This window comes from Crinia signifera, chromosome 6 (genome assembly GCF_055691185.1).
Source record: "Crinia signifera chromosome 6, ASM5569118v1, whole genome shotgun sequence".
Taxonomy (NCBI): domain Eukaryota; kingdom Metazoa; phylum Chordata; class Amphibia; order Anura; family Myobatrachidae; genus Crinia; species Crinia signifera.
The window spans coordinates 16,271,698-16,560,055 of NC_139222.1; the positions used below are offsets into that span (position 1 = coordinate 16,271,698).

The 288,358-nt window shown below is 47.4% G+C and overlaps 4 protein-coding genes, 1 long non-coding RNA gene and 1 pseudogene across 6 annotated transcripts in view; 4 read left to right on the forward strand and 2 right to left on the reverse strand.

Annotated features, from left to right (window-relative positions):
• Positions 1–11,666: 11,666 nt before the first annotated feature.
• On the reverse strand, positions 11,667–146,305 carry LOC146009533 (uncharacterized). The gene is made up of 7 exons (XM_083149976.1): positions 146,074–146,305; positions 145,400–145,548; positions 145,093–145,278; positions 133,256–133,787; positions 114,365–116,083; positions 13,650–14,728; positions 11,667–11,771 (listed from the first exon to the last, which is right to left on the reverse strand). Exons 2-7 carry the CDS (start codon positions 145,508–145,510, stop codon positions 11,667–11,669), a joined length of 3,732 nt encoding a protein of 1,243 aa, XP_083006102.1. The 5' UTR covers positions 145,511–145,548; positions 146,074–146,305.
• Positions 58,300–71,953, forward strand: LOC146010117 (uncharacterized). Its single transcript, XR_014444723.1, has 3 exons — positions 58,300–58,335; positions 58,966–59,137; positions 71,803–71,953. It is a non-coding gene; the product is annotated as an uncharacterized LOC146010117 (long non-coding RNA).
• On the forward strand, positions 77,416–85,539 carry LOC146010066 (uncharacterized; annotated as a pseudogene). Its single transcript, XR_014444719.1, has 2 exons — positions 77,416–77,642; positions 83,570–85,539. The product of XR_014444719.1 is annotated as an uncharacterized LOC146010066 (transcript).
• Positions 146,306–149,502: 3,197 nt separating the features above from the next.
• On the forward strand, positions 149,503–208,050 carry LOC146010044 (uncharacterized). Its single transcript, XM_083150882.1, is given in 6 exon segments — positions 149,503–149,609; positions 159,969–160,136; positions 189,803–189,994; positions 192,390–192,819; positions 206,165–207,359; positions 207,361–208,050. Coding segments are annotated over 5 exon segments (2,184 nt in total). The 5' UTR covers positions 149,503–149,609; positions 159,969–160,058; the 3' UTR covers positions 207,650–208,050.
• Positions 208,051–228,716: 20,666 nt separating this feature from the next.
• Positions 228,717–269,232, reverse strand: LOC146009534 (uncharacterized). Its single transcript, XM_083149977.1, has 8 exons — positions 269,083–269,232; positions 259,324–259,472; positions 259,019–259,204; positions 253,341–254,160; positions 244,673–244,975; positions 244,421–244,459; positions 244,169–244,198; positions 228,717–228,916 (listed from the first exon to the last, which is right to left on the reverse strand). Exons 2-8 carry the CDS (start codon positions 259,432–259,434, stop codon positions 228,717–228,719), a joined length of 1,689 nt encoding a protein of 562 aa, XP_083006103.1. The 5' UTR covers positions 259,435–259,472; positions 269,083–269,232.
• Positions 269,233–279,067: 9,835 nt separating this feature from the next.
• The window catches only part of LOC146009535 (uncharacterized), a 35,887-nt gene continuing 26,596 nt past the window's right edge, over positions 279,068–288,358 (forward strand). The window contains exons 1-3 of the mRNA XM_083149978.1: positions 279,068–279,307; positions 281,484–281,595; positions 286,600–287,826. Coding sequence (XP_083006104.1) covers positions 281,544–281,595; positions 286,600–287,826 — 1,279 coding nt within the window. The 5' untranslated portion in view covers positions 279,068–279,307; positions 281,484–281,543. The remainder of the gene's footprint in view (positions 279,308–281,483; positions 281,596–286,599; positions 287,827–288,358) is intronic.

Below are 288,358 nucleotides of genomic sequence, written 5' to 3' on the forward strand. Positions count from 1 at the left end.
CTTAATGAACAGAGTCACGTGACCGTTCTGATTTGCATACCATACCACTTCCCTACCTTTTTTAGGTATTTTTGTTATTATTGCAGACTCTGTGTTTAATATTATGCGTCTGTCTCCTGCTATAATGTAATTTAGTTGATTTTATGGATATTGTGCATATTTATGTTACTGTTTGTACACACACATGCTGATCATTGGCCCATTAGGGAGGGTATATATACCCATACTGGAGTCACTGCTAGACACCTTTGATAAAGCTGTAGGTGGCAGTGAAACGCGTCAGGTGGACTACCTGTTCTTCACCTCCAGGACCTTACGTGTGGACCCCCTTACCCCTATTGGACCTACCCACTCGAGGTGCACCATCACCTACAGATTCACTGTGTCCCCCCATCCAGGGAATTCATCCCACCTGGTGCATGGTGGATACTCCTCCTCCCAACATCCAGCAGCATAATTCCAGCTTGCCACCCATGAAGGACATTGTCTAAGTGAGTAAATTACCACCAATCAAGTCATTCTCTTCCAGTTCGGCGGACACCGCTTTTTGGATTCCATTGGGGTGCCAAAATCCCCCCCTCCTCCCATCTACAATCCCCCTCCCCTCAAAGCTCAAACAGACGAGGGGTACCACCATAAAGCGGAAGCCGACTCTCCTCCAATGGCTGAACAAGTGCCGTATATCATTGTGAGGATTACAATACCACCTGAGTGGAAACCATTGGACATCAAGAGCTCCGACCAACTGGTAAAGTGCACTTACCTGTGACTACCTTTCTTCTCTCCCCCCCCCCTGGAATTTTCCATTATACACATCCCAACTGTGCCCAATCCACATTGAAATTCATTCCTGTGATGTGAAGAACCCTTTTTACATGTCAGCCGGCAATTGTCTCTGCATTGTGATGATTTTATGCTTATGTTTTGATTTTATTCAGTAAAATTATTTTCTACATTGTACTAAACAGTTGTGTGTAAATTGTTTCTTAGTGCTGCTCTCTCACCTTGAGCGTGATTGGTGGTGTTGGTTTCTTTTGGTGGGGACTGACTATCCCCCCTCTTTGAGCAGCAGCTAACATTTAGAGGGACAGATCTTGTCAAGCGCCTGTATATTCCCTGGAACTACTCCTTGGAATTCCTTTTCCGCATTTATATCCTAGAATGTCCATGACATCATACTGTGTGCTTTTACTTCCTCCGCGTTAATTCTTTTTATCCCTTTACCTTTGCTGAGTCGCACCAGCCTTGAACTTATTATTAGACCGTTACATGTAATGTACAGAGTTTACATACAGATATCCTAGTTCCAGACACTTTATTATAGTGACGGAACAGGTGTCCTATCACAGCCTGTGTTAGTCTTGGTGACCTAACGACCACTAGAGTATGACCTTTGTGTCAATCCGATTGAACAGGAACTATGCAGATATTATCCAGTTAGGCTATTTGACGCTGATTTATATAGGTCCTGTGGCAGTCCAGCACGTTTTCCTTTTATCACCTTTTATTGACTATTCAGTCCACCTATATATATATATGTATCACGATTTTAATGTACTGATTTTATACCATTGCGCCTGTATTGGTGCATCTTTCTTAAATCACTAGTTGTTACACTCGGTCCAGTATGGTGGACTTTACATTATGGTCTATATTATTGTCTGTATAATAGCATGTTTTATTTTGGTTTTGTTACAGACCGCCCCACACAGCGAGAAAGCCCTGGTTGCCGATTACTGTAATTCCGCCCATGCTAGTAACTATGACACCGGTGAAGCTTGCACATCACGATGCGGTGCACATTACAGGAACTCTGCTGAGAGACACACTCCCCTTAACTTCCGGTTTTCCGGCACCAGCGCACACGCTGGCTGAGTGGCGCGATCTGACATGATTCACTTCGTTATATAAGGTAAGCACATTTAGAGGTTCTCGTTTGCACATACACCTTGACAAAGGGGTGACTTAGACCCCGAAACGTTGGTTTGCCGTTTTCTGTGAAATACACCGTTGAAAAATCCCTTTTGAGTGCCGCTGTCTGCTTCTACCTATTTCTACAAAATTGATCCTGAGGGCACCAGGGTGAGCTGTACCCAACCACAGGAGTGCCAGGTCGACACCGATGTCTATATATATGTATTGTACTTTATGTACCGAGCTTCTTTTTGAAAGACCGAGAGAGTGCCACGATATCACTGTCTACATACTCACCCTGCGTGCAGCACCCCGGCAATTACTGTGGATCTGTATTTGGAGTGCCTTCCTCAAGTTGTCTATATATATGTATATATATAAAATGTTGGTTGCACATTATCTTTTTTTTTTTTTTATATATTTTATTGATTTTATAATACATAAACATACATTTCAACCATTACAGCAATCGTCTTATAGTGTTACATTATATCATTTTATTATTTTATCAGGCGTACACCCACATATTGCCATTGGATGCCTTTAAACCGGGTGTTTTATCCTATATATATCTACGCCATGACTCGCTTGCTTAATGATTATCACCTTAAAATACAACAGACTTCACATGACATAACACACAAACATCCCACATTTCCCAGCTACTCTTCTCTTGCCCTCTATCCTATCTCATTCTGCCTGCAATTGCCTCGTGTCCTTTTAGTACCACCTTTGGACGGCTCTACTACTCATTACCTATGCCCATCCTGCTTCTATCTACCCCTGAGATAGGTCTATATCTTCCAACCTGCTGCCCTGACTAATACCCCCTAGGGTCATGAGTAAATAATATGACCCTATGTGGCTCATATTTGCATGTTTCGTCACTGATGGACTATACCTTCACATTATGTGTTTCAAACTGTCAAGTGTTATTTGTATTTATGAATTATTTATTCATCTAGATTCTCTTACCACGTGAAAATGTATATTATCCCTAATCCAATCCCCTTCTCTATTCCTATTCCTTTCTTCTTCTGCCTCTTCTAATTTGATGTATTGTGCACTCTGCAGTGTATACAGTTTACTGTGTGTAAATTAACCCTTCCCCCCCCTTTATTAATATTATATTTTAGTGATATATTGTGAGTTTACTTTAAGTGATTTAATTAAATCTAGTATGCTAATTTAATGTCGGGCTCCCTTGCCCCATATCTTCTCAAACTTACTAATAGTGTTCCTGTGCATATATATGTATTTTTCATGTGAAGCTGTATAGTCCACCAGCGATTCCCACTTCTCATAATCCGGACCTATGTCAGCCAGCCAGGTCCTAGCGATCATTACTTTCGCCAGGGCACACATATTTATAATCAGAGCTTTGGTATTCCTACTTATACCACTACTCGCGAACATACCCAAGAGACAGCATTTGACTGATAACCACTCTTCATTAATGCCCATGTCTCTCATTGTTTGCTTGACCTTAACCCAAAACTCCTGCACGTGCGGGCATTCCCAGATCAGATGGTAAAAGGTTCCCGGGGAAAATTTACATTTTGGGCATTTATCCGAGGTTCTTCCACCAAACTTTATTAACCTTAGCGGCGTTAAATATGACCGATGCAGCACATACATTTGCACCTGCTGCACTCTGATTGAGTTTGTTGCCTTCGCTACTGCTACCCTCGCCTCTGTCCATTCCTCTGTCCCTATAGGGCCTAAGTCTCCCTCCCATTTTTCTCTCACCTCATCCATATCCCCCACTTTTGACTGTAACAGCATGTTATATAGCTTAGATGTTAACTTACATTTATTATTCTCTCTTAACACTTTCTTAATTGGGGAGTCCCCGAATACCGGAGGATGTTCCTTGAATTGTGCCTCCATCACACTCCTTAACTGGAGGTATCTAATGGCGTAGCCCGAGGGAACAGAGAACTCTTCTTGTAGTCGGCTATATGACTTGATCTTATTATTATCATAAATTTGGCACAACCTGGTTATCCCCAATTTTCCCCAGGCCATGGATATTTGATGTTCTCTAGTTTCCCTAGTTCCCCGGGGTGTGTCCAATGGATACTCCATATCCAGGGCCGTAAATTTCATAATATTATTCGCTTCCCTCCATATTTTTACCGCTTGAGTGAGTATCGGAGCTTCTTTCCTATTTACCTGCCCTTTTACCAATTTCTGTATCAGAGTTATCCCTCTTTCTTCCTGGCTCAACAGGTCACGAATCCCCTCGTCCTGAGGTGTAGTTCCCATCCAATCAACTAAGGACATTAATTGGCTTGCCATATAATATAATCTAAGGTCCGGGAGACCCATTCCTCCCCCATCCCTTTTCCTCATCAATGCCGCCAGTTGTATTTTGGGGCGCGAATTACCCCATATAAAGGAGGAAAGCAGGCTGTTGGTTTTTCTAAAGAAGGATTCCGGTACATACTGTGGTGCGTGTTGCAGAGCATATAGATATTTAGGAAGCACTACCATTGAAATTAAATTTACTCTGCCCATATTTGTCAAGGGTAGCCTCCGCCATACCTTGATTTTGTTAGTTAAATATATTATTAATGGATCTAGATTTAGTCTCTGATACTCCATAGGGTCTCTAGAAATCCAGATTCCTAAGTACTTAAAGGTTTGGGCCCATTTTAATGGTGTATCCAGATGGGACACACCCTGGTTCCCTTGCTTTATTGCGAAGATGTTGGACTTGTTCCAATTTACTCTAAATCCTGAATGGTCTCCATACCTTTTTATCTCCTCCATCACTATTGGGACTGCTTGTATGCCGTCAGAGGCAAATATTAATAAATCATCAGCATATAATGCTGTTACATCTGTGGTGGACCCTGCTTTTAATCCCCTAATTCCAGGATGTCCCCGCAGGATACAAGCCAGGGGCTCTATGGCCAGAGCAAATAAGGCAGGTGATAACGGGCACCCCTGCCTTGTACCCCTATGGAGACAAAATGGAAGTGACGTTCGTCCATTTACCGCCATTCTCGCCGAGGGAGATGCGTATAACATTTTTACCCATTTGATAAACTTTGGACCCACCCTCATCGCTCTCATCACTTCCCATAGGTAATGCCACTCGACCGCGTCAAATGCCTTGACTGCGTCGAGTGACATCACCACTGGGAACGGATCATCCACGTTGGGACTCTGTAAATGTCTGTGGAGTTTCCTCAAATTAATTGAGGTTGATCTTCCTGGCATAAAGCCGGTTTGATCCTTGTTGACTATTTTATCAATGTGTTTATTTAATCTTGAAGCGAGAATTTTTGCGATGATTTTAGCTTCCGTATTTATCAAAGAAATTGGGCGATAAGAGTCTAATAAGAGCGGGTCCTTGTCCGCCTTGAGCAGTACTACTATTTTCGCCTCTAGCATGGATTGGGGGAATTTGTTCTCATTATAACTGGCATTAAATGTTTCTAATATCAAGGGAGCTAGTGTATCGACATATCTTTTATATATCTCCCCTGGGATTCCGTCAAGCCCCGGAGATTTCCCACTTGGTAGAGATTTAATTGCCTCCTTTATTTCTTGGATGTTCAGTGGCCTATCCAACTCCCTCGTGACCTCTACCGGAAGTGATGGTATATCTATTTTACCCAGGTATTCTCCAATATCCGCTTGACTATAGTTTACCCTTGATTCATATATTCCCTCAAAATAGTCCCTGAACACTTCTCCAATTCCTTCCTTATCGGAGACCTCATTCCCCATTTTATCTTTTATCTTCAAAATAACATTGGATGGCCTATCTACCTGGGCTATATTAGCTAGAAATTTCCCCATTCTATCAGCGGATGCATATCTGATATGGGATCCGTGTAGCATCATCCTGCAGTTTTCATCCTCAATACACTCAAGCCAATTCTTCTGAGCTTTTAACCAGGTATTTTTTCTCCCTTCGTCCTTGTTTATAATATAAGACCTTTCACATTCTTCACATTCCTTCTCTAACTGCAGTATTTTGTTCCTACTAGTTCTTTTAATTTCGGAGATGCCACTTTTCAATGTGCCTCTCATATAGGCCTTGAAACTATCCCACACCACACCTCCAGATGCAGTATCCCTGTTTATCTCCCAATATTCCGTCCAGTATTCCCTCAATTTCTCTTCGTCCTTTAACTTCCCCAACCACCTAGCATCAAATTTCCAGAAACCTTGCTCTCTCCCCTTATATTCTGATAATTCAATTGCCACTGGGGAGTGATCCGATATGCCTCTATTTTTATAATCTACTTTCATCACATCAGGCATCAATTTCCTAGAAACTAACATCAAGTCTATTCTAGAAAAAGAGTGGTGGGAAGATGAAAAGCAGGAAAACTGGACAGAATTTGGGTTTTTTTCCCTCCAGGCATCTACCCAATTTCAATTTTTAATAAATTAATCGAATCCTCTATTACTCCTTCCACTCCCCGCTAGTGACTTACTCCATCTGTCCATATTGGGGTTTAATACGTTATTAAAATCTCCTGTACAGATTATTGGTAAATCGGGGGCTGTGGAGATAAATTCCACTGCCATCTTTAAGACCTCATATGTGAATGGAGGTGGGATGTAAGTCACCAGTAGGAGCACCCGTCTTGAGCCCAGAGTGCAATCCATGAATATATACCTTCCCAGTGGGTCGATTTTTTTCCCATGAAGAACGAAGGGGAGGGACTTTTTAACTAGAATCGAGATACCCCGGGAGGTGTTGGTGAATGGGGCATGGTATGTCCATCCCACCCAGGGTTTTTTAAGGGATAAAAGCTTACTCCCGGTAAGGTGGGTTTCCACCAAACATGTAACATCCGCGTTATAGTGCCTTATTTGTTTTAACACTAATGATCTTTTTATTTTATCGTTTATACCCCTGATGTTCCAGGACAGTATTACCACCATGTTAATTCACTAACAATATGGGAATCATAACGTGAATAGCCAATATATCTGCTCCTCCGTCCCCCAAATCCAGGATAATGTAATTATTAAGCCCATCTGGGTAGTCACATAAGAGCTCGTCAATCACCTCTAGATACATTTGGGCACCAGGCCTGCATGCAGAAAGGATTATCACAAATACGTTTACACATATAGCTGGGTACATAAAAACATTGAACATACTCCCCTCCCCCCTCCCCGTATACCAACCTCCCTCTGGCATACCTTACACCCTACCATTTCCCACAATCTTTTCCCTGAGGCTATTCTCCAATGGCACACCCTAGCACGGTGAGCCCCCCAGACATTCAATTATATCAGTATGCTTTATCAAGTCGAGCATCCAGCTGCTAATTGGCAGCTACCCGGTGTCTATTTATCGACCCAGGCAGCAGCTTCATTTGCCGTCTGGAAAAAAAGGGTTTCCCCATTGGCCACCACCCTCAATTTAGATGGGAACATCATCGAATACTTAATTCCCTTTTCCCGAAGTCTTTGCTTGACTTCATTAAATTTTGCTCTGTCCTTTTGGACCTGGATTGCGAAATCGGGAAAAAAGGATAGCTTCGAACCATTATGCTCCAGGGGACCCTTCTCCCTGGCCAGGCGAAGTAGAGTGTCCCTGTCTTGGAAATTCAGAAATTTGATGAGTAGAGTACGAGGTGCTGAGCCAGGTGGTAATGGTCTAGTTGGCACTCTATGCGCTCTTTCAATAATAAACGCTTTGGAGAATGGTTCACTGCCAAACTTATCCATTATCCATTTCTCTACATAGGCTGTTGTGTTTGCCCCTTCCTCTCGCTCCGGCAAACCAACCAGCCTTACATTGTTCCTGCGGATCCGTCCCTCCATATCGGACATTTTATGCTTAATCTCGCGGACTTGCTCTGACAGCAGATTGACTTTAGTAATCAGGATATTATTACTATCTTCCAGATTAGAAACCCGTGTCTCTGCTTCTTTTATTTGGCTTTTAACCTCTTTAATGTCCTGCTTCACAGAGCTGACATCCATTTGGACGTCATTAATTTTTTCCATAAGGCGTTGCTCGCTGCCTTTAATGGCTTCTAACACCTGCTGCAAAGATATCTCGGGAGGGGGTGGGAGATCCTGACCCTTTACAGGTGTACTGTGTGGGGTTGTGACCGGGGTTTGTGAATTACTGCTGGGCTGGGACCTGGCATATCTTTCCAGTCGCGCTGCTGCGGCTGTATTCCCTGTTTTCCCCATTTTTTCAGTATTTATATTGGCAGCAGAGGGGGGGTTAATTTTACCGTTTTACAGCTTTATAACCGCAAATGCTGCCGGTCTTTTCAGCACACGCTTTTTAGCAGTCTCGGCCCCTGTGAGCACACACAATAGGCAGATTATGTACAGCTGTTCGTGTTCAAAAGCGATAGTCTGTAACGAGTTTAAACACAACAGTCACTTTGTTTCAAGTAGACCTTTAGAGTCAAATAATAATGAATTTCCAACAGTGTTCACTAAAGAATTATAACGGATTCCAGTACCACAGTCTTCCTGTCAGAACAGACCCCTGGAGCCGGATCCCAGCAAGTTTGCGACAGCCTTTGTTGCTAATTTGCACACAACAGTTACTTTGTTTCAGGCAGACCCCTCGAGTCAAATACTGGTGATTTGTAACAGATTCCAGTACAACAGTCTCCTTGTTCCGACAGACCCCTAAAGTCCAATAGCCATGGCTTCCCAACCGTATTTACTTGATAGTCTATTAATGAGTACAGCAGTCACTTTATTCAGACAACCCCTGGAGTCGGCATACATTAGGTTATCACAACATTTACTGGTGCTTTTTCCTTCAAGCCCCGCTGCAGCCCCAATCTTCAGCTCCCTTTATGTCTAGGCAATACACGGCAGCATACACCAGGGGAGCAGTGTACTCCTTCTACTCTTTATTCTCAGGTGCCACTTACTTGACTTCTCCACGTGCTGCCAGCCCTGCCACCTCGCGGTTTGCTGCCGTGTTCCGTTGTGTTCCCCGGGTGGAGGGGAGGATGCTGTCCCCACTACCCAGCTCTCACTCCAGGTCCTCCGCTGCCCACCTTAGGGATGCCGCCAGACAAACCGTGGCCATCCACGATTTGTTGCTGCAGCCTTCTTTCCTCGTGCTGCTGCTTGCTGCTGTATATTGCTCTCGAGGGGAGGGGGGGGGAGATGCTGTCCCCGCGGCCCGACTCTCACTCTGCGGCCGCCGCTGCCCGCCTCGAGGAGTGAACGCCAGCCGGCCGTCAGCTGACCAGCGCGTCACAGCCCCGCGCCGCGCACCTTCCCCTCACCACTCGTCGGTCTCTGCCGCTGATGCCGCGTCCTGACGGGGAGGGACACCGCCTTACACCCGCTCTCCGGCCACCAACGGTTTCGCCAGCCAGTCACTCCAAGCACGGAGTCCGCCGCCAGGTATATTTTCTATTTTCTGCCGGTCATTTACTCATTTGGCGGAGGTTTTGTCCAGGGAGCTCGCTCACCTAACTCCCTCACTCCCGCCCTGCCGTGGCCACGCCTCTAGGAAGCACTATAGTTTAGTAAAGTCAAAGATGGCCTTTAGTAAAGTCAAAGATGCACATTATCAATTTACAGCATAAGTGTACCCTGTATGTGAATCATGTGTTGTGTTCAACTTTTAGAAATCGACGACCCCTGATGAATTCCGTAAGGATGAAACGCGTTGGGTGTGTTGAGAAACCACTGAAGATCCACGGTGCAGTGCGCATTAAGGACTATTAATAAATATTACCAAAAGGACTCTTGTGCTTATACCTTCTTTTGGATTGGGTGAAATTAGCCCCGGATTGTGCTTTATATTTCTCCCTTACACCGGAGGAGCGCCTGTTCCCTAACTGTTGTACATATATAATTATACTTTGGATAGCGACTACTGTGCACGTATTTCACATGGGACAGTGTATGAAGAAAAGTAATTTATTTAAACACAGAAGAGAAAAGTATAAAAATACATATAGATATTCACACAATGTTATAAAACCACAATATAAAATGTATCCGATTTACATAGGATAAAGGATAAAAAAAACTACTATGAACATCCGGGCATCCAGTAAGGACTGGTGACATATGCGATCACCATGGAAACCCCCGCAGTACTAACATATGGGAATATCTCACAGTGAAGTTTTCAGAGTGACACAGAATGCCAGAGACGCAGTGTATGCGCACAGACAAGGACAACTAAAGACGGAGCGCGCATGCGCACGGAGTTCCCTAACTACCAGACTGAGAGACTTCACTAACCAGGCGCACATGCGCGGTGAAGCCATACGGACGCCGGATGTGTGGCGGATGTGGGGCGGATGTGATGTCACGCTCCCTGCAAACGGAGCTGACACACTCCAAACCCCCTTCAGCTAGTTTTATACTTTCCAACACTCGTTTTTGAACTCGCTACTATGAGGATTGGTGGTATTAACCCCAGCACCTCTTACATGGTCTTATATCATGGTTTTTTTCAAACGTATTTTTGGTCTAATTAAGCAGTGTTAACGAGGGGGGCGGCACCTTAGACCCTATCCCTGTTATAAATACAGCCTCAGTCATTCTGTCCCTTACCCCTGACGAAGTCCTGTTGGACGAAACATGTTGGGATACTTCTGACTCCTGCTCCTCACCACACTGCCAATAAGTTAAGCTAACCTATATTTCTAACTACAACTATTTCTTGGTAGCAGCTTGAAACAGCAGTTCCTTATATATATATATATATTTTTTATATTTCTTTGTTCTATTTTTATATTTTGGTTTACTTGGCTTTGCATACTTACCAGGTGGCACATTGACACTTTTTTTAATACAGTTTTTTAGTACACTTGCTGTGTTATCTTATTGCAGTCAGTTTATCAAACTGACACCATCGCCATCCCATTCTTTTATTAATACATATTATCATTTTAGTATCTATTTTTTATCCTCCCCCCCCCCCCCTTTTTTTATTCTTTCTCTTTGGTTTAAATCGGATACATTTTATATTGTGGTTTTATAACATTGTGTGAATATCTATATTTATTTTTATACTTTTCTCTTCTGTGTTTAAATAAATTACTTTTCTTCATAAATTGTCCCATGTGAAATACGTGCACAGTAGTCGCTATCCAAAGTCCAAAACAAAAACTTTCTCTACAAATCACCCCCTGAGTGGCACACCACCGCTCCTGGACTTAGCTGACGCCCCAAACATAATATTAGGGGAGTGCACTATATGGGATCACGCTCCTGGACAACCACCTGTTTATACCCTCCTGGCGCACATCTCACCAAATTCTAACCCTTCCCCATATATAATTATACGTTCCGGTTTAATAAGCGTGCCCCCAAACAGAGAGCGCTCCTTTAGTTACTCTCGGGAGAACCTCCACATCATTTATCAGGGCCCAGGAACACAAATGCCAATACTGTGGATTCTTTACAATTACTGTTGACAATTGATAATTATAATGGGATTGGTACTAGTGCACAGGTATCCTTCCTCATGCTAACACCCAAAACTAAGGTCTCTAGATCCCCCATTTCACCAGTTACACTCCTAGCATTCAGATAAAGGCATTTCAGATCTCGTTTTTCCTTTGCCCTTGTCATGTTACCTGTTACAGAAGGTTCCTAAAACGATAAATCAGTAGCATGGACAATATTTGTATTTGGCTGTGTCTCTCCTTCCGTATACCTTGTTCCCTTCTTCCTAACTTCCTCCACAATGTAGCTGTCTTTGCCCTCTACACTCATTTATTGGTATAAGGTTTCTTACTATACCCTCCCCCTGATGTGTAATAATATTATTTCTGTGTAAAACATTTCTCACACTCCGAACATGTAAAGTACTTCTTACCTGTAAATTCCTTGATGTGTAATAATGATTTTTGTATAAAACATTTCTCACGCTCAAAGCATAAAAACAGATCCACACCTGTATGACTTCTGTACAGTGCACAAAGATCTCTGTGAACATTTCTTGCACACAGAAAACTGAAATGGTTTACCATCCCCTAATGCAGTGGCTCCGCCAGGTCTCTTAGCTTATTCTCTACGCCCAGGGACAAATGTAATCAGGGGTGCGAGAATCAGAAAGTCAGAGATTATTTCCCATTTTTCTTTTAAGGAGGCAATCAATGACATGGCAAAATAACCCTGGTTTTGCAGTGTAAATGATTGCTGCTTTAAAAAATGGGAAAACTCTCCCATAATATTTTTCTGAGTCTCCCACCCTAATAAGTGTGACCCTGATCACTTTTGCTGTGCTGTTTTATTCCCCATCTCTCTAAAGGCTCCCAAAAGTGTCTTAAGGACCAAGATTTCCCTGGAGTTCCCCCCGCAGATACCCGAGAGGGCTCACATAATGATTTGGCACTTGATGTGCCATTGTTCACCTGCGATAAATCACGTGATTTATCACATGTAAAAAGTGCCCCCAGGATAGCTGCTGGGGATGTTGAATGTTCAAGTGAATGGACGGCTGCTGATTGGTTGGGAGAGCCCTCAGCCAATCAGCGGCCTCCCATTAATTTGAATGGGAGCTTTGAAATCTCCTGGCTGCCCGCAGCTACCGGTGCAGCCTGTTCCCTGGAGTATGCAGAGTGAGGAGATTGCCTCTCCTGCCCGGCGCTTCCCCGCTCTGCAGACTACAGGTGTGTGCCAGTGGTGGCACTGCTGGCACACACACACCTTTGGACCTGATCGGATGCAACACACTTTGTGGGTTCTTAAAAAGCACCCGTGATGCCCCACTGATGGGTCCAATTCTGACCCATCTTATGGTCAGCCGTCCGATCTCCAACTCCGATGTGCACAGGACTGCATGCCGGAGCGTATGTCAGACATATCCGATTTGGGGCAATATTCCCCCGATTTTTTGGGCTGATCCGTTGGGTTTGACTTTTAGTTTATCCATTGATCCCCGATCTGTTTAGGTTCCATAGTTATTTTATTGTTTCCAGATGCGACGTGATGATCTCACAAGAGAAAGATTATTTTATTGTACAATGTTTGTGTGCATACAAATGACATGTTATACAGTGCCGGCGTCACGTTCCCCATAGTATCACTTACTTTCTTTGTATTCCGAGCACAATTCTCTAATCTAACAGCAATTCCCCTTTTTATTCTGTCCAGATGTATTATTGGTAATATCATTGCTTCTATATTATGTGCGGACCTTGACGTGACCAGTGTGTATGGTTTCTGATTGCTGTGTAATAATAATTTACTAAAAGTTATTTTAAATTCTGGTCAACACCCCCCCCCCCCCCCCCAAAATAAATGCTACTGTGCTTGTTCCTGTGACATAAATGGACTCAGTCTAGGTAATGGCTGCAGATCACTAACTCCCTAACAAGAGATGCACAAGGCATTGCAGGTGGTCATTCCCAGGCCCATCACTGCTGGAGGAGAGTCCCAGGTGTCCTTATAGATAAATGTTCATTTGGTGGTTCCTCACTAGTCACAGTGGACAGATAAGTGCCAATAATCTGAATCAGGAGTAGTTTGTGCAGTCTCTATGGGTCCAACAGCACCAGAATCCAGATACTGGTCCAAGCACAGACACAGATGTAGCAAGTTGGTCAATGCACCCTGACACATTTCATTGCAGCTTCTTGCAGCTTTTTCAAGAGTTTAGAAAAACCAGTCTAAGAAATGCCTGTGCCTCTTCTACTGTTTTGGCATTGTGCCTCATGGCTAAGAAGACTTGACTTATGCGTAAAACATTTTCCACATTCAGAACATGGAAATAGTTTCTCACCTGTGTGACTTCTCTGATGTACAACAAGAATTGATTTCTGCGCAAAACATTTTCCACATGCAGAACATGGAAATGGTTTCTCACCTGTGTGACTTCTCTGATGTATAACAAGATGTGATTTCTGTGTAAAACATTTTCCACACTCAGAACATGGAAATGGTTTCTCACCTGCGTGACTTCTCTGATGTACAACAAGAATTGATTTTCGCGCAAAATATTTTCCACATGCAGAACATGGAAATGGTTTCTCACCTGTGTGACTCCTCTGATGAATAACAAGACCTGATTTAAGTGTAAAACATTTTCCACATTTAGAACATGAAAAAGGTTTCTCACCTGTGTGACTTCTCTGATGTTTATCAAGACCTGATTTATCTGCAAAATATTTTCCACACTCAGAACATGGAAATTGTTTCTCACCTGTGTGACTTCTCTGATGTAGAACAAGATGTGATTTATGTGCAAAACGTTTTCCACACTCAGAACATGGGAATGGTTTCTCGCCTGTGTGACTTCTCTGATGTATAACAAGATCTGATTTCCGTGTAAAACATTTTCCACATTCTGAACATGGAAATGGTTTCTCACCTGTGTGAACTCTCTGATGTAGAACAAGATGTGATTTATGTGCAAAACGTTTTCCACACTCAGAACATGGAAATGGTTTCTCGCCTGTGTGACTTCTCTGATGTATAAGAAGATATGATTTCCGTGGAAAACATTTTCCACACTCAGAACATGGAAATGGTTTCTCACCTGTGTGAGTTCTCTGATGTGTAACAAGAGTTGATTTATGTGTAAAACATTTCCCACACTCAGAACATGGAAATGGTTTCTCGCCTGTGTGAACTCTCTGATGTATAAAAAGATTTGATTTATGTGTAAAATATTTTTCACACGCAGAACATGGAAATGGTTTCTCACCTGTGTGAGTTCTCTGATGTAGAACAAGATGTGATTTATCTGCAAAACATTTTCCACACTCAGAACATGGAAATGGTTTCTCACCTGTGTGAGTTCTCTGATGTAGAACAAGATGTGATTTATCTGCAAAACATTTTCCACACTCAGAACATGGAAATGGTTTCTCGCCTGTGTGAACTCTCTGATGTTTAAAAAAATTTGATTTCCATGCAAAACTTTTTCCACACTCAGAACATGGAAATGGTTTCTCACCTGTGTGACTTCTCTGATGTATAAGAAGATATGATTTCCGTGTAAAACATTTTCCACACTCAGAACATGGAAATGGTTTCTCACCTGTGTGAGTTCTCTGATGTGTAACAAGAGCTGATTTATGTGTAAAACATTTCCCACACTCAGAACATGGAAAGCCTGTATCAGCTGTATGACCTGTACTATGTGTAACAATGGCAGAGTTATTAGGAGTAGAATCCCCTTGAGATGAAGGATCAGATGCTGAATTTGCACTATAAATCACTGGATGTGTATCTGAGATAATGGTGTTTTCTCCTGGAGAATCTCGTAAGATGGTATCTTCTATTTTAATGTCTGGAAACAAAATGAGATCTCCCATCACGATATTCTTCCTTCTGTCTTCATCTGCAGAGAATGAAATAAATTGTATGGAAATAAAACATTTATCTTACACTGAGGAGCAGATTGTCATTGTATCAGTCATTTCTAATCACTTTATTACAATTCTAAATGTACTTACAGCAAATCTGACTGTTGGTGAAAAGTGAAAATAAATCACCTAGAACAGACCCGCCTCAATAATGCACAATGCAACCACCCAGTCACTGTGACATCGCCAACAGAACAGCAGCCATTGGCCAGTAACATTTCCCTGCCATCGTCACAGGACTGGAAGCCTCGTTATCAGTGATGTCCAACCCCAATGTCCACCCAAACACTGACCTGCACCCATGGTAAATCCTAATTAAATGCAGGGAAGACTCTTCATATAACTTTTTGCTTTCAGAGCTATTCATTATATTCTGGATCTAACTGGTCTCTAGACCGACTCAGTGTCCCCAATCTATGTTATAGACAAGACCAGGATTCATTCCCTTCTCTTCATGGTCTGTGTACATAGGTATGATCAGAGGAATGTGTGGACGCCCAGTCAGGAGCCAGTCACCCTGCACTAGAATAGTCTCTGGAGACGACAGAGCAGATCCAAGTAACCACAGAACTCAAACTACGTCTAGTAGATCCAGATCATCTCAGGAAGAGGCTGAAGGAGGATAAACCAGAAAATTTAAATTTTTACCTGTAAAATCTTATTTCTGAAGCCATGGTGGATGTTGAGATTATGGGTATGGTGGGGATTGGAGGACCCAGGCATCATGGAGTTAACTTCTGGAGTTAGGCTCCTCCTACCCTATTCCCCCCTGTCCTCAGGAACTAATAAAGCTGAGTAACTGGTATAGGAGAGAAGACCACACAGAGGAACACGCACCGAGCACAAGCATAACACTCCCCTGACTGTGTCCAAAGCTAGCAGAACTCTGCCCAGACAGAGGTGTAAGGGCAGGTGCCCAGCATCCAACATGGCTTCAGAGAAAAGGATTTTACAGGTAAGACAAAAATCTTCTTTGGTACTTATGTAGTATCTGGGCGTCCGATTTTGTGATTGTATGCATTACCTTAAGGCATACAATCAGATGCGATTCGATGCAATTTTGCATAGGATTCAATGTTAAGAAGGTCCTGTTCATTTCCCCACTATCCAAGTGGGCATAGAGTTGATTTTATATAGCGTGGCGAGTGCAGCGAGCCACCGAGCCCGAAGCGTGGCGAGCGAAGCGAGCCCCGCGAGGGGACGCATATTTCTTAAAAAGTATTCTGTGTCCGCTCGCCACAGGTTTATATCCAACTCCATGCCCACTTGGATAGTGGGGAAAGGAAAAGGACCCCTTTTTGCCATTGAATTCTATGTTAAAATGGACTCAGACCATTTTAACATTGAATCCTATGGAAAAATCTTGACCATCGCATCGCATACGATTTTGTCGCATGCGATGCGATTTCTAAATCGGACGCCCAGATACTACATAAGTACCTCTTCTTTTTGACTTTCAGCCCATGGTGGATTCTGGGACTATGGGATGTCACAAAGCTGTCCCTTTATGGCTGGGAACGCTCCAGAGCTGTATTGAAGAGCCCTCACCTGAAAGCAGCATCTGCTGAGGCAAAGGTGTCAAAAAAGGGATTTTTGTAAGAACTTACCGTTCGAATCCCTTTCTCTGATATGGTCCTGGTGACACAGCTCAACATTGGGATGTAGGAGGGTCCATAGGAGCCAGGCAACTATCCTAAAGCTTTTGGAGGGTAGGCTCCTCCCTTCTGCATCCCAGACTCCTCAGTTCAATCTTTCAAAGCCACTGGAATACATTAACTCAGTACAAACGCCTGCACATATTATATGCAAATTTTTCAACAATAACTTGTAACCAAATAACATGAAACATCATGAACACTGGCATACTTACTGAGCGTAAGGGAGGGATCACTGTGTCACCAGGACCATATGAGAGAAAGGTATTTAAACGGTAAGTTCTTACAAAAATCCCTTTTTCTCTTTCAATGGTCCTGGTGACACAGCTCAACATTGGGACGTTCCAGAGCCGGTCCTTTGGGTGGGTACGCTCAGGTCTGCAGCTCCCATCACTGCTCGCCCGAATGATGCGTCCTCCGACGCGAACTCATGGAACCTATAGAATTTGGCAATCGTATGAACAGATGACCAAGTGGCAGCCCTGCAAACCTGCTCAGCTGTGGCCCATGGCGAACCGCCCACGAGGTGGCGACCAACCTGGTGGTATGCGCATTAATCCTGGCTGGCACAGGCCTACCAACCTTAGTATATGCAAAGGCAATTACAGAATGCAACCACCTAGCAATGGTCTGCTTAGAGGCAGGCCAACCAATCTTGTGCACATCATACAAGACTAGCAAAGTGTAAGTCTTCCTGACACCCTTCACCCTGTCCACATAAATGCGCAAGGCGCGCACAACATCCAAATTCCTCAATTTGTCCCTTTTTCTTGAACCCTCTGGGGGTTGAAACACAGGTAGAACTATCTCCTGATTTAAATGAAAAGCAGAGACTGCTTTTGGAAAAAATTGGGGTACTGTCCGAAGGACAGCCCTATCATCATGAAATATAAGGAAGGGAGACTTGCAGGACAATGCTCCCAACTCCGATACTCTCTTTGCTGACGCAACCGCCAACAAAAACGGCTCAAAAGGCGCCTTTTGAAGACACTCCATAACCAGAGATAAATCACATGGAGCCACTGGTTGTTTGTAGGGAGGTTTCAATCGAGAAACCCCCTGCAGGAAGGTCTGCACCTCCGGTAACAATGCTATCCTCTTCTGGAAATAAATAGACAAGGCCGAGATCTGTACCTTGAGTGACTGAAGGCTTAACTCAGTTGAGAAGCCATCCTGCAAAAACTCCAGCAATTTAGACAATCGAAATCACGATGTGTGCGACTTCTGCCTTTCACACCACCGAATATAGGTCTTCCAGACCATATAATAGTTTGCAGAAGAGACTGACTTCCTAGCTTTTATCATGGTGTTAACCACAGCCTCCGAGAACCCCTTGTTCTTCAAGATGGCGGTCTCAACAGCCAAGCCGTCAAATTTAGCCGAGCTGAATCCAGGTGATTGAACGGCCCTTGGTTTAACAGGTCTGACCTCAGAGGTAGACACCACGAGTCCACAGACAATCTCTGAAGCCTCGAGAGTTCCAGGACCTCCTTGGTCAATCTGGGGCCACCAGAATCACCAGAATTGCCTGGGCCTGGACTCTTTTCAATACTCTCGCCTGCATTGGAAACGGTGGGAAGACATAAAGCAGATTCCCCTCCCAGGGGATGGTCATAGCATCCACTGCTTCGGCTCGTGGATCTCTTGTCCTGGCATAAAACCTGGGAACCTGATGGTTGAACCGTGATGCCATAAGGTCCACTTCCGGAGTTCCCCACTTCAATGTGATTTGATGAAAAACCTGTGGGTTCAGGCTCCATTCCCCTTCCAGCAGCTCCTCCCTGCTCAGGAAAACGGCCTCTATGTTCTCCACCCCTGGGATGAATATTGCTGACAACGATGGAACATTCTGTTCCGCCCACAAGAAGATCCGGGAAACCTCCCACATGGCCAGCTTGCTGCGTGTGCCTCCCTGATGATTCAGGTATGCCACAGCCGTGGCGTTGTCGGTCTGAATCCGTAAAGGAAGACCCTGCAATCTTTCTCCTGCCAGAGATATCACCTTCCACACAGCCCGCAGTTCCAGGATATTGATCGGCAAGGCAGACTCCTCCGAGGTCCATAAGCCCTGCAGGCGCAGGTCCAAAACCACTGCCCCCCAGCCCCTGAGACTGGCGTCGGTAGTGACTACCAGCCAGTCCCAGGACTGCAGAGACCGACCCCACTGAAGGGAATCCACCTCCATCCACCATTGTAGGGAAGACCGAGTTTCTGGAGACAACACTATGTGCTCTAACTTCATGGTCTGAGTATTCCCCGACCAAGACGTCAGGATGTTCCACTGGAACACTCGAGAGTGGAACCTGGCGAACTGTAACGTCTCGAAAGACGCCACCATCTTCCCCAACAGTTTGAGACACCTCCAACCGAAGGGTTCTGAGACCCGAGGATCTCCCGGACCAAGGAGGCCAGGTCCCTGGCCTTTGTCTCTGGTAAGAATACCCGATGTAGATGGGTATCCAGGACAACTCCCAGAAACTGGAGTCTCTGTGACGGCACTAACTGAGACTTTTGTAAATTTAAAAGCCAACCGTGAGCCTGTAAAAACTTGATGGCTTCTGCCAAGTGACTCTGTAACCTTTCCTCCGACTCTCCATATTTGGACGACCTGCTGTTCAAAGCAATCACAGTGATTCCCCTCAGTCGGAGCACCGCCGCCATTACTGACATTATTTTGGTGAATACCCTTGGCGCTGTAGCCAGACCGAAGGGCAACGCCTGGAATTGCAAATGCAGATCTCCTATCGCAAACCTCAAGAGAGCCTGATGTTCTGGATGGATAGGCACATGCAGATATGCGTCCTGGACATCCATGGATGCCAAAAAGTCTCCCTGGTCCAGACTTAGCAGCATTGACCATAGAGATTCCATTTTGAAATGGTCTACCCACAGATGGAGATTCAAGGACTTTAGATTTAGGATTGGTCGGAAAGACCCGTCTGGCTTGGGCACCAAAAACAGAGTGGAATAAAAACCTTTCTTCCACTCCGCTCGTGGGACCGGGATAACCACACCCTTCTCTAAGAGGGATTGAGCCGCCCCCAAAAGAGCAGTACGGAGCCGAGACTCCTTTGGCAGTGGAGTAGAAATGAATCTTCTCGGAGGAAGACCTTTGAAGGGAATTTTGTAACCCTGGGATATAATGTCTAGCACCCAGGAATCTCGGTCCAACAATGCCCACACGTCCCTGAACCATCTCAGACGCCCACCCCACCTTGACCACCGCCGGGAGATTCCCCAGGTAGTCATGCGGAGGGCTTGTCCTCTCCATTGGTGCTCGGTTTCTTATGAAAGGAACCGAATTTAGACTTTGGGGCCTTGCCCCTGGAGGACTGAAACTTTCCCCTAAAAGACTGTCCTCGAAAGGACGCACCCCCTCTAGGGGAGGGCCGAAAGGACGGCCTAAAGGCAGAAAACCTTGAATTCTGCTTAGCAGCGGGAGCCGGCAGGAAGGTACTTTTACCACCCGTGGCCTGCTTAATAATCTCTTCCAGTTCTGAACCAAACAACAGCTTTCCTTTAAAAGCTAATGCCTCTAAGGCCTTCTTAGACTCGTTATCCGCCTCCCAGGCTTTAAGCCAAAGCACTCTCCTGGCATTGACGGACACAGTGGACACTCTGGAAGCCATTTTGAGAGCTTCCTCCTCAGCCTCAAGCACATACTCCGCAGCTGCTTTAAGCTTCTCAGCAAGCAACAACACACAAGGGTCAGCATGTAAAATAGTACACAGGTCATTGGCCCACACAATCATGGCCTTAGAGACCCAGGCTGATGCTATAAGAGGGCGTAAAGTGTAGCCCACCCCTTCAAATAAGGCCTTGAGGTTACCCTCCAGGCTTCTTGTCTACGGGGTCCTTAAAGGCTGCTCCCCCCTGCACTGGTAGCACCGTGGCTTTTGATAACCGTGCCACAGAAGCATCTACCACTGGAACTTTCTCCCAGAGGTCTGCATGAACCTCAGGCATGGGGTACAGACTTAAGAATCTCTTAGGCATCAGCAGCCTTTTATCGGGCGTTTTCCAAGCCCCTTCCAATAAATCCTGTAAACCTTCATCTGCAGGGAAGGTAACAGCTTCCTTACGCTGCCGTTTAAAAACACCTTTTGCAGGAGTTTTATCTTCCACAGACAAATTCAAAGCCTGTTTTACAGCAGTAATCAAATCCTCCACCCCTGCGGCAGAGGAATCCTCAGAGTCATCACTCTGATCCCAGGGTATGTCTGTGTACTCTCCTTCCTCTTCAGCAACAAGCAATGGCACTGAATAAGACCTTTTAGGGGTCCCCATAGTGTTACCATCAAATTTGTCTAACAAATCATTAAACCTGCTGATCCCCTTTGCAGTATCCTGCATAATCTGTAAGAAGCCAGAGGCAAGGAGCCAGAGGACTGCTGAGATGATGAACTAGGTCTCGGGGAAGCTACCAACACATCACTCTGCCTGTCCAGCAATTGCACTAAGGCATTCACTGACCTGCCCAGGGCACTGGCCCACGCAGGCTTCAATTGCTCTACCCTCTGGGGTTCACTTCCCATGGGTCTCACAGCAGCGCAAGTAATACACAAGCCCCCCTTGGCCATCTGCTCAGGGACAAATTTCAGTGTACAAACACTGCAAGAGCTCAATGTACTAAGGGCTCCCTCCCCCAAAGCCACAGACTGTTGCTCAGACATGATGAAAAGTAACACAGTCCCAGCACATTCAATGTACAAGCGTTTATACAGAGCCAATGCAACCAGTCACTTATCTGTCTGAAGGCTTCAGATGTGGGGAAACGATGCCCAGGAAATCCAAACACTCTGCCAGGATCTGTCAGCCAGCTCAGCTCCGCTGCAAGCGTTCCGAATAGCGCCAAAACAGCGTGAGGGAAGAGACCAAGTCCCTGCTGCTGCGGGGTCTGTGACTTTTGGTACCAACCACCACCAGACAGCCGCTCCCATTACCGGATCTCCAAGTTCCAGTGTCTCCCCCTCAGCTGGGGACCACTTGGAACATGCCTGTAACACACTGCTGTCCTCTCATATAGGAGCTCAGTGTGTAAGCTCCGCAGAAAATGGCCGCCGCCATCACGGAGCGCCTGTCCCCCATGATCCCCACCTAGCGTGAAGCCGGTTTCATAGCGCTCCGGAGCCCAGGCAGCTTCTTAAAAGAAGCTGTAAGCGCTGCACAGGGAGGCCAGATAGCGTCTCCCCTGTGCACAGCGAGCTGACAGGACGCGCTTCTGTCAGCTCCTGCTGCGCTGTCAGTGTGAGGATTCAGTGAGAATCCTCACACTGTGCCTACCTAGCTAGTGTAAAAGTTAATAAAATAAAAAAAACTCCTAACTAACTCTAATCCTTCGGCTGCTCCGGCAGCCATTTAGAATAGCACCCACTCCAGTGGGCACCTAACACGAACTGAGGAGTCTGGGATGCAGAAGGGAGGAGCCTACCCTCCAAAAGCTTTAGGATAGGTGCCTGGCTCCTGCGGACCCTCCTACATCCCAATGTTGAGCTGTGTCACCAGGACCATTGAAAGAGAAATGATAGAATTTGATGAACATATGCACAGAAGCCCACGTGGATGCTCTGCAGGAAAGACTGGTGGGCGGTGCCCACGAAGCACCAACAGACCAAGTGGAGAAGGCCTTCACTGAAACTGGCACGAGTTTCCCCACCAACAGATTGGCCTGGTAAATGGTGATACACAACTAGCGAGCCAAGGCCTGTTTTGCGAGAGACTGAAGAACAAAGTTATGGAGAAAAAACTGGTACAAAAATGTACCTGGTTCCAGTCACATCCATAGGCAGAAATCTTTTCTAGTTTGTAATACCGCTCTGTCCTCATGGAACACTAAAAAGGGTGAGTGATGAGCGAGGGCCCCTAAGTTTGAAACTCTACAAGCAGAGGAAATGGCCAAAAAAATCTTCCATGTGATACATGGAATCCAATGTCTCAAAATGGAGCTCCCTGCAGTTTATGAAGGACTAGTGACAAATCCCACGGATGCATCAATGGCTGCACCAGAAGTTGAAGGTGTAGCACCCCCTGCAAAAAAGTATGAATTGTGAAAGAAGCTTCCACTTGTCATTGAAACAAAATAGAGACGGTTGAGACCTGGACCTTCAAGGAGGAACAATGAAGGCCCAAGTCCAAACCTCTTTGCAGGAACTCCAGAACACTGGAGAGTCGATAGACCTTTGGGTCATAGCATTTGAAGCGCCCCATTGGAAGTACCGTTGCCAAACCCTATGATAAATCCTGGCAGAGGATAGTTTGCGAGCATGTTTGAATGATCTGAAATGACAAACCTCTTAAGATTGACCACTCAACAGCCACCCCAAATTCAATTTGAGGAGATCCAGGTGATGAAAAAGTCCATGAGACTATAGGTCCGGCGAAAGTGGTAGATGGTTTGGAGGGGCAACCAGCAGTCTGAGAAGTTCCACGTACTCAGACAATCTGGAGCCACCCGAATGGTGGTCACAGTCTCATTTTTCAGCCGACCCAATACTCGTATAAGAATAGCAATGAGAGGAAAGCTGTATACCATTTGGAATGGCCAAGGTGCTGAGAGGACATCCAAAAAGCATAATTCTGGATCCCTGGGTCCAAGAGCTGTATATGTGTAGCTGCCTGGAGGCCATTATGTCCACCAGAGGTTGACCCCAGCATTTTGTCAAGAGGTAAAATACCTCTGGGTGAAGCAGCCATTCTCCTGAATGGACATCTTGTAGACTCAGGAATTAGTTATAGACTACTGGGATGTACACTGCCGATAGAGAGGGAAGAAACTGTTCCACCCACCTGGGAATCATAGTGACTTCTCCCATGGTGGTGCAACTCCTGGTCCTGCCCTGGTAATTTATATAAGCACAGCTGGCATATTGTCTGTTTATATCTTCACTGGCCTGTTGTGGAGCACAGTAGATTGCCTGTAATTCCAAGATGTTGATGGGCAGGCACATGTCGTGGCTTGCTCATAAACCCTGAAAGGAAAGATCTTCCACCTCTCCCCAACCTCGGAGACTGGTGACTGTGGTCAGCAGAATCTAGTAGTAATTTGCAAAGGTGCGACCCATGCTGGGATGAGAAGGTTTGAGCCAACATAGGGGAGAGGAGCAAATAAAGGTAGCATTTGGGGCCTGAGGTGGAAGTGAGAGCGACTCCACTGATGGAGCAGCTCCAGCTGTAGTGGTTTGGAGTGAAACCATCAAAATTTGACCATTTCGAAGCAGGACACTTGGTTTCCTAACACCTACATGCACAGATGAACCTAAACCCTGCTGTGTTTCAGAAATTACAAATCATTTACCAGAGCTCTGTCCTCTTGTCTGCTGGTAGGTAGACCCTCTGCGCAGGGGTATCAAGCAATGCACAAAAATGAAGCACTGTTGTGGATGGGGTTATACTGTATTTCTGACAGTTTATTATTCATCTGTGGGATTGTAGCAGATCCTGTAAGAGGTAGAGATGAATTTGCAGATCCTTTGGAGACTGCACTAGCAGAAGGGGGTCATCCAGAGAAGGTAGAACACAAGTTCCTTGTAGGTGAAGTTGGGCAGCCATCACCTTTGTGAAGACTCACTGCGCTGTGCACAGCCTTGAACTGGTAATGCCTGTCTCTCACCATAAAGCAAAGAAAATGCTGGTGATATTGACAAATGGGAATGTGGAGATAGGCGTCCTGAATGCTAAGAATGCCATGAAGTCTCCTAGTTATAGAGTCAGAAGAATGGATCAAAGAGGCTCCATTCTGAATTTGGGTAATCTCAGCAACAGGTTGCTCTGTCTCAGGTTGCGAATGCTGTGGAAAGACCCACTGGGCTTCCACACCAAGAAAAAATGTGAAGAGAAACCTTGTCCGTGATGAGAAGGGGGGGACAGGGGTGATCATTGCAGTCAGCAGAAGGGAAGAATTGGCGGACTGAAGGGAAGAAGCCTTGGAGGCATCTGGCAGGCAGACCGGTGGTAACAAATTGGTTAGAATAAAAAATTAAAGGTTGTAGTCGAAAAATACCATGTCTTACACCCAGGAATTGTTTGTGGAGGTCTGTTATACATTGTCAGTCCAGGAACCGACCACCCACTCTGGAAACCGCTGGGGTTGGACTTCCAGCATGAGAAAAACAGCTTGTCATCTTGCTAAAGGGCCTGATGGTTACCGGACCTGGCTTGATGAGGCTTTGATTTTTGGGTTTTCGGGAAGGATGACTGGAGCCTTTGGTCAATAAGCACTAGGTCGACACAAGCAAAACGTTGACATTGAAATGAGAGACACAGGAAACCGTCAGCATGCTTTTTTCACCGTTTTTGGTATCTATGTCAACATGGACACCGTAAAAGTTTTAAATACACATGCGGGTCCTTCCCGGTAATAAGGGAGATTCCAGTGGAGATGGCTTCATCCAATCAGGGCTGGGACTCCCCTCAACCAATCAGCTCATCCCTGATTAGATGTAGACTTCTCCACTAGAATTCCCACCAGTATTGGGGAGGCCCGCATGTGTTTGCAGCTCCTCAAGTCCGGATGTCGGGCAATTTTTTTTTTTAATCCCCTGAACACACAACTGGAGAAAAGGTTCCACCAGTGGGGGAGACTGGCAAGGTGAGTATATGTATATTTGTATGTATGAATGTGTGTATGGATGTATTAGTGTTCATTCAAGAACCCGCCAACTTTGAAAACGCATGCAGTTCCTCTTCCCTGCCTGGGGTGTCGCTGTCTGCTGCAGTGCTTCTACCACAGTGTGGTCTGTATATCAGCACTGATATGCAAACCAGATATAACTAGAAATAGCACAGCAGACAGCGACAACCCAGGCAGGGAAGAGGAACTGCATGGGTTTTCAAAGTTGGCGGGTGCTAGAATGAACACTAATGTATGATATTAAAGTTGTGGTTCTCCAAGAACCTACATGGGGGGGGAGCTTGCCCCGGGACCTGGAGAATTGCAGAAGTAGTACCGATATTTAAAAAAGGAAAAAGCAATGACCCAGCAAGTGTGATCTTAAAGCCAATCGTAGGGAAATGGTTTGAGGGAATTTTAAAAGATGGTATCCAAGAATACCTATAAATGAATCATGTAATCACTAGTCATCAACATGGGTTTGTAAAGAATCATTCATGCCAAACTAACCCAATACATTTTATGAGAAAATTAGCAGAAACCTAGACATTGGCAATGCTGTAGATGAGGTATTCCTGGATTTTGCAAAGGCATTCGACACGGAGGCACATACAAAGCTGGAGAGCAGAGGGTGGTGGTAAATGGTGCATTTTCCAGTTGGAGACCAGTACTAAGTGAAGTATCACAGGATTTGGTGTTAGGGCCTCTTCTATTTAACATTCATTAATGATATAGAGGATGGGATAGTAAGTAGAATCTAAATTTTTGCAAATGACACAAAAATGTGCAGGGTGGTTAGAATGGTTGAGGATGTCAACATTCTACAGTGGGACTTAGGTAAACTTGACGAATGGAATGATACATGAGGTACAATGTAGATAAATGTAAGGTTATGCATCTCAGAGGACAGAACCAGTGTGCAACTTATACAAACGGAGGAGAATTGGGCAAATCAGAATTGGAAATGGACCTAGGAGTCCAAATTGACATTGAACTAGGGTACAGTGCTCAGTGTCATGGTACAGCCACTAAGGCCAACACCAGCCTGTATAAGAAACAGAAGACAATGTAATTATACTTCTGTACAGGGCACTGGTTAGACCTCCCCTGGATATTGGAGTGCAATTCTGGGCCCCACATTCTTTACATATATACATATATCAGGGGGGCAATATTGTAAACTATCAGGCAACCTCTTTACTCTGAGGTGGGAAACTAGGACACGTGGGCATGCACTCAGACTAGAGGAGAGGAGATTCCATACCCTTAGAAGGAAAGGGTTATTTACGGTCAGGGCAGGTAAAGGTATGGACACTCTCCCAGGAAAGGTGGTGATGGCAGACACATTGAACACATATAAAATAAGGTTGGACAAACATCTACTGGAACAGAACATCCAGGGGTACAAATAATCACTATTCAGCCATAGTTGGAACAGGCGGTAATACTAAAATGGGGATAACATCTAGTCCATACCACCTAACAGGTCCTGTATAAGGATGAACTTGATGGATGCAATTCTCCACTCAAAATAACAGACGGGAAAACATCGGATTATGCTTACCGATAATTCCTTTTCTTCTTAGAGATCCCATGGCAGCCAATACCTAGGGATTTCATCCCACATCCTTGAGTTTAGACAGGTTACTTTTTTCCTCGGGAACCTCCCCCTCTGGTATATATCCCAGCTCCTCCCTTTCCTGAATGTCTTTTCGAGTGTCTCCTTCATATTAGGTTCCTAGGAAAAAAGAGACAACAAGGGAGGGTAAATTGATGGCTGCCATGGGATCTCTAAGAAGAAAAGGAATTATCGGTAAGCATAATCCGATGTTTTCTTCTACGATCCCCATGGCAGCCAATACCTAGGGAATTACCAAAGCATATACACAATAAGGGAGGGACCCAAGTTATAATGCAATATAATCTTTTAATCACACAGGACTCCTTGCAGAACCTGCGCCCCAAACTGAGGTCGAGACACATTGAGCTCATAGTGTCTGGTGAACGTGTGTACCGAAGACCATGTTGCTGCATCACATATGTCTTTGATAGAAGCCTTCGCCTTCCAGGCCCAAGACGTTGCCACTGCCCTGGTGGAGTGTGCCCTAATAATGGACGGTACTTCTTTCTCTTCTTTTCTATACACAAAGGTTATAAGTTCTCTTATCCATCTAGAGATGGTTTGCTTTGTTGGGGGTAGACCCTGTCTTGCAATCACAAATAAATTTTGGGACTTTCTTATTTCCTTTGATCTGTCCAAATATGTGGTAATCCCTCTTACCACATCTAAATTGTGCCATAATTCCTCTTCCTTACTTTCAGGATTTGGGAAAAAAGAGGGCAACGTAATCTCCTGGTTCAGGTGGACTGAAGAGACAACTTTAGGTAAAAAGTGAGGATTTGTTCTTAATACAATCCTGTCAGGCATTATTTTCAAATAAGGGTCTTCCGGCCACAGTGCTTGGATCTCACTCACCCTTCTGGCGGAAGTAATAGCCACCAAGAACACTATCTTCCAGGTTAATAGCTTCAGAGGAATCTCAGACAAGGGTTCAAATGGCTCCTTTACTAGAGCCTTCAGAATCATGTTTAGATCCCAAGGTGCGACTAACGCCTTTACGGATGGTCTCAGTCTCTTGATTGCATTACCAAATCTAACAATAAGATCGTCTTCAACTAGACTTCTGTTCAGCAGAACACTCAGTGCCGATATTTGGACTTTTAACGTAGCGGTCGCTAGGCCATCAAAGTACCCTTTACACAGAAATTGTAAGACTTCCACTGTAGAAGCCTCCTGCAATCCTTCTTTAGAGCCTCTCCAATTTATGAAGGCTCTCCATATTCTGTAATAGACCAAGGACGAAACTTTCTTCCTTGCATGTAGAAGTACCGAGATAACTTGATCTCCCAGACCCCTTCGTCTTAACAACTCCATCTCAATCTCCATGCCGTCAACGCCAATGCTGATGGGTCTGGGTGCTTCTGCTGGCCTTGAAGTAATAGGTCTGGAATTACTGGTAGAGTCCAGGGTCCCCGCACTACTAGACTGAGTACGGTTGCAAACCATGCCCTTCTGGGCCAATAAGGGAGTATAATTATTACCTCCACCTTGTCTTCGATTATCTTCTTGAGGACTCTGTAGATCAGTGGAAAGGGGGGGGGGGGAATACATATCCCAGTCTGCAGTTCCATCTGATCGAGAATGTGTCCACCGCTGAAGTCTGTGGTAAACAGTATCTTGAAAAGAATTTCTTCACCTTTCTGTTGGTGTGAGTCGCCATGAGGTCCACATCTGGCCTTCCAAACCTCTTCACTATCTCTTCAAAGATGTCGGCATTCAGCTCCCATTCCCCCGGAAGTATCCTGTTTCGACTGAGCATATCGGCCAGAACATTTTCTTTCCCTGGGACAAATACTGCTGTTAGCGAGCTCAGATTCTTTTCCGCCCAAAAGAGTATCTTGGACATCACCGTCATCAAGTCCTTGCTCTTGGTGCCCCCTTGATGATTTATGTAAGCAATGACTGTCGTATTGTCTGAAAATATTCTTACGTGCGAATGCATGATCTTGCCACCGAATCTCGTTATCGCTCTCCAGACAGCCTCTGCCTCTCTCCAGTTTGATGTCTTTACACTTTCGGATTCTGTCCACAGGCCTTGAATGGTGTACTCCCTGAAATGAGCCCCCCAGCCAATCTGACTTGCATCCGTAGTTATGACTTGAAACTGAGGTAGATATAGGGACATCGCTCTGTGTTTCAATGCCGCATCCATCCACCAAGTCAGGGAACTCTTTACTGAAGGATCCAATCTCACACAACCTCTCTTGGAGTCCTTTCCCCTATATAGGGTAGGACGCTCCACTGTAGTTCTCGCATCTTCCATTGCGCCCAGGGGACCACACCTATCGTGGAGGACATCCTCCCAAGGAGTTGTTGACATTCCTTTAGTGGAGCAACTGTTTTTTGAGTCAAGACCCTTGCTAGAGACGCAATCTTCGTGCATCTCTCTTTTGACAGTAGAAGTTTGAAGTTTTTTGAATCGATTATTACTCCCAAGAATTTTATCTCTTGAGTCGGTATTAACTGACTCTTGGGAAGGTTTATTAACCACCCGTGGTCTTGAAGCGATCCCATCACGATATTCAAGTCTCTCAGAACTTCTTTTACCGACGGAGCTGCTATTAAAATATCGTCGAGGTATGGCCAAATCTGGATCCCTCTTCTTCTGAGATTCGCTACTAGTGTTACCAGCACTTTTGTAAACACCCTTGGAGACGTTGTGAGCCTGAAGGGCAGACAGGTAAACTGGAGATGTTCCCCTTGAATGCAGAACCTGAGAAACTGCCGATGGTCGTTGTGAATCGGAATATGGTAGTACGCATCCTTTAGGTCCAGGGAGACCATGTAACTTCCCTCTTTGATACCTGCTGTGATTGTCTTCAGTGTTTCCATACGGAATCTTTTTATTTCTATATATTGGTTCAATCTTCTCAAGTCTATTATAGTTCTGTACCCGCCTGTAGCCTTCTCCACCAAGAACAGACTGGAATAAAAGCCCCTTTTCTGCTGATGAAATGGTACTCTTTCTACGGCTCTGATATCTAAGAGTTGTCTCACAATCTTTAACAGTTCCTTCTTCTCCAGACATGACATGGGCATTCTGGACCGAATAAAGTGATCCCTTCTTGGGACCTGTGCAAATTCTATACTGTATCCTTCTCGAATTATGCTTCTCACCCATCTGTCCTGTACTGAGCGATCCCAAATGTTGGAAAATTGAAGAAGCGTGCTCCTACTGATGGGTGACTCTGGTTGTCATTGTCTTGCTCCTCTTCTGACATTGGAGCGAAAAAATCTTCTGGACGTGCCAAACGCTCCCCTCTGCGAAAACGGTCTTCCTGGCCTGTATGCCTTCGATTCCCTATATGCTTGTTTCGCTGAAAAAGAAGATGCTGGATACTTAAACTTCTTCTCCTGAGGTAATTTTAACGATTTCCCTCCTGTTATGCGATGTATAAGTGCATCTAATTTAGAACCAAATAGATAGGATCCCTCAAAGGGATTTGTCTATTTTTAGAGTGAGCATCCGCCGACCACGATCTCAACCAAAGAGCTCTTCTGGTAGCTACCCCTGCAGCCATTGATCTGGCGGAAAACGACGTGACATCAAGCGAGGCTTCACATAGAAATTCCACAGCCTTCTGGATGTCTTCCAATTTCTTTAGCATATACTGTCTGGAGATACGCTCTTCCATATCCGAATGCAATGTGGAACACCATAGCCTTAGGGCTCTGGCCACTGATGCAATAGAAATACTTGATTTTAGGGACACTGCTGTGGACAAGTGTAGCTTCCTCAAAGAACCCTCCATTCTTCTATCCATAGGGTCTCTGAAGGAGGCCCCATCCTCCAATGGAATGGTCGTACGAGAGGTAATCTCGGCTACAGCGGCATCCACTTTCGGTAGGCTACACCATTGTAGAAACAACTCATCTTTTATGGGGTACATCTTCTCAATACGAAACAGTTTACCCTGTTTCTTTTCTACATTCACCCATTCTTTAGATATAAGAGTCTTCATGACCTGATGCACTGGAAAGTATTTAGTCTTTTTAGATCTGTCTTCAAACAACAGGTCTTCACCTTCAGTCTGAACCACAGTCTCTTTATAGTTCATAGTTTTATAAATGTTCTTCAAGACATTTTCCACCGTCTCGAAGTTAAACACTCTACTCTCTTCCTTAACTTCCCCTGGCTCTTCCTCCGAACCCTCTTCAGCCTCAAATTCTTCTTCAGAAGACACTGTTTCAAACCCTGCTTGTGCCCTAGACCTCTTCTGGCCCTGACTGTATTCCTCTTTCGATACAAATGACTGCTTCATCCAGTCCATAAGATCCTTTAACATTTTATTTTGACTATCCACAGGTGTTGGCTGAATATCACAATTCTCGCATAAGGTTTTCTCCTGCGATCCACTAAACACTTTACCACAAGCCATACAGTTAATATTGATATGTTTCTTCTTTGCAGTTTTCTTCTTAGGGACTAACACAGGCACACTAAGAAGAAAGGAGAAGATCCTATCACTCTACTATAAAACAAAACACTACTCTCATATGCATAAAACATGAATATGGCTCACCTCACAGGGGCACTATCAACTTGGGGGGGGGGGGGGGCAGATCCATAATACACCAGTCCTAATAAGCATATAACAAAGTAACTATGCGTGCATATCATACATTCTGGCAGTATTGAGGTTTAAAACGCCAATTCATTTTGCCATAAAAATCTGCCTCCAACAGGAGGTCTTACCATCTCTTCAGATGCACACACTAGTCTCCGGGTTGCTGCAGCCAGTGGACAATGCCTTCACTGACATCCATTTAAACCCGGCTTAAATAGCCGCACTTTCCTAGCAGAGCGCGCTTCCGGAAGCGTGTCACACACAGCCGTCCGCCGCACAGGCCGCCGGGACCTGTAGTCTAATTGCTATCGCCCAGGCGGAAGTGACGGCGTAGTTCTAAACTAGCCGCGCGCCGCACTGTCCGCTGGACCCTGTAGTCCTATCCAGCCACAGACGGAAGTGCTCGTCACGGCGTTAGGCTACCGCAATTTGTCCTTTGCCGCCCTGCCTGCTGGGAAATGTAGTCCCGTTCACACGCCGGCAGCAAACGGAGCAGTTCCAAACCAAATACTTCTTTGTCCGGGTATGAGTCTCTTCATGTGCACACTGCTGAGCCCCAGCCATAACTTTAGAAGACTTGCAGATACAGCCATGCTTCTCCTGAGCCCAGATCGGATATACATGAACAGCTACCCCAAAGGGGTCACACTTCCATGCTGCTTCCCCCCAGAGTGGACCCCGTCTATTGAGGTAAGCCAGAAAATAAAGTAACACTACCTATCTCTAACTAACAAGGAGACAGGAAAAAAAAGACATTCAGGAAAGGGAGGAGCTGGGATATATACCAGAGGGGGAGGTTCCTGAGGAAAAAAGTAATCTGTCTAAACTCAAGGATGTGGGATGAAATCCCTAGGTATTGGCTGCCATGGGGATCGTAGAAGAAAAACTATTCCGCAGCCGACTAGTATGGCAACCTAAACACCTAGAACATTTCCCAGAGGGCAACAGGGAGAATAGAGAATAACAAGCGTGGCTTGGATCTAAAATAATTTTAGTAGCCTTAACTTTACCCCTTTTTGCACTCACCTGTGCTGGTATCTGTAGGGATTTCCTCATCCTTACGCTGCTGGTCACCCCTCACATCTGTCTCTTCTCCTCCCTCTGTATCTTCTAAATTATTATCACTCACATCCGTCTCTTCTTCTCCCTCTGTATCTTCTTCCTTATTATCAGTCACATCCGTCTCTTCTTCTCCCTCTGTATCTTCTGCCTTATTATCACTCACATCCGTCTCTTCTTCTTCTGTATCTTCTACCTTAATATCACTCACATCCATCTCTTCTCCTCCCTCTGTATCTTCTGCCTTATTATCAGTCACATCCGTCTCTTCTTCTCCCTTATTATCAGTCACATCAGTCTCTTCTTCTCCCTCTGTAGCTTCTTCCTTATTATCAGTCACATCCGTCTCTTCTCCTCCTTCTGTATCTTCTTCCCTAATATCAGTCACATCCGTCTCTTCTTCTTCCTCTGTATCTTCTGCCTTATTATCAGTCACATCCGTCTCTTCTTCTCCCTTATTATCAGTCACATCAGTCTCTTCTTCTCCCTCTGTAGCTTCTTCCTTATTATCAGTCACATCTGTCTCTCCTCCTTCTGTATCTTCTACCTTAATATCAGTCACATCCGTCTCTTCTCCTTCTGTATCTTCTACCTTATTATTAGTCCCATCAGTCTCGTCTTCTCCCTCTGTAGCTTCTTTCTTATTATCAGTCACATACGTCTCTTCTTCTCCCTCTGTAGCTTCTTCCTTATTATCAGTCACATCCGTCTCTTCTTCTTCCTCTGTATCTTCTGCCTTATTATTAGTCCCATCAGTCTCGTCTTCTCCCTCTGTAGCTTCTACCTTACTATCCGTCACATATGTCTCGTCTCCTAGATTTTCTGCCTTTAGATCAGCCAGATCTCCCTAAATAACCCAGAAAACAATAAAATATCAAAGTCTGATGAAATTAATTAAAATGGAACATTGGTATATAATGTCCCATTCCCAGCAGCCACCTCTCCGGTCACAACCCCTGGTGTTACTGTATAATGTCCCATTCCCAGCAGTCACCTCTCTGGTCACATCCCCCGGTGTTACTGTATAATGTCCCATTCCCAGCAGTCACCTCTCCTGTCACATCCCCAGGTGTCACTGTATAATGTCCCATTCCCAGCAGTCACCTCTCCTGTCACATCCCCAGGTGTCACTGTATAATGTCCCATTCCCAGCAGTCACCTCTCCGGTCACATCCCCCCGGTGTTACTGTATAATGTCCCATTCCCTGCAGTCACCTCTCCGGTCACATCCCCCGGTGTTACTGTATAATGTCCCATTCCCAGCAGTCACCTCTCTGGTCACATCCCCCCCGGTGTTACTGTATAATGCCCCATTCCCAGCAGTCACCTCTTCTGTCACATCCCCAGGTGTCACTGTATAATTTCCCATTCCCAGCAGTCACCTCTCCGGTCACATACCCCGGTGTTACTGTATAATGTCCCATTCCCAGCAGCCACCTCTCCGGTCACATCCCCCGGTGTTACTGTATAATGTTCCATTCCCAGCAGTCTTCTCTCCGGTCACATCCTCCGGTGTTACTGTATAATGTCACATTCCCAGCAGCCACCTCTCCGGTCACATCCCCCGGTGTTACTGTATAATGCCCCATTCCCAGCAGTCACCTCTCCGATCACATTCCCCAGTGTTGCTGTATAATGTCCTATTCCCAGCAGTCACCTCTCCGGTCACATCCCGGTGTTACTGTATAATGCCACATTCCCAGCAGTCACCTCTCCGGTCACATCCCCCGGTGTTACTGTATAATGTCACATTCCCAGCAGTCACCGCTCCGGTCACATCCCCCGGTGTTACTGTATAATGTCACATTCCCAGCAGTCACCTCACCGGTGACATCCCCGGTGTTACTGTATAACGTCCCATTCCCAGCAGTCACCTCTTTGGTCACATCCCCCGGTGTTACTGTATAACGTCCCATTCCCAGCAGTCACATCCCCCCGGTGTTACTGTATAATGCCCCATTCCCAGCAGTCACCTCTCCGGTCACATCCCCCGGTGTTACTGTATAGTGTCCCATTCCCAGCAGTCACCTCTCCTGTCACATCCCCAGGTGTCACTACATAATTTCCCATTTCCAGCAGTCACCTCTCCGGTCACATCCCCCGGTATTACTGTATAACGTCCCATTCCCAGCAGTCACCTCTCTGGTCACATCCCCCGGTATTACTGTATAACGTCCCATTCCCAGCAGTCACCTCTCTGGTCACATCCCCCCGGTGTTACTGTATAATGTCCCATTCCCAGCAGTCACCTCTCCTGTCACATCCCCAGGTGTCACTGCATAATTTCCCATTCCCAGCAGTCACCTCTCCGGTCACAACCCCTGGTGTTACTGTATAATGTCCCATTCCCAGCAGTCACCTCTCTGGTCACATCCCCCCGGTGTTACTGTATAATGTCCCATTCCCAGCAGTCACCTCTCCTGTCACATCCCCAGGTGTCACTGTATAATTTCACATTCCCAGCAGTCACCTCTCCGGTCACAACCCCTGGTGTTACTGTATAATGTCCCATTCCCAGCAGTCACCTCTCCGGTCACATCCCCCGGTGTTACTGTATAATGTCCCATTCCCAGCAGTCACCTCTCTGGTCACATCCCCCCGGTGTTACTGTATAATGCCCCATTCCAAGCAGTCACCTCTTCTGTCACTTCCCCAGGTGTCACTGTATAATTTCCCATTCCCAGCAGTCACCTCTCCGGTCACATACCCCGGTGTCACTGTATAATTTCCCATTCCCAGCAGTCACCTCTCCGGTCACATACCCCGGTGTTACTGTATAATGTCCCATTCCCAGCAGCCACCTCTCCGGTCACATACCCCGGTGTTACTGTATAATGTCCCATTCCCAGCAGCCACCTCTCCGGTCACATCCCCCGGTGTTACTGTATAATGTTCCATTCCCAGCAGTCACCTCTCCGGTCACATTCCCCGGTGTTACTGTATAATGCCCCATTCCCAGCAGCCACCTCTCCGGTCACATTCCCCAGTGTTGCTGTATAATGTCCTATTCCCAGCAGTCACCTCTCCGGTCACATCCCGGTGTTACTGTATAATGCCACATTCCCAGCAGTCACCTCTCCGGTCACATCCCCCGGTGTTACTGTATAATGTCACATTCCCAGCAGTCACCGCTCCGGTCACATCCCCCGGTGTTACTGTATAATGTCACATTCCCAGCAGTCACATCCCCCCGGTGTTACTGTATAATGCCCCATTCCCAGCAGTCACCTCTCCGGTCACATCCCCCGGTATTACTGTATAGTGTCCCATTCCCAGCAGTCACCTCTCCTGTCACATCCCCAGGTGTCACTACATAATTTCCCATTTCCAGCAGTCACCTCTCCGGTCACATCCCCCGGTATTACTGTATAACGTCCCATTCCCAGCAGTCACCTCTCTGGTCACATCCCCCCGGTGTTACTGTATAATGTCCCATTCCCAGCAGTCACCTCTCCTGTCACATCCCCAGGTGTCACTGCATAATTTCCCATTCCCAGCAGTCACCTCTCCGGTCACAACCCCTGGTGTTACTGTATAATGTCCCATTCCCAGCAGTCACCTCTCTGGTCACATCCCCCCGGTGTTACTGTATAATGTCCCATTCCCAGCAGTCACCTCTCCTGTCACATCCCCAGGTGTCACTGTATAATTTCCCATTCCCAGCAGTCACCTCTCCGTTCACAACCCCTGGTGTTACTGTATAATGTCCCATTCCCAGCAGTCACCTCTCCGGTCACATCCCCCGGTGTTACTGTATAATGCCCCATTCCCAGCAGTCACCTCTCTGGTCACATCCCCCCGGTGTTACTGTATAATGCCCCATTCCCAGCAGTCACCTCTTCTTCACTGTATAATTTCCCATTCCCAGCAGTCACCTCTCCGGTCACAACCCCTGGTGTTACTGTATAATGTCCCATTCCCAGCAGTCACCTCTCCGGTCACATCCCCTGGTGTTACTGTATAATGTCCCATTCCCAGCAGTCACCTCTCCGGTCACATTCCCCGGTGTTACTGTATAACATCCCATTCCCAGCAGTCACCTCTCCTGTTATCTCCCCCAGTGTTACTGTATAACGTCCCATTCCCAGCAGTCACCTCTCCGGCCACATCTCCTGGTGTTACTGTATAATGTCCCATTCCCAGCAGTCACCTCTCCGGTCACATCCTCCGCTGTTACTGTATAACATCCCATTCCCAGCAGTCACCTCTCCGGTCACATCCCCCGGTGTTACTGTATAATGCCCCATTCCCAGCAGTCACCTCTCCGGCCACATCTCCTGGTGTTACTCTATAATGTCCCATTCCCAGCAGCCACCTCTCCGGTCACATCCTCCGGTGTTACTGTATAACGTCCCATTCCCAGCAGTCACCTCTCCGGTCACATCCCCCGGTGTTACTGTATAACGTCCCATTCCCAGCAGTCACCTCTCCGGTCACATCCTCCTTGTGTTACTGTATAATGTCCCATTCCCAGCAGTCACCTCTCCGGTCACATCCTCCGGTGTTACTGTATAACGTCCCATTCCCAGCAGTCACCTCTCCGGTCACATCCCCGGTGTTACTGTATAATGTCCCATTCCCAGCAGTCACCTCTCCGGTCACATCCTCCGCTGTTACTGTATAACATCCCATTCCCAGCAGTCACCTCTCCGGTCACATCCCCCCGTGTTACTGTATAATGCCCCATTCCCAGCAGTCACCTCTCCGGCCACATCTCCTGGTGTTACTCTATAATGTCCCATTCCCAGCAGCCACCTCTCCGGTCACATCCTCCGGTGTTACTGTATAACGTCCCATTCCCAGCAGTCACCTCTCCGGTCACATCCCCCGGTGTTACTGTATAACGTCCCATTCCCAGCAGTCACCTCTCCGGTCACATCCTCCCTGTGTTACTGTATAATGTCCCATTCCCAGCAGTCACCTCTCCGGTCACATCCCCCGGTGTTACTGTATAACGTCCCATTCCCAGCAGTTACCTCTCCGGTCACATCTCCCCCGTGTTACTGTATAACGTCCCATTCCCAGCAGTCACCTCTCCGGTCACATCCTCCGGTGTTACTGTATAACGTCCCATTCCCAGCAGTCACCTCTCCGGTCACATCCCCCGGTGTTACTGTATAATGCTCCATTCCCAGCAGTTACCTCTCCGGTCACATCCCCCCCGTGTTACTGTATAACGTCCCATTCCCAGCAGTCACCTCTCCGGTCACATCCCCCGGTGTTACTGTATAATGCCCCATTCCCAGCAGTCACCTCTCCGGCCACATCTCCTGGTGTTACTCTATAATGTCCCATTCCCAGCAGCCACCTCTCCGGTCACATCCTCCGGTGTTACTGTATAACGTCCCATTCCCAGCAGTCACCTCTCCGGTCACATCCCCCGGTGTTACTGTATAACGTCCCATTCCCAGCAGTCACCTCTCCGGTCACATCCTCCCTGTGTTACTGTATAATGTCCCATTCCCAGCAGTCACCTCTCCGGTCACATCCCCCGGTGTTACTGTATAACGTCCCATTCCCAGCAGTTACCTCTCCGGTCACATCTCCCCCGTGTTACTGTATAACGTCCCATTCCCAGCAGTCACCTCTCCGGTCACATCCTCCGGTATTACTGTATAACGTCCCATTCCCGGCAGTCACCTCTCCGGTCACATCCCCCGGTGTTACTGTATAATGCTCCATTCCCAGCAGTTACCTCTCCGGTCACATCCCCCCCGTGTTACTGTATAACGTCCCATTCCCAGCAGTCACCTCTCCGGTCACATCCCCCGGTGTTACTGTATAATGCTCCATTCCCAGCTGTCACCTCTCCGGTCACATCCCCCCGTGTTACTGTATAACGTCCCATTCCCAGCAGTCACCTCTCCTGTTATCTCCCCCAGTGTTACTGTATAATGTCCCATTCCCAGCAGCCACCTCTCCGGTCACATCCCCCGGTGTTACTGTATTATGTCCCATTCCCAGCAGTCACCTCTCTGGTCACATCCCCCCCATGTTACTGTATAATGTCCCATTCCCAGCAGTCACCTCTCCTGTCACATCCCCAGGTGTCACTACATAATTTCCCATTTCCAGCAGTCACCTCTCCGGTCACATCCCCCGGTATTACTGTATAACGTCCCATTCCCAGCAGTCACCTCTCTGGTCACATCCCCCGGTATTACTGTATAACGTCCCATTCCCAGCAGTCACCTCTCTGGTCACATCCCCCCGGTGTTACTGTATAATGTCCCATTCCCAGCAGTCACCTCTCCTGTCACATCCCCAGGTGTCACTGCATAATTTCCCATTCCCAGCAGTCACCTCTCCGGTCACAACCCCTGGTGTTACTGTATAATGTCCCATTCCCAGCAGTCACCTCTCTGGTCACATCCCCCCGGTGTTACTGTATAATGTCCCATTCCCAGCAGTCACCTCTCCTGTCACATCCCCAGGTGTCACTGTATAATTTCACATTCCCAGCAGTCACCTCTCCGGTCACAACCCCTGGTGTTACTGTATAATGTCCCATTCCCAGCAGTCACCTCTCCGGTCACATCCCCCGGTGTTACTGTATAATGTCCCATTCCCAGCAGTCACCTCTCTGGTCACATCCCCCCGGTGTTACTGTATAATGCCCCATTCCAAGCAGTCACCTCTTCTGTCACTTCCCCAGGTGTCACTGTATAATTTCCCATTCCCAGCAGTCACCTCTCCGGTCACATACCCCGGTGTCACTGTATAATTTCCCATTCCCAGCAGTCACCTCTCCGGTCACATACCCCGGTGTTACTGTATAATGTCCCATTCCCAGCAGCCACCTCTCCGGTCACATACCCCGGTGTTACTGTATAATGTCCCATTCCCAGCAGCCACCTCTCCGGTCACATCCCCCGGGGTTACTGTATAATGTTCCATTCCCAGCAGTCACCTCTCCGGTCACATCCCCCGGTGTTACTGTATAATGCCCCATTCCCAGCAGCCACCTCTCCGGTCACATTCCCCAGTGTTGCTGTATAATGTCCTATTCCCAGCAGTCACCTCTCCGGTCACATCCCGGTGTTACTGTATAATGCCACATTCCCAGCAGTCACCTCTCCGGTCACATCCCCCGGTGTTACTGTATAATGTCACATTCCCAGCAGTCACCGCTCCGGTCACATCCCCCGGTGTTACTGTATAATGTCACATTCCCAGCAGTCACATCCCCCCGGTGTTACTGTATAATGCCCCATTCCCAGCAGTCACCTCTCCGGTCACATCCCCCGGTATTACTGTATAGTGTCCCATTCCCAGCAGTCACCTCTCCTGTCACATCCCCAGGTGTCACTACATAATTTCCCATTTCCAGCAGTCACCTCTCCGGTCACATCCCCCGGTATTACTGTATAACGTCCCATTCCCAGCAGTCACCTCTCTGGTCACATCCCCCCGGTGTTACTGTATAATGTCCCATTCCCAGCAGTCACCTCTCCTGTCACATCCCCAGGTGTCACTGCATAATTTCCCATTCCCAGCAGTCACCTCTCCGGTCACAACCCCTGGTGTTACTGTATAATGTCCCATTCCCAGCAGTCACCTCTCTGGTCACATCCCCCCGGTGTTACTGTATAATGTCCCATTCCCAGCAGTCACCTCTCCTGTCACATCCCCAGGTGTCACTGTATAATTTCCAATTCCCAGCAGTCACCTCTCCGTTCACAACCCCTGGTGTTACTGTATAATGTCCCATTCCCAGCAGTCACCTCTCCGGTCACGGGATGCGGTCATTTGGTCTACTGCATTATGGTAGAAAGTCATTAGGTCGAATCCATTAGGTCGACATGCTAAAAGGTCGACATGACTCTAGGTCGACATGGGAAAAGGTCGACATGATTCTAGTTCGAAAGGTCATTAGTTCGACAGGTCATTAGTTCGACAAGGTCATTAGTTCGACATTGTCTATGTCGACATTCACAAGGTCGACATGGAGTTTTTCACTGTTTTTTGAGCCAACATGTGCCGACAGGCGGTATTTCATGCCCTACCATCCACTAGGGCGTGGTGGGAGAATAAAATAGTGTGCCGAGCGTAGCGAGGCACCGTGCCCGACGCATAGCGAGCGCAGCGAGCGATGCGAGGGGATGCAGTGCACTTTAAACTGTGTCCATGTCGACTGTGTTGACATTCAGGTAAAAAACAGTGAAAAACCCCATGTCGACCTTGTGAATGTCGACATAGACAATGTCGAACTAATGACCTTGTCGAACTAATGACCTGTCGAACTAATGACCTTTCGACCTAGAATCATGTCGACCTTTTCCCATGTCGACCTAGAATCATGTCGACCTTTTAGCATGTCGACCTAATGGATTCGACCTAATGACTTTCTACCATAATGCAATAGACCAAATGATCCCAACCCCCGGTCACATCCCCCGGTGTTACTGTATAATGCCCCATTCCCAGCAGTCACCTCTCTGGTCACATCCCCCGGTGTTACTGTATAATGCCCCATTCCCAGCAGTCACCTCTCTGGTCACATCCCCCCGGTGTTACTGTATAATGCCCCATTCCCAGCAGTCACCTCTTCTGTCACATCCCCAGGTGTCACTGTATAATTTCCCATTCCCAGCAGTCACCTCTCCGGTCACAACCCCCGGTGTTACTGTATAATGTCCCATTCCCAGCAGCCACCTCTCAGGTCACATACCCCGGTGTTACTGTATAATGTCCCATTCCCAGCAGCCACCTCTCCGGTCACATCCCCCGGTGTTACTGTATAATGTCACATTCCCAGCAGCCACCTCTCCGGTCACATCCTCCGGTGTTACTGTATAATGTCACATTCCCAGCAGCCACCTCTCCGGTCACATCCCCCGGTGTTACTGTATAATGCCCCATTCCCAGCAGCCACCTCTCCGGTCACATTCCCCAGTGTTGCTGTATAATGTCCTATTCCCAGCAGTCACCTCTCCGGTCACATCCCGGTGTTACTGTATAATGCCACATTCCCAGCAGTCACCTCTCCGGTCACATCCCCCGGTGTTACTGTATAATGTCACATTCCCAGCAGTCACCGCTCCGGTCACATCCCCCGGTGTTACTGTATAATGTCACATTCCCAGCAGTCACCACTCCGGTCACATCCCCCGGTGTTACTGTATAATGTCACATTCCCAGCAGTCACCTCACCGGTGACATCCCCGGTGTTACTGTATAACGTCCCATTCCCAGCAGTCACCTCTTTGGTCACATCCCCCGGTGTTACTGTATAACGTCCCATTCCCAGCAGTCACATCCCCCCGGTGTTACTGTATAATGCCCCATTCCCAGCAGTCACCTCTCCGGTCACATCCCCCGGTATTACTGTATAGTGTCCCATTCCCAGCAGTCACCTCTCCTGTCACATCCCCAGGTGTCACTACATAATTTCCCATTTCCAGCAGTCACCTCTCCGGTCACATCCCCCGGTATTACTGTATAACGTCCCATTCCCAGCAGTCACCTCTCTGGTCACATCCCCCCGGTGTTACTGTATAATGTCCCATTCCCAGCAGTCACCTCTCCTGTCACATCCCCAGGTGTCACTGCATAATTTCCCATTCCCAGCAGTCACCTCTCCGGTCACAACCCCTGGTGTTACTGTATAATGTCCCATTCCCAGCAGTCACCTCTCTGGTCACATCCCCCCGGTGTTACTGTATAATGTCCCATTCCCAGCAGTCACCTCTCCTGTCACATCCCCAGGTGTCACTGTATAATTTCCCATTCCCAGCAGTCACCTCTCCGTTCACAACCCCTGGTGTTACTGTATAATGTCCCATTCCCAGCAGTCACCTCTCCGGTCACATCCCCCGGTGTTACTGTATAATGCCCCATTCCCAGCAGTCACCTCTCTGGTCACATCCCCCCGGTGTTACTGTATAATGCCCCATTCCCAGCAGTCACCTCTTCTTCACTGTATAATTTCCCATTCCCAGCAGTCACCTCTCCGGTCACAACCCCTGGTGTTACTGTATAATGTCCCATTCCCAGCAGTCACCTCTCCGGTCACATCCCCTGGTGTTACTGTATAATGTCCCATTCCCAGCAGTCACCTCTCCGGTCACATTCCCCGGTGTTACTGTATAACATCCCATTCCCAGCAGTCACCTCTCCTGTTATCTCCCCCAGTGTTACTGTATAACGTCCCATTCCCAGCAGTCACCTCTCCGGCCACATCTCCTGGTGTTACTGTATAATGTCCCATTCCCAGCAGTCACCTCTCCGGTCACATCCTCCGCTGTTACTGTATAACATCCCATTCCCAGCAGTCACCTCTCCGGTCACATCCCCCGGTGTTACTGTATAATGCCCCATTCCCAGCAGTCACCTCTCCGGCCACATCTCCTGGTGTTACTCTATAATGTCCCATTCCCAGCAGCCACCTCTCCGGTCACATCCTCCGGTGTTACTGTATAACGTCCCATTCCCAGCAGTCACCTCTCCGGTCACATCCCCCGGTGTTACTGTATAACGTCCCATTCCCAGCAGTCACCTCTCCGGTCACATCCTCCCTGTGTTACTGTATAATGTCCCATTCCCAGCAGTCACCTCTCCGGTCACATCCCCCGGTGTTACTGTATAACGTCCCATTCCCAGCAGTTACCTCTCCGGTCACATCTCCCCCGTGTTACTGTATAACGTCCCATTCCCAGCAGTCACCTCTCCGGTCACATCCTCCGGTGTTACTGTATAACGTCCCATTCCCAGCAGTCACCTCTCCGGTCACATCCCCCGGTGTTACTGTATAACGTCCCATTCCCAGCAGTTACCTCTCCGGTCACATCTCCCCCGTGTTACTGTATAACGTCCCATTCCCAGCAGTCACCTCTCCGGTCACATCCTCCGGTGTTACTGTATAACGTCCCATTCCCAGCAGTCACCTCTCCGGTCACATCCCCCGGTGTTACTGTATAATGCTCCATTCCCAGCAGTTACCTCTCCGGTCACATCCCCCCCGTGTTACTGTATAACGTCCCATTCCCAGCAGTCACCTCTCCGGTCACATCCCCCGGTGTTACTGTATAATGCCCCATTCCCAGCAGTCACCTCTCCGGCCACATCTCCTGGTGTTACTCTATAATGTCCCATTCCCAGCAGCCACCTCTCCGGTCACATCCCCCGGTGTTACTGTATAACGTCCCATTCCCAGCAGTCACCTCTCCGGTCACATCCCCCGGTGTTACTGTATAACGTCCCATTCCCAGCAGTCACCTCTCCGGTCACATCCTCCCTGTGTTACTGTATAATGTCCCATTCCCAGCAGTCACCTCTCCGGTCACATCCCCCGGTGTTACTGTATAACGTCCCATTCCCAGCAGTTACCTCTCCGGTCACATCTCCCCCGTGTTACTGTATAACGTCCCATTCCCAGCAGTCACCTCTCCGGTCACATCCTCCGGTGTTACTGTATAACGTCCCATTCCCGGCAGTCACCTCTCCGGTCACATCCCCCGGTGTTACTGTATAATGCTCCATTCCCAGCAGTTACCTCTCCGGTCACATCCCCCCCGTGTTACTGTATAACGTCCCATTCCCAGCAGTCACCTCTCCGGTCACATCCCCCGGTGTTACTGTATAATGCTCCATTCCCAGCTGTCACCTCTCCGGTCACATCCCCCCCGTGTTACTGTATAACGTCCCATTCCCAGCAGTCACCTCTCCTGTTATCTCCCCCAGTGTTACTGTATAATGTCCCATTCCCAGCAGCCACCTCTCCGGTCACATCCCCCGGTGTTACTGTATTATGTCCCATTCCCAGCAGTCACCTCTCTGGTCACATCCCCCCCATGTTACTGTATAATGTCCCATTCCCAGCAGTCACCTCTCCGGTCACATCCCTCAGTGTTACTGTATAATGTCCCATTCCCAGCAGTCACCTCTGCAGTCACATCCCCCGGTGTTACTGTATAACGTTCCATTCCCAGCAGTCACCTCTCCAGTCAGCAGCTGGATGATCTTGTTGGTGAGTTCCAGGATCCTCTGGTCAGTGTCTCTCTCATGTATCGGTGAGTGAGATGGAGACAGTGGGGTGTGGTTCTGGGTCCTGCTTTGTCCTCCTGACACACTGGGACATACATTGGGTGTCACAGGATCTTTCTTCTTCACTACTGTGTAATCCTGTGTTGCAGGAAACACAAAAAAAACCCCAAAGTTTTATTACCATTCAAATTTGTTCTAGAATGTTCTGCATCAATCTCCGAACTCATCCGTGTTTCATTACATTCCGGAAATCCCTCACCTCCCCAGTCAGCAGGTAGATGATCTCCAGGGTGAGATTTAATATCCTCTCAGTCATGTGACTTCTGTCCTGGTCCATCCCCAGAGAAGCAAGGACGTGTCTCATCCTCATGTGACTTCTAATAAAGACTCTGGTGCTTTAACACTTCACTGTCCAGGAATAAATACAATAGTTATAAACAACAGGACATGCTCATCTCTCTGTTTCATACCCAAGTAAGTTACATGTACTGTGATGGCCGCTATTAGCCTGGCGCTCACAGGAGCAGTATGAAGCAGGGACATGTTATACTGAATATATGACATGGGGATGAGGGGGAATTATAAAGCGGGCAGTAAGTTATTATGCGGATAGCCGGTGGGCATTATGAGGGGGGTTTGGGCACTGTGATGTGGTACTGACGCCATGGTAGCGCATATGAGGGTATACAGTGCTTATTATTAGGCTGAGGTGTGCCTGAAGGGGCAGCATGGGAGTCAGGGAGGTATGAGGGGGGAATGATGATGTGGGAGATGTGCAGCCATTGTATAGGAGTCCCTAGGCCATGAGGTGGGGGGATGGGGGGGTCACAGCCACATGGTGCTGGCGTTACACCTTCATAATTCATGTGTTGCCATGTAATATCTATACACACACATATCCTGGGAATGGGACGTTTCTAGCAGTCACCTCTGAGAGAGAGAGAGAGAGAGAGAGAGAGAGAGAGAGAGAGAGAGAGAGAGAGAGAGAGAGAGAGAGAGAGAGAGAGAGAGAGAGAGACCATAATAAACGGCCAGCTCCTGCCATGGCTCTATCATACCATGGCTACACAGTGGACTATGGGACTAATTCAGACCTGACCACACAACTGCAGATTAGCTAGATAAGCCACTATGGATATACTGCGCGTGTATACGGCTCATAGTACACATGCGCGAAGCCATCCTGCGATACAATCCTGCTACTTCCTTCATCGCTGGCCGCACTCAGGGTGACTGACAGGAAGCCGGCGTTTGGGGGCGGAAACCGGGCGTTCTCTGGGAGTGTCCAGGAATACACAGGCGTGTCCAGCCGTGTCAGGGGGAAGTCATGTGACGTTAGCTCCGCCCCTGATCAGCCTGTTCCTATCTCAGCCAGTAAGTCCTGGGCTCCGCACAGACTGCACACACGGGAAAAACTATTTGATGATTCGCAGGCTTGCCGGGGCGGAATCTCACTCTGGCGGGGCGGCGTATATCTTATATAAGGGCTCTGAAAATTAGCAGCCAGCTCTGAATTAGGCCCCTAGGTGAGCATATGGAAAGATCCCTGTTGTTTTACACTGATTCCTTGTGCCAAGGTAGCGCTTGGCAAAGTGTTTGTATCCGGGCGGTTCCGGTGCTTAGATGTGAGCTATTTGGCTTACGGGCGGATATATGCATTGGATTGAATACACATAGATATCAGCAGCTGGCATTTATTTTTTCCTTAAATATGTGCACTGAAAAAGCCGCCGATACTCAGTAAATGCATGATTACATGATAACGCAGTCGCCTTCACTGTGATAACGATATCAACCACTGGCAGAGGGTGTAACGCCACAGCCGGGGGACATTCCTGACACCCTGTCTAGTGTATCCCCTGGCTATGGCATTACACCCTCTGCTAGCGGTATCACTTAATCGATCGCAGCCAGATCCGGGGCCGCGCTTTTGCATCACACACATCGATATTCTACCATTTTCTGAGCGATTTTTTGAAGTTATGTAAAATCGCTCAGAAAATAGCTGAATATCGCCTTGTGTGTAGGGCCCATTACTGTATCATTTCCCATCATGTTGGGGCTCCAGAGAGCGCTGGTCTTCCTGCACACGCTGGATCCAACCATTTCCAGAGGGGGTAGCAAACCAAACACCCCCCCCCCCCAAAAAAAAAAAACTTCCAATTCCCATTAGTGCACAGCTCCAGAGCAGGGTGCTGGGGTTACCCATTTACAATCAATGTCAGGCCATCATCGGTGGATTTGCTATCAGTGGTGGAGATCTGATCTGGCAGAGGAGGCCGCAATGTTTTTATTTGTCACCCGGCACAGGGGGAATGGTACTGACTGAGCCCCACACACTGCATCCCAGCAGCTGACTGTACTGTGTGTGACGGGCATCGATCAATCACCATCAATGGTTCTCTGCTATCGATGCAAAACACAGATGACACCATCGGCAGTTGATGGGGAGAGGATTGGGCAGCAGGAAGGGTAGGGAACAGGGGGCACAGGGGTGAGAGCCTAAAGTGTATCACAATAACAGTAGTAATAGTAGTACAGGTATAATACCGATCACCGGCTGCTGCCTCCGAGACCGAGTCCTCTTCCTGCTGCTCAGCAAGGGTTGAGTCTATTTTATAGTGGGCTAAAGGACCTTGTCCCTCCAGGCACTACGATTTAGCCCACTCAATACAAATAGGCTATATCCTAGTGGGCTAAAGGACAGGTCCTTCTGTTCACACTGATTTAGCCTACTCAATAAAACTAGGCTATTTCTTAGTGGGATAAAGGACCGGTCCCTCTATCCACTTTGATTTAGCCAATTCAATAAAATTAGGCTATTTCCTAGTGGTCTAAAAGACTCACTTAAAGAACCAGGTCCTTCAGCCCACTTGATTATAGCCCATCTCCTATATATTTGGCTACATCTGTCACTCAAAGTGGGTGTCTGTGTCTATAACGCTCTGTTCCTGGACTTTCCTCTTAATGTGTGATTGCCTTCATCTGTGCTGAACACCTTTCTGAGAAATGAACCTGTTTAAAACAGGTGATGGCAATCATACATTAAGGGGAAGTCTAGAAACAGAGCATTGTGTCCCTCCTGGAGAGGGTCATGTTGGGAGGTATGTGACAGAGAACCAGCCCAGTGAGCCCACAGACAGTGCCAGACACCCACTGCCTTCTCATGTTGCCCAGCACTGCTACTCCACAGCCACCAGGTGAGCGCCCCCCTCCCGCGATTTGCGGCAAAACCTCCCCTCCCGCGCGCGCCCCCCCTCCCGCGATTCGCGTCAAAAACACCCGCGACCCCCCCTACCGCGATTCGCAGCAAAAACACCCCCGCGACCCCCCCTCCCGCGATTCGCTGCAAAAAGAACCCCCCCACGACCCCTCCTGCAATTCGCGGCATAACCACCACCCCGCGACCCCCCCTCCCGTGAATCGCGGCAAACCCTCCCCCGTGACCCCCCCCGATTCGCGGAAAAAACACCCCCCCGCGACCTCCCTCCCGCGATTCGCGGCAAAAAGAACCCCCCCCCGCGACCCCCCTTGCACGATTGGCGGCACCCCCCTGCGACCCCCCTCCCGCGATTCGCGGCACCCCAACCCCCCCCCCCCGCAATTCGCAGCAGCCCCAGGATTAAATGGCACATGCAAAACACTGACATGGCTATGGTCGACAATGAAAAAGGTTGACATGAGTTTTTGAAGATTTATTTTTAATTTTTTTAATTTTTTCATATTCATTGTCATGTGTCGACATGGACACCAATGAAGTGGCACACTCAGGGGCGGAACTACCGCCGGTGCAGGCGGTGCAGTGTACCGGGGCCCAAGATGTTAAAGGGGCCCGATGCCGCCCGTCTGCCCGGCATGACATTTAATTTTATTTTTAAACATGTGTGCGGCGCAGCGCGGGGATCGCTGGTGTCACTCACGGCTTAGTGGCAGGCAGCAGCAGCTTGTCGGTCGCCGCCCGGGGTATACAGGAATGGATGCAGCAGCAGCACCCTGCCTGCACGTCATTCCGGCCAGGGACTGGTGTACAGCGGTAGCCTAGCAACAGGCAGCCAATCGCAAGGCTGCCTGTTGCTGCTCTGACTCCGAGCAGAAACAGGAAGTTATTCTGCTCTGAGGCTGAGCATGCAGGCGGAGCGGAGGAGCGACAGCACCAGGACCAGGCACCCGGATTCTAGGTAAGTACAATTTCGGGGGGCTGGGGGCCGCAGTGCAGCACACACAAAAAGGGGGGCTGGGGGGGCCGCACAGATTATAAAAACGGGGGCTGGGGGGGCCGCACAGATTATAAAAACGGGGGCTGGGGAGGGCCGCACAGATTATAAAAACGGGGGCTGGGGGCCGCACAGATTATTAAAAAGGGGGCTGGGTGCCGCACAGATGATAAAAACGGGGGCTGGGGGCCGCACAGCTGACGGCCACTGAGCACAGATAAAAACAGGGGCTGGGGGCTGAAGTGCAGCACACATTATAAAAACGGGGCTGGGGGCCGCACACATTATAAAAACGGGGGCTGTGGGCCGCACAGCTGATGCTGAGCACAGATAAAAACGGGCTGGGGGCCGCACTGCACAAGGCTGCTGCTGAAAATATCAGGGGGCACAGAAAAAGTCATATTTATATTAATAAATCAAACCATTCCCTGTACAATTCTGTGAAAAAAAAATATATAGGCATCAGGGCCTATAGACACTGGCTGAGGGAGTGCCAGGCCGCATCCACTATATATATATATAGGGCGCGATGAATCACCTAGTTTTATATAAGTAGGCTAAATCCAAGTGGGCAAAGGGACCTGATATTTTATGAGCATCTGGTGTAAAGGACCAGGTCCTGTAGGCCACTTGATTATAGCCCATTTTATATAAGTAGGCTAAATCCAAGTGGGCAAAGGGACCCAATATTTTATGAGCATCTGGTGTAAAGGACCAGGTTCTGTAGGCCACTTGATTATAGCCCATTTTATATAAGTAGGCTAAATCCAAGTGGGCAAAGGGACCCGATATTTTATGAGCATCTGGTGTAAAGGACCAGGTCCTGTAGGCCACTTGATTATAGCCCATTTTATATAAGTAGGCTAAATCCAAGTGGGCAAAGGGACCTGATATTTTATGAGCATCTTGAGTAAAGGACCAGGTCCTGTAGGCCACTTGATTATAGCCCATTTTATATAAGTAGGCTAAATCCAAGTGGGCAAAGGGACCTGATATTTTATGAGCATCTGGTGTAAAGGACCAGGTCCTTTAGGCCACTTGATTCCAGCCCATTTTATATAAGTAGGCTAAATCCAAGTGGGCAGAGGGACCTGATATTTTATGAGCATCTGGTGTAAAGGACCAGGTCCTTTAGGCCACTTGATTCCAGACCATTTTATAAAAGTAGGCTAAATCCAAGTGGGCAGAGGGACCTAATATTTTATGAGCATCTGGTCTAAAGGACCAGGTCCTTTAGGCCACTTGATTATATCCCATTGTATATAAGTAGGCTAAATCCAAGTGGGCAAAGGGACCTGATATTTTATGATCATCTGGTGTAAAGGACCAGGTCCTTTAGGCCACTTGATTATAGCCCATTTTATATAAGTAGGCTAAATCCAAGTGGGCAAAGGGACCTGATATTTTATGAGCATCTGGTGTAAAGGACCAGGTCCTTTAGGCCACTTGATTCCAGCCCATTTTATATAAGTAGGCTAAATCCAAGTGGGCAGAGGGACCTGATATTTTATGAGCATCTGGTGTAAAGGACCAGGTCCTTTAGGCCACTCGATTCCAGCCCATTGTATATAAGTAGGCTAAATCCAAGTGGGCAGAGGGACCTAATATTTTATGAGCATCTGGTCTAAAGGACCAGGTCCTTTAGGCCACTTGATTATATCCCATTGTATATAAGTAGGCTAAATCCAAGTGGGCAAAGGGACCTGATATTTTATGATCATCTGGTGTAAAGGACCAGGTCCTTTAGGCCACTTGATTATAGCCCAATTTATATAAGTAGGCTAAATCCAAGTGGGCAAAGGGACCTGATATTTTATGAGCATCTGGTGTAAAGGACCAGGTCCTTTAGGCCACTTGATTATAGCCCATTTTATATAAGTAGGCTAAATCCAAGTGGGCAAAGGGACCTGATATTTTATGAGCATCTGGTGTAAAGGACCAGGTCCTTTAGGCCACTTGATTATAGCCCATTTTATATAAGTAGGCTAAATCCAAGTGGGCAGAGGGACCTGATATTTTATGAGCATCTGGTGTAAAGGACCAGGTCCTTCAGCCCACTTGATTATAGCCCATTTTATAAAAGTAGGCTAAATCCAAGTGGGCAGAGGGACCTGATATTTTATGAGCATCTGGTCTAAAGGACCAGGTCCTTTAGGCCACTTGATTATAGCCCATTTTATATAAGTAGGCTAAATCCAAGTGGGCAGAGGGACCTGATATTTTATGAGCATCTGGTGTAAAGGACCAGGTCCTGTAGGCCACTTGATTCCAGCCCATTTTATGTAAGTAGGCTAAATCCAAAAGTACATCACATTTTACAAGACACTTGCGTAAAGAACCAGGTCCTTTAGACCACAAGTTTGTAGCCCATTTAGACATAGCTAGGCTAAATCCTAGTGGGCAAAGGGAGGGTGTGTTGTGTGCCCAGGCACGCCATAAATGTCCGACACCCCCCCCCCCCCCACACACAAATCGTGTTTTCTTTTCTAATGTGAATACATCAGACTTGCAGAAGAGAAGTGCGGGGTGAAGCTATCCGCCACACTCCTCTAGGTGGAGAGCTTGTGGGCGTAGTTGGATTTCTCGGGCCAGTGGTGTCAGGGGGTGGGAGGAAGGATAGTTACCACCGGGTGCCACTGCCAGCAAGTGTAGATCCATGGCAGGAACCGGTTATGGGACTAGCTTGGTGCTCACAGATGAGGAGAAGCGAATCAGCTGTACTCATGGGTAACCAGTGGGACACTGAATAGTGGGCAATTGGTATGCACTGACTGAAGCACCACAGATCAGAGAATGGAACAAGCTGTGGGTGCTACTGAAACAGATGAGGTTGCATACAACAAGTGGTGGGGGCAAGGGATGGAACATAGAGGCGAGAAGAGAGGGAGCGAAATAAAGACAGGATAGTACAAAAAACAGGAGGAGAGGATACGGAAAGGAAAACTGGCAGAAAGGACACATATATTGGCACATTTAGGTAGAAGGGGCACAGACAAAGGCTCTGAGAGCCAGAAGAGGAACAGATAGTCATAACAGGGCACAGTCAAGGCCCCCATACCCTATGTGATTTTGGCCCGATTTCACTCGAATCTTGCCCAAATTGCATGTGAATGACATCTGATCCGATGCGCGGTCCCGTGCGTTCAGATCAGAGCTGGAGAGCATACATACATACAGCAGATAACCCTTATGTGCAGCCGTCAGCGGCACATCGAGGGTGCTGCTCAGCATCCACAATGTATCACATCCGATGTAGGGGGAGGGGGGGCACTAAGAGCCAGGCGGGTGAATGAAATTAAGAAACCTCCGCCTGCAGCTTCCAGGGATTTATTACATCCAGTGCCATATAGTATGTGAGCTCTCCCGAGGAGCTGCCAGGGTAATCAGGTCAGACTTGGATTTTAGAGGCACAAGGAGGCAGAATGGAGGATGGATACAAAAGGAACTATGGGACACAAATTGTGTAACTGATTGGTTTAGGTGGCACAATAAATTACTTCAAAGTTGTAAATGGGTCACTTCACAGATATATATATTTCTAAATAAAAATGGTATAAATCCAAGTGTGCCTATACACAGAGGTTTGAATCAGACATCTGTCAGTTGTGGGATGGCACCTTCAGGGACGGTGCAAGGCACTGGAGCGGCCCAGGCGTGGGTGATGCATCCGCCGCCCCCACGTCGCACCACAGGGGGGTGTTATAGGACCGCGTGGGGGGGGGAGGGTTGTGATGCAGTTGCCGCATTGCTCCATGGGAGGGAAGGGGCTGGCAGTTGATGCGGCGAGGGCAGCTGTGTTAATCCATGGGGGTAGCAGGGGGTGGGGGAGAGTTGCACTGCTTACCTTGAGCCAGGGGGGGTCCAGCGACCAAGTGCCGCCCTCCAGTGGGCGGTACCCCAAGCAAATGCCTAAAGTTGCCTAGTGGTGGCGCCTGGCCTGGCCAACTTGTGGGGTTACGTGATCTCCTAATTGGTCTCTTCAAGCCTCCTTTAACTGTTATTTCAAATGATGTATACAAACGAAGTCCATACAATCATTTTTATTAGTCTTTTTTTTTGTTTTCAAAAAGTAGAATTCAATGAAGATTTTCAGTGCACAATTGATGGTTAAAGATGGAGTAAGTGTTTTTTAGGGAGAGAGGCTGCACCAGGTGGAGAGGGGGAAGAGAGAGCCTGTCAGAGGGAGAGAGAGGCGAGCAGGGGGAGAGAAAAAGAGGATGGACAGAAGGGGCGAGAGGGTGACGGAGGTTTGGAGAGAGAGAGCATAGGCTAGAGAAAAGAGAACTGGTAGAGAGCGAGAAAGAGCAAAAACATGGGGCAGTGATGGGGGTGAGTTAAAGAGGGCGATGGGAAGTGGTAATGTAACAAGGGGCAAGGTGAAATGGATTGAGGTGACAGTGGGCTAGAGGGCTGGGCAGTGAGATGATGTGAAAGGGCGATGTGGGAATAGAAGGCAGATCTCCTTTTACCAGCATCAATAGGTCTCCCATACATTAGCGCTGTGCTCTCATGCAAGTAACCATCTGCCTGGCTCCGCTGCTCCCCATCTCCCTAACCGCTCCTGCATGTCTCCCTCCCCTTGCCCGCCATTGCCAGCTCATGTCAGGGTCAGAAGAGCTCGTCCCCGGGGACCCTCATTTTCTTTTTAAAATGAGTTCCAGGTCACAATTTAGGGTCAAATACTACATGCTATAGCAGGTAGGATGTGCAGGCTTTGAGGGACATGCCTATGATTGTGAGAGCGGGAAGGGGTGGTGGGAAGGATGCAGAGACGGATTTAGGCTCAATGGGGCCCTAGGCAAGAAACCGGTTTGGGGGGTTATCCAAACAATCCATAGCTCTATATTTCCATTCATGCTCCCCTCGTTATTTTATTATTATTAATGACCCTTAAACAATATGCCACACACAAAGTAATGCCCCTTACACATTATGCCAAACACCGTAATGCCTCTTACACAACCAGTGATCGTGCTAGGTGCAAAAATGTGTGGGGCCCAGGTACCCCTCACTTTATACAGTTGGGACCCCACTTCACTGTTTATGGGTTCCATTACATAGTCTGCCTTTGATCTACCCAATCTACCGTCACTACAATGCCTCTTAGGTGGGGCAGAAGAAAGAGTAAGTGGTTTGATAGACAAAAAGGGTGTCTGGGAAAGAGCAAAAAATTGAGAGGAGCTAGAAAGAGGGAGAGGGGGATTCAAGAAAAAGAAATGCGAAAGGGGAATATCAAGATAAAGGGAGGAGTGCGAGCAGAGAGAATGTCAATGAGGGAGAGACAGAAAGGAAATACAGAGGGCCAAATGTAATAGGTTGAGAGCAGAGTTCGCAAAATTTTAGCCCTAACTGCGGACCCCTAAACTGAGTGGGTCCCCAGGGATGCCTCGCGCACTGCTGCAGCTGGTGTATAAGGAAAACTGATAAATCCCCCCCCAGTGTCCCATGTGGGAAGAGTGCTGCAGCCGCCATCCTGTGCTCTTGTGTCCTGATCTGCAGCATGGCAGAGCCGGACACCCACGCTGCTCCCCAGGGCCTGCTGGAGCTCTCCTCCCTGGGCCAACCACTGCTACCAGAGCTCTGCTCCCTAGGTCTCTCTGCCGGAGCACTCCTGCTCCCTGGACCACCCGCCACTGCTGTCTGAACTCTCCTCCCTGGGTCATCTGCTGCTGCACCCGGGGCCTGCTGTCGGAGTACTGCTGCTCCCGGTGCTACCTGCCACCAGTGCTCTACTGCTCCCCAGTGCTGGCAGCTGGTGCTATTACAGGTGAGCACGGGCTGCCAGCGCTGGGAAGCTTGAGAGCATGCCTTTGCAGAACTGTAAAAGCCAGTGCATGGAAGGCTGATGCTGGAGCAAGACCTGCCTTCGCCTCACCCCCCTCCCCTCACCCCATCTCTTTACTCTTTTTCTATCTCTTATGTCCGGCAGTGACCACATTTGAAATGTCTGCTAAGAGGGGAGCAGGAGCGTTGCTATAGGGCAGAAGTATCAACCAATGTTAAGTGCATATCTGCACCTAACGCTGGTTAACTGGGGGGATTACAGTTTTTTATATGTATTAACAGCACGCCTAATGGGCTCTAGGGACAGCCTGAAGAGTAACGCTCGGTGCGGCTGTCCTCTGTAATCCCCCCCAGCAATTAGCGGCCGGGGCGATGTATTAACAGCCGCTTCTTCAGCTTAGGGCTAGTGTTGTCCTTTCCCCACTGTGAGGACAGCACTAGCCCTGCTGCTGGCTGTGGGCTGCGCTGGAGATCTTGCGATAATAACAAGATCTTGTGCATGCCCACAGAGCCGGCCAGGGGAGAGGTTTTTTTTTTTTTTACAATGCGCTCGCGCAGTGCTGCCTGGCCGCCAATAAGGAGAGCTGAGGAGACAGGAAGTAACATCTCTCCTTATCGACAGCCGCCTGCATCATACATCAAGGTTATAAGCGTGCCCACTTCTCTTCGTTATGCAGGAGAAGCAGGACCTGTTATTTTAAACGTATATAGCCCCATTAATAAATCTGCCCCTATGTGGTGGAACATTTGTGGACATTATCTGTAATGGCGTTACTTTAGGAATTGTGTGTGTGTGTGTGTGTGGGGGGACGGGACACACTACTGGAGGCATCATACAGTATGTATAAGCAGGAGTACTGGGGCACTACGGTGTGTGGCATAAATTGTGGGCATTACGGTGTGTGGCATGTTGTGTTATGGGCATAATGGTGTGGTATGTTGTATAATGGGCATGACTGTGCGTGGCATAATGCCTAACAGGCATTATGGTGTGCGTAACCCTGGCTCAGTGTGTCCAAGTGGTTCTAGCTGGTGTAGTGTGTTTAAGTGGCACTACTGCGGTGTAATGTGAATTTGTACTATTACGCGGCCATACCCTGAATCTAAAAAAACATGTCGTGGGGTTCTTCTCCTCCTGCCCCTGCCCCCCCCCCCATAAACAAGCCCAGAGCTCAGATATGGAGGACACACACCAGGCTCTTGAGCCGGCCCTGGTTTCCAAAATACAGGGGACAAAATGAATAGGGGTCCCCCGTATTTTGGGGACCAGCACCAGGCTCCACTAGAAGGGGGTGTAATGCCGTAGCCAGGGGACACTCTCGATGGGGTCCCATGGCCAAAACATTACCCACCCTAACTAATCAACCCAGGCCTGGGCTGAAGCCCGAGGCTATCCCCTGCACCCCTGAGCAGTGGGTGCAGGGTTGATAGCTTGTTTAAACCGTAAAAATAGGAATTTAATACCTACCGGTAATTCCTTTTCACAAAGTCCTTATGGGATACTAGGCATCGTCTTAAGACCTTGGGTATTAGAGGGTACCCGCAAGGTCTTAAGACTTTTCCCAGTATCCCACAAGCCTGCCCCACTTGGGAGAACCACAGGTACCAGCATGTGGGGCATTAATGGCTCGCCGGTACCCAGTGGCGTAACTAGATACATGTGGGCCCCATAGCAAAAGTTTTTAAGGATCCCTATTTATCATCTAATGCTGAAAAATGTATACAGCACATGATACTTTGACAGGGGGGGTGCCGCCGGGCAGGAGGTGCCATCAGGCGGGGAGGGGGCACGCCAGGTAAAGTGGGGGGTGGTCCGTCGAGCGGGAAGAAGGGGTCGCCACAGGGTAAGAAGGGGTGTGTGCTGCCGCGTGAGATGCTGGTGGGGATGCCGTCAGGAAGCAGAGGATTTTGGGTGCCTGGGTAAGTAAAGGGGGGAAGGGGTGCCGCAAGATGGGCGAGAAGCTGGTGGTGTGCCAGCCAGACAGGACAGAGGTAAGGGGGGGGGGGGCATGCCCAGGTCGAGTAAGAAGCAGGGAGGATGACCAGGTAAGTGGGGGGGGGGGGGCGGGGCTCAAGGGGTGAGAAGCCCGTGGGACTAGTCCCGCCGGGGGTGTTTTGAGAAGTGTGGGGGCATTTTGAGCAGTAGGTGTAGTATGCGCAAGGGGGGCAGTATGGGGGTATTTTGTGCAGTAGAGGGCAGTATGTGCAAGGGGGACAGTGCATGCAAGGGGGACAGTATGCGCAGGGGGGAGACCGTGTGGGGGCAGTATGCGCGGGGGCCGACAGCGCGGGGGCAGTATGCGCGGGGGCCGACAGCGCGGGGGCAGTATGCGCGGGGGCAGTATGCGCGGGGGCCGACAGCGCGGGGGCCGACAGCGCGGGGGCCGACAGCGCGGGGGCCGACAGCGCGGGGGCCGACAGCGCGGGGGCCGACAGCGCGGGGGCAGTATGCGCGGGGGCAGTATGCGCGGGGGCCGACAGCGCGGGGGCAGTATGCGCGGGGGCCGACAGCGCGGGGGTCAGTATGCGCGGGGGCCGACAGCGCGAGGGCAGTATGCGCGGGGGCCCGACAGCGCGGGGGCAGTATGCGCGGGGGCCCGACAGCGCGGGGGCAGTATGCGCGGGGGCAGTATGCGCGGGGGCCGACAGCGCGGGGGGCCGACAGCGCGGGGGGCCGACAGCGCGGGGGGCCGACAGCGCGGGGGGCCGACAGCGCGGGGGGCCGACAGCGCGGGGGCAGTATGCGCAGGGGCGGACAGCGCGGGGGCAGTATGCGCAGGGGCGGACAGCGGGGGGGCAGTATGCGCAGGGGCGGAATGCGCAGGGGCAGTATGCGCAGGGGCGGACAGCGCGGGGGCAGTATGCGCAGGGGCGGTATGCGCAGGGGCGGACAGCGCGGGGGCTGTATGCGCAGGGGCGGACAGCGCGGGGGCGGTATGCGCAGGGGCGGACAGCATGGGGGCGGTATGCGCAGGGGCGGACAGCGCGGGGGCAGTATGTGCAGGGGGGGACAGTGTGGGGGCAGTATGTGCAGGGGGGACAGTGTGGGGGCAGAATGTGCGGGTGGTGGTGCAGGGTAAGAACGGGAGCGGAGGGTGCTGCCGGGCGAGAAGGTGCCCGTCGAAGGAGGGGTGGGGGGTGTTTTGTTCCGCCGGGTAAGGTGGGTGGTAAGAGCAGGTGACGTAGAGGGTGCCCACCGGGCAGGTGAGAGGGGAGGGGGTGCCGCTGGGTGTACCTGATACCTGGGATGTCTCACACCCAGTCCGCAGCACATGCTGATCCTGCCTGCAGTAGGAAAGGAAGGAGGAAATGGAACTCAGTGTATTGACTCCTCCCACTGATCACTGCGGGTCACGTGGGTGTGATGTCATCACAGGTCCTTTAGCCCACTATAATTTAGCATCTACCGTACAGTCCGCCGCCTATACAGCCATAACCCGGAAGATCTTACCGCATACATACATAGAGGCCGGAAGTCAGGTGGCAGTTGGAACGCACAACCCGGAAGTCAGATGGAACGCACAGCACGGAAGCAGGGTGTGTATGTGTATGTATAACATAAAACGACGGAGCGGGTGAGTTAGCGGCAGCGGGAGATGTACAGAGACACCATGAGGCGCTTACAGGTTATACAGAGCAGATGCTGCGCTGTAATGTCACCATTATCCGGCTGTGCTGCAGTGATTACCAGGCCTCATACCTCCCCCCATGTACCCAGCGCTGTACCCCCCCTTATGCTGTATTATAGCCTCAGTGCGGCCACATACATATGTATTATTACTATAAATCTTCTTTATCCACCTGATAGATATAGATACAAGAGCTCGTGCTGGTTTCTTAATTACGGAGGGAACCCCATGATTTTTGGTGGAACCAGGATTGGCTCAACAAGTCCAGGGCTGGTTATGCTGGGGTGAGGGGAAACACCCCCCCCCCCCCCCCCCCCCCCGTTTAAAACATTTTTTGTACACAAATCTGCATACGCTCGTTACTAAAAAAATAAATAAATCGCACTAAACGCATATTTACATTACTAAAAATCGCCAGAAATCACATGCAAATTCTGCACCCTATTACATCTTGCCCAGCATTGGGTGGAGATTATTAATGTGCTGTAGCTGGATCGGTGGAGCTGCTGGCAAACACCGACCAGGGCTGTGGGAAATATGAGGACGTACTGGTCACTCAATGTTTCATATCTGTATATGTTACGTGTACTCTGTGATGATTCTTATACTAATTATATGTCTTCCTAGACAGCTGATCAGTGAGGAGCCAGAACCTTTACACTGGATGCACAAAGTCGCGTGACGGTGAGACGTGTCCTGTATAGATCACTGATAACTGAGGATGGATAAGGACAGGAGTCACACGACTGAGAGGATACTAAATCTCACCCTGGAAATCATCTACCTGCTGACTGGAGAGGTGAGGGGATCTGGGAGTGTCACTGTGACATCACTTATATCTATAGTAATAATACAGGGATGTGACTGGGGAGGTGAGGGGATCTGGGAGTGTCACTGTGACATCACTTATATCTATAGTAATAATACAGGGATGTGACTGGGGAGGTGAGGGGATCTGGGAGCGTCACAGTGACATCACTAATATCTATAGTAATAATACAGGGACGTGACTGGGGAGGTGAGGGGATCTGGGAGTGTCACTGTGACATCACTTATATCTATAGTAATAATACAGAGAGGTGACTGGAGAGGTGAGGGGATCTGGGAGTGTCACTGTGACATCACTTATATCTATAGTATTAATACAGGGATGTGACTGGGGAGGTGAGGGGATCTGGGAGTGTCACTGTGACATCACTTATATCTATAGTAATAATACAGGGACGTGACTGGAGAGGTGAGGGGATCTGGGAGTGTCACTGAGACGTCACTTATATCTATAGTAATAATACAGGGACGTGACTGGGGAGGTGAGGGGATCTGGGAGTGTCACTGTGACGTCACTTATATCTATAGTAATAATACAGGGACGTGACTGGGGAGGTGAGTGGATCTGGGAGCGTCACTGTGACATCACTTATACCTATAGTAATAATACACGGACATGACTGGGGAGGTGAGGGGATCTGGGAGTGTCACTGTGACATCACTTATATCTATAGTAGTAATACAGAGACGTGACTGGGGAGGTGAGGGGATCTGGGAGTGTCACTGTGACATCACTTATATCTATAGTAATAATACAGGGACGTGACTGGGGAGGTGAGGGGATCTGGGAGTGTCACTGTGACATCACTTATATCTATAGTAATAATACAGGGACGTGACTGGGGAGGTGAGGGGATCTGGGAGCGTCACTGTGACATCACTTATATCTATAGTAATAATACAGGGACGTGACTGGGGAGGTGAGGGGATCTGGTAGTGTCACTGTGACGTCACTTATATCTATAGTAATAATACAGGGACGTGACTGGGGAGGTGAGGGGATCTGGGAGTGTCACTGTGACATTACTTATATCTATAGTAATATTACAGGGACGTGACTGGGGAGGTGAGGGGATCTGGGAGCGTCACTGTGACGTCACTTATATCTATAGTAATAATACAGGGACGTGACTGGGGAGGTGAGGGGATCTGGGAGTGTCACTGTGACATCACTTATATCTATAGTAATAATACAGGGACGTGACTGGGGAGGTGAGGGGATCTGGGAGCGTCACTGTGACATCACTTATATCTATAGTAATAATACAGGGACGTGACTGGGGAGGTGAGGGGATCTGGGAGTGTCACTGTGACATCACTTATATCTATAGTAATAATACAGGGACGTGACTTGGGAGGTGAGGGGATCTGGGAGCGTCACTATGACATCACTTATATCTATAGTAATAATACAGGGACGTGACTGAGGAGGTGAGGGGATCTGGGAGTGTCACTGTGACGTCACTTATATCTATAGTAATAATACAGGGACGTGACTGGGGAGGTGAGGGGATCTGGGAGCGTCACTGTGACATCACTTATATCTATAGTAATAATACAGGGACGTGACTGGGGAGGTGAGGGGATCTGGTAGTGTCACTGTGACGTCACTTATATCTATAGTAATAATACAGGGACGTGACTGGGGAGGTGAGGGAATCTGGGAGTGTCACTGTGACATCACTTATATCTATAGTAATAATACAGGGACGTGACTGGGGAGGTGAGAGGATCTGGGAGCGTCACTGTGACATCACTTATATCTATAGTAATAATACAGGGACGTGACCGGTGAGTGGATCTGGGAGCGTCACTGTGACATCACTTATACCTATAGTAATAATACACGGACATGACTGGGGAGGTGAGGGGATCTGGGAGCGTCGTTGTGACATCACTTATATCTATAGTAATAATACTGGGACTTGACTGGGGAGGTGAGGGGATCTGGGAGCGTCACAGTGACATCACTTATATCTATAGTAATAATACAGGGACGTGACTGGGGAGGTGAGGGGATCTGGGAGCGTCACAGTGACATCACTTATATCTATAGTAATAATACAGGGACATGACTGGGGAGGTGAGGGGATCTGGGAGTGTCACTGTGACATCACTTATATCTATAGTAATAATACAGGGACGTGACCGGAGAGGTGAGTGGATCTGGGAGCGTCACTGTGACATCACTTATATCTATAGTAATAATACAGGGACGTGACTGGGGAGGTGAGGGGATCTGAGAGCGTCACTGTGACATCACTTATATCTATAGTAATAATACAGGGAGGTGACGGGATCTGGGAGCGTCACTGTGATGTCACTTATATCTATAGTAATAATACAGGGACGTGACTGGGGAGGTGACGGGATCTGGGAGTGTCACTGTGACATCACTTATAGCCATAGTAATAATACAGGGACCTGACTGGGTAGGTGAGGGGATCTGGGAGTGTTACTGTGACATCACTTATAACTATAGTAATAATACAGGGCAGTGACTGGGGAGGTGAGGGGATCTGGGAGTGTCACTGTGACATCACTTATATCTATAGTAATAATACAGGGACGTGACTGGGGAGGTGAGGGGATCTGTGAGTGTCACTGTGACATCACTTATATCTATAGTAATAATACAGGGACGTGACTGGGGAGGTGAGGAGATCTGGGAGTGTCACTGTGACGTCACTTAAATCTATAGTAATAATACAGGGACGTGACTGGGGTGGTGAGGGGATCTGGGAGCATCACTGTGACATCACTTATATCTATAGTAATAATACAGGGAGGTGAGGGGATCTGGGAGTGTCACTGTGACGTCACTTATATCTATAGTAATAATACAGGGACGTGACTTGGGAGGTGAGGGGATCTGGGAGTGTCACTGTGACATCACTTATATCTATAGTAATAATACACGGACGTGACTGGGGAGGTGAGGGGATCTGGGAGTGTCACTGTGACATTACTTATATCTATAGTAATAATACAGAGACGTGACTGGGAGGTATGGGGATCTGGTAGTGTCACTGTGACATCACTTATATCTATAGTAATAATACAGGGACGTGACTGGGGAGGTGAGGGGATCTGGGAGTGTCACTGTGACATCACATATATCTATAGTAATATTACAGGGACGTGACTGGGGAGGTGAGGGGATCTGGGAGTGTCACTGTGACATCACTTATATCTATAGTAATAATACAGGGACGTGACTGGGGAGGTGAGGGGATCTGGGAGTGTCACTGTGACGTCACTTATATCTATAGTAATAATACAGGGACGTGACTGGGGAGGTGAGGGGATCTGGGAGCGTCACTGTGACATCACTTATATCTATAGTAATAATACAGGGACGTGACTGGGGAGGTGAGGGGATCTGGTAGTGTCACTGTGACGTCACTTATATCTATAGTAATAATACAGGGACGTGACTGGGGAGGTGAGGGAATCTGGGAGTGTCACTGTGACATCACTTATATCTATAGTAATAATACAGGGACGTGACTGGGGAGGCGAGGGGATCTGGGAGCGTCACTGTGACATCACTTATATCTATAGTAATAATACAGGGACGTGACCGGTGAGTGGATCTGGGAGCGTCACTGTGACATCACTTATACCTATAGTAATAATACACGGACATGACTGGGGAGGTGAGGGGATCTGGGAGCGTCGTTGTGACATCACTTATATCTATAGTAATAATACTGGGACTTGACTGGGGAGGTGAGGGGATCTGGGAGCGTCACAGTGACATCACTTATATCTATAGTAATAATACAGGGACGTGACTGGGGAGGTGAGGGGATCTGGGAGCGTCACAGTGACATCACTTATATCTATAGTAATAATACAGGGACATGACTGGGGAGGTGAGGGGATCTGGGAGTGTCACTGTGACATCACTTATATCTATAGTAATAATACAGGGACGTGACCGGAGAGGTGAGTGGATCTGGGAGCGTCACTGTGACATCACTTATATCTATAGTAATAATACAGGGACGTGACTGGGGAGGTGAGGGGATCTGAGAGCGTCACTGTGACATCACTTATATCTATAGTAATAATACAGGGACGTGACTGGGGAGGTGACGGGATCTGGGAGCGTCACTGTGATGTCACTTATATCTATAGTAATAATACAGGGACGTGACTGGGGAGGTGACGGGATCTGGGAGTGTCACTGTGACATCACTTATAGCCATAGTAATAATACAGGGACCTGACTGGGTAGGTGAGGGGATCTGGGAGTGTTACTGTGACATCACTTATAACTATAGTAATAATACAGGGCAGTGACTGGGGAGGTGAGGGGATCTGGGAGTGTCACTGTGACATCACTTATATCTATAGTAATAATACAGGGACGTGACTGGGGAGGTGAGGGGATCTGTGAGTGTCACTGTGACATCACTTATATCTATAGTAATAATACAGGGACGTGACTGGGGAGGTGAGGAGATCTGGGAGTGTCACTGTGACGTCACTTATATCTATAGTAATAATACAGGGACGTGACCGGTGAGTGGATCTGGGAGCGTCACTGTGACATCACTTATACCTATAGTAATAATACACGGACATGACTGGGGAGGTGAGGGGATCTGGGAGCGTCGTTGTGACATCACTTATATCTATAGTAATAATACTGGGACTTGACTGGGGAGGTGAGGGGATCTGGGAGCGTCACAGTGACATCACTTATATCTATAGTAATAATACAGGGACGTGACTGGGGAGGTGAGGGGATCTGGGAGCGTCACAGTGACATCACTTATATCTATAGTAATAATACAGGGACATGACTGGGGAGGTGAGGGGATCTGGGAGTGTCACTGTGACATCACTTATATCTATAGTAATAATACAGGGACGTGACCGGAGAGGTGAGTGGATCTGGGAGCGTCACTGTGACATCACTTATATCTATAGTAATAATACAGGGACGTGACTGGGGAGGTGAGGGGATCTGAGAGCGTCACTGTGACATCACTTATATCTATAGTAATAATACAGGGACATGACTGGGGAGGTGACGGGATCTGGGAGCGTCACTGTGATGTCACTTATATCTATAGTAATAATACAGGGACGTGACTGGGGAGGTGACGGGATCTGGGAGTGTCACTGTGACATCACTTATAGCCATAGTAATAATACAGGGACCTGACTGGGTAGGTGAGGGGATCTGGGAGTGTTACTGTGACATCACTTATAACTATAGTAATAATACAGGGCAGTGACTGGGGAGGTGAGGGGATCTGGGAGTGTCACTGTGACATCACTTATATCTATAGTAATAATACAGGGACGTGACTGGGGAGGTGAGGGGATCTGTGAGTGTCACTGTGACATCACTTATATCTATAGTAATAATACAGGGACGTGACTGGGGAGGTGAGGAGATCTGGGAGTGTCACTGTGACGTCACTTAAATCTATAGTAATAATACAGGGACGTGACTGGGGTGGTGAGGGGATCTGGGAGCATCACTGTGACATCACTTATATCTATAGTAATAATACAGGGAGGTGAGGGGATCTGGGAGTGTCACTGTGACGTCACTTATATCTATAGTAATAATACAGGGATGTGACTGGGGAGGTGAGGAGGTCTGGGAGCATCACTGTGACATCACTTATATCTATAGTAATAATACAGGGACATGACTGGGGAGGTGAGGAGATCTGGGAGTGTCACTGTCACATCACTTATATCTATAGTAATAATGCAGGGACGTGACTGGGGAGGTGAGGGGATCTGGGAGTTTCACTGTGACATCACTTATATCTATAGTAATAATGCAGGGACGTGACTGGGGAGGTGAGGGGATCTGGGAGTGTCACTGTGACATCACTTATATCTATAGTAATAATACAGAGACGTGACTGGGAGGTGAGTGGATCTGGGAGTGTCACCGTGACGTCACTTATATCTATAGTAATAATACAGAGACGTGACTGGGGAGGGGATCTGGGAATGTCACTGTGACATCACTTATATCTATAGTAATAATACAGGGATGTGACTGGGTAGGTGAGGAGATCTGGGAGCGTCACTGTGACATCACTTATATCTATAGTAATAATACAGGGATGTGACTGGGGACGTGAGGGAATCTGGGAGTGTCACTGTGACATCACTTATATCTATAGTAATAATACAGGGACGTGACTGGGGAGGTGAGGGGATCTGGGAGTGTCACTGTGTCATCACTTATATCTATAGTAATAATACAGGGATGTGACTGGGGAGGTGAGGAGATCTGGGAGCGTCACTGTGACATCACTTATATCTATAGTAATAATACAGGGATGTGACTGGGGAGGTGAGGGAATCTGGGAGTGTCACTGTGACATCACTTATATCTATAGTAATTATACAGGGACGTGACTCGGGAGGTGAGGGGATCTGGGAGCGTCACTGTGTCATCACTTATATCTATAGTAATAATACAGGGATGTGACTGGGGAGGTGAGGGGATCTGGGAGCGTCACTGTGACATCACTTATATCTATAGTAATAATACAGGGCAGTGACTGGGGAGGTGAGGGGATCTGGGAGTGTCACTGTGACATTACTTATATCTATAGTAATAATACAGAGACGTGACTGGGAGGTGAGGGACCTGGGAGTGTCACTGTGACATCACTTATATCTATATTAATAATACAGGGAGGTGACTGGGGAGGTGAGGGGATCTGGGAGCGTCACTGTGACGTCACTTATATTTATAGTAATAATACAGGGATGTGACTGGGGAGGTGAGGAGGTCTGGGAGCGTCACTGTGACATCACTTATATCTATAGTAATAATACAGGGACATGACTGGGGAGGTGAGGAGATCTGGGAGTGTCACTGTGACATCACTTATATCTATAGTAATAATGCAGGGACGTGACTGGGGAGGTGAGGGGATCTGGGAGTGTCACTGTGACATCACTTATATCTATAGTAATAATGCAGGGACGTGACTGGGGAGGTGAGGGGATCTGGGAGTGTCACTGTGACATTACTTATATCTATAGTAATAATACAGAGACGTGACTGGGAGGTGAGTGGATCTGGGAGTGTCACTGTGACGTCACTTATATCTATAGTAATAATACAGAGACGTGACTGGGGAGGGGATCTGGGAGCGTCACTGTGACATCACTTATATCTATAGTAATAATATAGGGACGTGACTGGGGAGGTGAGGGGATCTGGGAGTGTCACTGTGACATCACTTACATCTATAGTAATAATACAGGGACGTGACTGGGGAGGTGATGGGATCTGGGAGTGTCACTGTGACATCACTTATATCTATAGTAATAATACAGGGATGTGACTGGGTAGGTGAGGAGATCTGGGAGCGTCACTGTGATATCACTTATATCTATAGTAATAATACAGGGATGTGACTGGGGAGGTGAGGGGATCTGGGAGTGTCACTGTGACATCACTTATATCTATAGTAATAATACAGGGATGTGACTGGGGAGGTGAGGGAATCTGGGAGTGTCACTGTGACATCACTTATATCTATAGTAATAATACAGGGACGTGACTGGGGAGGTGAGGGGATCTGGGAGTGTCACTGTGTCATCACTTATATCTATAGTAATAATACAGGGACGTGACTGGGGAGGTGAGGGGATCTGGGAGTGTCACTGTGACATCACTTATATCTATAGTAATAATACAGGGACATGACTGGGGAGGTGAGGGGACCTGGGAGTGTCTCACTGTGACATCACTTATATCTATAGTAATAATACAGGGACGTGACTGGGGAGGTGAGGGGATCTGGGAGTGTCACTTATATCTATAGTAATAATACAGGGATGTGACTGGGGAGGTGAGGGGATCTGGGAGTGTCACAGTGACATCACTTATATCTATAGTAATAATGCAGGGACGTGACTGGGGAGGTGAGGGGACCTGGGAGTGTCACTGTGACGTCACTTATATCTATAGTAATAATACAGGGACATGACTGGGGAGGTGAGGAGATCTGGGAGTGTCACTGTGACGTCACTTATATCTATAGTAATAATGCAGGGACGTGACTGGGGAGGTGAGGGGATCTGGGAGTGTCACTGTGACATCACTTATCTATAGTAATAATACAGGGACGTGACTGGGGAGGTGAGGGGATCTGGGAGTGTCACTGTGACATTACTTATATCTATAGTAATAATAGAGACGTGACTGGGGAGGTGAGGGGATCTGAGAGCGTCACTGTGACATTACTTATATCTATAGTAATAATACAGAGACGTGACTGGGAGGTGAGGAGATCTGGGAGTGTCACTGTGACGTCACTTATAGCTATAGTAATAATACAGGGACGTGACTGGGAGGTGAGGGGATCTGGGAGTGTCACTGTGACATCACTTATATCTATAGTAATAATACAGGGACGTGGCTGGGGACGTGTGGAGATCTGGGAGTGTCACTGTGACATCACTTATATCTATAGTAATAATACAGAGACATGACTGGGGAGGTGAGGGGATCTGGGAGTGTCACAGTGACATCACTTATATCTATAGTAATAATACAGGGACGTGACTTGGGAGGTGAGGGGATCTGGGAGTGTCCCTGTGACGTCACTTATATCTATAGTAATAATACAGGGACGTGACTGGGGAGGTGAGGGGATCTGGGAGTGTCACTGTGACATCACTTATATCTATAGTAATAATACAGGGACGTGACTGGGAGGTGAGGGGATCTGGGAGTGTCACTGTGACATCACTTATATCTATAGTAATAATAGAGACGTGACTGGGGAGGTGAGGAGATCTGGGAGTGTCACTGTGACATCACTTATATCTATAGTAATAATACAGGGACGTGACTGGGGAGGTGAGGGGATCTGGGAGTGTCACAGTGACATCACTTATATCTATAGTAATAATACAGGGACCTGACTGGGGAGGTGAGGGGGTCTGGGAGTGTCACTGTGACATCACTTATATCTATAGTAATAATACAGGGACGTGACTGGGGAGGTGAGGGGATCTGGGAGCATCACTGTGACATCACTTATATCTATAGTAATAATACAGAGACGTGACTGGGAGGTGAGGGGATCTGGGAGTGTCACTGTGACATTACTTATATCTATAGTAATAATACAGAGACGTGACTGGGAGGTGAGGGGATCTGGGAGTGTCACTGTGACATCACTTATATCTATAGTAATAATACAGGGACGTGACTGGGGAGGTGAGGAGATCTGGGAGTGTCACTGTGACATCACTTATATCTATAGTAATAATACAGGGACGTGACTTGGGAGGTAAGGGGATCTGGGAGCGTCACTGTGAGGTCACTTATATCTATAGTAATAATACAGGGAGGTGACTGGGGAGGTGAGGAGATCTGGGAGTGTCCCTGTGACGTCACTTATATCTATAGTAATAATACAGGGACGTGACTGGGGAGGTGAGGGGATCTGGGAGTGTCACTGTGACATCACTTATATCTATAGTAATAATACAGGGACGTGACTGGGGAGGTGAGGAGATCTGGGAGTGTCACTGTGACATCACTTATATCTATAGTAATAATACAGGGACGTGACTGGGGAGATGAGGGGATCTGGGAGTGTCACAGTGACATCACTTATATCTATAGTAATAATACAGGGACCTGACTGGGGAGGTGAGGGGGTCTGGGAGTGTCACAGTGACATCACTCTTATCTCTATTACTGACACAGGGACCTGACTGGGGAGATGAGGGGATCTGGGAGTGTCACAGTAACATCACTCTTATCTCTATTACTGACACAGGGACCTGACTGGGGAGGTGAGGGGATCTGGGAGTGTCACTGTGACATCACTTATATCTATAGTAATAATACAGGGACGTGACTGGGGAGGTGAGGGGATCTGGGAGTGTCACTGTGACATCACTTATATCTATAGTAATAATACAGGGACGTGACTTCGGAGGTGAGGGGATCTGGGAGTGTCACAGTGACATCACTTATATCTATAGTAATAATACAGGGACGTGACTGGGGAGGTGAGGAGATCTGGGAGTGTCACTGTGACATCACTTATATCTATAGTAATAATACAGGGACGTGACTGGGGAGGTGAGGGGATCTGGGAGCGTCACTGTGAGGTCACTTATATCTATAGTAATAATACAGGTACGTGACTGGGGAGGTGAGGGGATCTGGGAGTGTCACTGTGACATCACTTATATCTATAGTAATAATACAGGGACGTGACTGGGGAGGTGAGGAGATCTGGGAGTGTCACTGTGACATCACTTATATCTATAGTAATAATACAGGGACGTGACTGGGGAGGTGAGGGGATCTGGGAGTGTCACAGTGACATCACTTATATCTATAGTAATAATACAGGGACCTGACTGGGGAGGTGAGGGAGTGTCACAGTGACATCACTCTTATCTCTATTACTGACACGGGGATCTGGGAGTGTCACAGTAACATCACTCTTATCTCTATTACTGACACAGGGACCTGACTGGGGAGGTGAGGGGATCTGGAAGCGTCACTGTGACATCACTCTTATCTCTATTACTGATACAGGGACCTGACTGGGGAGGTGAGGGGGTCTGGGAGCGTCACAGTGACATCACTCTTATCTCTATTACTGACACAGGGACCTGACTGGGGAGGTGAGGGGGTCTGGGAGCATCACAGTGACATCACTCTTATCTCTATTACTGACACAGGGACCTGACTGGGGAGGGGGTCTGGGAGCGTCACAGTGACATCACTCTTATCTCTACAACTAACACAGGGACCTGACCGGGGAGGTGAGGGGGTCTGGGAGCGTCACAGTGACATCACTCTTATCTCTATTACTAACAGGGACCTGACTGGGGAGGTAAGGGGATCTGGGAGTATCACTGTGACATCACATATATCTATAGTAATAATACAGGGACGTGACTGGGGAGGTGAGGAGATCTGGGAGTGTCACTGTGACGTCACTTATATCTATAGTAATAATGCAGGGACGTGACTGGGGAGGTGAGGGGATCTGGGAGTGTCACTGTGACATCACTTGTCTACAGTAATAATACAGGGACGTGACTGGGGAGGTGAGGGGATCTGGGAGTGTCACTGTGACATTACTTATATCTATAGTAATAATAGAGACGTGACTGGGGAGGTGAGGGGATCTGGCAGCGTCACTGTGACATTACTTATATCTATAGTAATAATACAGAGACGTGACTGGGAGGTGAGGAGATCTGGGAGTGTCACTGTGACGTCACTTATAGCTATAGTAATAATACAGGGACGTGACTGGGGAGGTGAGGGGATCTGGGAGTGTCACTGTGACATTACTTATATCTATAGTAATAATACAGAGACGTGACTGGGAGGTGAGGGGATCTGGGAGTGTCACTGTGACATCACTTATATCTATAGTAATAATACAGGGACGTGGCTGGGGAGGTGAGGAGATCTGGGAGTGTCACTGTGACATCACTTATATCTATAGTAATAATACAGGGACGTGACTGGGGAGGTGAGGGGATCTGGGAGTGTCACTGTGACATCACTTATATCTATAGTAATAATACAGGGACGTGACTGGGGAGGTGAGGGGATCTGGGAGTGTCACAGTGACATCACTTATATCTATAGTAATAATACAGGGACGTGACTTGGGAGGTGAGGGGATCTGGGAGCATCACTGTGAGGTCACTTATATCCTATAGTAATAATACAGGGAGGTGACTGGGGAGGTGAGGGGATCTGGGAGTGTCCCTGTGACGTCACTTATATCTATAGTAATAATACAGGGATGTGACTGGGGAGGTGAGGGGATCTGGGAGTGTCACTGTGACATCACTTATATCTATAGTAATAATACAGGGACGTGACTGGGAGTCGAGGGGATCTGGGAGTGTCACTGTGACATCACTTATATCTATAGTAATAATAGAGACGTGACTGGGGAGGTGAGGAGATCTGGGAGTGTCACTGTGACATCACTTATATCTATAGTAATAATACAGGGACGTGACTGGGGAGGTGAGGGGATCTGGGAGTGTCACAGTGACATCACTTATATCTATAGTAATAATACAGGGACCTGACTGGGGAGGTGAGGGGGTCTGGGAGTGTCACTGTGACATCACTTATATCTATAGTAATAATACAGGGACGTGACTGGGGAGGTGAGGGGATCTGGGAGCATCACTGTGACATCACTTATATCTATAGTAATAATACAGGGACGTGACTGGGGAGGTGAGGGGATCTGGGAGTGTCACTGTGACATCACTTATATCTATAGTAATAATACAGGGACGTGACTGGGAGGTGAGGGGATCTGGGAGTGTCCCTGTGACGTCACTTATATCTATAGTAATAATACAGGGACGTGACTGGGGAGGTGAGGGGATCTGGGAGTGTCACTGTGACATCACTTATATCTATAGTAATAATACAGGGACGTGACTGGGGAGGTGAGGAGATCTGGGAGTGTCACTGTGACATCACTTATATCTATAGTAATAATACAGGGACGTGACTGGGGAGGTGAGGGTCATTGTGACATCGCTTATATCTATAGTAATAGTATAAGGAGGGGATCTGGTGGTGTATGCATTGCAAGTATATTTTCCAACACACAGGATTACACAGTAGTGAAGAAGACATCCAGAGAGCATGAGATACCCAGTTGCTGTCACCTTGGGTTAGATGGACTGAGCAGGACCCAGAGCCCCATCCCGGTGCCTCCACCTCACTCACTGATACATGGGAGAGAAAATGACAACAAGATCCTGGAACTCACCATCAAGATCATCCAGCTGCTGACCGGAGAGGTGACTGCTGGGAATGGGGCGTTATACAGTAACACCGGGGATGTGACCGGAGAGGTGACTGCTGGGAATGGGACGTTATACAGTAACACCGGGGGGTGTGACCGGAGAGGTGACTGCTGGGAATAGGGCGTTATACAGTAACACCGGGGGATGTGACCAGAGAGGTGACTGCAGGGAATGGGACATTATACAGTAACACAGGGGATGTGACCGGAGAGGTGACTGCTGGGAATGGGACATTATACAGTAACACCGGGGGATGTGACCGGAGAGGTGACTGCTGGGAATGGGACATTATACAGTAACACCGGGGGATGTGGCCAGAGAGGTGACTGCAGGGAATGGGACATTATACAGTAACACAGGGGATGTGACAGGAGAGGTGACTGCTGGGAATGGGACATTATACAGTAACACCGGGGGATGTGACCGGAGAGGTGACTGCTGGGAATGGGACATTATACAGTAACACCGGGGGATGTGACCAGAGAGGTGACTGCAGGGAATGGGACATTATACAGTAACACAGGGGATGTGACAGGAGAGGTGACTGCTGGGAATGGGGAATTATACAGTAACACCGGGGGATGTGACCGGAGAGGTGACTGCTGGGAATGGGACATTATACAGTAACACCGGGGGATGTGACCGGAGAGGTGACTGCTGGGAATGGGACATTATACAGTAACACCGGGGGATGTGACCGGAGAGGTGACTGCTGGGAATGGGATATTATACAGTAACACCGGGGGATGTGACCGGAGAGGTGACTGCTGGGAATGGGATATTATACAGTAACACCGGGGAATGTGACCGGAGAGGTGACTGCTGGGAATGGGACATTATACAGTAACACCGGGGGATGTGACCAGAGAGGTGACTGCAGGGAATGGGACATTATACAGTAACACAGGGGATGTGACAGGAGACGTGACTGCTGGGAATGGGGAATTATACAGTAACACCGGGGGATGTGACCGGAGAGGTGACTGCTGGGAATGGGACATTATACAGTAACACCGGGGGATGTGACCGGAGAGGTGACTGCTGGGAATGGGACATTATACAGTAACACCGGGGGATGTGACCGGAGAGGTGACTGCTGGGAATGGGACATTATACTGTAACACTGGGGATGTGACCGCACAGGTGACTGCTGGGAATGGGACGTTATACATTTACACCGAGGGATGTGACCGGAGAGGTGACTGCTGGGAATGGGACGTTATACAGTAACACCGGGGGATGTGACCGGAGAGGTGACTGCTGGGAATGGGACATTATACAGTAACACCGAGGGATGTGACCGGAGAGGTGACTGCTGGGAATGGGACTTTATACAGTAACACCGGGGGATGTGACCGGAGAGGTGACTGTGGGGAATGGGACATTATTTAGTAACACCGGGGATGTGACCCGACAGGTGACTGCTGGGAATGGGACATCATACAGTAACACCGGGGGATGTGACCGGAGAGGTGACTGCTGGGAATGGATTATTATACAGTAAAACCGGGGGATGTGATGGGAGAGGTGACTGCTGGGAATGGGACATTATACAATAACAGCGGGGGATGTGACCGGAGAGGTGACTGCTGGGAATGGGACATTATACAGTAACACTGGGGAATGTGACCGGAGAGGTGACTGCTGGGAATGGAATGGAGCATTATACAGTAACACCGGGGGATGTGACCGGAGAGGTGACTGCTGGGAATGGGACATTATACAATAACAGCAGGGGGGATGTGACCGGAGAGGTGACTGCTGGGAATGGGACATTATACAGTAACACCGGGGGATGTGACCGGAGAGGTGACTGCTGGGAATGGGATATTATACAGTAACACCGGGGGATGTGACCGGAGAGGTGACTGCTGGGAATGGGACATTATACAGTATCACCGGGGGATGTGACCAGAGAGGTGACTGCAGGGAATGGGACATTATACAGTAACACCGGGGGGGATGTGACTGGACAGGTGACTGCTGGGAATGGGACATTATACTGTAACACTGGGGATGTGACCGCACAGGTGACTGCTGGGAATGGGACGTTATACATTTACACCGAGGGATGTGACCGGAGAGGTGACTGCTGGGAATGGGACGTTATACAGTAACACCGAGGGATGTGACCGGAGAGGTGACTGCTGGGAATGGGACGTTATACAGTAACACCGGGGGATGTGACCGGAGAGGTGACTGCTGGGAATGGGACATTATATAGTAACACCGGGGATGTGACCCGACAGGTGACTGCTGGGAATGGGACGTTATACAGTAACACTGGGGGATGTGACCGGAGAGGTGGCTGCTGGGAATGGGACATCATACAGTAACACCGGGGGATGTGACCCGACAGGTGACTGCTGGGAATGGGACATTATACAGTAACACCGGGGGATGTGACCGGAGAGGTGACTGCTGGGAATGGAATGGAGCATTATACAGTAACACCGGGGGATGTGACCGGAGAGGTGACTGCTGGGAATGGGACGTTATACAGTAACACCGAGGGATGTGACCGGAGAGGTGACTGCTGGGAATGGGACGTTATACAGTAACACCGGGGGATGTGACCGGAGAGGTGACTGCTGGGAATGGGACATTATATAGTAACACCGAGGGATGTGACCGGAGAGGTGACTGCTGGGAATGGGACGTTATACAGTAACACTGGGGGATGTGACCGGAGAGGTGGCTGCTGGGAATGGGACATCATACAGTAACACCGGGGGATGTGACCCGACAGGTGACTGCTGGGAATGGGACATTATACAGTAACACCGGGGGATGTGACCGGAGAGGTGACTGCTGGGAATGGAATGGAGCATTATACAGTAACACCGGGGGATGTGACCGGAGAGGTGACTGCTGGGAATGGGACATTTCTACAGTAACACTGGGGGATGGGGGGCGTGGCTTGGCTACATCCGTGAGCGGACGTGTGTGGAGTGGGCTCCGCAAATATCCTGTTTTTTTATCCTGCCCCGGGACCCGTGGACCTCCTGTTCCCCTACACTTACCCTGTGCATCATCTCCTGCCCCACTTGTGCCTTCGGCGGCTTTCCTCCGTGGCCCGTGAGGCCTGTTCCGGCTGCTTGAATCTCCGGTCTTCGTGCTGCCGGGCGCCATCTTGGATACTTCCCCTCCACAGATCCGACTGCGGCCTTGCCCGACGGCTGTGCCGGTGGGACTTGGAGCTCGGCGCGCTGCGGGCCGACATCTGCTCCACTGTACTGCGGCTGGAGGACCATAGAGGGGTGAGCGCTGCTGGTGCACTGACATAGTGTGTCGGTGCGGCCGCCATCTTGGGCCTCTGCGAGTCTGCGGCAGGCGGGGTGCCATCCTGACCAGGAGGGCTCTGACACACAGGCACCATTTGCCTCCATAATACTGCTCTTTCTGCTGGAGAATAACTACCATTTCTGCTAGAGCCTGCTTGATATACTATGGTCAGCGGTGTTTTCTGAGAAACATCCTGCATTCTAACATAACCTGACGACTGTATATAAAAACCTCATCTGTTTAAAGGATTCCAGTGCCTATATATCTACTTATTGTTCAAGTCTAACTGTAACTTAACAAGACTATATAAGACTGTGTTGCTGCTATTAACACCCTTGGTACAATTTGAGGTGTGCTAGCCACCTCACCTCTATATATCGTATAAGGACTCCCCTGTAGCAGCCTGCACAAGCTCCTTTACACCTGAGATTCCAGCTGCATTTTTCTATAGTCTTAGTCATGGAAACATCCTTCCAGAGAATTATACAGGCCATATATGCTTCAGCGGACAGGCTTATTAAAAAGTTTGATGACATCCAGGAAATAACCCTTTCTATCTCTCCTGTCGATACATGTGTGGAGATGCCCGTGGTTCACTATCCTGAGGACTGTGCTGTTGCGGCCCTTGCAGCTCCTGCATCTGATTCTGTTAAGCTAACTACGCCTGCGGCTGAATATGCCTTCAGTTCTCCAATTTCTATGCCTGTGCCTATAGATGAGTCTCTATGCTGTTACCTTCCTGAATGTCCTGATGACGCCGCAGTCCCTTTAAAAATGACGGTGCTGACTGTACCTAATCCATACGAACTGTTCACTATATGTGCTGAATACCCTTCTGTTTATTTTAATGCAAGGTGGGATCATGCTGCTTTTCTGACATCTTTCTTCGCCGACACAGAATATTGGCCAGATTAGTGGAAATAGTCATACCTACCTACCTGACACACGCTGACACTTGGCCGGACTAAACTAAATGAATATGCTAAATATACTTGCCGAACTGAATTCTGTTTCGCCTATTTTTTCTTTTCTGGTATCTTATGTAATGCTTATCGCATTGTTTTTGTATCTGTTGTGCTGGGTACAGAGGAGCCGCTGAAAGTAATTTGATCCTGCCTTAAATTGCCCCTGTTAGGCATTCGTTTTATTTATCCTTCCTATATTTGGGTGGGGGGGTGGGAAGGGGGGGGGGTGGTTAGATAGATATAGATAGATATAGTGTAGAGGGTAGTTGGGTTAGCAAGAGAGGTAGGTTAGTTTTTTTTTTTGCATGGCTAGGTTAGCTATTATAGCTATAGGCCACTAGTCTGCCTTGTCCTGTAACCTATATTAGATAGTGGGGGGGATATCTTTAGGGATCCAGGTACGCCTAAGTTGGGGATGGGTTGTACAGGGTGGGGGTTTTTTTTTGGGCGGTCTGATTTGGGCTTATGGGGGGGTGGGTTTAATTACGTTATTAGAGTTAGTGGGCTTAGGTTTCCCGACAGCTGACCAAAACCTTGTTACGCTTTTCATGTATGGTTTTGTAGTACCATTTATATTATTAGCCTGCTATTATGACCCATCATTTTTTTATTGATGTGTGTGCCCGGATGGCGCCTTCGGGCCAATGCACTATATACTTACGTGCAAAAGGGGATCAGTTTTGTCTAACTTTACTATACTCATATATTATCCTGTAATGGTTAAAAATACTACTTAGTACTATGCAATATTTAATTTGTATGTCTCTGTCGGGATTTTGTACCTTGTTTATGTGTGTTATGTTATGAAAATGCAATAAAAACCACGTAATTTAAACACTGGGGGATGTGACCAGAGAGGTGACTGCTGGGAATGGGATATTATACAGTAACACCGGGGATGTGACCGGAGAGGTGACTGCTGGGAATGGGACTTTATATACCAACGTTCTATTTTAATTAATTTAATCAGACTTTGATATTTTATTGTTTTCTGGGTTATTTAGGGAGATCTGGCTGATCTAAAGGCAGAAAATCTAGGAGACGAGACATATGTGACTGATATTAAGGCAGAAGATACAGAGGGAGAAGAAGAGACGGATGTGACTGATATTAAGGAAGAAGATACAGACGGAGAAGAGACGGATGTGACTGATAATAAGGAAGAAGGTACAGAGGGAAAAGAAGAGATGAATGTGACTGATAATAAGGAAGAAGATACAGAGGGAGAAGACGAGATGGATGTGACTGATAATAAGGCAGAAGATACAGAGGGAGAAGAAGAGACGTATGTGACTGATATTAAGGAAGAAGATACAGAGGGAGGAGAAGAGACGTATATGAGGGGTGACCAGCAGCGTAAGGAGGAGGAAATCCCTACAGATACCAGCACAGGTGAGTGCAAAAAGGGGTAAAGTTAAGGCTACTAAAATTATTTTAGATCCAAGCCACGCTTGTTATTCTCTATTCTCCCTGTTGCCCTCTGGGAAATGTTCTAGGTGTTTAGGTTGCCATACTAGTCGGCTGCGGAATAGTTTTTCCCGTCTGTTATTTGAGTGTGAGTTTGCAGTGTGTGAATTGTGAGTGCTCCTTTTTCTTCTTTGGAATCTCACTTATGTCACTTTTTTAGTGTTGTAGATTCCTATTCCTATTCTTCTTGTTCTGTCACTACAGTCTTCCTCTACTATATTCTCCTCTGTCAGTACAGAGTAATGAGGACAATGGGTGAGAAGTAATAGGGTGTAATTATTTTGGTTAATAAATGGCCATAAGTGCGTGTGTTCTGCAAATCACATATGTAATAGTGAGTGATCTGCGGTAACAATTGTACGTTTTGCCGTGACAAATATATCGCATTTCAAGAATCGTATTCCGATGTTTTCACATTCAAAACATCAAAAGTGAGGGGGTCCTGCCGCATTTAGGAATCCAGCACTGGGCTCTTGTAAAGGTCCTGGTTCCAATAATATGGGGAACAAATAAGAGTAGGAGTCCCCTGTATTTTGTAACCAGCACCGGGCTCCAACAGCTAGTAGAATGATGTCACAGCGGGGGACACTTTATATAAGTTCCCCTGGTCAGAGCATCACCCCATGTACAAGGTCCCTGTGCGAGTGGGGACCACCTGAATAAAGGGCTCTTCCCAGGCTTCACCTGTCCAGGGCTGAAGCCCGGGCTGTCCCCGGTCCCCCTGGGCAGTGGGGGCCATGTTTATTTATTGGTGTACAACAATAACAACAACAACACCGGGTTGTGCTGTCGGACTACATAGTTACATAGTAGTAGAGGTTACAAAACAGAATTGCATCCATCAAGTTCATCCTTATACAGGACCTGTTAGGTGGTATGGACTAGATGTTATCCCCATTTTAGTATTACCGCCTGTTCCAATTATGGCTGAATAGTGATTATTTGTACCCCTGGATGTTCTGTTCCAGTAGATGTTTGTCCAACCTTATTTTAAATGTGTTCAATGCGTCTGCTATCACCACCTTTCCTGGGAGAGTGTCCATACCTTCACCTGCCCTGACCGTAAATAACCCTTTCCTTCTAAGGGTACGGAATCTCCTCTCCTGTAGTCTGAGTGCATGCCGACGTGTCCTAGTTTCCCACCTCAGAGTAAAGAGGTTGCCTGATAGTTTACAATATTGCCCCTCTGATATATGTATATATGTAAAGAATGTGGGGCCCAGAATTGCACTCCAAATTCCAGGGGAGGTCTAACCAGTGCCCTGTACAGAGGTATAATTACATTGTCTTCTGTTTCCATGCCCCTTCTTGTACAGGCTGGTATCCTGTTGGCCTTAGTGGCCGCACCATGACACTGAGCACTGTACCCTAGTTCAATGTCAATTTGGACTCCTAGGTCCTTTTCCAATTCTGATTTGCCCAATTCTCCTCCGTTTGTATAAGTTGCACACTGGTTCTGTCCTCTGAGATGCAGAACCTTACATTTATCTACATTGTACCTCATGTATCAGTCCATTCGTCAAGTTTATCTAAGTCCCACTGTAGAATGTTGACATCCTCAACCAATCTAACCACCCTGCACATTTTTGTGTCATTTGCAAAAATTGAGATTCTACTTACAATCCCATCCTCCATATCATTAATGAATGTTAAATAGAAGAGGCCCTAACACCGAAGCCTGTGATACTTCACTTAGTACTGGTCTCCAACTGGAAAATGCACCGTTTACCACCACCCTCTGCTCTCCATCTTTGTATGTGCCTCAGTGTCGAATGCCTTTGCAAAATCCAGGAATACCTCATCTACAGCATTGCCAATGTCTAGGTTTCTGCTAATTTCCTCATAAAATGTATTGGGTTAGTTTGGCATGAATGATTCTTTACACACCCATGTTGATGACTAGTGATTATATGATTCATTTATAGGTATTCTTGGATACCATCTTTTAAAATTCCCTCAAACCATTTCCCTACGATTGGCTTTAAGATCACACTTGCTGGGTCATTGCTTTTTCCTTTTTTAAATATCGGTACTACTTCCGCAATTATCCAGGTCCTGGCAAGCTCCCCCCCATGTAGGTTCTTGGAGAACCACAACTTTAATATCATACATTAGTGTTCATTCTAGCACCCGCCAACTTTGAAAACCCATGCAGTTCCTCTTCCCTGCCTGGGTTGTCGCTGTCTGCCGTGCTATTTCTAGTTATATCTGGTTTGCATATCAGTGCTGATATACAGACCACACTGTGGTAGAAGCACTGCAGCAGACAGCGACACCCCAGGCAGAGAAGAGGAACTGCATGGGTTTTCAAAGTTGGCGGGTTCTTGAATGAACACTAATACATCCATACACACATTCATACATACAAATATACATATACTCACCTTGCCAGTCTTCCCCACTGGTGGAACCTTTTCTCCAGTTAAGTGTTCAGGGGATTAAAAAAAAAAATTGCCCGACATCCGGACTTGAGGAGCTACACATGCGGGCCTCTCCAATACTTGGGGTAATTCTAGTGGAGACGGCTACATCCAATCAGGGATGAGCTGATTGGTTGAGGGGAGTCCCAGCCCTGATTGGATGAAGCCATCTCCACTGGAATCACCCTTATTACCGGGAAGGACCCGCATGTGTATTTAAAACTTTTACGGGGTCCATGTTGACATAGATACCAAAACGGTGAAAAAAGCATGCTGACGGTTTCCTGTGTCTCTCATTTCAATGTCAACGTTTTTCTTGTGTCGACCTAGTGCTTATTGACTAAAGGCTCCAGTCATCCTTCCCGAAAACCCAAAAATCAAAGCCTCATCAAGCCAGGTTTGGTAACCGTCAGGCCCTTTAGCCAGATGACAAGCTGTTTTTCTAATGCTGGAAGTCCAACCCCGGGGGTTTCCAGGGTGGGTGGTCGGTTCCTGGACTGACAATGTATAACAGACCTCCACAAACAATTCCTGGGTGTTAGACATGGTATTTTTCGACTACAACCTTTAATTTTTTATTCTAACCAATTTGTTACCACCGGTCTGCCTGCCAGATGCCGCCAAGGCTTCTTCCCTTCTGTCCGCCATTTCTTCCCTTCTGCCGACTGCAATGATCACCCCTGTCCCCCCTTCTCATCACGGACAAGGTTTCTCTTCACATTTTTTCTTGGTGTGGAAGCCCAGTGGGTCTTTCCACAGCATTCGCAACCTGAGACAGCGCAACCTGTTGCTGAGATTACCCAAATTCAGAATGGAGCCTCTTTGATCCATTCTTCTGACTCTATAACTAGGAGACTTCATGGCATTCTTAGCATTCAGGACGCCTATCTCCACATTTCCATTTGTCAATATCACCAGTATTTCTTTGCTTTATGGTGAGAGACAGGCATTACCAGTTCAAGGCTGTGCACAGCGCAGTGAGTCTTCACAAAGGTGATGGCTGCCCAACTTCACGTACTAGGAACTTGTGTTCTACCATATCTGGGTGACCCCCCTTCTGCTAGTGCAGTCTCCAAAGCATCTTGAGCTTTACCCAGAGGTATTTTATCTCTTGACAAAATGCTGGGGTCAACCTCTGGTGGACCTAATGGCCTCCAGGCAGCTACACATGTACAGCTCTTGGACCCAGGGATCCAGCAGTATGCCTTTTGGATGGCCTCTCAGCACCTTGGCCATTCCAAATGGTATATAGCTTTCCTCTCATTGCTATTCTTATACGAGTATTGGATCGGCTGAAAAATGAGATGTGACCACCATTCGGGTGGCTCCAGATTGTCCAAGAAGATCCTGGTACGTGGACCTTCTAAGACTGTCGGTGACCCCTCCAAACCGTCTCCCACTTTGGCGGGACCTATAGTCTCACCAGGATCTCATCAAATTGATTTTGAAGGGGTGGCTGTTGAGTGGTCAATCTTAGGAGTGAGAGAATTGTCACCTCAGATCATCAAACTATTTTTCATACGGTTTGGCAACGGTACTTCCAATGGCGCTCTTCAAATGCTATAACCCAAAGGTCTATCGACTCTCCAGTGTTCTGGCGTTCCTGCTAAGTGGTTTGGACTTGGGCCTTCATTGTTCCTCCTTGAAGGTCCAGGTGTCAACCATCTCTATGTTGTTTCAATGACAAGTGGAAGCTTCTTTCATGATTCATACCTCTGGTGCATCCATTGATGCATCCGTGGGATTTGTCACTAGTCCTTCAACTTCAGGGAGCTCCATTTTGAGCCATTGGATTCTATGGATCACATTGAAGATTTTTTTTTTTTTACCATTCGAACTTAGGGGCCCTCTCTCATCATTCACCCTTTTTGGTGTTCCATGAGGACAGAGTGGTATTACTAAATTGACAGGATATCTGCCTATGGTTGTGATGAACAAGGACATTTTTTGTACCAGTTTTCTCTCGAGAACTTTCTTCTTCAGTCTCTTGATTCTTTGGAGACGTTGGTTGTGGTCCGGGCCCTGCATATTTATGTGTGTTTGACCACTCCTTGAGCAAACCTGAGTCTTCCTACTTTATGATGTACATAAGATGGTCTGGCCTGCCTCAAAACAGGCCTTGGCTCACTAGTTGTGTCTCGCCATTTGCCAGGCCAATCTGTTGGTGGGGAAAGTGGTGCCAGTTTCAGTGAAGGCCTTCTCCACTTGGTCTGTTGGTGCTTCATGGGCACCGCCCACCAGTGTTTCCTGCAGAGCATCCATGTGGGCTTCTGTGCATATGTTCATCAAATTCCATCATTTTGACACCTTTGCCTCAGCAGATGCTGCTTTCAGCTAAGGGGTCTTCAGTACAGCTCAGGAACGTTCCCACCCATAAAGGGACAGCTTTGTGACGTCCCAGAATCCACCATGGGCTGAAAGTAAAAAATAAGACTGTCTTACCTGTAAAATCCTTTTCTCTGAAACCATGTTGGATGCTGGGCACCTGCCCTTACACCTCTGTCTGGGCAGAGTTCTGCTAGCTTTGGACACAGTCAGGGGAGTGTTATGCTTGTACTCGGTGCGTGTTCCTCTGCGTGGTCTTCTCTCCTACACCAGTAACTCAGCTTGTTAAGTTTTGCTAGTTCCTGAGGACAGGGGGAATAGGGTAGGAGGAGCCTAACTCCAGAAGTTAACTCCATGATGCCTGGGTCCTCCAATCCCCACCATACCCATAATCCCAACATCCACCAAGGCTTCAGAAATAAGATTTTACAGGTAAAAATTAATTTTTTTCTGGTTTATCCTCCTTCAGCCTCTTCCTGAGATGATCTGGATCTACTAGACGTAGTTTGAGTTCTGTGGTTACTTGGATCTGCTCTGTCGTCTCCAGAGACTATTCTAGTGTAGGGTGACTGGCTCCTGACTGGGCGTCCACGCATTCCTCTGATCATACCTATGTACACAGACCATGAAGAGAAGGGAATGAGTCCTGGTCTTGTCTATAACATAGATTGGGGACACTGAGTAGGTCTAGAGACCAGTTAGAACCAGAATATAATGAATAGCTCTGAAGGCAAAAAGTTATATGAAGAGTCTTCCCTGCATTTAATTAGGATTTACCATGGGTGTAGGTCAGTGTTTGGGTGGACATTGAGGTTGGACATCACTGATAACGAGGCTTCCAGTCCTTTGACAATGGCAGGGAAAGGTTACTGGCCAATGGCTGCTGTTCTGTTGGCGATGTCACAGTGACTGGGTGGTTGCATTGTGCATTATTAAGGCGGGTCTGTTCTAGTTGATTTAGTTTCTCTTTTTGCCAACAGTCAGATTTGCTGTAAGTACATTTAGAATTGTAATAAAGTGTTTAAAAATGACTGATACACTGACAATCTGCTCCTCAGTGTAAGATCAATGTTTTTATTTCCATACAATTTATTTCATTCTCGGCAGATGATGACAGAAGGAAGCATATCGTGATGGGAGATCTCATTTTGTTTCCAGACATTAAAATAGAAGATACCATCATACGAGATTCTCCAGGAGAAAAGACCATTATCTCAGATATACATCCAGTGCTTTATAATGCAAATACAGCATCTGATCCTTCATCTCAAGGGGACTCTGCTCCTAATAACTCTGCCATTGTTACACGTAGTACAGGTCATACAGCGGATACAGGCTTTCCATGTTCTGAGTGTGGGAAATGTTTTACACTGAAATCAAATCTTGTTTTACATCAGAGAATTCACACAGATGAGAAACCATTTCCATGCTCTGAGTGTGGAAAATGTTTTACACGGAAATCAAATCTTGTTTTACATCAGAGAATTCACACAGGTGAGAAACCATTTCCATGTTCTGAGTGTGGGAAATGTTTTTCAGATAAATCAAATCTTGTTAAACATCAGAGAATTCACACAGGTGAGAAACCATTTCCATGTTCTCAGTGTGGAAAATGTTTTGCAGGTAAATTAGGTTTTGTTTTACATCAAAGAATTCACACAGGTGAGAAACCATTTCCATGTTCTCAGTGTGGAAAATGTTTTGCAGATAAATCAGGTCTTGTTGTTCATCAGAGAAGTCACACAGGTGAGAAACCATTTCCATGTTCTGAGTGTGGAAAATGTTTTACACAGAAATCAAAACTTGTTATTCATCAGAGAAGTCACACAGGTGAGAAACCATTTCCATGTTCTCAGTGTGGAAAATATTTTGCAGATAAATCAGGTCTTGTTATACATCAGAGAAGTCACAATAGTGAGAAACCATTTCCATGTTCTGAGTGTGGGAAATGTTTTACACTTAAATCAAAACTTGTTATTCATCAGAGAAGTCACACAGGTGAGAAACCATTTCCATGTTTTCAGTGTGGAAAACTTTTTGCAGATAAACCAGGTCTTGTTGCACATCAGAGAACTCACACAGGTGAGAAACCATTTCCATGTTCTGAGTGTGGGAAATGTTTTACACATAAATCAAAACTTGTTATTCATCAGAGAAGTCACACAGGTGAGAAACCATTTCCATGTTCTGAGTGTGGGAAATGTTTTACATTTAAATCAAAACTTGTTATTCATCAGAGAAGTCACACAGGTGAGAAACCATTTCCATGTTCTCAGTGTGGAAAATGTTTTGCAGATAAACCAGGTCTTGTTATACATCAGAGAAGTCACAATGGTGAGAAACCATTCCCATGTTCTGAGTGTGGAAAATGTTTTACACGGAAATCCGCTCTTGTCATACATCAGAGAAGTCACACAGGTGAGAAACCATTCCCATGCTCTGAGTGTGGAAAATGTTTTACACGGAAAGCACATCTTGTTGTACATCAGAGAAGTCACACAGGTGAGAAACCATTTCCATGTTCTGAGTGTGGAAAATGTTTTGCAGATCAATCAGCTCTTGTTATACATCAGAGAAGTCACACAGGTGAGAAACCATTCCCATGCTCTGAGTGTGGAAAATGTTTTACACGGAAAGCACATCTTGTTGTACATCAGAGAAATCACACAGGTGAGAAACGATTCCCATGTTCTTAGTGTGGAAAATGTTTTACATGGAAATCAGCTCTTGTTATACATCAGAGAAGTCACACAGGTGAGAAACCATTTCCATGTTCAGAATGTGGAAAATGTTTTACGCATCGGTCAAGTCTTCTTAGCCATGAGGCACAATGCCAAAACAGTAGAAGAGGCACAGGCATTTCTTAGAGTGGTTTTTCTAAACTCTTGAAAAAGCTGCAAGGAGCTGCAGTGAAACGCGTCAGAGTGCATTGACCAACTTGCTATATTTGTGTCTGCGCTTGGACCAGTATCTGGATTCTGATGCTGTTGGAACCATACAGACTGCACAAACTACTCCTGATTCAGGTTATTGGCACTTATCTATCCACTGTGACTAGTGAGGAACCACCAAATGAACATTTATCTATAAGGACACCTGGGACTCTCCTGTTAGTTTAGAGAATTATGCTCGGAATACAAAGAAAGTAAGTGATACTATGGGGAACGTGACGCCGGCACTGTATAACATGTCATTTGTATGCACACAAACATTGTACAATAAAATAATCTTTCCCTTGTGAGATCATCACGTCGCATCTGGAAACAATAAAAATAACTATGGAACCTAAACAGATCGGGGATCAATGGATAAACTAAAAGTCAAACCCAATGGATCAGCCCAAAGAATCGGGTGAATATTGCCCCAAATCGGATATGTCTGACATACGTTCCGGCATGCAGTCCTGTGCGCATCGGAGTTGGAGGTCGGACGGCTGACCATAAGATGGGTCAGAATTGGACCCACCAGCGGGACATCACGGGGGCTTTTTTAGAACCCACAAAGTGTGTCGCATCCGATCAGATTCAAAGGTGTGTGTGTGCCAGCAGTGCCACCACTGGCACAAACCTGTAGTCTGCAGACCGGGGAAGCGCCGGGCAGGAGAGGCAATCTCCTCGCTCTGCATACTCCAGGGAACAGGCTGCACCGGTTAATGCGGGCAGCCAGGAGATTTCAAAGCTCCCATTGAAATGAATGGGAGGCTGCTGATTGGCTGAGGGCTCTCCCAACCAAACAGCCTTCCATTCAATTGAACATTCAACTTCCCAGCAGCTATCCTGGGGGCACTTTTTACATGTGATTTATCGCAGGTGAACAATGGCACATCAAGTGCCAAATCATTATGTGAGCCCTGCCGGGTATCTGCCGGGGGAACTCCAGGGAAATCTGGTCCTTAAGACACTTTTGGGAGCCTTTAGAGAGATGGGGAATAAAATAGCACAGCAAAAGTGATCAGGGTCAAACTTATTAGGGTGTGAGACTCAGAAAAATATTATGGGAGAGTTTTCCCATTTTTTAAAGCAGCAATCCTTTACACTGCAAAACCAGGGTGATTTTGCCATGTCACTGATTGCCTCCTTAAAAGAAAAATGGGAAATAATCTCTGACTTTCTGATTCTCGCACCCCTGATTACATTTGTCCCTGGTCGTAGAGAATAAGCTAAGAGACCTGGCGGAGCCACTGCATTAGGAGATGGTAAACCATTTCAGTTTTCTGTGTGCAAGAAATGTTCACAGAGATCTTTGTGCACAGTACAGAAGTCATACCGGTGTGGATCTGTTTTATGCTTTGAGTGTGAGAAATGATTTATACAAAAATCATTATTACACATCAAGGAATTTACAGGTAAGAAGTACTTCACATGTTCGGAGTGTGAGAAATGTTTTACACAGAAATTATATTATTACACATCATGGAGGGGTATAGTAAGAAACCTTATAGCAATAAATGAGTGTAGAATAGAGGGCAAAGACAGCTACATTGTGGAAGAAGTTAGGAAGAAGGGAACAAGGTATACGGAAGGAGAGACACAGCCAAATACAAATATTGTCCATGCTACTGATTTATCGTTTTAGGAACCTTCTGTAACAGGTAACATGACAAGGGCAAAGGAAAAACGAGATCTGAAATGCCTTTATCTGAATGCTAGGAGTGTAATTGGTAAAAAGGGGGATCTGGAGACCTTAGTTTTGGGTTTTAGCACGGGGAAGGATACCTGTGCACTAGTACCAATCCCATTATAATTATCAATTGTCAACAGTAATTGTAAAGAATCCACAGTATTGGCATTTGTGTTCCTGGGCCCTGATAAATGATGTGGAGGTTCTCCCAAAAGTAACTAAAGGAGCGCTCCCTGTTTGTGGGCACGCTTATTAAACCGGAACGTATAATTATATATGTACAACAGTTAGGGAACAGGCGCTCCTGCGGTGTAAGGGAGAAATATAAAGCACAATCCGGGGCGAATTTCACCCAATCCAAAAGAAGGTATAAGCACAAGAGTCCTTTTGGTAATATTTATTAATAGTCCTTAATGCGCACTGCACCGTGGATCTTCAATGGTTTCTCAACACATTCCAACGCGTTTCGTCCTTACGGACTTCAGCAGGGGTCATCAATTTCTAAAAGTTGAACAAACCACATGTTTCACATACAGGGTACACTTATGCTGTAAATTGATAATGTGCAACCAACATTTTATATATATACATATATATAGACAACTTGAGGAAGGCACTCCAAATACAGATCCACAGTAATTGCCGGGGTGCTGCACACAGGGTGAGTATGTAGACAGTGATATCGTGGCACTCTCTCGTCTTTCAAAAAGAAGCTCAGTACACAAAGTACAATACATATATATATAGATATCGGTGTCGACCTGGTACTCCTGTGGTTGGGTACAGCTCACCCTGGTGCCCTCAGGATCAATTCTGTAGAAATAGGTAGAAGCAGACAGCGGCACTCAAAAGGGATTTTTCAAAGGTGTATTTCAACAGAAAACGGCAGCGCTAAGAAACAATTCACACACAACTGTTTAGTACAATGTAGAAAATAATTTTACTGAATAAAATTAAAACATAAGCATAAAATCATCACAATGCAGAGACAATTGCCGGCTGACATGTAAAAAGGGTTCTTCACATCACAGGAATGAATTTCAATGTGGATTGGGCCCAGTTGGGATGTGTATAATGGAAAATTCCAGGGGGGTGGGGAGAGAAGAAAGGTAGTCACAGGTAAGTGCACTTTACCAGTTGGTCGGAGCTCTTGATGTCCAATGGTTTCCACTCAGGTGGTATTGTAATCCTCACAATGATATACGGCACTTGTTCAGCCATTGGAGGAGAGTCACCTTCCGCTTTATGGTGGTACCCCTCGTCTGTTTGAGCTTTGAGGGGAGGGGGTTGTAGATGGGAGGAGGGGGGGATTTTGGCACCCCAATGGAATCCAAAAAGCGGTGTCCGCCGAACTGGAAGAGAATGACTTGGTTGGTGGTAATTTACTCACTTAGACAATGTCCTCCATGGGTGGCAAGCTGGAATTATGCCGCTGGATGTTGGGAGGAGGAGTATCCACCATGCACCAGGTGGGATGAATTCCCTGGATGGGGGGACATAGTGAATCCGTAGGTGATGGTGCACCTCGAGTGGGTAGGTCCAATAGAGGTAAGGTCGTCCACACGTAAGGTCCTGGAGGTGAAGAACAGGTAGTCCTGCTGACGCGTTTCACTGCCAACTGCAGCTTTATCAAAGGTGTCTAGCAGTGACTCCAGTATGGGTTTATATACCCTCCCTAATGGGCCAATGAGCAGCATGTGTGTGTACAAACAGTAACATAAATATGCACAATATCCATAAAATCAACTAAATGACGACTTCCGGTTCCGGCGGCTGCATGGAAGGCTGCTGAGAGAAGCAGCTCCGATAGACAGCCGTCCAAATTACCCTGTACAAGGCACTAAGCCTCCCCAAACTCAGCTCGCTGGGACCCGCTGCATTGGTGACAACCCCCGCCGCATGGAGAAATACCTCTCGGCGATGCCGGGATCAAGGAGCCGCTCGCAGAGGGAGAAAACTAAAGGACACAGAGAATCCAAGATGGCGCCCGGACCCTCCGCCAGCGTGTCTCTCCCAGCGTCTCCGTCACACAGCCAATATCAGTCGGAGGATGATCAGACACCAGATGACTCACAGGTACCTGATCCCCTAACCCACGCTACCCCTTTGCTGCTAGCTGATGCAGATAGACCAGATGAGACTACCCCCATTACATATGGGAACCTGGCAGCAGCAATGAGACTGGCAATTGGTCCTCTTCTTAAGGAGCAGACCAAAGACATAAACCTGCAATTAGCACAACTCCAAAGCAGGGTCCTAACAACGGAGCACAGGGTGGGGGAAACTTTTGCTCAGGTTACTGAAATATCCAGAGTCACTACTGATCACACTAAAACCATCAATCAGTTACAGAATAAGATCCAGGATCTGGAGAACAGATCCAGGAGAAATAACCTGCGGCTAGTGGGGTTGCCAGAGTCCATAAAAGGACAAGAATTATATGATTTTGTGAGAATCAAGCTACCCACATTATTACAATGCCAAGATAGATGCAATGACCTTGTGATAGAACGCGTGCACAGACTGGGCCCGCAGAAACCACAAGAGGGCGCCAGACCACGCCCCATCATTTTTAAAACCTTAAACTACCTTCACAAGGAACTGTTATGGGTCGCTTCGCGCAAAGTTAAGAATATTACCTGGGAGTCTCATAAGATCCTGCTATTCCAGGACTACTCCGCAGAATTGTCTAAAGCACGCAAAGATTTCTCCCCGATATGCTCGTCCCTAATACAAGATGGCAGAAAATTTGCGCTGTTATATCCGGCCCGACTGCGAATCTTTGAGGGCTCCTCCTTTAAGGATTTCCTTAACCCAGATGATGCCAAGGCATATCTACAGGAACAAGCGGGCAACCCGAGATCTCCCCATCACATGTCGGACTGTGACTGACCTGGCAACACATCTTACCCATTTATTTCCCTATTATAAGCGCATCATTGGCTTATTCGGATTATAAGTATGACTGGTTTTAAGGGTACCTATACCCACTGACACCTATTCCATTTTTTAGATTCTTCTTATTTTTGTTTTTCTTTATTACTGTCGACTTGTGAGCCTTCAACACATGTTGAGGACCAAGAGACCCACGTACCCAGTTGGATCCAGGTGCAGACCCCTGCAGTAAACACAAAGCGGTTCTTTCTCTGACTGCAGGCACACGTGATTGACAGTCAGTATGGCTAGGTTACTAGCGGGAACTATTAATGTTTATAATGGCTCACAAGTTCTTGGAAAATCCTAGGTTACAAGTTTGCACTGGTGTATAGATATTTCCCTTGCATCGTTTACATTAAGAGGCGAAAGCTGCTTAGGGATGGTTGTTTTAGAAAGTTTGATTACAATTTCAGTGAATTGATGTTTGTTTTAAAAATATCATAAATTTTGGACGGTTGGCACTAGGAGCCAACCCTCTCCAAGCAAATGTCTGGGATATATATATCCCAGAATGCAGAAGATTTCCCACGGGAGTCAATTTAAAAAATTATTATTGTTTGTATTTATCTTTATGTGTTTCCCTCCCCCCCTCTCTCCCTCTGACTTCCCTAACCCCCCCCCTCCTCCTTTAGGTTTGACAAACAAGCCAATACTATACTCTGCTGCGGCGCACCTCAATAATGAACCACAAATGCGATATTATGCTCTTGCGTTTCCATACATCGAGAAATTAGATGTCACTTAAAATTGGAAGCTGGAATATCGGTGGCATAAACTCTCCGGGCAAACGCAAAAGCATTCTAATCTACCTAAATAAACTGCGTCTAGATGTGATTATGATGCAGGAGACACACCTGATAGCCAGCGAAACATTAAAGCTGAGTACTTTGGGGTGGAAGATGGTTGCGGCCGCGCCATACACCTCAAAGGCTAGAGGTATAGCCATTTTAGTCAGAGCTAATCTACCTATTCATGTAAATAATGTCACTACAGACCCTGAAGGCCGCTTTGTCTTATGCCATATGTCTTATGAAACCCAGTCATTTGTTATTATGTCAGTCTATGCTCCTAATGCATATAGCAAACCATTCTTTGCAAAGATTGTGTCTCTGCTTACACCGCATACACACTCCCCGATTATCCTGGGGGGTGACTTTAATCTAATTTCATCGGTCATCCTGGATAGGCAAATCACTCCCAAACTACCCAAGTTTGGAATAACTGCTTTGGCAACCCAACTTCAACTATTAGATATCTGGAGAACACTTCACCCTATAGAGAAAGAGTTTACTTGTCTCCCTGCAGCTACAGGGCAGCTGTCAAGAATAGATTATATTCTTGTTTCATCCTCCTTATTGCCAAAAATTGAAGACACCTCAATTGAACCTATCACTCTCTCAGACCATGCTGTGGTCTGGGTTAAAATAAAGCTAACTAAAGAAAGGCCTTCGATAAGATGCTGGAGGTGCCCCTCATCTCTGACATCATCCCCCAAAATGAAAGAAGCGGTGCGTTCTGCTTGGGACGCGTACCACCTACATAATAAAAGTATCCTAGATACCAACCCGATACTATACTGGGAGGCTTCTAAACCAACCATACGTGGAGAAATCATTTCTTTCTCTGCATTCCAGAAACGAGAAACGACGCGAGAATATATCGCAGCACAACAGAAACTCACCGACACATTTCAAACCTTTAAAACTAACCCCAGCCCTATAACTCGTACCCAATATAACACAGCTAGGACAGATTATGAAAAAATCATAGCCAAAATGGAGGCATGGTACTCCTTCAACAAAGACTTTAAATTCCACAGATTCGGTAACAAAACAGGAAAACTCCTATCCAACCTCCTGCAAGGTCAACGTACCCCCGCCACTATACACCCCTTAAAGCGCCACGATAACACCTTAACCACATCTGATAAAGAGATAGCCCAAGTTCTACATAGATTTTACAGTGAACTATATTCTAAACCTAACTCTGACGCTGGCGGGGAGGCGATCTTCTGGGACAATCTACCCCTACCTCAACTTCCACATCAGTTGAGTACAACACTAACTCGTGAAATCACACTCCAAGAGGTGGTGGATGCCATAGCGGCACTGAAACCTAACAAGGCCCCTGGCCCCGACGGGTTTACGGCGGCATACTACCGTCTGTTGTCCCACAGGATCGCACCCAGCCTAGTGTTGGTCTTCAACACTTTACTTAAATCCCCTAAAATCCCATTAAGTTTTAATTCGGCAAACATACGGGTACTACCTAAGCCGGGAAGAGATTTATCAGATCCTGCCTCATACAGGCCAATATCTTTATTAAATCTTGATTACAAGATGTTAACCAAGATCTTAGCAGAAAGACTAAAACCTCTTGTCCCGTTGTTGGTACATGAAGACCAAACCGGATTTGTGTCAGGAAGACAACCAGTCACAAATATCCGCCGGGTCCTTTCGGTGGTGTGCGACTCCCGATGCGCCATGTCGAACACATCCAAAGCCATACTTGCCCTAGATGCAGAGAAGGCGTTCGACATGGTGCATTGGGACCACCTATTCCACACTTTACACAGATTCGGATTTCCCTCGGTTTTTGTAAACTGGCTTAGTGTTATATACTCTGGATCCTCATCCAGACTACTGTGCAATGGGGACATATCAGAACCCTTCCCGATACTGAGGGGCACCAGACAGGGATGCCCCATGTCCCCCCTCCTCTTTGCCCTGGCGTTGGAACCCTTGGCAGTAGCTCTACGAGCTTCGCCGCTATATCAGGGGATTTCTATACGTGGGGTGGACATGCGGGTATCCCTGTTTGCTGATGATATGTTACTGTTCATCTCCCACCCCGAACACTCAATACCCATCGCATTTGGTATTATAGAACAATTTGGCAGTTTCTCGGGATATAAAATAAACGTAAATAAATCAGAATTGTTAATGCTAAATGGAAGACCCCCATCCTTTACCCCGTCCACTAACTTGACCTCCATCCAAATCAAAAACACTCACATAAAATACCTTGGAGTACAGATACCTAAGAACCCTGATTCTCTTCACTCCCTCAACTACTCTCCAGCTGTTAACAAGATCAAGACCGCAACTGAGTTGTGGCAAGACCTTCCACTATCCCTATTAGGCAGAGTGGAGGTGGTGAAGACTATACTTATGCCTAAATTAACATACCTCATGCAATTATTACCGATTAAGCTAAAATCCTCAGATATAAAAACATTAATGCAAATCTGCTCAAAATTTATATGGAAATCGGGCAAACCACGAATTGCTATGGCCAAGCTACAGATGCCGAGGTCAGAGGGAGGATTGGGCTTCCCAAACATACTTCTGTACTCCAGGGCATTATTATCCAGATATGCTATGGATTGGCTATTGACATCCAACAACTTTACAGTTTATGAGCTGGATTGCGCATCCTTTTACCCATACTCACCCGCAGCCCTTCTTCACACCCCTAGGAAACAACTCCCGAAACAAATATACGCCCATTTACTTTTCAAAGACACATATGAAGCATGGTGGTCAGTATGCAATGCCCTCCACTATAACTCACGCAACTCACAATGGCTTACCATTTGGGGAAACCCACAATTTACCCCGGGGATCACAAATCCAATGTTCCGCCAGCTCTTTCAAAAAGGACTCAGACTCACATCACAAGTCTTCGACCCGGGAGGCGGGTTGCTAACTGGCAAACATATCCAAGAGAAATTTGGACTCCCCCCCCAAAGTTTATTCTCGATAGCCCAATTACTGCATTATGCTAACACATTGCAACCTATCCAGGATGACCAAGATGTGGGCGACAGGCTCTCCCCAGTGATTTCCAAATTCCAAATCCGCAAATATAAAACTAAAATGATCTATGCTGAATTGCTTATACCCACGGCCCATAAACAAAAAGCACAGACACAATTGTGTTGGAAGACAGATATTCCTTTATTGAGCGAAGTAGACCAGTTATTCAAATACTACCATAAGACGTTACGCATACTACAATCCTCGGTTCTACAAGAAACGCACATAAGATATGTATTTAGAGCCTATATGTCCCAAGCCCAGAGGAGGCACTTTGTTCCAGAGGAGTCCGGACGGTGTTTGAAGTGTGGCCTCTTCCCGGCCACCTTCTTTCATAATGTCTGGTCCTGTGGGCACATCAAAAAATTTTGGCATAAAATTGTGAATTACATCAACTCTACTTTTGACACCCATGTTTCTAGTCACCCTCTCCCTTTATTGCTGGCAAACTTTGATGTATGGCACCTGAAGGGGGCCCAAACACAGCTGATACCTTTTCTGACCCTGCTGGTAACGATGGCTAGGAAATTGATAATGAAATGTTGGACAGTTAAAAGAACTCCTACAGTAACAGAACTGATTCAGTTCCTTACACGTTTTATGTCTTATGATAAATACAATACTGTGATACAACCCGGCACCTCTGATAATTATGGTAGAGGATGGGACCTATTTGAGGCCACTCTGCTTACAACGTGAGATGAATGTAAAGCTCTGCTGCAGAGAGTATTAGGTAAACTGTGAATATTCATCACTAACCTAAATCAAACCCCTTTTCTCCCCCCCCCCTCCCCTCCCCACTTACACCCCCCCTTTCTCTTCCTCCCCCCAAACCTTTCCTCACCTCAACCCCCTCCCCTTTTTCCCTCTTCAAATAGTTAAAGGTCTGTTGATTAGTTATGAAAATGAGTATCACTATGATGATTGAAGTCCTATTTTTCTTTCTGTGGGGTAGCTATACTACGCTAAACTCAGGGCACTTTTGCCACGACTGACGGTGAATAAACCTAAGCGAGATTCCGAGACCCAGAAGAATGGGTCCACATCTGTGACCACCTCCAGCCGGACCGCTGGCGGCCGGCTGACAAGGCCATTAGTATACATAATACAATCTTCTGTATATGCCAAAACTAACTCTGCGAAATTTGACTTATGACGAATGTAACCCAAATGTATGTGATACTTATTTGTATGTTAATTTTCTTGATATGTGAAAATCCTAATAAACATATTTTCAAAAAAAAAAAAATCAACTAAATGACATTATAGCAGGAGACAGACGCATAATATTAAACACAGAATCTGCAATAATAACAAAAAATACCAAAAAAAGGTAGGGAAGTGGTATGGTATGCAAATCAGAATGGTCACGTGACTCTGTTCATTAACCCCTTCCCGACAATTGACGTACATTTACGTCATGGTCGGGAAGTACTTCCCGACACATGGCGTAAATGTACGTCATGGCTTGTAACTGTCACCGCGTCTATAGACGCGGTGACAGTTACAACATGTCTGCTGTCCCTGACAGCAGACATGTCCGTGCATGCCCAGGGGGGGCTGCGATGCCGCCCCCCCCGTCGGCGATCGCTGTGATTGGCTGTTCAGTGTGAACAGCCATTCACAGCGTTTTCCTGTGTCACCGGCGAATAACGTTCGCCGGTGACACGGGATCGGAGGTGATTGGTGCTGTAAAGTACAGCACCAATCACCGCGCGGGTGTAAGGGTGACACTGGTGTCACCCCGCCCGCCCCCAAAGGCCGTGATTGGTTCGTCGGACCGACGGACCAATCACAGCCAAGGAGGGGGATTTAAACTAACGGTGACTGCACTGCAGACGCCATTCCGGTCTGGAATAGCGTGCAGTGCGGTCACCGTGCCCAGCTGCCGCCATATACTGACCAGAACCTTTCCAAATACTTACCTGATCCTTGCAAATACCTTGCCTGATCACTGCTTCATCACTGCTTCATAGTGTGCTGGATGCTTCCTGGATCCTGTTACTTGTGACTTCCTGAGTTGTGAACTTGTGCTGCTGCAGTGTAATAGCGTTAGATAGAGAGAGATAGAGAGAGATAGTGTCAGAGAGTGCTATATTTTGTGCTGCTGCAGTGTGATAGTTATAGAGAGATAGAGATAGTGACAGATTGTGCTATATATTTTTTATATAACTGACTGCTGCCCCCCCTTTTGTGCTGATCAGTATAAATTAACTGATCAGCAACTTTTTGGGGGCGCAGGTTTTTTTTTATATATATATATATACCTGTCACTGCTGCTGCAGCAGTGTCATAGAGTGTTAGATAGTGAGAGATAGAGAGAGAGATAGTGACAGAGAGTGATAGAGAGTGCTAAATTTTGTGTCTGCTGCCCCCGCCTTTTGTGCTGATCACTATATCTGAGGTGATCAGCAACTTTTTGGGGGTGCAGAGGTTTTTTTTTTATATATACCTGCCAGTTGCACCAAAGGTTGTGCACCTGCTGCCCCTCACTGGTAATCAGTGTTGCATCACTGATCACCTTTTTTTTTGTGTGTGTGCTGTGGGGTCTTTTTTTAATTTTTTTTTTACACACACTGTGATTTTGTGGGTGTCCTGTGGCCGCTGTGCGCTGATCAGTGACGTACATCACTGATCATCTTTTTCGGCACAGGGTTGATATATATATTTTTTTTTTGATCAAATTCCTGTTGCCTTTGAGCGCTGTTCAGTGACGGACGTTACTGACCAACATCTGTGCTCAATTTTTGGCGCAGGACCTTTTTTTTTTTTTTTAACCCCTTCAATTTTTTTTTTAACCCCTTCAATTTTTTTTTTAACCCCTTCAATTTTTTTTTTTTTAACCCCTTCAATTTTTTTTTTTTGTATAAAGTATTTTTTTTTTTCTGCACTACATACACACTACATACCCCCCGGGTTGAAATAAAGTTTGTACCCCCCCCTACACTATACACGTGTTGAAACATTTCACTACCAGTAACACAAAAATAAAAATGGCATCCCAAATGTCATCCCAGTCATCCAGAAGAATGTATTCAGCGGAGGAGGCATATGCCATGCTTGCTTCTGACTCTGACACAGCCAGTGATGCAAGCGGGGAATTTGAAGGATTCGCCTTAAGCTCCTCTTCCTCCTCTGGTGATGAGGGACCCCCTCAAAGACGCCCCCGTAGAGCAGCTGAGACCCCCCCCCAATAATTGATCTCGTATGGACCCCACCACCAGACAATTTTGAGCCCCAGGTTCCTGAGTTTTTGGCCATGCCAGGAATCCAATTTGATTCCACAGGTCTCAGAGAAATTGACTTTTTCAAATTATTTTTCTCTGATGATTTTATAAATTTAATGGTGGACCAAACTAATTTATATGCCCAGCAGTTTATTGCTCAAAACCCCACGTCATCATTTGCTAGGTGGACCCCTGTAGATGCAGTAGAGATGATGACGTTTTGGGGTCTGGTGTTTCATATGGGCATAGTAAAAAAGCCAGAAATTAGGCAATATTGGAGTACAGATGTTCTGTACAGCACCCCATTTTACCGTATGGCCATGCCCCGGGCTCGATTTGAGACAATCCTTAAATTTTTGCATTACAACGATAATGCACAGTGCCCACCCAGAGATGATCCCACCTTTGACCGGCTATTCAAAGTCAGGCCGGTCATTGATCATTTCAGTGCCAAATTTGAAGACATGTACATCCCAGATAAATTCATTTGCATAGACGAGTCCCTTATACATTTTAAAGGAAGGGTTAAATTCCGCCAGTACCTTCCCAGTAAGAGGGCAAGGTATGGCATAAAAATGTATAAGCTGTGTGAAAGCACCTCAGGGTACACTCACAGGTTTAGGGTATATGAAGGGAAGGATTCAAGAATTGAACCGCCAGAATGCCCCCCCTCCCTCGTAGGTGTTAGTGGAAAAATTGTCTGGGATTTAGTGCACCCCTTCCTGGATAAAGGTTATCACCTCTATGTGGATAACTTTTACACTAGCATCCCCCTGTTTAAGGCCCTTGGTTCAAGAGGTACAGCAGCTTGCGGTACTGTGCGCAAGAACCAAAGAGGCCTCCCAAAAACGCACATTGCCCAAGTAATGAGAAGGGGTGAAAGCAGGGGAATATGCACCGAAAATATGTTGTTGGTCAAATATAAGGACAAGAGGGATGTCCTTATACTGACAACAATTCACGGAGACAGTACCACCTCCGTCCCTGTACGAGGTACCAGTACCCACACCTCAAAACCTAATTGTATCCTGGATTACAATAGGTACATGGGCGGAGTGGATCTTTCAGATCAGGTACTGAAGCCGTACAGTGCCCTGCGGAAAACAAAAATCTGGTACAAGAAGCTGGCCGTGTATATCATCCAGATGGCACTGTATAACGCTTACGTGCTATTCCGTTCTACCGGCCAGAGGGGGACATTTATGCACTTTCAAGAGGAAGTCATAAAGGGCCTAATATTTGGGAACCAGCAGGCAGAGGGCCCCAGTACTTCTAGTACTGGCCCCCGTATTGTACCAGGGCAGCATTTTCCTGATGAAATCCCCTCCACTGGAAAAAAGGGCAGGACACAAAAAAGGTGCAAAGTTTGCTATAAAAAGGGAATAAGAAAGCAAACTATTTTCCAGTGTGACACTTGCCCCGACAAACCCGGCCTATGTATAAAGGAGTGTTTTAAATTATACCACACATCTATGGATTATTAGGTTCATAATTTCACCGTGCTTCGGGGGTCTTGCTAATGCCACATAGCACCCACCATTCATTCCACCAGAATCTGAGCCGCAAAATCCAAAAATCACTCCTTCCCTTCTGAGTCCTGCCATGCACCCAACTGGTATTTTTTGGTCACATGTGAGGCATTGCCGTACTCGGGAGAAATTGGGGCACAGATTTTAGGGTGCTTTTTCTCCTTCATACCTTCTGAAAATGAAAAATTTTGAGCCAGAACTGCATTTTTGTGTAAAAAAATGTAATTTTTCATTTTCACTGCCCAGTTGTACCACAATTGGTGAAACCCCTGGGGGTTTGAAATGTACACTATACCCCTAGATGAATTCCCTGAGGGGTTTAGTTTGCAAAATGGGGTCACTTGTGGGGGGGTTCCATTGTATTGGTGCTTGGGGGGTCTTGCTAATGCGACATAGCACCCACCAAAATTCCACCAGAATCTGAGCTGCAAAATCCAAAAATCACTCCTTCCCTTCTGAGTCCTGCCATGCACCCAACTGGTATTTTTTGGTCACATGTGAGGCATTGCCGTACTCGGGAGAAATTGGGGCACATATTTTGGGGTGCTTTTTCTCCTTCATACCTTCTGAAAATGAAAAATTTTGAGCCAGAACTGCATTTTTGTGTAAAAAAATGTAATTTTCCATTTTCACTGCCCATTTGTATCAAAATTGGTGAAACCCCTGGGGGTTTGAAATGTACACTATACCCCTAGATCAATTCCCTGAGGGGTGTAGTTTGCAAAATGGGGTGACTTGTGGGGGGGTTCCACTGTATTGGTGCAACATAGCACCCACCATTCATTCCACCAAAATCTGTGCTGCAAAATCCAAAAATCACTCCTTCCCTTCTGAGTCCTGCCATGCACCCAACTGGTATTTTTTGGTCACATGTGAGGCATTGCCGTACTCGAGAGAAATTGGGGCACAGATTTTGGGGTGCTTTTTCTCCTTCATACCTTCTGAAAATGAAAAATTTTGAGCCAGAACTGCATTTTTGTGTAAAAAATTTAATTTTTCATTTTCACTGCCCACTTGTATCAAAATTGGTGAAACCCCTGGGGGTTTGAAATGTACACTATACCCCTAGATGAATTCCCTGAGGGGTGTAGTTTGCAAAATGGGGTCACTTGTGGGGGGGTTCCACTGTATTGGTGCTTGGGGGGTCTTGCTAATGCGACATAGCACCCACCAAAATTCCACCAGAATCTGAGCTGCAAAATCCAAAAATCACTCCTTCCCTTCTGAGTCCTGCCATGCACCCAACTGGTATTTTCTGGTCACATGTGAGGCATTGCCGTACTCGGGAGAAATTGGGGCACAGATTTTGGGGTGCTTTTTCTCCTTCATACCTTCTGAAAATGAAAAATTTTGAGCCAGAACTGCATTTTTGTGTAAAAAAATGTAATTTTTCATTTTCACTGCCCACTTGTATAAAAATTGGTGAAACCCCTGGGGGTTTGAAATGTACACTATACCCCTAGATGAATTCCCTGAGGGGTGTAGTTTGCAAAATGGGGTCACTTGTGGGGGGGTTCCACTGTATTGGTGCTTGGGGGGTCTTGCTAATGCGACATAGCACCCACCAAAATTCCACCAGAATCTGAGCTGCAAAATCCAAAAATCACTCCTTCCCTTCTGAGTCCTGCCATGCACCCAACTGGTATTTTTTGGTCACATGTGAGGCATTGCCGTACTCGGGAGAAATTGGGGCACATATTTTGGGGTGCTTTTTCTCCTTCATACCTTCTGAAAATGAAAAATTTTGAGCCAGAACTGCATTTTTGTGTAAAAAAATGTAATTTTTCATTTTCACTGCCCACTTGTATCAAAATTGGTGAAACCCCTGGGGGTTTGAAATGTACACTATACCCCTAGATCAATTCCCTGAGGGGTGTAGTTTGCAAAATGGGGTGACTTGTGGGGGGGTTCCACTGTATTGGTGCAACATAGCACCCACCATTCATTCCACCAAAATCTGTGCTGCAAAATCCAAAAATCACTCCTTCCCTTCTGAGTCCTGCCATGCACCCAACTGGTATTTTTTGGTCACATGTGAGGCATTGCCGTACTCGGGAGAAATTGGGGCACAGATTTTGGGGTGCTTTTTTTCCTTCATACCTTCTGAAAATGAAAAATTTTGAGCCAGAACTGCATTTTTGGGTAAAAAAAGTAATTTTTCATTTTCACTGCCCACTTGTATCAAAATTGGTGAAACCCCTGGGGGTTTGAAATGTACACTATACCCCTAGATGAATTCCCTGAGGGGTGTAGTTTGCAAAATGGGGTCACTTGTGGGGGGGTTCCACTGTATTGGTGCTTGGAGGGTCTTGCTAATGCGACATAGCACCCACCAAAATTCCACCAGAATCTGAGCTGCAAAATCCAAAAATCACTCCTTCCCTTCTGAGTCCTGCCATGCACCCAACTGGTATTTTTTGGTCACATGTGAGGCATTGCCGTACTCGGGAGAAATTGGGGCACAGATTTTGGGGTGCTTTTTCTCCTTCATACCTTCTGAAAATGAAAAATTTTGAGCCAGAACTGCATTTTTGTGTAAAAAAATGAAATTTTTCATTTTCACTGCCCAGTTGTATCAAAATTGGTGAAACCCCTGGGGGTTTGAAATGTACACTATACCCCTAGATGAATTCCCTGAGGGGTGTAGTTTGCAAAATGGGGTCACTTGTGGGGGGGTTCCTAAATTTTAGCATCTTATGGTGCCTAGAAACCTACATGGTGCCTAAAAAATAATCTCATAAAAAGGAGGCTCCAAAATCAAGTAGGTGCTCCTTCTATTATGAAGCCTGTGGTTTGGTCAACGTGCACACTAGGGCCACATATAGGATATTTATGAAAACAAAAGAATTGGGGGAATCAATTTTTAGTCACATTTCTCTAGTAAAATGTACTGTGTTCCTTAGAAAAATGTATTAAAATTGCAAATCTGCAAAAAAAATGAAATTTTGAAATTTCACCTACACTTTGTTTTAATTCCTGTGAAACACCTAAAGGGTTAACAAACTTCCAAAATGCTGTTTTGAATACTGTGAGGGGTGCAGTTTTTGAAATGGTATCATTTATGGGGGTGTCTCACATACAAGTCCCTCAAAGTCACATCAGAACTGAACTGGTCCCTAAAAAAATCAGTGTTTGAAATTTTCTTGAAAATTTGAGAATTTGCTATTCATATTGTAAGCCTCCTAGTGTCCAAAAAAATTAAAAGGAAGTTGAAATAATGATGTCAACATAAAGTAGACATATGGTCTATGTTAGTTATTAACTATTTTGAGTGGTATGATTATTTGTCTCACAAGCAGAAAATTTAACATTTTGCAAATTGCTAAATTTTCCATTTTTTTACGACATTTTGGTATTTTTCACAAAAAAACACAGACTGTATCGACCCAAATTTACCACTAATTTGAAGTACAATGTGTCACGAAAAAACAATCTCAAAATCACTGGGATAAGTAAAAGCAAAAAAAAGTTATCCCCACTTAAGTGAGACATGTCAGATTTGAAAAAAAGGGCTCTGTCAGGAACGCAAAAACTGGCTCTGTCAGGAAGGGGTTAAGCATAAAAGGCGTTTCTAAATAACTTGCAGGGTATATCTAGACTGGTGGCCGATCATTGTGGCACATCCAGAGTAATAGTTATATAGAATTTAGTGGGCTTAAAGGAAAGTGGCGAATGATTCGTCCTGTGGAACGCATATGCATTCCAAATAGCGGTTTACTATTAGTTCCGCCATTATACCGGAAGTATTTGGCAGACGGCGGGAACTGGAGTGAGTAGTATAGGAGTATAATGGGAGGCAATTGTTTGATGTACATTGCCATCCCATAGAAAGGTTCCGGGCTTTATACCCATCGTATCCATAGGGGTGCAGAGGTGATTGGACTCTGGATTAGTCACATGATTCGTCCCGAGCCAATCAGAGACCATGTGTAAGTATTTATATGGTAGTTTATATTGAGAGAGATTTGTCAATGAACAGTTTAAATAGCGATCACGTGACCAGACTGATTTCTAACAACAAAAAGTAACAAAATCAAGTTAAAAGATAGCGGATGTTATATAAAATAAGACAATCAGTTATATAGCGCAGGTGCGCTCCATATCACGTGTACAGACCATTAAAAAATTAGTATGAGGAACAAATACATTTTATCCAGAGTATTGTGAAATGGTTAATAGTTGGAAATAGAAATAGAGACAATGTCAATTTTATCTGGCAGCAAATTTATAGCTTATCAGGAAAGAATGTTTATAAGTTGTAAGAAGCATACACAGAGACAAGGGAAATAGAATGGCTAAAGAGAATTATTTTATATAAGGAAAGAGATATATATATAATAAAAAAAGGAAATAAAAAATAAAATAAAAAAAATAATGAAATATGTGTAATATATATATGTACAATTGGATAGGGAATTCATCAATAATAACGAAGATCATATTAACTTGAATTTAGCAGTAGTATAACATCCATAGATAGTGGGACATAAATGGATAGTCTAGATCTGGGATAGCCAACCCTAGTCCTCGAGAGCTACCAACAGTGCATGTTTTGCAGGTCTCCTCACAGAATCACAAGTGAGCTAATTAGCTCCATCTGTGGATCTTTTAAAATGTGTCAGTGATTAATGAGTGCAGCTGTGCAGCAGCTAGGTTGTCTGGAAAATGTGAACTGTTGGTAGCTCTCGAGGGCTAGGGTTGGCTACCACTGGTCTAGATGCTATCCTAAAATTAACAAGGAGCAGTGACAAATATGCAACATGATATACCAGACTTAAGAAGCTAAAGCACAATATTTAGTTCCATTGCTTCGTTAAGACCTTTAGGGAACAGACAGTCCATCTTAAAGGTCCAAAAGATTTCTTGCCTGCAGAGGGTGCGAAATCTATCGCCGCCCCTTTTGGTTGGGGGTACATGTTCAAGACCAGTCAGTGTGAGATCCTTCGGATCATTGTTATGACACTCAGAAAAGTGCCGGGACACGCTGTGCAGCAAGGAACCTTTGAGGATATTCCTACGATGCTCAGGGAATCGTGTCCTCAGAGGCCGTGTTGTGCGCCCCACATATTTTAAGTCACAGGTACATTTCAGTAAGTAGATGGTAAAGGGCGTATTGCAGTTAATAAAAACCACGGACCTTAAAAGTGTCCATAGATGTGTTCACGACCAAAATTTTATTAGTAATGTAATTACAAGTAATGCATTGTGTTCTACCACACTTGTAGCATCGTTGGTTTAACGGGTAACCAATTGGTGGTTAAAGTATGTTTATCTTGGGAGTCTCAGAGACAGCTGGGGGCAAGAAGGTTTTTCAAGGATTTATTTTTACGAAAAATGAAGGACGGGTGTGAAGGTAGCACATCCCTCAATAGGGGGTCTTGTTTCAAAATGAAATTGTTTTTGTTTATAATCCTCCGTATCTCTACATAATCTTTATTAAAGGTGGAGATGAAGGAAATTTTGTTCATGATGTCAGTAGAACATTTATCAGGGGTCTTTTTATATAAGAGGGTGTCCCTATCTCTCTCTCTACTTGATTCGTAAGCCCCCTTCATCAATTGTTCGGGGTATCCACAGTGTTGGAACGATTTCATAAGTTGTACGGCTTGTTGGTCAAATGTTTCCAACTCCGAGCAGTTGCATCTGAGACGTAGCATCTGCCCCCTGGGAATATGTTTAATCCAGGGGGGGTAGTGAGCGCTTTAAAGTTTAAATAGTAGTTGGTGTTTGATAATTGCTAGTCTGGATACGTCCATCAATAGCATGAAGAGTAATATCTAGAAAATTAATAGTGGAGGGGTGAAAAGTGTGTGTGAAATTCAAATTAAATTGATTGGAATTAAGGTGAGACACAAAGGAAGTGATAGAAGTGACATCCCCATCCCAAATAAAGATAAGGTCATCTATATAACGGCCATAGAGGACCAGATTCGTGCCAAAGGTGGATTGCCAAATAAGTTGGTCCTCAACCTCACTCATGTATAGGTTGGCATAACTTGGCGCGAATCTGGTCCCCATGGCCGTTATATAGATGACCTTATCTTTATTTGGGATGGGGATCACCTGTAAATAAAATGTGTCATGAAACAAAAAGTAATTGTGTTTGAGTATGAAGGAAATAGAGTGAATAATGAATTGACATAATTCCACTGTCAGATCACCATCATCCCGTAATCTCTTTTGAATTGTATGTACCCCCAATTCATGGGGTATGTTAGAGTACGGACTCTCCACGTCTAGTGCTAGAAAGTGGTAAGAGTCTTTCCATTGGATGTTTTTAATTAATTTGAGGAAATGGGAGGTGTCTTTGATGTGTGATCTGAGAGTGGACACCCGTGGCTGCAAATAAGAATCAACAAACTGTGAAAGATTAGAGGTGAGAGAGTGAACCCCAGAAATAATTGGATGACCGGGTGGTGAAGTGAGGTGTTTGTGGATTTTGGGGAGGTGATAAAAGATTGGGACAGAAGGATGTGGGTTAAATAAAAAGAGATCACAGATTCCAAGACTGCTTTATCTAAGAGTCCCTTAAGTTCTGAAATATATGACTGTGTGGGGTTTTTAAGGAGTTCCACATAAAATGTGGTATTGGAGAGTTGTCGGGTGGATTCACTAATGTAACTCACACGATCCTGAATTACAATTCCTCCTCCCTTGTCGGCCTCCCTGAAGACAATAGTGGTGTCCTCAGTGAGGCCGACCAGGGCCTTCCTTTCCCAGACATTAAGGTTGTCCCTAAGTCTGTGCTTAATTTTTTTAGAACCCTTGCAATTTTTTGAAGAAAACAACTGTTTAAAATCCTCCAATGTGGTCTTATAGAATGTTTCAATACTAGTACCTTTTGCTTTTATAGGGTAGAAGTCTGACTTTTGTTTTAATTTAGATTTGTCAACATAAAAAAGTTTTGTAGGAGAATTGTTACTTTCTAACCAAAGATCCGCCAGGATATCAAGGCTGGTCAGATCCCCACTGTCAAGTAGGATAGGGGCTGATGAATCCTCATTTTTTTGCTGTTTTTGAGAAAAAAAGTATCTCTTTCTACAGAGAGTTCGGACATAGCGATTAAGTTCAATAAATAAATTGAAAATATTGGCTTCAGTAGAGGGCGAGAGTTTTAAACCTTTCCCTAGTAAGTTCATTTCTGTTTTACTAAGTTCTCTTGATGAAATATTAAATATGTTGGATGGGGGAGGTTTAGCCAATTTTAGTTTCTTATATTGGGTCTTCTTTCCTCCTCTAGTTCCTCTACGCTTGATCGTCTTCTTCTTTTGGGGGTCCCCTCCCCCTGATGTCTCCCCGTCTCCCAATTTTGGCGGGATCCTAAAAAATGATGATGATCCGTAATAGGTCCTCTGTTATTTTTTATTGTTGTTTTATAGTTAATTTTTGGTGTAGCCCCTAACGGCTGATAATTAGATTCAGAATGTGCATTATGCTTGTACTGATGGTTCCTGGTATTGGGTGAGGGGGTATACCCGCCATTATTCTCACGGGCACTCCCTCTCCTATATTTAGGAGGATCATAAACATTAGAGTCCCTTAGCTTTTCTGACTGTTTCCTATTATCATTAAATCTAGATGTATTTATAGTTATTTGTCCTACCTTGGGTGGGCTGTCTGTGTTTGAGACGATAATTTCTCACATTGTTTGATTGATGGTCATCTAAATCCCTGTGAAATTTCCTTCATCTCCACCTTTAATAAAGATTATGTAGCGATACGGAGGATTATAAATAAAAACCATTTAATTTTGAGGGATGTGCTACCTTCACGCCCGTCCTTCATTTTTCGTAAAAATAAATCCTTGAAAAACCTTCTTGCCCCCAGCTGTCTCTGAGACTCCCAAGATAAACATACTTTAACCACTAATTGGTTACCCGTTAAACCAACGGCATGCAACAAGTGTGGTAGAACACAATGCATTACTTGTAATTACATTACTAATAAAATTTTGGTCGTGAACACATCTATGACACTTTAAAGGTCCGTGGTTTTTATTAACTGCAATACGCCCTTTACCATCTACTTACTGAAATGTACCTGTGGCCACTGAGGACACGATTCCTTGAGCATCGTAGGAATATCCTCAAAGGTTCCTTGCTGCACAGCGTGTCCCGGCACTTTTCTGCGTGTCATAACAATGATCCGAAGGATCTCACACTGACTGGTCTTGAACATGTACCCCCAACCAAAAGGGACGGCGATAGATTTCGCACCCTCTGCAGGCAAGAAATCTTTTGGACCTTTAAGATGGACTGTCTGTTCCCTAAAGGACTTAACGAAGCAATGGAACTAAATATTGTGCTTTAGCTTCTTAAGTCTGGTATATCATGTTGCATATTTGTCACTGCTCCTTGTTAATTTTAGGATAGCATCTAGACTATCCATTGATGTCGCACTATCTATGGATGTTATACTACTGCTAAATTCAAGTTAATATGATCTTCGTTATTATTACCAATTCCCTATCCAATTGTACATATATATTACACATATTTCATTCTTCTTCTTTTTTTTCTTCTTTTTATTATATATATCTCTTTCCTTATATAAAATAATTCTCTTTAGCCATTCTATTTCCCTTGTGTCTGTGTATGCTTCTTACAACTTATACACATTCTTTCCTGATTAGCTATAAATTTGCTGCCAGATAAAATTGACATTCTCTCTATTTCTATTACCAACTATTAACCATTTCACAATACTCTGGATAAAATGTATTTGTTCCTCATACTAATTTTTTAATGGTCTGTACACGTGATATGGAGCGCACCTGCACTATATAACTGATTGTCTTATTTTATATAACATCCGCTATCTTTTAACTTGACTTTGTTACATTTTGTGGTTAGAAATCAGTCTGGTCACGTGATCGCTATTTAAACTGTTCATTGACAAATCTCTCTCACTATAAACTACCATATAAATACTTACACATGGTCTCTGATTTGGAATGCATATGCGTTCCACAGTCTACTAGTACAGGACTAACTATCCTGTCCCAGAGCAGCAGCTGGTAAATACAGCTCATATCAGGCGCACCTGACCCATAGTCACCTGGTGTGGCTTGGGTCACCCCCACAACCCCCATTGCGTTCCACAGGACGAATCATTCGCCACTTTCCTTTAAGCCCACTAAATTCTATATAACTATTACTCTGGATGTGCCACAATGATTGGCCACCAGTCTAGATATACCCCGCAAGTTATTTAGAAACGCCTTTTATGCTTAATGAACCGAGTCACGTGACCATTCTGATTTGCATACCATACCACTTCCCTACCTTTTTTAGGTATTTTTGTTATTATTGCAGACTCTGTGTTTAATATTATGCGTCTGTCTCCTGCTATAAAGTAATTTAGTTGATTTTATGGATATTGTGCATATTTATGTTACTGTTTGTACACACACATGCTGATCATTGGCCCATTAGGGAGGGTATATATACCCATACTGGAGTCACTGCTAGACACCTTTGATAAAGCTGCAGTTGGCAGTGAAACGCGTCAGCAGGACTACCTGTTCTTCACCTCCAGGACCTTACGTGTGGACCCCCTCACCCCTATTGGACCTACCCACTCGAGGTGCACCATCACCTACGGATTCACTGTGTCCCCCCATCCAGGGAATTCATCCCACCTGGTGCATGGTGGATACTCCTCCTCCCAACATCCAGCAGCATAATTCCAGCTTGCCACCCATGGAGGACATTGTCTAAGTGAGTAAATTACCACCAACCAAGTCATTCTCTTCCAGTTCGGCGGACACCGCTTTTTGGATTCCATTGGGGTGCCAAAATCCCCCCCCTCCTCCCATCTACAACCCCCCTCCCCTCAAAGCTCAAACAGACGAGGGGTACCACCATAAAGCGGAAGCCGACTCTCCTCCAACGGCTGAACAAGTGCCGTATATCATTGTGAGGATTACAATACCACCTGAGTGGAAACCATTGGACATCAAGAGCTCCGACCAACTGGTAAAGTGCACTTACCTGTGACTTCCTTTCGTCTCCCCCTCCCCCCCCTGGAATTTTCAATTATACACATCCCAACTGGGCCCAATCCACATTGAAATTCATTCCTGTGATGTGAAGAACCCTTTTTACATGTCAGCCGGCAATTGTCTCTGCATTGTGATGATTTTATGCTTATGTTTTGATTTTATTCAGTAAAATGATTTTCTACATTGTACTAAACAGTTGTGTGTAAATTGTTTATTAGCGCTGCTCTCTCACCTTGAGCGTGATTGGTGGTGTTGGTTTCTTTTGGTGGGGACTGACTATCCCCCTCTTTGAGCAGCAGCTAACATTTAGAGGGACAGATCTTGTCAAGCGCCTGTATATTCCCTGGAACTACTCCTTGGAATTCCTGTTCCGCATTTATATTCTAGAATGTCCATGACAGCATACTGTGTGCTTTTACTTCCTGCGCGTTAATTCTTTCTATCCCTTTACCTTTGCTGAGTCGCACCAGCCTTGAACTTATTATTAGACCGTTACATGGAATGTACAGAGTTTACATACAGATATCCTAGTTCCAGACACTTTATTATAGTGACGGAACAGGTGTCCTGTCACAGCCTGTGTTAGTCTTGGTGACCTAACGACCACTAGAGTATGACCTTTGTGTCAATCCGATTGAACAGGGACTATGCAGATATTATCCAGTTAGGCTATTTGACGCTGATTTATATAGGTCCTGTGGCAGTCCAGCACGTTTTCCTTTTATCACCGATTACTGACTATTCAGTCCACATATATAAATATATATATATATATGTATCACAATTTTAATGTACTGATTTTATACCATTGCGCCTGTATTGGTGCATCTTTCTTAAATCACTAGTTGTTACACTGGGTCCAGTATGGTGGTCTATATTATTGTCTGTATAATAGCATGTTTTATTTTGGTTTTGTTACAGACCGCCCCACACAGCGAGAAAGCCCTGGTTGCCGATTACTGTAATTCCACCCATGCTAGTAACCACGACACCGGTGAAGCTTGCACATCACGATGCGGTGCACGTTACAGGAACTCCGCTGAGAGACACACTCCCCTTAACTTCCGGCACCAGCACACACGCTGGCTGAGTGGCGCGATCTGACATGATTCACTTTGTTATATAAGGTAAGCACATTTAGAGGTTCTCGTTTGCACATACACCTTGACAAAGGGGTGACTTAGACCCCGAAACGTTGGTTTGCCGTTTTCTGTGAAATACACCATTGAAAAATCCCTTTTGAGTGCCGCTGTCTGCTTCTACCTATTTCTACAGAATTGATCCTGAGGGCACCAGGGTGAGCTGTACCCAACCACAGGAGTGCCAGGACGACATCAATATCTATATATATGTATTGTACTTTGTGTACTGAGCTTCTTTTTGAAAGACAGAGAGAGTGCCACGATATCATTGTCTACATACTCACCCTGCGTGCAGCACCCCGGCAATTACTGTGGATCTGTATTTGGAGTGCCTTCCTCAAGTTGTCTATATATATGTATACTAGGTGAATCATCGCGCCCTACGGGCGCTCTTCACACCGTCGTAAGGGGCTGCGCCCCCTTATTTTGTAAATGTTTGTATTGTGAGAAAGATGGTTAGAATTGTATGAAAGATGCCTGTATTGCAACTTGAGTTATAGATGAAATGTGTTAAATAGAGAGCATATGATGTGGAAGGGGATGTGTATTGTTTTGTTTAATTAAGTTAATTATGAGTAAGATGTACATCGATAGTGTGGATGGTACAGTGACATTTGTGGGTGTGGGGGGGCTGTGTGTGCATGTTGTTTAGGTGTGTGTGTGCAATAGTATAGTAGGGTGTTTCTGAGTCAGCAGCTCCCCACTGGCAGAGGTCACGACACAGGAAAACAGGAGGCTGGGTAGTGATAGGGGTGTGTGGGCATAAGGGGGACTAAAGAGGAGGGTGGGAGATACTGTGCAGCTTCTGCCAGTGGGTGAGGGTCCAGCGTGGCAGTACAGGATGGTGGCCCTTAGTCAGTGTCTCCTCCTACTGGGTGGGAGTTCGGGTGCATGAGAGCAGGAGGCTGGGCTATGAGGCATGATAGGGGCATGTGGGCAAAACAGCGTCAGCGACTCGCCAGTGGTGGAAGTTACGGTTCAGGAGAACAGGAAGCTGGGTAGTGATAGGGGTGTGTGAGTATACGGGGGACTAAAGAGGGGCTTAGGGGTGCCGTGAATTGCGGGAGGGGCGCGGGGTTGCCGTGAATCAAGGGAGGGAGGGGGCGCAGGTGTCGGCGAATCACGAGAGGGCGGGGGTCCGCAAAGCGTGGGAGGGGTTGCGAATTGCGCGAGGGGGGGTTGCGAATCGCGGGAGGGGGGTGCGCGGGGGGTCCGTGAATTGCGGGAGGGGGGGGGGGCACGGGGCGCGATGAATCACCTAGTTGGTTATATATTCTTGTAGAAGGATGGTAGGATGTTGCTGTCATTCAGAATGCATTTACATAAACAATAATAGTAGCAGTAAAAGGTCTGACTTAAAACACCTACAGTAAAACAGAACAGGTGTTATATATTATACAAAGAATTGGTTGATGATGTGTAGGTTGACGTGCACATAGTTCATAGTTGTCACTGGAAAAAAATTGCTACAAGAAAAAATCAACACAGAAAGTTCAACACATGTAAATGTTGACATAAGTGTGGCACTTCATCAGTGTCCATGTCGACACATGAGAATGAATATGAAAACATTCAAAAAAAGAAAAATAAATCTTCAAAAACTCATGTCAACCTTTTTCATTGTCGACCATAGCCGTGCCAGTGTTTTGCATGTGCCATTTAATCCTGGGGTTGCCGTGAATCACGCGCGGGGGTGGGGAGTGAGGGGTGTCCGCAAATCACAGGAGGAGGGGTCGTGGGTGGATGCCGTGAATTGCGGGAGGGGGGGTCGCGGGGGGGGGGGTGTGGGTGCCGCGAATCGTGGCATGGGGGGCGCGGGGGGTTGCAGTGAATCGCGGGAGGGTGGGTCGCGGGGGCAGGGGGTTGCCGCAATGACCGGAGTGGGGGTCAGGGGTGGGGAATCGCGGTAGGGGGGGTTGTGGGGGGCACCGTGAACCGCGGGAGCCCGGGGGGTTTGCGCGAATCGTGGGAGGGGGGGTCGCGGGGTGCCGCGAATTGCAGGAGAGGGGGGTGTCACCGGGTGGGGTCGCGAATCGCGGGAGTCACCGGGGGAATTGCGGGGGGTGTGCTGCAAATCGCGGGAGGGGGGTCGCGGGGGGTGCCGCGAATCGCCACAAGAAAAAATCAACACAGAAAGGTCAACACATGTAAATGTTGACATAAGTGTGGCACTTCATTGGTGTCCATGTCAACATGAGAATGAATATGAAAACATTGAAAAATAAATCTTGTCAACCTTTCTCATTGTCGACCATAGCCATGTCAGTGTTTTGCATGTGCCATTTAATCGTGGGGATGCCATGAATGGGGGGGGAGGTGTATACCCAACATGACCCTCTCCAGGAGGGACACATTGCTCTGTTTCTGGACTTTCTTCTTAATTTATGGATTACCATCACCTGTGCTTAAACACCTTTCTTATCAATTACCCTGTTTAAAATGACAGATCTCGTTTTTCCTTTGCCCTTGTCATGTTACCTGTTGCAGAAGGTTCCTAAAACGATAAATCAGTAGCATGGACAATATTTGTATTTGGCTGTGTCTCTCCTTCCATATACCTTGTTCCCTTCTTCCTAACTTCCTCCACAATGTAGCTGTCTTTGCCCTCTATGCTAAACTCATTTATTGGTTTAAGGTTTCTTACTATACTCTCTCCCTGATGTGTAATAATATAATTTCTGTGTAAAACATTTCTCACGCTCCGAACATGTAAAGTACTTCTCACCTGTAAATTCCCTTGATGTGTAATAATGATATTTGATTAAACATTTCTCACGCTCAAAGCATAAAAACAGATCCACACCTGTATGACTTCTGTACTGTGCACAAAGATCTCTGTGAACATTTCTTGCACACAGAAAACTGAAATGGTTTACCATCCCCTAATGCAGTGGCACCGCCAGGTCTCTTAGCTTATTCTCTACGACCAGGGACAAATGTAATCAGGGGTGCGAGAATCAGAAAGTCAGAGATTATTTCCCATTTTTCTTTTAAGGAAGCAATCAGTGACATGGCAAAATCACCCTGGTTTTGCAGTGTAAATGATTGCTGCTTTAAAAAATGGGAAAACTCTCCCATAATATTTTTCTGAGTCTCACACCCTAATAAGTGTGACCCTAATCACTTTTGCTGTGCTATTTTATTCCCCATCTCTCTAAAGGCTCCCAAAAGAGTCTTAAGGACCAGATTTCCCTTGAGTTCCCCCGGCAGATACCCGGCAGGGCTCACATAATGATTTGGCACTTGATGTGCCATTGTTCACCTGCGATAAATCACATGTAAAAAGTGCCCCCAGGATAGCTGCTGGGAAGGTTGAATGTTCAAATGAATGGAAGGCCGCTGATTGGTTGGGAGAGCCCTCAGCCAATCAGCGGCCTCCCATTCTTTTGAATGGGAGCTTTGAAATCTCCTGGCTGCCCGCAGCTACCGGTGCAGCCTGTTCCCTGGAGTATGCAGAGCGAGGAGATTGCCTCTCCTGCCCGGCGCTTCCCCGCTCTGCAGAGTACAGGTGTGTGCCAGTGGTGGCACTGCTGGCACACACACACCTTTGGACCTGATCGGATGCGACACACTTTGTGGGTTCTAAAAAAGCACCCGTGATGTCCCGCTGGTGGGTCCAATTCTGACCCATCTTATGGTCAGCCGTCCGACCTCCAACTCCGATGCGCCCGGAACTGCATGCCGGAGTGTATGTCAGACATATCCGATTTGCGGCAATTTTCACCCGATTTTTTGGGCTGATCCGTTGGGTTTGACTTTTAGTTTATCCATTGATGCCCGATCTGTTTAGGTTCCATAGTTATTTTATTGTTTCCAGATGCGACGTGATGATCTCACAAGAGAAAGATTATTTTATTGTACAAATGTTTGTGTGCATACAAATGACATGTTATACAGTGCCGGCGTCACGTTCCCCATAGTATCACTCACTTTCTTTGTATTCCGAGCACAATTCTCTAATCTAACAACGATTCCCCTTTTTATTCTGTCAAGATGTATTATTGGTAATATCATTGCTTCTATATTATGTGCGGACCTTGACGTGACCAGTGTATATGGTTTCTGATTGCTGTGTAATAACCAGAATTTAAAATAACTATTAGTAAATTATTAAACCCCCCCCCGCCCTAAAAAAAATGCTACTGTGCTTGTTCCTGTGATATAAATGGACTCAGTCTAGGTAATGGCTGCAGATCACTAACTCCCTAACAAGAGATGCACAAGGCATTGCAGGTGGTCATTCCCAGGCCCATCACTGCTGGAGGAGAGTCCCAGGTATCCTTATAGATAAATGTTCATTTGGTGGTTCCTCACTAGTCACAGTGGATAGATAAGTGCCAATAACCTGAATCAGGAGTAGTTTGTGCAGTCTGTATAGTTCCAACAGCATCAGAATCCAGATACTGGTCCAAGCGCAGACACAGATGTAGAAAGTTGGTCAATGCACTCTGACGCGTTTCACTGCAGCTTCTTGCAGCTTTTTCAAGAGTTTAGAAAAGCCACTCTAAGAAATGCCTGTGCCTCTTCTACTGTTTTGGCATTGTGCCTCATGGCTAAGAAGACTTGACTTATGTGTAAAACATTTTCCACATTCTGAACATGGAAATGGTTTCTCACCTGTGTGACTTCTCTGATGTACAACAAGAATTGATTTCCGTGTAAAACATTTTCCACATGCAGAACATGGAAATAGTTTCTCACCTGTGTGACTTCTCTGATGTCTATCAAGACCTGATTTATCTGCAAAACATTTCCCACACTCAGAACATGGAAATGGTTTCTCACCTGTGTGAATTCTCTGATGTATAACAAGATGTGATTTCTGTGTAAAATATTTTCCACACTCAGAACATGGAAATGGTTTCTCACCTGTGTGACTTCTCTGATGTTTAACAAGACCTGATTTATTTGCAAAACATTTTCCACACTCAGAACATGGAAATGGTTCCTCACCTGTGTGACTTCTCTGATGTAGAACAAGATGTGATTTATCTGCAAAACATTTTCCACACTCAGAACATGAAAATGGTTTCTCACCTGTGTGACTTCTCTGATGTCTATCAAGACCTGATTTATCTGCAAAACATTTCCCACACTCAGAACATGAAAATGGTTTCTCACCTGTGTGACTTCTCTGATGTCTATCAAGACCTGATTTATCTGCAAAACATTTCCCACACTCAGAACATGGAAATTGTTTCTCACCTGTGTGAATTCTCTGATGTATAACAAGACCTGATTTAAGTGTAAAACATTTTCCACATTCAGAACATGGAAATGGTTTCTCACCTGTGTGACTTCTTTGATGTACAACAAGAACTGATTTTCGCGCAAAACATTTTCCACATGCAGAACATGGAAATGGTTTCTCACCTGTGTGACTCCTCTGATGAATAACAAGACCTGATTTAAATGTAAAACATTTTCCACATTTAGAACATGAAAAAGGTTTCTCACCTGTGTGACTTCTCTGATGAATAACAAGACCTGATTTAAGTGTAAAATATTTTCCACACTCAGAACATGGAAATGGTTTCTCACCTGTGTGACTTCTCTGATGTAAAACAAGACCTGATTTATCTGCAAAACATTTTCCACACTCAGAACATGGAAATGGTTTCTCACCTGTGTGACGTCTCTGATGTAGAACAAGATGTGATTTATCTGCAAAACATTTTCCACACTCAGAACATGAAAATGGTTTCTCACCTGTGTGACTTCTCTGATGTTTATCAAGACCTGATTTATCTGCAAAACATTTCCCACACTCAGAACATGGAAATGGTTTCTCGCCTGTGTGAACTCTCTGATGTATAACAAGATTTGATTTCTGTGTAAAACATTTTCCACACTCAGAACATGAAAATGGTTTCTCACCTGTGTGACTTCTCTGATGTATAACAAATCCTGATTTTTCTGCAAAACATTTTCCACACTCAGAACATGGAAATGGTTTCTCGCCTGTGTGAACTCTCTGATGTATAACAAGATATGATTTCCGTGTAAAACATTTTCCACACTTTGAACATGGAAATGGTTTCTCACCTGTGTGAGTTCTCTGATGTGTAAGAGCTGATTTATGTGTAAAACATTTCCCACACTCAGAACATGGAAAGCCTATATCCGCTGTATGACCTGTACTACATTTAACAATGGCAGAGTTATTAGGTGTAGAGTCCCCTTGAGATGAAGGATCAGATGATGTATTTGCACTATAAAGCACTGGATGTATATCTGAGATAATGGTGTTTTCTCTTGGAGAATCGCGTATGACGGTATCTTCTATTTTAATGTCTGGAAACAAAATGAGATCTCCCATCCTGATATTCTTCCTTCTGTCTTCATCTGCAGAGAATGAAATAAATTGTATGGAAATAAAACTTTGATCTTACACTGAGGAGCAGATTGTCATTGTATCAGTCATTTCTAAACACTTTATTACAATTCTAAATGTACTTACAGCAAATCTGACTGTTGGCGAAAAGAGAAAATAAATCACCTAGACCAGACCCGCCTTAATAATGCACAATGCAACCACCCAGTCACTGTGACATCACCAACAGAACAGCAGCCATTGGCCAGTAACATTTCCCTGCCATCGTCACAGGACTGGAAACCTCGTTATCAGTGATGTCCAACCCCAATGTCCACCCAAAATCCTAATTAAATGCAGGGAAGACTCTTCATATAACTTTTTGCCTTCAGAGCTATTCGTTATATTCTGGATCTAACTGGTCTCTAGACCGACTCAGTGTCCCCAATCTATGTTATAGACAAGACCAGGATTCATTCCCTTCTCTTCATGGTCTGTGTACATAGGTATGATCAGAGGAATGCGTGGACGCCCAGTCAGGAGTCAGTCACCCTGCACTAGAATAGTCTCTGGAGACGACAGAGCAGATCCAAGTAACCACAGAACTCAAACTACGTCTAGTAGATCCAGATCATCTCAGGAAGAGGCTGAAGGGGGATAAACCAGAAAAATTTAATTTTTACCTGCAAAATCTTATTTCTGAAGCCATGGTGGATGTTGGGATGAGTATGGTTTGGAGGACCCAGGCATCATGGAGTTAACTTCTGGAGTTAGGCTCCTCCTACCCTATTCCCCCCTGCCCTCAGGAACTAGTAAAACTTAACAAGCTGAGTAACTGGTATAGGAGAGAAGACCACACAGAGGAACACGCACCGAGCACAAGCATAACACTCCCCTGACTGTGTCCAAAGCTAGCAGAACTCTGCCCAGACAGAGGTGTAAGGGCAGGTGCCCAGCATCCAACATGGCTTCAGAGAAAAAGGATTTTACAGGTAAGACAAAAGTCTTATTTTTACCTTTCAGCCCATGGTGGATTCTGGGACTATGGGACATCACAAAGCTGTCCCTTTATGGGTGGGAACGCTCCTGAGCTGTGCTGAAGACCACTTACCTGAAAGCAGCATCTGCTGAGGCAAAGGTGTCAAAATGATAGAATTTGATGAACATATGCACAGAAGCCCACGTGGATGCTCTGCAGGAAACACTGGTGGGCGGTGCCCACGAAGCACCAACAGACCAAGTGGAGAAGGCCTTCACCGAAACTGGCACCAGTTTCCCCACCAACAGATTGGCTTGGCAAATGGTGAGACACAACTAGTGAGCCAAGGCCTGTTTTGAGACAGGCCAGACTCTTATGTACATCATAAAGTACGAAGACTCAGGTTTGCTAAAGGAGTGGTCAAACACACATAAATACGCAGGGCCTTGACCACAACCAACATCTATAAAGAATCAGATACTGAAGAACAAAGTTATGGAGAAAAAACTGGTACACAAATTTTCCTGGTTCCAGTCACATCCATAGGCAGATATCCTGTCTAGTTCGTAATACCGCTCTGTCCTCATGGAACACCAAAATGGGTGAATGATGCTAGGGGCCCCCTAAGTTTGAATCTCTACGAGCAGAGGACATGGCCAAAAGAAAAATAATCTTCATGTGATCCATGGAATCCAATGGCTCAAAATGGAGCTCCCTGACGTTTATGAAGGACTAGTGACAAATCCCACGGATGCATCAATGGATGCACCAGAGGTTAAAGGTGTAGCACCCCCTTCAAAAAAGTATGAATTGTGAAAGAAGCTTCCACTTGTCATTGAAACAACATAGAGACGGTTGACACCTGGACCTTCAAGGAGGAACAATGAAGGCCCAAGTCCAAACCTCTTTGCAGGAACTCCAATTGATAGACCTTTGGGTTATAGCATTTTGAAGCGCCCCATTGGAAGTACCATTGCCAAACCCTATGATAAATCCTGGCAGAGGATAGTTTGCGAGCTGCGAGCATGTTTGAATGACCTGAGATGACAATTCTCTCGCTCTTAAGATTGACCACTCAACAGCCACCCCCTTCTAATTCAATTTGAGTGGATCCAGGTGATGACAAAGTCCATGAGACTAAAGGTCCGGCCAAAGTGGGAGATGGTTTGGAGGGGCAACCAGCAGTCTGAGAAGTTCCACGTACCCAGACAATCTGGAGCCACCCGAATGGTGGTCACCGTCTCATTTTTCAGCCGACCCAATACTCGTATAAGAATAGCACTACTCGTATAAGAATAGCAATGAGAGGAAAGCTATATACCATTTGGAATGGCCAAGGTGCTGAGAGGCCATCCAAAAGGCATACTGCTGGATCCCTGGTCCAAGAGCTGTACATGTGTAGCTGTCTGGAGGCCATTAAATCCATCAGAGGTTGACCCCAGCATTTTGTCAAAAGGTAAAATACCTCTGGGTGAAGCAGCCATTCTCCTGAATGGACATCTTGTAGACTCAAGAATTAGTTCAAGACTACTTGGATGTACACTGCCGATAGGGAGGGAAGAAACTGTTCCACCCACCTGAGAATCATAGTGACTTCTCCCATGGTGGTGCAACTCCTGGTCCTGCCCTGGTAATTTATATAAGCACAGCTGGCATATTGTCTGTTTATATCTGCACTGGCCTGTTGTGGAGCATTGGTTCCATCTGATGAAGAGCACAGTAGATAGCCTGTAATTCCAAGATGTTGATGGGCAGGCACATTTCGTGGCTTGCTCATAAACCCTGAAAGGAATGATCTTCCACCTCTCCCCAACCTCGGAGACTGGCGACTGTGGTCAGCAGAATCTAGTAGTAATTTGCAAAGGTGCGACCCATGCTGGGATGAGAAGGTTTGAGCCACCATAGGGGAGAGAGGCAAATGAAGGTAGCATTTGGGTCTTGAGGTGGAAGTCAGAGCGACTCCACTGATGGAGCAGCTCCAGCTATAGTGGTTTGGAGTGAAACTGTCAAAATTTGACCATTTCGAAGCAGGACACGAGGTTTCCTAACACCCACATGCACAGATGTACCTAAACCCTGCAGTGTTTCAGAGAGTACAAATCATCTCCCAGATCTCTGTCCTCTTGTCTGCTGGTAGCTAGACCCTCTGCGCAGGGGTATCAAGCAATGCTCAAAAATGAAGCACTGTTGTGGATGGAGTTATACTGTATTTCTGACAGTTTATTATTCATCTGTGGGATTGTAGCAGATCCTGTAAGAGGTAGAGATGACTTTGCAGATGCTTTGGATACTGCACTAGCAGAAGGGGGGTCATCCAGATAAGGTAGAACACAAATTCCTTGTAGGTGACGTTGGGAAGCCATCACCTTTGTGAAGACTCACTGCGCTGTGCACAGCCTTGAACTGGCAATGCCTGTCTCTCACCATAAAGCGAAGAAAATGCTGGCGATATTGACAAATGGAAATGTGGAGATAGGCGTCCTGAATGCTAAGAATGCCATGAAGTCTCATAGTTAAAGAGTCAGAAGAATTGATCAAAGAGGCTCCATTCTGAATTTGGGTAATCTCAGCAACAGGTTGCGCTGTCTCAGGTTGCGAATGCTGTGGAAAGATCCACTGGGCTTCCACACCAAGAAAAAATGTGAAGAGAAACCTTGTCCATGATGAGAAGGGGGGACAGGGGTGATCATTGCAGTCGGCAGAAGGGAAGAAATGGCGGACTGAAGGGAAGAAGCCTTGGCGGCATCTGGCAGGCAGACCGGCGGTGGTAACAAATTGGTTAGAATAAAAAGAAAAAGGGCGTAGTCAAAAAATACCATGTCTAACACCCAGGAATTGTTTGTGGAGGTCTGTTATACATGGTCAGTCCAGGAACCGACCACCCACCCTGGAAACCCCTAGGGTTGGACTTCCAGCATGAGAAAAACAGCTTGTCATCTTGCTAAAGGGCCTGACAGTTACCAGACCTGGCTTGATGAGGCTTTGATTTTTGGGAAGGCTGACTGGAGCCTTTGGTCAATAAGCACTAGGTCGGCATGACATTGAAAAAGGGATTTTTGTAAGAACTTACCGTTCGAATCCCTTTCTCTGATATGGTCCTGGTGACACAGCTTCACATTGGGATGTAGGAGGGTCCGCAGGAGCCAGGCACCTATCCTAAAGCTTTTGGAGGGTAGGCTCCTCCCCTACTGCATCCCAGACTCCTCAGTTCAATCTTTCAAAGCCACTGGAATACATTAACTCAGTACAACGCCTGCACATATTATATGCACAATTTTAAATTTAACTTTTCAACCAATTATAACATGAAACATCATGAACACTGGCATACTTACTGAGCGTAAGGGAGGGATCGCTGTGTCACCAGGACCATATCAGAGAAAGGGATTCGAACGGTAAGTTCTTACAAAAATCCCTTTTTCTCTTTCAATGGTCCTGGTGACACAGCTTCACATTGGGACGTTCCAGAGCCGGTCCTTTTGGGTGGGTACGCTCAGGTCTGCAGTTCTCATCACTGCTCGCCCGAATGATGCATCCACTGACGCGAACTCATGGAACCTATTGAATTTGGCAAAAGTATGAACAGATGACCAAGTGGCAGCCCTGCAAACCTGCTCAGCTGTTGCCCCATGTCGAACCGCCCAAGAGGTGGCAACCGACCTGGTGGTATGCGCATTAATCCTGGCCTGGTACAGGCCTACCAACTTTAGTATATGCAAACGCAATAACAGAGCGCAACCACCTAGCAATGGTCTGCTTAGAAGCAGGACAACCAATTTTGTGTATGTCATACAAAACCAGTAAAGTATCAGTCTTTCTGACACTCTTAACTCTGTCCACATAAACGCGCAAGACGCGCACAACATCCAAATTCCTCAATTTGTCCCTTTTCCTAGAACCCTCTGGGGGTTGAAACACAGGCAGAACAATCTCCTGATTTAGATGAAAAGCAGAGACTACTTTTGGTAAAAATCTTGGGGTACTGTCCGAAAGACAGCTCTATCATCATGACATATAAGGGAGGGAGACTTGTAGAACAAAGCTCCCAACTCCGATACTCTTTTTTCTGACGCCACCGCCAACAAAAATACCAGCTTCCCTGTAAGGAAACTAAGGTCAGCCGACCTTAACGGCTCAAAAGGCGCCTTTTTAAGGTACTCCAGAGCCAGAGATAATACCCCTGGCGCTACTGGTTGCTTGTAGGGAGGTTTCAATAGAGAAACCCCCTGCAGGAAGGTCTGAACTTCCGGTATTAATGCAACCTTTCTTCGGAAAGAAATTGACATGGCCGAGATATGTACTTTGAGTGACTGAAGGCTTAACCCAGAGGAAAGTCCATCCTGTAAAACACTCCAACAATTTTAGCCATTTTAAATCGGGATGTGTGTGACTTCTATCTTTCACACCATCGAATATAGGTCTTCCAGACCCTATAATAATTTACAGAAGACACTGACTCTCTGGCTTTAATCATTGTGTTAACCACCACCTCTGAGAATCCTATACTCCTCAAAATGGCGGTTTAAACAGCCAGGCCATCAAAATTAATCAAGCTGAATCCAGATAGTTAAACGGTCCTTGTTTTAGACGGTCTGACCTCAGAGGTAGACGCCATGAGTCCACAGAGAATCTCTGAAGCCTCGAGTACCAGGACCTCCTTGGCCAATCTGGGGCCACTAAAATTACTGGAATTGTCAGGGCCTGTATCTTTTTCAACACTCTTGCCAGCATTGGAACTGGCGGAAAAACATAAAGAGGATTCCCCTCCCAGGGGATAGTCATGGCCTCCACTGCTTCTGCCAGTGGATCCCTCATCCTGGCATAAAACCTGGGTACCTGATTTTTGAATCTGGATGCCATCAGGTCCCCATCCGGGGTTCCCCACCTCCGTGTAATCTGGTGGAATATTTGTGGGTTCAGGCTCCATTTCCCTTCCATCAGCTCCTCCCTGCTCAGGAAGTCGGCCTCTATATTCTCCACTCCTGGTATAAATATTGCTGATAATGCTGGAACATTCTGTTCCGCCCACAAGAAGATTTGGGACACCTCCCACATAGCCAGCTTGCTGCGTGTGCCTCCCTGGTGGTTCAGATACGCCACAGCTGTGGCGTTGTCGGACTGAATCCCTAAAGGGAGCCTTGTAATCTTTTCTCCCGCCAGAGAAAACATCTTCCACACAGCCCTCAGTTCCACGATGTTGATCGGTAAGGCAGACTCCTCTGAAGTCCACAAGCCTTGCAGACGCAGGTTCACTCTATTGCCCCCCAGCCTCCGAGACTGGCGTCGGTAGTGACTACCAGCCAGCTCCAGGACTGCAGGAACCGACCCCACTGAAGGGAATCCATCTCCATCCATCATTTAAGGAGGGATTGAGTTTCTGAAACAACACTATTTGTTCTGACATCATGGTCTGAGTATTCCCTGACAAGTCTGTCAAAATGTTCCACTGGAACCCTCGAGAGTGGAACCTGGCGAACTGTAACGTCTCGAAAGACGCCACCACCTTCCCCAGCAGTTTGAGGCACCTCCATACTGATGTGCTCTGAGACCCGAGGATCTCCTGTACCAAGGCAGCCAGATCCCTGGCCTTTGCCTCTGGTAGAAACACCCGATGCAACTGGGTATCCAAAACAATCCCCAAGAATTGGATTCTCTGTGACTGAGGCTTTTGTAAATTTAAAAAGCCAGCCGTGAATCTGCAAAAACCTGATGGTTTCTGCCAAGTGACTCTTCAGCTTGTCTGCTGACTCAGTTTTAAACCGTAGGTCGTTCAACCATGGAATCACCATGATTTCCCTCAGTGTAAGCACAGCCGCCATTACTGACATTATTTTGGTGAATACCCTTGACACTGTGGCCAGACCGAAGGGCAACGCCTGGAATTGCAAGCGTAGGTCTCCTATTGCACACCTCAAAATAGCCTGATGTTCTGGGTGGATAGGAACATGCAAGTATGCGTCCAGGACATCCATGGACGCTAACAATTCTCCCTGGTCCAGGCTTAGCAGCACAGACCGTAGAGACTCCATTCTGAAATGGTCTACCCACAAATGGATATTAATGACTTTAAGTTTAGGATCAGCTGAAAGACCCGTGTGGTTTGGGCCCCAAACACAGAGTGGAACAAAAAGCCTTCTTTTTTCCACTCCGCTCTTGGGACCGGGATCACCACACCCTTCTCTAAAAGAGAATGAGCCGCTCCCAAGAGAGCTGTACGGAGCCGAGCCTCCTTTGGTAGTGGTGTAGGAATGAACCTTCTTGGTGGAAAACCTTTGAAGGAAATCTTTTAACCCTGGGTTATAATTTCTAACACCCAAAAGTCCCGGTCTAACAGTGCCCATGCGTCTTTGAACAGTGACAGACGTCCCCCTTCCTTAATCACCGCCTGACAGTCAGGCGGAGGATTTGTCCTCTCCTTTGGTTTCTTATGAAAGGGACCAAATTTTTACTTTGGGGCCTTGCCCCTGGAGGACTGAAACTATCCTTTAAAGGACTGTCCTCGAAAGGACGCACCTCCTCTAGGGGAGGGCCGAAAGGACGGCCTGCAAGCAGAAAACCTTCATGTCTGCTTGGCTGCAGGGGTAGGCAGGAAAGCGCTGTCTTCTTCCACCTGTGGCCTGCTTAATAGTCTCTTCCAGTTCTGAACCAAATAACAGCTTTCCTTTAAAAGCTAATGCCTCTAAGCCTTCTTAGACTCGTTATCTGCCTTCCAAGCTATAAGCCAGAGCACTCTCCTGGCATTGACAGACACTGAGGAAACTCTGGCAGCCATTTTGAGAGCTTCCTGCTCAACCACATACTCTGCAGCAGCTTTAGGCTTCTCCGCAAGTAGCAACACACAAGGAACAGTATGTCAAATAGTGTACAGGTCAATGACCCACCAATCATGGCCTTAGAGACCCAGGCTGAAGCAATCAGAGGGCGGAGTGTAGCCCACCCTTTCAACCACTGCCTTGCTTGAAGGCTGTTCCCCCCTGCACTGGTAGCACAGTGACTTTTGTATGTCACAGAAACATCTACCACTGAAACTTTCTCCCAGAGGTCTGCATGATCCTCAGTGGGATACAGCTTAAACATCTTTTAGGTATCTAAAACCTTTTATCAGGGGTTTTCCAATAAATCTTGTAAACCCTCGTCTGCAGGGAGATATCATTTTCCTTACGCTGTCTCTTAAAAACAACCTTTGCAGGAGTTTTTTCTTCACAGACAAATTCAATGCCTGTTTAACAGCAGTAAACAAATCCTCCACCCCTGAGGTTGAGGTCTGTGTACTCTCCTTCCTCATCAGCAGCTAACAATGGCACTGAATAAGACCTTTTAGGGGTCCCCACAGAATAACCATAAAACTTGTCCAACAAGTAATTTAAGCCTGCTGATTCCCATAGCAGTATCCTGCATGACCTGCAATAAGTCAGGATCTGTCTGGGTCCGAGGCAAAGAGCTAGAGGACTGCTGAGAGAATGGCAATGGTCTAGGGAAGTTACCAGCCATCACTCTGCCTGTCCAGAAATGCACCAAAGCATTTTCAGACCTGCCCAGGGACTTAGCCCACGCAAGTTCCGATGCACTACCCTCTGGAGTTCACTCCCCATGGGTTTCACAGCAGCGCAATAAATACATAAGCCCCCCTTATCTGCTCAGGGACAAAACTCAGTGTACAACCACTGCAAGCGCTCAATGCATTAAAGGCTCCCTCCCCCAAAACCACAGACTGTTGCACAGACCTGATGTTCTCAATTAACACAGTCACAGCATTAAATGTACATACATTATATACAGAACCAATATATTCAGTTCACTTAGCTTTCTGTAGTCTTCAAAATGGGGAAAGCGATGCCCAGGAAATCCAATCACTCTGTCAGGATCTGTAAGCCAGCTCAGCTCCGCTGCAAGCGTTCTGAATGGCGCCAAAACAGAGTGAGGTAAGGGACCAAGTCCCTGCTGCTGCGGAGTCCGTGACTTTTGGCGCCAACTACCCCCAGACAGCCGCTCCCATTGTAGGATCTCCTAGTTCCAGTATCTCCCCCTCAGCTGGGGACCACTTGGAACATGCCTGTAACAACACTGCTGTCCTCTCATACAGGAGCTCAGTGTGTAAGCTCCGCAGAAAATGGCCGCCGCCATCACGGAGCGCTTGTCCCCCATGATCCCCACCTAGCGTGAAGCCGGTTTCAGAGCGCTCCGGAGCCCAGGCAGCTTCTTAAAAGAAGCTGTAAGCGCTGCACAGGGAGGCCAGACAGCGTCTCCCTTGTGCACAGCGAGCTGACAGGACGCGCTTCTGTCAGCTCCTGCTGCGCTAGCAGTGTGAGGATTCACTAATGAGAATCCTCACACTGTGCCTACCTAGCTAGTGTAAAAGTTAATAAAATAATAAAAACCCTAACTAACTCTACTCCTTCGGCTGCTCCGGCAGCCCTTTAGAATAGCACCCACTCCAGTGGGCACCTAACACAAACTGAGGAGTCTGGGATGCAGTAGGGGAGGAGCATACCCTCCAAAAGCTTTAGGATAGGTGCCTGGCTCCTGCGGACCCTCCTACATCCCAATGTGAAGCTGTGTCACCAGGACCATTGAAAGAGAAGTGAGACACAGGAAAAGGTCAGCATGCGTTTTTCACGTTTTTTGATGTCAACATGGACACTGTAAAAGTTTTAAATACCCATGTGGGTCCTTCCCGGTAATAAAGGGAGATTCCAGTGGAGATGGCTTCATCCAATCAGGGCTGGGACTCCCCTCAACCAATCAACTCATCCCTGATTGGATGTAGCTGTCTCCGCTAGCATTTCCCCCAGTATTGGGGAGGCCCGCATGTGTGTGCAGCTCCTCAAGTCCGGATGTCAGGCAAATTTTTTTTTAAATCCCCTGGATACACAACTGGAGAAAAGGTTCGATCAGTGGGGGAGACTGGCAAGGTGAGTATATGTATATTTGTATGTATGAATGTGTGTATGGTTGTATTAGTGTTCATTCTAGCACCCGCCAACTTTGAAATCCCATGCAGTTCCTCTTCCCTGCCTGGGGTGTCGCTGGCTGCTGCAGTGCTTCTACCACAGTGTGGTCTGTATATCAGCACTGATATGCAAACCAGACCTGTGCTAGAAATAGCACAGCAGACAGCGACAACCCAGGCAGGGAAGAGGAACTGCATAGGTTTTCAAAGTTGGCGGGTGCTAATGTATGATATTAAAGTTGTGGCTCTCCAAGAACCTACATGGGGGGGGGGGGGGGGGGGGGGAGCTTGCCGGGACCTGGAGAATTGCAGAAGTTGTACCGATATTTAAAAAAGGAAAAAGCAATGACCCAGCAAGTGTGATCTTAACACCAATCATAGGGAAATGGTTTGAGGGAATTTTAAAAGATGGTATCCCAGAATACCTATAAATGAATCACATAATCACTAGTCATCAACATGGGTTTGTAAAGAATCATTCATGCCAAACTAACCCAGTACATTTTTATGAGGAAATTAGCAGGAACCTAGACATTGGCAATGCTGTAGATGAGGTATTCCTGGATTTTGCAAAGGCATTCGACACTGAGGCACATACAAAGCTGGAGAACAGAGGGTGGTGCCACAGGGTTCAGTGTTAGGGCCTCTTCTATTTAACATTCATTAATGATATAGAGCAGTGGTTCCAACCTTTTTTGTCTCCCGTACCCCTTGATTAGGATTTTCATTTATGAGTACCCCCTCGTGAAACATTTTAGGGGGTGTGGCCTAAAAATGGGTGTGGCCTCATTTGAAGGGTGTGGCTTAACAGGGGCAAGTCATACTGGCAAAAAAAGTGCAACCACTTGCCTACAATATAATCTCAGCCCATTCTGCGAACAGCATATAAAATAACAGAAAACTGTCAAATCTCTATTACTGAAGCAACAGACATTCCACTGGATCACGTTAGCCTTCCAATAGTGCCAGATACACATATGCTCCCAAAAGTGCCAGTTACACATACAGTGTTCGCGAAAACCCTCAAAAAACATGGGTCCCTGGGACCCTTCACTTATAAAAATTGGGGTCCTACCGGACCTTTTCTGGGTCCCAACAGAAATGAAGGTTCTAAATATCTAACAACTTAAACAGAAAGAAAGGTAAAACTGTTTTGTAAAGCAGTACTGCTTTGGGGGGACAAAATGACGTCAGTACCAACACCGGCATCCTGTCTACTGCCAGGAGATCAGAGCTGGCATCAGTGTAGATACAGGCGCCAGGATCCTAACTGCCAGGATGCTGAATGCGAGTATGCTGGGGCAGGTTGGGGTTGAGGAAGGAGAGTTTAGGTACTAAGGGTAGGCAAGGTTAGGGTTAGGCGCTGTGGGACCCACACTGTACAGGGTCTTCTAGGGGCACACTGACATACACATAATGTACAGGGTCTAGGGGCACACTGACATACACACATACTATACAGGGTCTAGGGGCACACTGACACACTGTACAGGGTATAGGGGCACACTGACATACACACATACTATACAGGGTCTAGGGGCACACTGACATACACACATACTATACAGGGTCTAGGGGCACACTGACACTGTACAGGGTATAGGGGCACACTGACATACACACATACTATACAGGGTCTAGGGGCACACTGACACACTGTACAAGGTATAGGGGCACACTGACATACACACATACTGTACAGGGTCTAGGGGCACACTGACATACACATACTGTACAGGGTCTAGAGGCACACTGACATACACACATACTATACAGGGTCTAGGGGCACACTGACATACACACATACTATACAGGGTCTAGGGGCACACTGACACACACACATACTGTACAGGGTCTAGGGGCACACTGACACACTGTACAAGGTATAGGGGCACACTGACATACACACATACTGTACAGGGTCTAGGGGCACACTGACATACACATACTGTACAGGGTCTAGAGGCACACTGACATACACACATACTATACAGGGTCTAGGGGCACACTGACATACACACATACTATACAGGGTCTAGGGGCACACTGACATACACACATACTATACAGGGTCTAGGGGCACACTGACACACACACATACTGTACAGGGTCTAGGGGCACACTGACACACACACTGTACTTGGGTCTAGGGGTACATTGGTACACACACACACTATTGTAAAGGCACACACACACACACACACACACACACACACACTATTGTAAAGGCACACTGACACACACACACTGTACAGGGTCTAGGGGTACATTGACACACACACACACACACTATTGTAAAGGCACACTGACACACACACTGTACAGGGTCTAGGGGTACATTGACACACACACACACTATTGTAAAGGCACACTGACACACACACTGTACAGGGTCTAGGGGTACATTGACACACACACACACTATTGTAAAGGCACACTGACACACACACTGTACAGGCAGCTTGGGCCCCATAGCCGCTGCATCCCCGGTAGTTATGCAGTGTCAGTCCCCCACATCATGTCATTCTATAACACCTGAGCCGACCTCAGTCCCACAACAAAAATCCAGCAGCTGCCTCACAGCACAGGCTCACAGGCACCACTTCACTTTCCACCCCATAAGCTCCCACACATCCCAGCAATCATTAAGCAATGGCCTCTCCCTTCCCCCCAGCATGCCTCCTCCTCAGTCTCCACAGCACAGATAGTGTCACTGGCGTCCCATCATTAGCCCCTGCCCCCACATGGTATGTACATACCCGGTCATGGTGGTCAAGAGGACCCGGAGCTCCAGGAGGAGTGCTCAGCACGCAGGAATACAGCAGATTTGCCGTTCTCCCAGCAGCGGGTCTGCTTGGCGGAGCGGCAGCGGGTGTCCTGCGCGGCATCCTCCGCCGCTTCCACCCCCAACACGTTTGCGCGCGCAGCACTGACTCCGCCCTGCGGCATGCTGTTGGCCTTTAAGATGGTCTCCTCCGCTGCCGCATCACCACAGAGTCAGCTATTGAGGATAACTCCTCCACAGAAATGCCGGGTCGGGCGGAGCGCGTCCCAGGGGACGCAGCCATCTTTGAAAAATGTGTCCCCGCTATGCAAAAGTGAGTAAAATACTCGCTATAGCGAGTATTTGCGAACCCTGCACATATGCTCCAATGGTGCCAGGTATGCCCCCACAGTGCCAGAAACAGGAATGCCACCACGGTGCCAGGTATGACCCCATGGTACTGGGTATGCGCCCACAGTGCCATCAATGCCCCTATAGTGCCAGCAACAAGTATGCCCCAAAGTGCCAGCAATGCCCCACAGTGCCAGCAACAAGTGTGCCCCAGTGCCAGCAATGCCCCCACAGTGCCAGCAATAAATTCGCCCCCACAGTGCCAGCAATAAATATGCTCCCACAGTGCCAGAAATATGGTATGCCCCCACAGTGCCAGCAATGCCCCACAGTGCCAGCAACAAGTGTGCCCCAGTGCCAGCAATGCCCCCACAGTGCCAGCAATAAATTCGCCCCCACAGTGCCAGCAATAAATATGCTCCCACAGTGCCAGAAATATGGTATGCCCCCACAGTGCCAGAAATATGGTATGCCCCCACAGTGCCAGCAATGCCCCCCACAGTGCCAAGAATTAATATGCCCCCACAGTGCCAGCAATATGGTATGCCCCCAGTGCCAGCAATGCCCCCATAGTATTTCCCAGCAGCAGCACACTCACCATTGATGCTGCTGCCGGGGAGAGGACAGTCCAGTGTCCCCCTGCAGTCACTGTAGATGTCGCCCCTGCTTCTCTCAGGGAAGGAGAGTACAGTACACTGCGCATCTCTCCTTCCCTTCACTGAGACTGACTGGGCTGCCCGCCAATCAAAGTTCGTGGGCCGGCTCCTGATTTGCTGCCGGCCCGCAAGCTCTGATTGGCTGACGGGGGCCCAGTCACAGGGAAGCACGGTGAGGGGTAGGAGAGATGCGCAATGCACTCTCCTCCCCTCAGTCTCAGAAGCTGGCGCGGCGCGTCTGACTGCCGCAGCCGCCATTACAGGCCGGGCCAACGCGTACCCCCGAGCGGGTGGACGCGTACCCCCAGGGGTACGCGTACCACAGGTCGGGAACCACTGATCTAGAGGATGGGATAGTAAGTAGAATCTCAATTTTTGCAAATTACACAAAAATGTGCAGGGTGGTTAGATTGGTTGAGGATGTCAACATTCTACAGTGGGACTTAGATAAACTTGACGAATGGACTGATACATGAGGTACAATGTAGATAAATGTAAGGTTCTGCATCTCAGAGGACAGAACCAGTGTGCGACTTATACAAACGGAGGAGAATTGGGCAAATCAGAATTGGAAATAGACCTAGGAGTCCAATTTGACATTGAACTAGGGTACAGTGCTCAGTGTCATGGTGCAGCCACTAAGGCCAACAGGATACCAGCCTGTATAAGAAGGTGCATGGAAACAGAAGACAATGTAATTATACCTCTGTACAGGGCACTGGTTAGACCTCCCCTGGAATTTGGAGTGCAATTCTGGGCCCCACATTCTTTACATATATACATATATCAGGGGGGCAATATTGTAAACTATCAGGCAACCTCTTTACTCTGAGGTCGGAAACTAGGACACGTGGGCATGCACTCAGACTAGAGGAGAGGAGATTCCGTACCCTTAAAAGGAAAGGGTTATTTACGGTCAGGGCAGGTAAAGGTATGGACACTCTCCCAGGAAAGGTGGTGATGGCAGACACATTGAACACATATAAAATAAGGTTGGACAAACATCTACTGGAACACAACATCCAGGGGTACAAATAATCACTATTCAGCCATAGTTGGAACAGGCGGTAATACTAAAATGGGGATATCACATCTAGTCCATACCACCTAACAGGTCCTGTATAAGGATGAACTTGATGGATGCAATTCTGTTTTGTAACCTCTACTACTATGTAACTATGTAGTCCGACAGCACAGCCCAGTGTTGTTGTTGTTATTGTACACCAATAAATAAACATGGCGCCCACTGCCCAGGGGACCGGGGACAGCCTCTGGCTTCAGCCCTGGACAGGTGAAGCCTGGGAAGAGCCCTTTATTCAGGTGGTCCCCACTCGCACAGGGACCTTGTCCATGGGGTGATGCTCTGACCAGGGGAACTTATATAAAGTGTCCCCCGCTGTGACATCATTCTACTAGCTGTTGGAGCCCGGTGCTGGTTACAAAATACAGGGGACTCCTACTCCATTTGTTCCCCATATTACTGGAATCAGGACCGTTACAAGAGCCCAGTGCTGGATTAAATGCGGCAGGACCCCCTCACTTTGATGTTTTGAATTTGAAAACATCCGAATACGATGTTTTGGAAATGCGATATATTTGTCACGGCAAAACGTACAATTGTTACCGCAGATTTAATAGAAAAAACACATTAAAATACAATTCATAACACTCAAATATACATATAAAGTAAAAACAAACAACATACAACATATAATAGCATATATTATGCAGAGCGAGGCATTATCAATATATGAGGCTTTTGGTACTGTTCAAGTGTATTTTGTGAGGCAGTATGACCATAGTTACCAGTCCCTTAGATGCTGTTCCTTTGGGCTTTGTATATTTAAGGAGGTAATGTCCACTCTATTCCTTTTTCTGAGCAATTCAAATGGGTCCTGCGGTAGTTGGACCGGCTCCAGGTATAAGTGTCCAATTTATAACTCCTTTTAGGCTCTCTTAGCCAATTTCAGCTCACCCAAATTCAGCAGTGTGCAAGGCTGGTAATTGCAGCGTGCAAGGCTGGTAATTGCAGCGTGCAAGGCTGGTAATTGCAGCGTGCAAGGCTGGTAATTGCAGCGTGCAAGGCTGGTAATTGCAGCGTGCAAGGCTGGTAATTGCAGCGTGCAAGGCTGGTAATTGCAGCGTGTCAGGGTGCTGGTACCGGGCTGTAACGGGCTCCAATACGCGTTTCTCCGCCTTAGTAACGCTCGGCGGCTTCCTCAGCTGGATGCCCGACAGCACTAAAGTCTCCCTTTTTATGCGGTGACACCGCATAAAAAGGGAGACTTTAGTGCTGTCGGGCATCCAGCTGAGGAAGCCGCCGAGCGTTACTAAGGCGGAGAAACGCGTATTGGAGCCCGTTACAGCCCGGTACCAGCACCCTGACACGCTGCAATTACCAGCCTTGCACACTGCAATTACCAGCCTTGCACGCTGCAATTACCAGCCTTGCACGCTGCAATTACCAGCCTTGCACGCTGCAATTACCAGCCTTGCACACTGCTGAATTTGGGTGAGCTGAAATTGGCTAAGAGAGCCTAAAAGGAGTTATAAATTGGACACTTATACCTGGAGCCGGTCCAACTACCGCAGGACCCATTTGAATTGCTCAGAAAAAGGAATAGAGTGGACATTACCTCCTTAAATATACAAAGCCCAAAGGAACAGCATCTAAGGGACTGGTAACTATGGTCATACTGCCTCACAAAATACACTTGAACAGTACCAAAAGCCTCATATATTGATAATGCCTCGCTCTGCATAATATATGCTATTATATGTTGTATGTTTTTACTTTATATGTATATTTGAGTGTTATGAATTGTATTTTAATGTGTTTTTTCTATTAAATCAAAGTGATATCATAATACTTTGTAAATTTTACTTTGAGGTAAAACAGCGCCACCTTGTGATAGTATTCTATCACTCCCAAACCTTGTTCTACTAGCAGAGGAACACAATACCTCTGACAGGAGGCGGCAGTTATACCCAAAGGTTTTTTTTAGATACAATTATAGAGAGTTCTTAATTGTGTAGACATATTAGCGCTTCTGTGCGACCTTAGGGTCACCCCTTTTTCTGTTACCGCAGATCACTCACTATTACATATGTGATTTGCAGAACACACGCACTTATGGCCATTTATTAACCCAAAATAATTACACCCTATTACTTCTCGCCCATTGCCCTCATTACTCTGTACTGACAGAGGAGAATGTAGTAGAGGAAGACTGTAGATAAAGAACAAGAAGAATAGGAATCTACAACACTAAAAAAGTGATATAAGTGAGATTCCAAAGAAGAAAAAGGAGCACTCACAAGTCACACACTGCAAACTCACACTCAAAATAACAGACGGGAAAAACTATTCCGCAGCCGACTAGTATGGCAACCTAAACACCTAGAACATTTCCCAGAGGGCAACAGGGAGAATAGAGAACAACAAGTGTGGCTTGGATCTAAAATAATTTTAGTAGCCTTAACTTTACCCCTTTTTGCGCTCACCTGTGCTGGTATCTGTAGGGATTTCCTCCTCCTTACGCTGCTGGTCACCCCTCATATACGTCTCTTCTCCTCCCTCTGTACCTTCTTCCTTATTATCAGTCACATCCGTCTCTTCTCCCCCTGTATCTTCTAAATTATTATCAGTCACATTCGTCTCTTCTTCTCCCTCTGTATCTTCTTCCTTAATATCAGTCACATTCATCTCTACTTCTTCCTCTGTATCTTCTGCCTTAATATCAGTCACATCCGTCTCTTCTTCTTCTTCTGTATCTTCTACCTTATTATCACTCACATCCGTCTCTTCTTCTCCCTCTGTATCTTCTGCCTTAATATCAGTCACATCCGTCTCTTCTTCTCCCTCTGTAGCTTCTTTCTTATTATCAGTCACATACGTCTCGTCTTCTCCGTCTGTATCTTCTTCCTTATTATCAGTCACATACGTCTCTTCTTCTCCCTCTGTATCTTCTACCTTACTATCAGTCACATATGTCTCGTCTCCTAGATTTTCGGACTTTAGATCAGCCAGATCTCCCTAAATAACCCAGAAAACAATAAAATATCAAAGTCTGATGAAATTAATTAAAATAGAACATTGGTAAATAATGTCCCATTCCCAGCAGTCACCTCTCCGGTCACATCCCCCGGTGTTACTGTATAATGTCCCATTCCCAGCAGTCACCTCTCCGGTCACATCCCCCGGTGTTACTGTATAATGTCCCATTCCCAGCAGTCACCTCTCCGGTCACAATCCCCGGTGTTACTGTATAATGTCCCATTCCCAGCAGTCACCTCTCCGGTCACAACCCCCAGTGTTACTGTATAACGTCCCATTCCCAGCAGTCACCTCTCCGGTCACATCCCCCGGTGTTACTGTATAACGTCCCATTCCCAGCAGTCACCTCTCCAGTCACATCCCCCAGTGTTACTGTATAACGTCCCATTCCCAGCAGTCACCTCTCCGGTCACATCCCCCAGTGTTACTGTATAACGTCCCATTCCCAGCAGTCACCTCTCCGGTCACATCCTCTGGTGTTACTGTATAATGTGCCATTCGCAGCAGTCACCTCTCCGGTCACATCCCCCGGTGTTACTGTATAACGTCCCATTCCCAGCAGTCACCTCTCCAGTCACATCCCCCAGTGTTACTGTATAACGTCCCATTCCCAGCAGTCACCTCTCCGGTCACATCCCCCGGTGTTACTGTATAATGCCCCATTCCCAGCAGTCACCTCTACGGTCATATCCTCTGGTGTTACTGTATAATGTGCCATTCGCAGCAGTCACCTTTCCGGTCACATCCCCCCCGGTGTTACTTTATATCGTCCCATTCCCAGCAGTCACCTCTCTGATCACATCCCCCCGATGTTACTGTATAACGTCCCATTCCCAGCAGTCACCTCTCCGGTCACATCCCCCCCGATGTTACTTTATAACGTCCCATTCCCAGCAGTCACCTCTCTGGTCACATTCCCCCGGTGTTACTGTATAACGTCCCATTCCAGGCAGTCACCTCTCCGGTCACATCCCCCCGGTGTTGCTGTAGAATGTCCCATTCCCCGCCGTCACCACTCTGGTCACATCCCCCGATGTTACTGTATAACGTCCAATTCCCAGCAGTCACCTCTCCTGTTATCTCCCCCCCCATGTTACTGCATAACGTCCCATTCCCAGCAGTCACCTCTTTGGTCAAATCCCCCGGTGTTACTGTATAACGTCCCATTTCCAGCAGTCACCTCTCCGGTCACATCCCCGGTGTTACTGTATAATGCCCCATTCCCAGCAGTCACCTCTCTGGTCACATACCCCGGGATTACTGTATACCGTCAAATTCCCAGCAGTCACCTCTCCCTTCACATCCCACGGTGTTACTGTATAACGTCCCACTCCCAGCAGTCACGTCTCCGATCACATCCTCGGTGTTACTGCATAACGTCCCATTCCCAGCAGTCACCTCTCCGGTCATATCCCCTCAATGTTACTGTATAATGTCCCATTCCCAGTAGCCACCTCTCCAGTCACAAACCCGGTGGTACTGTATAACGTCCCATTCCCAGCAGTCACCTCTCCGGTCACATTCCCCAGTGGTACTGTATAACGTCCCATTCCCAGCAGTCACCTTTCCGGTCACATCCCCTGGTGTTGCTGTAGAACATCCCATTCCCAGCAGTCACCTCTCCGGTCACATCCCCCGGTGTTACTGTATAATGTCCCCATTCCCAGCAGCCACATCTCTGGTCATATCCCCTGGTGTTACTGTATAATGTGCCATTCCCAGCAGTCACCTCTACGGTCACATCCCCCCCGGTGTTACTTTATATCGTCCCATTCCCAGCAGTCACCTCTCTGGTCACATCCCCCGCTGTTACTGTATAACGTCCCATTCCCCGCCGTCACCTCTCCGGTCACATCCCCCCCATGTTACTGTATAACGTCCCATTCCCAGCTTTCACCTCTCTGGTCACATCCCCTGGTGTTACTGTATAACGCCCCATTCCCAGCAGTCACCTCTCCTGTTATCTCCCCCAGTGTTACTGTATAAAGTCCCATTCCCAGCGGTCACATCCCCCGGTGTTACTGTATAACGTCCCATTCCCAGCAGTCACCTCTCCGGTCACATCCCCCGGTGTTACTTTATATCGTCCCATTCCCAGCAGTCACCTCTCTGGTCACATCCCCCCGGTGTTACTGTATAACGTCCCATTCCCAGCAGTCACCTCTCCGGTCACATCCCCCCCGATGTTACTTTATAACGTCCCATTCCCAGCAGTCACCTCTCTGGTTACATTCCCCCGGTGTTACTGTATAACGTCCCATTCCCAGCAGTCACCTCTCCGGTCACATCACCCGGTGTTGCTGTAGAACATCCCATTCCCCGCCGTCACCTCTCTGGTCACATCCCCTGGTGTTACTGTATAACGTCCAATTCCCAGCAGTCACCTCTCCTGTTATCTCCCCCCCCCCATGTTACTGTATAACGTCCTTTCCCAGCAGTCACCTCTCCGATCACATCCTCGGTATTACTGTATAATGTCCCATTCCCAGCAGTCACCTCTCCGGTCACATCCCCCGGTGTTACTGTATAATGTCACATTCCCAGCAGTCATCTCTCCAGTCACATCCCCCGGTGTTACTGTATAATGTCCCATTCCCCGCCGTCACCTCTCTGGTCACATCCCCCGTGTTACTGTATTAATGTCCCATTCCCAGCAGTCACCTCTCCGGTCACATCCCCTGGTGTTACTGTATAATGTCCCATTCACAGCAGTCACCTCTCCGGTCACATCCCCCGGTGTTACTGTATAATGTCCCATTCCCAGCAGTCATCTCTCCAGTCACATCCCCCCGGTGTTACTGTATAATGTCCCATTCCCAGCAGTCACCTCTCCGGTCACATCCCCCGGTGTTACTGTATAATGTCCCATTCCCCGCCGTCACCTCTCTGGTCACATCCCCCGTGTTACTGTATTAATGTCCCATTCCCAGCAGTCACCTCTCCGATCACATCCTCGGTGTTACTGCATAACGTCCCATTCCCAGCAGTCACCTCTCCAGTCACATCCCCCGGTGTTACTGTATAATGTCCCATTCCCAGCAGTCACCTCTCTGGTCACATCCCCCGGTGTTACTGTATAATGTCCCATTCCCAGCAGTCACCTCTCCAGTCACATCCCCATGGTGTTACTGTATAACGTCCCATTCCCAGCAGTCACCTCTCCGGTCGCATCCCCCAGTGTTACTGTATTAATGTCCCATTCCCAGCAGTCACCTCTCCTGTCACAACCCCCGGTGTTACTGTATAATGTTCCATTCCCAGCAGTCACCTCTCCAGTCACATCCCGCGTTGTAACTGTATCATGCCCCATTCCCAGCAGTCACCTCCCCGGTGTTACTGTATAATGTCCCATTCACAGCAGTCACCTCTCTGGTCACAACCCCGGTGTTACTGTATTAATGTCCCATTCCCAGCAGTCACCTCTCCGGTCACAACCCCTGGTGTTACTTTATAATGCCCCATTCCCAGCAATCACCTCTCCGGTCACATCCCCCGGCGTTGCTGTATAACGTCCCATTCCCCGCCGTCACCTCTCCGGTCACACACCCCCCCCATGTTACTGTATAACGTCCCATTCCCAGCAGTCACCTCTCTGGTCACATCCCCCGGTGTTACTGTATAACGTCCCATTCCCAGCAGTCACCTCTCCGGTCACATCCCCCGGTGTTACTGTATAACGTCCCATTCCCAGCAGTCACCTCTTCGGTCACATCCCCCGGTGTTACTGTATAACGTCCAATTCCCAGCAGTCACCTCTCCGGTCACATCCCCCCGGTGTTACTGTATAACGTCCCATTCCCAGCTTTCACCTCTCTGGTCACATCCCCTGGTGTTACTGTATAACGCCCCATTCCCAGCAGTCACCTCTCCTGTTATCTCCCCCAGTGTTACTGTATAAAGTCCCATTCCCAGCGGTCACATCCCCCGGTGTTACTGTATAATGCCCCATTCCCAGCAGTCACCTCTCCGGTCACATCCCCCGGTGTTACTTTATATCGTCCCATTCCCAGCAGTCACCTCTCTGGTCACATCCCCCCGGTGTTACTGTATAACGTCCCATTCCCAGCAGTCACCTCTCCGGTCACATCATCCGGTGTTACTGTATAACGTCCAATTCCCAGCAGTCACCTCTCCGGTCACATCACCCGGTGTTGCTGTAGAACATCCCATTCCCCGCCGTCACCTCTCTGGTCACATCCCCCGCTGTTACTGTATAACGTCCCATTCCAAGCAGTCACCTCTCCGGTCATATCCCCTGGTGTTACTGTATAATGTGCCATTCCCAGCAGTCACCTCTACGGTCACATCCCCCCCGGTGTTACTTTATATCGTCCCATTCCCAGCAGTCCCCTCTCTGGTCACATCCCCCCGGTGTTACTGTATAACGTCCCATTCCCAGCCGTCACCTCTCTGGTCACATCCCCCGTGTTACTGTATTAATGTCCCATTCCCAGCAGTCACCTCTCCGGTCACATCCCCTGGTGTTACTGTATAATGTCCCATTCACAGCAGTCACCTCTCCGGTCACATCCCCCGGTGTTACTGTATAATGTCCCATTCCCAGCAGTCATCTCTCCAGTCACATCCCCCCGGTGTTACTGTATAATGTCCCATTCCCAGCAGTCACCTCTCCGGTCACATCCCCCGGTGTTACTGTATAATGTCCCATTCCCCGCCGTCACCTCTCTGGTCACATCCCCCGTGTTACTGTATTAATGTCCCATTCCCAGCAGTCACCTCTCCGATCACATCCTCGGTGTTACTGCATAACGTCCCATTCCCAGCAGTCACCTCTCCAGTCACATCCCCCGGTGTTACTGTATAATGTCCCATTCCCAGCAGTCACCTCTCTGGTCACATCCCCCGGTGTTACTGTATAATGTCCCATTCCCAGCAGTCACCTCTCCAGTCACATCCCCATGGTGTTACTGTATAACGTCCCATTCCCAGCAGTCACCTCTCCGGTCGCATCCCCCAGTGTTACTGTATTAATGTCCCATTCCCAGCAGTCACCTCTCCTGTCACAACCCCCGGTGTTACTGTATAATGTTCCATTCCCAGCAGTCACCTCTCCAGTCACATCCCGCGTTGTAACTGTATCATGCCCCATTCCCAGCAGTCACCTCCCCGGTGTTACTGTATAATGTCCCATTCACAGCAGTCACCTCTCTGGTCACAACCCCGGTGTTACTGTATTAATGTCCCATTCCCAGCAGTCACCTCTCCGGTCACAACCCCTGGTGTTACTTTATAATGCCCCATTCCCAGCAATCACCTCTCCGGTCACATCCCCCGGCGTTGCTGTATAACGTCCCATTCCCCGCCGTCACCTCTCCGGTCACACCCCCCCCCCATGTTACTGTATAACGTCCCATTCCCAGCAGTCACCTCTCTGGTCACATCCCCCGGTGTTACTGTATAACGTCCCATTCCCAGCAGTCACCTCTCCGGTCACATCCCCCGGTGTTACTGTATAACGTCCCATTCCCAGCAGTCACCTCTTCGGTCACATCCCCCGGTGTTACTGTATAACGTCCAATTCCCAGCAGTCACCTCTCCGGTCACATCCCCCCGGTGTTACTGTATAACGTCCCATTCCCAGCTTTCACCTCTCTGGTCACATCCCCTGGTGTTACTGTATAACGCCCCATTCCCAGCAGTCACCTCTCCTGTTATCTCCCCCAGTGTTACTGTATAAAGTCCCATTCCCAGCGGTCACATCCCCCGGTGTTACTGTATAATGCCCCATTCCCAGCAGTCACCTCTCCGGTCACATCCCCCGGTGTTACTTTATATCGTCCCATTCCCAGCAGTCACCTCTCTGGTCACATCCCCCCGGTGTTACTGTATAACGTCCCATTCCCAGCAGTCACCTCTCCGGTCACATCATCCGGTGTTACTGTATAACGTCCAATTCCCAGCAGTCACCTCTCCGGTCACATCACCCGGTGTTGCTGTAGAACATCCCATTCCCCGCCGTCACCTCTCTGGTCACATCCCCCGCTGTTACTGTATAACGTCCCATTCCAAGCAGTCACCTCTCCGGTCATATCCCCTGGTGTTACTGTATAATGTGCCATTCCCAGCAGTCACCTCTACGGTCACATCCCCCCCGGTGTTACTTTATATCGTCCCATTCCCAGCAGTCCCCTCTCTGGTCACATCCCCCCGGTGTTACTGTATAACGTCCCATTCCCAGCAGTCACCTCTCCGGTCACAACCCCCGGTGTTACTGTATAATGCCCCATTCCCAGCAGCCACCTCCCCAGTGTTACTGTATAATGTTCCATTCCCAGCAGTCACCTCTCCGGTCACATCCGCCGGTGTTACTGTATAACGTCCCATTCCCCGCCGTCACCTCTCCGGTCACATCCCCCCCATGTTACTGTATAACGTCCCATTCCCAGCTTTCACCTCTCTGGTCACATCCCCTGATGTTACTGTATAACGCCCCATTCCCAGCAGTCACCTCTCCTGTTATCTCCCCTGATGTTACTGTATAACGCCCCATTCCCAGCAGTCACCTCTCCTGTTATCTCCCCCAATGTTACTGTATAAAGTCCCATTCCCAGCGGTCACATCCCCCGGTGTTACTGTATAACGTCCCATTCCCCAGCAGTCACCTCTCCGGTCACATCCCCCGGTGTTACTTTATATCGTCCCATTCCCAGCAGTCACCTCTCTGGTCACATCCCCCCGGTGTTATTCTATATCGTCCCATTCCCAGCAGTCACCTCTCTGGTCACATTCCCCCGGTGTTACTGTATAACGTCCCATTCCCAGCAGTCACCTCTCCGGTCACATCACCCGGTGTTGCTGTAGAACATCCCATTCCCCGCCGTCACCTCTCTGGTCACATCCCCTGGTGTTACTGTATAACGTCCAAGTCCCAGCAGTCACCTCTCCTGTTATCCCCCCCCCCCCCCATGTTACTGTATAACGTCCTTTCCCAGCAGTCACCTCTCCGATCACATCCTCGGTGTTACTGTATGATGTCCCATTCCCAGCAGTCACCTCTCCGGTCACATCCCCTGGTGTTACTGTATAATGTCCCATTCCCAGCAGTCACCTCTCCGGTCACATCCCCCGGTGTTACTGTATAATGTCCCATTCCCAGCAGTCATCTCTCCAGTCACATCCCCCCGGTGTTACTGTATAATGTCCCATTCCCAGCAGTCACCTCTCCGGTCACATCCCCCGGTGTTACTGTATAATGTCCCATTCCCAGCAGTCACCTCTCCAGTCACATCCCCCCGGTGTTACTGTATAACGTCCCATTCCCAGCAGTCACCTCTCCGGTCGCATCCCCCAGTGTTACTGTATTAATGTCCCATTCCCAGCAGTCACCTCTCCGGTCACTTCCCCCGTCTTACTGTATTAATGTCCCATTCCCAGTAGTCACCTCTCCGATCACATTCTCGGTGTTACTGCATAACGTCCCATTCCCAGCAGTCACCTCTCCAGTCACATCGCCCGGTGTTACTGTATAATGTCCCATTCCCAGCAGTCACCTCTCCGGTCACATCCCCCGGTGTTACTGTATAATGTCCCATTCCCAGCAGTCACCTCTCCAGTCACATCCCCCCGGTGTTACTGTATAACGTCCCATTCCCAGCAGTCACCTCTCCGGTCGCATCCCCCAGTGTTACTGTATTAATGTCCCATTCCCAGCAGTCACCTCTCCTGTCACAACCCCCGGTGTTACTGTATAATGTTCCATTCCCAGCAGCCACCTCTCCGGTCACATCCCCCGGTGTTACTGTATAATGTCCCATTCCCAGCAGTCACCTCTCCGGTCACAACCCCGGTGTTACTGTATAATATCCCATTCCCAGCAGTCACCTCTCTGGTCACAACCCCGGTGTTACTGTATTAATGTCCCATTCCCAGCAGTCACCTCTCCGGTCACAACCCCTGGTGTTACTTTATAATGCCCCATTTCCCAGCAATCACATCCCCCGGCGTTGCTGTATAACGTCCCATTCCCCGCCGTCACCTCTCCGGTCACATCCCCCGGTGTTACTGTATAACGTCCAATTCCCAGCAGTCACCTCTCCGGTCACATCCCCCGGTGTTACTGTATAATGTCCCATTCCCAGCAGACACCTCTCCGGTCACATCCCCCCGGTGTTACTGTATAACGTCCCATTCCCCGCCGTCACCTCTCCGGTCACATCCCCCCATGTTACTGTATAACGTCCCATTCCCAGCTTTCACCTCTCTGGTCACATCCCCTGGTGTTACTGTATAACGTCCCATTCCCAGCAGTCACCTCTACTGTTATCTCCCCCAGTGTTACTGTATAAAGTCCCATTCCCAGCGGTCACATCCCCCGGTGTTACTGTATAATGCCCCATTCCCAGCAGTCACCTCTCCGGTCACATCCCCCGGTGTTACTTTATATCGTCCCATTCCCAGCAGTCACCTCTCTGGTCACATCCCCCCGGTGTTACTGTATAACGTCCCATTCCCAGCAGTCACCTCTCCGGTCACATCCCCCCGATGTTACTGTATAACGTCCTTTCCCAGCAGTCACCTCTCCGATCACATCCTCAGTGTTACTGTATAATGTCCCATTCCCCGCCGTCACCTCTCCGGTCACATCCCCAGTGTTACTGTATAACATCCCATTCCCAACAGCCACCTCTCCGGTCACATCCCCAGTGTTACTGTATTAACGTCCCATTTCCAGCAGTCACCTCTCCGGTCACAACCCCCGGTGTTACTGTATAATGCCCCATTCCCAGCAATCACCTCTCCGGTCACATCCCCCGGTGTTGCTGTATAATGTCCCATTCCCAGCAGTCACCTCTCCGGTCACATCCCCCAGTGTTACTGTATAATGTCCCATTCCCAGCAGTCACCTCTCCGGTCACATCCCCCGGTGTTACTGTATAATGTCCCATTCCCAGCAGTCACCTCTCCGGTCACATCCCCCAGTGTTACTGTATAATGTCCCATTCCCAGCAGTCACCTCTGTGGTCACATCCCCCTGGTGTTACTGTATAACGTCCCATTCCCAGCAGTCACCTCCCGCATCACATCCTCCCCGTATTACTGTATAATGTCCCATTCCCAGCAGTTACCTCTCCGGTCACATCCCCCGGTGTTACTGTATAACGTCCCATTCCCAGCAGTCACCTCTCCGGTCACATCCCCCCCCCCCGTGTTACTGTATAACGCCCCATTCCCAGCAGTCACCTCTCCGGTCACATCCCCGGTGTTACTGTATAATGTCCCATTCCCAGCAGTCACCTCTCCGGTCACAACCCCGGTGTTACTGTATAATATCCCATTCCCAGCAGTCACCTCTCCGGTCACATCCCCCGGTGTTACTGTATAACGTCCCATTCCCAGCAGTCACCTCTCCGATCACATCCCCCCCGTGTTACTGTATAACGCCCCATTCCCAGCAGTCACCTCTCCGGTCACATCCCCGGTGTTACTGTATAATGTCCCTATCCCAGCAGTCACCTCTCCGGTCACATCCCCCGGTGTTACTGTATAACGTTCCATTCCCAGCAGTCACCTCTCCGGTCACATCCCCCGGTGTTACTGTATAACGTTCCATTCCCAGCAGTCACCTCTCCGGTCACATCCCCCGGTGTTACTGTATAACGTTCCATTCCCAGCAGTCACCTCTCCGGTCACATCCCCCGGTGTTACTGTATAACGTTCCATTCCCAGCAGTCACCTCTCCGGTCACATCCCCCGGTGTTACTGTATAACGTTCCATTCCCAGCAGTCACCTCTCCGGTCACATCCCCCGGTGTTACTGTATAACGTTCCATTCCCAGCAGTCACCTCTCCGGTCACATCCCCCAGTGTTACTGTATAATGCCCCATTCCCAGCAGGCACCTCTCCGGTCACATCCCCCAGTGTTACTGTATAATGTCCCATTCCCAGCAGTCACCTCTCCTGTCACATCCCCCGGTGTTACTGTATAATGCCCCATTCCCAGCAGTCACCTCTCCGGTCACATCCCCCGGTGTTACTGTATAATGTCCCATTCCCAGCAGTCACCTCTCCGGTCACATCCCCCAGTGTTACTGTATAACGTCCCATTCCCAGCAGTCACTTCTCCGGCCACATCCCCCGGTGTTACTGTAGAATGTCCCATTCCCAGCAATCACCTCTCCTGTTATGTCCCCCCAGTGTTACTGTATAACGTTCCATTCCCAGCAGTCACCTCTCCGGTCACATCCCCCGGTGTTACTGTATAACGTTCCATTCCCAGCAGTCACCTCTCCGGTCACATCCCCCGGTGTTACTGTATAACGTTCCATTCCCAGCAGTCACCTCTCCGGTCACATCCCCCGGTGTTACTGTATAATGTCCCATTCCCAGCAGTCACCTCTCCTGTCACATCCCCGGTGTTACTGTATAATGCCCCATTCCCAGCAGTCACCTCTCCGGTCACATCCCCCGGTGTTACTGTATAATGTCCCATTCCCAGCAGTCACCTCTCCGGTCACATCCCCCCGTGTTACTGTATAACGTCCCATTCCCAGCAGTCACCTCTCCGGTCACATCCCCCGGTGTTACTGTATAATGTCCCATTCCCAGCAATCACCTCTCCTGTTATGTCCCCCCAGTGTTACTGTATAACGTTCCATTCCCAGCAGTCACCTCTCCGGTCACATCCCCCGGTGTTACTGTATAATGCCCCATTCCCAGCATTCACCTCTCCTGTTACATCCCCGGGTGTTACTGTATAACGTCCCATTCCCAGCAGTCACCTCTCCCGTCACATCCTCCCCGTATTACTGTATAATGTCCCATTCCCAGCAGTTACCTCTCCGGTCACATCCCCCGGTGTTACTGTATAACGTCCCATTCCCAGCAGTCACCTCTCCGGTCACATCCCCCCCCCCCCGTGTTACTGTATAACGCCCCATTCCCAGCAGTCACCTCTCCGGTCACATCCCCCGGTGTTACTGTATAATATCCCATTCCCAGCAGTCACCTCTCCGGTCACATCCCCCGGTGTTACTGTATAACGTTCCATTCCCAGCAGTCACCTCTCCGGTCACATCCCCCAGTGTTACTGTATAATGCCCCATTCCCAGCAGGCACCTCTCCAGTCACATCCCCCCGTGTTACTGTATAATGTCCCATTCCCAGCAGTCACCTCTCCTGTCACATCCCCGGTGTTACTGTATAATGCCCCATTCCCAGCAGTCACATCCCCCAGTGTTACTGTATAACGTTCCATTCCCAGCAGTCACCTCTCCGGTCACATCCCCCGGTGTTACTGTATAACGTCCAATTCCCAGCAGTCACCTCTCCAGTCAGCAGCTGGATGATCTTGTTGGTGAGTTCCAGGATCCTCTGGTCAGTGTTTCTCTCATGTATCGGTGAGTGAGATGGAGACAGTGGGGTGTGGTTCTGGGTCCTGCTTTGTCCTCCTGACACACTGGAGCATACATTGGGTGTCACAGGATCTTTCTTCTTCACTACTGTGTAATCCTGTGTTGAAGAAGACACAAAAAAAAACCCAAAGTTTTATTACCATTAAAATTTGTTCTAGAATGTTCTGCATCAATCTCCGAACTCATCCGTGTTTTATTACATTCCGGAAATCCCTCACCTCCCCAGTCAGCAGGTAGATGATCTCCAGGGTGAGATTTAATATCCTCTCAGTCATGTGACTCCTGTCCTGGTCCATCCCCAGAGAAGCAAGGACGTGTCTCATCCTCATGTGACTTCTAATAAAGACTCTGGTGCTTTAACACTTCACTGTCCAGGAATAAATACAATAGTTATAAACAGCAGGACATGCTCATCTCTCTGTTTCATATCCAAGTAAGTTACATGTACTGTGATGGCCGCTATTAGCCTGGCGCTCACAGGAGCAGTATGAAGCAGGGACATGTTATACTGAATATATGACATGGGGATGAGGGGGAATTATAAAGCGGGCAGTAAGTTATTATGCGGATAGCTGGTGGGCATTATGAGGGGGGGGGTTTGGGCGGTGTGATGTGGTACTTACGCCATGGTAGCGCATATGAGGGTATACAGTGCTTATTATTAGGCTGAGGTGTGCCTGAAGGGTCACCATGGTGAGAGTCAGGGAGATATGAGGGGGGAATGATGATGTGGGAGATGTGCAGCCATTGTATAGGAGTCCCTAGGCCATGAGGTGGGGGGATGGGGGGGGTCACAGCCACATGGTGCTGGCGTTACACCTTCATAATTCATGTGTTGCCATGTAATATCTATACACACACATACCCCCAACCAGTCACAGCTTCCTCTCACCCGCAAGATAATATGCACTCCCGATTTAAGGTATGTGTGCTTCTACCCGACCGGGGTCTGCGTTCCACTCCTCTTCCGGGAAATGCGTTCCACCCGGCTTCCCGCTTGATGGGGGTTAATACCAGTTTCCGCCGGGCGGCTTGCTGAGCAGCAGGAAGAGGACTCGGTCTCGGAGGCAGCAGCCGGTGATCGGTATTATACCTGTACTACTATTACTACTGTTATTGTGATACACTTTAGACTCTCACCACTGTGCCCCTTGTTCCATACCCTTCCTGCTGCCCAGTCATCTCCCCATCAACTGCTGATGGTGTCATCTGTGTTTTGCATCGATGGTGATTCATCGATGCCCGTCACACACCGTAAAGTGAGCTGCTGGGATACAGTGTTTGGGGCTCAGTCAGTACCATTCCCCCTGTGCCGGGTGACAAATAAAAACATTGCAGCCTCCTCTGCCAGATCAGATCTCCACCACTGATAGCAAATCCACCGATGATGGCCTGACATTGATTGTAAATGGGTGTCACTAGCACCCTGCTCTGGAGCTGTGCACTAATGGGAATTGGAAGTTATTTTATTTGGGGTATGGGTAAAAACCGGACCAGGACAAAACCGCCGGACCAGACATCAAACTCTGCATTTTGGAGCTTGTAGCGTCCGGTCTGGGGGGTGTCCTGTCCGGGGTTGTCCTGTCCTGGGGGGCTGCCTGTGACACCTGTCACCAGGTAGAGGAGGAGGGGTAGAATAAAGCCTCCCTGTATGGTCCGGGCATGTAGCAAAAAACGGACAGTCTGGACCACACGGGGATGCTGTAATCTCCCCTTCCACATGTCCCTGATGATAGCTATCACAGGGACCCCCCTGGACAAGACACCCCCCGGACCGGACCCTATAAGCTCCGGACTGCAGATTTTGATGTCCTGTCCGGCGGTCCGGAGTCTAGTCCGGTCCGGTTTTTACATAGTCCCTTTTATTTGGTTTCTTTTTTTGTTTGGTACATAATGAATAATGTGGAACCCCCTCTGGAAATGGTTTGATCCAGCGTGTGCGGGAAGACCAGCGCTCTCTGCAGCCCCAACATGATGGGAAATGATACAGTAATGGGCCCTACACACAAGGCGATATTCAGCTATTTTCTGAGAGATTTTGCATAACTTAAAAAAATCGCTTAGAAAATGGCAGAATATCGATGTGTGTGATGCAAAAGCACGGCCCCGGATCTGGCTGCGATCGATTAAGTGATACCTCTAGCAGAGGGAGTAACGCCATAGCCAGGGGATACGCTAGACAGGGTGTCAGGAATGTCCCCCGGCTGTGGCGTTACACCCTCTGCCAGTGGTTGATATCGTTATCACAGTGAAGGCGACTGCGGTATCATGTAATCATGCATTTACTGAGTATCGGCGGCTTTTTCAGTGCACATATTTAAGGAAAAAATAAATGCCAGCTGCTGATATCTATGTGTATTCTATCCAATGCATATATCCGCCCGTAAGCCAAATAGCTCACATCTAAGCACCGGAACCGCCCGGATACAAACACTTTGCCAAGCGCTACCTTGGCACAAGGAATCAGTCTAAAACAACAGGGATCTTTCCATATGCTCACCTAGGGGCCTAATTCAGAGCTGGCTGCTAATTTTCAGAGCCCTTATATAAGATATACGCCGCCCCGCCAGAGTGAGATTCTGCCCTGGCAAGCCTGCGAGTCATCAAATGGTTTTTCCCGTGTGTGCAGTCTGTGTGGAGCCCAGGACTTACTCAGTGGCTGATCAGGGGCGGAGCTGACGTCACATGACTTCCCCCTGACACGGCTGGGCACGCCTGTGTATTCCCGGACACTCCCAGAGAGCGCCTGGTTACCGCCCCCAAATGCCGGATCGTAGCAGGATTGTATCCAGGCTTCAGCACAGATGGTTTAATCAGAATCCCTCAGATACTAATTAAGTCACCTGTGCTCAAGCATGGATATCTACAAAACCTGCACTGTTGGTGTGCCTTGAGGACCGTGGTTGGGAATGCCTGGTGTAGATGGTACCAAAAGACCCCGTGGGCGGCTTTAATGGAAGATGCAGAACCTCCTGCAGTTCTGTGACCCAATAGATGATGGCGGTACCTCGGGGTTGGTGAAGGTCCTTGGAATGTTAATGTTAGTTAGAGGCTGTCTCCGTTTTAGGCTGCAGGGAGGGGGGGGGGGGTAGGATTAGTCACTAGTGGGGGGACCAAGGCTGCAGGGAGGGGATATGGTCCACAGTGATTAGGTCGACAACGGGAAAATGGTTAACATGGAATTGGTTGACACATGAAAAGATGCCTGACATATATCCTCATAACAGTACCCCGTTCCCCGCATGGCTCGCTACGCTCGGAACACCATTATAATCACTTGGGCAGTGCCGAAGTCGGGTTAAAAAAACATTCATGCCGACTTTGGTTCCCCAACACATATCTGGTGGCCATGTTTGACTTTCCGGCCCTTTAGGAAGGAGGTGATAGCGCTCCCAAGAGAAATCCTAGGCCCAGAAATTCCTGATGGTCCTGAATTGTTATTAGCGCGGCAAAAGCAGTCATACCGCTCCACTGGGATTCCACCTTCCCACCGCCCCTTTCCCAATGGTCCCAGAGGATAGAAGTGTATAGAACAATGGACGGCATTATAATGTCTGCGTCTGACACATTCCCCTGGCTAGAATTCTGGGAAACGGATACATACAAAAATATCGCTACCAGGCATCGACCCCCATCCTGAGCAATCCCGTATACAATAGGAAACCGCACAGCGCTCTCCCGATGTCCGGAAGATGGTTCTCACACCCGACTTGTTCTTCCCCTTAACTTTCCTTTCTCTCTATTACTTACAATACGCTGCTGATATAATTATTTCATATGTTTGTTATATATGTATACATCAAGTTACAATACAAATGTTTCTATACACTGCTGCCTGATACGTCACACATCAGATCTATACCAAATTACAGGTTGTTTCTTATATGTGACGGATGTAAATGTATAAGGCTGCAAAATGTTCATATCACACAATGTAACACTGTATAGCAGCCATTGGGATGTGTATATGATGCACCGCGGCCGGGAACAGATACAACCTAGGCTGCATTACATAACCCCCCAATAATCAGGGCCCAATACGGGGGTTACACTGCTGCACACCCGGTTACCCGGAATAGAACACCCTACTTACGTCCGGACCGAAGGAATGAAGACCGGCGCCGCTGGTCCCGGAGAGAAGCTGAGGCGCGCTGCGAGCGGGAAGCCAGGTGGAACGCAGGGAGACCGGAAGTAGACCGGATACAGGAAGTCAGTTGGAACGCACATGCCGGAAGTCGGGAGTAGCTTCCTCTCCCGGGGCGAGAGAGGAGGGTAGCAGCTAGATTCCCTTCGTGGAAAGGAGGTTTGATGACGTCACGGCCATGTGACTGCTGTCGTCATCAGGGGGAGGAGTCAGCACGCAGCACAGTTTTCCCGCTGCAGGAAACAGGCAGCACGTTCGTGTCGTGAGTCCCACAGCGGCGTCAGGTACAGTTTCCCGGGGGTTTATTACACGTTTACACTCTTCTCCCCCCATCTATGCCCCTGGTGTGTTAGATGGGTGGAGGGGGAGAGAGTGCACTGCTGCGTGGTTTGGAAGGGAAGGGGGGACTGTGTCCCCCGTCTGACGTCCCCTGTGTGCCGCCGGGGGATTTAGGAGTCCCCCGGGAGCCGTCCCCCTGCATGCTGTCCCAATGCTTGTCAGCCCCCCGCCCGCTGTCTTCCCTGCGTGTATGCTGATCGGTCCCTGTTCCAGAGCTGCCGCATAAGTAATGAGCGGGGGACCCAGCTCGCAGTACTCATGCGGCTGTCAGTGCCGCTATCCCGGCAGCTCTGGAACAGGGACCGGTGAGCATACACGCAGGTATGCAGGGAGGACAGCGGGCGGGGGACTGGCTGCTTCTCCGGGCTTCTTGCAGGGACACCCTCCCGCTCCCCCCTCAGACAGCCTGACCCGGCGGCTGTGTCCCCGTCACTCCCTACTTCAGACTGGGTCTCGGGGTGCACACATCCCCTGTACCTGCAGCCGCTGCCTGCTCTCCGCCAGCTGCCATGTATTGATCCGTGCCGCCCTCCATGCAGCCCCCCTGCCGCCCTCCATGCAGCCCCCCTGCCGCCCGCCTGCTGCCCCCGCCTGCTGCCCCCTCCTGCTGCACCCTCCACCTGCTGCCCCCACCTGCACCCTCCTGCTGCACCCTCCTGCTGCCCCCACCTGCACCCTCCTGCTGCCCCCACCTGCACCCTCCTGCTGCCCCCACCTGCACCCCCCTGCTGCCCTCTTGCACCCCCTGCTGCCCACCTGCACCCTTCTGCTGCCCACATGCACCCTCCGTCACCCCCTGCTGCCTTTATGCACCCCCTGCTTCCCTCCATGCTGCCCCCCCTGCCACCCTCCATGCTGCCCCCCCTGCCGCCCTCCATGCTGCCCTCCATGCCGCCCCCACCTGCACCCTCCTGCATCCCCCACCTGCACCCTCCTGCATCAGCCGCCTGCTGCCCCCACCGGCACCCGCCTGCTGCCCACCTGCACCCTCCGTCACCCCCCTGCTGCTTTTATGCACCCCCTGCCGCCCTCCAGGCCGCCCCCCTGCCACCTCCATGCCGCCCCTCTGCTGCCTCCACCTGCACCCGCCTGCTGCTCCCACCTACACCCTCCTGCAGCCCCCACCGGCACCCCCTGCACCCGCCTGCTGCCCCCACCGGCACCCGCCTGCTGCCCCCACCGGCACCCGCCTGCTGCCCCCACCGGCACCCGCCTGCTGCCCCCACCGGCACCCGCCTGCTGCCCCCACCGGCACCCTCTTGCACCCTTCTGCTGCCCACCTGCACCCTCTTGCTGCCCACCTGCACCCTCCGTCACCCCCCTGCTGCCTTTATGCACCCCCTGCTTCCCTCCATGCCGCCCTCCATGGAGCCCGCCACCTGCACCCGCCAGCTGCCCCCACCTGCCCCCGCCTGCTGCCCCCGCCTGCTGCCCCCTCCTGCACCCGCCTGCTGCCCCCTCCTGCAGCCCCCACCGGCACCCTCCTGCAGCCCCCACCGGCACCCTCCTGCAGCCCCCACCGGCACCCTCCTGCTGCCCCCCTGCCACCTCCATGCCGCCGCCCTTCATGGAGCCCCCCTGCTGCCCCCACCTGCACCTTCCTGCTGCCCCCACCTGCACCTTCCTGCTGCCCACCTGCACCCTCCTGCTGCCCCCACCTGCACCCTCCTGCTGCCCCCACCTGCACCCTCCTGCTGCCCCCACCTGCACCCTCCTGCTGCCCCCACCTGCACCCTCCTGCTGCCCCCACCTGCACCCTCCTGCTGCCCCCACCTGCACCCTCCTGCTGCACCCTCCTGCTGCCCCCACCTGCACCCTCCTGCTGCCCCCACCTGCACCCTCCTGCTGCCCCCTCCTGCTGCCCTCCATGCACCCTCCCGCTGCCCTCCATGCACCCTCCCGCATATTCCTGCAGCTGATTAGCACTATTGGCTGCCTAGCGGCCTTGCGACTCCTGATTGGCCAATAGGCGGTCAATTAACCAATTTGGGTGGAGGAGCCGCTGGTTGTATATAGACATCCTCTGGCTCTCCTCAGTCCATGCTAGTATGGTAGTGGCTAGATTCCCTTCGTGGAAAGGAGCCTTGATGACGTCGTCCCCCATGTGACCCGCTCCCTCAGTTGACGTCACACCCATTTGACTAAGAAGTTTGAAGCGGCAGGAGCGTGGGGAATCGGGGATAGCTGTAGCAGCGGGAGCGCGGAGATTGCGCTATAAGCACTGCAGGTACACGTTTTACACCCATGGCTGCACCTAGCCCCCGCACACGCCCGGCGGCCGTGCACAACACCCATGATTACCCCGGCCACCCCCATCAGTTCTCACCCACGCACGCCCTCGCACCCCTCATCCGTGCACTCACCCTCCACCCGCGAACCCCTCACCCACGCACCCTCCCTTCTGCATCTCATCCACCCAATGGCTGCGTACTCCTCCCTCCTCAGTTCTCACCCGCAGCTGCTCCCGCCACCCCTCCTCACCCCGTGTGTGTCACCCCCCGTTGGCTCACCCCATGGGAGCTTGAGCCATGCACCGCCTGGACCCACCTGCCCCCTCCCATGGGAGTCCGAGGCTGCGCACTGCTGGGACTTGTCTGCTACCTCTTGCGGGAAGCCAGAGCTGCACGCCGCTGGGAGGTTGAACAGGACAGAGGACGTGGAGCACAAGCAGAGCCACTAAATATGTATATACACTGTCACCTCTGTCTTCTGACTGTCCCCTCACTCCCCCACTCTTCTCTCTTTTTCTCTCTTACTCACTGTGCCCTGTCGCCCACTCTTAAGGCCCCCATACACTATGCGATTTGGGCACGATTTCAACCGATTCAGATGAATCGGGCCATGAAATCAGCCCAAATCGCATGTTTAGACATCTCCTCCGATCTGATGCGCGGTCCCGTGCACCTCTGAGTCGGCAGTCGGACCGGCTGCACATAAGATTTCCTAAATCTTATGTGCAGCCTCCAGGCAGGATCAGCGGGTGGGGGACACTGCAAGGGCAGTGACAGAGGCAGGCAGTAGTAGCGAGCGGTGACGCCGAAGAGACAGGTAGATGCTGGGGAGCTGCATGGGGGGGAGCTGGGCATTGTAAGCTGTCAAATAGGGGGGGGGGGGCGCTGGAATGCTGGGCAGGGGACACAGGCAGTGGGGGGGCGGGGCGGTGTACCGGCGAGGGAAACGAGGGAACTGGGCAGGAGGATCGGGGACTAGTCTCTGCAAGGAGAAAAAAAAAACCATTACAAATTAATGGGCAGCCAGTGATTGGCTGAGAGCTCTCTCAGCCAATCAGCAATTAACTGAGAGAGCTCTCAGCCAATCACTGGCTGACCATTTATTTGTATTTTTTATTTATTTTCTTTCAAAGTGAGTCCCCAATCCTCCTGCCCAGCTCTCTCGTATCCCTTGCCAGTTCACCAGCGTCCCCCCGCGTGCTGCCTCTGTGTCCCCTGCCCGGCTCCCCAGCATGCCCCGCTGCCTATTTGTCAAGTTACCATACCCGGCTACCCCCCGGCTACTCCCCAGCGTCCCTCGCCTGCTGATTCTGCCTCGCAGCTCCCACTGTAGCTCCCCGGGAGTTGCGATATATCATATGCAGAACTTGGCACATCAAATGCCTAATCATGTGTGACTCCTCCCGGGAGGCTGCCAGGGAAATCAGGTCCGACTTGTCCCTTGGACAAGTCAGGCTAATGTATGGGGGGCCCATTAATAGGGAGCCACCCCATCTTTCCTCTTTTTCGCTCTTTTCACTCTTTTTTTTTTCTATAGCCAGCAGGGCGCATTTTGCCCTTTAAAAATCGGGCAGGGCGCAGTGCCCCACTAAAACAGCCTAGCGGGAACACTAAGCTCACGCCATCACCCACCCCCCGTCGGCTCATCCCTTGTCTGTCCACCCCCCCGTCGGCTCACCCCTTGTCTGTCCACCCCCCCGTCGGCTCACCCCACCTATCCCATCTCACCTCATCCTCCACTCTAAAGATGCCCATACACTAGTAAGATTTATCTTCAGATCTGGCTGGTTGGAACAAAAACATGGTAATGGATGAGTGACAGTTTTCCAGCATTTCCAAGCAAATGGTCAACTGTCCTTTGCTCTCATCCATAACTATGTTTTTGTTCCAACCAGACAGATCTGCAGATAAATCTGCGTGTGTATGGCCACCTTAAGCCCGCCATCACCTACTTCCTACTTCTCATCTCAATCCTTTCTCTGACTTGCCTCTCTCCCCTTTTTTTTTTCTCACCCCCCTCACCCCATCTGTCCTCTTTTCTGCTCCTTCCCCTTTTCTCCTTTTTTTTTTTTTTCCCTTTCAATGGTCCTGGTGACACAGCTTCACATTGGGATGTAGGAGGGTCCACAGAAAGATGAGGTGTGGTGAGATGAGTGGGGCGAGATGAGGGGGTGGGTGATGGTGTGAGCTGGTGGGGAGCAAGAGAGCGAAAAAGAGTAAAGATATGGGGTGTAAAAGTGAAATGAGAGGATGGGGGGGGGGGTGAGCAGACTAGAGAGAGAAAGGAGGGGGATGGGGGGGGTGTGGAATCATGGAAAAAGAGGGAATGAGAGAAAAAAGCCAACAGGGCAGAGTAGGGTCCGCAGGAGCCAGGCACCTATATGCTAAATGGTCAGTTACCTTTGTATCTTTTTAATAACGGATATCCCAAACTAACTTACTTCTATACCCGGACGCGGGTAACTTTTTACTAAACAATTGGATGGCACATTGTGCCCAACACAGGTTGCTAATCAAGTGCTGCTTATTTATTTGTCCATTGTTCCCCCTTATTCCCCCTCCCCTTTTTATTTTCATATTTATCCATTTTTATTTTAATAGTTTTTTTGTATTTCTTCTTGTGTTTTTGTTTTTTTCTGTTTTTTTCTTTTTCTGTATGTGTAGGTTGTGTAAATATATGCACAATTTCATATTCAAGTGTGCATTTGCACAGAATTAACTGCATTTATTCTTTTGTGTACCAGTAAATTTTACTAAAGTGTATTGGGGCAGATGTATTAAGCCTGGTGAAGAGATAAACTGGAAGGAGATAACGCACCAGCCAATCAGATCCCAACTGTCATATTTCAAACACAGCTGATTGGCTGGTGCGTTAACTCTTCCAAGTTATCTCCACTTTATCTCCAGTTTATCTCTTCTCCAGGCTTAATACATCTGCCCCATTGAGCCTACATTTCACTTCAGCGCCCCCTGCTACTTTTTTTTTTTGTGCTCTTTGGTATTCTTGGAGGTTGGCAACCCTCCAGCACGGAGGCAGCAGAAGTTGAAGAGGCCTGGTACACACTAAGAGATTCCCTAGCGCCAAAGACATCTGTAAAAAATATATATATATATGTATATATATATATGAAAAGAGAATAGGGGTGCGCTAAGTATACCACAAAGTGGCTGTACATACAATAAATCAATAAAAATTTGTAAAATCAAGTAAACATTTATTGACAGTTCATCCACCAGTAAGATTTCATTTCACTCTTTCGGATTCTTCAAAAAAGTGCCACATGCAGTGCAGATCCGCGTCCCGACGCATTTCCATTTCGTCCCTTAGGACTTCATCAGGGGCAATGAATCAATCCAATAAGGAGATGTCTCCTATACAATTTATGGGTGGAGGTATATCCTCTAACCATAAGATTGTAGTCTATACAGAAGTTTTTTGGGGGCTACCTATTTAGGTGAAAGAGATCTCTCAAGCTAGATAGTGGCAAGTAGGTTCAGACATAAAGTGGCAGTGTTCTTCTGTCCACAATGGTGGCTTTCTACAGCCTCAGTTTAGGTGAGCATGGTCTCTCAGACCAGAATTTAGCAGATAAATTCACACACGTAATTGCAGTGTTCAATATGGTGTTACTCTGTTCACAGTTGTAAATTTATACAGCCTCAATATTGTGAAAAGTGGTCTCTAAAACCAAACAATGGACTAATTCACAAGAAAGTGGCAGTGTTCAGTATGGTATTCCTCGTGATTTTCGGTTCAGGCTATATTGAGAGGCTGTATAAATTGTGGACAGAAGACAGGATCCCATCTCCTTCTCCACCTGTGCTGTAAAAGTGCACCAGATTCCACTCCACCTGTGCCATAACAGGACCCAGATTCCACTCCACCTGTGCCGTAACAGGAACCCAGATTCCGCTCCACCTGTGCCGTAACAGAAACAGATTCTGCTCCACCTGTGCCGTAACAGGACCCCAGATTCCGCTCCACCTGTGCTGTAACAGGGCCCCAGATTCCGCTCCACCTGTGCCATAACAGGACCCCAGATTCCGCTCCACCTGTGCTGTAACAGGCCCCAGATTCCGCTCCACCTGTACCGTAACAGACCCCAGATTCCGCTCCACCTGTGCCATAACAGGAACCCAGATTCCACTCCACCTGTGCCATAACAGGCACCAGATTCTGCTCCACCTGTGCTATAACACGCCCCAGATTCTGCTCCACCTGTGCTATAACAGGAAACCAGATTCTGCTCCACCTGTGCTATAACAGGAAACCATATTCTGCTCCACCTGTGCCATAACAGGCACCAGATTCCACTCCACCTGTGCGATAACAGGAACCCAGATTCCGCTCCACCTGTGCCATATAAGGACCCCAGATTCCGATCCACCTGTGCCATAACAGGACCCCAGATTCTGCTCCACCTGTGCCGTAACAGGACCCCAGATTCCGCTCCACCTGTGCCGTAACAGGACACCAGATTCCGCTCCACCTGTGCCGTAACAGGACTCCAGATTCCGCTCCACCTGTGCCGTAACAGGACACCAGATTCCGCTCCACCTGTGCCATAACAGGAACCCGGAATCCGCTCCACCTGTGCCGTAACAGGACACCAGATTCCGCTCCACCTGTGCCATAACAGGACCCCATATTCCGCTCCACCTGTGCCATAACAGGAACCAGATTCCACACCACCTGTGCCGTAACAGGACCCCGGATTCCGCTCCACCTGTGCCGTAACAGGACACCAGATTCTGCTCCACCTGTGCCATAACAGGACCCCATATTCCGCTCCACCTGTGCCATAACAGGAACCAGATTCCACACCACCTGTGCCATAACAGGACCCCAGATTCCACTCCACCTGTGCCATAACAGGACCCCAGATTCCACTCCACCTGTGCCATAACAGGAACCAGATTCCACTACACCTGTGCCATAACAGGACCCCAGTTTCTACTCCACCTGTGCCATAACAGGAACCCAGATTCTGCTCCACCTGTGCCATAACAGGATCCCAGATTCCGCTCCACCTGTGATAACAAAACTCCAGATTCCGCTCCATCTGTGCCATAACAGGACCCCAGATTCTGCTCCACCTGTGCCATAACAGGAACCCAAATTCCAATCCACCTGTGCTATAACAGGACCCCAGATTCCGCTCCACATGTGCTATAACAGGACCCAGATTCCACTCCACCTGTGCCATAACAGGCCCCAGATTCCGCTCCACCTATGCCATAACGGGAACCAAGATTCCGCTCCACCTGTGCCGTAAAAGGAACCCAGATTCCGCTCCACCTGTGCCGTAACAGAAACCCAGATTCTGCTCCACCTGTGCCGTAACAGGACCCCAGATTCCGCTCCACCTGTGCTGTAACAGGGCCCCAGATTCCGCTCCACCTGTGCCATAACAGGGCCCCAGATTCCACTCCACCTGTGCCATAACAGGACCCCAGATTCCGCTCCACCTGTGCCGTAACAGGACCCCAGATTCCGCTCCACCTGTACCGTAACAGGACACCAGATTCTGCTCCACCTGTGCTATAACAGGACCCAGATTCCGCTCCACCTGTGCCGTAACAGGACACCAGATTCTGCTCCACCTGTGCTATAACAGGACCCAGATTCCGCTCCACCTGTGCCGTAACAGGACCCCAGATTCCGATCCACCTGTGCCGTAACAGGACACCAGATTCTGCTCCACCTGTGCTATAACAGGACCCAGATTCCGCTCCACCTGTGCCGTAACAGGACACCAGATTCTGCTCCACCTGTGCTATAACAGGACCCAGATTCCACTCCACCTGTGCCATAACAGGACACCAGATTCCGCTCCACCTGTGCTATAACAGGACCCCATTTTCTATTCCACCTGTGCCATAACAAGACTCCAAATTCTGTTTAACCTGTGCTATAACAGGACACCAGATTCTGCTCTACCTGTGCTTTAACAGGACACCAGTTTCCGCTCCACCTGTATTATAACAGGCACCAGATTCTGCTCCACCTGTGCTATAACACGCCCCAGATTCTGCTCCACCTGTGCTATAACAGGACCCAGATTCCGCTCCACCTGTGCTATAACAGGAACCCAGATTCTGCTCCACCTGTGCCATAACAGGCACCAGATTCCACTCCACCTGTGCCATAACAGGAACCCAGATTCCGCTCCACCTGTACCATAACAGGAACCCAGATTCCACTCCACCTGTGCTATAACAGGACCCCAGATTCCGCTCCACCTGTGCCGTAACAGGACACCAGATTCTGCTCCACCTGTGCTATAACAGGACCCAGATTGGTACTTCTTTACTTTCACGGCGCCAGCATGGCGGCGCGCGTCAGAGTCCCCTTGCGGGCACGGTGGCTCGCTACGCTAATTAAAATCAACTCCATGCCAACATGGATAGTGGAGGTATGAACTATCCATGTTGGCATGGCGTTAACTTTGTTTATTTTACTTAGTTTGTGGCGAGCGTAACCCGGAAGTAGCGCGGCGCCATGCTGGGGCCGTGAAAGTAAAGAAGTACCCCCAGATTCCACTCCACCTGTGCCATAACAGGACACCAGATTCCGCTCCACCTGTGCTATAACAGGACCCCATTTTCTATTCCACCTGTGCCATAACAAGACTCCAAATTCTGTTTAACCTGTGCTATAACAGGACACCAGATTCTGCTCTACCTGTGCTATAACAGGACACCAGTTTCCGCTCCACCTGTATTATAACAGGCACCAGATTCTGCTCCACCTGTGCTATAACAGGACACCAGATTCCGCTCCACCTGTGCTATAACAGGACACCAGATTCCACTCCACCTGTGCTATAACAGGACACCAAATTCTGCTCCAACTGTGCTATAACACTACACCAAATTTTGCTCCACATGTGCTATATAACAGGACACCAGATTCCACTCCACCTGTGCCAAAACAGGACCCCAAATACTGCTTCACCTGTGCAATCATAGGATACTAAATTCTGCTTAACCTGTGCTATCATAGGACACTAAATTCTGCTTAACCTGTGCTATCATAGGACACATGATTCTGCTTCACCTGTGCTATCATAGGACACATGATTCTGCTTCACCTGTGCTATCATAGGACACTAAATTCTGCTTAACTTGTGCTATCATAGGACACTAAATTCTGCTCCATCCGTGATATCATAGCACACGAGAGACTGCTCCATCTGTTTTAGAATAATAAATAGCATTACCAGCTGCCAGACACTGTACAGCCGTAACCCGGAAAATCTTACCGCATACATACATAGAGGCCGGAAGTCAGGTGGCAGTTGGAACGCACAACCCGGAAGTCAGATGGAACGCACAGCACGGAAGCAGGGTGTGTATGTGTATGTATAACATAAAACGACGGAGCGGGTGAGTTAGCGGCAGCGGGAGATGTACAGAGACGCAATGAGACGCTTACAGGTTATACAGAGCAGATACCTGGGTGCTGCGCTGTAATGTCACCATTATCCGGCTGTGCTGCAGGGATTACCAGGCTGGTGCCTCAGGCCTCATACCTCCCCCCATGTACCCAGCGCTGTATATCCCCTTATGCTGTATTATAGCCTCAGTGCGGCCACATACATATGTATTATTACTATAAATCTTCTTTATCCACCTGATAGATACAAGGTCTCGTGCTGGTTTCTTAATTACGGAGGGAACCCCATGATTTTTGGCGGAACCAGGATTGGCTCAACAAGTCCAGGGCTGGTTATGCTGGGGGGAGGGGAACCCCCCCCCTGTTTAAAACATTTTTTGTACACAAATCTGCATACGCTCGTTACTAAAAAAATAGATAAATCGCACTAAACGCATATTTACATTACTAAAAATCGCCAGAAATCACATGCAAATTCTGCACCCTATTACATCTTGCCCAGCATTGGGTGGAGATTATTAATGTGCTGTAGCTGGATCGGTGGAGCTGCTGGGAAACACCGACCAGGGCTGTGGGAAATATGAGGAAGTACTGGTCACTCAATGTTTCATATCTGTATATGTTACGTGTACTCTGTGATGATTCTTATACTAATTATATGTCTTCCTAGACAGCTGATCAGTGAGGAGCCAGAACCTTTACACTGGATGTACAAAGTCGCGTGACGGTGAGACGTGTCCTGTATAGATCACTGATAACTGAGGATGGATAAGGACAGGAATCACACGACTGAGAGGATACTAAATCTCACCCTGGAAATCATCTACCTGCTGACTGGAGAGGTGAGGGGATCTGGGAGTGTCACTGTGACATCACTTATATCTATAGTAACAATACAGGGACGTGACTGGGGAGGTGAGGGGATCTGGTAGTGTCACTGTGACGTCACTTATATCTATAGTAATAATACAGGGACGTGACTGGGGAGGTGAGGGAATCTGGGAGTGTCACTGTGACATCACTTATATCTATAGTAATAATACAGGGACGTGACTGGGGAGGTGAGGGGATCTGGGAGCGTCACTGTGACATCACTTATATCTATAGTAATAATACAGGGACCTGACCGGAGAGGTGAGTGGATCTGGGAGCGTCACTGTGACATCACTTATACCTATAGTAATAATACACGGACATGACTGGGGAGGTGAGGGGATCTGGGAGCATCGCTGTGACATCACTTATATCTATAGTAATAATACTGGGACGTGACTGGGGAGGTGAGGGGATCTGGGAGCGTCGCTGTGACATCACTTATATCTATAGTAATAATACTGGGACGTGACTGGGGAGGTGAGGGGATCTGGGAGCGTCACAGTGACATCACTTATATCTATAGTAATAATACAGGGACGTGACTGGGGAGGGGATCTGGGAGCGTCACAGTGACATCACTTATATCTATAGTAATAATACAGGGACATGACTGGGGAGGGGAGGGGATCTGGGAGTGTCACTGTGACATCACTTATATCTATAGTAATAATACAGGGACGTGACCGGAGAGGTGAGTGGATCTGGGAGCGTCACTGTGACATCACTTATATCTATAGTAATAATACAGGGACGTGACTGGGGAGGTGAGGGGATCTGAGAGCGTCACTGTGACATCACTTATATCTATAGTAATAATACAGGGACGTGACTGGGGAGGTGACGGGATCTGGGAGCGTCACTGTGATGTCACTTATATCTATAGTAATAATACAGGGAGGTGACGGGATCTGGTAGTGTCACTGTGACATCACTTATAGCTATAGTAATAATACAGGGACCTGACTGGGGAGGTGACGGGATCTGTGAGTGTCACTGTGACATCACTTATATCTATAGTAATAATACAGGGACGTGACTGGGGAGGTGAGGAGATCTGGGAGTGTCACTGTGACATCACTTATATCTATAGTAATAATACAGGGAGGTGAGGGGATCTGGGAGTGTCACTGTGACATCACTTATATCTATAGTAATAATACAGGGAGGTGACTGGGGAGGTGAGGGGATCTGGGAGTGTCACTGTGACATTACTTATATCTATAGTAATAATACAGATACGTGACTGGGAGATGAGGGGATCTGGGAGTGTCACTGTGACGTCACTTATATCTATAGTAATAATACAGAGACGTGACTGGGGAGGGGATCTGGGAGCGTCACTGTGACATCACTTATATCTATAGTAATAATACAGGGAGGTGACTGGGGAGGTGAGGGGATCTGGGAGTGTCACTGTGACATCACTTATATCTATAGTAATAATACAGGGACGTGACTGGGGAGGTGAGGGGATCTGGGAGTGTCACTGTGACGTCACTTATATCTATAGTAATAATACAGGGAGGTGAGGGGATCTGTGAGTGTCACTGTGACATCACTTATATCTATAGTAATAATACAGGGACGTGACTGGGGAGGTGAGGAGATCTGGGAGTGTCACTGTGACGTCACTTAAATCTATAGTAATAATACAGGGACGTGACTGGGGTGGTGAGGGGATCTGGGAGCATCACTGTGACATCACTTATATCTATAGTAATAATACAGGGAGGTGAGGGGATCTGGGAGTGTCACTGTGACATCACTTATATCTATAGTAATAATACAGGGATGTGACTGGGGAGGTGAGGGGATCTGGGAGTGTCACTGTGACATCACTTATATCTATAGTAATAATGCAGGGACGTGACTGGGGAGGTGAGGGGATCTGGGAGTGTCACTGTGACATTACTTATATCTATAGTAATAATACAGAGACGTGACTAGGAGATGAGGGGATCTGGGAGTGTCACTGTGACGTCACTTATATCTATAGTAATAATACAGAGACGTGACTGGGGAGGGGATCTGGGAGCGTCACTGTGACATCACTTATATCTATAGTAATAATACAGGGAGGTGACTGGGGAGGTGAGGGGATCTGGGAGTGTCACTGTGACATCACTTATATCTATAGTAATAATACAGGGACGTGACTGGGGAGGTGAGGGGATCTGGGAGTGTCACTGTGACGTCACTTATATCTATAGTAATAATACAGGGATTTGACTGGGGAGGTGAGGGGATCTGGGAGTGTCACTGTGACATCACTTATATCTATAGTAATAATGCAGGGACGTGACTGGGGAGGTGAGGGGATCTGGGAGTGTCACTGTGACATTACTTATATCTATAGTAATAATACAGGGAGGTGAGGGGATCTGGGAGTGTCACTGTGACATCACTTATATCTATAGTAATAATGCAGGGACGTGACTGGGGAGGTGAGGGGATCTAGGAGCGTCACTGTGACATCACTTATATCTATAGTAATAATACAGGGAGGTGACTGGGGAGGTGAGGGGATCTGGGAGTGTCACTGTGACATCACTTATATCTATAGTAATAATACAGGGACGTGACTGGGGAGGTGAGGTGATCTGGGAGTGTCACTGTGACGTCACTTATATCTATAGTAATAATACAGGGACGTGACTGGGGAGGTGAGGTAATCTGTGAGTGTCACTGTGACATCACTTATATCTATAGTAATAATACAGGGACGTGACTGGGGAGGTGAGGAGATCTGGGAGTGTCACTGTGACGTCACTTATATCTATAGTAATAATACAGGGACGTGACTGGGGTGGTGAGGGGATCTGGGAGCATCACTGTGACATCACTTATATCTATAGTAATAATACAGGGAGGTGAGGGGACCTGGGAGTGTCACTGTGACATCACTTATATCTATAGTAATAATACAGGGATGTGACTGGGGAGGTGAGGGGATCTGGGAGTGTCACTGTGACATCACTTATATCTATAGTAATAATGCAGGGACGTGACTGGGGAGGTGAGGGGATCTGGGAGTGTCACTGTGACATTACTTATATCTATAGTAATAATACAGAGACGTGACTGGGAGATGAGGGGATCTGGGAGTGTCACTGTGACGTCACTTATATCTATAGTAATAATACAGAGACGTGACTGGGGAGGGGATCTGGGAGCGTCACTGTGACATCACTTATATCTATAGTAATAATACAGGGAGGTGACTGGGGAGGTGAGGGGATCTGGGAGTGTCACTGTGACATCACTTATATCTATAGTAATAATACAGGGACATGACTGGGGAGGTGAGGGGATCTGGGAGTGTCACTGTGACGTCACTTATATCTATAGTAATAATACAGGGATGTGACTGGGGAGGTGAGGGGATCTGGGAGTGTCACTGAGGCATCACTTATATCTATAGTAATAATACAGGGACATGACTGGGGAGGTGAGGGGATCTGGGAGTGTCACTGTGACGTCACTTATCTATAGTAATAATACAGGAACGTGACTGGGGAGGTGAGGGGACCTGGGAGTGTCTCACTGTGACATCACTTATATCTATAGTAATAATACAGGGACGTGACTGGGGAGGTGAGGGGACCTGGGAGTGTCTCACTGTGACATCACTTATATCTATAGTAATAATATAGGGACGTGACTGGGGAGGTGAGGAGATCTGGGAGCGTCACTGTGACATCACTTATATCTATAGTAATATTACAGGGACGTGACTGGGGAGGTGAGGAGATCTGGGAGTGTCACTGTGACGTCACTTAAATCTATAGTAATAATACAGGGACGTGACTGGGGTGGTGAGGGGATCTGGGAGCATCACTGTGACATCACTTATATCTATAGTAATAATACAGGGAGGTGAGGGGATCTGGGAGTGTCACTGTGACATCACTTATATCTATAGTAATAATACAGGGATGTGACTGGGGAGGTGAGGGGATCTGGGAGTGTCACTGTGACATCACTTATATCTATAGTAATAATGCAGGGACGTGACTGGGGAGGTGAGGGGATCTGGGAGTGTCACTGTGACATTACTTATATCTATAGTAATAATACAGAGACGTGACTAGGAGATGAGGGGATCTGGGAGTGTCACTGTGACGTCACTTATATCTATAGTAATAATACAGAGACGTGACTGGGGAGGGGATCTGGGAGCGTCACTGTGACATCACTTATATCTATAGTAATAATACAGGGAGGTGACTGGGGAGGTGAGGGGATCTGGGAGTGTCACTGTGACATCACTTATATCTATAGTAATAATACAGGGACGTGACTGGGGAGGTGAGGGGATCTGGGAGTGTCACTGTGACGTCACTTATATCTATAGTAATAATACAGGGATTTGACTGGGGAGGTGAGGGGATCTGGGAGTGTCACTGTGACATCACTTATATCTATAGTAATAATGCAGGGACGTGACTGGGGAGGTGAGGGGATCTGGGAGTGTCACTGTGACATTACTTATATCTATAGTAATAATACAGGGAGGTGAGGGGATCTGGGAGTGTCACTGTGACATCACTTATATCTATAGTAATAATACAGGGATGTGACTGGGGAGGTGAGGTGAGGGGATCTGGGAGTGTCACTGTGACATCACTTATATCTATAGTAATAATGCAGGGACGTGACTGGGGAGGTGAGGGGATCTAGGAGCGTCACTGTGACATCACTTATATCTATAGTAATAATACAGGGAGGTGACTGGGGAGGTGAGGGGATCTGGGAGTGTCACTGTGACATCACTTATATCTATAGTAATAATACAGGGACGTGACTGGGGAGGTGAGGGGATCTGGGAGTGTCACTGTGACGTCACTTATATCTATAGTAATAATACAGGGACGTGACTGGGGAGGTGAGGTAATCTGTGAGTGTCACTGTGACATCACTTATATCTATAGTAATAATACAGGGACGTGACTGGGGAGGTGAGGAGATCTGGGAGTGTCACTGTGACGTCACTTAAATCTATAGTAATAATACAGGGACGTGACTGGGGTGGTGAGGGGATCTGGGAGCATCACTGTGACATCACTTATATCTATAGTAATAATACAGGGAGGTGAGGGGATCTGGGAGTGTCACTGTGACATCACTTATATCTATAGTAATAATACAGGGATGTGACTGGGGAGGTGAGGGGATCTGGGAGTGTCACTGTGACATCACTTATATCTATAGTAATAATGCAGGGACGTGACTGGGGAGGTGAGGGGATCTGGGAGTGTCACTGTGACATTACTTATATCTATAGTAATAATACAGAGACGTGACTGGGAGATGAGGGGATCTGGGAGTGTCACTGTGACGTCACTTATATCTATAGTAATAATACAGAGACGTGACTGGGGAGGGGATCTGGGAGCGTCACTGTGACATCACTTATATCTATAGTAATAATACAGGGAGGTGACTGGGGAGGTGAGGGGATCTGGGAGTGTCACTGTGACATCACTTATATCTATAGTAATAATACAGGGACATGACTGGGGAGGTGAGGGGATCTGGGAGTGTCACTGTGACGTCACTTATATCTATAGTAATAATACAGGGATGTGACTGGGGAGGTGAGGGGATCTGGGAGTGTCACTGAGGCATCACTTATATCTATAGTAATAATACAGGGACATGACTGGGGAGGTGAGGGGATCTGGGAGTGTCACTGTGACGTCACTTATCTATAGTAATAATACAGGGACGTGACTGGGGAGGTGAGGGGACCTGGGAGTGTCTCACTGTGACATCACTTATATCTATAGTAATAATACAGGGACGTGACTGGGGAGGTGAGGGGACCTGGGAGTGTCTCACTGTGACATCACTTATATCTATAGTAATAATATAGGGACGTGACTGGGGAGGTGAGGAGATCTGGGAGCGTCACTGTGACATCACTTATATCTATAGTAATATTACAGGGACCTGACTGGGGAGGTGAGGGGATCTGGGAGTGTCACTGTGACGTCACTTAAATCTATAGTAATAATACAGGGACGTGACTGGGGTGGTGAGGGGATCTGGGAGTGTCACTTATATCTATAGTAATAATACAGGGATGTGACTGGGGAGGTGAGGGGATCTGGGAGTGTCACTGTGACATCACTTATATCTATACTAATAATACAGGGACATGACTGGGGAGGTGAGGGGATCTGGGAGCGTCACTGTGACATCACTTATATCTATAGTAATAATACAGGGCAGTGACTGGGGAGGTGAGGGGATCTGGGAGTGTCACTGTGATATTACTTATATCTATAGTAATAATACAGAGACGTGACTGGGAGGTGAGGGACCTGGGAGTGTCACTGTTACATCACTTATATCTATAGTAATAATACAGGGACGTGACTGGGGAGGTGAGGGGATCTGGGAGTGTTACTGTGACGTCACTTATATCTATAGTAATAATACAGGGACGTGACTGGGGAGGTGAGGGGGTCTGGGAGTGTCACTTTGACATCACTTATATCTATAGTAATAATACAGGGATGTGACTGGGGAGGTGAGGGGATCTGGGAGCGTCACTGTGACGTCACTTATATCTATAGTAATAATACAGGGATGTGACTGGGGAGGTGAGGAGGTCTGGGAGCGTCACTGTGACATCACTTATATCTATAGTAATAATACAGGGATGTGACTGGGGAGGTGAGGGGATCTGGGAGTGTCACTGTGACATCACTTATATCTATAGTAATAATGCAGGGACGTGACTGGGGAGGTGAGGGGATCTGGGAGTGTCACTGTGACATTACTTATATCTATAGTAATAATACAGAGACGTGACTGGGAGGTGAGTGGATCTGGGAGTGTCACTGTGACGTCACTTATATCTATAGTAATAATACAGAGACGTGACTGGGGAGGGGATCTGGGAGCATCACTGTGACATCACTTACATCTATAGTAATAATACAGGGACGTGACTGGGGAGGTGATGGGATCTGGGAGTGTCACTGTGACATCACTTATATCTATAGTAATAATACAGGGATGTGACTGGGGAGGTGAGGTGATCTGGGAGTGTCCCTGTGACATCACTTATATCTATAGTAATAATACAGGGACGTGACTGGGGAGGTGAGGGGATCTGGGAGCGTCACTGTGACATCACTTATATCTATAGTAATAATACAGGGACGTGACTGGGGAGGTGAGGGGATCTGGGAGTGTCACTGTGACATCACTTATATCTATAGTAATATTACAGGGACGTGACTGGGGAGGTGAGGGGATCTGGGAGCGTCACAGTGACATCACTTATATCTATAGTAATAATACAGGGACGTGACTGGGGAGGTAAGGAGGTCTGGGAGTGTCACTGTGACATTACTTATATCTATAGTAATAATACAGGGACGTGACTGGGGAGGTGAGGGGATCTGGGAGCGTCACTGTGACATCACTTATATCTATAGTAATAATACAGAGACGTGACTGGGAGGTGAGGAGATCTGGGAGTGTCACTGTGACGTCACTTAAATCAATAGTAATAATACAGGGACGTGACTGGGGAGGTGAGGGGATCTGGGAGCGTCACTGTGACATCACTTATATCTATAGTAATAATACAGGGACGTGACTGGGGAGGTGAGGGGGTCTGGGAGTGTCACTTATATCTATAGTAATAATACAGGGATGTGACTGGGGAGGTGAGGGGATCTGGGAGTGTCACTGTGACATTACTTATATCTATAGTAATAATGCAGGGACGTGACTGGGGAGGTGAGGGGACCTGGGAGTGTCACTGTGACGTCACTTATATCTATAGTAATAATACAGGGACGTGACTGGGGAGGTGAGGAGATCTGGGAGTGTCACTGTGACGTCAATTATATCTATAGTAATAATGCAGGGACGTGACTGGGGAGGTGAGGGGATCTGGGAGTGTCACTGTGACATCACTTATATCTATAGGGTACTTGTTTCCTAGCACGTCCACAATCTGGAGTAATCGTGTCCCTTACTTAAGGGACACGATTACCCCCGATGGACCCGATTTCCTTTGAAATCAGGTCCATTTTGCCGGCTAGGATACAATATCGGGGGCATCGCGTCGGTCGGGACCATTAACATTGGTCCCGACGCGACCGACGCGATGCCCCCGATATTTCCATAGGCTTCAATGTTAAAAAATATTTTAACTCCGGTTCCGGAGCTGGAGGAGCAAGCAGCTCAAGCCTAGAGCTCCGGGCGCTCCCCAGCCTTATACCACCACAACCGGCTCTAACCTCCCGAAAACCCGCTACAACAGCAGGAGGTGACTGCAGCTACATCCCTCACCCACTACAGAGACTCCGGGCGGCTTCCTCCCAGAGCTACGGGCCCCGAACAGCTGAACCCGGCACCCGCCATTGCTGAGCTCCGGGCGCGACCACGTGACCGGCGGCGCATACATACCTCGCAGGCGCTTGCTGAGACGGCTGGCCGGCACCGCAGGCACTCTCCCGACTCAGTGAAACGATACCTTGCCGCTCCCCCTCATAGCTGGAGCCCCCGGACGACTGACACAGCAGCAGCAGCCATTGCGGAGATCCCCGCACAGACACGTGCCCGGTGAGAGACACGCACGGTCCCCGCTGATACCTGGAATTCCTGAGACACTCATTCAATTTAATCACTCCTGGCTCTCCCCTCTCTACTCCCTGGCATCATGGACAGAACAAAGGAGCTGAACACCATGGCTGACACCCCCAGACACCGCTCATCTAGCAGAAACGCTAGAGACAAGATGGCGCCTACCCCTGCAGCCATGCCACAATCGAAACAGCAGCAGCCGATGGGAAGAGGAAGGAAAGGGGCAGAAACAGCAGAACCCTTGAAGCTTGCATCTCACGAAGTAAGTGACAATCCCTCTGATTCAGAGGAATCCCCTGATGCCCCGACACCTCCCCCAGACACGGCAGCCCTCTTTCCCCCGGCTGAGAACACAGCATCCCAGTCTCAACGTGCACATGAAGGCCCTATAACCTACTCTGATATGATTAAGGCCATTCAGGACACTATTGGCCCCATTATGGAGGCACACGCTAACAAAGTCTCACAGGCGGTGCAAGACCTTAAATCCCAATATAAACAGATCTCTAAGAGACTTGCTGGCACAGAACAGGTGGTGGGAGGAGTATTTCAAGATGTCACAGAACTGAAAGATAGCTCCATTGCCATGCAAAAAACACAGCACCAAATGCAAGCAAAACTAGACGATCTCGAAAATCGTTCACGCAGGAACAACCTACGTATAGTAGGTCTCCCTGAAACCCTGAAAGGTCCTGCCCTGTTCACGTTTATTCAATCCACCCTCCCGGAACTCTTGGAGGTGGCCGACGAATGTTCTGGGATGATAATAGAGAGAGCCCACAGAATTGGACCACAAAGATCCTCAACAGATGCCCGTCCTCGCCCTGTGATTCTTCGCTGCTTAAATTATATTCACAAGGAAACACTATGGTCAGCCTCACGCCGAAAGCGTGACTTGACATGGAATGATACGAAACTTTTTATCTTCCAAGACTATTCGGCAGAGGTAGCCAGAGCTAGAAAAGAATTTGCCCCTTTGTGCTCCCGCCTAGCAAGAGGCAACCGTAAATTTGCTTTGCTATATCCTGCTCGTCTCCGTCTCTTCTCCGGTTCGTCCTTCAAAGATTTCTCCACTGTTAGAGATGCAGAGGATTTCATAATAGAAGAAGACACCGAGACAACTTCCCCCTCCTCCCCTCCCCAGGATCAAAATACTTAAGAACTTGGGCTTATAAATGAAGATGGACTCAGTTATCCTGCCGGACATTCTGCCTTAGTCCAATTAACCGAGATTTCTGAGATTCTAATTCTTAAGATTAAGCGGGTTTAGGAAAATTATATGTTATAAGATTGATACTACCTAATTTAGAGCGTTAAAGGTTGATGATATCTGATCCAACACCGTATTGGTGTTATTGTTTATTTGTTTGGCAAGGCTGGGGGGACCCCGAAGCCGCTGGTTCGGATCTAGGGCCCTATGCCTGATCTTGCCACACTTGTTAATAACCGGAAAGTACTAATTAGAAATGCTATTGTAGTCAGAAATGGCTGCTTTTTTTGTTTTTGTGTTGTTGTTGTTTGTCTGTATGTCCCCCCTCCTTTCCTTCATGTTTTTCCCTTCATGTCTCAGAACCTGTCTAACGTCAAACTGTTTTTTCAGTTCTCTTGAGTATAGAACACCTAGCATGTTGGATCTCACGGATGACGCTTTGACCTCCAGGACCTGTAAGGTATCATCTCTTTTGGTAGATAAATGATCTCTCTAAAATTTGGCACATTTAATGTTGGGGGCTTTCATTCACCGGCTAAACGCAAAAAAATACTTTTGTATCTATCCAGATTAGCCTTAGATGTGGTATTTATACAGGAAGCGCATTTGGTCCCTGCAGAAATGCTTAAATTAAACACGAGGGGTTGGACAGTATTGCTGTCTGCCCCATATAACTCCAAAGCAAGAGGGGTGGCCACATTGATTAGAAATAATATCCCTAATACGATCCACTCATCCCAAATTGATATAGAAGGAAGGTACTGTATAGCGGATGTAACCTTACATGGAACCCGATATGTCCTAGCGAATATATACGCACCAAATTCTAATCAAAGCCAATTCTATATTAACTTGGCTACTAAATTACTTCCCTTCACACACCAAAACTTGATATTGGCAGGAGACTTTAATCTCACGGCATCTCCTACTCTAGATAGAAATATACAGACCACTACTAGGCGATCTAATCCAAAATATGGATTGACATATCTCTTGACCCAATTGCATCTCATAGATGTGTGGAGAGCATGCCACCCGATTGAAAGAGAATACACGTGCCTCTCAGCCGCCCATGGCTCTTTATCTAGGATAGATTATGTTCTCATGTCTGCCCCATTATTCCCGAAGGTCATAAACGCTGAATTAGAGCCAATCATATTATCCGATCACGGGGTGAGCTGGGTAGAGGTGGCGACAGAGTTAGACAAAGGCCCTAACAGGCAGTGGCGATTCCCATCACAGCTTACAGATACTCAGAACTTTCGAAATATGTTAGAGGCATCTTGGATGGAATACAAGCATAATAATATACAGGCAGAGGAAGAATCCCCCTCATTGTTTTGGCAGGCCTCTAAATCTGTATTAAGAGGAAACATTATCTCCTACACTTCTAAACATAAAAAAGATGCCCAAAAATTATACTTAGATGCCCAGGGGGGACTAACCGAAGCGTACCAAGCATTCCAAAACAACCCAACATTGACCAACAAAGCTAAATATAATGAAAAAAAGACTTTATTTGATGCCCTTTTAACCCAATTGGAGTCCAAAATCACATTCCTGTCACAAGCCAAATTCCATAGATTTGGCAATCGATCAGGCAGGTTGCTATCTAATTTATTGAAAGGCCAGCATCCCCCTAGTGTCATCCAGGCACTTAAGACAGTAGATGGCTCAGTAGTACACTCTGGACAGCAGATTACAGACACACTTCATAAATTCTATGAGACATTGTATGCTCCACCTTCGGGGGGGGGACCAGCGGGGGGAGACTTTCTGGGAGTCTCTCACACATCCAACCCTAGATCCAGATTCCTCAAATTCTCTACTGACACCTATAACGGAGGAAGAGATATTAGCCACGATTAAGACACTTAAAATAGGTAAATCTCCAGGCCCGGATGGATTATCTAATGAATATTATAAATTACTGGCCCCTAAAATTGTAAAACCCCTTTCCATATTATACAATTCCATATTACAAGGAACACCTCCTCCATTATACTTTAATTCGGCCCTCCTTAAAATTATACACAAACCTGGTAGAGACCCTTTACTCCCGGGATCCTACCGACCCATATCCCTTTTAAACTCTGATTATAAAATTTTTACAAAAATATTAGCGGATAGGCTCAAACTCAAGCTCCCCTCGCTGGTTCACCTCGATCAGACAGGTTTTGTTTGGGGCCGCCACTCAGTTCTTAACGTTCGTAAGGCCCTCACAGTTATGCAGTGGGTGGAGTCCACTGGGGAGCCCGGACATCATGCTTTGCTTTCATTGGATGCTGAGAAAGCTTTCGACTTAGTCACATGGCAACATCTATATGATACCATGGAGAGGTTTGGGCTACCAGGGGACTTCATCCGCACTATTAGGTTATTATATTCAGACTCAAAATCCCATATCTTAACGAACAACTATTTATCGGATCCGGTTTCACTATATCGAGGCACTAGGCAGGGTTGTCCTTTGTCACCCCTGCTATTTGCACTTGCAGTAGAACCATTAGCAATAGCTCTGAGAGCTTCGAGCGAATTTACTGGAGTAAGGGTGAATAATATGGAGGTCAAACTTAGTCTCTTTGCGGACGACATACTTTTATTCATAGCCAATCCCACGACTTCGATTCCTGCCATACAAGAGATTATATCTCGTTTCTCTACCTTCTCGGGCTTTAGGGTAAATTATGATAAATCACGCTTACTACCACTGAATTCCTCCTCAGCATATTTTAACTCCCCCTCCTTCACTTCTCAGTTCGCCATATGTCCGAATTCGCTTAAATACTTGGGAGTCCAAATCCCTAAAAAACTAGATGACTTATATAATATAAATATTAACCCCTCATACCTATCGATTGAAAAACTTTTGAATGGCTGGATGGGATTGCCGCTGTCGCTAGCGGGCAGGATAGCTGTAATTAAAACTGTAGCCTTTCCCAAGTTATCCTACCTTATTCAGATGTTGCCACTACAAATCAGAAAGGGAGATCTGCAAAGATTTAAATCGTTGTTTCTTAAATTTGCCTGGGCGGGAAAGGGGGCACGTGTACCCCATACTAGATTAAAACTTAACAAGGCGGATGGAGGTTTTGGCATGCCTGACATACAAGCATTTGCTTTGGCGGCGCATTTCAGATATATCACGGACTGGTTCACAGCTAGGGCAGAATATACTTCCCCCTCTCTTGAAAAACAATTATTCCACCCTTATTCACCAGCAGCGTTATTGCATGCCCCAATAAGGTTGATACCCAAACCAATCAGAGATTTAGTTCTATTTAGAGACACTTACAGGTCCTGGAGGCAAATTAATAAAATATTACATAGACAATATACATCATCCCCATTTACAACTTTATGGGGGAACCCCCAGTTCCTCCCGGGACTTGATAATGCGGAGTTCCTTGGCTGGAGAGACAAGGGTATATCTAATGTTCGTACATTATTTGACCCGGGGGGCTCAATACGCCCATACCCTGAACTGGTAGAAAAATTCGATCTACCTAACAGACAATTTTACATGTATCTCCAGTCGAGGCACTTTGTGCAGTCTCAACCACCCTCCATGAGTTTGACCACTCAGACAGACCCAATTGTATCTTTAATTCGCCCCGATTATGTGCTGGGCTATAGGATCAAATATTTATATTCAGAACTCATTTTGGCAGGGAAGGATGTGCAACTTCAGAAACTCCACACTAGATGGCTTCTGGATATTCCCGACCTTCCAGAGCCAAATACTTTATATAACAAATTGTCACTCTCCATGAGGCATCTGCAGTCGGCTGCTTTGCAAGAAACCCATTCCAAATTTATAAATAGAGCATATATGGCTCCAGCGCAGAGAGCGCACTATGTCCCCACTGATACTGGGGCATGTTACAAGTGCCAAAAATCCAATGCCTCTTACATTCATAACTTCTGGGAGTGTAGGAAAATTAGATATTTTTGGGACAAAGTCATCAATTATATAAATAGTATTTACTCCCTGAAACTGCGAAAGCACCCGACTGCATGCCTATTTCTATGTTATCAGGTCTGGGACCTCGGTCCTAGGAAACCCCAGATCATACCTGTTTTGTCCATTATTCTAACTCTAGCAAAAAAATTGATTCTTACACATTGGATTCATAGAGTTGGTCCTTCTATTACTGAGTTAAAAAAATCCATTTTAAATACTCTGTTTTATGAAAGACAAGCAATGAGATCAGATTTGGAGAAAGGGGCTCCGCGTTTTTATAAAAAATGGGAAATTTATGTACTGAGTCTGGACCAGCAGATACAATTACAAATACAAAAAATGTTTGAGTCCACTACCTGGTTTCTTCTTCGACAGATATAGCTTTCATCCCCACTCTAATGTGTGTCTGTGGACCCAGAGAGATCTACTTATTAAGAATTGATAGATATTATGGAGAGAACTGAACCTTATACTGAAAATTATGATAGGTTTTGTCTTATGTCTCCCCCCCCCCCCCCCCCCATTCCTCCCTCTTTTTCCCTAACCTTATTTAACCCACTTGTTACTATTGTTAGAGTGATGTATAGAATAATGCTAATATGTTAAGAATACTTCACAGAAATGATACTATTATTTTTTTTTGTATATATTTTACAATTTCTTTATTGAAAAGTATGTATACTACAACAATTGAAAACTTGTCACACAATCGTGTTCATCTATTTCTGACATTTGTTGTATGTATTGTTCTATTTTGCTCTACTTTGCAAAACAATAAAAATCGTTTATTAAAAAAAAAAAAAAAAAAAAAAAAATATTTTAACATTGAAATCTTGTCGGGAAAGGTAAAATATCGGGGGCATCGCGTCGGTCGGGACCATTAACATTGGTCCCGACGCGATGCGACGCGATGCCCCCGATTTTTGCATAGGCTTCAATGTTAAAATATTTTTTAACATTGAAATGGTGAAAAAATGTGAAATGGGCCAATATGACCCATTTCACATTATAGATGTCACCGTCGTCACCCCACGATAGACGCCAACCCGAAGCGTGGCGAGCGCAGCGAGCCCGCGAGGGGCGGCGGTACGCGTCCTCCGACCCTTTCATGCCCTACTATCCACTAGGGCGTGGAGTGAGAATAGAATAGTGTGGCGAGCGCAGCGAGCCCCGCGAGGGGACGCGGATACCTTCACAGTTAAAGGCGTCCCCTTGCGGGCTTCACAGGTGTCCGTGGCGACGCGGACACCTGTGAAGCCCGCGAAGGGACGCGTTTACCTGTGAAGGTATCCGCGTCCCCTCGCTGCGCTCGCCACGCTTCGGGCTCGGTGGCTCGCTGCGCTCGCCACACTATTCTATTCTCACTCCACGCCCTAGTGGATAGTAGGGCATGAAAAGGTCGGAGGACGCGTACCGCCGCCCCTCGCGGGCTCGCTGCGCTCGCCACGCTTCGGGTTGGCGTCTATCGTGGGCTGGGGTTTACGCGCTTACATTTGGGGGGGGTTGGGAATTTTTTTCATTGAATCCAATGTAAAATTGGGTCCCAGGGACCCAATTTACATTGGATTCAATGAAAAAAATCGGGTCCAAAATCGGTCGGTCGCATCGATCGCATCGCATGCGACCAAATCGCATGCGATGCGATCGACCCGATTTTTCCGACACGACCACCCCGATCTAAATCGGTGTGGCCGTGCTAGGAAACAAGTACCATCTATAGTAATAATACAGGGACGTGACTGGGGAGGTGAGGGGAGCTGGGAGTGTCACTGTGACATCACTTACATCTATAGTAATAATACAGGGACGTGACTGGGGAGGTGAGGGGATCTGGGATTGTCACTGTGACATTACTTATATCTATAGTAATAATACAGAGACGTGACTGGGAGGTGAGGAGATCTGGGAGTGTCACTGTGACGTCACTTAAATCTATAGTAATAATACAGGGACGTGACTGGGGAGGTGAGGGGATCTGGGAGCGTCACTGTGACATCACTTATATCTATAGTAATAATACAGGGACGTGACTGGGGAGGTGAGGGGGTCTGGGAGTGTCACTTATATCTATAGTAATAATACAGGGATGTGACTGGGGAGGTGAGGGGATCTGGGAGTGTCACTGTGACATTACTTATATCTATAGTAATAATACAGAGACGTGACTGGGAGGTGAGGGACCTGGGAGTGTCACTGTGACATCACTTATATCTATAGTAATAATGCAGGGACGTGACTGGGGAGGTGAGGGGACCTGGGAGTGTCACTGTGACGTCACTTATATCTATAGTAATAATACAGGGACGTGACTGGGGAGGTGAGGAGATCTGGGAGTGTCACTGTGACTTCACTTATATCTATAGTAATAATGCAGGGACGTGATTGGGGAGGTGAGGGGATCTGGGAGTGTCACTGTGACATCACTTATATCTATAGTAATAATACAGGGACATGACTGGGGAGGTGAGGGGACCTGGGAGTGTCTCACTGTGACATCACTTATATCTATAGTAATAATACAGGGACGTGCCTGGGGAGGTGAGGAGATCTGGGAGTGTCACTGTGACATCACTTATATCTATAGTAATAATACAGGGACGTGACTGGGGAGGTGAGGAGATCTGGGAGTGTCACTGTGACTTCACTTATATCTATAGTAATAATGCAGGGACGTGATTGGGGAGGTGAGGGGATCTGGGAGTGTCACTGTGACATCACTTATATCTATAGTAATAATACAGGGACATGACTGGGGAGGTGAGGGGACCTGGGAGTGTCTCACTGTGACATCACTTATATCTATAGTAATAATACAGGGACGTGCCTGGGGAGGTGAGGAGATCTGGGAGTGTCACTGTGACATCACTTATATCTATAGTAATAATACAGGGACGTGACTGGGGAGGTGAGGGGAGCTGGGAGTGTCACTGTGACATCACTTACATCTATAGTAATAATACAGGGACGTGACTGGGGATGTGAGGGTATCTGGGAGTGTCACTGTGACGTCACTTATAGCTATAGTAATAATACAGGGACGTGACTGGGGAGGTGAGGGGGTCTGGGAGTGTCACTGTGACATCACTTACATCTATAGTAATAATACAGGGACGTGACTGGGGAGGTGAGGGTATCTGGGAGTGTCACTGTGACGTCACTTATAGCTATAGTAATAATACAGGGACGTGACTGGGGAGGTGAGGGGATCTGGGAGTGTCACTGTGACATTGCTTATATCTATAGTAATAATACAGAGAGGTGACTGGGAGGTGAGGAGATCTGGGAGTGTCACTGTGACGTCACTTATAGCTATAGTAATAATACAGGGACGTGACTGGGGAGGTGAGGGGATCTGGGAGTGTGACTGTGACATTACTTATATCTATAGTAATAATACAGAGACGTGACTGGGAGGTGAGGGGATCTGGGAGTGTCACTGTGACATCACTTATATCTATAGTAATAATACAGGGACGTGACTGGGGAGGTGAGGAGATCTGGGAGTGTCACTGTGACATCACTTATATCTATAGTAATAATACAGGGACGTGACTTGGGAGGTGAGGGGATCTGGGAGCGTCACTGTGAGGTCACTTATGTCCTATAGTAATAATACAGGGAGGTGACTGGGGAGGTGAGGGGATCTGGGAGTGTCCCTGTGACGTCACTTATATCTATAGTAATAATACAGGGACGTGACTGGGGAGGTGAGGGGATCTGGGAGTGTCACTGTGACATCACTTATATCTATAGTAATAATACAGGGACGTGACTGGGGAGGTGAGGAGATCTGGGAGTGTCACTGTGACATCACTTATATCTATAGTAATAATACAGGGACGTGACTGGGGAGGTGAGGGGATCTGGGAGCGTCACTGTGACATCACTTATATCTATAGTAATAATACAGGGAGGTGAGGGGATCTGGGAGTGTCACAGTGACATCACTTATATCTATAGTAATAATACAGGGACCTGACTGGGGAGGTGAGGGGGTCTGGGAGTGTCACTGTGACATCACTTATATCTATAGTAATAATACAGGGACGTGACTGGGGAGGTGAGGGGATCTGGGAGCGTCACTGTGACATCACTTATATCTATAGTAATAATACAGGGACATGACTGGGAGGTGAGGGGATCTGGGAGTGTCACTGTGACATCACTTATATCTATAGTAATAATACAGGGACGTGACTGGGGAGGTGAGGAGATCTGGGAGTGTCACTGTGACATCACTTATATCTATAGTAATAATACAGGGACGTGACTTGGGAGGTGAGGGGATCTGGGAGCGTCACTGTGAGGTCACTTATATCTATAGTAATAATACAGAGAGGTGACTGGGGAGGTGAGGGGATCTGGGAGTGTCCCTGTGACGTCACTTATATCTATAGTAATAATACAGGGACGTGACTGGGGAGGTGAGGGGATCTGGGAGTGTCACTGTGACATCACTTATATCTATAGTAATAATACAGGGACGTGACTGGGGAGGTGAGGGGATCTGGGAGTGTCACAGTGACATCACTTATATCTATAGTAATAATACAGGGACGTGACTGGGGAGGTGAGGAGATCTGGGATTGTCACTGTGACATCACTTATATCTATAGTAATAATACAGGGACGTGACTGGGGAGGTGAGGAGATCTGGGAGTGTCACTGTGACATCACTTATATCTATAGTAATAATACAGGGACGTGACTGGGGAGGTGAGGGGATCTGGGAGCGTCACTGTGACATCACTTATATCTATAGTAATAATACAGGGACGTGACTGGGGTGGTGAGGGGATCTGGGAGCGTCACAGTGACATCACTTATATCTATAGTAATAATACAGGGACCTGACTGGGGAGGTGAGGGGGTCTGGGAGCGTCACTGTGACATCACTTATATCTATAGTAATAATACAGGGACGTGACTGGGGAGGTGAGGGGATCTGGGAGCGTCACTGTGACATCACTTATATCTATAGTAATAATACAGAGACGTGACTGGGAGGTGAGGGGATCTGGGAGTGTCACTGTGACATTACTTATATCTATAGTAATAATACAGAGACGTGACTGGGAGGTGAGGGGATCTGGGAGTGTCACTGACATCACTTATATCTATAGTAATAATACAGGGACGTGACTGGGGAGGTGAGGATATCTGGGAGTGTCACTGTGACATCACTTATATCTATAGTAATAATACAGGGACGTGACTTGGGAGGTGAGGGGACCTGGGAGTGTCACTGTGACGTCACTTATATCTATAGTAATAATACAGGGACGTGACTGGGGAGGTGAGGGGACCTGGGAGTGTCTCACTGTGACATCACTTATATCTATAGTAATAATACAGGGACGTGACTGGGGAGGTGAGGAGATCTGGGAGTGTCACTGTGACATCACTTATATCTATAGTAATAATACAGGGACGTGACTTGGGAGGTGAAGGGATCTGGGAGTGTCACTGTGACATCACTTATATCTATAGTAATAATACAGGGACGTGACTGGGGAGGTGAGGGGATCTGGGATCGTCACTGTGACATCACTTATATCTATAGTAATAATACAGGGACATGACTGGGGAGGTGAGGGGATCTGGGAGTGTCACTGTGACATCACTTATATCTATAGTAATAATACAGGGACGTGACTGGGGAGGTGAGGGGATCTGGGAGCATCACTGTGAGGTCACTTATATCTATAGTAATAATACAGGGAGGTGACTGGGGAGGTGAGGGGATCTGGGAGTGTCCCTGTGACGTCACTTATATCTATAGTAATAATACAGGGACGTGACTGGGGAGGTGAGGGGATCTGGGAGTGTCACTGTGACATCACTTATATCTATAGTAATAATACAGGGACGTGACTGGGGAGGTGAGGAGATCTGGGAGTGTCACTGTGACGTCACTTATAGCTATAGTAATAATACAGGGACGTGACTGGGGAGGTGAGGGGATCTGGGAGCGTCACTGTGAGGTCACTTATATCTATAGTAATAATACAGGGAGGTGACTGGGTAGGTGAGGAGATCTGGGAGTGTCACTGTGACGTCACTTATATCTATAGTAATAATGCAGGGACGTGACTGGGGAGGTGAGGGGATCTGGGAGTGTCACTGTGACATCACTTATATCTATAGTAATAATACAGGGACGTGACTGGGGAGGTGAGGGGACCTGGGAGTGTCTCACTGTGACATCACTTATATCTATAGTAATAATACAGGGACGTGACTGGGGAGGTGAGGAGATCTGGGAGTGTCACTGTGACATCACTTATATCTATAGTAATAATACAGGGACGTGACTTGGGAGGTGAAGGGATCTGGGAGTGTCACTGTGACATCACTTATAGCTATAGTAATAATACAGGGACGTGACTGGGGAGGTGAGGGGATCTGGGAGTGTCACTGTGACATTACTTATATCTATAGTAATAATACAGAGAGGTGACTGGGAGGTGAGGAGATCTGGGAGTGTCACTGTGACGTCACTTATAGCTATAGTAATAATACAGGGACGTGACTAGGGAGGTGAGGGGATCTGGGAGTGTGACTGTGACATTACTTATATCTATAGTAATAATACAGAGACGTGACTGGGAGGTGAGGGGATCTGGGAGTGTCACTGTGACATCACTTATATCTATAGTAATAATACAGGGACGTGACTGGGGAGGTGAGGAGATCTGGGAGTGTCACTGTGACATCACTTATATCTATAGTAATAATACAGGGACGTGACTTGGGAGGTGAGGGGATCTGGGAGCGTCACTGTGAGGTCACTTATGTCCTATAGTAATAATACAGGGAGGTGACTGGGGAGGTGAGGGGATCTGGGAGTGTCCCTGTGACGTCACTTATATCTATAGTAATAATACAGGGACGTGACTGGGGAGGTGAGGGGATCTGGGAGTGTCACTGTGACATCACTTATATCTATAGTAATAATACAGGGACGTGACTGGGGAGGTGAGGAGATCTGGGAGTGTCACTGTGACATCACTTATATCTATAGTAATAATACAGGGACGTGACTGGGGAGGTGAGGGGATCTGGGAGCGTCACTGTGACATCACTTATATCTATAGTAATAATACAGGGACGTGACTGGGGAGGTGAGGGGATCTGGGAGTGTCACAGTGACATCACTTATATCTATAGTAATAATACAGGGACCTGACTGGGGAGGTGAGGGGGTCTGGGAGTGTCACTGTGACATCACTTATATCTATAGTAATAATACAGGGACGTGACTGGGGAGGTGAGGGGATCTGGGAGCGTCACTGTGACATCACTTATATCTATAGTAATAATACAGAGACGTGACTGGGAGGTGAGGGGATCTGGGAGTGTCACTGTGACATCACTTATATCTATAGTAATAATACAGGGACGTGACTGGGGAGGTGAGGAGATCTGGGAGTGTCACTGTGACATCACTTATATCTATAGTAATAATACAGGGACGTGACTGGGGAGGTGAGGGGATCTGGGAGTGTCACTGTGACATCACTTATATCTATAGTAATAATACAGGGACGTGACTGGGGAGGTGAGGGGATCTGGGAGTGTCACAGTGGCATCACTTATATCTATAGTAATAATACAGGGACGTGACTGGGGAGGTGAGGAGATCTGGGATTGTCACTGTGACATCACTTATATCTATAGTAATAATACAGGGACGTGACTGGGGAGGTGAGGAGATCTGGGAGTGTCACTGTGACATCACTTATATCTATAGTAATAATACAGGGACGTGACTGGGGAGGTGAGGGGATCTGGGAGCGTCACTGTGACATCACTTATATCTATAGTAATAATACAGGGACGTGACTGGGGTGGTGAGGGGATCTGGGAGCGTCACAGTGACATCACTTATATCTATAGTAATAATACAGGGACCTGACTGGGGAGGTGAGGGGGTCTGGGAGTGTCACTGTGACATCACTTATATCTATAGTAATAATACAGGGACGTGACTGGGGAGGTGAGGGGATCTGGGAGCGTCACTGTGACATCACTTATATCTATAGTAATAATACAGAGACGTGACTGGGAGGTGAGGGGATCTGGGAGTGTCACTGTGACATTACTTATATCTATAGTAATAATACAGAGACGTGACTGGGAGGTGAGGGGATCTGGGAGTGTCACTGACATCACTTATATCTATAGTAATAATACAGGGACGTGACTGGGGAGGTGAGGATATCTGGGAGTGTCACTGTGACATCACTTATATCTATAGTAATAATACAGGGACGTGACTTGGGAGGTGAGGGGACCTGGGAGTGTCACTGTGACGTCACTTATATCTATAGTAATAATACAGGGACGTGACTGGGGAGGTGAGGGGATCTGGGAGCGTCACTGTGACATCACTTATATCTATAGTAATAATACAGGGACGTGACTGGGGTGGTGAGGGGATCTGGGAGCGTCACTGTGACATCACTTATATCTATAGTAATAATACAGGGACGTGACTGGGGAGGTGAGGGGGTCTGGGAGTGTCACTGTGACATCACTTATATCTATAGTAATAATACAGGGACGTGACTGGGGAGGTGAGGGGATCTGGAAGCGTCACTGTGACATCACTTATATCTATAGTAATAATACAGAGACGTGACTGGGAGGTGAGGGGATCTGGGAGTGTCACTGTGACATTACTTATATCTATAGTAATAATACAGAGACGTGACTGGGAGGTGAGGGGATCTGGGAGTGTCACTGACATCACTTATATCTATAGTAATAATACAGGGACGTGACTGGGGAGGTGAGGATATCTGGGAGTGTCACTGTGACATCACTTATATCTATAGTAATAATACAGGGACGTGACTTGGGAGGTGAGGGGACCTGGGAGTGTCACTGTGACGTCACTTTTATCTATAGTAATAATACAGGGACGTGACTGGGGAGGTGAGGGGACCTGGGAGTGTCTCACTGTGACATCACTTATATCTATAGTAATAATACAGGGACGTGACTGGGGAGGTGTGGAGATCTGGGAGTGTCACTGTGACATCACTTATATCTATAGTAATAATACAGGGACGTGACTTGGGAGGTGAAGGGATCTGGGAGTGTCACTGTGACATCACTTATATCTATAGTAATAATACAGGGACGTGACTGGGGAGGTGAGGGGATCTGGGATCGTCACTGTGACATCACTTATATCTATAGTAATAATACAGGGACATGACTGGGGAGGTGAGGGGATCTGGGAGTGTCACTGTGACATCACTTATATCTATAGTAATAATACAGGGACGTGACTGGGGAGGTGAGGGGATCTGGGAGCGTCACTGTGAGGTCACTTATATCTATAGTAATAATACAGGGAGGTGACTGGGGAGGTGAGGGGATCTGGGAGCGTCACTGTGAGGTCACTTATATCTATAGTAATAATACAGGGAGGTGACTGGGGAGGTGAGGGGATCTGGGAGTGTCCCTGTGACGTCACTTATATCTATAGTAATAATACAGGGACGTGACTGGGGAGGTGAGGGGATCTGGGAGTGTCACTGTGACATCACTTATATCTATAGTAATAATACAGGGACGTGACTGGGGAGGTGAGGAGATCTGGGAGTGTCACTGTGACGTCACTTATAGCTATAGTAATAATACAGGGACGTGACTGGGGAGGTGAGGGGATCTGGGAGCGTCACTGTGAGGTCACTTATATCTATAGTAATAATACAGGGAGGTGACTGGGTAGGTGAGGAGATCTGGGAGTGTCACTGTGACGTCACTTATATCTATAGTAATAATGCAGGGACGTGACTGGGGAGGTGAGGGGATCTGGGAGTGTCACTGTGACATCACTTATATCTATAGTAATAATACAGGGACGTGACTGGGGAGGTGAGGGGACCTGGGAGTGTCTCACTGTGACATCACTTATATCTATAGTAATAATACAGGGACGTGACTGGGGAGGTGAGGAGATCTGGGAGTGTCACTGTGACATCACTTATATCTATAGTAATAATACAGGGACGTGACTTGGGAGGTGAAGGGATCTGGGAGTGTCACTGTGACATCACTTATATCTATAGTAATAATACAGGGACGTGACTGGGGAGGTGAGGGGATCTGGGAGTGTCACTGTGACATCACTTATATCTATAGTAATAATACAGGGACGTGACTGGGGAGGTGAGGGGATCTGGGAGCGTCACTGTGAGGTCACTTATATCTATAGTAATAATACAGAGACGTGACTGGGAGGTGAGGGGATCTGGGAGTGTCACTGACATCACTTATATCTATAGTAATAATACAGGGACGTGACTGGGGAGGTGAGGATATCTGGGAGTGTCACTGTGACATCACTTATATCTATAGTAATAATACAGGGACGTGACTTGGGAGGTGAGGGGACCTGGGAGTGTCACTGTGACGTCACTTTTATCTATAGTAATAATACAGGGACGTGACTGGGGAGGTGAGGGGACCTGGGAGTGTCTCACTGTGACATCACTTATATCTATAGTAATAATACAGGGACGTGACTGGGGAGGTGTGGAGATCTGGGAGTGTCACTGTGACATCACTTATATCTATAGTAATAATACAGGGACGTGACTTGGGAGGTGAAGGGATCTGGGAGTGTCACTGTGACATCACTTATATCTATAGTAATAATACAGGGACGTGACTGGGGAGGTGAGGGGATCTGGGATCGTCACTGTGACATCACTTATATCTATAGTAATAATACAGGGACATGACTGGGGAGGTGAGGGGATCTGGGAGTGTCACTGTGACATCACTTATATCTATAGTAATAATACAGGGACGTGACTGGGGAGGTGAGGGGATCTGGGAGCGTCACTGTGAGGTCACTTATATCTATAGTAATAATACAGGGAGGTGACTGGGGAGGTGAGGGGATCTGGGAGTGTCCCTGTGACGTCACTTATATCTATAGTAATAATACAGGGACGTGACTGGGGAGGTGAGGGGATCTGGGAGTGTCACTGTGACATCACTTATATCTATAGTAATAATACAGGGACGTGACTGGGGAGGTGAGGAGATCTGGGAGTGTCACTGTGACGTCACTTATAGCTATAGTAATAATACAGGGACGTGACTGGGGAGGTGAGGGGATCTGGGAGCGTCACTGTGAGGTCACTTATATCTATAGTAATAATACAGGGAGGTGACTGGGTAGGTGAGGAGATCTGGGAGTGTCACTGTGACGTCACTTATATCTATAGTAATAATGCAGGGACGTGACTGGGGAGGTGAGGGGATCTGGGAGTGTCACTGTGACATCACTTATATCTATAGTAATAATACAGGGACGTGACTGGGGAGGTGAGGGGACCTGGGAGTGTCTCACTGTGACATCACTTATATCTATAGTAATAATACAGGGACGTGACTGGGGAGGTGAGGAGATCTGGGAGTGTCACTGTGACATCACTTATATCTATAGTAATAATACAGGGACGTGACTTGGGAGGTGAAGGGATCTGGGAGTGTCACTGTGACATCACTTATATCTATAGTAATAATACAGGGACGTGACTGGGGAGGTGAGGGGATCTGGGAGTGTCACTGTGACATCACTTATATCTATAGTAATAATACAGGGACGTGACTGGGGAGGTGAGGGGATCTGGGAGCGTCACTGTGAGGTCACTTATATCTATAGTAATAATACAGGGAGGTGACTGGGGAGGTGAGGGGATCTGGGAGTGTCCCTGTGACATCACTTATATCTATAGTAATAATGCAGGGACGTGACTGGGGAGGTGAGGGGATCTGGGAGTGTCACTGTGACATCACTTATATCTATAGGGTACTTGTTTCCTAGCACGGCCACAATCTGGAGTAATCGTGTCCCTTACTTAAGGGACACGATTAACCCCGATGGACCCGATTTCCTTTGAAATCAGGTCCATTTTGCCGGCTAAGATACAATATCGGGGGCATCGCGTCGGTCGGGACCATTAACATTGGTCCCGACGCGACCGACGCGATGCCCCCGATATTTCCATAGGCTTCAATGTTAAAAAATATTTTAACATTGAAATCTTGTCGGGAAAGGTAAAATATCGGGGGCATCGCGTCGGTCGGGACCATTAACATTGGTCCCGACGCGATGCCCCCGATTTTTGCATAGGCTTCAATGTTAAAATATTTTTTAACATTGAAATGGTGAAAAAATGTGAAAAAATGTGAAATGGGCCAATATGACCCATTTCACATTATAGATGTCCCCGTCGTCACCCCACGATAGACGCCAACCCGAAGCGTGGCGAGCGATGGCGGTACGCGTCCTCCGACCTTTTCATGCCCTACTATCCACTAGGGCGTGGAGTGAGAATAGAATAGTGTGGCGAGCGCAGCGAGCCACCGAGCCCGAAGCGTGGCGAGCCCCGCGAGGGGACGCGGATACCTTCACAGTTAAACGCGTCCCCTTGCGGGCTTCACAGGTGTCCGTGGCGACGCGGACACCTGTGAAGCCCGCGAAGGGACGCGTTTACCTGTGAAGGTATCCGCGTCCCCTCGCGGCGCTCGCCACGCTTCGGGCTCGGTGGCTCGCTGCGCTCGCCACACTATTCTATTCTCACTCCACGCCCTAGTGGATAGTAGGGCATGAAAAGGTCGGAGGACGCGTACCGCCGCCCCTCGCGGGCTCGCTGCGCTCGCCACGCTTCGGGTTGGCGTCTATCGTGGGCTGGGGTTTACGCGCTTAAATTTGGGGGGGTTGGGAATTTTTTTCATTGAATCCAATGTAAAATTGGGTCCCAGGGACCCAATTTACATTGGATTCAATGAAAAAAATCGGGTCCAAAATCGGTCGGTCACGTCGATCGCATCGCATGTGACCAAATCGCATGCGATGCGATCGACCCGATTTTTCCGACACGACCACCCCGATCTAAATCGGTGTGGCCGTGCTAGGAAACAAGTACCATCTATAGTAATAATACAGGGACGTGACTGGGGAGGTGAGGGGATCTGGGAGTGTCACTGAGACATCACTTATATCTATAGTAATAATACAGGGACATGACTGGGGAGGTGAGGGGACCTGGGAGTGTCTCACTGTGACATCACTTATATCTATAGTAATAATACAGGGACGTGACTGGGGAGGTGAGGAGATCTGGGAGTGTCACTGGGACATCACTTATATCTGTAGTAATAATACAGGGACGTGACTGGGGAGGTGAGGGGAGCTGGGAGTGTCACTGTGACATCACTTACATCTATAGTAATAATACAGGGACGTGACTGGGGAGGTGAGGGGGTCTGGGAGTGTCACTTATATCTATAGTAATAATACAGGGATGTGACTGGGGAGGTGAGGGGATCTGGGAGTGTCACTGTGACATTACTTATATCTATAGTAATAATGCAGGGACGTGACTGGGGAGGTGAGGGGACCTGGGAGTGTCACTGTGACGTCACTTATATCTATAGTAATAATACAGGGACGTGACTGGGGAGGTGAGGAGATCTGGGAGTGTCACTGTGACGTCAATTATATCTATAGTAATAATGCAGGGACGTGACTGGGGAGGTGAGGGGAGCTGGGAGTGTCACTGTGACATCACTTACATCTATAGTAATAATACAGGGACGTGACTGGGGAGGTGAGGGGATCTGGGAGTGTCACTGTGACATTACTTATATCTATAGTAATAATACAGAGACGTGACTGGGAGGTGAGGAGATCTGGGAGTGTCACTGTGACGTCACTTAAATCTATAGTAATAATACAGGGACGTGACTGGGGAGGTGAGGGGATCTGGGAGCGTCACTGTGACATCACTTATATCTATAGTAATAATACAGGGACGTGACTGGGGAGGTGAGGGGGTCTGGGAGTGTCACTTATATCTATAGTAATAATACAGAGACGTGACTGGGAGATGAGGGGATCTGGGAGTGTCACTGTGACATCACTTATATCTATAGTAATAATACAGGGTCGTGACTGGGGAGGTGAGGGGACCTGGGAGTGTCACTGTGACGTCACTTATATCTATAGTAATAATACAGGGACGTGACTGGGGAGGTGAGGAGATCTGGGAGTGTCACTGTGACATCACTTATATCTATAGTAATAATACAGAGACGTGACTGGGAGGTGAGGGGATCTGGGAGTGTCACTGACATCACTTATATCTATAGTAATAATACAGGGACGTGACTGGGGAGGTGAGGATATCTGGGAGTGTCACTGTGACATCACTTATATCTATAGTAATAATACAGGGACGTGACTTGGGAGGTGAGGGGATCTGGGAGCGTCACTGTGAGGTCACTTATATCTATAGTAATAATACAGAGAGGTGACTGGGGAGGTGAGGGGATCTGGGAGTGTCCCTGTGACGTCACTTATATCTATAGTAATAATACAGGGACGTGACTGGGGAGGTGAGGGGATCTGGGAGTGTCACTGTGACATCACTTATATCTATAGTAATAATACAGGGACGTGACTGGGGAGGTGAGGAGATCTGGGATTGTCACTGTGACATCACTTATATCTATAGTAATAATACAGGGACGTGACTTGGGAGGTGACTTGTGAGGTGAGGGGATCTAGGAGTGTCACTGTGACGTCACTTATATCTATAGTAATAATACAGGGAGGTGACTGGGGAGGTGAGGGGATCTAGGAGTGTCACTGTGACGTCACTTATATCTATAGTAATAATACAGTGACGTGACTGGGGAGGTGAGGGGATCTGGTAGTGTCCCTGTGACGTCACTTATATCTATAGTAATAATACAGGGACGTGACTGGGGAGGTGAGGGGATCTGGGAGTGTCACTGTGACATCACTTATATCTATAGTAATAATACAGGGACGTGACTGGGGAGGTGAGGGGATCTGGGAGCGTCACTGTGGCATCACTTATATCTATACTAATAATACAGGGATGTGACTGGGGAGGTGAGGGGATCTGGGAGCGTCACTGTGACGTCACTTATATCTATAGTAATAATACAGGGACGTGACTGGGGAGGTGAGGGGATCTGGGAGTGTCACTGTGACGTCACTTATATCTATAGTAATAATACAGGGACGTGACTGGGGAGGTGAGGGGATCTGGGAGTGTCACAGTGACATCACTTATATCTATAGAAATAATACAGGGACCTGACTGGGGAGGTGAGGGGGTTTTGGAGTGTCACAGTGACATCACTCTTATCTCTATTACTGACACAGGGACCTGACTGGGGAGATGAGGGGATCTGGGAGTGTCACAGTAACATCACTCTTATCTCTATTACTGACACAGGGACCTGACTGGGGAGGTGAGGGGATCTGGGAGCGTCACTGTGACATCACTCTTATCTCTATTACTGATACAGGGACCTGACTGGGGAGGTGAGGGGGTCTGGAAGCGTCACAGTGACATCACTCTTATCTCTATTACTGACACAGGGACCTGACTGGGGAGGTGAGGGGGTCTGGGAGCATCACAGTGACATCACTCTTATCTCTATTACTGACACAGGGACCTGACTGGGGAGGTGAGGGGGTCTGGGAGCGTCACAGGGACATCACTCTTATCTCTACAACTAACACAGTTACCTGACCGGGGAGGTGAGGGGGTCCGGGAGCGTCACAGTGACATCGCTCTTATCTCTATTACTAACAGGGACCTACCTGGGAGGTGTGGGGATCTGGGAGTATCACAGTGACATCACTTATATCTATAGAAATAATACAGGGACGTGACTGGGGAGGTGAGGGTCATTGTGACATCACTTATATCTATAGTAATAGTATAAGGAGGGGATCTGGTGGTGTATGCATTGCAAGTATATTTTCCAACACACAGGATTACACAGTAGTGAAGAAGACATCCAGAGAGCATGAGATACCCAGTTGCTGTCACCTTGGGTTAGATGGACTGAGCAGGACCCAGAGCCCCATCCCGGTGCCTCCACCTCACTCACTGATACATGGGAGAGAAAATCACAACAAGATCCTGGAACTCACCAACAAGATCATCCAGCTGCTGACCGGAGAGGTGACTGCTGGGAATGGGGCGTTATACAGTAACACCGGGGATGTGACCGGAGAGGTGACTGCTGGGAATGGGACGTTATACAGTAACACCGGGGATGTGACCGGAGAGGTGACTGCTGGGAATGGGACGTTATACAGTAACACCGGGGGGTGTGACCGGAGAGGTGACTGCTGGGAATAGGGCGTTATACAGTAACACCGGGGGATGTGACCAGAGAGGTGACTGCAGGGAATGGGACATTATACAGTAACACAGGGGATGTGACCGGAGAGGTGACTGCTGGGAATGGGGAATTATACAGTAACACCGGGGGATGTGACCGGAGAGGTGACTGCTGGGAATGGGACATTATACAGTAACACCGGGGGATGTGACCGGAGAGGTGACTGCTGGGAATGGGACATTATACAGTAACACCGGGGGATGTGACCGGAGAGGTGACTGCTGGGAATGGGACATTATACAGTAACACCCTGGGATGTGACCGGAGAGGTGACTGCTGGGAATGGGATATTATACAGTAACACCAGGGGATGTGACCAGAGAGGTGACTGCAGGGAATGGGACATTATACAGTAACACCGGGGGGGATGTGCCCGGACAGGTGACTGCTGGGAATGGGACATTATACTGTAACACCGGGGAATGTGATCGGAGAGGTGACTGCTGGGAATGGGACGTTATACATTTACACCGAGGGATGTGACCGGAGAGGTGACTGCTGGGAATGGGACGTTATTCAGTAACACCGGGGGATGTGACCGGAGAGGTGACTGTGGGGAATGGGACATTATATAGTAACACCGGAGATGTGACCCGACAGGTGACTGCTGGGAATGGGACATCATACAGTAACACCGAGGGATGTGACCGGAGAGGTGACTGCTGGGAATGGGGCATTATACAGTAACACCGGGGGATGTGATGGGAGAGGTGACTGCTGGGAATGGGACATTATACAATAACAGCGGGGGATGTGACCGGAGAGGTGACTGCTGGGAATGGGACATTATACAGTAACACCAGGGGATGTGACCGGAGAGGTGACTGCTGGGAATGGAATGGAGCTTTATACAGTAACACCGGGGGATGTGATGAGAGAGGTGACTGCTGGGAATGGGGCATTATACAGTAATACCGGGGGATGTGACGGGAGAGGTGACTGCTGGGAATGGGACATTATACAATAACAGCGGGGGATGTGACCGGAGAGGTGACTGCTGGGAATGGGACATTATACAATAACAGCGGGGGATGTGACCGGAGAGGTGACTGCTGGGAATGGGACATTATACAGTAACACCGGGGGATGTGACCGGAGAGGTGACTGCTGGGAATGGGACGTTATACAGTAACACCGGGGGATGTGACCAGAGAGGTGACTGCAGGGAATGGGGCGTTATACAGTAACACCGGGGGGGATGTGACTGGACAGGTGACTGCTGGGAATGGGACATTATACAGTAACACCGGGGGGGATGTGACTGGACAGGTGACTGCTGGGAATGGGACATTATACTGTAACACTGGGGATGTGACCGCACAGGTGACTGCTGGGAATGGGACGTTATACATTTACACCGAGGGATGTGACCGGAGAGGTGACTGCTGGGAATGGGACGTTATACAGTAACACCGAGGGATGTGACCGGAGAGGTGACTGCTGGGAATGGGACGTTATACAGTAACACCGGGGGATGTGACTGGAGAGGTGGCTGCTGGGAATGGGACATTATACAGTAACACCGGGGGATGTGACCGGAGAGGTGACTGCTGGGAATGGGACATCATACAGTAACACCGGGGGATGTGACTGCTGGGAATGGAGCATTATACAGTAAAACCGGGGGATGTGATGGGAGAGGTGACTGCTGGGAATGGGACATTATACTATAACAGCGGGGGATGTGACCGGAGAGGTGACTGCTGGGAATGGGACATTATACAGTAACACCAGGGGATGTGACCGGAGAGGTGACTGCTGGGAATGGAGCATTATACAGTAACACCGGGGGATGTGATGAGAGAGGTGACTGCTGGGAATGGGACATTATACAATAACAGCGGGGGATGTGACCGGAGAGGTGACTGCTGGGAATAGGACATTATAGAGTAACACCGGGGATGTGACCGGAGAGGTGACTGCTGGGAATGGGACATTTCTACAGTAACACTGGGGGATGTGACCAGAGAGGTGACTGCTGGGAATGGGATATTATACAGTAACACCGGGGATGTGACCGGAGAAGTGGATGCTGGGAATGGGATATTATACAGTAACACCGGGGGATGTGACCGGAGAGGAGACTGCTGGGAATGGGACATTATATACCAACGTTCTATTTTAATTAATTTAATCAGACTTTGATATTTTATTGTTTTCTGGGTTATTTAGGGAGATCTGGCTGATCTAAAGGCAGAAAATCTAGGAGACGAGACATATGTGACTGATAGTAAGGTAGAAGATACAGAGGGAGAAGAAGAAGAGACGGATGTGACTGATATTAAGGTAGAAGAAGAAGAGATGGATGTGCCTGATATTAGGGAAGAAGATACAGAAGGAGAAGAAGAGATGAATGTGACTGATAATAAGGAAGAAGATACAGAGGGAGAAGACGAGACGGATGTGAGTGATATTAAGGCAGAAGATACAGAGGGAGAAGAAGAGACGGATGTGACTGATATTAAGGTAGAAGATACAAAGGGAGAAGAAGAGACGGATGTGACTGATAATAAGGAAGAAGCTACAGAGGGAGGAGAAGAGACGTATATGAGGGGTGACCAGCAGCGTAAGGAGGAGGAAATCCCTACAGATAACAGCACAGGTGAGTGCAAAAAGGGGTAAAGTTAAGGCTACTAAAATTATTTTAGATCCAAGCCACGCTTGTTATTCTCTATTCTCCCTGTTGCCCTCTGGGAAATGTTCTAGGTGTTTAGGTTGCCATACTAGTCGGCTGCGGAATAGTTTTTCCCATCTGTTATTCTGAGTGTGAGTTTGCAGTGTGTGAATTGTGAGTGCTCCTTTTTCTTCGTTGGAATCTCACTTATTTCACTTTTTTAGTGTTGTAGATTCCTATTCTTCTTGTTCTGTCACTACAGTCTTCCTCTACTACATTCTCCTCTGTCAGTACAGAGTAATGAGGACAATGGGCGAGAAGTAATAGGGTGTAATTATTTTGGGTTAATAAATGGCCATAAGTGCGTGTGTTCTGCAAATCACATATGTAATAGTGAGTGATCTGCGGTAACAATTGTACGTTTTGCCGTGACAAATATATCGCATTTCAAGAATCGTATTCCGATGTTTTCACATTCAAAACATCAAAAGTGAGGGGGTCCTGCCGCATTTAGGAATCCAGCACTGGGCTCTTGTAAAGGTCCTGATTCCAGTAATATGGGGAACAAATAGAGTAGGAGTCCCCTGTATTTTGTAACCAGCACCGGGCTCCAACAGCTAGTAGAATGATGTCACAGCGGGGGGCACTTTATATAAGTTCCCCTGGTCAGAGCATCACCCCATGTACAAGGTCCCTGTGCGAGTGGGGACCACCTGAATAAAGGGCTCTTCCCAGGCATCACCTGTCCAGGGCTTAAGCCCGGGGCTGTCTCCGGTCCCCCTGGGCAGTGGGTGCCATGTTTATTTATTGGTGTACAACAATAACAACAACAACACCGGGTTGTGCTGTCGGACTACATAGTAACATAGTAGTAGAGGTTACAAAACAGAATTGCATCCATCAAGTTCATCCTTATACAGGAGCTGTTAGGTGGAATGGACTAGATGTGATATCCCCATTTTAGTATTACCGTCTGTTCCAACTATGGCTGAATAGTGATTATTTGTACCCCTGGATGTTCTGTTCCAGTAGATGTTTGTCCAACCTTATTTTATATGTGTTCAATGTGTCTGCTATCACCACCTTTCCTGGGAGACTGTCCATACCTTTACCTGCCCTGACCGTAAATAACCCTTTCCTTCTAAGGGTACGGAATCTCCTCTCCTCTAGTCTGAGTGCATGCCTACGTGTCCTAGTGTCCGACCTCAGAGTAAAGAGGTTGCCTGATAGTATACAATATTGCCCCTCTGATATATGTATATATGTAAAGAATGTGGGGACCAGAATTGCACTCCAAATACCAAGGGAGGTCTAACCAGTGCCCTGTACAGAGGTATAATTACATTGTCTTCTGTTTCCATGCCCCTTCTTATACAGGCTGGTATCCTGTTGGCCTTTGTGGCCGCACCATGACACTGAGCACTGTACCCTAGTTCAATGTCAATTTGGACTCCTAGGTCCTTTTCCAATTCTGATTTGCCCAATTCTCCTCCATTTGTATAAGTTGCACACTGGTTCTGTCCTCTGAGATGCATAACCTTACATTTATCTACATTGTACCTCATGTATCAGTCCATTCGTCAAGTTTATCAAAGTCCCACTGTAGAATGTTGACATCCTCAACCAATCTAACCACCCTGCACATTTTTGTGTTATTTGCAAAAATTGAGATTCTACTTACTATCCCATCCTCTATATCATTAATGAATGTTAAATAGAAGAGGCCCTAACACCGAAGCCTGTGGTACTTCACTTAGTACTGGTCTCCAACTGGAAAATGCTCCGTTTACCACCACCCTCTGCTCTCCAGCTTTGTATGTGCCTCAGTGTTGAATGCCTTTGCAAAATCCAGGAATACCTCATCTACAGCATTGACAATGTCTAGGTTTCTGCTAATTTCCTCATAAAATGTATTGGGTTAGTTTGGCATGAATGATTCTTTACAAACCCATGTTGATGACTAGTGATTATATGATTCATTTTATAGGTATTCTTGGATACCATCTTTTAAAATTCCCTCAAACCATTTCCCTACGATTGGCTTTAGGATCACACTTGCTGGGTCATTGCTTTTTCCTTTTTAAATATCGGTACTACTTCCGCAATTCTCCAGGTCCCAGCAAGCTCCCCCCCCCATGTAGGTTCTTGGAGAACCACAACTTTAATATCATACATTAGTGTTCATTCTAGCACCCGCCAACTTTGAAAACCCATGCAGTTCCTCTTCCCTGCCTGGGTTGTCGCTGTCTGCTGTGCTATTTCTAGTTATATCTGGTTTGCATATCAGTGCTGATATACAGACCACACTGTGGTAGAAGCACTGCAGCAGACAGCGACACCCCAGGCAGGGAAGAGGAACTGCATGGGTTTTCAAAGTTGGCGGGTTCTTGAATGAACACTAATACATCCATACACACATTCATACATACAAATATACATATACTCACCTTGCCAGTCTCCACCACTGGTGGAACCTTTTCTCCAGTTGTGTGTTCAGGGGATTAAAAAAAAAAATTGCCCGACATCCGGACTTGAGGAGCTGCACACACATGCGGGCCTCCCCAATACTGGTGGGAATTCTAGTGGAGAAGGCTACATCCAATCAGGGATGAGCTGATTGGTTGAGGGGAGTCCCAGCCCTGATTGGATGAAGCCATCTCCACTGGAATCTCCCTTATTACCGGGAAGGACCCGCATGTGTATTTAAAACTTTTACAGTGTCCATGTTGACATAGATACCAAAAACGGTGAAAAAAAGCATGCTGACGTTTTCCTGTGTCTCTCATTTCAATGTCAACGTTTTGCTTGTGTCAACCTAGTGCTTATTGACCAAAGGCTCCAGTCATCCTTCTCGAAAACCCAAAAATCAAAGCCTCATCAAGCCAGGTCTGGTAACTGTCAGGCCCTTTAGCAAGATGACAAGCTGTTTTTTCTCATGCTGGAAGTCCAACCCCGGGGGTTTCCAGGGTGGGTGGTCGGTTCCTGGACTGACAATGTATAACAGACCTCCACAAACAATTCCTGGCTGTTAGACATGGTATTTTTCGCCTACGCCCTTTAATTTTTTATTCTAACCAATTTGTTACCACCGCCGGTCTGCCTGCCAGATGCCGCCTTCTTCCCTTCAGTCCGCCATGTCTTCCCTTCTGCCGACTGCAATGATCACCCCTGTCACCCCTTCTCATCACGGACAAGGTTTCTCTTCACATTTTTTCTTGGTGTGGAAGCCCAGTGGGTCTTTTCACAGCATTCGCAACCTGAAACAGCGCAACCTGTTCCTGAGACTACCCAAATTCAGAATGGAGCTTCTTTGATCCATTCTTCTGACTATAACTAGGAGACTTCATGGCATTCTTAGCATTCAGGACGCCTATCTCCACATTTCCATTTGTCAAGATCACCAGTATTTTCTTTGCTTTATGGTGAGAGACAGGCATTACCAGTTCAAGGCTGTGCACAGCGCAGTGAGTCTTCACAAAGGTGATGGCTGCCCAACTTCACCTACAAGGAACTTGTGTTCTACCTTATCTGAATGACCACCTTCTGCTAGTGCAGTCTCCAAAGGATCTGCAAAGTCATCTCTACCTCTTACAGGATCTGCTACAATTCCACAGATGAATAATAAACTGTCAGAAATACAGTATAACCCCATCCACAACAGTGCTTAATTTTTGAGCATTGCTTGATACCCTTGCGCAGAGGCTCTACCTACCAGCAGACAAGAGGACAGAGCTCTGGGAGATGATTCCTTCTTTTCTGAAACACAGCAGGGTTTAGGTTCATCTGTGCATGTGGGTGTTAGGAAACCTAGTGTCCTGCTTCGAACTGGTCAAATTTTGACAATTTCACTCCAAACCATATGTTGGCTCAAACCTTCTCATCCCAGCATGGGTCGCACCTTTGCAAATTACTACTAGATTCTGCTGAGCACAGTCGCCAGTCTACGAGGTTGGGGAGAGGTGGAAGATCGTTCCTTTCAGGGTTTATGAGCAAGTCACGAAATGTGCCTGCCCATCAACATCTTGGAATTACAGGCAATCTACTGTGCTCTTCGTCAGATGGAACCAATGCTCCACAACAGGCCAGTGCAGATATAAACAGACAATATGCCAGCTGTGCTTATATAAATTACCAGGGCAGGACCAGGAGTCGCACCACCATGGAAGAAGTCACTACGATTCTCAGGTGGGTGGAACAGTTTCTTCCCTCCCTATCGGCAGTGTACATCCCAGTAGTCTTGAACTAATTCTTGAGTCTACAAGATGTCCATTCAGGAGAATGGCTGCTTCACCCAGAGGTTTTTTACCTTTTGACAAAATGCTGGGGTCAACCTCTGGTGGACCTAATGGCCTCCAGGCAGCTACACATGTACAACTCTTGGACCCAGGGATCCAGCAGTATGCCTTTTGGGTGGCCTCTCAGCACCTTGGCCATTCCAAATGGTATATAGCTTTCCTCTCATTGCTATTCTTATACGAGTATTGGGTCGGCTGAAAAATGAGATGGTGACCACCATTAGGGTGACTCCAGATTGTCCGAGAAGAACCTGGTACATGTACCTTCTCAGACTGTTTGTTGCCCCTCCAAACCGTCTCCCACTTTGGCCGGACTTATAGTGTCATGGACTTTGTTATCACCAGAGTCTTATCAAATTGAATTAGAAGGGGTGGCTGTTGAGTGGTCAATCTTAGGAGCAAGAGGATTGTCATCTCAGGTCATTCAAACATGCTCGCAGCTCGCAAACTATCATCAGCCAGGATTCATCATAGGGTTTGGCAACGGTACTTCCAATGGTGCGCTTCAAAATGCTAGAACGCCAGAACACTGGAGAGTCAATAGACCAGCATTTCTCAAACTGTGGGTCGCAACCCCAAAGTGGGTTGCACCCATGTCATCGTGGGGTCGCGACTCACCCATAGTTATACCCGGACTGGCTAGTTACTCCCAAGTCCCCGGCGGCGTGTACACAGTCAGCTCTGCACAAAGTTGTTCTGCAGGCTCCTCCTTTCGGCAGGATCATTGACACCGCAAAGGCGTCACAAAGTCCAGGAGTCATTAAGGCTCTTCTCCCAGGCGTACGCTGCTGAGTCGCACAGACTGCTGTGCGCCTGCACCCACCAAAACCAACCCCTGCTCTTCTTACAGGCGCACACTGCCGAGTCGCACTGGCGCAGCACCTCTAGAGCCCCCCCCCTTTCCTTCCAGTACCCCCCCCTATCACCTTTGCTCCAGCGATCAGGACACCGGAGCTCCCCTGACCCACCCACCAGCCAGTCGGGGTAGTATCATTCGCACGCCCGGCTTGCTGAGCAACACATTTTTACTGCTTAGTGAGCCAACTAAAATCACTCCCAGTGTTTCTTTGAAACTCAACAAACATCAGTAGATTCAAAAATTAAATCGGTCAGTTATATAACCTTCATTCCCTGCACACGCGCAGTATGAATGGCAATTTCCTGCAGATGCATACACCCTGCGCTCTGTGTTTAGCAGCAGCTAAATGTGGGATACAATCAGCCTAGGACGTTTCTAACCCTAATCAGGCCCTGGCAGAAACGCCGGCACTGAAAGAAGATGGGCAGAGAGGCGGGCACAAACCACTCAGACTACTACATGCAGTGACCTCCCCATGACACAACAAATACACACTGATCCTCCACACATCCCACAACAAATACACACTGATCCTCCACACATCCACAACAAATACACACTGATCCTCCACACATCCACAACAAATACACACTGATCCTCCACACATCCCACACCAAATACACACTGATCCTCCACACATCCACAACAAATACACACTGATCCTCCACACATCCCACACCAAATACACACTGATCCTCCACACATCCCACAACAAATACACACTGATCCTCCACACATCCACAACAAATACACACTGATCCTCCACACATCCCACAACAAATACACACTGATCCTCCACACATCCCACACCAAATACACACTGATCCTCCACACATCCCACACCAAATACACACTGATCCTCCACACATCCCACACCAAATACACACTGATCCTCCACACATCCCACACCAAATACACACTGATCCTCCACACATCCCACACCAAATACACACTGATCCTCCACACATCCCACAACAAATACACACCGATCCTCCACACATCCCACAACAAATACAGGTACTTCTTTACTTTCACGGCGCCAACATGGCGCCGCGCGTACTTCCGGGTTACGCTCGCCACTAATTAAGTTAAATAAACGGAGTTAACGCCATGCCAACATGGATAGTTCATACCTCCACTATCCATGTTGGCATGGAGTTGATTTTTATTAGCGTGGCGAGCGTAGCGAGCCACCGAGCCCGCAGCGTGGGCAAGCGAAGCGAGCCCCGCAAGGGGACTCTGACACGCGGCGCCATGAAAGTCCAGAAGTACCCAAATACACACCGATCCTCCACACATCCCACACCAAATACACACTGATCCTCCACACATCCCACACCAAATACACACTGATCCTCCACACATCCCACACCAAATACACACTGATCCTCCACACATCCCACACCAAATAAACCCTGATCCTCCACACATCCCACACCAAATACACTCTGATCCTCCACACATCCACAACAAATACACACTGATCCTCCACACATCCACAACAAATACACACTGATCCTCCACACATCCACAACAAATACACACTGATCCTCCACACATCCCACACCAAATACACACTGATCCTCCACACATCCCACACCAAATACACTCTGATCCTCCACACATCCACAACAAATACACACTGATCCTCCACACATCCACAACAAATACACACTGATCCTCCACACATCCACAACAAATACACACTGATCCTCCACACATCCACAACAAATACACACTGATCCTCCACACATCCACAACAAATACACACTGATCCTCCACACATCCACAGAAAATACACACTGATCCTCCACACATCCACAACAAATACACACTGATCCTCCACACATCCACAACAAATACACACTGATCCTCCACACATCCCACAACAAATACACACTGATCCTCCACACATCCCACACCAAATACACACTGATCCTCCACACATCCCACAACAAATACACACTGATACTCCACACATCCCACACCAAATACACTCTGATCCTCCACACATCCCACACCAAATACACACTGATCCTCCACACATCCCACACCAAATACACACTGATCTTCCACACATCCCACACCAAATACACACTGATCCTCCACACATCCACAACAAATACACACTGATCCTCCACACATCCCACAACAAATACACACTGATCCTCCACACATCCCACACCAAATACACACTGATCCTCCACACATCCCACACCAAATACACACTGATCCTCCACACATCCCACACCAAATACACACTGATCCTCCACACATCCCACAAGAAATACACACTGATCCTCCACACATCCCACACCAAATACACTCTGATCCTCCACACATCCACAACAAATACACACTGATCCTCCACACATCCACAACAAATACACACTGATCCTCTACACATCCCACACCAAATACACACTGATCCTCCACACATCCCACACCAAATACACACTGATCCTCCACACATCCCACACCAAATACACATTGATCCTCCACACATCCCACAACAAATACACACTGATCCTCCACACATCCACAACAAATACACACTGATCCTCCACACATCCCACAACAAATACACACTGATCCTCCACACATCCCACACCAAATACACTCTGATCCTCCACACATCCCACACCAAATACACTCTGATCCTCCACACATCCACAACAAATACACACTGATCCTCCACACATCCCACAACAAATACACACTGATCCACCACACATCCCACACCAAATACACTCTGATCCACCACACATCCCACACCAAATACACACTGATCCTCCACACATCCCACACCAAATACACACTGATCCTCCACACATCCCACACCAAATACACACTGATCCTCCACACATCCCACAACAAATACACACTGATCCTCCACACATCCCACAACAAATACACACTGATCCTCCACACATCCACAACAAATACACACTGATCCTCCACACATCCACACCAAATACACACTGATCCTCCACACATCCCACACCAAATACACACTGATCCTCCACACATCCCACACCAAATACACACTGATCCTCCACACATCCCACACCAAATACACACTGATCCTCCACACATCCCACAACAAATACACACTGATCCTCCACACATCCCACAACAAATACACACTGATCCTCCACACATCCCACAACAAATACACACTGATCCTCCACACATCCCACAACAAATACACACTGATCCTCCACACATCCCACAACAAATACACACTGATCCTCCACACATCCCACACCAAATACACACTGGTCCTCCACACATCCCACACCAAATACACACTGGTCCTCCACACATCCCACACCAAATACACACTGGTCCTCCACACATCCACAACAAATACACACTGATCCTCCACACATCCACAACAAATACACACTGATCCTCCACACATCCCACACCAAATACACACTGATCCTCCACACATCCACACCAAATACACACTGATCCTCCACACATCCACAACAAATACACACTGATCCTCCACACATCCACAACAAATACACACTGATCCTCCACACATCCCACACCAAATACACTCTGATCCTCCACACATCCACAACAAATACACACTGATCCTCCACACATCCCACAACAAATACACACTGATCCTCCACACATCCACAACAAATACACACTGATCCTCCACACATCCCACAACAAATACACACTGATCCTCCACACATCCCACAACAAATACACACTGATCCTCCACACATCCCACACCAAATACACACTGATCCTCCACACATCCCACACCAAATACACACTGATCCTCCACACATCCCACACCAAATACACACTGATCCTCCACACATCCCACACCAAATACACACTGATCCTCCACACATACCACACCAAATACACACTGATCCTCCACACATCCCACACCAAATACACACTGATCCTCCACACATCCCACAAGAAATACACACTGATCCTCCACACATCCCACACCAAATACACACTGATCCTCCACACATCCCACAAGAAATACACACTGATCCTCCACACATCCCACACCAAATACACTCTGATCCTCCACACATCCACAACAAATACACACTGATCCTCCACACATCCACAACAAATACACACTGATCCTCCACACATCCACAACAAATACACACTGATCCTCCACACATCCCACACCAAATACACACTGATCCTCCACACATCCCACACCAAATACACACTGATCCTCCACACATCCCACAACAAATACACACTGATCCTCCACACATCCACAACAAATACACACTGATCCTCCACACATCCACAACAAATACACACTGATCCTCCACACATCCCACAACAAATACACACTGATCCTCCACACATCCCACAACAAATACACACTGATCCTCCACACATCCCACACCAAATACACACTGATCCTCCACACATCCCACACCAAATACACACTGATCCTCCACACATCCCACACCAAATACACACTGATCCTCCACACATCCCACACCAAATACACTCTGATCCTCCACACATCCGCAACAAATACACACTGATCCTCCACACATCCCACACCAAATACACACTGATCCTCCACACATCCCACACCAAATACACACTGATCCTCCACACATCCCACACCAAATACACTCTGATCCTCCACACATCCCACACCAAATACACACTGATCCTCCACACATCCACAACAAATACACACTGATCCTCCACACATCCCACACCAAATACACACTGATCCCCCACACATCCCACACCAAATACACACTGATCCTCCACACATCCCACACCAAATACACACTGATCCTCCACACATCCCACAACAAATACACACTGATCCTCCACACATCCACAACAAATACACACTGATCCTCCACACATCCCACAACAAATACACACTGATCCTCCACACATCCCACACCAAATACACACTGATCCTCCACACATCCCACACCAAATACACACTGATCCTCCACACATCCCACACCAAATACACACTGATCCTCCACACATCCCACACCAAATACACACTGATCCTCCACACATCCCACACCAAATACACACTGATCCTCCACACATCCCACACCAAATACACACTGATCCTCCACAAATCCCACACCAAATACACACTGATCCTCCACACATCCCACAACAAATACACACTGATCCTCCACACATCCCACAACAAATACACACTGATCCTCCACACATCCCACAACAAATACACACTGATCCTCCACACATCCACAACAAATACACACTGATCCTCCACACATCCACAACAAATACACACTGATCTTCCACACATCCCACACCAAATACACACTGATCCTCCACACATCCACAACAAATACACACTGATCCTCCACACATCCACAACAAATACACACTGATCCTCCACACATCCCACACCAAATACACTCTGATCCTCCACACATCCCACACCAAATACACTCTGATCCTCCACACATCCACAACAAATACACACTGATCCTCCACACATCCACAACAAATACACACTGATCCACCACACATCCCACACCAAATACACACTGATCCACCACACATCCCACACCAAATACACACTGATCCTCCACACATCCCACACCAAATACACACTGATCCTCCACACATCCCACACCAAATACACACTGATCCTCCACACATCCCACACCAAATACACACTGATCCTCCACACATCCCACAACAAATACACACTGATCCTCCACACATCCCACAACAAATACACACTGATTTTCCACACATCCACAACAAATACACACTGATCTCCCACACATCCCACACCAAATACACTCTGATTCTGTGCATATGTTCATCAAATTCTATCATTTTGACACCTTTGCCTTAGCAGATGCTGCTTTCAGGTAAGGGGTCTTCAGAACAGCTCAGGAGCGTTCCCAGCCATAAAGGGACAGCTTTGTGACGTCCCATAATCCCAGAATCCACCATGGGCTGAAAGGCAAAAAGAAGATTTGGTACTCTTTACCTAACACGGCGCCCACATTTATGCCTGCCCGCGACGCGACCGACGCGATGCCCACGATTTCCCATTGAAACCCATGTTAAACATGGAAATCGCGTCGGTCGCGTCGCGGCCAGCCATAAATGTGCACACGATGGCCGCGACGCGATGCCCCCGATTTGCCATAGGAATGTATGTTAAAAGGCCCGATGGACACGATTTTTATGTCAAATGCCTCAATGCCCGCGATTTCCACATAGGAATCAATGTTAAATGGGCCTTAGAGCCCAAATAGCCACAATTAACCCTTAAATGTCCCCCCAAATTTTTTAACGCCACCCCACGATCCACGCCAACCCGAAGCGTGGCGAGCGCAGCGAGCCCGCGAGGGGCGGCGGTACGCGTCCTCCGACCTTTTCATGCCCTACTATCCACGTCGGGGTGGAGTTGAGAATAGAATAGTGTGGCGAGCGCAGCGAGCCCCGAAGCGCGGCGAGCGCACGCGGATACCTTCACAGTTATACGCGTCTCCTCGCGGGCTTCACAGGTGTCTGTGGCGACGCGGACACCTGTGAAGTCCGCGAGGGGACGCGTTTACCTGTGAAGGTATCCGCGTCCCCTCGCGGGGCTCGCTGCGCTCGCCACGCTTCGGGCCTCGGTGGCTCGCTGCGCTCGCCACACTATTCTATTCTCAACTCCACGCCGACGTGGATAGTAGGGCATGAAAAGGTCGGAGGACGCGTACCGCCGCCCCTCGCGGGCTCGCTGCGCTCGCCACGCTTCGGGTTGGCGTGGATCGTGGGGTGGCGTTAAAAAATTTGGGGGGACATTTAAGGGTTAATTGTGCCTATTTGGGCTCTAAGGCCCATTTAACATTGTTTCCTATGGTAAAATCGGGTCCATTGAGCCATTTAACATGAAAATCGTGTCCATCGGGCCTTTTAACATTGATTCCTATGGCAAATCGTGGGCATCGCGTCGTGGCCATCGTGTGCACATTTATGGCCGGCCGCGACGCGACCGACACGATTTCCATGTTTAACATGGTTTTCAATGGGAAATCGTGAGCATCGCGTCGCGTCCGGGCACCTTTAGCCCGCACACGACGCGACCGACGCGATTTTTTACCTCACGATGCCCACGATCAAGATCGTGGGCGCCGTGCTAGGTAAAGAGTACCGAAGATTTTTGTCTTACCTGTAAAATCCTTTTCTCTGAAGCCATGTTGGATGCTGGGCACCTGCCCTTACACCTCTGTCTGGGCAGAGTTCTGCTAGCTTTGGACACAGTCAGGGGAGTGTTATGCTTGTGCTCGGTGCGTGTTCCTCTGTGTGGTCTTCTCTCCTATACCAGTTACTCAGCTTGTTAAGTTTTACTAGTTCCTGAGGACATGGGGGAATAGGGTTGGAGGAGCCTAACTCCAGAACTTAACTCCGTGATGCCTGGGTCCTCCAATCCCCACCATACCCATAATCCCAACATCCACCATGGCTTCAGAAATAAGATTTTGCAGGTTAAAATTAAAATTTTCTGGTTTATCCTCCATCAACCTCTTCCTGAGATGATCTGGATCTACTAGACATAGTTCTGTGGATTTACTTGGATCTGCTCTGTCGTCTCCAGAGACTATTCTAGTGCAGGGTGACTGGCTCCTGACTGGGCGTCCACACATTCCTCTGATCATACCTATGTACACAGACCATGAAGAAAAGGGAATGAATCCTGGTCTTGTCTATAACATAGATTGGGGACACTGAGTAGGTCTAGAGACCAGTTAGATCCAGAATATAACAAATAGCTCTGAAAGCAAAAAGGTATATGAAGTCTTCCCTGCATTTAATTAGGATTTACCATGGGTGCAGGTCAGTGTTTGGGTGGACATTGGGGTTGGACATCACTGATAACGAGGCTTCCAGTCCTGTGACGATGGCAGGGAAATGTTACTGGCCAATGGCTGCTGTCCTGTTGGTGATGTCACAGTGACTGGGTGGTTGCATTGTGCATTATTAAGGCGGGTCTGTTCTAGGTGATTTATTTTCTCTTTTCACCAACAGTCAGATTTGCTGTAAGTACATTTAGAATTGTAATAAAGTGTTTAAAAATGACTGATACAATGACAATCTGCTCCTCAGTGTAAGATCAATGTTTTTATTTCCGTACAATTTATTTTATTCCTGGCAGATGAATACAGAAGGATGCATATCGTTCCAGACAATAAAATAGAAGATACCATCATACGAGATTCTCCAGGAGAAAACACCATTATCTCAGATATACATCCAGTGCTTTATAGTGCAAATTCATCATCTGGTCCTTCATCTCCAGGGGAATCTACTCCTAATAACTCTGCCATTGTTACACGTAGTACAGGTCATACAGCGGATACAGGCTTTCCATGTTCTGAGTGTGGAAAATGTTTTACACGGAAATCATATCTTCTTATACATCAGATAAGTCACACAGGTGAGAAACCATTTCCATGTTCTGAGTGTGGAAAAAGTTTTGCATGGAAATCAGCTCTTGTTATAAATCAGAGAGTTCACACAGGCGAGAAACCATTTCCATGTTCTGAGTGTGGGAAATGTTTTGCAGATAAATCAGTTCTTGATAAACATCAGAGATGTCACACAGGTGAGAAACCATTTCCATGTTCTGAGTGTGGAAAAAGTTTTGCATGGAAATCAGCTCTTGTTCTACATCAGAGAAGTCACACAGGTGAGAAACCATTTCCATGTTCTGAGTGTGGAAAAAGTTTTGCATGGAAATCAGCTCTTGCTCTACATCAGAGAAGTCACACAGGTGAGAAACCATTTCCATGTTCTGAGTGTGGGAAATGTTTTCCTCACAAATCAGCTCTTGTTATTCATCAGAGACGTCACACAGGTGAGAAACCATTTCCATGTTCTGCATGTGGAAAATGTTTTGCGCAAAAATCAGTTCTTGCTGTACATCAAAGAAGTCACACAGGTGAGAAACCATTTCCATGTTCTGAGTGTGGGAAATGTTTTGCAGATAAATCAGTTCTTGATAAACATCAGAGATGTCACACAGGTGAGAAACCATTTCCATGTTCTGAGTGTGGAAAAAGTTTTGCATGGAAATCAGCTCTTGTTCTACATCAGAGAAGTCACACAGGTGAGAAACCATTTCCATGTTCTGAGTGTGGGAAATGTTTTGCAGATAAATCAGGTCTTGATAAACATCAGATAAGTCACACAGGTGAGAAACCATTTCCATGTTCTGAGTGTGGAAAATGTTTTCCTCACAAATCAGCTCTTGTTATTCATCAAAGAAGTCACACAGGTGAGAAACCATTTCCATGTTCTGAGTGTGGAAAATGTTTTACACGGAAATCACATCTTGTTATACATCAGAATTCACACAGGTGAGAAACCATTTCCATGTTCTGAGTGTGAAAAATATTTTACACAGAAATCAGCTCTTGTTATACATCAGAGAATTCACACAGGTGAGAAACCATTTCCATGTTCTGAGTGTGGGAAATGTTTTGCAGATAAATCAGGTCTTGATAAACATCAGAGAAGTCACACAGGTGAGAAACCATTTCCATGTTCAGAATGTGGAAAATGTTTTACGCATCAGTCAAGTCTTCTTAGCCATGAGACACAATGCCAAAACAGTAGAAGAGGCACAGGCATTTCTTAGAGTGGTTTTTCTAAACTCTTCAAGAAGCTGCAGTGAAACGCGTCAGGGTGCATTGACCAACTTGCTACATCTGTGTCTGCGCTTGGACCAGTATCTGGATTCTGATGCTGTTGGAACCATAGAGACTGCACAAACTACTCCTGATTCAGGTTATTGGCACATATCTAACCACTGTGACTAGTGACGAACCACCAAATGAACATTTATCTATAAGGACACCTGGGACTCTCCTCCTGTTAGATTAGAGAATTGTGCTTGGAATACAAAGAAAGTAAGTGATACTATGGAGAACGTGACGCCGGCACTGTATAACATGTCATTTGTATGCACACAAACATTTGTACAATAAAATAATCTTTCTCTTGTGAGATCATCACGTCGCATCTGGAAACAATAAAATAACTATGGAACCTAAACAGGTCGGGCATCAATGGATAAACTAAAAGTCAAACCCAACCCCGACGGATCAGCACAAAAAATCGGGGGAATATTGCCCAAAATCGGATATGTCTGACATACGCTCCGGCATGCAGTCCTGTGCGCATCGGAGTTGGAGGTCGGACGGCTGACCATAAGATGGGTCAGAATTGGACCCATCAGCGGGGCATCACGGGTGCTTTTTTAGAACCCACAAAGTGTGTCGCATCTGATCAGGTCCAAAGGTGTGTGTGCCAGCAGTGCCACCACTGGCACACACCTGTAGTCTGCAGAGCAGGGAAGCGCCGGGCAGGAGAGACAATCTCCTCACTCTGCATACTCCAGGGAACAGGCTGCACCGGTAGCTGCGGGAAGCCAGGAGACTTCAAAGCTCCCATTCAAATGAATGGGAGGCTGGTGATTGGCTGAGGGCTCTCCCAACCAATCAGCAATCAATCAACCAATCTGGTCCTTAAGACACTTTTGGGAGCCTTTAGAGAGATGGGGAATAAAATAGCACAGCAAAAGTGATCAGGGTCAAACTTATTAGGGTGTGAGACTCAGAAAAATATTATGGGAGACTTTTCCCATTTTTTAAAGCAGCAATCATTTACACTGCAAAACCAGGGTGATTTTGCCATGTCACTGATTGCCTCCTTAAAAGAAAAATGGGAAATAATCTCTGACTTTCTGATTCTCACACCCCTGATTACATTTGTCCCTCGGCGTAGAGTATAAGCGAAGAGACCTGGCGGAGCCACTACATTAGAAGATGGTAAACCATTTCAGTTTTCTGTGTGCAAGAAATGTTCACAGAGATCTTTGTGCACAGTACAGAAGTCATACAGGTGTGGATCTGGTTTTATGCTTTGAGTGTGAGAAATGTTTTATACAAAAATCATTATTACACATCATGGGGGGGTATAGTAAGAAACCTTATACCAATAAATGACTGTAGAATAGAGGGCAAAGACAGCTACATTGTGGAGGAAGTTAGGAAGAAGGGAACAAGATATACGAAAGGTGTAAGAAACACACAGCCAAATACAAATATTGTCCATGCTACTGATTTATCATTTTAGGAACCTTCTGCAACAGGTAACATGACAAGGGCAAAGGAAAAACGAGATCTGAAATGCCTTTATCTGAATGCTAGGAGTGTAACTGGTAAAATGGGGGATCTAGAGACCTTAGTTTTGGGTGTTAGCATGGGGAAGGATACCTGGGCACTAGTACCAATCCCATTATAATTATCAATTGTCAACAGTAATTGTAAAGAATCCACAGTATTGGCATTTGTGTTCCTGGGCCCTGATAAATGATGTGGAGGTTCTCCCCTGAGAGTAACTAAAGGTATAAAGGAAGAAGAAAAAAGCGCTCTCTGTTTGGGGGCACGCTTATTAAACGGGAACGTATAATTATATATGTACAACAGTTAGGGAACAGGCGCTCCTCCGGTGTAAGGGAGAATATAAAGCACAATCCGGGGCTAATTTCACCCAAACCAAAAGAAGGTATAAGCACAAGAGTCCTTTTGGTAATATTTATTAATAGTCCTTAATGCGCATTTCACCGTGGATCTTCAGTGGTTTCTCAACACACCCAACGCGTTTCGTCCTTACGGAATTCATCAGGGGTCATCAATTTCTAAAAGTTGAACACAACACATGTTTCACATACAGGGTACACTTATGCTGTAAATTGATAATGTGCAACCAACCTTTTATATATACATATATATATAGACAACTTGAGGAAGGCACTCCAAATACAGATCCACAGTAATTGCCGGGGTGCTGCACGCAGGGTGAGTATGTAGACAGTGATATCGTGGCACTCTCTCGGTCTTTCAAAAAGAAGCTCAGTACACAAAGTACAATACATGGTACTTGTGTATTTTGGCGGCGCCCATTGCATCACATACCATAACACATACGATGGTATGCGATGCGACGCGATATCGTACGATAGTGCACGATGGCATACAATTTTGAAATTGTATGCCATTGTACATGGCATACGATGCCATACGATGCGATTAAACATTGTATAAGCACCCTAATGGGTGCTTATACAATGTTAAGCACCCAAATGGGTGCTTACAATGTTAAATGCACCCCCACGCCACCCCCCACTATAAACGTGAACCCGAAGCGTGGCGAGCGCAGCGAGCCCGCGAGGGGCGGCGGTACGCGTCCTACGACCTTTTCATACCCCCACTATCCACGTCAGCGTGGAGTTGAGAATAGAATAGTGTGGCGAGCGCAGCGAGCCACCGAGCCCGAAGCGTGGCGAGCGCACGCGGATACCTTCACAGGTAAACGCGTCCCCTCGCGGGCTTCACAGGTGTCCGCGTCGCCACGGACACCTGTGAAGCCCGCGAGGGGACGCGGATAACTGTGAAGGTATCCGCGTCCCCTCGCGGGGCTCGCTGCGCTCGCCACACTATTCTATTCTCCACGCCGACGTGGATAGTGGGGGTATGAAAAGGTCGTAGGACGCGTACCGCCGCCCCTCGCAGGCTCGCTGCGCTCGCCACGCTTCGGGTTCACGTTTATAGTGGGGGGTGGCGTGGGGGTGCATTTAACATTGTAAGCACCCATTTGGGTGCTCAAAAGCACCCTTTAGGGTGCTTATACGATTTTTGGTCGTATAGGGGTTCAAAATCGCATCGCATGCCATCGGGTGCATGGCATGCGATGCGATCTGTTCGTCGTACGACGGACATCGGGGGCGCCGCTAAAATACACAAGTACCCAATACATATATATATATATCGGTGTCGACCTGGCACTCCTGTGGTTGGGTACAGCTCACCCTGGTGCCCTCAGGATCAATTCTGTAGAAATAGGTAGAAGCAGACAGCGGCACTCAAAAGGGATTTTTCAACAGTGTAGTTTACAGAAAACGGCAAACCAACGTTTTGGGGTCTAAGTCACCCCTTTGTCAAGGTGTATGTGCAAACGAGAACCTCTAAATGTGCTTACCTTATATAACAAAGTGAATCATGTCAGATCGCGCCACTCAGCCAGCGTGTGCGCTGGTGCCGGAAAACCGGAAGTTAAGGGGAGTGTGTCTCTCAGCGGAGTTCCTGTAAAGTGCACCGCATCGGTATGTGCAAGCTTCACCGGTGTCATGGTTACTAGCATGGGTGGAATTACAGTAATCGGCAACCAGGGCTTTCTCGCTGTGTGGGGCGGTCTGTAACAAAACCAAAATAAAACATGCCGTTATACAGACAATAATATAGACCACCATACTGGACCGAGTGTAACAACTAGTGATTTAAGAAAGATGCACCAATACAGGCGCAATGGTATAAAATCAGTACATTAAAATCGTGATACATATATATATATATATATATATGGGTGGACTGAATAGTCAATAAAAGGTGATAAGAGGAAAACGTGCTGGACTGCCACAGGACCTATATAAATCAGCGTCAAATAGCCTAACTGGATAATATCTGCATAGTCCCTGTTCAATCGGATTGACACAAAGGTCATACTCTAGTGGTCGTTAGGTCACCTAGACTAACACAGGCTGTGACAGGACACCTGTTCCGTCACTATAATAAAGTGTCTGGAACTAGGATATCTGTATGTAAACTCTGTACATTAAATGTAACGGTCTAATAATAAGCTCAAGGCTGGTGCGACTCAGCAAAGGTAAAGGGATAGAAAGAATTAACGCGGAGGAAGTAAAAGCACACAGTATGATGTCATGGACATTCTAGAATATAAATGCGGAAAAGGAATTCCAAGGAGTAGTTCCAGGGAATATACAGGCGCTTGACAAGATCTGTCCCTCTAAATGTTAGCTGCTGCTCAAAGAGGGGGGATAGTCAGTCCCCACCAAAAGAAACCAACACCAATCACGCTCAAGGTGAGAGAGCAGCGCTAAGAAACAATTTACACACAACTGTTTAGTACAATGTAGAAAATAATTTTACTGAATAAAATCAAAACATAAGCATAAAATCATCAAAATGCAGAGACAATTGCCGGCTGACATGTAAAAAGGGTTCTTCACATCACAGGAATGAATTTCAATGTGGATTGGGCCCAGTTGTGATGTGTATAATGGAAAATTCCAGGGGGGGTGTGGGGGGGAGAGAAGAAAGGTAGTCACAGGTAAGTGCACTTTACCAGTTGGTCGGAGCTCTTGATGTCCAATGGTTTCCACTCAGGTGGTATTGTAATCCTCACAATGATATACGGCACTTGTTCAGCCGTTGGAGGAGAGTCACCTTCCGCTTTATGGTGGTACCCCTCGTCTGTTTGAGCTTTGAGGGGAGGGGGGTTGTAGATGGGAGGAGGAGGGATTTTGGCACCCCAATGGAATCCAAAAATCGGTGTCCGCCGAACTGGAAGAGAATGACTTGGTTGGTGATAATTTACTCACTTAGACAATGTCCTCCATGGGTGGCAAGCTGGAATTATGCTGCTGGATGTTGGGAGGAGGAGTATCCACCATGCAGCAGGTGGGATGAATTCCCTGGATGGGGGGACACAGTGAATCCGTAGGTGATGGTGCACCTCGAGTGGGTAGGTCCAATAGGGGTAAGGGGGACCACACGTAAGGTCCTGGAGGTGAAGAACATGTAGTCCACTTGACGCGTTTCACTGCCAACTGCAGCTTTATCAAAGGTGTCTAGCAGTGACTCAAGTATGGGTATATATACCCTCCCTAATGGGCCAATGATCAGCATGTGTGTGTACAAACAGTAACATGAATATGCACAATATCCATAAAATCAATTAAATTACAATATAGCAAGAGACAGATGCATAATATTAAGCACAGAATCTGCAATAATAACAAAAATACCTAAAAAAGGTAGGGAAGTGGTATGGTATGCAAATCAGAATGGTCACGTGACTCTGTTCATTAAGCATAAAAGGCGTTTCTAAATAACTTGCAGGGTATATCTAGACTGGTGGCCAATCATTGTGGCACATCCAGAGTAATAGTTATATACAGTAGAATTTAGTGGGCTTAAAGGAAAGTGGTGAATGATTCGTCCTGTGGAACGCATATGCATTCCAAATAGCGTTTTACTATTAGTTCCGCCATCATACCGGAAGTATTTGGCAGACGGCGGGAATTGGAGTGAGTAGTATAGGAGTATAATGGGAGGCAATTGTTTGATGTACATTGCCATCCCATAGAAAGGTCCCGGGCTTCATACCCATCGTATCCATAGGGGTGCAGAGGTGATTGGACTCTAGATTAGTCACATGATTCGTCCCGAGCAAATCAGAGACCATGTGTAAGTATTTATATGGTAGTTTATAGTGAGAGAGATTTGTCAATGAACAGTTTAAATAGCGATCACGTGACCAGACTGATTTCTAACAACAAAAAGTAACAAAATCAAGTTAAAAGATAGCGGATGTTATATAAAATAAGACAATCAGTTATATAGCGCAGGTGCGCTCCATATCACGTGTACAGACCATTGAAAAATTAGTATGAGGAACAAATACATTTTATCCAGAGTATTGTGAAATGGTTAATAGTTGGAAATAGAAATAGAGAGAATGTCAATTTTATCTGGCAGCAAATTTATAGCTAATCAGGAAAGAATGTTTATAAGTTGTAAGAAGTATACACAGAGACAAGGGAAATAGAATGGCTAAAGATAATTATTTTATATAAGGAAAGATATATAATAAAAAATAAGGAAAAAAAAATGAAATACAGTATGTGTAATATATATGTACAATTGGATAGGGAATTGATCAATAATTATGAAGATCATATTAACTTGAATGTAGCAGTAGTATAACATCCATAGATAGTGGGACATAAATGGATAGTCTAGATCTGGGGTAGCCAACCCTGGTCCTCGAGAGCTACCAACAGTGCATGTTTTGCAGGTCTCCTCACAGAATCACAAGTGAGCTAATTAGCTCCATCTGTGTATCTTTTAAAATGTGTCAGTGATTAATGAGTGCAGCTGTGCAGCAGCTAGGTTGTCTGGAAAATGTGAACTGTTGGTAGCTCCCGAGGGCTAGGGTTGGCTACCACTGGTCTAGATGCTATCCTAAAATTAACAAGGAGCAGTGACAAATATGCAACATGATATACCAGACTTAAGAAGCTAAAGCACAATATTTAGTTCCATTGCTTCGTTAAGACCTTTAGGGAACAGACAGTCCATCTTAAAGGTCCAAAAGATTTCTTGCCTGCAGAGGGTGCGAAATCTATCGCCGCCCCTTTTGGTTGGGGGTACATGTTCAAGACCAGTCAGTGTGAGATCCTTCGGATCATAGTTATGACACCTAGAAAAGTGCCGGGACACGCTGTGCAGCAAGGAACCTTTGAGGATATTCCTACGATGCTCAAGGAATCGTGTCCTCAGAGGCCGTGTTGTGCGCCCCACATATTTTAAGTCACAGGTACATTTCAGTAAGTAGATGGTAAAGGGCGTATTGCAGTTAATAAAAACCACGGACCTTTAAAGTGTCATAGATGTGTTCACGACCAACATTTTATTAGTAATGTAATTACAAGTAATGCATTGTGTTCTACCACACTTGTAGCATCGTTGGTTTAACGGGTAACCAATTGGTGGTTAAAGTATGTTTATCTTGGGAGTCTCGGAGACAGCTGGGGGCAAGAAGGTTTTTCAAGGATTTATTTTTACGACAAATGAAGGACGGGCGTGAAGGTAGCACATTCCTCAAAATGAAATGTTTTTTATTTATAATCCTCCGTATCTCTACATAATCTTTATTAAAGGTGGAGATGAAGGAAATTTCACAGGGATTTAGATGACTATCAATCAATGTGAGAAATTATCGTCTCAAACACAGACAGCCCACCCAAGGTAGGACAAATAACTATAAATACAGATCTAGATTCAATGATAATAGGAAATAGTCAGAAAAGATAAGGGACTCTAATGTTTATGATCCTCCTAAATATAGGAGAGGGAGTGCCCGTGAGAATAATGGCGGGTATACCCCCTCACCCAATACCAGGAACCATCAGTACAAGCATAATGCACATTCTGAATCTAATTATCAGCCGTTAGGGGCTACACCAAAAATTAACTATAAAACAACAATAAAAAATAACAGAGGACCTATAACGGATCATCATCATTTTTTAGGATCCCGCCAAAATTGGGAGACGGGGAGACATCAGGGGGAGGGGACCCCAAAAAAAAGGAGGCGATCAAGCGTAGAGGAACTAGAGGAGGAAAGAAGACCCAATATAAGAAACTAAAATTGGCTAAACCTCCCCCATCCAACATATTTTATATTTCATCAAGAGAACTTAGTAAAACAGAAATGAACTTACTAGGGAAAGGTTTAAAACTCTCGCCCTCTACTGAAGCCAATATTTTCAATTTATTTATTGTACTTAATCGCTATGTCCGAACTCTCTGTAGACAGAGATACTTTTTTTCTCAAAGACAGCAAAAAAATTAGGATTCATCAGCCCCTATCCTACTTAACAGTGGGGATCTGACCAGCCTTGATATCCTGGCGGATCTTTGGTTAGAAAGTAACAATTCTCCTAAAAAACTTTTTTATGTTGACAAATCTAAATTAAAACAAAAGTCAGACTTCTACCCTATAAAAGCAAATGGTACTAGTATTGAAACATTCTATAAGACCACATTGGAGGATTTTAAACAGTTGTGTTCTTCAAAAAATTCCAAGGGTTCTAAAAAAATTAAGCACAGACTTAGGGACAACCTTAATGTCTGGGATAGGAAGGCCCTGGTCGGCCTCACTGAGGACACTACTATTGTCTTCAGGGAGGCCGACAAGGGCGGAGGAATTGTAATTCAGGATCGTGTGAGTTACATTAGTGAAGCCACCCGACAACTCTCCAATACCACATTTTATGTGGAACTCCTTAACAACCCCACACAGTCATATATTTCAGAAGCTAAGGGACTCTTAGATAAAGCAGACTTGGAATCTGTGATCTCAAAAGAGGAATATCACTTTTTATTTAACCCACATCCTTCTGTCCCAATCTTTTATCACCTCCCCAAAATCCACAAACACCTCACTTCACCACCCGGTCATCCAATTATTTCTGGGGTTCACTCTCTCACCTCTAATCTTTCACAGTTTGTTGATTCTTATTTGCAGCCACGGGTGTCCACTCTCAGATCACACATCAAAGACACCTCCCATTTCCTCAAATTAATTAAAAACATCCAATGGAAAGACTCTTACCACTTTCTAACACTAGACGTGGAGAATCCGTACTCTAACATACCCCATGAATTGGGGGTACATACAATTCAAAAGAGATTACGGGATGATGGTGATCTGACAGTGGAATTATGTCAATTCATTATTGACTCTATATCCTTCATACTCAAACACAATTACTTTTTGTTGCAGGACACGTTTTATTTACAGGTGATGGGGACGGCCATGGGGACCAGATTCGCGCCAAGTTATGCCAACCTATACATGAGTGAGGTTGAGGACCAACTTATTTGGCAATCCACCTTTGGCGTGAATCTGGTCCTTTGGCCGTTATATAGATTACCTTATCTTTATTTGGGATGGGGATGTCACTTCTATCACTTCCTTTGTGTCTCACCTTAATTCCAATCAATTTAAACTCCTATTTAAACTTTAAAAGCGCTCACTACCCCCACTGGATTAAAAATATTCCCAGGGGGCAGATGCTATGTCTCAGACGCAACTGCTCGGAGTTGGAAACATTTGACCAACAAGCCGTACAATTTATGAAATCGTACCAACAATGTGGATACCCCGAACAATTGGTGAAGGGGGCTTACGAATCAAGTAGAGAGAGAGATAGGGACACCCTCTTATATAAAAAGACCCCTGATAAATGTTCTACTGACATCATGAACAAAATTTCCTTCATCTCCACCTTTAATAAAGATTATGTAGAGATACGGAGGATTAATAAAAACCATTTCATTTTGAAACAAGACCCCCTATTGAGGAATGTGCTACCTTCACGCCCGTCCTTCATTTTTCGTAAAAATAAATCCTTGAAAAACCTTCTTGCCCCCAGCTGTCTCAGACTCCCAAGATAAACATACTTTAACCACCAATTGGTTACCCGTTAAACCAACGATGCTACAAGTGTGGTAGAACACAATGCATTACTTGTTATTACATTACTAATAAAATTTTGGTTGTGAACACATCTATGACACTTTAAAGGTCCGTGGTTTCATTAACTGCAATACGCCCTTTACCATCTACTTACTGAAATGTACCTGTGACTTAAAATATGTGGGGCGCACAACACGGCCTCTGAGGACACGATTCCTTGAGCATCGTAGGAAAATCCTCAAAGATTCCTTGCTGCACAGCGTGTCCCAGCACTTTTCTGAGTGTCATAACAATGATCCGAAGGATCTCACACTGACTGGTCTTGAACATGTACCCCCAACCAAAAGGGGCGGCGATAGATTTCGCACCCTCTGCAGGCAAGAAATCTTTTGGACCTTTAAGATGGACTGTCTGTTCCCTAAAGGTCTTAACGAAGCAATGGAACTAAATATTGTGCTTTAGCTTCTTAAGTCTGGTATATCATGTTGCATATTTTTCACTGCTCCTTGTTAATTTTAGGATAGCATCTAGACTATCCATTTATGTCCCACTATCTATGGATGTTATACTACTGTTAAATTCAAGTTAATATGATCTTCGTTATTATTGATGAATTCCCTATCCAATTGTACATATATATTACACATATTTCATTCTTTTTTTCCCCTTTTTTTTATTATATATATCTCTTTCCTTATATAAAATAATTATCTTTAGCCATTCTATTCCCCTTGTCTCTGTGTATACTTCTTACAACTTATAAACATTCTTTCCTGATTAGCTATAAATTTGCTGCCAGATAAAATTGACATTCTCTCTATTTCTATTACCAACTATTAACCATTTCACAATACTCTGGATAAAATGTATTTGTTCCTCATACTAATTTTTTAATGGTCTGTACACGTGATATGGAGCGCACCTGCGCTATATAACTGATTGTCTTATTTTATATAACATCCGCTATCTTTTAACTTGATTTTGTTACTTTTTGTTGTTAGAAATCAGTCTGGTCACGTGATCGCTATTTAAACTGTTCATTGACAAATCTCTATCACTATAAACTACCATATAAATACTTACACATGGTCTCTGATTTGCTCGGGACGAATCATGTGACTAATCTAAAATCCAATCACCTCTGCACCCCTATGGATACGATGGGTATGAAGCCTGGAACCTTTCTATGGGATGGCAATGTACGTCAATCAATTGCTTCCCATTATACTCCTATACTACTCACTCCAGTTCCCGCCGTCTGCCGAATACTTCCAGTATGACGGCGGAACTAATAGTAAAACGCTATTTGGAACGCATATGCGTTCCACTGGACGAATCATTCGCCACTTTCCTTTAAGCCCACTAAATTCTATATAACTATTACTGGATGTGCCACAATGATCGGCCACCAGTCTAGATATACCCTGCAAGTTATTTAGAAACGCCTTTTATGCTTAACCCCTTCCCGACATTTGACGTACATTTACGTCATGGCCGGGATGTACTTCCCGACGCATGGCATAAATGTACGTCATGGCTTTAAATTGTCACCGCGTCTATAGACGCGGTGACAGTTTAAACATGTCTGCTGTCCCTGACAGCAGACATGTCCCTGCATGCCCAGGGGGGGTGGCGATCGCTGTGATTGGCTGTTCAAATGTGAACAGCCAATTACAGCGTTTTCTGTGTACCGGCGAATAACGTTCGCCGGTGACACAGGGATCGGTGGTGATTGGTGCTGTAAAGTACAGCACCAATCACCACGGGGTGTAAGGGTGACACTGGTGTCACCCCACCTCACCCCACCCGCCCCCAAAGGCCGTAATTGGTTCGTCGGACCGACGGACCAATCACAGCCATGGAGGGTGATTTAAACTAACGGTGACTGCACTGCAGACGCCATTCCGGTCTGGAATTGCGTGCAGTGCGGTCACCGTGCCTATCTGCCGTGATATACTGACCTGATCCTTGCAAATACTTACCTGATCACCTGATCACTGCTTGTAGCGTGCTGGATGCTTCCTGGATCTGACTTCTTGTGACTTCCTGTGTTGTGCTGCTGCTGCTGCTGCAGTGTGATAGAGTTATAGATAGAGAGATAGAGAGAGATAGAGAGAGATAGAGAGAGATAGTGACAGAGAGTGCTATATTTTGTGTCTGCTGCCCCCCCCCTGTTGTGCTGATCAGTATATCTGTGCTGATCAGCAACTTTTTGGGGGTGCTGGTTTTTTTTTTTATATATATACAGCTGTGCTGCGTGTGCAACTGACTGCTGCCCCCCCTTTTGTGCTGATCAGTATAAATTAACTGATCAGCAACTTTTTGGGGGTGCAGGTTTTTTTTTTTTATATATATACCTGTCAGTGCTGCTGCTGCTGCAGTGTCATAGAGTGATAGATAGTGAGAGATAGAGAGATAGAGAGAGATAGTGACAGAGAGTGATAGAGAGTGCTATATTTTGTGTCTGCTACCCCCCTTTTGTGCTGATCAGTATATCTGTGCTGAACAGCAACTTTTTGGGGGCGCAGGGGTTTTTTTTATATATATAACTGTCAGTGCTGCTGCTGCAGTGTCATAGAGTGATAGATAGTGATAGATAGTGAGATAGAGAGAGATAGTGACAGAGAGTGATAGAGAGTGCTATATTTTGTGTCTGCTACCCCCCCTTTTGTGCTGATCAGTATATCTGTGCTGATCAGCAACTTTTTGGGGGTGCAGGTTTTTTTTTTTATATATATACCTGTCAGTTGCTGCCAGTTGCATTGTCAGTTGCACCAAAGGTTGTGCACCCGCTGCCCCTCACTGGTAATCAGTGTCGCATCACTGATCACCTTTTTTTTTTTTTTTGAGGGTGCTGTGGGGTCTTTTTTAAATTTTTTTTTTTACACACACTGTGATTTTGTGGGTGTCCTGTGGCCACTGTGCGCTGATCAGTGACGTACATCACTGATCAGCTTTTTCGGCACAGGGTTGATCTATTTTTTTTTTTGATCAAATTCCTGTTGCCTTTGAGCGCTGTTCAGTGACGGACGTTACTGACCAACATCTGTGCTCAATTTTTGGCGCAGGAGCTTTTTTTTTTCTGCACTACATACACACTACATACCCCCCCGGGTTGAAATAAAGTTTGTACCCCCCCTACACTATACACGTGTTGAAACATTTCACTACCAGAAACACAAAAATAAAAATGGCATCCCACATGTCATCCCAAATGTCATCCCAGTCATCCAGAAGAATGTATTCAGCGGAGGAGGCATATGCCATGCTTGCCTCTGACTCTGACACAGCCAGTTAGGCAAGCGGGGAATTTGAAGGATTCATCTTAAGCTCCTCTTCCTCCTCTAGTGATGAGGGACCCCCTCAAAGACGCCCCCGTAGAGCAGCTGAGACCCCCCCCCCAATAATTGATCTCGTATGGACCCCACCACCAGACAATTTTGAGCCCCAGGTTCCTGAGTTTTTGGCCATCCCAGGAATCCAATTTGATTCCACAGGTCTCAGAGAAATTGACTTTTTCAAATTATTTTTCTCTGATGATTTTATAAATTTAATGGTGGACCAAACTAATTTATATGCCCAGCAGTTTATTGCTCAAAACCCCACGTCATCATTTGCTAGGTGGACCCCTGTAGATGCAGTAGAGATGATGACGTTTTGGGGTCTGGTGTTTCATATGGGCATAGTAAAAAAGCCAGAAATTAGGCAATATTGGAGTACAGATGTTCTGTACAGCACCCCACTTTACCGTATGGCCATGACCCGGACTCGTTTTGAGTTAATCCTTAAATTTTTGCATTACAACGATAATGCACAGTGCCCACCCAGAGATGATCCCACCTTTGACCGGCTATTCAAAGTCAGGCCGGTCATTGATCATTTCAGTGCCAAATTTCCAGAGATGTACATCCCAGATAAATTCATTTGCATAGACGAGTCCCTTATACATTTTAAAGGAAGGGTTAAATTCCGCCAGTACCTTCCCAGTAAGAGGGCAAGGTATGGCATAAAAATGTATAAGCTGTGTGAAAGCACCTCAGGGTACACTCACAGGTTTAGGGTATATGAAGGGAAGGATTCAAGAATTGAACCGCCAGAATGCCCCCCCTCCCTCGTAGGTGTTAGTGGAAAAATTGTCTGGGATTTAGTGCACCCCTTCCTGGATAAAGGTTATCACCTCTATGTGGATAACTTTTACACTAGCATCCCCCTGTTTAAGGCCCTTGGTTCAAGAGGTACAGCAGCTTGCGGTACTGTGCGCAAGAACCAAAGAGGCCTCCCAAAAACGCACATTGCCCAAGTAATGAGAAGGGGTGAAAGCAGGGCACAATCCACCGAAAATATGTTGTTGGTCAAATATAAGGACAAGAGGGATGTCCTTATACTGAAAACAATTCACGGAGACAGTACCACCTCTGTCCCTGTACGAGGTACCAGTACCCACACCTCAAAACCTAATTGTATCCTGGATTACAATAAGTACATGGGCGGAGTGGATCTTTCAGATCAGGTACTGAAGCCGTACAGTGCCCTGCGGAAAACAAAAATCTGGTACAAGAAGCTGGCCGTGTATATCATCCAGATGGCACTGTATTACGCTTACGTGCTATTCCGTTCTACCAGCCAGAGGGGGACATTTATGCACTTTCAAGAGGAAGTCATAAAGAGCCTAATATTTGGGAACCAGCAGGCAGAGGGCCCCAGTACTTCTAGTACTGGCCCCCGTATTGTACCAGGGCAGCATTTTCCTGATGAAATCCCCTCCACTGGAAAAAAGGGCAGGACACAAAAAAGGTGCAAAGTTTGCTATAAAAAGGGAATAAGAAAGCAAACTATTTTCCAGTGTGACACTTGCCCCGACAAACCCGGCCTATGTATAAAGGAGTGTTTTAAAATATACCACACATCTATGGATTATTAGGTTCATCATTTCACCGTGCTTCGGGGGTCTTGCTAATGCCACATAGCACCCACCATTCATTCCACCAGAATCTGAGCCGCAAAATCCAAAAATCACTCCTTCCCTTCTGAGTCCTGCCATGCACCCAACTGGTATTTTTTGGTCACATGTGAGGCATTGCCGTACTCGGGAGAAATTGGGGCACAGATTTTGGGGTGCTTTTTCTCCTTCATACCTTATGAAAATGAAAAATTTTGAGCCAGAACTGCATTTTTGTGTAAAAAAATTTAATTTTTCATTTGCACAGCCCAGTTGTATCAAAATTGGTGAAACCCCTGGGGGTTTGAAATGTACACTATACCCCTAGATGAATTCCCTGAGGGGTGTAGTTTGCAAAATGGGGTCACTTGTGGGGGGGTTCCACTGTATTGGTGCTTTGGGGGTCTTGCTAATGCGACATAGCACCCACCAAAATCTGTGCTGCAAAATCCAAATATCACTCCTTCCCTTCTGAGTCCTGCCATTTTTTGGTCACACATGAAGCATTGCCGTACTCGGGAGAAATTAGGGCACAGATGTTGGGGTGCTTTTTCTCCTTCATACCTTATGAAAATGAAAAATTTTGAGCCAGAACTGCATTTTTGTGTAAAAAAAATGTAATTTTTCATTTGCACAGCCCAGTTTTATCAAAATTGGTGAAACCCCTGGGGGTTTGAAATGTACACTATACCCCTAGATGAATTCCCTGAGGGGTGTAGTTTGCAAAATGGGGTCACTTGTGGGGGGGGTTCCACTGTATTGGTGCTTTGGGGGTCTTGCTAATGCGACATAGCACCCACCAACATTCCACCAGAATCTGTGCTGCAAAATCCAAATATCACTCCTTCCCTTCTGAGTCCTGCCATTTTTTGGTCACACATGAAGCATTGCCGTACTCGGGAGAAATTGGGGCACAGATTTTGGGGTGCTTTGTCTCCTTCATTCCTTGTGAAAATGAAAAATTTTGAGCCAGAACTGCATTTTTGTGTAAAAAATTTAATTTTTCATTTTCACTGCCCAGTTGTACCACAATTGGTGAAACCCCTGGGGGTTTGAAATGTACATTATACCCCTAGATGAATTCCCTGAGGGGTGTAGTTTGCAAAATGGGTTCACTTGTGGGGGGCTTCCACTGTATTGGTGCTTTGGGGGTCTTGCTAATGCGACATAGCACCCACCAAAATTCCACCAGAATCTGAGCTGCAAAATACAAAAATCACTCCTTCCCTTCTGAGTCCTGCCATGCACCCAAATGGTATTTTTTGGTCACATGTGAGGCATTGCCGTACTCGGGAGAAATTGGGGCACAGATTTTGGGGTGCTTTGTCTCCTTCATTCCTTGTCAAAATGAAAAATTTTGAGCCAGAACTGCATTTTTGTGTAAAAAAATGTAATTTTTCATTTGCACAGCCCAGTTGTATCAAAATTGGTGAAACCCCTGGGGGTTTGAAATGTACACTATACCCCTAGATGAATTCCCTGAGGGATGTAGTTTGCAAAATGGGGTCACTTGTGGGGGGCTTCCACTGTATTGGTGCTTTGGGGGTCTTGCTAATGCGACATAGCACCCACCAAAATTCCACCAGAATCTGAGCTGCAAAATACAAAAATCACTCCTTCCCTTCTGAGTCCTGCCATGCACCCAAATGGTATTTTTTGGTCACATGTGAGGCATTGCCGTACTCGGGAGAAATTGGGGCACAGATTTTGGGGTGCTTTGTCTCCTTCATTCCTTGTGAAAATGAAAAATTTTGAGCCAGAACTGCATTTTTGTGTAAAAAAATGTAATTTTTCATTTGCACAGCCCAGTTGTATCAAAATTGGTGAAACCCCTGGGGGTTTGAAATGTACACTATACCCCTAGATGAATTCCCTGAGGGGTGTAGTTTGCAAAATGGGGTCACTTGTGGGGGGCTTCCACTGTATTGGTGCTTTGGGGGTCTTGCTAATGCGACATAGCACCCACCAAAATTCCACCAGAATCTGAGCTGCAAAATACAAAAATCACTCCTTCCCTTCTGAGTCCTGCCATGCACCCAAATGGTATTTTTTGGTCACATGTGAGGCATTGACGTACTCGGGAGAAATTGGGGCACAGATTTTGGGGTGCTTTGTCTCCTTCATTCCTTGTGAAAATGAAAAATTTTGAGCCAGAACTGCATTTTTGTGTAAAAAATTTAATTTTTTATTTCTCCCACATCCAGCAGGGGACACTGCCTTATACCATGGGGATTGGGATGTGGTCTGGAGGAGCCGGCACTTTAAGAAAATCTGTCCTGCTGGCTACTTCCCCTCCCATTCCCCATCAGACTCCAGTCTTTGGAAAAAAGTGTCCGGAGGAGTCCCGGCCACGTCTCTCTGGAGACCGAAGATTTTTTATTTTATTTTTATTTTTGTAGCAATAGTCTACGGTACCTTAGGGGGGAGCCAGGTCGGCGCTGCTTGCAGGGCACCTCCTGGACTCGGCCACCGGAGTTATCTTTTGAAGAAATCCCGGGGGACCGCCGCAGCTGCACACGGCTTGCGTTACGGTCCCATAGGCTATCCCACACACCCCTTATAGGATTTTTATTTTTTGGTGTGGTCCTGGCATTGCTGGGATATAGACAGCACCCGGGCCCTGTTCCAACTCGTTGGGGGCGAGCAGCGGCATGACTGATATGCGGGGCACGCTTACCTGAGCGTGTGTAGGTTCTGGCCGGCGTCTTGGTTCCGTGTGCACTGTTCCCGGAGGGGAGGTTTACAGGGCGGACGGCTGGCTGGAAACAGGAAGTAGGCCTTAAAGCCAGAAGGGCAGTTCACTGGAGTGAGTCTGCCTTCTGGTCGGCGTAGCATGCAGTCGATAAGCGGTGTCTGGTCTCCTCAGCAGCGGCAGCTCCCAGTGGCAGGGTACCTGCGCTGTATGATTCGTTTGTCCCTCTCCCATCCCCAAGAAAGGTATTGTGGTCTGGGGAGTTGGACTGGGGGGTGGAAGAAAAAGCAGGGTTGCTGGAGCTTCTCACCTGTTCCCTGACAGACACAGCATAGATTCACTGTGGGTGTGCACTGTGAATGATCATGGCTGAAAGGAGGGCTTCTAAGGCTTCTCTCAAGCGTTATACATGTAAGAAATGCAAGGTGCAGTTTAAACAGCATCTAGAAGGTGTGTCTGTTTGTGAGTCATGTTATAATGCACCGCAGTCTGCAGGTATGCATCAGCAGACGTCGGACTTAACTGCAGTTCTGGCAAATCTGACAGCAGAACTGGCAGCGTCTCGCAGAGAAAGAGAAGTTCTGCATACTCAGATACAGTCCCTATCATCAGCCGAGCCTCCCTGGGCGACATCTCTATTGAGGTCAGTAGATTCTTTAGCGAGATCTTTTCCCTCTGTTTCTCAGGGCTCTCCTAGGATTAGGAGGGCTGAGGTTTTATTTCAGTCAGATGAGGATAATTCCTCGGCTGAAGAGGGTGAAGTTGCTGGAGAATACTTTGAGGCTCCAGTGGAGGAATTTATTGAGGAGGATCCTCAGGGCATGGACGCTCTTATTAGGACAGTAAAAGAGACCTTGGAAGTCTCTGATCCAGAGATCCTGGCTCCGGTATCCATTTTTGGGAAGATTCCTAAACGTCCGGTTTATTTTCCTGAATCTCCTGAACTGGATAGAATTTTATTAGAGGCTTGGCAGTCTCCAGATAAAAAGTTCCAAGTTTCCAGGAGGTTTAAAATTTTGTATCCCTTTGCACAGGATTCTAGGAATAGATGGGAATCCCCGCCTCCGGCGGATACATCTGTGTCCAGGCTGTCAAAACGCACAACCCTTCCTATTCCAGGGGCTGTGGCGCTAAAGGAAGCTCCAGATCGTAGACTGGAGTCTACTCTGAAGTCTATTTACTCAGCCTCTGGTTTTCTCCTAAGACCCGCTTTGGCGGGAGCGTGGGTGAGTAAGGCGGTTGAGAAATGGGCAGCCCAATTGGCGGCGGGCCTGAAAGGTGATAGGCCTAGATCGGAGCTGATACCTTTGGCTGAGTATATCCAGGATGCAGCTGGATATTTGGTGGAGGCCGCCACGGATTCAGCTACCTTAGGTGCCAAGATTTCTGCATCCTCGGTGCTGGCCAGGCGTTCTCTGTGGCTCCGTTCTTGGCAAGCGGAAGCAGAGATTAAAAAGGCAGTGGAGGCTCTTCCATTTAATGGAGAAATTTTGTTCGGTCCTGAGTTAGACAAATTAATTTCCCAGGCCACAGGTGGGAAGTCGACTTTTTTGCCGACTCAGGCACCAGCTTCCAAGAGACCTTATGGGGGTCCTTCCTTTCGGGCCTTTCGAGGTGCAGGGGCGAACAGAGGTAGAGGCAGAGGGTTTTCTGCCTTCAGAGGTAAACGCGGCAGAGGAGCAGCCGTGTCTTTTCCTGCAGCGCCCTCAGCTCGCCGTCAGGAGCAGAAGCCCCCTGAGAAGCCCGTTGCATGACGGGTTGCCCGACCATCTGGGGAGTTCCCAGGTGGGTGCAAGGCTGCTGTCATTCGTAGGAGTTTGGCAGCAGGTTTGTATAGATCCTTGGATTCTAAAAGTCATTTCAGAGGGTTATTGACTGGAGCTTACAGCGTTCCCTCCCAAAAAAATTTTTTCTACAGGTCTCCCGTTAAGAGAGCAAAAGAGAGAAGCTCTCAAGCTGGCAGTAGAAAAACTGTTACAATCAAGGGTAATTGTGACAGTTCCAGCAGATCAACGGGGGCTAGGATTTTATTCGAATCTATTTCTAGTGCCCAAAACAAATGGGACGTTTCGACCAGTTCTCAACCTAAAGAGCTTAAATCAGTTAATTTTGTACAGCAGATTCAAAATGGAATCAATGCGGTTGGTAGTGGCAAGTCTAGAGCCAGGGGAATTTTTGATGTCCCTGGATATAAGAGACGCTTATCTCCACATTCCCATTTGGGAACATCATCAGCAGTTTCTTCGGTTCGCTATTCAGGAAACTCATTTCCAGTTTCGCGCTCTCCCATTCGGCCTGTCGTCTGCGCCTCGGATTTTCACGAAGATAATGGCCTGCATGGTGGCAGCGCTTCGTCGGCAAGGGATTGTGATCATACCATATTTGGACGATCTACTGATCAAGGCTCCATCGAAGGAGAAGTTGATGTCAGATTCTTTACTCACTTACCGTTTTCTGATACAGCACGGGTGGATAATAAATTTCCCGAAGTCTCAGTTGCATCCGACACAGACCCTGGTGTTCCTAGGGCTGTTATTGGACACGGTCCAACAGAGGATTTATCTTCCTCGGGAGAAGATCTTGTCCCTGCAGACAATGGTGAAGCGGGTACTGGAAGAGAAATTCTTAACAGTTCATCTGGCCATCAAGCTTCTGGGGAAGATGGTATCCTCGTTCGAAGCCCTACAATACGGGAGGTTCCGATCCAGGGAGTTCCAGTTGGATATCCTTTCCCAGTGGTCGGGGTCTCACCTCCACATGAAAAAACGGATAAGGCTGAAGCCCAGTACGAGGCTGTCCTTGCTGTGGTGGTTGGACAGGGACCATCTGTCAGAGGGTCGCCAATTCGGTCCTACGGATTGGACATTGGTGACAACCGATGCCAGCACCAGAGGCTGGGGAGCGGTGGTCATGGGTCATTCATTTCAGGGTCAGTGGTCCTGGCAGGAAGCCCAGGTTCACATCAATATTCTCGAATTGAGGGCAATTCGGTTGGTATTGTTTCATGCATCCCAGCTTCTTCAGGGAAGAGCGATCCAAGTTCAATCCGACAATGCCACGGCAGTGGCCTACCTCAACAGGCAAGGGGGCACGAGGAGTCGTGCAGCAATGAAGGAGGTTCGGCCAATTTTTCAGTGGGCAGAGCGGCATGCCTTGAGCCTGTCAGCTGTGTTCATCCCGGGGGTGGACAATTGGGAAGCGGATTATTTGAGTCGGAAAGATCTTCACCCCGGAGAATGGGAATTGAATCCAGAGGTGTTCCACCAGTTGACGGTCAGGTGGGGGGTGCCTCAGGTCGACCTGATGGCATCCAGAAGGAACAACAAGGTGCCTCGGTATTTTGCTCGGTCCAGAGACCCGGCGGCAGTGGCGACAGACGTATTCTCCGTTCAGTGGCAATTCAAGCTAGCCTATGCATTCCCGCCTTTCCCGCTTCTTCCTCGGTTGCTCAAGAAGATCAAGAGAGAGTCATCAATAGTCATTCTGATCGCTCCAGATTGGCCGATGAGATCGTGGTACGCAGACCTGCGAGGCCTACTGGTGGACGATCCATACAGACTACCGCTGAGAGAGGATTTGCTTCTTCAAGGGCCGTGCATTTACCCAGGCTTACGTCGGCTTCATTTAACGGCCTGGCTGTTGAGTCCGAATTACTGAGAAGGCGAGGTATTCCGTCCGCAGTAATTCCTACGATGGTGAGAGCAAGGAAGGATGTCACTTCAGCCCATTATCATAGGATCTGGAAGGCATACATTGTGTGGTGCGAGGGTCAGCAGCTTCCAAAGGCAGTATTCTCTTTGCCTCGGTTTCTACGTTTTTTGCAATCAGGATTTTCGTCTGGTTTGAGTTTGAGCACTTTAAAGGTTCAAGTGTCAGCTCTATCAGTCTTCTTTCATAGAAGGTTGGCTCTGATTCCAGAAGTGCAGACGTTCTTGAAGGGGGTGCTTAGATTAAGACCACCTTTTTCTGCACCCACAGAACCATGGGACCTTGGTTTAGTTTTGGATTTCCTACGGTCAGAAAGATTCGAGCCTTTGGAAGTGGTGGATCTACGATATCTGACATGGAAGACTCTGATGCTTCTGGCGTTAGCTTCAGTGCGTAGAGTCTCAGATCTAGGCGCCTTATCTTGTCGTTCGCCTTTTCTAGTTTTCCATCCAGACAGAGCAGAGCTCAGAACTCGACAGGATTTTTTAACGAAGGTTGTCTCGGCATTTCATATTAATGAGCCGATTGTAGTACCAGCATTTTCAGGAGAATTGGCATCCTTGGATGTCGTCCGAGCATTAAGGTGCTACGTGCGACGTACAGAATCGGTCAGGAGGACTGATTCCTTGTTTGTCCTTTATGATGCAGCAAAAAGGGGATCTCCAGCGTCTAAGGCGACATTAGCTCGCTGGATATGCCTAGCTATTCGAGAGGCTTATTGTTTTGCTTCTCAGCCAACTCCGGCAGGAGTGTCAGCCCACTCCACTAGGTCAGTGGGGACGTCTTGGGCGGCAGCCAGAGGAGTGTCCTTATCCCAGGTATGCCGGGCGGCTACTTGGGCAGGGTCAAATACTTTTGTCAGGTTTTACAAATTTGACACTTTTGCACGGCCAGAGGCAAATTTTGGCAGGGCCGTGTTGCAGGGAGAGTAGCGCTGACCCACCCGTGGGGGTAGCTTTGGTAATATCCCCATGGTATAAGGCAGTGTCCCCTGCTGGATGTGGGAGAAAAGAGGAATTTGGTACTCACCGGTAATTCCGTTTCTCCTAATCCGCAGGGGACACTGCGCGCCCTCCCAGCGCTTCTTCTTTTTTTCTTATCATATTTTTGGTTGTGTCTAATTTACTGCATGGACCAGTAAGAAAGTGTGTCTGAGTGATTTCACTGGTGATGGTTTTTTTGTTGGTAATATTAACTGTTGGCTTTCCTCTCTGAGGTTCCGGGCCTCCTCTCCTCTCGGACACAGTTTTTTCCGTAAGACTGGAGTCTGATGGGGAATGGGAGGGGAAGTAGCCAGCAGGACAGATTTTCTTAAAGTGCCGGCTCCTCCAGACCACATCCCAATCCCCATGGTATAAGGCAGTGTCCCCTGCGGATTAGGAGAAACGGAATTACCGGTGAGTACCAAATTCCTCTTTTTCACTGCCCAGTTGTACCACAATTGGTGAAACCCCGGGGGGTTTGAAATGTACATTATACCCCTAGATGAATTCCCTGAGGGGTGTAGTTTGCAAAATGGGGTCACTTGTGGGGGGCTTCCACTGTATTGGTGCTTCGGGGGTCTTGCTAATGCGACATAGCACCCACCAAAATTCCACCAGAATCTGAGCTGCAAAATACAAAAATCACTCCTTCCCTTCTGAGTCCTGCCATGCACCCAAATGGTATTTTTTGGTCACATGTGAGGCATTGCCATACTCGGGAGAAATTGGTGCACAGATTTTGGGGTGCTTTTTCTCCTTCATACCTTATGAAAATGAAAAATTTTGAGCCAGAACTGCATTTTTGTGTAAAAAAATGTAATTTTTCATTTGCACAGCCCAGTTGTATCAAAATTGGTGAAACCCCTGGGGGTTTGAAATGTACACTATACCCCTAGATGAATTCCCTGAGGGGTGTAGTTTGCAAAATGGGGTCACTTGTGGGGGGCTTCCACTGTATTGGTGCTTTGGGGGTCTTGCTAATGCGACATAGCACCCACCAAAATTCCACCAGAATCTGAGCTGCAAAATACAAAAATCACTCCTTCCCTTCTGAGTCCTGCCATGCACCCAAATGGTATTTTTTGGTCACATGTGAGGCATTGCCGTACTCGGGAGAAATTGGGGCACAGATTTTGGGGTGCTTTGTCTCCTTCATTCCTTGTGAAAATGAAAAATTTTGAGCCAGAACTGCATTTTTGTGTAAAAAATTTAATTTTTCATTTTCACTGCCCAGTTGTACCACAATTGGTGAAACCCCGGGGGGTTTGAAATGTACATTATACCCCTAGATGAATTCCCTGAGGGGTGTAGTTTGCAAAATGGGGTCACTTGTGGGGGGCTTCCACTGTATTGGTGCTTCGGGGGTCTTGCTAATGCGACATAGCACCCACCAAAATTCCACCAGAATCTGAGCTGCAAAATACAAAAATCACTCCTTCCCTTCTGAGTCCTGCCATGCACCCAAATGGTATTTTTTGGTCACATGTGAGGCATTGCCATACTCGGGAGAAATTGGTGCACAGATTATGGGGTGCTTTTTCTCCTTCATACCTTACGAAAATGAAAAATTTTGATCCAGAACTGCATTTTTGTGTAAAAAAATGTAATTTTTCATTTGCACAGCCCAGTTGTATCACAATTGGTGAAACCCCTGGCGGCTTGAAATGTACACTATACCCCTAGATGAATTCCCTGAGGGGTGTAGTTTGCAAAATGGGGTCACTTGTGGGGGGCTTCCACTGTATTGGTGCTTTGGGGGTCTTGCTAATGCGACATAGCACCCACCAAAATTCCACCAGAATCTGAGCTGCAAAATACAAAAATCACTCCTTCCCTTCTGAGTCCTGCCATGCACCCAAATGGTATTTTTTGGTCACATGTGAGGCATTGCCGTACTCGGGAGAAATTGGGGCACAGATTTTGGGGTGCTTTGTCTCCTTCATTCCTTGTGAAAATGAAAAATTTTGAGCCAGAACTGCATTTTTGTGTAAAAAATTTAATTTTTCATTTTCACTGCCCAGTTGTACCACAATTGGTGAAACCCCAGGGGGTTTGAAATGTACATTATACCCCTAGATGAATTCCCTGAGGGGTGTAGTTTGCAAAATGGGGTCACTTGTGGGGGGGGTTCCACTGTATTGGTGCTTTGGGGGTCTTGCTAATGCGACATAGCACCCACCAAAATTCCACCAGAATCTGAGCTGCAAAATACAAAAATCACTCCTTCCCTTCTGAGTCCTGCCATGCACCCAAATGGTATTTTTTGGTCACATGTGAGGCATTGCCATACTCGGGAGAAATTGATGCACAGATTGTGGGGTGCTTTTTCTCCTTCATACCTTATGAAAATGAAAAATTTTGAGCCAGAACTGCATTTTTGTGTAAAAAAATGTAATTTTTCATTTGCACAGCCCAGTTGTATCAAAATTGGTGAAACCCCTGGGGGTTTGAAATGTACACTATACCCCTAGATGAATTCCCTGAGGGGTGTAGTTTGCAAAATGGGGTCACTTGTGTGGGGCTTCCACTGTATTGGTGCTTTGGGGGTCTTGCTAATGCGACATAGCACCCACCAAAATTCCACCAGAATCTGAGCTGCAAAATACAAAAATCACTCCTTCCCTTCTGAGTCCTGCCATGCACCCAAATGGTATTTTTTGGTCACATGTGAGGCATTGCCGTACTCGGGAGAAATTGGGGCACAGATTTTGGGGTGCTTTGTCTCCTTCATTCCTTGTGAAAATGAAAATTTTTGAGCCAGAACTGCATTTTTGTGTAAAAAATTTAATTTTTCATTTTCACTGCCCAGTTGTACCACAATTGGTGAAACCCCTGGGGGTTTGAAATGTACATTATACCCCTAGATGAATTCCCTGAGGGGTGTAGTTTGTAAAATGGGGTCACTTGTGGGGGGCTTCCACTGTATTGGTGCTTTGGGGGTCTTGCTAATGCGACATAGCACCCACCAAAATTCCACCAGAATCTGAGCTGCAAAATACAAAAATCACTCCTTCCCTTCTGAGTCCTGCCATGCACCCAAATGGTATTTTTTGGTCACATGTGAGGCATTGCCATACTTGGGAGAAATTGGTGCACAGATTTTGGGGTGCTTTTTCTCCTTCATACCTTATGAAAATGAAAAATTTTGAGCCAGAACTGCATTTTTGTGTAAAAAAATGTAATTTTTCATTTGCACAGCCCAGTTGTATCAAAATTGGTGAAACCCCTGGGGGTTTGAAATGTACACTATACCCCTAGATGAATTCCCTGAGGGGTGTAGTTTGCAAAATGGGGTCACTTGTGGGGGGCTTCCACTGTATTGGTGCTTTGGGGGTCTTGCTAATGCGACATAGCACCCACCAAAATTCCACCAGAATCTGAGCTGCAAAATACAAAAATCACTCCTTCCCTTCTGAGTCCTGCCATGCACCCAAATGGTATTTTTTGGTCACATGTGAGGCATTGCCGTACTCGGGAGAAATTGGGGCACAGATTTTGGGGTGCTTTGTCTCCTTCATTCCTTGTGAAAATGAAAAATTTTGAGCCAGAACTGCATTTTTGTGTAAAAAATTTAATTTTTCATTTTCACTGCCCAGTTGTACCACAATTGGTGAAACCCCAGGGGGTTTGAAATGTACATTATACCCCTAGATGAATTCCCTGAGGGGTGTAGTTTGCAAAATGGGGTCACTTGTGGGGGGTTCCTAACTTTTAGCATCTTATGGTGCCTAGAAACCTACATGGTGCCTAAAAAATAATCTCATAAAAAGGAGGCTCCAAAATCAAGTAGGTGCTCCTTCTATTATGAAGCCTGTGGTTTGGTCAACGTGCACACTAGGGCCACATATAGGATATTTATGAAAACAAAAGAATTGGGGGAATCAATTTTTAGTCACATTTCTCTAGTAAAATCTACTGTGTTCCTTAGAAAAATGTATTAAAATTGCAAATCTGCAAAAAAAATGAAATTTTGAAATTTCACCTACACTTTGTTTTAATTCCTGTGAAACACCTAAAGGGTTAACAAACTTCCAAAATGCTGTTTTGAATACTGTGAGGGGTGCAGTTTTTGAAATGGCATCATTTATGGGGGTGTCTCACATACAAGTCCCTCAAAGTCACATCAGAACTGAACTGGTCCCTAAAAAAATCAGTGTTTGAAATTTTCTTGAAAATTTGAGAATTTGCTATTCATATTTTAAGCCTCCTAGTGTCCAAAAAAATTAAAAGGAGGTTGAAATAATGATGGCAACATAAAGTAGACATATGGTCTATGTTAGTTAATAACTATTTTGAGTGGTATGATTATTTGTCTCACAAGCAGAAAATTTAACATTTTGCAAATTGCAAAATTTTCCATTTTTTTTACGACATTTTGGTATTTTTCACAAAAAAACACAGACTGTATCGACCCAAATTTACCACTAACTTGAAGTACAATGTGTCACGAGAAAACAATCTCAAAATCACTGGGATAAGTAAAAGCAAAAAAAAGTTATCCCCACTTAAGTGATACCTGTCAGATTTGAAAAAAAGGGCTCTGTCAGGAAGGCAAAAACAGGCTGCGGCGGGAAGGGGTTAATGTCACATTATTGCACCGAGTCACGTGACCGTTCTGATTTGCATACCATACCACTTCCCTACCTTTTTTAGGTATTGTTTGTTATTATTGCAGACTCTGTGTTTAATATTATGTGTCTGTCTCCTGCTATAATGTAATTTAGTTGATTTTATGGATATTGTGCATATTTATGTTACTGTTTGTACACACACATGCTGATCATTGGCCCATTAGGGAGGGTATATATACCCATACTTGAGTCACTGCTAGACACCTTTGATAAAGCTGCAGTTGGCAGTGAAACGCGTCAGCAGGACTACCTGTGTGGACCCCCTCACCCCTATTGGACCTACCCACTCGAGGTGCACCATCACCTACGGATTCACGGTGTCCCCCCATCCAGGGAATTCATCCCACCTGGTGCATGGTGGATACTCCTCCTCCCAACATCCAGCGGCATAATTCCAGCTTGCCACCCATGGAGGACATTGTCTAAGTGAGTAATTCACCACCAACCAAGTCATTCTCTTCCAGTTCAGCGGACACCGCTTTTTGGATTCCATTGGGGTGCCAAAATCCCCCCCTCCTCCCATCTACAACCCCCCTCCCCTCAAAGCTCAAACAGACGAGGGGTACCACCATAAAGCGGAAGGTGACTCTCCTCCAACGGCTGAACAAGTGCCGTATATCATTGTGAGGATTACAATACCACCTGAGTGGAAACCATTGGACATCAAGAGCTCCGACCAACTGGTAAAGTGCACTTACCTGTGACTACCTTTCCTCTCCCCCCCACCCCACACCCCACCTGGAATTTTCCATTATACACATCCCAACTGGGCCCAATCCACATTGAAATTCATTCCTGTGATGTGAAGAACCCTTTTTACATGTCAGCCGGCAATTGTCTCTGCATTGTGATGATTTTATGCTTATGTTTTGATTTTATTCAGTAAAATTGTTTTCTACATTGTACTAAACAGTTGTGTGTAAATTGTTTCTTAGCGCTGCTCTCTCACCTTGAGCGTGATTGGTGTTGGTTTCTTTTGGTGGGGACTGACTATCCCCCCTCTTTGAGCAGCAGCTAACATTTAGAGGGACAGATCTTGTCAAGCGCCTGCATATTCCCTGGAACTACTCCTTGGAATTCCTTTTCCGCATTTATATTCTAGAATGTCCATGACATCATACGGTGTGCTTTTACTTCCTCCGCGTTAATTCTTTCTATCCCTTTACCTTTGCTGAGTCGCACCAGCCTTGAGCTTATTATTAGACCGTTACATGTAATGTACAGAGTTTACATACAGATATCCTAGTTCCAGACACTTTATTATAGTGACGGAACAGGTGTCCTGTCACAGCCTGTGTTAGTCTTGGTGACCTAACGACCACTAGAGTATGACCTTTGTGTCAATCAGATTGAACAGGGACTGTGCAGATATTATCCAGTTAGGCTATTTGACGCTGATTTATATAGGTCCTGTGGCAGTCCAGCACGTTTTCCTTTTATCACCTTTTATTGACTATTCAGTCCACCTATATATATATATGTATCACGATTTTAATGTACTGATTTTATACCATTGCGCCTGTATTGGTGCATCTTTCTTAAATCACTAGTTGTTACACTCGGTCCAGTATGGTGGACTTTACATTATGGTCTATATTATTGTCTGTATAACGGCATGTTTTATTTTGGTTTTGTTACAGACCGCCCCACACAGCGAGAAAGCCCTGGTTGCCGATTACTGTAATTCCGCCCATGCTAGTAACCATGACACCGGTGAAGCTTGCACATCACGATGCGGTGCACGTTACAGAAACTCTGCTGAGAGACACACTCCCCTTAACTTCCGGTTTTCCGGCACCAGCGCACACGCTGGCTGAGTGGCGCGGTCTGACATGATTCACTTTGTTATATAAGGTAAGCACATTTAGAGGTTCTCGTTTGCACATACACCTTGACAAAGGGGTGACTTAGACCCCGAAACGTTGGTTTGCCGTTTTCTGTGAAATACATCGTTGAAAAATCCCTTTTGAGTGCCGCTGTCTGCTTCTACCTATTTCTACAGAATTGATCCTGAGGGCACCAGGGTGAGCTGTACCCAACCACAGGAGTGCCAGGTCGACACCAATATCTATATATATATGTATTGTACTTTGTGTACTGAGCTTCTTTTTGAAAGACCGAGAGAGTGAGACGATATCACTGTCTACATACTCACCCTGCGTGCAGCAACCCGGCAATTACTGTGGATCTGTATTTGGAGTGCCTTCCTCAAGTTGTCTATATATATGTATACTAGGTGAATCATCGCGCCCTACGGGCGCTCTTCACACCGTCGTAAGGGTCTGCGCCCCCTTAATTTGTGAACGTTTGTATTGTGAGAAAGATGGTTAGAATTGTATGAAGGATGCCTGTATTGCAACTTGAGTTATAGGTGAAATGTATTAAATAGAGAGCATATGATGTGGAAGGGGATGTGTATTGTTTTGTTTAATTAAAAAGCGGTTACAGAGTAAGATGTACATCGATAGTGTGGATGGTACAGTGACATTTGTGGGTGTGGGGGGGCTGTGTGTGCATGTTGTTTAGGTGTGTGTGTGCAATAGTATAGTAGGGTGTTTCTGAGTCAGCAGCTCCCCACTGGCGGAGGTCACGACACAGGAAAACAGGAGGCTGGGTGGTGATAGGGGTGTGTGGGCATAAGGGGGACTAAAGAGGAGGGTGGGAGATACTGTGCAGCTTCTGCCAGTGGGTGAGGGTCCAGCGTGGCAGTACAGGAGTACGGGATGGTGGCCCTTAGTCAGTGTCTCCTCCTACTGGGTGGGAGTTCGGGTGCATGAGAGCAGGAGGCTGGGCTATGAGGCATCTATCATGCATGTGGCATGTGGGCAAAACAGCGTCAGCGACTCGCCAGTGGTGGAAGTTACGGTTCAGGAGAACAGGAAGCTGGGTAGTGATAGGGGTGTGTGAGTATACGGGGGACTAAAGAGGGGCTTAGGGGTGCCGTGAATTGCGGGAGGGGCGTGGGGGGTGCAGTGAATCAAGGGAGGGAGGGGGCGCAGGTGTCGGCGAATCACGGGAGAGGGCGGGGGTACGCAAAGCGTGGAAGGGGTTGCGAATTGCGCGAGGGGGGGTTGCGAATCGCGGGAGGGGGGTGCGCGGGGGGTCCGTGAATTGCGGGAGGGGGGGGCACAAGGCGCGATGAATCACCTAGTTGGTTATATATTCTTGTAGAAGGATGGTAGGATGTTGCTGTCATTCAGAATGCATTTACATAAACAGTAATAGTAGCAGTAAAAGGTCTGACTTAAAACACCTACAGTAAAAAAGAACAGGTGTTATATATTATACAAAGAATTGGTTGATGATGTGTAGGTTGACGTGCACATAGTTCATAGTTGTCACTGGAAAAAAATTGCTACAAGAAAAAATCAACACAGAAAGTGAATCGTGGGATGGGGGGGGCGCGGGGGGATTGCAGTGAATCGCGGGAGGGTGGGTCGCGGGGGCAGGGGGTTGCCGCAATGACAGGAGGGGGGGTCAGGGGTGGGGAATCGCGGAAGGGGGGGTCGTGGGGGGCACCGTGAACCGCGGGAGGGGGGGCCCGGGGGGTTGCCGCGAATCGTGGGAGGGGGGGTCACGGGGTGCCGCGAATTGCAGGAGAGGGGGGTGTCACGGGGTGGGGTCGCGAATCGCGGGAGTCACCGGGGGAATTGCGGGGGGTGTGCTGCAAATCGCGGGAGGCGGGTCGCGGGGGGTGCCGCGAATCGCCACAAGAAAAAATCAACACAGAAAGGTCAACACATGTAAATGTTGACATAAGTGTGGCACCTCATTGGTGTCCATGTCGACATGAGAATGAATATGAAAACATTGAAAAATAAATCTTGTCAACCTTTCTCATTGACGACCATAGCCATGTCAGTGTTTTGCATGTGCCATTTAATCGTGGGGATGCCATGAATGGGGGGGGGGGGGAGGGAGGTGTATACCGAACATGACCCTCTCCAGGAGGGACACATTGCTCTGTTTCTGGACTTTCTTCTTAATTTATGGATTACCATCACATGTGCTTAAACACCTTTCTTATCAATTACCCTGTTTAAAATGACAGGTGATGACAATCATAAATTAAGATGGAAGTCCACAAACCGAGCATTCTGTCCCTTCTGGAGAGGGTCATGTTGGGAGGTATGGGGCGCTCACCTGGTGTGTCTGGTGAGTCGCTGTGTCTTTGCTGTGTAACATGTAGAGGCAGAGGGTGTCTGGCACTGTCTGTGGGCTCACTGGGCTGGTTCTCTGTCATGTGAGTCAGAGGCTCCACCCAGCGTTATAGCTCCAGACACACTTTGAGTGACACATGTAGCCAAATATATAAGAGATATATATAAAATGTTGGTTGCACATTATCAATTTACAGCATAAGTGTACCCTGTATGTGAAACATGTGTTGTGTTCAACTTTTAGAAATTGATGACCCCTGATGAATTCCGTAAGGACGAAACGCATTGGGTTGTGTTGAGAAACCATTGAAGATCCACGGTGCAGTGCGCATTAAGGACTATTAATAAATATTACCAAAAGGACTCTTGTGCTTATACCTTCTTTTGGATTGGGTGAAATTAGCCCCGGATTGTGCTTTATATTTCTCCATTACACCGGAGGAGCGCCTGTTCCCTAACTGTTGTACATATATAATTATACGTTCCGGTTTAATAAGCGTGCCCCCAAACAGAGAGCGCTCCTTTAGTTACGCTCGGGAGAACCTCCACATCATTTATCAGGGCCCAGGAACACAGATGCCAATACTGTGGATTCTTTACAATTGCTGTTGACAATTGATAATTATAATGGGATTGGTACTAGTGCACAGCTATCCTTCCCCATGCTAACACCCAAAACTAAGGTCTCTAGATCCCCCGTTTTACCAGTTACACTCCTAGCATTCAGATGAAGGTCCTGAGAGGGTGTAGTGAGCAGTTGGCATGGATCTTTACATTGCTGTTTAATTGTTCGTTACAGACTTGTGTTGTCCCGAAATGTCTCAAAGCTATGACGATTATCCCAATACCAAAGAAAAATCCCCCAAAGGGTCTGGATGATTATCGTCCCATCGCCTTAACATCATTGGTGATGAAATGCTTTGAGCGTTTGGTTTTGGGACACATTAAGTCTCATTTTACTGCAAATTTTGACCCATTCCAGTTTGCCTATAGAGAAAATAGGTCTACGGATGATGCGATTCTGCTGGTCCTGCACCAAACGCTGGGCCATCTTGAAAAGAGGGACTCCTATGTTAGAATTTTATTTGTGGATTTTAGTTCTGCTTTTAATACCATTATTCCTACTTCGTTGGTTTCCAAACTTTTTAATTTGGGGTTAAATGGGTATCTGTGTAATTGGATCCTACAATTTTTAGTGAATAGACCACAGGTAGTGATGCTCGGAAATCATATCTCCGGCGAGGTCATGGTTAGTACAGGCGTACCACAGGGCTGTGTCCTGAGCCCGTTGTTATATTCTTTGTTCACGCATGATTGCGTGTCAACTTCAGAATCCGTGCAGATGGTGAAGTTTGCGGAGGACACCGCTGTGGTTGGTCTGATAACAAATGACGACGAGGTAGCGTATAGGTCTGAGGTTTGCAGACTGTTTGAATGGAGTAGGCAAAATTGTCTGCACCTTAACACAAATAAGACCAAGGAGATGAGAATTGATTTTAGGCGAGGTTGTGGTAGGCCAATACTTCCCATTTTTATTGAGAATAAGCCTATTGAGGAGGTGCAGGTTTTTAAATTTTTGGGGCTACTCATTTCAAATGATCTTACGTGGTCTCTAAACTCTACCACGGTGGTTAAGAAAGCTCAGCAACGGCTTTTCTTTTTGAGAAAACTTAAAGCTGTATGCTCCGACATTAACACTCTAACTGGATTCTATAGAGGCATTGTGGAGAGTGTCTTAACTTATGGAATCATAGTTTGGTTCGGGAGCTGCACCGTGGCTGAGAGGACCGCGTTAGATCGTGTGATTAAAACTGCAGGCAGAATTATAGGGGTGTCTTTACCATGCGCCCAGGACTTATATAAAAATAGATTGCTAAAGAAGGCAAATTGTATTTTAGCAGATCCTAGCCATCCAGAATACAAGGCTTTTGAAGTTTTGCCATCACAAAAACGATATCGCAGTATTTTGGCACGTACAAAGCGTATGACAAATAGTTTCTTTCCCACTGCTGTTCGTATGCTAAATGCTGTTAAGTGACATGGGAATTGCCCTAAATGTTTTTCCTTTGTGTAGGTTCTTGTGTTTAAGTTTTGTTGACGGTGCATTGTTGTGATGTATTGTTAATAACAATAAAGTATTCTTATCTTATCTATAAAGGCATTTCAGATCTCGTTTTTCCTTTGCCCTTGTCATGTTACCTGTTGCAGAAGGTTCCTAAAACGATAAATCAGTAGCATGGACAATATTTGTATTTGGCTGTGTCTCTCCTTCCGTATACCTTGTTCCCTTCTTCCTAACTTCCTCCACAATGTAGCTGTCTTTGCCCTCTATGCTAAACTCATTTATTGGTTTAAGGTTTCTTACTATACTCTCTCCCTGATGTGTAATAGTATAATTTCTGTGTAAAACATTTCTCACGCTCCGAACATGTAAAGTACTTCTCACCTGTAAATACCTTGATGTGTAATAATGATTTTTGATTAAACATTTCTCACGCTCAAAGCATAAAAACAGATCCACACCTGTATGACTTCTGTACTGTGCACAAAGATCTCTGTGAACATTTCTTGCACACAGAAAACTGAAATGGTTTACCATCCCCTAATGCAGTGGCACCGCCAGATCTCTTAGCTTATTCTCTACGACCAGGGACAAATGTAATCAGGGGTGCGAGAATCAGAAAAAAGTCAGAGATTATTTCCCATTTTTCTTTTAAGGAGGCAATCAGTGACATGGCAAAATCAGCCTGGTTTTGCAATGTAAAGGATTGCTGCTTTAAAAAATGGGAAAACTCTCCCATAATCTTTTTCTGAGTCTCACACCCTAATAAGTGTGACCCTGATCACTTTTGCTGTGCTATTTTATTCCCCATCTCTCTAAAGCAGGGGTGGGGAACCTCCGGCCCGCGGGCCGGATACGGCCCCCGCACCCAGTTTGTCCGGCCCGCCCGCCTGCCTATATTACAGCCGCCCGCCCGCCAATACTACAGAAGTATCATCCGCCCGCCGGCTGCCTACATTTCATACCAGCCGCCGGGGATGGCTGCTGCTGCTGCCGCCGAGGAGATGTGCAGAAGACGCGCCCGCCAATCACTGCCGGCGCATCCCCTCCACAGCCACTGTGATTGGAGGGCGCGTCTTCTACACATCTCCCCGGCGGCAGCAGCAGCAGCAGCCATCCCCGGCGCCTGGTATGTAATATAGGCGGGCGGGCGGCTGATACAGCGGGCGGGCGGCTGGTATGAAATGTAGGCAGCCGGCGGGCGGATGATACTTCTGTAGTATTGGCGGGCGGGCGGCTGTAATATAGGGCGATAATCACCCTCCCTTCCCAGGCAGTGACTGACACATCCAGGGGTTGTCATTTACCCCTGGATTCACCCCCAAACAGGTTAATGTGATTATGTCTGATTCTCATAATCAGACATAATCACATTAACCTGTTTGGGGGTGACAGCCCCCCTTCCTCCACACTGTCACTTTTTATGTCGCTGCCCGTGTGTATAATGCCCACAAGTATATGCCGCTGCCCGTGTGTATAATGCCCACATGTATATGCCGCTGCCCTTGTGTATTATGCCCACATGTATATGCCGGTGCCCTGTGTATAATGCCCACATGTATATGCCGCTGCCAGTGTGTATAATGCCCACATGTATATGCCGCTGCCAGTGTGTATAATGCCCACATGTATATGCCGCTGCCCTTGTGTATTATGCCCACATGTATATGCCGGTGCCCTGTGTATAATGCCCACGTGTATATGCTGCTGCCCTTGTGTATTATGCCCACATGTATATGCCGGTGCCCTGTGTATAATGCCCACATGTATATGCCGCTGCCAGTGTGTATAATGCCCACATGTATATGCCGCTGTCAGTGTGTATAATGCCCACATGTATATGCCGGTGCCCTGTGTATAATGCCCACATGTATATTCCGCTGCCAGTGTGTATAATGCCCACATGTATATGCCGCTGCCCTTGTGTATTATGCCCACATGTATATGCCGCTGCCCTTGTGTATTATGCCCACATGTATATGCCGGTGCCCTGTGTATAATGCCCACATGTATATGCCGCTGCCAGTGTGTATAATGCCCACATGTATATGCCGCTGCCAGTGTGTATAATGCCCACATGTATATGCCGCTGCCAGTGTTTATAATGCCCACATGTATATGCCGCTGCCCTGTGTATAATGCCCACGCGTATATGCCGATAATTGATAATTTTTATATGGCCCCCGAAGGGTTTTAAAATTTTCCAAATGGCCCTCGGTAGAAAAAAGGTTCCCCACCCCTGCTCTAAAGGCTCCCAAAAGTGTCTTAAGGACCAGATTTCCCTTGAGTTCCCCCGGCAGATACCCGGCAGGGCTCACATAATGATTTGGCACTTGATGTGCCATTGTTCACCTGCGATAAATCACATGTAAAAAGTGCCCCCAGGATAGCTGCTGGGAAAGTTGAATGTTCAAATGAATGGAAGGCCGCTGATTGGTTGGGAGAGCCCTCAGCCAATCAGCGGCCTCCCATTCATTTGAATGGGAGCTTTGAAATCTCCTGGCTGCCCGCAGCTACCGGTGCAGCCTGTTCCCTGGAGTGTGCAGAGCGAGGAGATTGCCTCTCCTGCCCGGCGCTTCCCCGCTCTGCAGTCTACAGGTGTGTGCCAGTGGTGGCACTGCTGGCACACACACACCTTTGGACCTGATCGGATGCGACACACTTTGTGGGTTCTAAAAAAGCACCCATGATGTCCCGCTGGTGGGTCCAATTCTGACCCATCTTATGGTCAGCCGTCCGACCTCCAATGCGCACAGGACTGCATGCCGGAGCGTATGTCAGACATATCCGATTTGGGGCAATATTCACCCGATTTTTTGGGCTGATCCGTTGGGTTTGACTTTTAGTTTATCCATTGATCCCCGATCTGTTTAGGTTCCATAGTTATTTTATTGTTTCCAGATGCGACGTGATGATCTCACAAGTGAAAGATTATTTTATTGTACAATGTTTGTGTGCATACAAATGACATGTTATACAGTGCCGGCGTCACGTTCCCCATAGTATCACTTACTTTCTTTGTATTCCGAGCACAATTCTCTAATCTAACAGCGATTCCCCTTTTTATTCTGTCAAGATGTATTATTGGTAATATCATTGCTTCTATATTATGTGCGGACCTTGACGTGACCAGTGTGTATGGTTTCTGATTGCTGTGTAATAACCAGAATGTAAAATAACTATTAGTAAATTATTAACCCCCCCCCCTAAAAAAAATGCTACTGTGCTTGTTCCTGTGACATAAATGGACTCAGTCTAGGTAATGGCTGCAGATCACTAACTCCCTAACAAGAGATGCACAAGGCATTGAAGGTGGTCATTCCAGGCCCATCACTGCTGGAGGAGAGTCCCAGGTATCCTTATAGATAAATGTTCATTTGGTGGTTCCTCACTAGTCACAGTGGACAGATAGGCGCCAATAACCTGAATCAGGAGTAGTTTGTGCAGTCTGTATAGTTCCAACAGCATCAGAATCCAGATACTGGTCCAAGCGCAGACACAGATGTAGCAAGTTGGTCAATGCACCCTGACGCGTTTCACTGCAGCTTTTTCAAGGATTTAGAAAAACCACTTTAAGAAATGCCTGTGCCTCTTCTACTGTTTTGGCATTGTGCCTCATGGCTAAGAAGACTTGACTTATGTGTAAAACATTTTCCACACTCAGAACATGGAAATGGTTTCTCACCTGTGTGACCTCTCTGATGTAGAACAAGATGTGATTTATCTGCAAAACATTTCCCACACTCAGAACATGGAAATGGTTTCTCACCTGTGTGACTTCTCTGATGTAGAACAAGATGTGATTTCTGTGTAAAATATTTTTCACATTCTGAACATGGAAATGGTTTCTCACCTGTGTGACTTCTCTGATGAACAACAAGACCTGATTTAAGTGTAAAACATTTTCCACATTTAGAACATGAAAAAGGTTTCTCACCTGTGTGACTCCTCTGATGTATAACAAGACCTGATTTAAGTGTAAAATATTTTCCACACTCAGAACATGGAAATTGTTTCTCGCCTGTGTGACTTCTCTGATGTATAACAAGATGTGATTTATCTGCAAAACATTTTCCACACTCAGAACATGAAAATGGTTTCTCACCTGTGTGACTTCTCTGATGTTTATCAAGACCTGATTTATCTGCAAAACATTTCCCACACTCAGAACATGGAAATGGTTTCTCGCCTGTGTGAACTCTCTGATGTATATTAAGAGCTGATGTCTGTGTAAAACATTTTCCACACTCAGAACATGGAAATGGTTTCTCGCCTGTGTGAACTCTCTGATGTATAACAAGATATGGTTTCCGTGTAAAACATTTTCCACACTTTGAACATGGAAATGGTTTCTCGCCTGTGTGAACTCTCTGATGCATAACAAGATATGATTTCCGTGTAAAACATTTCCCACACTCAGAACATGGAAAGCCTGTATCCGCTGTATGACCTGTACTACATGTAACAATGGCAGAGTTATTAGCAGTAGAGTCCCCTTGAAATGAAGGATCAGATGATGAATTTGCACTATAAAGCACTGGATGTATATCTGAGATAATGGTGTTTTCTCTTGGAGAATCTCGTATGACAGAATCTTCTATTTTAATGTCTGGAAACAAAATGAGATCTCCCATCACGATATTCTTCCTTCTGTCTTCATCTGCAGAGAATGAAATAAATTGTATAGAAATGAAAACATTTATCTTACACTGAGGAGCAGATTGTCATTGTATCAGTCATTTCTAATCACTTTATTACAATTCTAAATGTACTTACAGCAAATCTGACTGTTGGTGAAAAGAGAAACTAAATCACCTAGAACAGACCCACCTTAATAATGCACAATGCAACCACCCAGTCACTGTGACATCACCAACAGAACAGCAGCCATTGGCCTGTAACATTTCCCTGCCATCGTCACAGGACTGGAAGCCTCGTTATCAGTGATGTCCAACCCTAATGTCCACCCAAACCCTGACCTGCACCCATGGTAAATCCTAATTAAATGCAGGGAAGACTCTTCATATAACTTTTTGCTTTCAGAGCTATTCGTTATATTCTGGTTCTAACTGGTCTCTAGACCTACTCAGTGTCCCCAATCTATGTTATAGACAAGACCAGGATTCATTCCCTTCTCTTCATGGTCTGTGTACATAGGTATGATCAGAGGAATGCGTGGACGCCCAGTCAGGAGCCAGTCACCCTGCACTAGAATAGTCTCTGGAGACCACAGAGCAGATCCAAGTAAATCCACAGAACTCAAACTACGTCTAGTAGATCCAGATCATCTCAAGAAGAGGCTGAAGGAGGATAAACCAGAACATTTTAATTTTTACCTGCAAAATCTTATTTCTGAAGCCATGGTGGATGTTGGGATTATGGGTATGATGGGGATTGGAGGATCCAGGCATCATGGAGTTAACTTATGGAGTTAGGCTCCTCCTACCCTATTCCCCCCTGTCCTCAGGAACTAGTAAAACTTAACAAGCTGAGTAACTGGTATAGGAGAGAAGACCACACAGAGGAACACGCACCGAGCACAAGCATAACACACCCCTGACTGTGTCCAAAGCTAGCAGAACTCTGCCCAGACAGAGGTGTAAGGGCAGGTGCCCAGCATCCAACATGGCTTCAGAGAAAAGGATTTTACAGGTAAGACAAAAGTCTTATTTTTGCCTTTCAGCCCATGGTGGATTCTGGGACTATGGGACATCACAAAGCTGTCCCTTTATGGGTGGGAACGCTCCTGAGCTGTACTGAAGACCCCTTACCTGAAAGCAGCATCTGATAGAATTTGATGAACATATGAACAGAAGCCCACGTGGATGCTCTGCAGGAAACACTGGTGGGCGGTGCCACGAAGCACCAACAGACCAAGTGGAGAAGGCCTTCACCGATACTGGCACCAGTTTCCCCACCAACAGATTGGCCTGGCAAATGGTAAGAAACAACTAGTGAGCCAAGGCCTGTTTTGAGACAGGCCAGACTCTCCAATGTACATCATAAAGTACGAAGACTCAGGTTTGCTAAAGGAGTGGTCAAACACACATAAATACGCAGGGCCTTGACCACAACCAACATCTATAAAGAGTCAGAGACTGAAGAACAAAGTTATGGAGAAAAAACTGGTACACAAATTTTCCTGGTTCCAGTCACATCCATAGGCAGATATCCTGTCTAGTTCGTAATACCTCTCTGTTCTCATGGAACACTAAAAAGGGTGAATGATGAGAGAGGGCCCCCTAAGTTTGAATCTCTATGATCAGGGGACATGGCCAAAAGAAAAATAATCTTCATGTGATCCATGGAATCCAATGGCTCAAAATGGAGCTCCCTGAAGTTTATGAAGGACTAGTGACAAATCCCACGGATGCATCAATGGATGCACCAGAGGTTGAAGGTGTAGCACCCCTTCAAAAAAGTATGAATTGTGAAAGAAGCTTCCACTTGTCATTGAAACAACATAGAGACGGTTGACACCTGGACCTTCAAGGAGGAACAATGAAGGCCCAAGTCCAAACCTCTTTGCAGGAACTCCAACTGATAGACCTTTGGGTTATAGCATTTTGAAGCGCCCCATTGGAAGTACCATTGCCAAACCCTATGATAAATCCTGGCAGAGGATAGTTTGCGAGCATGTTTGAATGACCTGAGATGACAATTCTCTCGCTCTTAAGATTGACCACTCAACAGCCACCCCCTTCTAATTCAATTTGAGTGGATCCAGGTGATGACAAAGTCCATGAGACTATAGGTCCGGCCAAAGTGGGAGATGGTTTGGAGGGGCAACCAGCAGTCTGAGAAGTTCCACGTACCCAGACAATCTGGAGCCACCCGAATGGTGGTCACCGTCTCATTTTTCAGCCGACCCAATACTCGTATAAGAATAGCAATGATAGGAAAGCTATATACCATTTGGAATGGCCAAGGTGCTAAGAGGCCATCCAAAAGGCATACTGCTGGATCCCTGGTCCAAGAGCTGTACATGTGTAGCTATCTGGAGGCCATTAGGTCCACCAGAGGTTGACCCCAGCATTTTGTCAAAAGGTAAAATACCTCTGGGTGAAGCAGCCATTCTCCTGAATGGACATCTTGTAGACTCAAGAATTAGTTCAAGACTACTGGGATGTACACTGCCGATAGGGAGGGAAGAAACTGTTCCACCCACCTGAGAATCGTAGTGACTTCTCCCATGGTGGTGCAACTCCTGGTCCTGCCCTGGCAATTTATATAAGCACAGCTGGCATATTGTCTGTTTATATCTGCACTGGCCTGTTGTGGAGCATTGGTTCCATCTGACGAAGAGCACAGTAGATTGCCTGTAATTCCAAGATGTTGATGGGCAGGCACATTTCGTGACTTGCTCATAAACCCTGAATGGAACGATCTTCCACCTCTCCCCAACCTCGGAGACTGGCGACTGTGGTCAGCAGAATCTAGTAGTAATTTGCAAAGGTGCGACCCATGCTGGGATGAGAAGGTTTGAGCCAACAGAGGGGAGAGAGGCAAATAAAGGTAGCATTTGGGTCTTGAGGTGGAAGTCAGAGCGACTCCACTGATGGAGCAGCTCCAGCTATAGTGGTTTGGAGTGAAACTGTCAAAATTTGACCATTTCGAAGCAGGGCACGAGGTTTCATAACACCCACATGCACAGATGAACCTAAACCCTGCTGTGTTTCAGAAATTACAAATCATCTCCCAGAGCTCTGTCCTCTTGTCTGCTGGTAGGTAGACCCTCTGCGCAGGGGTATCAAGCAATGCTCAAAAATGAAGCACTGTTGTGGATGGAGTTATACTATATTTCTGACAGTTTATTATTCATCTGTGGGATTGTAGCAGATCCTGTAAGAGGTAGAGATGAATTTGCAGATCCTTTGGAGACTGCACTAGCAGAAGGGAGTCATCCAGATAAGGTAGAACACAAGTTCCTTGTAGGTGAAGTTGGGCAGCCATCACCTTTGTGAAGACTCACTGCGCTGTGCACAGCCTTGAACTGGTAATGCCTGTCTCTCACCATAAAGCAAAGAAATACTGGTGATATTGACAAATGGAAATGTGGAGATAGGCGCCCTGAATGTCTAAAGAAGCCATGAAGTCTCCTAGTTATAGAGTCAGAAGAATGGATCAAAGAGACTCCATTCTGAATTTGGGTAATCTCAGCAACAGGTTGCGCTGTCTCAGGTTGCGAATGCTGTGGAATACCCACTGGGCTTCCACACCAAGAAAAAAATTTGAAGAGAAACCTTGTCTGTGATGAGAAGGGGGGACAGGGGTGATCATTGCAGTCTGCAGAAGGGAAGAAATGGCGGACTGAAGGGAAGAAGCATTGGCGGCATCTGGCAGGCAGACCGGCGGTGGTAACAAATTGGTTAGAATAATAAAATTAAAGGGCGTAGTCAAAAAATACCATGTCTAACACCCAGGAATTGTTTGTGGGGGACTGTTATACATGGTCAGTCCAGGAACCGACCACCCACCCTGGAAACCCCCAGGGTTGGACTTCCAGCATGATAAAAACAGCTTGTCATCTTGCTAAAGGGCCTGATGGTTACCGGACCTGGCTTGATGAGGCTTTGATTTTTGGGAAGGCTGACTGGAGCCTTTAGTCAATAAGCACTAGGTCGGCATGACATTGAAATGAGAGACACAGGAAAAGGTCAGCATGCGTTTTTCACGGTTTTTGATGTCTATGTCAACATGGACAATGTAAAAGTTTTAAATACACATGCGGGTCCTTCTCGGTAATAAGGGAGATTCCAGTGGAGATTGCTTCATCCAATCAGGGCTGGGACTCCCCTCAACCAATCAGCTCATCCCTGATTGGATGTAGCTGTCTCCGCTAGAATTTCCCCCAGTATTGGGGAGGCCCGCATGTGTGTGCAGCTCCTCAAGTCCGGATGTCAGGCAAATTTTTTTTAAATCCCCTGGATACACAACTGGAGAAAAGGTTCGATCAGTGGGGGAGACTGGCAAGGTGAGTATATGTATATTTGTATGTATGAATGTGTGTATGTATGGATGTATTAGTGTTCATTCTAGCACCCGCCAACTATGAAAACCTGTGCAGTTCCTCCTCCCTGCATGGGGTGTCACTGGCTGCTGCAGTGCTTCTACCACAGTGTGGTCTGTATATCAGCACTGATATGCAAACCAGACCTGTGCTAGAAATAGCACAGCAGACAGCGACAACCCAGGCAGGGACGAGGAACTGCATGGGTTTTCAAAGTTGGCGGGTGCTAGTGTATGATATTAAAGTTGTGGTTCTCCAAGAACCTACATGAGGGGGGGGGGAAGCTTGCCGGGACCTGGAGAATTGCGGAAGTTGTACCGATATTTAAAAAAGGAAAAAAGCCATGACCCAGCAAGTGTGATCTTAACGCCAATCACAGGGAAATGCTTTGAGGGAATTTTAAAAGATGGTATCCAAGAATACCTATAAATGAATCATATAATCACTAGTCATCAACATGGGTTTGTAAAGAATCATTCATGCCAAACTAACCCAGTACATTTTTATGAGGAAATTAGCAGGAACCTAGACATTGGTGGTGGTAAACAGTGCATTTTCAAGTTGGATACCAGTACTAAGTGAAGTACCACAGGGTTCGGTGTTATGGCCTCTTCTATTTAACATTCATTAATGATATAGAGCAGTGGTTCCAACCTTTTTTGTCTCCCGTACCCCTTGATTAGGATTTTCATTTATGAGCACCCCTCCCTGGCCTCATTTGAAGGGTGTGGCTTAACAGGGGCAAGTCATACTGGCAATGACGAGAAAAAAAAAAAAAGTGCAACCACTTGACCACAATATAAGCTCAGCCCATTCTGCAGACAGCATATAAAATAACAGAACACTGTCAAATCTCTATTACTGAAGCAACAGACATTCCAATGGATCACGTTACCTTCCAATAGTGCCAGATACACATATGCCCCCAAAAGTGCCAGATACACATATGCTCCAATGGTGCCAGGTATGCCCCCACAGTGCCAGATACAGGAATGCCACCAAGGTGCCAGGTATGACCCCATGGTACTGGGTATGCCCCCACAGTGCCAGCAATGCCCCCATAGTATTTCCCAGCAGCAGCACACTCACCATTGATGCTGCTGCCGGGGAGAGGACAGTCCAGTGTCCCCCTGCAGTCACTGTAGATGTCGCCCCTGCTTCTCTCAGGGAAGGAGAGTACAGCACACTGCGCATCTCTCCTTCCCTTCACTGTGACTGACTGGGCTGCCCGCCAATCAAAGTTCGCGGCCCGGCTCCTGATTTGCTGCCGGCCCGCAAGCTCTGATTGGCTGACGGGGGCCCAGTCACAGGGAAGCACGGTGAGGGGTAGGAGAGATGCGCAATGCACTCTCCGGTACTCTTTACCTAGAACGGCGCCCGCGATTAGAATCGCGGGCATCGGGGGTAAAAAACCGCGGCCATCGCGGGCACATAAAAAACGGGTGCGACGCGATGCCCGCGATTTTCCCATAGGGATCAATGTTAAAATGGTGATTGACCGCGATTTTACTGTTAAATGCCTCAATGCCTGCGATTTGGCCATAGGAAACAATGTTAAATGGGCCACAGAGCCCTAATAGTGCCCTTGAACTCTGAAATGGCCCCCACTTTTTTTAACGCCACCCCACGATCAACGTCAACCCGAAGCGTGGCTAGCGTAGCGAGCCCGCGAGGGGCAGCGGTACGCGTCCTCCGACCTTTTCATGCCCCACTATCCACGTCGGCGTGGAGAATAGAATATTGTGGCGAGCGCAGCGAGCCCGAAGCGTGGCGAGCCCCGCGAGGGGACGCGGATACCTTCACAGGTAAACGCGTCCCTTCGCGGGCTTCACAGGTGTCCGCGTCGCCACGGACACCAGTGAAGCCCGCGAGGGGACGCGTATAACTGTGAAGGTATCCGCGTCCCCTCGCGGGGCTCGCCACGCTTCGGGCTCGGTGGCTCGCTACACTATTCTATTCTCAACTCCACGCCGACGTGGATAGTGGGGCATGAAAAGGTCGGAGGACGCGTACCGCCGCCGCTCGCCACGCTTCGGGTTGACGTTGATCGTGGGGTGGCGTTAACAATTGTGGGGGCCATTTCAGACTTCACGGTGACTATTTGGGCTCTGTGGCCCATTTAACATTGTTTCCGATGTAAAAATCGCGGGCATTGAACACTAAAATCAGGTCCAATCTCATTTTTAACATTGGTCCCGATGGGAAATCGCGGCCATCGCATACGATTTTTAGTGCATTCGATGGTCGCCGTTCTAGGTAAAGAGTACCCACTCTCCTCCCCTCAGTCTCAGAAGCTGGCGCGGCACGTCTGACTGCCGCGGCCGCCATTACAGGCCGGGCCACCGCGTACCCCCGAGCGGGTGGACGCGTACCCCCAGGGGTACGCGTACCACAGGTTGGGAACCACTGATATAGAGGATGGGATAGTAAGTAGAATCTCAATTTTTGCAAATTACACAAAAATGTGCAGGGTGGTCAGAATGGTTGAGGATGTCAACATTCTACAGTGGGACTTAGATAAACTTGACGAATGGACTGATACATGAGGTACAATGTAGATAAATGTAAGGTTCTGCATCTCAGAGGACAGAACCAGTGTGCGACTTATACAAACGGAGGAGAATTGGGCAAATCAGAATTGGAAATGGACCTAGGAGTCCAATTTGACATTGAACTAGGGTACAGTGCTCAGTGTCATGGTGCAGCCACCAAGGCCAACAGGATACCAGCCTGTATAAGAAGGGGCATGGAAACAGAAGACAATGTAATTATACCTCTGTACAGGGCACTGGTTAGACCTCCCTTGGTATTTGGAGTGCAATTCTGGGCCCCACATTCTTTACATATACACATATATCAGGGGGGCAATATTGTAAACTATCAGGCAACCTCTTTACTCTGAGGTCGGAAACTAGGACACGTCGGCATGCACTCAGACTAGAGGAGAGGAGATTCCGTACCCTTAGAAGGAAAGGGTTATTTACGGTCAGGGCAGGTAAAGGTATGGACACTCTCCCAGGAAAGGTGGTGATGGAAGACACATTGAACACATATAAAATAAGGTTGGACAAACATCTACTGGAACAGAACATCCAGGGGTACAAATAATCACTATTCAGCCATAGTTGGAACAGGCGGTAATACTAAAATGGGGATAACATCTAGCCCATACCACCTAACAGGTCCTGTATAAGGATGAACTTGATGGATGCAATTCTGTTTTCAACCTCTACTACTATGTTACTATGTAGTCCGACAGCACAACCCAGTGTTGTTGTTGTTGTACACCAATAAATAAACATGGCACCCACTGCCCAGGGGGACCGGGGACAGCCCCGGGCATCAGCCCCGGACAGGTGAAGCCTGGGGAGAGCCCTTTATTCAGGTGGTCCCCACTCGCACAGGGACCTTGTACATGGGGTGATGCTCTGACCAGGGGAACTTATATAAAGTGTCCCCCGCTGTGACATCATTCTACTAGCTGTTGGAGCCCGGTGCTGGTTACAAAATACAGGGGACTCCTACTCCATTTGTTCCCCATTTTATTGGAACCAGGACCTTTACAAGAGCCCAGTGTTGGATTCTTAAATATGGCAGGACCCCCTCACTTTGATGTTTTGAATGTGAAAACATCCGAATACGGATATGGCCATTTATTAACCAAAATAATTACACCCTATTACTTCTCGCCCATTGCCCTCATTACTCTGTACTGACAGAGGAGAATATAGTAGAGGAAGACTGTAGTGACAGAACAAGAAGAATAGGAATCTACAACACTAAAAAAGTGAAATAAGTGAAATTCCAAAGAAGAAAAAGGAGCACTCACAATTCACACACTGCAAACTCACACTCAAAATAACAGATGGGAAAAACTATTCCGCAGCCGACTAGTATGGCAACCTAAACACCTAGAACATTTCCCAGAGGGCAACAGGGAGAATAGAGAATAACAAGCGTGGCTTGGATCTAAAATAATTTTAGTAGCCTTAACTTTACCCCTTTTTGCACTCACCTGTGCTGGTATCTGTAGGGATTTCCTCCTCCTTACGCTGCTGGTCACCCCTCATATACGTCTCTTCTCCTCCCTCTGTACCTTCTTCCTTATTATCAGTCACATCCGCCTCGTCTTCTCCCTCTGTATCTTCTGCCTTAATATCAGTCACATCCGTCTCTTCTCCATCTGCTTCTTCTTCCTTAATATCAGTCACATCCATCTCTTCTTCTTCTTCCTCTGTATCTTCTTCCTTATTATCAGTCACATCCATCTCTTCTTCTCCCTCTGTATCTTCTTTCTTATTATCAGTCACATACGTCTCTTCTTCTCCGTCTGTATCTTCTTCCTTATTATCAGTCACATCCGTCTCTTCTTCTCCCTCTGTATCTTCTTTCTTATTATCAGTCACATACGTCTCTTCTTCTCCGTCTGTATCTTCTTCCTTATTATCAGTCACATCCGTCTCTTCTTCTCCCTCTGTATCTTCTGCCTTAATATCAGTCACATCCGTCTCTTCTCCCTCTGTAGCTTCTTTCTTATTATCAGTCACATACGTCTCGTCTTCTCCGTCTGTATCTTCTTCCTTATTATCAGTCACATACGTCTCGTCTTCTCCCTCTGTAGCTTCTTTCTTATTATCAGTCACAAACGTCTCTTCTTCTCCGTCTGTATCTTCTTCCTTATTATCAGTCACATACTTCTCTTCTTCTCCCTCTGTATCTTCTGCCTTAATATCAGTCACATCCGTCTCTTCTTCTCCCTCTGTAGCTTCTGCCTTACTATCAGTCACATATGTCTCGTCTCCTAGATTTTCGGACTTTAGATCAGCCAGATCTCCCTAAATAACCCAGAAAACAATAAAATATCAAAGTCTGATGAAATTAATTAAAATAGAACATTGGTAAATAATGTCCCATTCCCAGCAGTCACCTCTCCGGTCACATCCCCCGGTGTTACTGTATAATGTCCCATTCCCAGCAGTCACCTCTCCGGTCACATCCCCCGGTGTTATTGTATAATGTCCCATTCCCAGCAGTCACCTCTCCGGTCACATCCCCCGGTGTTACTGTATAATGTCCCATTCCCAGCAGTCACCTCTCCGGTTACATCTCCTGGTGTTACTGTATAATGTCCCATTCCCACCAGTCACCTCTCCGGTCACAATCCCCGGTGTTACTGTATAATGTCCCATTCCCAGCAGTCACCTCTCCGGTCACATCCCCCAGTGTTACTGTATAACGTCCCATTCCCAGCAGTCACCTCTCTGGTCACATCCCCCGGTGTTACTGTATAACGTCCCATTCCCAGCAGTCACCTCTCCGGTCACATCCCCCAGTGTTACTGTATAACGTCCCATTCCCAGCAGTCACGTCTCCGGTCACATCCCCCAGTGTTACTGTATAACGTCCCATTCCCAGCAGTCACCTCTCCGGTCACATCCCCCAGTGTTACTGTATAATGTCCCATTCCCAGCAGCCACCTCTCCGGTCACATCCCCGGTGTTACTGTATAATGGCCCATTCCCAGCAGCCACCTCTCCGGTCACATCCTCCGGTGTTACTGTATAACGCCCCATTCCCAGCAGTCACCTCTCCTGTTATCTCCCCCAGTGTTACTGTATAAAGTCCCATTCCCAGCGGTCACATCCCCCGGTGTTACTGTATAACGTCCCATTCCCAGCAGTCACCTCTCCGGTCACATCCCCCCCCCATGTTACTTTATAACGTCCCATTCCCAGCAGTCACCTCTCTGGTCACATCTCCCGGTGTTGCTGTAGAACATCCCATTCCCCGCCGTCACCTCTCTGGTCACATCCCCTGGTGTTACTGTATAACGTCCAATTCCCAGCAGTCACCTCTCCTGTTATCTCCCCCCCCATGTTACTGTAGAACGTCCTTTCCCAGTAGTCACCTCTCCGATCACATCCTCGGTGTTACTGTATGATGTCCCATTCCCCGCCGTCACCTCTCCGGTCACATCCCCTGGTGTTACTGTATAATGTCCCATTCCCAGCAGTCACCTCTCCGGTCACATCCCCCGGTGTTACTGTATAATGTCCCATTTCCAGCAGTCATCTCTCCAGTCACATCCCCCCGGTGTTACTGTATAATGTCCCATTCCCAGCAGTCACCTCTCCGGTCACATCCCCCGGTGTTGCTGTAGAACATCCCATTCCCCGCTGTCACCTCTCTGGTCACATCCCCCGATGTTACTGTATAACGTCCAATTCCCAGCAGTCACCTCTCCGGTCACATCCCCCGGTGTTACTGTATAACGTCCTTTCCCAGCAGTCACCTCTCCGGTCACATCCCCCGGTGTTGCTGTAGAACGTCCCATTCCCCGCCGTCACCTCTCTGGTCACATCCCCCGATGTTACTGTATAACGTCCAATTCCCAGCAGTCACCTCTCCGGTCACATCCCCCGGTGTTACTGTATAACGTCCTTTCCCAGCAGTCACCTCTCCGATCACATCCTCGGTGTTACTGCATAACGTCCCATTCCCAGCAGTCACCTCTCCGGTCACATCCCCTGGTGTTACTGTATAATGTCCCATTCCCAGCAGTCACCTCTCCGGTCACATCCCCCGGTGTTACTGTATTAATGTCCCATTCCCAGCAGTCACCTCTCCGATCACATCCCCCAGTGTTACTGTATTAATGTCCCATTCCCAGCAGTCACCTCTCCGGTCACAACCCCTGGTGTTACTTTATAATGCCCCATTCCCAGCAATCACCTCTCCGGTCACATCCCCCGGCGTTGCTGTATAACGTCCCATTCCCCGCCGTCACCTCTCCGGTCACATCCCCCCCATGTTACTGTATAACGTCCCATTACCAGCAGTCACCTCTCCCTTCACATCCCCCGGTGTTACTGTATAACGTCCAATTCCCAGCAGTCACCTCTCCGGTCATATCCCCTCAATGTTACTGTATAATGTCCCATTCCCAGCAGCCACCTCTCCAGTCACAAACCCGGTGTTACTGTATAACGTCCCAGCAGTCACCTCTCCGGTCACATTCCCCAGTGTTACTGTATAACGTCCCATTCCCAGCAGTCACCTCTCCGGTCACATTCCCCCGGTGTTACTGTATAACGTCCCATTCCAGGCAGTCACCTCTCCGGTCACATCCCCCGGTGTTGCTGTAGAACGTCCCATTCCCCGCCGTCACCTCTCTGGTCACATCCCCCGATGTTACTGTATAACGTCCAATTCCCAGCAGTCACCTCTCCGGTCACATCCCCCGGTGTTACTGTATAACGTCCTTTCCCAGCAGTCACCTCTCCGATCACATCCTCGGTGTTACTGCATAACGTCCCATTCCCAGCAGTCACCTCTCCGGTCACATCCCCTGGTGTTACTGTATAATGTCCCATTCCCAGCAGTCACCTCTCCGGTCACATCCCCCGGTGTTACTGTATTAATGTCCCATTCCCAGCAGTCACCTCTCCGGTCACAACCCCTGGTGTTACTTTATAATGCCCCATTCCCAGCAATCACCTCTCCGGTCACATCCCCCGGCGTTGCTGTATAACGTCCCATTCCCCGCCGTCACCTCTCCGGTCACATCCCCCCCATGTTACTGTATAACGTCCCATTACCAGCAGTCACCTCTCCCTTCACATCCCCCGGTGTTACTGTATAACGTCCAATTCCCAGCAGTCACCTCTCCGGTCATATCCCCTCAATGTTACTGTATAATGTCCCATTCCCAGCAGCCACCTCTCCAGTCACAAACCCGGTGTTACTGTATAACGTCCCATTCCCAGCAGTCACCTTTCCGGTCACATCCCTTGGTGTTACTGTATAATGTCCCATTCCCAGCAGTCACCTCTCCGGTCACATCCCCCAGTGTTACTGTATAATGTCCCAGCAGTCACCTCTCCGGTCACATTCCCCAGTGTTACTGTATAACGTCCCATTCCCAGCAGTCACCTCTCCGGTCACATCCCCCGGTGTTGCTGTAGAACATCCCATTCCCAGCAGTCACCTCTCCGGTCACATCCCCCGGTGTTACTGTATAATGTCCCATTCTAAGCAGTCACCTCTCTGGTCACATCCCCCGGTGTTACTGTATACCGTCACATTCCCAGCAGTCACCTCTCCCTTCACATCCCCTGGTGTTACTGCATAACGTCCCATTCCCAGCAGCCACCTCTCCAGTCACAAACCCGGTGTTACTGTATAACGTCCCATTCCCAGCAGTCACCTTTCCGGTCACATCCCCCGATGTTACTGTATAATGTCCCATTCCCAGCAGTCACCTCTCCGGTCACATTCCCCAGTGTTACTGTATAACGTCCCATTCCCAGCAGTCACCTCTCCGGTCACATCCCCCGGTGTTGCTGTAGAACATCCCATTCCCAGCAGTCACCTCTCCGGTCATATCCCCTGGTGTTACTGTATAACGTCCCATTCCCAGCAGTCACCTCTCCGGTCACATCCCCCGGTGTTCCTGTATAATGTCCCATTCCAAGCAGTCACCTCTCCGGTCATATCCCCCGATGTTGCTGTAGAACATCCCATTCCCCGCCGTCACCTCTCTGGTCACATCCCCCGGTGTTACTGTATAACGTCCCATTCCCAGCAGTCACCTCTCCGGTCACATCCCCCCGTGTTACTGTATAATGTCCCATTCCCAGCAGTCACCTCTCCGGTCACATCCCCGGTGTTACTGTATAACGTCCCATTCCCAGCAGTCACCTCTCCTGTTATCTCCCCCCCCATGTTACTGTATAACGTCCTTTCCCAGCAGTCACCTCTCAGATCACATCCTCGGTGTTACTGCATAACGTCCCATTCCCAGCAGTCACCTCTTTGGTCACATCCCCCGGTGTTACTGTATGATGTCCCATTCCCAGCAGTCACCTCTCCGGTCACATCCCCTGGTGTTACTGTATAATGACCCATTCCCAGCAGTCACCTCTCCAGTCACATCCCCCCGGTGTTACTGTATAACGTCCCATTCCCAGCAGTCACCTCTCCGGTCGCATCCCCCAGTGTTACTGTATTAACGTCCCATTTCCAGCAGTCACCTCTCCGGTCACAACCCCCGGTGTTACTGTATAATGTTCCATTCCCAGAAGTCACCTCTCCGGTCACATCCCCCCCGGTGTTACTTTATATCGTCCCATTCCCAGCAGTCACCTCTCCGGTCACATCCCCCGGTGTTGCTGTAGAACATCCCATTCCCCGCCGTCACCTATCTGGTCACATCCCCCGGTGTTACTGTATAACGTCCCATTCCCAGCAGTCACCTCTCCGGTCACATCCCCCCGTGTTACTGTATAATGTCCCATTCCCAGCAGTCACCTCTCCGGTCACATCCCCTGGTGTTACTGTATAATGACCCATTCCCAGCAGTCACCTCTCCTGTTATCTCCCCCGGTGTTACTGTATAACGTCCCATTCCCAGCAGTCACCTCTCCGGTCACATCCCCCAGTGTTACTGTATAACGTCCCATTCCCAGCAGTCACCTCTCCTGTTATCTCCCCTGGTGTTACTGTATAACGTCCCATTCCCAGCAGTCACCTCTCCGGTCACATCCCCGGTGTTACTGTATAACGTCCCATTCCCAGCAGTCACCTCTCCGGTCACATCCCCCCGGTGTTACTTTATAACGTCCCATTCCCAGGAGTCACCTCTCCGGTCCCATCCTCGGTGTTACTGTATAACGTCCTATTCCCAGCAGTCACCTCTCCAGTCAGCAGCTGGATGATCTTGTTGGTGAGTTCCAGGATCCTCTGGTCAGTGTCTCTCTCATGTATCGGTGAGTGAGAGGGAGTCAGTGGGGTGTGGTTCTGGGTCCTGCTTTGTCCTCCTGACACACTGGGACATACATTGGGTGTCACAGGATCTTTCTTCTTCACTACTGTGTAATCCTGTGTTGCAGAAGACACAAAAAAATCCCAAAGTTTTTTTACCATTAAAATTTGTTCTAGAATGTTCTCATCAATCTCCGAACTCATCCGTGTTTTATTACATTCCGGAAATCCCTCACCTCCCCAGTCAGCAGGTAGATGATCTCCAGGGTGAGATTTAATATCCTCTCAGTCATGTGACTCCTGTCCTGGTCCATCCCCAGAGAAGCAAGGACGTGTCTCATCCTCATGTGACTTCTAATAAAGACTCTGGTGCTTTAACACTTCACTGTCCAGGAATAAATAATGAGATTTATGTCTTACCTGGTAAATCTCTTTCTTCGAGGACATCAGGGGCCACAGCTTTACTTTGGGTAATAGGAGTGGGAGTGAGCTCCAGCACCCTAGAGGATAACTAACTGCCTCCCAGGCAGTCAGGCTCCTCCCCTCCTATACCCCGCCTCCAGGCCACGGACCTCAGTTTTTTAACAAGCCATGGCAGGAGACAGGAGAGAAGGAAGAGAAGCACCACACAGAGACACATTCTGAAACATGTTAGTACCCTCAACAGAGGAGTAATATATATAACCAGTGAAACGTAACTTGTAACGTAACTGAAGCAGGCGCGGCAGGGAGGGATCCCTGTGGCCCCTGATGTCCTCGAAGAAAGAGATTTACCAGGTAAGACATAAATCTCATTTTCTCCTTCGGGAGACATCAGGGGCCACAGCTTTACTTTGGGACGTCCTAAAGCAGCCACCTATGGGTGGGGACGCGCCTGCGCCGCAGCCAACACGCTCTGCCCGAAGGCAGAGTCCTGGGAGGCAAAAGTATCAAAAGCGTAAAAACGCACAAAAGTAGCAGCTGACGACCATGTCGCAGCTCTGCAAACTTGCTCAGCTGTAGCACCGCCCCGAACAGCCCAAGACGCTCCCACAGACCTAGTGGAATGTGCCCGGATACCAGCCGGAACCGGGAGAGAGGCACCCAGGTATGCCTGCCGGATGACAGAACGAAGCCAGCGGGCAATAGTCTGTTTAGTGGCCGGCCATCCCCTCTTTTGAAAGCCATACAGCACAAAGAGGGAGTCCGTCTTGCGAAAGGACCGGGAGCGGCGCACATAGATGCGCAGCGCCCGTACAACATCCAAGGATGATTGATCCAAAGATGCATCTGGCCCTTGAAAGGCCGGAACCACGATTTCCTGGTTAACGTGGAAACTGGACACCACTTTTGGTAAGTGAGAAGGGACAGTACGAAGAACCGCCCGGTCATTGTGTAAGACCAGGAAGGGGGACTTACAAGACAGGGCAGACAGATCGGACACCCTCCGAGCTGATGCTATTGCCAATAAGAAAACCGTTTTCCAGGTGAGCCAACACAGGTCCACTGACCGCAAAGGCTCAAACGGTGGTTTCTGGAGTGCAGATAGCACAAGGGAAAGGTCCCACGGAGCAACCGGGGGGACAAAGGGAGGCTGGATACGCAGAACCCCCTGCATGAATGTGCGGACATCCCGCAACAGTGCTAATCGTCGGCGAAACAAGATGGACAAAGCCGAGACTTGAACCTTCAAGGTAGATAAGCGCAATCCAGCCTCCAGGCCCTTCTGTAAGAAGGATAGAATCCGAGCCAGGCGGTAAGACTTAGGATTGAAGTGGCGAGTCCTACACCAAACGAAGTAAGCCCTCCAAACCCGATGATAAGCTCTCGCAGAGGAAGCCTTTCTTGCTCTAAGCATAGTGGAAATTACTCGAGCATTAAACCCCCTAGATCTCAAGAGGGAGGTCTCAACAGCCACCCCGTCAAAGCCAGACGCCTCAGGTCTGGATGCAGACACGGACCCTGAGAGAGAAGGTCCCGACGTAGAGGCAAGCGGATCGGGGGGGCCACCGACAGAGCCTGGAGGTCTGAGAACCAGACTCGCCTGGGCCAATATGGGGCCACGAGGATCAATGTGCCTCCCTCCGCCTTCAGCTTGCGAATCAGTCGCAAGAGGAGGGAGAATGGCGGGAAGGCATACATCAGCCTGAACGGCCACGGAGCGGACAGAGCGTCCACCAAGATGGCGGCCGAGTCGTGGGCCCTGGCTCCGTAAGAGGGAACCTTGTGGTTGTGTTGAGAGGCCATCAAGTCCACCTCGGGTAAGCCCCACCGATGTACCAGCATCTGGAAAACCTCCTGATGGAGGGACCATTCGCCGGCATTCAGTGTTTGACGGCTTAGGTAGTCCGCTTCCCAATTCTGGACTCCCGGAATAAAGACCGCCGATAGAGCTGGAATCTTCTTTTCCGCCCACTGAAAGATGCGGGATGTTTCCATCATTGCCGCCCTGCTGCGGGTGCCCCCCTGGTGGTTGATATAAGCCACTGTGGTGGAATTGTCCAACTGGACCTGCACCGGACGACCCCTCAGCCAGGGTTCTGCCAGGCAAAGGGCTCGGAAGACCGCCCTCAGTTCGAGGACATTGATTTGGAGCTTGGCCTCCGATGTAGACCAAAGGCCCTGGAAAGATCTCTGGCAAGTGACCGCTCCCCACCCGCGGAGACTGGCGTCCGTAGTGAGAAGGGTCCACTGATGGATCCAGAATGGGCGTCCCAACGTGAGGTTCTGGTCTAGGAGCCACCACGAAAGAGAGAGACGGGTTGTCGGTGATAAGGTTATCACCTGAGATCGGAGAGAGAGGTAGGATCCCGACCACTTGGAGAGGATTTCCTTCTGAAGGGGGCGGGAATGGAACTGGGCATATTCTGCCATGTCGAAAGTCGACACCATGGAACCCAGTACCTTCATGCAGGCATGTATGGACACCCGTCGAGGATGGAGGAGCCGACGGACTCTGGACTGTAGAATCAGACGACGGTCCTCCGGCAGGTAGATCCTCTGATGGATAGTGTCCAACCTGGCTCCTAGGTGAACCATCGACTGTGCCGGAATCAATGAGGACTTGTCCCAATTGATGATCCAGCCGTGTCGCTCCAGAAGCTGTATTACCACCCTCAGGTGGTCCTGGAGAAGTTCTGCAGACGGAGCAAGAATCAACAGGTCGTCCAGATATGGGATTATCCGGATCCCCTGGTTGCGCAGACTGCTGCCCATTACTGCCATCACCTTTGTGAACACCCGGGGAGCAGTGGATAGACCAAATGGTAGGGCTCGGAGCTGGAAATGTTGGTCCAGGATGGCAAAGCGCAGGAACCGCTGGTGTTCTGGGCGAATGGGGATGTGTAAGTACGCATCCTAAATGTCCAGGGATGCCATGAAGTCTCCTGGCTGAAGGGCCAGGACAATGGAGCGCAGAGTCTCCATCCTGAATTTTGGGACCCGTACAAACTTGTTTAGCTTCTTTAGGTTGAGAATGGGCCTGTAGGAACCGTTTGGTTTCCTGACCAAGAAGAGGCTGGCGTAAAACCCCGAACCCCTTTGGGACAAGGGGACAGGTATGATGACCCCTGTTTGAAGCAAACGTTGGACTGCCAGTTCTAGCGCTTTGCGCTTTTCCGGGTCTGATGGAAGACTCGTGGAAAAGAACGATGTTGGTGGGCGATGCCAAAAAGTTAAGGAGTAGCCCCGAGAGACCACCTCCTGAACCCACGCGTCTGTGGTGGATTCCAACCAGATGGGGGAAAACTCCAACAGGCGACCGCCCACCCTGGGGTCCTCCCGGTGGGGGCCCCCCCTGTCATGCAGCGGGCTTGTCCGCCGGCTTTGGGTCAGGGCGTCTTGTGGCCCAGGGACGTCTGCCCCTAGCACGGGAGGATCTGCCTCCCTGGGAAGATCTGGAGGAGAAGGACTGTCCTCTACCACGGCCCTGAAACCGAAAGGACTGAAAGGCCGGCCGGGGCCGTGTAGTCGGGGTGGATGGTAGGAAGGCAGTCTTTGATGCTGCCACCGTAGCAACCATCCTGTCCAGCTCAGGACCAAACAAGAGGGAACCATCGAATGGAAGGGCTTCCAAGGCCCTCTTCGAATCCGTGTCCGCCTTCCAGGAGCGCAACCAAAGTGATCTGCGAGCAGCCACTGCTGAAGCGGACACCCTGGAGGAGAGAGTAGCGGAATCAAGCGCCGCTTCGCCTAAGTAGAGGGCAGCCTGATGTATCAATTCTATAGTCAACAGAAGGGTATCTGCTGGGGCCCCCTCAGACACCCCTGATTTGAGGGCAGCGGTCCATTTAGTTAGAGCCATAGCCACCCAGGCTGACGCCAGGGCCGGCCTGCCCGCTGCCCCTGCCGTGGTGTATATCAGCTTCAGGAAGTTTTCCAACTTCCTATCCGCCGTATCCTTAAGAGACGCTGTAGGTATGGGCAACAAGGAGGCTTTAACCAGTTTTGCCACATGAGCGTCTACCCTGGGGGCTGTCTCCCAGGGGATCCTGTCCTCCTGGGGGAGAGGATAGAGGAAGGAGAAACGTTTGTGAATGATAAACTTCCTATTAGGGACCTCCCAAGCTTCCTTAATGACCGAGTCCAGGTTATCGGACTTGGGAAAGCGACTGAAGGAGCGTTTAGGGCGCTTAAAGAAAGGGCCCGACTCCGCAGGCGGGTCAGCCTGGTCGTCTACTAGCAGGACCTTCTTAACCGCTGTAATCAGGCCTGGTACATCAAGGCGAGACGGGGGGTCCTCTCCAACACAGGTATCCCCTATGTCAGCGGCGACGTCAATGGCGTCATCTACTGCCTCCTCAACATAGTCACATCATCGACATCGTCTTGCTCCTCCTCCTCCTCATCGTCAGTATCCTGCCCGAGGAGGGGGCGGAGTGGCGACGGTCTTCTAACTAAAAGCCTGCGTGTATCTGCGGGCAGTGGACCCTCCCCCTGGGCATCCAATGCTGGGGGGGCTGCACTCGCTGCCGATGAGGACGGCATGGACCGCTGGGGCAGCGCAGCCGAGACTTTATCAACTAGCTGCGCCATCATCTGCACAAGGGATGAGGCCCAAGCAGGCTCCTGAGAGGAGGCCGTAGGCGTGGGCAGCGCCTGCGCATTGTAGCAGCCTGCGCATACGCCGTCCTGTACATAGTCCAGGGGAGATAGGCCCGCATTACAGGCTGTGCATGACAGCAATGCTGGGGCGTCCCCCTTTTTGGACTTGCTCTTCGGCATAACTACTGTAAGTACAGGAGGGCTGAGTACAAAAAGACACCAAATACACTGCAGCAGCTATTGGGTTAATAAGTACACATATACAGCAAGCATACAGAGGCATACAATGCAAATAGAAAGTCAATGGCACTAGGCTCTTGCAGCAGCTATGGCTGACTGGAGCACTCAATAACTGTGACCTGTGTCCCGCAGGAGAGGTACAGGGGGGACTTGCCCAAGCCTCCTGGCAGTGAAAGAGTGGAACCTCGGGTGGCACTGGAGCTTCTCCGTGTCCCTCTCACGTGCAGCCAGGCAGACAGGAAGGGATGTCAGTGGCGGGAACTCTCTGTGCGCCAAGCACAGTTCCCTGCCTACTGTCCCCGGGGGAGGGGCTGATGTGGGGGGAGCCTCCTCCCCCTGCTAACAAATGACCATAGGGAAGGTGTCCACATGCAGCGCTGGTAAAATGGCGGGGATCCGGCGCGCGCCGGGCGGCCCCGCATACCAGCGCTGCTGCCCACAAACTAGTTTCCCTGGTGGTCCAGCGGGACGGGCGGCGAGCCGGCCGACCGCTTGCTAGCACAGCCGGCGGTCACCCCTCGCCGGCTGTAGCAGCCATCTCTATGCGCCTCGCTGCGCTATCGCACACGCTCCCGGCGGGGAGCGTGTATTACTCACAGTGCCGTCCCGGTTCTTCTGAAGCGGGCGCCTGTGGTCCCCGGCGTCCGGCTGTGGCTGCAGGCTCCCCAGTGCCCAGGGGCCGCTGCTGGTCCCAACCCGCGGGTGGCGAGGCAGCGCCGGATCCGGGTGTTGGAGCCAGCAGTGCAGGGGTCTATTCAGACCTCCAGCACTGCTGCTCTGATAAAAAATTAAAAAAAAAAAAAAAAGTTATGGCTGCTAAATAGCAGCCCCTCTTTTGGGTGCATCTGGCTCCTGCCAGCACCCTAGAAAAACTGAGGTCCGTGGCCTGGAGGCGGGGTATAGGAGGGGAGGAGCCTGACTGCCTGGGAGGCAGTTAAAGTTATCCTCTAGGGTGCTGGAGCTCACTCCCACTCCTATTACCCAAAGTAAAGCTGTGGCCCCTGATGTCTCACGAAGGAGAAACAATAGTTATACACAACAGGACATGCTCATCTCTCTGTTTCATACCCAAGTAAGTTACATGTACTGTGATGGCTGCTATTAGCCTGGCGCTCACAGGAGCAGTATGAAGCAGGGACATGTTATACTGAATATATGACATGGGGATGAGGGGGAATTATAAAGCGGGCAGTAAGTTATTATGCGGATAGCTGGTGGGCATTATGAGGGGGGTTTGGGCGCTGTGATGTGGTACTTACGCCATGGTAGCGCATATGAGGGTATACAGTGCTTATTATTAGGCTGAGGTGTGCCTGAAGGGTCACCATGGTGAGAGTCAGGGAGATATGAGGGGGGAATGATGATGTGGGAGATGTGCAGCCATTGTGTCGGAGTCCCTAGGCCATGAGGTGGGGGGATGGGGGGGGTCACAGCCACATGGTGCTGGCGTTACACCTTCATAATTCATGTGTTGCCATGTAATATCTATACACACACATACCCCCAACCAGTCACAGCTTCCTCTCACCCGCAAGATAATATGCACTCCCGATTTAAGGTATGTGTGCTTCTACCCGACCGGGGTCTGCGTTCCACTCCTCTTCCGGGAAATGCGTTCCACCCGGCTTCCCGCTTGATGGGGGTTAATACCAGTTTCCGCCGTGCGGCTTGCTGAGCAGCAGGAAGAGGACTCGGTCTCGGAGGCAGCAGCCGGTGATCGGTATTATACCTGTACTACTATTACTACTGTTATTGTGATACACTTTAGGCTCTCACCCCTGTGCCCCCTGTTCCATACCCTTCCTGCTGCCCAGTCATCTCCCCATCAACTGCCGATGGTGTCATCTGTGTTTTGCATCGATGGTGATTCATCGATGCCCGTCACACACCGTACAGTGAGCTGCTGGGATACAGTGTTTGGGGCTCAGTCAGTACCATTCCCCCTGTGCCGGGTGACAAATAAAAACATTGCAGCCTCCTCTGCCAGATCAGATCTCCACCACTGATAGCAAATCCACCGATGATGGCCTGACATTGATTGTAAATGGGTGTCACTAGCACCCTGCTCTGGAGCTGTGCACTAATGGGAATTGGAAGTTATTTTATTTGGGGTATGGGTAAAAACCGGACCAGGACAAAACTGCCGGACCAGACATCAAACTCTGCATTTTGGAGCTTGTAGCGTCCGGTCCGGGGGGTGTCCTGTCCGGGGATGTCCTGTCCTGGGGGGCTGCCTGTGACACCTGTCACCAGGTAGAGGAGGAGGGGTAGAATAAAGCCTCCCTGTATGGTCCGGGCATGTAGCAAAAAACGGACAGTCTGGACCACACGGGGAGGCTGTAATCTCCCCTTCCACATGTCCCTGATGATAGCTGATGATACACAGGGACCCCCCTGGACAAGACACCCCCCGGACCGGACCCTAGAAGCTCCGGACTGCAGATTTTGATGTCCTGTCCGGCGGTCCGGAGTCTAGTCCGGTCCGGTTTTTACATAGTCCCTTTTATTTGGTTTCTTTTTTGTTTGGTACATAATGAATAATGTGGAACCCCCTCTGGAAATGGTTTGATCCAGCGTGTGCGGGAAGACCAGCGCTCTCTGGAGCCCCAACATGATGGGAAATGATAAAGTAATGGGCCCTACACACAAGGCGATATTCAGCTATTTTCTGAGAGATTTTGCATAACTTAAAGAAATCGCTCAGAAAATGGCAGAATATCGATGTGTGTGATGCAAAAGCGCGGCCCCGGTTCTGGCTGCGATAGATTAAGTGATACCGCTAGCAGAGGTTGTAACGCCATAGCCAGGGGATACGCTAGACAGGGTGTCAGGAATGTGCCCCGGCTGTGGCGTTACACCCTCTGCCAGTGGTTGATACCATTATCACAGTGAAGGCGACTGCGGTGTCATGTAATCATGCATTTACTGAGTATCGGCGGCTTTTTCAGTGCTCATATTTATGGAAAATATAAAACTAGTCAATGCCAGCTGCTAATATCTATGTGTATTCAATCCAATGCATATATCCGCCCGTAAGCCAAATAGCTCACATCTAAGCACCGGAACCGCCCGGATACAAACACTTTGCCAAGCGCTACCTGGGCACAAGGAATCAGTCTAAAACAACAGGGATCTTTCCATATGCTCACCTAGGGGCCTAATTCAGAGCTGGCTGCTAAGTTTCAGAGCCCTTATATAAGATATACGCCGCCCCGCCAGAGTGAGATTCCGCCCTGGCAAGCCTGCGAGTCATCAAATGGTTTTTCCCGTGTGTGCAGTCTGTGCGGAGCCCAGGACTTACTCAGTGGCTGATCAGGGGCGGAGCTGACGTCACATGACTTCCCCCTGACACGGCTGGGCACGCCTGTGTATTCCCGGACACTCCCAGAGAGCGCCTGGTTACCGCCCCCAAATGCCGGATCGTATCCAGGCTTCAGCACAGATGGTTTAATCAGAATCCCTCAGATACTAATTAAGTCACCTGTGCTCAAGCATGGATATCTACAAAACCTGCACTGTTGGTGTGCCTTTAGGACCGTGGTTGGGAATGCCTGGTGTAGATGGTACCAAAAGACCCCGTGGGTGGCTTTAATGGAAGATGCAGAACCTCCTGCAGTTCTGTGACCCAATAGATGATGGCGGTACCTCGGGGTTGGTGAAGGTCCTTGGAATGTTAATGTTAGTTAGAGGCTGTCTCCGTTTTAGGCTGCAGGGAGGGGGGGGGGGGGGTAGGATTAGTCACTAGTGGGGGGACCAAGGCTGCAGGGAGGGGATATGGTCCACAGTGATTAGGTCGACAACGGGAAAATGGTTAACATGGAATTGGTTGACACATGAAAAGATGCCTGACATATATCCTCATAACAGTACCCCGTCCCCCGCATGGCTCGCTACGCTCGGCACACCATTATAATCACTTGGGCAGTGGCGAAGTCAGGTTAAAAAAAACATTCATGCCGACTTTGGTTCCCCAACACATATCTGGTGGCCATGTTTGACTTTCCGGCCCTTTAGGAAGGAGGTGATAGCGCTCACAAGAGAAATCCTAGGCCCAGAAATTCCTGATGGTCCAGAATTGTTATTAGCGCGGCAAAAGCAGTCATACCGCTCCACTGGGATTCCACCTTCCCACCGCCCCTTTCCGAATGGTCCCAGAGGATAGAAGTGTATAGAACAATGGACGGCATTATAATGTCTGCCTCTGACACATTCCCCTGGATAGAATTCTGGGAAACGGATACATACAAAAATATCGCTACCAGGCATCGACCCCCATCCTGAGCAAACCCGTATACAATAGGAAACCGCACAGCGCTCTCCCGATGTCCGGAAGACAGTTCTCACACCCGACTCGTTCTTCCCCTTAACTTTCCTTTCTCTCCATTACTTACAATACGCTGCTGATATAATTCTTATATGTGTTTGTTATATATGTATACATCAAGTTACAATACAAATGTTTCTATACACTGCTGCCTGATACGTCACACATCAGTTCTATACCAAATTACAGGTTGTTTCTTATATGTGACGGATGTAAATGTATAAGGCTGCAAAATGTTCAAATCACACAATGTAACACTGTATAGCAGCCATTGGGATGTGTATATGATGCACCGCGGCCGGGAACAGATACAACCTAGGCTGCATTACATAACCCCCAATAATCAGGGCCCAATATGGGGGTTACACTGCTGCACACCCGGTTACCCGGAATACAACACCCTACTTACGTCCGGACCGAAGGAATGAAGACCGGCGCCGCTGGTCCCGGAGAGAAGCTGAGGCGCGCTGCGAGCGGGAAGCCAGGTGGAACGCAGAGAGACCGGAAGTAGACCGGATACAGGAAGTCAGTTGGAACGCACAGGCCGGAAGTCGGGAGTAGCTTCCTCTCCCGGGGCGAGAGAGAGGAGGTCACGGCTGCAGTGCAGGGGCAGGACAGCGGCTAATTAGTGAAAAGGATCTTTAATGATGTCACCCCCCATGTGTCCGGCTGTCCTCATCAGGGGGAGGAGTCTGAGGATCAGTAGCATTTGCAGTATCAGGTACCCACTCTCACCCGCGGCCCCCCTTCCCTGAGAGCAGAGCAAGGGCGAGATGTTACTAAGCCAAGAAAATTGATAATCCACTAACCAATCAGCTCCTTACTGTCATTTTAAATGGCTGCAACATGACACTTAGGAGCTGATTGGCACTTTATCACTTTTTTCAAGCTTAGTACATCTGGCCCCCTTAGAGTTAAGGTGCATACACACTGGCCGATACATTGTCCGTTTTGATTAAATGGACGATATATATTGACAGGCCTTCAGCCGGTGTGTATGTACCAGCGATATATCATCGTTCTGTGTGTATGGGCCCCAGCAGAAGAACAGAGGTTGGCCCTGGCGGTGAAAGGACTCTGCTTGGACAACAAAACATTGATGTCAGTAAATTGAGTTGGATCTTAATGGTGTTTTCTTTTGTCTGCACACACAGGGGACATACGCCTGCACACACAGGGGACATACGCCTCCACTTGTCTCTCTGTCACGCTGCGCACCCGCTGAATCATAAGAAGAATTTCCAGAGCACCTGGGAGTTACATAAGGACGGGATGATGGAGAGTTACCGGCCCCTAACATCAATGGGTAACAGGAGACTTTACTGGGGAGCGGTACTGACAGCCACCTACATACACACATTACATGACAGTCACATGTATACCATGTTCTCAGTCACTGCGTGTCTCCTACAGATGGGCCCAGTAACAGAGATACCCCAGAGAATGACCCCATCCTCTGTATTCCCAGGATAATCACATATATACCATGTCCTCAGTCACTGTGTGTCTCCTACAGATGGGCCCAGTAACAGGAATACCCCAGAGAGATGTCCCCGTCCTCTGTATTCCCAGGATAATCACATATATACCATGTCCTCAGTCACTGCGTGTCTCCTACAGATGGGCCCAGTAACAGAGATACCCCAGAGTGATGTCCCCATCCTCTGTATTCCCAGGATAATCACATATATACAATGTCCTCAGTCACTGCGTGTCTCCTACAGATGGGCTCAGTAACAGAGATCCCCCAGAGAGATGTCCCCGTCCTCTGTATTCCCAGGATAATCACATATATACCATGTCCTCAGTCACTGCGTGTCTCCTACAGATGGGCCCAGTAACAGAGATACCCCAGAGAGATGTCCCCGGTCCTCTGTATTCCCAGGATAATCACATATATACAATGTCCTCAGTCACTGTGTGTCTCCTACAGATGGGCCCAGTAACAGAGATCCCCCAGAGAGATGTCCCCGTCCTCTGTATTCCCAGGATAATCACATATATACCATGTCCTCAGTCACTGCGTGTCTCCTACAGATGGGCCCAGTAACAGAGATACCCCAGAGAATGACCCCATCCTCTGTATTCCCAGGATAATCACATATATACCATGTCCTCAGTCACTGCGTGTCTCCTACAGATGGGCCCAGTAACAGAGATACCCCAGAGAGATGTCCCCGTCCTCTGTATTCCCAGGATAATCACATATATACAATGTCCTCAGTCACTGTGTGTCTCCTACAGATGGGCCCAGTAACAGAGATCCCCCAGAGAGATGTCCCCGTCCTCTGTATTCCCAGGATAATCACATGTATACCATGTTCTCAGTAACTGTGTGTCTCCTACAGATGGGCCCAGTAACAGAGATACCCCAGAGAGATGTCCCCGTCCTCTGTATTCCCAGGATAATCACATATATACCATGTCCTCAGTCATTGCGTGTCTCCTTTAGATGGGCCCAGTAACAGAGATACCCCAGAGAGATGTCCCCGTCCTCTGTATTCCTAGGATAATCACATATATACCATGTCCTCAGTCACTGCGTGTCTCCTACAGATAGGCCCAGTAACAGAGATACCCCAGAGAGATGTCCCCGTCCTCTGTATTCCCAGGATAATCACATATATACCATGTCCTCAGTCACTGTGTGTCTCCTACAGATGGGCCCAGTAACAGATACCACAGAGAGATGTCCCCGTCCTCTGTATTCCCAGGATAATCACATATACCATGTCCTCAGTCACTGCATGTCTCCTACAGATGGGCCAGTAACAGAGATACCCCAGAGAGATGTCCCCGTCCTCTGTATTCCCAGGATAATCACATATATACAATGTCCTCAGTCACTGCGTGTCTCCTACAGATGGGCCCAGTAACAGAGATACCCCAGAGAGATGTCCCCATCCTCTGTATTCCCAGGATAATCACATATATACCATGTCCTCAGTCACTGTGTGTCTCCTACAGATGGGCCAGTAACAGAGATACCCCAGAGAGATGTCCCCGTCCTCTGTATTCCCAGGATAATCACATATATACCATGTCCTCAGTCATTGCGTGTCTCCTTTAGATGGGCCCAGTAACAGAGATACCCCAGAGAGATGTCCCCGTCCTCTGTATTCCCAGGATAATCACATATATACAATGTCCTCAGTCACTGCGTGTCTCCTACAGATGGGCCCAGTAACAGAGATACCCCAGAGAGATGTCCCCGTCCTCTGTATTCCCAGGATAATCACATATATACCATGTCCTCAGTCACTGTGTGTCTCCTACAGATGGGCCCAGTAACAGATACCACAGAGAGATGTCCCCGTCCTCTGTATTCCCAGGATAATCACATATACCATGTCCTCAGTCACTGCATGTCTCCTACAGATGGGCCAGTAACAGAGATACCCCAGAGAGATGTCCCCGTCCTCTGTATTCCCAGGATAATCACATATATACAATGTCCTCAGTCACTGCGTGTCTCCTACAGATGGGCCCAGTAACAGAGATACCCCAGAGAGATGTCCCCGTCCTCTGTATTCCCAGGATAATCACATGTATACCATGTCCTCAGTCACTGCGTGTCTCCTACAGATGGGCCCAGTAACAGAGATACCCCAGAGAGATGTCCCCGTCCTCTGTATTCCCAGGATAATCACATGTATACAATGTCCTCAGTCACTGTGTGTCTCCTACAGATGGGGCCAGTAACAGAGATACCCCAGAGAGATGTCCCCGTCCTCTGTATTCCTAGGATAATCACATATATACCATGTCCTCAGTCACTGCGTGTCTCCTACAGATAGGCCCAGTAACAGAGATACCCCAGAGAGATGTCCCCGTCCTCTGTATTCCCAGGATAATCACATATATACCATGTCCTCAGTCACTGTGTGTCTCCTACAGATGGGCCCAGTAACAGATACCACAGAGAGATGTCCCCGTCCTCTGTATTCCCAGGATAATCACATATATACAATGTCCTCAGTCACTGTGTGTCTCCTACAGATGGGCCCAGTAACAGAGATACCCCAGAGAGATGTCCCCGTCCTCTGTATTCCCAGGATAATCACATATATATACCATGTCCTCAGTCACTGCGTGTCTCCTACAGATGGGCCCAGTAACAGAGATACCCCAGAGAGATGTCTCCGTCCTCTGTATTCCCAGGATAATCACATATATACAATGTCCTCAGTCACTATGTGTCTCCTACAGATGGGACCAGTAACAGAGATACCCCAGAGAGATGTCCCCGTCCTCTGTATTCCCAGGATAATCACATATATACCATGTCCTCAGTCATTGCGTGTCTCCTTTAGATGGGCCCAGTAACAGAGATACCCCAGAGAGATGTCCCCGTCCTCTGTATTCCCAGGATAATCACATATATACAATGTCCTCAGTCACTGCGTGTCTCCTACAGATGGGCCCAGTAACAGAGATACCCCAGAGAGATGTCCCCGTCCTCTGTATTCCCAGGATAATCACATATATACCATGTCCTCAGTCACTGTGTGTCTCCTACAGATGGGCCCAGTAACAGATACCACAGAGAGATGTCCCTGTCCTCTGTATTCCCAGGATAATCACATATACCATGTCCTCAGTCACTGCATGTCTCCTACAGATGGGCCAGTAACAGAGATACCCCAGAGAGATGTCCCCGTCCTCTGTATTCCCAGGATAATCATATATATACAATGTCCTCAGTCACTGCGTGTCTCCTACAGATGGGCCCAGTAACAGAGATACCCCAGAGAGATGTCCCCGTCCTCTGTATTCCCAGGATAATCACATGTATACCATGTCCTCAGTCACTGCGTGTCTCCTACAGATGGGCCCAGTAACAGAGATACCTCAGAGAGATGTCCCCGTCCTCTGTATTCCCAGGATAATCACATATATACAATGTCCTCAGTCACTGTGTGTCTCCTACAGATGGGCCCAGTAACAGTGATACCCCAGAGAGATGTCCCCGTCCTCTGTATTCCTAGGATAATCACATATATACCATGTCCTCAGTCACTGCGTGTCTCCTACAGATAGGCCCAGTAACAGAGATACCCCAGAGAGATGTCCCCGTCCTCTGTATTCCCAGGATAATCACATATATACCATGTCCACAGTCACTGTGTGTCTCCTACAGATGGGCCCAGTAACAGATACCCCAGAGAGATGTCCCCGTCCTCTGTATTCCCAGGATAATCACATATATACCATGTCCTCAGTCACTGTGTGTCTCGTACAGATGGGCCCAGTAACAGCGATACCCCAGAGAGATGTCCCCGTCCTCTGTATTCCCAGGATAATCACATATATACCATGTCCTCAGTCACTGCGTGTCTCCTACAGATGGGCCCAGTAACAGATACCACAGAGAGATGTCCCCGTCCTCTGTATTCCCAGGATAATCACATATATACAATGTCCTCAGTCACTGTGTGTCTCCTACAGATGGGCCCAGTAACAGAGATACCCCAGAGAGATGTCCCCGTCCTCTGTATTCCCAGGATAATCACATATATATACCATGTCCTCAGTCACTGCGTGTCTCCTACAGATGGGCCCAGTAACAGAGATACCCCAGAGAGATGTCTCCGTCCTCTGTATTCCCAGGATAATCACATATATACAATGTCCTCAGTCACTGTGTGTCTCCTACAGATGGGACCAGTAACAGAGATACCCCAGAGAGATGTCCCCGTCCTCTGTATTCCCAGGATAATCACATATATACCATGTCCTCAGTCACTGCGTGTCTCCTACAGATGGGCCCAGTAACAGGAATACCCCAGAGAGATGTCCCCGTCCTCTGTATTCCCAGGATAATCACATATATACCATGTCCTCAGTCACTGTGTGTCTCCTACAGATGGGCCCAGTAACAGAGATACCCCAGAGAGATGTCCCCGTCCTCTGTATTCCCAGGATAATCACATATATACCATGTCCTCAGTCACTGTGTGTCTCCTACAGATGGGCCCAGTAACAGATACCACAGAGAGATGTCCCCGTCCTCTGTATTCCCAGGATAATCACATATATACAATGTCCTCAGTCACTGCGTGTCTCCTACAGATGGGCCCAGTAACAGAGATACCCCAGAGAGATGTCCCCGTCCTCTGTATTCCCAGGATAATCACATGTATACCATGTCCTCAGTCACTGCGTGTCTCCTACAGATGGGCCCAGTAACAGAGATACCCCAGAGAGATGTCCCCGTCCTCTGTATTCCCAGGATAATCACATGTATACAATGTCCTCAGTCACTGTGTGTCTCCTACAGATGGGGCCAGTAACAGAGATACCCCAGAGAGATGTCCCCGTCCTCTGTATTCCTAGGATAATCACATATATACCATGTCCTCAGTCACTGCGTGTCTCCTACAGATAGGCCCAGTAACAGAGATACCCCAGAGAGATGTCCCCGTCCTCTGTATTCCCAGGATAATCACATATATACCATGTCCTCAGTCACTGTGTGTCTCCTACAGATGGGCCCAGTAACAGAGATACCACAGAGAGATGTCCCCGTCCTCTGTATTCCCAGGATAATCACATATATACAATGTCCTCAGTCACTGTGTGTCTCCTACAGATGGGCCCAGTAACAGAGATACCCCAGAGAGATGTCCCCGTCCTCTGTATTCCCAGGATAATCACATATATATACCATGTCCTCAGTCACTGCGTGTCTCCTACAGATGGGCCCAGTAACAGAGATACCCCAGAGAGATGTCTCCGTCCTCTGTATTCCCAGGATAATCACATATATACAATGTCCTCAGTCACTATGTGTTTCCTACAGATGGGACCAGTAACAGAGATACCCCAGAGAGATGTCCCCGTCCTCTGTATTCCCAGGATAATCACATATATACAATGTCCTCAGTCACTGCGTGTCTCCTACAGATGGGCCCAGTAACAGAGATACCCCAGAGAGATGTCCCCGTCCTCTGTATTCCCAGGATAATCACATATATACCATGTCCTCAGTCACTGTGTGTCTCCTACAGATGGGCCCAGTAACAGATACCACAGAGAGATGTCCCCGTCCTCTGTATTTCCAGGATAATCACATATACCATGTCCTCAGTCACTGCATGTCTCCTACAGATGGGCCAGTAACAGAGATACCCCAGAGAGATGTCCCCGTCCTCTGTATTCCCAGGATAATCATATATATACAATGTCCTCAGTCACTGCGTGTCTCCTACAGATGGGCCCAGTAACAGAGATACCCCAGAGAGATGTCCCCGTCCTCTGTATTCCCAGGATAATCACATGTATACCATGTCCTCAGTCACTGCGTGTCTCCTACAGATGGGCCCAGTAACAGAGATACCTCAGAGAGATGTCCCCGTCCTCTGTATTCCCAGGATAATCACATATATACAATGTCCTCAGTCACTGTGTGTCTCCTACAGATGGGCCCAGTAACAGTGATACCCCAGAGAGATGTCCCCGTCCTCTGTATTCCTAGGATAATCACATATATACCATGTCCTCAGTCACTGCGTGTCTCCTACAGATAGGCCCAGTAACAGAGATACCCCAGAGAGATGTCCCCGTCCTCTGTATTCCCAGGATAATCATATATATACAATGTCCTCAGTCACTGCGTGTCTCCTACAGATGGGCCCAGTAACAGAGATACCCCAGAGAGATGTCCCCGTCCTCTGTATTCCCAGGATAATCACATGTATACCATGTCCTCAGTCACTGCGTGTCTCCTACAGATGGGCCCAGTAACAGAGATACCTCAGAGAGATGTCCCCGTCCTCTGTATTCCCAGGATAATCACATATATACAATGTCCTCAGTCACTGTGTGTCTCCTACAGATGGGCCCAGTAACAGTGATACCCCAGAGAGATGTCCCCGTCCTCTGTATTCCTAGGATAATCACATATATACCATGTCCTCAGTCACTGCGTGTCTCCTACAGATAGGCCCAGTAACAGAGATACCCCAGAGAGATGTCCCCGTCCTCTGTATTCCCAGGATAATCACATATATACCATGTCCACAGTCACTGTGTGTCTCCTACAGATGGGCCCAGTAACAGATACCCCAGAGAGATGTCCCCGTCCTCTGTATTCCCAGGATAATCACATATATACCATGTCCTCAGTCACTGTGTGTCTCGTACAGATGGGCCCAGTAACAGCGATACCCCAGAGAGATGTCCCCGTCCTCTGTATTCCCAGGATAATCACATATATACCATGTCCTCAGTCACTGTGTGTCTCCTACAGATGGGCCCAGTAACAGAGATACCCCAGAGAGATGTCCCCGTCCTCTGTATTCCCAGGATAATCACATATATACAATGTCCTCAGTCACTGTGTGTCTCCTACAGATGGGCCCAGTAACAGAGATACCCCAGAGAGATGTCCCCGTCCTCTGTATTCCCAGGATAATCACATATATATACCATGTCCTCAGTCACTGCGTGTCTCCTACAGATGGGCCCAGTAACAGAGATACCCCAGAGAGATGTCTCCGTCCTCTGTATTCCCAGGATAATCACATATATACAATGTCCTCAGTCACTGTGTGTCTCCTACAGATGGGACCAGTAACAGAGATACCCCAGAGAGATGTCCCCGTCCTCTGTATTCCCAGGATAATCACATATATACCATGTCCTCAGTCACTGCGTGTCTCCTACAGATGGGCCCAGTAACAGGAATACCCCAGAGAGATGTCCCCGTCCTCTGTATTCCCAGGATAATCACATATATACCATGTCCTCAGTCACTGTGTGTCTCCTACAGATGGGCCCAGTAACAGAGATACCCCAGAGAGATGTCCCCGTCCTCTGTATTCCCAGGATAATCACATATATACCATGTCCTCAGTCACTGTGTGTCTCCTACAGATGGGCCCAGTAACAGATACCACAGAGAGATGTCCCCGTCCTCTGTATTCCCAGGATAATCACATGTATACCATGTCCTCAGTCACTGCGTGTCTCCTACAGATGGGCCCAGTAACAGAGATACCCCAGAGAGATGTCCCCGTCCTCTGTATTCCCAGGATAATCACATGTATACAATGTCCTCAGTCACTGTGTGTCTCCTACAGATGGGGCCAGTAACAGAGATACCCCAGAGAGATGTCCCCGTCCTCTGTATTCCTAGGATAATCACATATATACCATGTCCTCAGTCACTGCGTGTCTCCTACAGATAGGCCCAGTAACAGAGATACCCCAGAGAGATGTCCCCGTCCTCTGTATTCCCAGGATAATCACATATATACCATGTCCTCAGTCACTGCGTGTCTCCTACAGATGGGACCAGTAACAGAGATACCACAGAGAGATGTCCCCGTCCTCTGTATTCCCAGGATAATCACATATATACAATGTCCTCAGTCACTGTGTGTCTCCTACAGATGGGCCCAGTAACAGAGATACCCCAGAGAGATGTCCCCGTCCTCTGTATTCCCAGGATAATCACATATATATACCATGTCCTCAGTCACTGCGTGTCTCCTACAGATGGGCCCAGTAACAGAGATACCCCAGAGAGATGTCTCCGTCCTCTGTATTCCCAGGATAATCACATATATACAATGTCCTCAGTCACTATGTGTCTCCTACAGATGGGACCAGTAACAGAGATACCCCAGAGAGATGTCCCCGTCCTCTGTATTCCCAGGATAATCACATATACCATGTCCTCAGTCACTGCATGTCTCCTACAGATGGGCCAGTAACAGAGATACCCCAGAGAGATGTCCCCGTCCTCTGTATTCCCAGGATAATCATATATATACAATGTCCTCAGTCACTGCGTGTCTCCTACAGATGGGCCCAGTAACAGAGATACCCCAGAGAGATGTCCCCGTCCTCTGTATTCCCAGGATAATCACATGTATACCATGTCCTCAGTCACTGCGTGTCTCCTACAGATGGACCCAGTAACAGGAATACCCCAGAGAGATGTCCCCGTCCTCTGTATTCCCAGGATAATCACATATATACCATGTCCTCAGTCACTGCGTGTCTCCTACAGATGGGCCCAGTAACAGAGATACCCCAGAGAGATGTCCCCGTCCTCTGTATTACCAGGATAATCACATATATACCATGTCCTCAGTCACTGCGTGTCTCCTACAGATGGGCCCAGTAACAGAGATACCTCAGAGAGATGTCCCCGTCCTCTGTATTCCCAGGATAATCACATATATACAATGTCCTCAGTCACTGTGTGTCTCCTACAGATGGGCCCAGTAACAGTGATACCCCAGAGAGATGTCCCCGTCCTCTGTATTCCTAGGATAATCACATATATACCATGTCCTCAGTCACTGCGTGTCTCCTACAGATAGGCCCAGTAACAGAGATACCCCAGAGAGATGTCCCCGTCCTCTGTAGTCCCAGGATAATCACATATATACCATGTCCACAGTCACTGTGTGTCTCCTACAGATGGGCCCAGTAACAGATACCCCAGAGAGATGTCCCCGTCCTCTGTATTCCCAGGATAATCACATATATACCATGTCCTCAGTCACTGTGTGTCTCGTACAGATGGGCCCAGTAACAGAGATACCCCAGAGAGATGTCCCCGTCCTCTGTATTCCCAGCACTGTACAGAGGAGACTCACAGGACCCCACAGGAGGATCAGGTAGGTGGGATTTAGGGTGTCACCATATACTCGTGTGACCAGTCGGATATGGGGTGAGCTGAATGATGATTAATGTGCTGCAGAAAATATATTGATGTTACATGTAGTGCACCAATGGTCAGTAGTGTCAACAGGGGTTCAGACACAAAGCCACATCCCTTTACCTTGAGGCCACGACCGGTTTCCTGTGAGGCCACAACCGTTTCCTTTTAAGCCACGCCTCCTTACATGAGTCTACGCCCCCTTACCTTTGAGACCACAACCTCTACACACCCTTTTTGGGTAGGGAGCTGGAGAGGGTTATATAGGACAAAAATGACGAATCGCCTCCTCAGTAGACATAAAGATAGAAGTCAGAACCATAGGAAGTACAGGATAACAGTATAAGCATCTACAAATGGGGATTGATGGGAATAATACGGTGAAGGTAGTGATAATAGGGGGAAACGTAGCTGAGGATTTGGATATGGTAATTGTAAATATGGCGGAATGGGCTAGGTCAGTGGTTCCCAAACTGTGTGCCGTGGCTCCCTGGGGTGCCTCGGGACACTTGCAGGGGTGCCTCGGGTTGGTCGTCCAGGACCAATTCTAATTATTTATGATCAATTATTTCTGGACAAAACCAGTGCTGGTGCCTGCCAATCATAAAATGTGTACAATCAGAACCAAATCCTGCCCTTTACCACATAACTGAACCTAAGAAGCAAATATAAACACAATCTACTTAATTTGATATATATTTTTTGGGGCCTAGGGGTGCCTTGGAAAAATTCTGATACTCGAGGGTGCCGTGATTAGAAAAAGATTGGGAACCCCTGGGCTAGGTGATATGGGTACACTGCACCGATAGGATAAGTGTTGGCTATGGGCAGGTAAATGAGAACAGGTGACATTTTGGCATAGACTAGGTGCGGCGTGACCAGAACATTTGTCATGGAGAGTGGGGTACACAAAGGAAGGGACAATGGGATACGTGGGGCAATACCAATACAGTAAGTGGCTTGGAAAGATTCTATAATATATATATACTAGTAATAATGGGCCAGATGTATCAAGCTTCAAAAAGTGATCCAATGGAAAGCGATAGTAACCAGCCAATCAGCTCCTACCTGCCATGTTACAGGCTGGGTTTGAAAAATGACAGGTAGGAGCTGATTGGTTTATTGTGCAGGTACATGAATATATGAGAAGTACTGTATGGCTGGGAAAGTGGAGACTGTAATTTAATGAGGTTGGAGTCAGTGGCGTAACTACACTGCAGCAGCCCCCGCGGTGGCTTGGAGGAGCCGGCACCAACGGGGTCTGCAGGGAGCGCCGAGCTGCTGCTGGCGGATGCCATTGTGCCTGTCACTGTCTGCCTAACACTGACCTGAGGAGGTGAGGTCCGTTCTGTCTCTCCCTCCCTGCTTCCTCCCGGCAGCAGCACTGTGTTATCACGTGTCAGCATATTTGTGTCAATTGTCCGGGTGTCTGTGTCATGTCTCCAGATGTCAGCGTCTGTCAGCATCAGAGCCTCTATTTGCAGTCATTCCCATCTGTCCCGATTTTCATGGGATATTCATTTTTTTTTTTTTTGCGACTGTCCCACTGTGCCACCCACAACAGTGTGTGACATATAGGGCGGAATTTAATGCCGCCCGATTTCAGTGGCAGTGAGAGATGTCCGCCGAACTCGGATGTTTTTAAAGGGGAATTAACTTACAAGGCAAAACCATGCCTTTTAAATTAATTCCCCTTCAAAAAAAAAGTCAGCATTCGGCAGACATCTCGCCCTGCCACTGAAATCGGGCGGCAATAAATTCCACCCATAGTGTAAGGTTCATTAGGTGTGTGTGGTATAGTGTAAGGTTAATTACGGCGTGTGGCATATAGTGTAAGGGGCATTACGATGTGTGGCGTAATGTGTAGGGGGGGGGGGGCAGAAACTTTTTCAGCTGGGGGGAGCAAAATTTATAGTTACGCCACTGGTTGGAATAATAATATGACCAGGAGACATTGGGACAGGAATGTGGACAACACACGGAAAAAACATCTAAATATATAGGTGTGTAGATAAGTACTGGCGTAATATACTCAACCTATAAGAGGAGGGAGCGCCCTGACCACGTTTCACCATCACTTTGAGGATTCTCTGTCACGATTGACGCGTTCTTTTATATTTTTGTGGGGTTTTCAGGGTGAAGATCAGAGTAATATTAAAGAAGAAGATCTGGAGGGAGAAGAGGAGACGTGTGCGATGAGGGATCGGCCAGTTAAGGAGGAGGAGATCTCTACAGATCCCAGCACAGGTGAGTAGTAATCACATATTACAGAGAGTAGTCACATATTCTCCTGTTTGTGTATGGCGTCCTCTGGACATTTCAGTTTCTTGTATCGGTGAGTCAGAGCGCCACCACCTGGCGGTCACCAGCGGTGCACCATATCCCTCACACCCCATAGAGATGGGCCGGAGAATGCAGTATAACTCTGTCATACTTGTGTGTATCAACAATATAGAATTGGTGTAGGCATTCACAAGCTACCGGAAGAGGCAGCCATCTTGGGCGCACTGCATGGGGATTACCTTGGCTGGACGAGGTTACCCCTAGAAGAGATGACACAAAATGAGGTGATTTTAGTGTCGTACACACTATGCAATATTTTAAACGATACCGCTCAATTCAGCCCTTCTGAGCTATACGTTTAATATATCAGCCGGTGTGTACACTACGAACGATGCATGCTCCTGTGGGTCGTTAATGACATCCCCTGCCGTCTTTGGGAGCCGCTCCATTTCACAATATTATTAACAAATACATGTACGGTGCGGGGACTTGATGATGTCACGGAACTATATAACGAACGATATTGTTCAGTGTCCGCGCACTATATCATTTGCCGGTAGTTTAAGGGAAATCATTGACGATACCGCTCATGGAGCCAAACATCGAGTGCGTATGCTCTTTTACCGGTTTTCCGCCACATAACACTGAATTTACATATGCCTGCCCACAAGGAGGAGGAGACAGTGACAGGACGATTTTCCCTATTTATACCCGAAACAATCATTTGTACACACTAAACCATATATATGACCCAATTATTGGCAAACGCCGATTCCAGGAAACAAAAATTCGGCATAGTAGGAAATTTGCTCTTTTTAATTAAAGTTGTTTCAAAATTGAATATGATTTTTTTTTTTTTGTGTGAGTAACTTTAACGTTATCACGGGAACCAAATAGGTTTGGAGTCTGATGGTGTTGGGATACAGATCTTAGGTGACAGGTCTACCTTCTGTCACCCTTTTGGGGACACAATTGACCTCATAACGTTCGACCTTAGGATCCGGACATAATGCAGTCCACCTAAGGTGTGCATTGTGGTTGTGCTACACTAAGCTGTTGTACACAGCCACAGCATAGCGGGACACCTATACACAACAGCCTCCAGGTCATTCCACATCAGATCACCCCAAAACCTATTTCTGACAAATATCTAGACTATCTGACCATTAGTTTATTCAATATTATTTATCCAGTTTACTAGTTAAATGCCCGTCAAACTAACCGCTTCTGCCATATACTTTCACTTGAAGCTGTGACAGTTTTTACTTTGCGCTGTGACCATTTTATATCCCACAAACTCTCCACCCCACGCAAAGTCTCTATCTGCTCCTATCACCAATCTCTGTCTTCACAACTCCCTCACTCCATATCCGACACGTTTAAACAGATCATTGTCCCTGCAAAAATTGCTTTCACTTCCTGTTATGACATCTTTTAGCACACAAAGGAATAATTTGGTATTTCGAGTGGTCACTGGCGGTCTTTCACCTCATAGAGGTGAGGAGAGTTAGCCTTTTATATATAGAGAGAGAGAGAGATTTGATGTATCATGGGTTTTTATTAAGGGGTCACCCTGAAATTTGGACCCCTGAGGTAACTTTTCATCCCGAATCCAAAACAAAATAACTTTATTTTCCACACGTTTCGCGTTATGGCAAAAACGCACCTTTTTGTTTTACAGTGGAGAAAGAAAAATCAGTAGGTTGAAGTTCAGTTTATTTATTAACAGTTTCTTATATAGCGCACACATATACCACAGCGCTTTACAGAGAATATTTGATCATTCACCACAGTCCCTGCCCCAGTGGAGCTTACAATCTATATTCCCTACCACATGTACATGCACACACAGACATTCTAGGGTTAATTTTGTTGGGAGCCAATTATCCTACCAGTATATTTTGGATTGTGGGAGGAAACCGGAGTACCCGGAGGAAACCCATGCAAGCACGGGGAGAATATACAAACTCCACACAGTTAGGGACATGGTGGGGATAGAACCCATGACCTCAGTGCTGTGAGGCAGTAATGTAACCATTACGCCATCCGTGCTGCCCCGTATATATAACACATGGTGGGGATAGAACCCTTGACCTCAGTGCTGTGAGGCAGTAATGCTAACCATTACACCATCCGTACTGCCCCGTATATATAACACATGGTGGAGATAGAACCCATGACCTCAGTGCTGTGAGGCAGTAACGTAACCATTACACCATCCGTACTGCCCCGTATATATTACACATGGTGGGGATAGAACCCATGACCTCAGTGCTGTGAGGCTGTAATGCTTACCATTACACCATCCGTACTGCCCCGTATATATTACACATGGTGGGGATAGAACCCATGACCTCAGTGCTGTGAGGCAGTAATGTAACCATTACACCGTCCGTACTGCCCTGTATATATAACACATGGTGGGGATAGAACCCATGACCTCAGTGCTGTGAGGCAGTAATGCTAACCATTACACCATCTGTACTGCCCCGTATATATTACACATGGTGGGGATAGAACCCATGACCTCAGTGCTGTGAGGCTGTAATGCTTACCATTACACCATCCGTACTGCCCCGTATATATTACACATGGTGGGGATAGAACCCATGACCTCAGTGCTGTGAGGCAGTAATGTAACCATTACACCGTCCGTACTGCCCCGTATATATAACACATGACCTCAGTGCTGTGAGGCAGTAATACTAACCATTACACCGTCCGTACTGCCCCGTATATATAACACATGGTGGGAATAGAACCCATGACCTCAGTGCAGTGAGGCAGTAATGCTAACCATTACACCATCCGTGCTGCCCCGTATATATAACACATGCTGGAGATAGAACCCATGACCTCAGTGCTGTGAGGCAGTAATGCTAACCATTACACCATCCGTACTGCCCCGTATATATAACACATGGTGGGGATAGAACCCATGACCTCAGTGCTGTGAGGCAGTAATGTAACCATTACTCCGTCCGTACTGCCCCGTATATATAACACATGTGGGAATAGAACCCATGACCTCAGCGCTGTGAGGCAGTAATGTAACCATTACACCGTCCGTACTGCCCCGTATATATAACACATGGTGGGGATAGAACCCATGTCCTCAGCGCTGTGAGGCAGTAATGTAACCATTACACCATCCGTGCTGCCCCATATATATAACACATGGTGGGGATAGAACCCATGACATCAGTGCTGTGAGGCAGTAATGCTAACCATTACACCGTCCATGCTGCCCCGTATATATAACACATGGTGGGGATAGAACCCATGACCTCAGTGCTGTGAGGCAGTAATGCTATAACCATTACACCGTCCGTACTGCCCCGTATATATAACACATGGTGGAATAGAACCCATGACCTCAGCGCTGTGAGGCAGTAATGTAACCATTACTCCGTCCGTACTGCCCCGTATATATAACACATGGTGGGGATAGAACCCATGACCTCAGTGCTGTGAGGCAGTAATGTAACCATTACTCCGTCCGTACTGCCCCGTATATATAACACATGGTGGGGATAGAACCCATGATCTCAGCGCTGTGAGGCAGTAATGTAACCATTACACCATCCGTACTGCCCCGTATGTATAACACATGGTGGGGATAGAACCCATGATCTCAGCGCTGTGAGGCAGTAATGTAACCATTACACCATCCGTACTGCCCCGTATATATAACACATGGTGGGGATAGAACCCATGACCTCAGCACTGTGAGGCAGTAATGCTAACCATTACACCATCCGTACTTCCCTGTATATATAACACATGGTGGGGATAGAACCCATGACCTCAGTGCTGTGAGGCAGTATTGCTATAACCATTACACCATCCGTACTGCCCCGTATATATAACACATGGTGGAATAGAACCCATGACCTCAGCGCTGTGAGGCAGTAATGCTAACCATTACTCCGTCCGTACTGCCCCGTATATATAACACATGGTGGGGATAGAACCCATGACCTCAGTGCTGTGAGGCAGTAATGTAACCATTACTCCGTCCGTACTGCCCCGTATATATAACACATGGTGGGGATAGAACCCATGATCTCAGCGCTGTGAGGCAGTAATGTAACCATTACACCATCCGTACTGCCCCGTATGTATAACACATGGTGGGGATAGAACCCATGATCTCAGCGCTGTGAGGCAGTAATGTAACCATTACACCATCCGTACTGCCCCGTATATATAACACATGGTGGGGATAGAACCCATGACCTCAGCGCTGTGAGGCAGTAATGCTAACCATTACACCGTCCGTGCTGCCCCGTATATATAACACATGGTGGGGATAGAACCCATTACCTCAGTGCTGTGAGGCAGTAATGTAACCATTACACCATCCGTACTGCCCTGTAAATATAACACATGGTGGGGATAGAACCCATGACCTCAGCGCTGTGAGGCAGTAATGCTAACCATTACACCATCCGTGCTGCCCCGTATATATAACACATGGTGGGGATAGAACCCATGACCTCAGCGCTGTGAGGCAGTAATGCTAACCATTACACCATCCGCACTGCCCCGTATATATAACACATGGTGGGGATAGAACCCATGATCTCAGCACTGTGAGGCAGTACTGTAACCATTACACCGTCCGTACTGCCCCGTATATATAACACATGGTGGGGATAGAACCCATGACCTCAGTGCTGTGAGGCAGTAATGCTAACCATTACACCGTCCGTGCTGCCCCAATTACTGTTGTATCGCATACATAATTAACACAGGAAACCATGACCTTTTAAAAACTTCAGGCTACTTCATGGGGGATCTCTATATGTCCAACGTACTGCTTTATGTACATTTAGAATTGTAATAAAGTTTTTATAATTTGAAACTAAACGGAATATATTGAAATTACAGATAGCATGAACATTTGCTCCTCAGTGTAAGATAAATTCATTTTGCTTTCCATTATCATTATTTCATTCCCAGCAGATGAAGACAGAAGGAAGAATATTGTGATGGGAGATCTCATTTTGTTTCCAGACATTAAAATAGAAGATTCCGTCATACGAGATTCTCCAGGAGAAAACACCATTATCTCAGATATACATCCAGTGCTTTATAGTGGAAATTCATCATCTGATCCTTCATCTCAAGGGGACTCTACTCCTAATAACTCTGCCATTGTTACACGTAGTACAGGTCATACAGCTAATGCTTATTTTCCCTGTTGTCACTGTGGGTTTTTTTTTAATCATCAATCAGATCTTATTACACATCAAAGAAGTCACACAGTTGAGAAACCATTTCCATGCTCTGAGTGTGGGAAATGTTTTCCACAGAAATCACATCTTGTTAGACACGAGAGACATCACATGGATGAAAAACCATTTCAGTGTTTTGAATGTGGAAAATATTTTATACAGAAATCAGATCTTGTTAGGCATCAGAGAAGTCACACAGGTGAGAGGCCATTTCCATGCTCTGAGTGTGGGAAATGTTTTACACAGAAATCACATCTTCTTATACATCAAAATAGTCATTCAGGTGAGAATTCATTTCCATGTTCTGAGTGTGGCAAGTGTTTTACACAGAAATCACACCTTATTACACATCAGAGAACTCACACAGGGGAGAAGCCGTATCCATGCTCTGAGTGTGGGAAATGTTTTATACAGAAAACACATCTTATTATACATCAGAGAAGTCACACAGGTGAGAAGTCATTTCCATGTCCTGAGTGTGGCAAATATTTTTTACAGAAATCAGATCTTGTTCTACATGAGAGATGTCACACCGGTGAAAAGCCATTTTCATGTACCGAGTGTGGGAAATGCTTTACACAGAAATCACATCTTGATAGACATCAAAGAAGTCACAGAGGTGAGAAGTCATTTCCATGCTCTGAGTGTGGGAAATGTTTTACACAGAAAACACATCTTATAATACATCAGAGAAGTCACACAGGTGAAAAGCCGTTTCCATGCTCTGAGTGTGGGAAATGTTTTATACAAAAATCAGATCTTGTTAGGCATCAGAGAAGTCACACAGGTGAGAAGCCGTTTCCATGCCCTGAGTGTGGGAAATGTTTTACACAAAAATCAGATCTTATTACACATCAGAAAAGTCACACAGGTGAGAAGTTATTTCCATGCACTGAGTGCGGCAAATGTTTTCTACAGAAATCGCATCTTAAAACACATCAGAGAAGTCACACCGGTGAGAGGCCGTTTACGTGTACTGAGTGTGGGAAATGTTTTACACAGAAAACACGTCTTCTTACACATCAGAATTCACACAAGAGAAAAGCAAATGCTATTGAGCTAATAGACCTACACCATGGTACGTCACTGCCCAACATAGAGTAAATGTTTAAAAAAAAAATTGTTTTTATGTATATAAATGATAAATATAGGTATAGATACATTTACAGACTGTATAGCAATACCAGCGGAGAGCAAATGAAAATTTTGGTTACACAGTAAAGTACCTGTTTTCCAATAAAATTCCTATCCAGTAACAACTGGGGTGTATTAATATTTATATAGTGCCGGCATATACTGTAGTGCTCTACAATTGAGAAAACTGCATTGCTTCTCAGTGTTTGACGTAACAGAACATATCAACAGTTCCGATATTAAAGTCTCACAATGCTTAAATCTGTCAATGAAGGATACAAAGATGCTCCCAGAGAAATTGCTCAACGTTTCCAGATGGGAAAATGCAGTCTGTCCACCATCTTCAACCTCCA

Coding starts and splice junctions, on each gene's coding strand:
- LOC146009533 (XM_083149976.1), bottom strand. CDS start 145,510: ATGAGGATGAGACACGTCCTTGCTTCTCTGGGGATGGACCAGGACAGG. Junction 145,279..145,399: donor TCTACCTGCTGACTGGGGAG/GTGAGGGATTTC, acceptor TCTTCAACACAG/GATTACACAGTAGTGAAGAA. Junction 116,084..133,255: donor CCCTACAGATACCAGCACAG/GTGAGCGCAAAA, acceptor CATTCTCTGCAG/ATGAAGACAGAAGGAAGAAT.
- LOC146009534 (XM_083149977.1), bottom strand. CDS start 259,434: ATGAGGATGAGACACGTCCTTGCTTCTCTGGGGATGGACCAGGACAGG. Junction 259,205..259,323: donor TCTACCTGCTGACTGGGGAG/GTGAGGGATTTC, acceptor TCTGCAACACAG/GATTACACAGTAGTGAAGAA. Junction 228,917..244,168: donor TCATCAGAGAAGTCACACAG/GTGAGAAACCAT, acceptor ATGGAAAACTAG/AAAAGGCGAACGACAAGATA.